Source organism: Vidua chalybeata, chromosome 13 (genome assembly GCF_026979565.1).
Source record: "Vidua chalybeata isolate OUT-0048 chromosome 13, bVidCha1 merged haplotype, whole genome shotgun sequence".
Taxonomy (NCBI): domain Eukaryota; kingdom Metazoa; phylum Chordata; class Aves; order Passeriformes; family Viduidae; genus Vidua; species Vidua chalybeata.
The window spans coordinates 13,324,753-13,613,110 of record NC_071542.1 but is presented as its reverse complement, the minus strand read 5'-3'; the positions used below and the strand labels follow the sequence as shown (position 1 = coordinate 13,613,110).

The following is a 288,358-nucleotide window of genomic DNA, read 5'->3' as shown; positions in this document are numbered from 1 at the left end:
AACCAACCTGAGCTTTTACCCCAGGCTGTAATTGTAGCACAGCTGAATTTCAAATAAGAAATTATTTTCCTCTTTTTTTTTTCCCCCCCGGCCTTTCTCCAACCAATTCAGAAATGTCAGCCAAGTATAAGGATGTTCTACCTGGCTGGGGGGGCCTCAAAGGACCACAAGGAAGGGAAGATGTCTAATAGGTAAAATGACACTTTGCAATGAAATTATAAAGCCCCAAAGATTTGACTTGTATTCCTGCAGCTGGATGGGAAGAGATTTTTGTGGCAGACCAGATCCAAATTCTCATGATACCACAGGTATCTTTTAATTTAAGTGAAAGCTGGCATGACCCTAATGGAGATGCTTCTCACCAAAATGGAATTTTTGTGATGATTAATAGATTGGTTGTGACTTGATCCAAGGTCGTTTCTCACTGGGGCAAACACATTGATTTCAGTGGAAACATCCTTGACTTTTAGGTCCCATTCCTTTTCCATACTATGAAAGCTAAACTGAAAGCAGTAGAGGAAGTAAATTAGTCCCATGCTTCTAAAAGCAGGAATGCTTCTGCTAAAAGTATAAGTACTTAATGGACAAGGTTTCTGTGAAAGAGAAAAAAAAAAAAAGCCATATTGCCAGGCAATACTAGTGTGTTGTCATGAGAACAATTTTATGTTTTATTTGTGCCTTTCCCCTCCAGAGTTTCAGAGCATGAAATTCTGTTGTGTTCTAAACTGTTACAAAGACCCCAGTGCTGCCCAGAACCAAGGGAATAAGACAGATTTAACAAGGGGAAGAGACATGAATGTGGTGTGCTGAAATACCCAACAATTTATTCCTTGGTGCTTGGTTATGCTGAATGCTTTTGTTCCAGCTGGGGTCGCTCATCTGTGAGCAACAAACCGATGGCACAAAGTGTCTGCACACAACCTTTGTGTTTCTCTGTCTGTGGCTTCAGAAGGTTCACAGCTCACTTGACTGGCAGGCATTGTCTGGATGTGCCAGTCTCTGCCAGAACTGAGGTGTGTGGAACCAGGTAAATGAAGGGGAAAAGCCAATTTGAGTGCAGCTATAAAGTAGAGACTTAATTGTTTTAATGTGCAGGAATTTAGAGGTTATTAATTTGCTGTTTTTAAAAATAACATCTATTTTTAGCTCTCAAAGGTGGTTGTTTCCTAGGGATTAGTGACATGCCGCTCTGCCAAAGTGTGTAGGCTGATTTTGGAGAAGCTTCCAGCCGGCCTGGATGGAGGCTGATGTCTTGCAGACTCCTTAGAGCACCCTGGCAAGGGGACACTTCCTATTATACTTGGCCTATAAATGCTATAGATGAACTGTTGCTTTTTCAAGACTGTCCTAATCCTGCCAGCTCAAAGGGAACAGCAGCTCTGGAGGAATCCAAGATGCTTTGGCACCCCTGCTAAAGGACAAACTGATTATGCTTCCTTCTGAGAACACTGCTGCAGGCCTTCCTGGCAGCAGGGTTGATGGAACAGTGGCTATTTATGTATAAAGCAAAAGAAAGGAATGTGGGATTGTTTTTGTCTGCATACAGCTACCTGATCCCATTTGAAAAGCCACTGATCCCTGGCAGAATTGTAACCTTCCAGGCCATGAACTGACTGGCTCACAAGGAACTGGAACCCAAATACCTAGAATGTCATGGACTCTGGTCTGGGCATCAAAATCTCAGCTTCTGGCAGGCAGAAATCAAATCCTGGGTTGAATGTCTTCGAGTTTGTCAGTTTCCAGGCTGAAAACAACAGACGGTTCCTGCAGCTAACAACCTGCTGCTCCAAGAGAAGGAATCAGTGGGAGCAGTTGGGCACTGATGAGCAAAGGCTGAGAGTCTGCTCCACACTGTTTAGAGCTTTGTCATCATAATTAGATCTTAAAATGTGTCAGTTCTGCATGAGACAATTCATCAGCATGGCCCAGGAGCGCGTTTGCTTGGGAGTGTGAATGTCTGTGACTGGCACCAGAGCTTTTTAATGCAGCTGGGACAATTCATTGCCATGTCCCAGTTTGTGGGCTGTAGGAACGGGATGGGAATGATGAGAGAAGGAAGGACTCTTGCTACCTTCTAATTTTCACTGCCTTCATCACTTCTGAATTTAACAAAACCTTGCCCCACGGAGCGGCAACCAGCAAAGGCAGTGAGCATAAGGTATTCAAATAAGAGCTTTCCTTTCCCATCATAAAAGTTGGCTATAAATTGTCATTTGGGTGTTTTTAGAGAGAAAATTTTTATGTCTGTATTATTTTTGTTTCTGCAACTTCTCTTGTCTCAGAGGTTTTCACACTGAGGAGCCAGGAGGCTGTTCCCCCTTGGGAAGAAGAAATGCAGAGGTGACCAGGGATGATTGCAGAAGCAGGGAAGGGAAGAATGGTGGCACGAAGTGGATCTTCTGGTCTGAAGTCATGCCCTCAACATGTATCCATGTCATCCAGGGATGCCACATCTGGAGGAGTCCATCCTCAGAGAGACAAGTGCTGTGAATATGAAATCACGTCTCCTACGCTACCAGTTTGTGGTAACATGCAAATTGTAGAGTTTTGTAAGATAGGAGAGAAATTAGAAGGGATCTGAGGAGCTATTAATTTTATTTGCGGGCTTTAAAATATATTTTTCCACCCCTACAGAGAAAGACAAAATGCACACAGCTTATGGAGCCTGGAGGCTGCTGAATTTCACATGGATTTGAATGCCATCCTCATAACTGTGACTTGGGAACTCATCAAGCCTCAAGACAATAGAAAATTATTGATACTCAGTGCTGGAAAAGTCAACTGTGACAATGAGCCTCCCCCAGAACAAGTTATAACTTACCTGGCCACTGCCACAGCAGTGCCAGGACTGCCACTTCCACTGTGACCAGAGTTCACAATCCATGGAGGGAACCTACTAAACCAGAGAGGGGCTTTGTTTCTGTCTTGGCTGGATTATAAACAGATAATCCCATTCTGTTTTGCAAAATTCTCACTTCATTTATTTAATCTGTGAGGGATACAGTCTTCCCTTCTGGCATGCCATTGCTTTGGGGGCTGTGCTGGTCCCTACTGACCATCAATTTCTAATAATGTTGAGGGCTGCATTTCAAGGATGAAACCAAGTAATTCCTCTGTCAGCTCATTGTGATATGTCCCTGGCTAAAAGCCTGGGAAACAATTTTCTTATGACCTACTCTTTGATGATAGTGGGCTGTTTTATGCTGCTGCAGTCTCCCCCATATGCTTGGCTTTGACTGATAAAGCTCAGCTGAGAGAGAAAAAATAAAAACCACTGCTGATGTGCATTGCTGCTGCTGGCAAAGGCCAGAGCCCTGTATGGGGCCCCCAAAGAGGAACAAGAATCTATCTGTTGAGATTGAGCCTGATTTAATTCTTCTTATAAAGCATCTTGGCAACTGTCTGGATCTGACAGGTTGATAATAAGACTTTCCCTCAATGCAAAAAGGAAAGTAATTTACATTGGCTTCACACCTCTGGCAAGCAGGAAAGATCCTGCCCTACGTTAGTGCAAATGGGGAGCAGACATGAGAGCGAGAGCAGGCAGCACCAGGGAAGGGGGGAAGACTTGCTCCATGCTTGAGCAAGCACAAGAAAATGCCATTTGGAAAATGTCAGTGGCTGAGAGCTGAGCTTGGAATCAGCATTCTGTCCATGGCAGCAGTTTGGAACAGCTTTCCAGCCAAATCCTGAAGGATCACTCCTAGGAGGAGCAGCAGCTCCACCTGATTTCATTTTGCTCCATTTAGCCCAGCACTCTTGCTGATACACTGCTCACTCTCCCTTATTACAGCACCAGCACCCAGCTGCACTAAGGTTTTATTTTTTGTTTTGTCATTTCATCGATAAGCATCTGACAGCCTCCAGGGAAGGACAGTGACTCTCATTGAGTGGAGAAGGGCTCTCCAAGAGGTGCAAGAATGCAATTACCCAGCCTCTATCTCCCCCGATTCCCGAGCACACAGCTATTCCCAAGAGATCTAACAACCTGTATTGTGTCCCACCCTAAACCTGCTGTCACACTTGTTCTGGTTCTGAGTAAGGGCCTTGTAAGCTGGGCCCTCAGCAGCTTTCTGATGGTCTCATGCCTCCAAAACCAGTGACCTGAGGCAGCCTCTCCATGCCTCATACACAGCCTGGATTGCCCCTCAGCACAGTGCCATGGGAGGTAACAGTCCTGTGATTGAAAATCCTCAGGTGAAAGCATGGCAGGACAGTGCCATGTCCTTCAGGGAAATGGTATTTAGAAAGTTTTGCCCTTCACAACTTACCAGCTTTAAAGGCTTCTGTCCCTCCTGTCAAAATTGAGCTGGGAGGTGGTAGGGAGGGGAGAACTGGGTTTATGTAACACAAACAAAAGTGGGTGGGTGGTGAGAGCATTCACTTTACTTGTTCCCTGGCCACTGGGATCATACAGAAGTTTTTTGTTTGTTTGTTTGTTTGTTTTTTGTGACAAGGCACTGGCTGGGCTTTAGGGCTCTTTCTCTTGGAGTGCTCTCTGTTACAGGGATATTTTTTGGAGACCTCATACCCAGCCCAGGGCAGTATAGGCAGGGGGACTCCTGAGAGCTTTTAAATGCCCTGGCCAACCTTGCTGGATGTGGGAAGGAGGACACTCAGGTGCAGAGAGGTACTGAAGGCTCCTAGGAAGGAGAGCAGGAGAATACCTTGTGCTGTGGGGACACAATCACTAGAATTTCAGCTTGTCCTCTGCCTCCTGATTTAATCTGTCTTTAGAGGAAACCTGTGGTAAAGTGTGCATTGGTGTATTCCAGCTTTGAGAAGTGTCACCCAGCTGCTTTGGGGAAAGTGAAGCTCCCACCTGAATGTTGTGGCTGGTTTAGGGTGTTGGCAAAGGTGAGTAGGGCCATAGAGTATGGGAAGGTGCTGTGTGGCAGGTGGGAAGGTTCAGGTGGTGGGAGAAGAGATGTGAGAGGTGGATCTCATGGAATGGTGTTTGATGTTGTGTAGAAGGTACAACATAGAAGGTACATGGGTTGTTTTGGGGGAAATAATCTCTAAAGATCGGGAATAAGAAAAGTTTACTGAATATTAGTAACAGTGATGTTGGAAGAGCAATGTAACTAGCTGTGGAGATTGCATCCATATCTTGGCTGAGCTGTGCTGGAAGGGCAGGGTGCCTCGTTCAGGGGTCTTAAACACTGCCTGTCATTGTGCCAGGTAAATACAGGACCCTGAGAGGGAGGCTCAGCCCTTACAACAATCCTTACAAATGAGAGATCCTGCCTGAAAGCAAAAGAGATGAAATTAAGACAAGTGCAAAGCACTCCTCTGGGGCAGGCAAAGCAGAATACACAAACACAAAACAGGGAATACACAATGAGGCATCTGGAGAGGGCCGGGGTTGTTCTGGTTCACAAGTAGAATATGAATCAACCCTGCAAGGCTGCTGCAAAACACCTCATTGTATCCAAGACTGTATTAACAAGAGTGCTCTTTGCCAGACTCGTGAGGCAATGATTACAACCTGCTTGGAGCTGACAGGGCTTCAGTCAAGTGTGGGTGTCCAGAACTGATGTGGAACTTTATGTACACCCATTAAGGAATTTGGAGAGCCCAGGGTGAAGAAAAGACTAAGAACAAATCAAGTGAATGATAAGAGGTCAGGCAAACAGGTACTGTGGACAAAGATTGAAGGCACCACATCAGCTCATTTTAAGAGAGAAGCTATGGAAATGGGATGCAGTCAGTCTTCCTCACAGAAGGAGTACTTATAAAAAAGGCTGATGATGAGTCATTTTCCATAGTCACTGGTGTAAGAAAAAGATGGGATTGAATTCATGTTGAAGATTTAAGAGGTTTATTAGGAAAACCCTTCTAATCCCTAGAGAGGTAAAACACTAAAACAGGCTGTCTAGGAAAGATGTGCCATCTTCTTTCCTAGTGAGTTTTAGGAGTGGGTTAGACAAACATCTGTTATTTAAGTATATTTGACAAACAACTATTATTTAAGTTATTTAAATATATTTGATCCTGCCTCTGATGATCCCACAGAATGCCTTTCTGCCATATGTATCTATAATTAAGCACAATATAAAAACACAGACATTTCCTCGAGGAGTTAAAAACCCATCTATAAATAGATAAAGTCTTCATCTTTTAGTGGTAAAACTAGGTTGAACGTGCCTTATGTGACAGGTCTTTTCATATATCATTGTGGAGCAAACATCAGGAGGAGAAGGAACTCTTTAAACCAAAGAACAGCATTGCTGTAACAACATAAGTATAAAACTGGCCAGGCATAAATTAGGCAGGAAATTGAAAGAAAGTTTTGAGCTGTCAGAACAGCAATGTTCTGAAACAGCCTTTCATAATGGGAATGCTAGAGGCAAAAATCAGAACTTGTTTTTAAAATAGAGCTTGCTAAATTAATTCAAAGGATATAGAGAACTACTGCCTGTCATAGCACAGTGCAGGACTAGGAGATCCCTTTTGTTGCTGGATTTTAGGAGCTGAGAGGAAGAGAAGTATTTTTTTGTACCAGTGGGACTGTTTTCTGCTCTTTATTGACACAAATGTGCCTCTTTCATCCTTCTGCTTTTTTCATGTGTGAGGCAGTTACTGACATTCCTTTCAAAATCTGAAGGTCAAATCTCTGTTTAAAACTATATAATTGCATTAAGGTGAAGGAGAGAATTCCATGTTTGGGAAGACCTTCTTGGAGACAACTGCAAATCCTCAGTTGCTGTGTGTCCTCTTGCCTTTTCCAAGGCTGCACTTTGTGCTGATTGGGTCAGTGCCATTTGGGGTCAATGGAGCAGCTGGGAGAACTGCCTCAGTGAAGAGCTGAGCCACTGTAGTCTGACAAACTGGAGCCAAACCTCATAGCCCAGAGGGTCACAGCGTGGCAGCTCAGGTGGAGCAAGGTGAGGTGTCAAAGCAGGGCAAGAAGCTGCTGCAAGGCGATGCAGTGTGCCAAAGGCAGCTAACAGGACAGCACAGGCCCTGTGCCAGGAGAGGAACTTAATTTCCTTGCTGACAAATGAAACAAAGATGTGATTGGAAGTGCCACGTTTTGGAGGTATGAGCAATTTCCCTGTAATCAATCATCCAAACCAAATTGTTTTCATTTCTTTGCATTATTTAGCAGCTTTTTTATGGCAGACAATATAAGCTGGATTTTGTTTTTCACCCGTCCCTAACATTGATGTGATTTGTGGGCTTTGGCAGCGGGATGCTGGGGTGAATGGAGGCCGAACTGGGCTTCTCTATTCAAAAAACTTGGCAAAGACAATGTCTGTGATTATCAGCTAATCATTCAGACAGAGACGTTGTTTGTCTGCCCCAATTAGGTCTGTGAAGTATCTGGCTTCGAGAAGTTGACAGTGAAACACCTCCAGGAGAGGATGTCAGAAGCAAGAGGGAGGCAGTGAGGAGGTGATAAGGTAGAGCTGAGTTTGATAAGAGCCTCTGACTCCTCCAGTAATTGCCAGAAAGGTGAGACTGATTATTAGACCTATCAGCTCTCCCGGGTATTCCCAGTTATGTGAAGCTTTTGATGTGGTTAGAGACTGTGGAAGGAGGGCTGGTTCTTGTATCCTGGGCTGAACTTTATGCAAGGGTTCTCTTTCTTTTCCTGGTGGGAAAAGTACCTCCAAGATCTCGAGGGCTATTTTACTGTCCCTTGAACAACGTGGGGGATATGAGAGAGGAAGGAATTAGCTGCAAGTATCAGCATAGAGGACTCCAGGGACAGATTTGTTTCCTTACATGGGTTCTGCAGCTGAGACTTTTGAGGGAGAGCTGCTTGGTGCAAATATAATGAAATGGAAGGTTGTGAGGAGATATATCAAGAATAAATCTACTACAGAGGAAATGCTTTTCATCCCTTTTAAGTCTGATGACTTTGGCCCCATTTCAAGTCATGGCTAAAGAGCCTGTTTGCACTATACAACATGTCAGCTAGAGCCTGATTTATAGGAGAGCATTCTGCAAGGGTCAAGTAGCACCTTGTGTCCTTACATGAGAGAGGAGAGGCTTTTTCCTTCAAGCAGCTTGAGCAGGACATTCTCATGCATTAAATTCGAAGCTGCCCTTAAGCTGCCTTGTACCAGGGCGTGTCTCTGGAGGCAGCATCACAGTTCGCAGACAAGATGCAGATCTCTGTCTGTGTGTGACCTGTGATGCAAAAATGCCCCGAAACCTGCAAATAGAGCCTGTCCCACTCTGTTATGCTCCCCAAGAGATGTGATCCCCTGATGGGTAACTGGTAGGTGACTGCTGGAAAATCTCTGCTCAGCACATCCCAGAACAGCTCAGTTTTACTCCCCATCAAGGCAGCAGGATGCAAGAGCTATCTTTCAGAGAGAATTTTAAGATGGACAGAGTTGGAGATCAATTTAAGGATTCACTTCTGCTCTGAGTACAAAGGATTGTATATTTGTTTAGATGTCACTGGTGTGTTTCAATTTTGATTTAGCTGGCTTTCTAACAGTCACTGGTGATGTGGCAATCATGGGAGTGTGGGGGTGTGGGGGTTGCTGCTTGTTGTTAAATCTGAACAAATACAATCCTGGGAGCCTGTGCAGTTAACCCTGGGAATTACAAAGGCATCAGGACCTCCTAGCACGTGTAGGAAAACAAGAAAGACATGTTAGTTGTATCACTGACACAGCGCACGAGCCCTCAGCACACACTCACCTCTCTGTGGCTCAGCTCCTGTACAAGAAATAGGGATCATGATACTTTTCCTCCTGCCTTTGTCTGCTTTGCCTGTTTGGCTGGTTGCTCGTGAGCAAGGAGTGCTCCTTGTGGAGTTTTTGTACAAAGCTTTGTGCACCCGCCCCTGATCGCAGCGGGGGCTCTCCAGGGCCATTGGGTTCGAGTGAGCAGAGATGTCTGAACCCTGCTGGAAGCAGCAGCCTGTGCAGCACCAAGGTGGTGGATTAGGCTTGTGCTTGACAGACTGTAATGCAGTCAAATCCCGCCGTAATAAATGGTGCTTGTAGCAAACCACCATTTACAGGCACCCAATGCTTATTTTTCCACTGCTAATTAGTTCTTGATAGGGCAAATGCTTACATCAAGTCGAATGGACACAAAGATCTTTGTTTTCCTGCTTTTTTTCCCCTGAGGGTACTGCTCCCCTTCTCCTTCATGTCTTTATTTTCTTTTTAAACTGCCATTTAAATGTTGAGAAGTGCAAAGCCTCCAAGCACAGGGTATTTATGGACAATTCAAATTGAGTGTTTTTCCTCATTATTCTGGGATGGTGAATTCCCACTCCTTTTATAGTTACTATCAAGGTATAATGAAAATTTAGTTGGGTCTCTTGATGGCCACTTTGTTCAATACCAAAAGCCTTTATCTCTTCTTTTACTTTCTTCATCGTCTTTCTCCTGATCATTAGAAAAGAATAAATCTCAGCTTCTGATCATGATGCTTGATATTTCTAAGTTCATTTAATTAAGCCTGTTTTCCCTACATTCTCCTCAGCCTCACTTGCCACTTGTCTCTCAGGTCAGATTTCAGGAGAAGCTTCAAACTTCAGAATTTATTCAGGTGAAACCAACAGAAAATATGGACACTTCAGAAACATGATTGTTTGCTTGTGAGGATTTGGACGGCAGGAGGAGGAGCAAAAGCCATTTAATTCGTCTAAGCAGAGGAAAAGTCAATCTTCCACACAGACAAAGGATGCAGCTAGCTAAATGCTTAAATAATGTTTGAGGCAAGGTAATGTGTTTGTCTGGGGAATACTCTGCAGTAATGAAAGGAATATTTCCCTCTTCTCTGAGCTGTTGGTGAGGGTTGGCACTTGGGTGGAGGTAACAAACCGAGAAATAGCGTTTTGTTTTGCCGGGCTGGTGAAACAAACCATGCTGCTGATGCTTTACCACGAAACCTTATGTGGAATTACACAGTCAACAAGTCTTTAGTGTTATTGGGATGTTGAGAGGTTTAACCATCGCTTTGGCTCACATTTCACTGAAGCCCTGTTGCCTCAGTCCAGAGTTTGCTTTCTTTTATTTGGACTAGAAATGGGGAGGGGTTTTGCAGTGTCCCATGCCTACTGGGGATCTTTCTTTGCCCACACTGCCCTCTGTGCTTGGCTGGTCTTTGCTGCCAAAAGTACAGCAGTACTTAAATACCATACTCAGGTCACTTTTATGGTCTCAGATTTAAACTTGGATAGGGATGTGCTGGCAGAAGTGGAATCAGCATGTGCTGGACACTTAACTGCTTGTTCATGTGTGCTCAGGGAGGTTGGTGTGCATGTGAGCAGAATGAAATTATGGGCTTTGCTCTTTTTCGGTTTCCTCTCCTGTTCCAGTGATCAAGCCTTAGCAACCACCAGAGCCAACACACACATACAGGTCCTTGAGAATCAACTCCCTTAGATGAAGGGGCAAAAAAATTCCACCAGCTCCTGCTGGCAGAGTCATTAAAATCTGCTTTGCTGAGCTTTCAGCAGCAGAGAAACTCATCCTAAGATGCTCTGTGAGAAAAGTTCAAGTCACAATGGCGGCCACAGCCTGAGCAGCTTTACCTCCCGGTGTGAGCTCGTGATTACACGGCAGTGATGGAAGGCTTAGTCATAGCAGCGGGTCTCCAGGAAACCTCGTGTGGGGGAATGCTGCCTTCAGGCACCAGACAGCGCTATCAGAAGCCTACCAGGGACATATGCAAAAAACGGGAGCTTAATTGCCAAATTTCCCCTTTATCTTAATATAATTAACAAGCTGGTGTCTCTGCAGCTCTGGTTTAAGGGAATGCTCAGAAATGTGTTATGGATGTGTTAAGGAGGATGGGAGTTTTGTTACTGTGGCTCCTTTCATAAAATCTCAGATATCTAAAATATTGCTGAATTATTAGGTTTTCTTATAAAACATGCCAACAAAACAGAAGCTTTGCTATCAACCTTGTGTTATACTCCTCTCTCCTCCAGCACTTGATATGCAATGAGGTTTAGTTGATCATTCTCTTGTAGCAAGAAATAGGCCCCATTTGTTTGGATGAGATACTCCTCTTGGTTGGGGCTGGCAGCTCTCTGTGAATGGTGACTCACAGACTCATTGGACAGGCATCCACACAAATAAAAAATTCATCAGGCTGGTCACAGCGTAAGGTGCAATGAATGGGATGACTCAACACTGCTGTCTTGCAGCATTGCATGCAAACTACCCAGGAGATGGTGCCTGGCACCACCAATAGGTGAATATTTGAGGTAAAATGACTCAGCTCAGTGTCAGGTGGAAATCCACCAGCTCTAACAACCTCTGCTTTTGCATTCTGCAGTCACAAAAGTCTGCTTGGTGTGTGACCCAAGAGGCATTTTGCTGTAAGGGCTCTCCCTCTTCCCTGTTCAGACATCCTTGCTTTGCAGACAAGATTGTTTGTTTAGCCCAGCAGTGAGAAGCAGAGCTCTGGAGTATGAAGGCGAGCTTGGCTGAGCCTGGGTGCAAGTCAGGTTCAAGCAGGACTTATCTCAGGAGGGACTGGCAATGTTTTTGAAGGCAATACACTCCCAGCCCCTTTGAAGCCTTATCAGGGATCTGGCTGTTTTATCTATAATGACTTTTCATGCAGAATGGCTCCTGTATGTTACTCATGCATCGAGTATGCACAAATCATCCTGCTTCATGGAGTGATAGGTGGAATTGCAAAACTGCACTTAATGACTGAGTGACAGCCATCTGTGGGACGTGCTTTCAATGTGATATCATGAAGGATAATTTTTTCTCCTGCCTGTGAAGCTGAAAGAAACAGGGTGGGGGGGAGATGATGTCTTGGGTTTATTTGCTTTGCTTTTAATTGATTTTGGAGATTAAAGCTAGACTGAAAGTATCTGCTTGAAAGCCCTGGGTACTGAGTGCTTCTGTTTTTGTCAAAGGATGTGCATGGGAAGCATACTGTCAGCCTGCCTGGGCCCTGACCAGAGGCTGTCAGGACAGTGTTGGTTAGTCCAAGTGATGTTGTTATGGGGGATGTGACATTGTTTTTGCAAGCTCAATGGACTATAGAAGCTAAGTGCTTGAGATAGAAAGCACTGAAGACAAGAAAGCCCATAAACTTTGGATCTGTCCCTCACAGACAGATGCAGGCAGGGCAGAGACCCTGCTGTCCTGGTGTTGCTGTAAGTTAGTCTGCAATGGAGCCTCTGATGTGTTAAGAGAGATCTGATTTTTTGAAGAAGCAGAAACCATTCTTGTGGCAGGTGTTTATCCGTTTCTTTAGTGTTCACCCATCTGAATGCCTGGGTGAACACAGTGATGGCTTTACAAGCACATGTGCTGACTGGATAAGTTCTTCCCTTGCCACTCAAAAAAAATCTGCAGAAAATCTGCTCTCCCCTCTGCCCCAGCAAGCAGTACCTGCCCAATGCTCCAACAGCCCTGTGCTGGAGGTGATGAGACCTTAGAAACACTGCTGAGCATTTCTCTGGGAAATACAGGCATGGAGATAAAGCCCCAGCCCTTGAGCTGTCCCTAAGGGCACATCAGGATTTTGTAAGAGCTCCAGCTCTAACCTGAACCCAGCCACAACTATAGCAGTGGTCTGCTAATGGAGATGGGGGAACTACATTTTGGGGCAGGGTACCATAATTGAAGCTTGATTATTAGAGAACTGGTCTCTCATCTTCATTTTACTGTTATCATGGATACTTTTCTTAAATGACTTTGAAATGTGGCTGGTGTTTTGCACTCTCAACTTACTTTACACCTGCTGCCATAAATCCTACCTCAGTCTACCATGTGTTTAATAAATGAACACTGCAGCCATCCTGCTGGGGAGCTGACTTTCTACACCCTCTGCAAACACACACATGCAGAATGCACTTTCCCTGCACTGTTGATGATTTTTAAACAGAAGGTTATGCAATAACCAAATCAAAATATTTATCCTTTGCAATTTGCCCCTAAAACTTCCCTCCCACCTGTCCTGACTCTATTCCTAACTTCTCTGTTTTTCTACCAACTTCTTTGGGCATCTAAAAGTTATTACCACCAATTAGAACACCTTTGAAGGGCTTTCTCATAACTATCAAAGTGTTACTCACAATAGCATCAACAAAGGCTTCCCAGTGAGAGGATGAAATGGCTGCTGGGCTTTTTTTCCTAGGTAAACCGGGCCCTGGCTCAGCTTTCAGTTCAGTGACATTTCTATCACAGATCTCCATGTTTCTGTGCCTTCCTCCAGATGCAGCTTTTGCAGAAGTGAATGCCTGCATCTGCACACCCTGAGCTCTGCTTAGGCACTGAGATAAAGTGCTTTGAAGATCAGAGGGGATGAGCCTTTGTAGCTCTGATTAGGATGTATCCCACAGCAGGGAGCGTTCCTGGGCACTGAGTATGGAAGGGCTGGGAATCCTTGGTTGACCAGTGTTTAGAGATACCATGAAAATATCAAGCTGGAGGGCTATAAGTGAACCCATCTGTCACAATAATAGCACAATTTCCCCAGCAATGGGTGTTTTCTCTGTATTGTGCTGTGGCCTGGAGCTGGTCTGGAAAGGATCCAGGATCACAGCAGTCAGCAGGTGAGGCTGGAGTCTGCTGACTGATGTGTGTGTGTTGTTTAGAGTTGCTTAGAGAGTTAGGTCAGGGCTGGCATAAAGAAAAGAGGGCAGTCTTTATTACTGGGATGATAATTTGTTGCAGGCTGTATGACAATTTTGTCCAGGCCTGTGCCAGGGAAGGTGAGGGCACATGGCCTGCAAATGACTGTCCAACCCATGACCTGTGTGAACAGGTATCCCCTTGTGAGAGCAGCAATTTGCGCTCTCTCATCCTGCTCTTGCTCAGTTGTTTTGGTGTTTTCCCTCTTAGCCATTCACTCCAAATCTTTCTCCTACATAAACCTCTTTCAGCACATGCCTGGCAGGTCACATGAGGTGAGCAGGGCAGGTTTCTGGGATGGACAAGACACCGGAGTGACTCCAGGGTAGAGGAAACAACCTTAAATTATATTGCTGCTGGGAGCTTAGCACTGTAATGGCAATGGCTGTAATGACCTTCATTTTCTCTCAGGAGGGTGATGTGATGCTCCCCCTCAACAATTTGATGAGTCAAAAAGAAAATTTAAAAAAAATAAGGTATTTTTGCTTGTGACACATGACCCTTGTTCTGCAGGCAAGAAAGGATGTTTTCTCATTGTCTGTTCCTGCCATACTGGCAACAGGCTCCACACAAGATCTCAATTTAGTATCCCCTGTGTCTTTCCACAAGGCTTTAAAACAGCAGAAGCCCTTTCCCTGAGCTGCTGACAGGTCAAGCATTCAGGCTGATGGCCGTGCAGTTAATGTGAGATGTCAAGGGACACGCAAGCAGTCTTCTGCTGATCCATGCCAGCTCCAGCCTGTGTCAGGGACTTTGATTAAGCTAATTTCTTTGGGAATCTTGAAAAAGCCATGGGTGATTCTATGTTCCTCTGAAGGCCCTCTGGAAACCCATTTGCTTGACTAGAAAAAGTTGCACCTGCAAATGAAAATCCTGTGCTTGCAGGACCACTGATCACGTGGCTGTAAGCATCATTCCTCCCAGTGCTCTAAACACAATCCATGAACACACAGCCCTTCCCACCTGGAATTCATTCTCAACCGTTCCTGTGTAATGCATTTCTCTTCTCTTCTCTTCTCTTCTCTTCTCTTCTCTTCTCTTCTCTTCTCTTCTCTTCTCTTCTCTTCTCTCTCAGCTGTGTCACTGCAGCTGTTTTGGTGGATTGCTTCTTATAATCTTTCTTCTTTCTCCTTGTTCCTGATGTAATTACCGTGATAAAGTTCTGTGCCATGACGGATCATCCTTTATGGCACTGCTGCTCTCGACTACAGACAAGAGGATATTTTATTTCAAACTTTTGTGGGAAGAGTAGTAAACAGTAAACACTTTTGTTTTCCCCAGCATCATCTTCCTCTGCATTGTCTGGCAGAGAAGATGGTCCCTGCATCCATCTTACAATGCTGAGGTTCCCTTAGGACTTCTCTGCAGCCTGCAATAACAGCAGTGAAGTGCTGAAAAGTGCTTGTTCTGTAAGGGACTGAGGTGTTGTCATGGTCCAGCCAGCCCTGAAAAGCAGTGGCTCTGGAATAACAGGGGCAATGCCATGGTGAGGGTCATTCCCTGCTATAAGCAGAGGAAATCAAAGCACACTTGCAGTGAATGCAGGAGGAGTTTTGTCTGTACTCCTTGCCTGAATCCTGCGTGTCCAATTGTGGGAAGGTCTAAGAACTGTATGATTCCATGCATTTCTGAGCAAGAGGGAGGTTGGGATGGTAGGAAAACAAGTTTGGGACCAGTTTGGCACCTTGTCTCTTTTTACAAATATCTGTGAACTAGCTTGTCTTTTCCATGTAAAAAACCCCACAGAAATACTTACTCTCTGAAGGTCATTTTTACTATTTATTTCCACAAATGTTTTTTCACCTGACAACCAGAAGCTGCCACAACTGCAGCTTCCCAGGCTCCATTACTGCATGCTGTTTGCAGTGCTGCCTCAGAACAACATACAATAAACACAGAATCCATGGGAAAGAGGGACAGAAACAGATACGTTTCAGGCATGATAGAGGAGCAAGGAATATTCTGTGTTTCTAAAGGACCTCACTGCACTATATTGCTGAGCAAAGGGGAAAGTGGGATGGAAGAAACATCAAATAGTGACAACCTCGTGATGCATTAGGATTTTACCAGTTTGAAGGAAGGATTTGGAGGGTGTCAGTTTTTTGGGAATTTAGTGGGGTCTGTAGGGATTTCACTACTTTGCATGAGTGTGAGATCAAGGACTGCAGGTCATTTTGGGGTCAGCAGAAGAGTTTTCAGCACCTTTTCCTGCAACTCGACAAGCTGCACAGAATTGCTTACCTTTCTCATGCCAAGTCCTTTCTTAGCCTACAAAATGTTTTTTTCCTGAGTATATATCCCTTCTGCCTGGGGAAAGGTCGATCGATTCCTGCTCAGCAAATGTGGCTATATCCTCTCCTCCACCACTTTGTGGGAATGTTCTTGTCACCCTGCTGTACATTTTTAGGAGCCTGAGCAGCCTGTGAAGCCCAGGGATCCTCCAGAGGCCAATATCTTTTAATTTGGTCCTCTGTGATCCTCAGGACTGATCCTGATAACTCCTACAACCCCACCTGCAGCAGGAGGAGCCAGGGGAGCACTCTGGTTGTATTTCTTCACTGATGTGGCTCTTCAGCACTCAAGGACAGTAATTGAATGTAATGTCCAAACCCCAAACCAGCCTGCAAATCCCAGCACTGTGAACAGGAAGCTTCAGCAGAGTTGTTTCCATCATCTTATCTCTCACAGACAGTTACTGTGTTCTTGATGTAATTACAGTGATAAAACAATGTGACATAACTGCTGGCTTCTATCATGGTATCACTGCTGTTGACTTAAGTGACAGGATAATAATTTTATAAGAGACCTTTCATTTTTTTTTTTCCCTTGGCAGCCACTGGCAGTGTTTAAGCATGGGAGCTGATATCTCTGATAAAGCACATTATGCACATTCCACAAGTCCTAAAACTTTTTATCAGTTTTATTTATGCACTGCTCTTCCAGGTGAAATTTCCTCCAGGTGAATCTGTTCCTGCAGCATCGAGGCAGTGTCTCTTCCCAGCCACATCAGGGTCTAGTGTTTGCACAAATGGACTGGAGCTGCAGTGGCAGCAGTCAGTCATGGGTGGTGTTTGGGAGAGGAGAGAGAGAAAAAGGCCTTTTTCTGCACAGTTCCCTCCATTTTCCATCATTGGTGCATTGCAGACATGCCAGTCCCCCTGCTCAGCTGGAGGAGGTGTCCTTGGGATGGCTTCTGTGAGAAAGCCTGGTTAAAAATGAGCCATGTGAAGAGGATTAGAGTGGACTCAGACACCTCCTGGTTTTAATATATCAAAGCCCTGACAGTGTTGCTCCAACTGAGCTGGGGAGGTGCAGCCTGGAGGCAGACTGTGTGGGGAAAATTTCAAACCAATGGGAATTTAATCATATATATTTATGTCCCTGCACTTCCTTGTCTCAGCTGCACATTTATTGATGTAGTGTCACAGGAGTGCAGAGCCTTGCTGATCTATGCTGTTGTCTGAGGCTGTCAGCCAAACCTCCCAGAGCAGCACAGGCCAGTGGCTCAGGAGGGACATGTGCTGCTCCTGGTCCATCCTGCAGCCATCCACACTGCCTAAAAATACCTGGGAGTGCAGAGCATAGATCTTCACAGTGACTCAGGCATGTGGGAAAAGCACTGTTCTCTTCTCCATAAATATTTCCAGGTGATGTAACAGGGCTGTGCACAAAGCAGGGCCCTTCCAGGAGCATTGATGGGATGAGATGGGCTGGTGGGACTTGCTGGATGTTTCCTTAGCCAGACAGCCTGGATGAGAAGATCCCCCTGGGGGATCCCTGTGACTCTGCTGCAGGGACATTGGCTCCCTGTCCATTTTGGTTGGATAAGCTCAGGTATGTAATGCTAAAAGCTGGAGGGCGAGATGCCCTCATGAGCTCCATTTCACTGTGTGCAAAATTGCTTGTGCAAAACAGTGAAAATACATTTTGTTTATCTGTGCAGAGTTGTCAGGAATGATGATGAACTCGGAAAATCTAGTTATAGGCAGACTGGGTGCTCGTTTGCAAGATTTTGGATATTCGGATTATTTTTCTACCTTCCTTTTTTTTTTTTTTTTTTTTTTTTTTGTTCATTACAAGACATGATAATGTCTGGAAGAACTGATATTTGCATTTGGTGACAATCAAATAGAGAAAGGAATCATCTGAGAATATTAATGGGCAGCAAACCTTGCAGGGTTTATGTTTTGAGCTTGTCAAAATGACTCTGCGAGGAGTTTTGACAGTCTGCAAGGTTTGAAGATTTTTTCCTTTAAACCAGCCCAGAGTGTTCATATGAGGGATATGTTTTTCATTTGGACAGTTCAGAATTTTCTGGTGTTTTCCTCTCCATCCAAGCAGTAGAGGAGGTGGGGGAAAGCTCTAATTTGGTATAAAATAATTTTCCTGTCTTTGGAAACACCAGAATTTTCTGGTGTTTTCCTCTCCATCCAAGCAGTAGAGGAGGTGGGGGAAAGCTCTAATTTGGTATAAAATAATTTTCCTGTCTTTGGTTTCTCTTGGAAAATAATACTGACAAATTGGGGTGGGGTGGGTGGGCAGCAATCTGGAGAAGTAGAGTGGACTTAAAATTTTGGCTTCATAAGCTGTAGTCAGAATCTGAAACAATCATGATGTCTTTCCCAACAAGAGCTACTGGGAACGGGTGCACTTTTGAAACTGTGAGAGAAATCCTAAAGTGAGCTTACAATAGTTCCTATCCTATTTTACACTGGGCAGCTGCCTTGTCCATGTTTTGCCATCAGCTCCAGGGAAGAAGAGAGGTCTGTGGCTGATGCAGGTGTAGCTGCAGTTGTGCCCCATTGCCCTGTGCTGCTGTGGAGGCTTTCCTTGCTGCAGCGTGGGAGCAGCGGGAGCTGCTCTCTGCTGTGCCTGTCTGTGCTGCTCATTTGTGACACTGTCCCCCATGGCAGTCCCTAATGACAGCCTGAGCAGTTGAAATATAGGTACCACGGGTAAGAGAGGGATGTAACTGCTCTTTTAATGCTTCTTTTGTAGTCCTTTCCATCTGAATTGAAGGTGTCTGCTTAATTCCAACTGATGACTGCCCTCACTGTCACTCCCTGGGAGATATTGTGTTTAGGTGCCCTCCTGGGCTTTTCAGGCAACCAAGTGGTGGCACGTGGCAGCGTGATAAACAAATGCCTTTAAAAATTCCCTGCGTTGCTATTGAAGTGCTGATCCTGCTGGACGTGGAGCCCATCACACAGAGGAGGAGCAGGACAGCTTTTCACCTGGCACTGTCATCCTCCCAGCCAGCAGCTTTTGTGTGGCTCTGAGCTGTGGAAGAGCCCCAAACAATGGAGAAAGTGACAGTTTGACAATAACCCTTCCTGTGATCGACCTGTTGCTGACTGGAGCCAGCAGAAAGGATCCTGGAGTTTATTAGGGCTGCAAAAGGGCCCGGTCTGTCCTGGCTCTAAGTTGCTCTTTGGCTGCTCATTGGAAATGATGGGGGTGGAAAAAGCTGGGGAATGAGGAAGATGGGCAGATCTGGGTTTGGGATAAATTCATACTGTGTGGATGAGAGCCTACCAGACTTCTTCCCCAGTTACCCAAATGGGCCAGCAAGAAATGAGATTGTGCCTGTCCTTGTGCTGAGTTTAGCCACTGCCATTGATGAGGGGGCGGTGGGGTCATTCCAAAACCTTAGGCCTATTATCAAGCATAGGCTAAGCTTTTATTTAGCTCAGGGCTGTGGTTCATGAAGCCAAGAGCTGGTGAGAAAAGTCAGAGATAAAACTGGAGTGCTAGTTATTTCTGAGTGCACACAACACAGCTGTTACCACCATGTAGGTGACAGGCACTGGCACCTCAAGCAGCCCAGGGTGGGGCCCAGATGTGTTTTGCCCCTGGGCAATTCTTCTTGTTGCTTAGTCCCTGGTCCATGAGCAAAAATATCCCTTATTTCCCAGTGATAAGTATTGGGTGGCTGGTAAATATATTGGCTGCAGTTCTGTGTGTCTGCATTGAGAAACATGGTGAAAAACTGCTCTTGAGAAGCCAGTAGCTCCATGGTGAGAGGTGCTGTCTTCTCAGGGTTCAAAGCTGCCAGTGAGGAGGGAGCTGGTGGCCTTTGGCCAGGCTGCAGGATGCTCTCTGCATGCCCAATGCTGGGCAGAGCAAGGTAACAGGAAAACAGCTGCTGAAACTCCTTTTTGAACATGAATATAATAATAAAACATCTTACAAATAACATCATGTACACATATTTTCATAACTAGTGCTGAAACCAGAGAGAAGCGTGGCTTGTATGAGTGAGTGGGGAATGCTCAGTGTGTGAGCTCAGCAAGGGATGCCCAGGGGGGAGATGGAGAATTCAGGTCTGCTCTGCAGAGGCACATGAAGTGGAGACCAGCTCGGGTTAAGGTCCTGCACCACACCACCAGCACATGGGAAGGCTCCTGCTCCCACCTGGATTTTCTTCATTCACCACCTCACCTGTTTTCTTCTCTCCTCATTTCCTCTCTCCTCATTTCATTTCCTCCTCCTGGGGTTGCTTATCACTGCAGCTCCCCTGGCCTCTCTCCTGCTATCCCTCCAGCATGAAGCTCTGTACAAGAAAGGCCTGAAGCCTGCAGGGATTTCTGTGATCTTTTCATCTTTTAGACCCTTGGTTCACCCAGCAGATGGGCTGTGGAAAGGGCTCCAGCAGTGCTTTCTTCTCTTGGCAGTGATGAATGTCCTCTTGCTCCATTTCCACTTCCCAAAGCATGGGTCAGCTTCAGGGACAAGCTTTTCACTGTTGTATATGTGATAATATTTAAAGCAACCTCAACCACATGGGGGTGTTTAATGGCTTATTGCAGCATCTGAAAAGAGATCCCAGGCCTTTCTGTAGTCTTCTCCTTCAAAAGGAATTCTACCAGGATGGTCCTGCTGCTGGGGGAGGTCAGGTGTACAGTTCTGTGAGGGAGATGAGGGGAACCAGCCTGTGTTTTAGTTATATAGTGCAGGCACACTGTGTGGGAGATATATATATATATGTCTCACAGGGATTTCATACTTTCAAAAAGTGAAATTCATTCTAATTTCAAAATTACATTTTGTTCAAGTGGATACAGGAAAGTTTTGCTTCCTTCTTTTGAAGCAGCTTTCATATTTTTAAGAGAAGGGAGGAGAAAGGAAGGAGTGATGAAGTTAATCCTCCAGCTAAGCCAAAGTAATATCTCAATCTTATAAATATTTCAGCAGTTCTCAGTCACTCTGAGAGCATTATGCTTTGGCCAGGTAGTCCAGATTTATAAGGGATGTAACATCAATTAATTTTCAGTCACAGTTATCTGTATTATGTCACCTACTCAATCACAGGCCCAGGAGAGCTGCTGACCCAGGGCTCCAGCATCTTCTTTCCAGGTCAAGCAACAAGTCACTTCTAAATCTTTCAAACCTCTTTCCCCTTCCTGATGGTTTAGGGATTAACTTCTCATCTGCCAGCCCTTTGCTTTGCTGTGAGAACTCATTTTGGTTCCTGGCAAGTGAAGCCCAGGATATTGAAAGAAATGCAGAATCTGTTTTGGTACTTTTGACCAATTTTCTCTTTAAAAATAAGTAAATAAAATAAAAATCGGGCTCTCTGCAGAACCAGTTCTGGTTGGTAACAGGTGGAGGAGCTCAGCCCCTCCATCACTGGGTGAGGTGGTGTTGCCTGGGAGCTGGCAGAAGGTCCTGTGCAGGTGACGTGGCTGATGAGCACAAGCTCCTGGAAGACTGGCACGTGTCCTGCCAGGAGGAGCCCAAACCAGGAGCACAGTACTGTGAACTGAACCAGCTCTTCAGGTGTGCCTTCAGCACTGAGATGCCACCTCAGTGCTCCTCCAGGACTGGGGACAGGCCTGGGACACCTGCTCTAAGCCACAGCTGTGGGAGCTGATGTGTGTAGAGGAGCACGCTCTCAGCATGTGTTCAGAAGAGAGGGACCCTCCAAAAGGGCTGGGCTGCTCTGTGTCTGTCCATGCACGAACACAGGAGGAGACATTTGTTCCAGCAGGGTGTTTTGCTGGGATGTTTTTGCCTGGATCAGCTGTTCCCAGTACCCCCAGGAAAAGGCAGGGGGGATGGAGTCACCCTGCAGCAGAGACAGGTCCAGAGAGCTCCACCTGGTCGAGACTGCACTCTGAAGTACTGCTGGGCAGTGCCTTTTATTTCCTTTCTCCTGCATTGATTGCAGGAATGCGTTTGGCTGAAAGATGCCTCCCAGGGATAATTCCAAGTGTCTTCCAAGTTTTAATTTAAAGGCATTAAAAAAAAGGGGGGTGGGGAGAGAGAGAGAGAGGGAGAGAGAGAGAGAGTGTCGTTCCTTCTTATTCCTCATTATTGCAAATGTATGTTTGATTTCCCATTTGGGTTCATCTGCCTTCATCTTTCAGCTGCCATTGGTTCTTACTATGCCTTTCTGTGTGTGAGCAGATACCTCTCTAATATTTGAGATCATTCCTGCTGGAAGTTGTTATCCCCCATAACTATCTTTTTGATAAAACGAATTGAGCTCCTCTTAGTCCCTTGCAGCCAGGCATTTTCCCCACTGTATCTGGTGGTTTTTGTAATTCTCTCCAGCACCATCTCTAAGTGCTTCTTAGCAACCTTTGAAAAATGTATTTGTGAGAGCTGTTATCAGCACACCAGCATTGGTTTCACTCAGGCAGTCTGAAGTTACAAGGCACATTTCCATCCCTTTGCATGCGACTAAAGGCTGTACCAGACACTACTGACTACGACCTTCTCTGGGAGCTCACAGTCAGTTACTTCTTTATTAGGAAATAGCTCCTTTTGGTGTGTGTGCTTTGCTTTCTTTTCTTGTTCTCATGGCACAGACACTCCCTCACACTTCCCTACAGCTTTCCACCCACAGCTGGGACGTAGATCTTCCTGCTTTGTTTGCATATAACTCTGTGTTCACATCCATTAAGGTGTTTGGCTTGGACAGATCCAGCATACCAGGAGGTCTGCAAAGCTCTGTGGAGCCTCCTGCTGAATTGCTCTGTGCTACCTCACCAATTTTTGTGTTGTGTCTAAATCCCAATGGCAGGGATTTTTATGCTGCCTAGCTGAGCAGCACTGGAAAGGCTGACTGGCATCAGGCAATACTCCTGGAATTACAGTGAAACTAGACTTTTCGGTTGCCAATTTCCCCACACTTCCATCTGTCCAGTGTTATGATTTCAGCTCTTTGACTTATTCTTTCCTTCTTTCTCAATCCAATATTGGCGACTACTTTACAGCAACTGTGGAGAAAATAAGCCTTGGGGTGAGAAGGGCTGGGTAATGAAGGGGGTGAATGGGGAAAACACTGGGTTTACAGGTACCAGGTCCATCTCTGTGAGTGTATGTGTGTACGTGTTACAATGCAGAGCAGAGAGGCCTGAAGTCTCCTTTAGCACAGCCTGTAATCCTATTAGAAGGATTACCCTGTTGTCCCAGGCTATCTGATCGTGGTAAGAACTCATTTAGGTCAGCTGTTTAGGAAATTTACACACACAAGGAAAAAAAAAATATATATAAGCCCCTTGCTCTATTTCATAGGGATCAACAAGCTCCTTTTAGACTTTCCCTGTACTGGTGATTACATCCCTGCTCTTGTCATTTCTCTCTTAAACCCTCATGTAAATGACTTGCTTTCAGGTTTTTACTTCTGATAGCAGATGTGAATAGACAACGTGGTAGCTGGACCCCAGGTATTTCCAGACCTTGAAAGGATTAGAATTCTAAACAGTAAAGTACTTTGGATTTTGCTCTCCCTCTGTGCATTTGTGCCCATTATAACTTCAAGAGCGAGGGTATGGGTAAGTCTGATTTGTGGGCAGAACTTAATGAAAGCTAAATCTGGTCTGGCAGGGCCCCAATCAGTTTAATCCCTGGTCTGCTGATTATCAGCAATGTTATAATTTAATTTGAAGCCTCTGTATTTAGAAGGTCAGTGAAGCACTCCCATGCTTTCATTTATGGAGAGAGAAAGCAGGGTGGCAGTCAGTTCAAGTGCCTGTTTCCCTCGGTGCTCCAGCAAAGCCAGGTATAAAACAGAAGAGATCTTAAAACAAGCAACAAATAAAGCATCTTGGGCACAGAAGTATAATTATGCAGCCAAGTAGGAGCTCTTAATGTTAGGAAAAGTGTGGTGGGAGCCTTTGCCTCCCAGACTGGAATAAAGCCATCACTATCCCAAGTTTTGCATTGTATTTCACAGCCTCCACCCAAATCCTTGCTGCAGAGCTGGGAGGGAAATGTGGATCAAAATCCCACCTTTTTCTGCCAAAACACAGCCCACTCATGAGGGACTCCACTCCAGTTATTGGCAGGGCTGAGTCTATGACAGGCAGTTGAGCTGCTTCTTTCCACCCAGTTGTGCTGTTTCTATCCAGAGGGAGATGTTGTCAATGTACACAGAAAGGTGCAAATCCCTGTTTTTGCACAGCATTTTGGAACATTAAGCTCTCTTGGAGGAATCTGCCTTCAGACTAACAGGGAGATCCACTATTTGTATCTGTCCAGGAGCTCCACATGTCTGGCAGCCCAGCGTGGGTCATGTCTACTCAAGGTGCTGCACACACTGTAATTCCAGTCATTTCTGCAGGAAGCAATCAGATCAACTGTGCAACGTGTGTCTGTGAGGTGGGGACCCTTCCAGAAATCATCAGACATGGTTTGAATGTGCTATTGTGGATTGAGCAGCCGGTCTGGGATACTACATGTGTAGCAACCCCCCTTCTCCTCAAGCATCTTTTTTTCCTCTCTGTGTCCCTCAGAGCAAAGGTCTGGTTGAGAAAGAGTTGGGTCTTTGCCCAAATTCTTCTCCTCCTCTTCTCCCTCACTGGGATCTGAACAGCAGCCAGGTTGAGATCTTGTCAAGGTTGTTCTTCTCTCACAGGGCCTTGGGGTGGAAGAGTGTTTGGTCAGGTGAAAGGAAGTGAAAGGATTCCGTGAGCATGGAATTCCAGGTGCTCATGGGCATTGGAAGTCATTCTTCATTGGGAGATGTCCATTTAGCTGGCAGGTATTTCTCATTTGTACTGACATGCGGTGCCCTTCTGGGGAGCCCTTAAGGCATGTTGGTATTCAGGATTTGCCAGAGGAGGTTTGTGGGCTGGTGGCCATCTGGGAGACCTACATCACCCTTGGTCTTGCTTTTTCTTCTGAGCTAGGATAGCAATTTCCTTCCATCCTTTCCTTCACCTCCTCACCTGGATGTCTTTTGCTGGATTTATTCTGGTTCTAGAGCATGTTAGATGATCCTCATTAATTCATGCCCAGCCAACCCTTCCTTTAGCTAACCAGAGTGCTTGCTTTAAGAGTGGGGGTTTTTACTGCCAGATACCTGCTCCCTCCTCTGTGTTTCCAGTGGAGTGCTGGTGACATCCAGTGTCTAGTTTGGCTTATCACTGGCACGCATGTGTCCTATGCTGATATCCCCAGGGGATGCTATAGATCTAAAGACTTGTTTTCCCCCTCAGCTAGTCTGCATTTGAATGAGGAATCCTGCACCATGTCGGAGGTGTTTGTGACATCTGTAATTCACACATGAAGAAAAAGGAACCTTTGAGGCTAGAGCTCCCACGAAAAGCTGCCTTGAAGAGGAGAGGCAACTGTGTACAAAGAGAAATGAGAACTAAGAAACAAATCAGAGCTTCCATTGGAGATAACGAGAATCTCAGATAGCGACACAACTTACTGAGGCCAGAGCAGTCCTGTCTATCCATTCCCCAGGGCAAGGCTTAATGGTGTGCAATACTCACAGGGTCACTGCCTCCTTCCCCTCCCTAAAAGCAATAATGGCCCTGCAGGAAAAAGGCTGGGAAAAGATGCAGGAGAAATGCCAAGGGCCAGCAGAACAGGCAATCCTCCACTCGTCCTTTTGTCACTGCCTGGGCACGTGCAGAGGGACTCTTCACAGGCTGCCAGGAAAGGAGGCCAGTCCCCATGGCACGGCTGCTGAGCTCTCAGCTGAGATGCAACTTGGCAAGAAGGACTTGACTGGAGCACAAATGGTGGGAGGTCTGATACAAACCTGGCTCAAGTACTCCAGATGTACAGAACTGGCTAAAGGCAATATTTAGCCTCAAACATAGTGTCCACCCCATTTTGTTAACTGAGGTAAACCCAGGCTGTGCCTCCTAAGCTTTGTTATCATGGAGATTCCTGCAGCTGTGGAACTGTTCCTGAGAGAGTAACTAGAAGCTCTGGTTGCTTGGGTCATTACACACAGTACAAAGCACAGGGGAGGGATCTGTCACTGTTGGGCTAGGAAGGACAGCAAATGGACCTTTTCATCCCTAAATGCTATGATTTTCTCCACTCCTCATTTCCTTTATGAGATCCAGCCCTGAATGTAGTTGCTGCTCCCGCAGCTGTGTGCCCAACCCTGGGGGCAGAACATGCTGCTGCTCTCATTCCCAGCATCCTCTTTCTCATTTCACACATCCTATTAGAAAGTAGTCCTTCCTCAGCAGGGTTCAAGGGTCACAGTTTGGTGTGAGTGCAGGAGAAGCCCTTGAGTCAGCTTTGCATTTCAGCAGTTTACAGATACCTGAACTGCAAATGGTGGGAATGGGCTTTAAAATAACAGAATTTTGCTGCACATTAATGAAAATGGGATGGACTGTCCTTGTTTTGAAGAAAATATGAGAGGAAGGCAAGTGTTTTGATCCCTGAAGGGGTGAAGGGACCCTGGGCTGAGCTGTCAAAACCAGTTGCTGCAGGACATATTCTGTAACTTCACCTCCCAGGCGGTCCTGTTCTCCCAAGCCCCTTCTGGTGCAAGAAGTGCAGAGGAGCACCATATTTGCCTGCCCAAGGCCAGAGGCAGCTGACTCCCAGCAGAATGGTTTCCCTGTCATCTCGCTCTGATGATCTTACTTTATGCTGTTTGTTTTTTTTTTTAATTGAATATTTTATAAATTAACGTGATTCCTGCATAATGTTTATCTTCCTCTCTGCGAGCCTTTATGACCAAGACAGCCTGGAGTGGGCTAATTAAAACACTGAACCATGGCTGTGTCCCTGGCCAAGAAGGGAGACGACGTATAATGTACGTGGTGCTGATACGGATCTGGGAGCTGGTGGAGCAGAGCACCAGAGATCTGTCCGTGGCCATCAGTCTTACTTAAGGAGCCTTTTCTATTCATTGCTGTTGAGGCCTGTCTCTTCTCTGCCTTTAAGTGGATGCTATGATTGGAGCCTCTGGGTGAACATCGTCATCCTTGCAGATACCCGTGCTGCCAGTGACGCAGGCAGGTACTTGCAGCGCAGGGAGAGCTCCCGGCATGCGGAGGCGAAGCTGCACACCCTGATCACCTGGAAGGGCTTTTCCTCTGCACTTTTTGGGTGAGCACTGCCTTGAGAAGTTGTCTCCCTTGTCCCCTAAGATGGGGAGCTGTGAATGTGCTTATCTCTCTCACCAGAGACAAGGCTGAGCTTGTAGTTTTTCCCACCCTGGGTGCACTGAGGAAGCAGGAGAGCTGTGCCAGGGGGCTGGAGGTGTAGGAGTTAAGCCTTCTGTGTTCAGCTCTGAGGAAGTCCTAAGGGGACTTTTCAGAAGGCTGCCTCCTTCCTCTACAGGCCTTTTTTCACTATTGTTCTTTCAAGATAAAGAACTTGGCTCTGTAAAGGAGTAAGCCAAGCACTGTTTTATTGCTACCAGCTGAATAGTAAAAAAGCCAAGCATAACCTATTTGCTGTTGTGCAGTGGTTAAAATCCAGCTTGGTACTTTGCATTCCAAGACATTCTGCCTCGTCCTTTTTCACAGATTTCCTGCAAGCAGTAAAAATATCTTGCAAATGACTTATGCCCAACCACAAAAGCCCCCATGTAAATATGCTGGTGCTCAGTTACAGAAGGGAAAGCATTGCACAATAGAAGCTTTAGGAATCTTTGTTTAATTTTAATGAGGTAATTGCTTTCCTCATCTATAAAGGCACTCTAATGTTAACCTCAGAGTGCAGGGTGGTTACCTGCACAGATTCAGATCACAGCCATGCTGGTGTTAATGCCTTGGGTCTTAACTGAACAAAAGCCTCCTCTGGGCATGGTATTTTTAAATGTTTATGGTTACAAACTGTGTATGCCTATATCTGCAAGTATCTGTCTCCTCCACTACATAACAGACACAGGGTCCAGAGCAGGCAGATAGCAAAGCTTGCTTAATGAGCTGCTTCTCCTCCTTCCTATCTGTGGTCATCTTTATCTCTGTAACCCATGTTCCTATGCTAAACCTCGGTATTTGGCAGCCTTCCTCTGTAGGACAGCAAGGAGTGCTCTGTATTTACAGTGACACCAAGATGGACAAACAGGTCTGGAGGAGGAGACTGGAGACAGAAGCTCTTCAGGGAAGCAAGGAGACACTGGTAGGATAGATGTCCTGAGCCTAATTCCTGCAAAGCTGTAGGCTCAAAATGAGAGAAACCAACCAAAACTGTGATGGATGAATGGTTCCCACTGAACTGGGACAGTGGGAGCTTCTCTGTTTAAACTCATTCCTTGCCCTCCACAATGTCCTTAAGGTCCCTCCTGAAGATCCTTAACATATATTGATGGGTACAAATTCTTCCTTTCCCATTACACTCTCTTCTCATTTGGTACAGACCTGCCTGGCTCCCTGTTTTATTTTCCATTTTATCAGGGGTGACTATAAACAAATCTTCTCGTAAGATCAGCAAATCCAGTCCACTTTTCGGCTTGTCCTTCCCCTCAACCATGTCTGTATCACAGTTTGAGCTGAGCTTTTATTACTCCTGACAGCTGGGGTTGTGGTCTCTGCAGAATGGTTTCCCCAAACTCTGTGAGCTCTGTGCCAAAATTGGAGTTAGCTGTTCTCAGATTTAACAGCCTCCAGGTTCACACACAGATTTCCAGCATCCCTGGCCCAGCACTCATTCCTGCCATTGCTCACCTTGTCAGCACTAGGAGCAACCTAACACTCGTTGTTTCAACCTGACCCCACTCTCTGCCTTTAAAACCCTGCAAATAACCTTCCTTCTAACATGCCACTGGTAATGCTACCCATGAGTGAGAATAATGGTAGGAAAATAAGTTCACCAGGCTGTTTTCTGTCTTTTTTTCCACATGAGGGACTTGAAGTGCATTTGTAGTTTTATAATTCATGTAAAGCTAAGAGGGAGAACTGGAAGTGTGACTCTGAACAGGGAAACATCAGTTCTGCTCCTCACAGTCTGAACCCACCAAGATGCATTTCTGACTGTCATCCTTTTTGCAGAGACTGACAGCCAGCAGGACTGGGCTTCTCTTCTTGGAGTGGAGGTAGTCATGATGTCTCCATGGTGTACATGGAGATGAAAACCATTGAACCTTTCAGAACCTATTCTACCCACAGGTTTTGGCTGTAGCTACAGCAAGCAAGGGTTAAAGCTGTTGGTGAGGTCCCAAGCTCTTTGGTGTTCACCACTTTCTTATACAGTTGGGGAAAATTTTGGCAATCTTACTATGGTGCTGTCATTAGCATGCATTCATTTCAAATTAATTAAAAACAAAGATGAGATTCCCAAACTAATTTAACTTCCTAAGCTTTGTTCTCCAGGGATTGATAGTGGAAAAACAGCTGGAGACCCAACGTGTCCTTTAGAAAGGGATGAAATGCAGTAAATCCTGGTTATATTAAAGGGAGCAGAAATGAAAAGTAAATTCCCACTTGAGTAGAGGTTTTTCCCCCCTCTGTGCATTTTCCCCACTCTGTTTTTCCATACACGAACTTTCTTGCCCAGGAAGGTTGGAAGATATTTGTAGCCCTCATTGTTTAAATATTAATCTGTACTTTAAGATTCGTTTGTGCGCGCAAAAGAGAGAGACAAGTGCAGTGGAAATCTTACAAATGTACATTCTCTCCACTGGATAGAGCTGCTCCAGAGCGTGCAGTGATGTTAGTCACAGCCAGAGATGTTATGTGCTTTGACAGGACCAGTCTATTATGGGTTTCAGAAGTACTAACCTGCAGCAGCCCCACAATATTAAATGGGGTGCCTGGGACCTGAGTTGGCCTAAAATCCATTCATTACTGTCCTAACCTGGAAAAATTGTCTTCCTGAGCTGAAAGTCTTTTCAAAAGTGATATCTGTGTTACATAAGTGAGGGTGGTTTTTCTGTGAAGAGAGGAAGCAGAGATCAGGCTGGGAAGGTGGGTTCCCAAGGTGCTGGCTCTGAAGAAAGAGGTGTCTGAACACTTTACTTGGCAGTTGAAATGTGTGAGTTGAGATTTATGTAAATCTAGAATCAAACTCTGCTCTTTCCCTTGCCAAACAACACTCCATGTAGCTGGTTATTATTTGGAAGCAATTTTGCTCTCTGATGATTCAGTGAGGGAAGCTGCTGAAACAAAACAGAAGTGAACTGCAGAATAGTTAATATGGTAGAACAGCACAGGAGGCACATATCATCTTTACTTTTTGGGTCTCAGTCCTCAGTCAAGGCAGCTAAGCCTCATCTTGCCAGGGGAAGGTTGCAGTATCTGTGGACTGGCTTTTCATTCATGTTCTGGCACTGAATATGGAGAATATATATTCAACTACCTGCAAAGAAGCTCTAGTCCAAGAAGGTAAAAATCCATAACCAGCTTTGTGAAAACATTTGAATAATGAATAAATAGGAGAGAGATGACAATTTATGCCAAGGAGAAACAAGTAAATATTTTTCACTACATTTTTATTCATCTTCCATTAATTGGCATTTTCCATTAAGGTAGAATAGGAGGCTGGAGAGCCAAAGATTACAGAGCTGAGATTTGGGATGTCCCAGTAGCAGTGATTCTGGGGCCTGGCAGAGCTGCTGTGGCAGCATCGTTCTGGTGCTGTGGGATGTGATGGAGCTGCACTGAGGCACTCACTGTATGAGGATGTTTTCATAGCACCTGCCCACGGTCTGCTCGGCTACATCCCACACATCTCAGGCTTTCACACGTAGCTTTTGCAGGTCTGCAGCTCTTCCAAGCAGATATGAATGATGGAGGAAACGAGAATTTCCTCAGAGAGCAGTGAGTTAATTAATGGCTCCAAAGCACATCATTATAGCAATAAGCTGATGCATTAGAAATCACTTCCAACCAGTGACTGAAGGTCATATCCATGTGCCATGGACCTTGCATGAATGCCCACAGTTTTCTTCATCTTCAGCGAATGTGGTACATCGTTAACTGAATTTGGAATTCAGACCTCTAAAATGAGTGGGCTTAGGAGCCACACTCCCGAGGTGTTTGAAATAAACTCTGCATCTACTGCATGTCTGAGCTGTGTATCTAAATAGGTTCTGGTGAGCTCCCTAGGGTTTTGGAGAAGCCTTTCCAAATGGCTGTGAGTCATATACCACTTCATCATTTAGGTACTGATGTGCATTGTTTGTTTGTGAGTTCTCCTTTTATTTCTGTAAATTGAATTGGGGTTTTTTGGGGAAAGGCAGGCGCTGGCTTTGTTGTCAGGTGTAACTGGTCTGCAGCTGCTTGTTAAAACTGAGCTGTTCTTCCTCGTGTCTGTATTGCTGAGAAGCAGCAGCAGGCATCGCTTCCTGCCATGGAAGTGCCTCCCACTTCAGGCAACAAGGCATGAGGTGTTATTAGGGAGACGACGAGAGGAGAGGAAAGGGAAAAGTAGAGAAGAAGCCTGTCCTAATTTTGACTGGATTGGTGCATCTGTTTGAATGAGAGCATAAATTTGCTGAGCAGACTGACTGTTTCACTGGCTCAACTGCATCATCCCCCTGCTCAGCTGTTTCTTGTGGTGGAAGGAGTTGGGGACGATAAAGGCTTTACATCTCCTTTCAAAGGTTGTGTTTCATTCTGCCTCATTCATGATATTTGGATTGGAAATAAGTTTATTTCCACAGTGTAGGCTTTGTTTGACAAATGTTAATTTTATAGTCTTTCTGAATCCTGTAGAGAATGCCAGCCCACCTAAAATCTGAGGTGACTTGAAAATTGCATTAATGAGCAGTTGCTTTCCTTTTACCAACACAAGTAGAACTTCCAGACATTTTCTTGAGATCAAATGTATCACAGTGACTCTACTTAATCCAAATAAAAGTCAACTCCTTTTGTAAAGCTAAAGTGGATTTGGATGTGCTCCTGAAATGTGAGAAGGAATAGATCAAACTAAAGTATAGATTTCTGGATGGGGTAAGTTGAACTGGGAGCATGCACTGTAAGACCTTCAGGACCTATGTACCTTTTATCTTTGATTTGAATCCATCTCATCTTTCTAGCAGTCTTTGATTTCTCAAGTGAATAAATGTTCCAAATGTCACATATCTGAGGACTGGCATAAAAGGCAGTATAAAAGGTCTTATTTTGGAGCAGTAGGAACCACATGCATCCAGCATTGAACAGCTCCCACATGCTGCAGCTCCATTTAATTGCTGAAATCAGAGATGTTGGGAATGGATTTCATCTGAAAGTCTGATCTCCTAAACTGAAAGGCATAGGACAACATTTGCTCATCCCCTGGAGATGCTGCCAGAAGTCTGTCTCTGATTAGCAATGTTAATGGAGTATTAACATAAGCCACGCCAGCAAGGGAAACTGTAGAACACATTATCATCAGGAGAGCCAGCTGTGTAAAGGCGTGTAAAGATGATGATAGATGTAGTTTGTGGCTTGGGGAGCTGGTTGCTGAACTGCTGCATCCCCTAATCCAGAAGGAATGGAGCAGGAATGGACAGACCAGCCTGCTGTTCTCTGTGCCATCATACCAAAGAGAAGAACAGATGTTACCTTCACAGGGAAAGGGAGATGAAGGGGACTTCCCAGCCAAGTCAAGACTTTTGCTGTCACAGGTTGAATACTTTTGGCTCAGCTCCATCTTTCAGCTGTTTAGGATTTTGCCTTTTGCAACATTTGTGGAAGATTGATCCAGGATCTAAATATTGTGATGTCTCTGATTTCCACTCTAAAAACATTTCCAGAGATACTTTGAACTATTTGTTCTTGTTTTGTAGGTTTTTTCCCCTCTTGACTCAGAATATGTGAATAGTCTGATCTGAGAGTGAGGCTCAGAGATGTTGTAAAGCTGCTCGTTTCCTTTATTGTCTTGGATCTTTCATTGTCAAATATTAGCCATATAAGTCCTACAAATCCTCACACACTTGCCCCACCATATCCCTCAGGATGTCAACATTTTTTCTCTGATTTTGTACTTGAAATCCAGACCCTTCAAGGGGGAAACTCAGTACGTCTGACCCATATATTGTGGTGGTTTCTGCTTTGCCACGTGGAGAGAGCAGTGAGCTCTAGATCAGCTTGGGAGCGAAATGCTTGTGCTTCAATGTGACAGCAGCAACAGGCGCTTTGCAAGACAGCACCGAATCTACTGACATGAGCTTGTTTGCACAGTTTTCTGGTGGAGCCACACATTTCACCCAATGACCTTTTTGACATTTTCCTGGTTTCCCTCCTGTAGGAACACTTCAGCAGTGAAGTGCCATACTCTGCTGAAGAAACTTGGCATCTCATCAAGCTGACTTATTTGGTATGTATTTACACTTGTAGACTTTAGTACTCTCCTGGCAATTGAGCTTCCTTCCTGCCTACATAAATATGATTTCATTATTAGCTTTGTTTAGTTGTTGTTGTGCATCTGTGTGCTTTCCTTTCCCAAACTGCCAAAGAGAATTGCAGGTGTTGATCTCAATTTGCACCCAAAGCATCCTGAACTCTCTACCCCACCTGCCAACTCTAATAATGAGCAGCACTCTTGACCTCCTGCCTAAAACAACCCATGAAAACTCACCCCTGTAATTTTTTACTCTGAGGAGCCAGTAAGTTCTGTTAGAGCTGTGGCCTCTGTGGTTTTGTTTGTTTGTACTTAGACAAAAGTACTGGGTTTCTCTCAAAGGTGCTTTTCTGGCTTTTCCCTCTTGCACTTGGATCTGCAGTGTTTACTCAAAACACGGGCTGAGCCAGAGAGGTTGCCTTTGCACAAAGGGCCCCGAAGTGCGTGAGACTCGTCCTGTTCGAGTTCTTGTGAAGTGCAGGAGAAGGTGTTATGAGCACGATCTGGACAGGAAATAAAGCTCTTATTCCCACCATAAATGCTGTCTAGTGGAGCAGGTCAGATGAGAGATCTCATACAATTGCTCGTAGTGTTGAGCCCTCCAAGGGTGTTGGCAGCCTCAGCTCCCACTGATGGGAGTGGTTGGCCCCGCTGATCAGGCTTTGTGGAGGCAGGTGATGACTTCCAAAATGCCTCCTTGCATGACAGGCTAACTTCTGCTTAGGAGAAAATGAAGAGCCAGTGGTTGGGTTTCCTCTTTCTTTTGCAGTCTAGGCACTCTTGGCTGTTTCTGGCCCAGGCACTGCCAAGGCAGCTGGCTTTGGCACCTCAACAAAGAGGCAGATGAGCTACAAGCACACAGCTTTCCACAGTTCTGAGTTAAACCAGCCGCTGTGCCTTTAGAAAGGAGCAAGACAGTTTCTGCACAACCTCTGGACAATTCCTGTTTACTGAAACTAACCATAAGGCTCCTCTAAGTTCCTACATCACTTTCATTCTATGAAACCTTTTCTGGTTGGAAAAAGATATATTTGTATGCCTTAGAATGAGGGTGCACTGAAACTGTGCTAATGCCAGAGGTCTGTGCATGCATTATCTTCTCTGTGATCTCACATCCCATGTACCTGTAGTTCTCTCCAGGGAATCTCGGAGTAAAGGAGAACTGTATGAAGTGTGGCGTTCACTTCATGTTCAGTCTTTTATGGAAAAAAATACTGCAGGTGACCATCACTTGGATGACTATTCTGGATTTTTGTGCAAGCTTTTGCAATGATCTTGCAGAGGAAAATGCTTCCTGCATATTTCTTGAAATTAATTTCTGCTCTGAGTCCCAGGACTATGTTTAAATTAAAGTAATTTTTATTCTTCTAAAAAAAACCCACAATCTCACTTTACCAGGTGGGGACCTGGCACTGTAGGGGATGGAGAAGCTGCTGGAATGAGGGTAGATTTGTGTTTCACCTGGGAAGAGGCCAACAGGAGAGGTTTTATGAGATGAAGGAGAGACAAAGAAAGAAAGTGAAATCAAGCAGTCAACTTGGTAGCTGCAATCTTTGATCTGTGGCTGTCTGCAAACAGCATCACAGCTCTGTGATTAGATGTACATGCTCATTACGTGTTGTACTCTCCAAGCAGGCATTGTAAATACAGCACAACATATTCTGCTTCCTTCTGCCCAAATATCTTTTTTCATCTATATTGCATTAAGACCTTGAGGCCTATCATCAGGGAGAGAAAAAAAATACAATTTTCTTATTGCACAATGCATTTCATTCCCAGCTGCTGTATTAAATTTATTCCTATTTGAAGTGGTGTCTGTGAGTATAAATCATTTAAGTTTATATGTTTTTGTTGCTGTGGCAACTGTTTGACTAATTGAATTCCGAAGTGTCTCTCTGTATTTTAGAGCTACAATAAAGAGCACACAAATTCTTAGCAGCAGGAGTATGAAATGAGGAGGGGGAGACAGGCAGCCCTGTCAAAATATGTCCTCAGTCTCCTGGGCAGTGGTACCTTTGGCAATGGGCAAGGAGGACAAGGGCTGGGGAGGAGCCAGAGCTACCTGTGAGCTCTCACTGTGGGTACCATACTCAGAAATGATGTTCATGCCCTTAGCAGGATGGGCAAGGCATGGGGAGCCTGTAACTTGGCACTGAGAAGATCATGTTTTACCTCGGTGTCTATTTTCCCCATAATTCATCAGTTCTCAGAGGACATAAAGTGCTGGTGTGATTCATGGTTATAAACAAGCCCAGGTTGTAGTGGGTTCCATCTTCTTTCCATGGGGACTTTGAATGAGCTCCTGGGGCTTATCTACTGTCTGGGATCATGCATGTGCTCCTAAAGGATTTCTTTCCCTGTCAGTTTTTAGCAGGAAAAGTCTCCTCAGAGCTATGCCAAAGGACTAGGGAATACTGGAGTGTCCTGAAACTCTCCAGGGACAATTTCTACCCTATTCTCTCACTTTCAATTTTTTTTCCTCCTGCAAAGCAGAGGTAGATATCCTCCTAGGTTAAAGCAGGAGGACAGAAGCATTAAAACTTAACTCTTTGCAAGGAAATTGTCCTAGGTGGGTGTAAAGAGCAATTCCTTTGCAAGCAGAATATTCCAGACAGGAACTGACCCACCTGTGCCATTCCCAGCTTGTTGTGGCAACTGGAATGGGCTCCTTTTTTTGTGTGTTAATTATGTAGGTGTTTATTATGGTCACAAAATGTTAATAGAAAGCCTAATGGAAATCATGCTGGCTAATGAGAAGCTGCTGAATACCTGCTGCTTTTCCATGTGAATAACAGAAGTCACAATTCAACAGGAAATTATTTGTCCCATTCCTGCCCTATGCTTTTACCTTGTGATTGCATCTTGTTGTTAACCTTTCATCTGACTCTCTCTGCAACCTGGGGAAAGGCCAGGACCTCTCCCTTCCCCCTGCCCAGAGGGCATGCAGGGGTCTGCTTGCCTTCCCTGCTTTCTGAAGGGTGATCTGTGAGGGGTTTTATGGAGCTTGAAAAGGTCACAGGGAGCCCTGAGCAGATCGAGTCCTTCCATTGTCCACGTCCCACAGGGGATGCTGTCCAGTCTGGGGCAAGTGCCTGTGGCCTGACAGCCTCCTCGGCTGCTGTTTATTTTGGTGGAGTTTTATTTCCAGCCCGGTAGATGCTCCACCAGCTGCTGCATGCTCCTGAAACCACCTCATCCTGCATAGGCAAAGGCAAACTGCAGCAGGTACTGGGAGCAGGCAGAACAGGGTGACTCCTAGGGAAGCTGGTCAAACTGAGATTTTTTTTTTTTTTTTTTTTTTATTGCATTTCAGCTGCTGGTTTATTATTCTGATGCTGAGAAAGGAAAGGGAGCTGTGTTTCGTGAGCAGTGAGGTGAGGCCTGGTTTGGGAGCCCAGAAAGCAGCAGGAATGAATAGCTAGTGTAGCATTTCCAGGGAAGAAAGCAAATTCCTTGCAGGAATTTGCAAGCATTACCTGTTGAACAAGAGAAGGAGAAGGCAGAAAAATGGTGGGTTGGAGTAGGGGTATGTGTGTGTACAGGGTGGGGAGGGGTGTCACATTGGTGAGAAAATGGGTGTGTGATAGTTTGGGGGTGGGACGTGTTGACTTTTGGGAGAATGGGTGGATTTAGCTATGACCAAAATATGCCTTTGTGTTCACCCACATATGGAGAGCACACACCTCTAACTTCCATAGGAGAGAATAGGTGTCCTTTAGGAAAATAAGAACCAAAATGAAACAAAAAAAAAAAAATTTAAAAAGCCCAAACTCAGAAGGCAAAATCCATTGGTGATATTGGAAAGCTGCATGGTTGAAGCTGTGAATGAAGTAAGAGACTCTCCTCATCAGGCAATACGGAAACTCCCAGCTGGGACCAAGTTTCACATTTTTTCCCTCGTGGGCAGAAATTGAATGCTTCTGTCTTTGCCTGCCAAAAATAATAGTTGGAAAAAAAAGTGGTCTTACTGCTGCAGGAAGAGCCAAACATTTCCCTCATGGGCTGTCTGAAAGAACAGTTGTGAAAACACCAGATTTCACTGTAAAGGTGGGATTTCTCAACGGTGAGGAGCTGCAAATGAGGCATGTTGCAGGGTCTCCATATGGAGTTGCTGGTAGGAACTCAATACCAGGCTCTTGGAAGCATTTCAGAAGGGGCTTTCGGGAAAAACAGCAGAAAAGCTGTTCAAATGACTGGCTCTCAGTGATACAGAAAGCTGTAAAAATAGCATCTGAGCATCTCCTGTTACCTGGGCTCTGGTACCCAGATCCTGTCGAGTGATTTCTCTGGCATCCATTCTCCCTGCCTTGACTTTAACGGGTTGTGCAGATTATTTTATGATCAATAAATATCCAGGCAGACACTGTGAAATTCCAATCAGAAAAATTTACAGCATTAAGGCAGATATTGTATAGCAGGATATAAATAAATAGAAATTGTCAGTCAAATTTCTGGCAGCTGGAGTCTGGTGTCAGTTGCAGTAAATTAAGTGTTACTTCACAAATCATCTTTATAGTTTTTTACAGTAAGTGTATCTGTGCAAAGAGGGTTTTTTTTTCAGCTGCAATGGTAAATATCCTCTGGTTCCTGTGATTTCAGCACGAAGCCTGGAATCAAAGGGAAACAAGTGACAGCAGTAGATTTTGCCATAATCCTGAGATTTGCTCCCAGCCCCAAGACTGGAGCTGAGTTAGGGTGCTGAGCAATCCAAGCAGCAACAAGCCAACAACATGACAGGGAAGAGACTGGATCCTTCTAAGCCAAGGGGAAATTTCTGCACTCTGGGAGGGCTGGTTGATGTAATGCTGCAGAAATCCACCAAAAGGGGAGGAGGAGGATGGACTCCCGTTGTCTCCACCAGGATGAAGGGAGCTGTGATTGGTGCAGGCTGCACCTGGAGGTCGGTGGGAAGGATGAATTGGATCAGTACAGAGATCATCATTTACTGAAGCTGGGACAGCATTTTACCTACAGATTATTACCTTTTGTTAACAACACTTACCAGCCTGACCAGCAACATAAAATTCCTAAAACAACATGTGAAGGTTTCTGTACTGTTGAGATAGCTGAAAATGGCATAAATTTTGTGTCAGGTTTCTATGAATTAAAGCTGAATGTTCAACATGGAACAAAGAGGAGAGGAGGACCTGCTGGTGGTAGTTTTGTACTTTATTTGAGAAGAGAGAGCTACATAAACTATGTCAGGAGGGTACAGGTCTACACATAGTTTCATCAATCAATAAATGGAGTTGTTAACGTAACACTGAGGATATGATACTTTGAAGAAGACATAGACACATGACCAAGGAGTATTTACAGCTCTAACATACAATATATTTATACTTGAGAGAGAGATTCGTGTGCATCTGTGCACACAGGTACCACTGTGCACACTCGGTGCACGCACGCGCACACGTACATAGGTATAAAAGGCTTTAAAAAAAACCTTACGTAGTTCAAGAAATGAGTCTGCCCGTCATCTGCAGCAACTGACTGTTTTCAAAGTGGAAATGGTTTCAGTTCGGGGTGGTCGGGAGCGGAGGTTTCGGTTTGAAATCTCTGTTCTCCATCGGCCATTGGCTGAACCTGAAGCAGGTGTTGGGTGCGTGGAACGCTGGGGTGGGGTGGTGACAGAGGGTGTGTGAGGTGAATGAAAGGGAGGGCAGTGGAGTTATGGGAGAGAGGGGATGCACAGCCTCTGGGGCTGGGATAGTAACACGGAGATGAAAAAAATGACCTTTGGTGATGCCATTAAATCATCCTTTATACTAAACATAAATTATCGACACAGTTTTAAAAAAATAATTTTCTGTTTCATTTCAAGGCTGGGGAGAGAGGAAGGGCCAAAGCAGGGCAGGAAGGAAGGGAAGGTCTGGGGAGGGTAAATACCTCAGCACTTTAACAGGTCCCTGGACCTCACTGCAAATTCTTAATTTAAAAACTCTTCATGTAAGTGTGACTAACGCTGTATCAGTCATCCCCTTCCAGGATAGCTCAATGCACATGATGTGGCAGGTAGGGCACAAGCAGGGACCCTACCTTGGCCAAAACTCAGATCAGAGTTCCTCATCCTCTGAACTGGAGCCAGTAGAGGTGGGATGGACAGGCAGAGATCACAGCTTCCTTGCTCTCACCAGAATCTCCCTCAAGGAGTAACTTGGCTTGTTCCCAGCAGGAGAAAATGGTGAATTTTGGTTTGGAGAAGAGGAGACTGCAGTTTGGAGAAGGTTGAGAACCATCAATTCACTTGCAAAATGGCAAATAGGACTCACAAGATGCAAAAGAAGCCCCAGACTAAGCAAACGTGGATTGGTGCATTTAAAAAAGTGTAAAAAAGTCTGCCAAAAAAATAGAAATCAATTCAACATAGATCACCAGAGGGATTGTTTTCTGCTCACGCAGTCCTTCCGTGACATTAGCAGAAATTAAAATTAGCTGTTTTAAATAATAGTAACAACACAAATGCCATCAAAATGTCTATCCTCTGAGCTTAGCCCCATCCTCCTCTCAGTACCAGAGAGGTACTCTGCTACCTGCCAGAGTGAGCTGTGGAGCAGCACGTTCTGGGGACCAAGGCTGCCTGCACTGCTGAAGGGCAGTTCAGCTGGGAGGAGGAGCAGTTGCCTGGAAATTAAGTCTACCCTTGCAGATTTCTGGAAGGTGTATGGGGGTTTTTTTGAGGCCAGCACAGGAAATCAGTGATTTTTCTGCCTACGCCATCACGCTGCCACACAAACCACTGACAGACAGCACTGCTTCAACACACAAACCCTGGAGAAATTATCAGAGACAAGTGCACAGTGCAGCCCCCAAAAACATTCCCAAGCACAGCCTGAAGACCCCAAGACAGCCTTCACCCAAGAAAGTTGTGTATCCTCAATCTTCACCTGGGGAAAACTTGCCTCCATGCCTGACGCAGAAGATTCAGAGGGAATTGCAATGCTCTTGGAAACCTAAATAAAAGTTGATTGCTTGCCTGCCCAAAAATACTTAATTTCTCTTGAAATAACTTACATAAAACAGCACTTCATTAAGACACGGTGGGGGAGGGGAAGGTAATTTAGTATAGTTATTTATTTATTTTTGTTCTGTTTTAAGCCTATCTATGTAAAGCTCTCATGCAAAAAATTGCCTTCCAGTTTAGCTGAAAATTTAATGGACACTTCTGGGAAAAAATAATAGAAAACTTTTTTAAAAAGCCGATTTTCCTTCACACAAGGAATTAGCTGGTTGTGGGGGTTGAACGGGAAGATTGAGGGGAACTAAAACAATTTAGACTGTTAATACTGAAACCAGAGCTGTCAGAGAGCAAAATGAATGCAGTTAAAGTTATGGTGTTGGTAGGTTTGAAGCAGAAATTGTGGGCCTGGAGGAAGCCCAGCAGAACTGAAGGTTTGGAGAAACCTTCAGGACCCATTTGGATGAGCACCATCATTCTGTAGGGACTCCTTCCTCACATCTATAGTTCTTCCCCATCCAGGGCTGTCTTCTGCTTCACCACAGCTCCTATGTGACTTTCACCACCCTTTTGATCACTGACCCTTCACTGGGAATCAAGTCATTGTCCATTTCCTTCCTCTCCCTGTGTCTCAGTAGGCTTCTTTGATCCCTTCTCTTAGCATCGTTTGTTCTCTAAGCCCCTTATTAAATTATCTTTGCCATCCCCTGCAAGCTCATCCTTTCTGACTCCTAGACAGCCCTAAGCATCAGAAGTCTGGTCTTAATCCCTCATTTTCAGTATTGCTACTTACAAGTTTCCAAGTCTTGTGTCTCAGACACTTCCCAGTCCTCTCTGTCTCTGAGTGTCCATCCACATGTCCCATTGTAGTAACTTCCACTCACAGCTGGGGAGTGTGTGGGAGGTGGGATACAGAGGAAACTGCTTCTAGAAAGCAGCATATGTTGAGTGGGGGGAATAGCCCAACTTTCTGGCCTACTTTTCCAGCTCTTCTTCTCCACACTAAAATTTTAAGGCATGTAATGAGCCTGCATGCTCCTGTCCAACAGCTTCTCACCAGGATGAATAGGTCCAGGAGACATTCAACCCTAATTTGAGGGTATAGCTTCCTTAATATGATCCAGGAATACCTGTGGGATGAAATCCCAAATATGCAGGCTGAGCAAGATGAAAGCTGAGACACTTGCCTTTTTTTCCTCTGTGAGATAAGACTGCTTCTCCATTTGGGGCCCTGCCTGTTGGTGCCTTCGTGGCTCTTCGTCTTTGTCTGACTCTTCAAGGCCAGGGTGGACAGGGCTTTGTGCAACCTAGTTGGGTGGGAAATGTGCCTGCCCATGGTAGGGGTGTTGAAACTAGGTTATTTTTAAAATCTCTTCCATTCTATGATTCTATGATTGTGACAACCCTGCACTACTCAGTAATATGACTTCTTTTTTTTTTTTTTTTTTTTTTTTTTTTTTGGTGAGCATAACTTCCAGTGGCCACAGTGTCATTTATATGTCCCTTACTTGCAATTTTCCAAGAGATTTGTCTGTTTACCCTTTACCAACAGTAAATGCAATTGATGGCTGAAATCTGAATCACATGATGCTTCCAATAAAATAAGGATTCTGTTTCTAAAGGGCTACCAGCATAATATCTCTCCATTTGTCAAACTGTCTCAATGGATGAGAAGATAAGAACCTTCCACAATCCAAACTAGAGATGGAGCCTTCGTAGGTGGAACACCAGTGCAGGAAAAAGTGGGGCAGAGAGTTTAACTCTGAAGGAAAAAATGGTTCTCTCTTGCATCGGAATGATTGGTTTGTGTTTTAAACCATCCCTCCTCCATCACTTGAAAACAAGATACCAGATAATGATTTCACTCTAGAAAAAAACATGGGAGAAACGAACGGTGAGACAGCAGTTCCCCGGGCAGTGTGGGCATGATTCCTTCAGAAGTGGCGTTCCTTCATGGAAGGCGCGGTTCCTCCTCCAGCGGCGGCCGGAGCGCCGGGCCGGGTCCTGCGCGGGCGGTGCCGCTGTCCGCGGTGCTGATCCGCAGGGACGCGGCTCACCACGTCTGCCCGTCTGCTGAAATCTCCATCTTACCAAGAGATTGGGGACTGAATTGTTGTAGGCTCTTTGTTAACACTACTTGAAGCAATTAGGGGTTGCAATTAAAAAAAAAAAAATTAAAAAAAAATAAAAGAAAGGGCACACCAGGCACTTGCTACTGAGACGTGCTGGGCTATAAAGCTATTGTATCATCCAGCAGGATTCAGTCTCTCTCAACCTCTCCCAAATCTGCCTCTTAATTTCAGTTTCCAGGAAGGCCATAAGCCAGGATTTGTTCTGTATTAGCAGAAGGAGAAAAAGGAAATTAATAGTGAGAGGAGGTTTGAGCTGATCTTGTCTTGGTGGCCAATGTTCTTGGTTACCAGGGTGAATATTCTGTGTCTTTTCTCATGTACAGCAGTGGATTTTCTTATATTGTAAACCAACCACTGTCTTTTCTGATGTTATGTTTGTTGGTTTGGGTTTTTTTTCCTCTTGTAGCATTTCTCTCTCTCCTGCCGCTCTGTTCCTAACATCTGTTCAGTGCCTCTCAGTATCTACAGCCTTTACTGACTTCAAAGTTGTGGGTCATCAACGCCTTCTACATTTAGCCTGGAGCTGCACCAGAAGGTTCAGTTGCACAGGAACAACAATTCAGTCTCTTGCTGATTTCTATTGTTTCAATCTAGCTACATAAGAATGAGGCTGGACTGGAACAGGTCACAGCCGGAATCAATCCCAACCATCTCTCCAGCAATCAGAACAACCTGCTGGGAGCTGAGTAACGGCTGAATTCTTGGTGAGAGAAATTATAGGCATAAAAACAAAATCAAATATACTCGTGTGCTCATTCAACATTTCAAGGCATATTTATAGGTACTGCTGTATGGCATCTTAAATATCGGCGTTTAAAAAGAAACTGGATCACTGCTGTTGGGGAAAATAATTTTTCTGTTCTGTCACTTTCACTATCTCTGCCCCTGATGAAAAAGAGAGAGAAAGACACTGAATTATACACCCATTCATCCCCTGTCATCACTTCTTTGGGCTGTTTGGACAGCCCTGGGAAGGATCTGTGAAGATAAGTAGATCTGAAGGTCATTCCTCAGCACTGGAGTAGGAACAAGAGAGCTGGGCAAGAGTCTGAAGCTCAAGAAAAGCTGGGTATCTCTTCCTGTATGAAGCTGGTGATGGCTCAGTAGGTGAACAGATGACTTTGCAGTGTAGGTCCCAGCTGAGTCCCTTCCTTAGACTGCTCCACTCTACTCTCCTCCTGCAACCAAGTCTTGCTGTCACTGGGAGGAAAAGCCAAAATTTTACCACTGATGAAAATCTCTACACGGGGGAGATATTTCCACCTTCTTTCTTCACTTTTCAACAAGACCGAATACTTGAGAATTTCTTAGATTTTAGGAGGGAGAATATCCTTCAAAAAAATTCCCAGGAACACTGAAAAATGGATCTGCATTCATTATAGAGAGGTGAGGCAGAGAGCTACAGCCGCCAAGGCCTGTACTTGCAATGGTCTGTGAGAAACAGCACTGAGCAGCTAAGAGTATTTGTCTTGGGAACTGTAGTCAGTGAACCTTGGGTGGAAACCAAGCTAAATCAGCAAACTTGCTGTTGGTCCAGGATCAGAATGAGCTAAAACTCCTCTATTGCATGCCTGAGACTCAATTACTGTGTAATCTCTGTGGCACAGACATCTAGGAACCTCTGTGGATAGCAGATGGCTGCTGAATGGTGAGAGCAGATGACAGATTCTGGGCAGTGCTAAACCAGAAGACCTCAAATCCTGATTACAAAAGTCAGTTCTTGAGGTTAAATCAAGCCAGGAACCTGAGCAGGAGGGATTCATGCAGCATTGCACAAAGCCAACACACTACCACACATGGGAGGGCTCTTGTAAAAAGCTCCACCTCCCCTCCTCTCCCCGACACACATTCACATATGCTGCCACATACAGGAAAAAATATCAAGGTTATGTGTTTCCTGAAATATGGTTGGCTGAATAAATACACTTACTGAGAACTCTTTGTAAAACAATAGCAGCATGAGTAACAGTGCATCGCTGCCATGGGAAATAAAAGGAAAGTAACCCAACTGCAATTCAGCTAGAATCATTCCAAACCCCAAAGGTTGGCCTCTTTTTTTTTTTTTTTTTCTTTAATGTGTCTGACATTTTATGGCATCAATAATGCAAACAAAGAGGAAATCATATTTGCAGAACACTAATGCACGGATGTCTAAAGCGAAATACAATACTGATTACTTTTTAAATGAAGCCACCAGGTTTTGATGTGCTGTGGTGGTTAAATTGGTCCATCAAATTCCTTCCAAAGCAAATTCCAGTCCAAAGCAAGAGCTTGACCTTTTCTATAACCTTGGGTAGCCTTTTCAGCTGTATTCTGATTGGAGGTGATAAATGTTAGTTTGAAGGAATCTTCCTGATGGGTCGAATTACAGAAATGTCACAATTCCTCCTGAAGTTGAGGGGAAACTGAAGATATCTCACCTCTTCACAGGCTGTCCAAAACCTTTGGCAAATATAATGGTAAGGCTACTGTGAAGAGTTGTGGGTGAGAGGAGAGATGGGCTCTGAAAGAAGTCTCTAGAAGTACTATTGGGATCTTGCCCTTAGGGCTAGTGGTTGATCTCTTCAGCACCTGATAGCTTTTCACTTGCCTAGAGCCTCCTGCAGATGACTGCAGAGCAATGGCTGAGTAGGAAAATAAGTGAATGAATAAGCAGGTGTGGCAAAAACACACAAAGAAACCTTCCCTTTCTTTTCTATATTTTTTTACATGCTAGTGTTTTGGTTTTTTTTCCACAAAGTTAATCTCAGAGATGCATCTTAGGAACCACAGCCAGGATTGTCTCTGCCAGTACAAAAGTGAAGAAGCTGTTGTGGTCCTGCCTGGGAAATCCCACTGCTCAATCTCCTCCTACAGCAAAAGACAGAAGGACTTGGGGTCAGGCCTATGCTTTCAACTTATCATTTCTAGAGCCAAGGGGCTTCTTTAGCAATGCCCTCTGACTTGCACTGAGTTAACTGCGTGCATTTCTTTAATTCATGCAATTGTGGTTTGGTAGGCAGGGTTCATTGTGTGCCTGTGTGCTGGTGAGTAGGACTGGATGCCACCATCTCACATCAGCTGGGAGTTTGTCTGCCATTTAGATCACATCTGATCAGAGCTTTGTGTTTGGGGATTGTATGTCTTGGAATTAATCAGTGCAAGCAGCTAATTGCCTCTAGTTAACTAGTGCCTTTTAATTAGGACTGTACTGCTGGCTGGATACATGAAGGGAGCTGTTTGTCACTGGCAAAAATTTCAGCCTTGTGATGTAAACCTCTTTGGGGAATTAGAAGAAAAAAATACAGGCTGAAGCTATTGTCACTTTAGTACAGCAGAAAATCAGTTTCAGCAGAACTGGCCTGGATGAGGTTGGAGTCAGGCTTTGCTGGGGTCAAAAATGATAGCAGCTGCTCCCCAACCCTTCCTCCTGTGCAGAAGGGTGGGACACTGTGGGCTTCAGCTGGGATTTACAGGAGATACCCCACATGCATTACAATGAGCGTTGCTGTAAAATTCACTGCACAGAGGTTAATCTAGATGTCAACACTGCCTGACAGCAGTGAAATTACTCCGGGGCAGTGCTCCTTCTGAAGTCTTAATATAACAGTCAATTCCATCCTGCCTGCAGGAAATGAAAGTTTTCTGCTTTGTGTGCGGAATCATCCGGCGCCAATTTTCTCACTGTTTGAAGTCCAAACTGTTTGTGGTCTTGGGATTCACCTCACATTAAGACTTTCACTTCATTTAAAAACTCTACTAGTCAAGTCCTGAGAACTGCAAGGACAGGAGCTGCACAGGGAGAAAAAGAAGAGGGCATGGAGGGAGAAATCTGATCTCACCTACCACACTGAAATCAAACTGCTTCACCAGTCCTCTGAGCTCAGTAAAGGGAGGGAACGCAGAAACTCAGCTCTCTGAGTATCAAGCAGCAAAGACTGGAGAGGCTGGAAGCCAGCAGAGAGCAAGAGAAAACATGCAAGAAGACATTTGGACCGCCCAGAGCTATGATTTTCTTTAGAGGTATTTCAGCCCTTCCCTGCTGGGACCTTGTCCTAAGCTGCCAGTAGTTCAGCAGTTAAACTCCCCCTCAGAACAACTGTTCCAGTTTTCAGCAGTGGGATCAGTCACTTGCGCTGGGAGGGAGAGCAGTTCCTGTGGAGGACTCCTGACAGTGTGGGGAAATGATGGTTAGATTTGTTAGATGCCTCTTCCCCTTGCAGAGATGCTAAAATTGTGGGACTAACAGAAGGGAGGAGGAACCAATGGTCATTCCTTTAGTTTGGAAAGAGCTGTCAGATTGGGTCTGCAAGAAACCCAAGCCACCAACATGAAAGCGATCTACCAGCTTACTTAACTGTTGGGGAAAGCTGGAATATTTTGTCCTTCCTTCTCTTCAGTCTCTTATCTCTTTCCTCAGTTCAGTTTTTCAAAATTGCAAGCAGTAGGACTCCAATCACTTCTCTCAGGGAGCAGTTTCATGGCTCAGTGTTGCATTGGAAAGGAAAAAGAGGCACAGGAGAGATGGAATTCTCCTCCATTCCTCCCAGAGCAGCGACTCACATCTCTGCCTGTGTCATTTATGACACTGCCAGCCAGAACAGATGTTTTGAAAACACCTACTTTCTCCAGGCTTGAAACTCAATAGCTCTACTTTCAAGGACAGCAGCAAAGGGAAAAGAATTTGTAGGATTTAGCAGCTATGTAAATATTAAATTATGTAAGAGACGCCTTGGTGTGGGAGTGGAGAAACTACCTTAGACTTAAGCAAGTCTATCCACTCCTGAAAAGCAGTGCTGAGCGGGGGATTTTCTCTTCTTCTATTTTTGGTACTCATTTGGACACACCACCCTATGCCAAGGCTCCATGAGCCCACCACTCATCAGAAAGCCACTGAACGTAAATGGAGAAGAAAACTTGTTTGCACCAAGACACGCCTGTGCCTGTGAGTCTCAGCCTGTTGATGTCCAGAGCTTTCCAGCTATCAGAGGAGCCACCACAGCGTGGTATCACAGCCAGGATCTCCTTTATTCCCCTTGCTTATTCTCATCATTGCCTTACAGCCAGAGAACACACAACACACCTAGAGCTGTTACAAAAACATTGGGTACAAGCATGGCTGTAGTGCTTCAGCTGATTCCTGGCCAGATCAGGAAAGGATGTAGATACTCCCTGGGGAGAGAGGAAACTAGGAAGATTTTAAAAAAACTTTTTAAGATAACATGCTGAACAAAATACTGTCTTCACAGAGACTGGCACATGAATGAATGCTGATCAAGTGTTCCAAACTACCTCTGGGTGTGGGGGCTTGTGGTGACCGTGTCTGCATTCTTCAATCCATATCCTGAAGTAAGGAAACCTACACATTTGATTTCTGGGAAATAAGAGCCTTTCACGTGAAAGGAAACAGCTCATATGATACTTCTATCTGTGCCCCTGAAACAGCATAACTTTTGACACCTTCTTTTAGTTGCATTTTCTTACAGGGAAAAAAAAAAACAACAACAAAAAAACCACAGAAAAGCACAAAGCCTAGTGATATTGTTTCCCACCTGCATAAATGGTCCCTTGATTTTATTGGTTTCTGCCTCCTTTTTAAACCAGTATTTGCCTAGCTTCATAGCTAACTTTTCCTGGAGCTGCAGTACATTGTTATTTTCTTTTGTTTTTGCTTGTATCCATTGTGCTACTTAAAATTCTACATCACACTCCCTAAATCTGTCTTGATTTCCCAACCCAAGATACTCAGTTGCCTCCTAAAACCAGCTTTTCCCTTTCCTTGGCTTTTTTATTCCTCCACACATTTTCTCACCTTGTTCCACCCACTCCTTGGGACAAACAAACAGCTCAGAGCTAACGATGTCTCTCAAGCAAGCAGCCTCTTTAAAGGCATTACACAGTTTTCACATTTGTCTGGGCAGCAGAGTTCCCAGAGTCACCCATCTGCAATTCAACACCCTGCAGACCCGAGGATAGCCAGTTCAGACTTTTTCACCCCCCAAAATCCATGCAGTGAGGGACATCTAAAAAGGCCAGATGGGCAAGTTTTGCAGGAGACGGGATGGACATTCAGTCTGGCAGATCTCTGCATCTCTTCCCTTTGCTACATTTCAGCTTCTGTCTTGCAACCTGACAGACTGGGGTGGAAAGAAATAATGGCAGGAGAAAACAAACCAGGTCACTGATGAGACCCTGAGGCTGGAGCCACATTCACAGCCTGCAGTTTGCAGCCCTGGCACAAAATTTCCACCTGTACCATGCACCAAAATAGCACCTTCACTTCCAAGAAAGCATCACTTCAGTGACACCCTTGGGTGACTGAGTTGGTGCAAACAACTTTAATTCTTAGGGAGCAGCATGCAGCTGGGACAGGGAAGACCCTATGGCCCCTTCTCAGCTGTGCTCAGACTGGTGCTCCTTCCAGCTCCCTTTCACAAGTCCCTTGGGAAAACTGCAGATGGAAGAGGCTGGGTGTTGGAAAGGTCTGCCTGCATGTGCTGGAAATTTGGCCTGGCTTGCCCCAGAGCTGGGTGAGACATGTTCCCAGGCAGCAGAGATAGCTCTCTGCTCTGAGTAGAGGCAGGGCATAGGGAAGTATCTCTCTGAGAAATAAAGAAGCATGAACTCATTTCTCTTTGACTCCACTCAGATGTTGATACTCTGTGAGAGTTTCCCCCAAAATCAGCTTTTCTTCTCCTCATGCATAGCCCCATCACAGAGCCCCCACTTCCTACAGGGAAGATCACCAGTCCATGCTCATGGGAAGCTCTCTTCTGCTCCAGGAAAGGTGCTTCTGGAAACGAGGTTTCAGGGTCTTCACCAGGAATGCAGCACAACTGCTTTCCCTCTTCCCCTCCAAAACTGTCATGCCAAAAAGGGATGCAGCAGTTTCTATCATGTGTTTGAACAAAAAGCCATCTTCTCCTTGCTCCCAACAAACCTCCATCCAACAATGACAGGCCAAGGGGGCCAGAGCAGCAACAGAACAGATGTCACAGCACAGAACTGCAGCTTATCCAGCTCTTCTGAGCAACAGTTCACAATTAACTCTGACAGGAGAACCTTTCTCCAAGGCTGTCACTGCCCCTGGTGGGGCTAAGAGAAAGCAGTCAGAGCCTGAGCATCTCACCACCTTCTTCAGTCATTTACCATCTTCTGGGACACATAAACTCTCCTCACAGGCCAAGTAATCCTAAATATGCAGCTCGGTGTCACACTCGGCTCCTGAGCTCACCTCGTTGTTGTGACAGCAAAAAGAGGTGGTGAAAGGGACAGGGTGGTGGTGCTGGGGAGGAGGGGAAGGAGGAAAATGAGGAAGGGAGGACGTAGCTGCTGTGCACCTGTGATGAAGGAACCTCATCAGCTGGGAACCAGTGTCTGTAGGTGACTTCGTAGTGTAAAAGCCTGTGACACTGGCCAAAAAAAGAAATGACAGCATGGGAATGAGAGGGAGGAGTGAACAAAATTGTGGCCTTGCACAACCTGGCACAGTGCCTGGGAGCCACAAGAGCAAGAATCCACTTGGGGTAAGAGACAGGCTGCCCCAGGAAAGGGTTTTCTCCTGGAGATGCTGAACAATTAACAACCACTGCTTGTTCTCTCCCTGTGCTGAATCTCCAATCTTTCATCCAAGCAGCCTGCACAAAAAGGGAGCCAGGCTGGGGCCAGCAACCTTTTAACCAGTCTTTTCCCCTTTCAAAGCTCAACCTAAGTAGGCAGGACATCCTCCCCCAAAAGAGCAAGAGCCTGCTATGGAGAGGCAGCATGGTACAGTGTTCCTGTGTGTGGACTCCTGGTGCTGGCCCACAGCCTTGTCCATGACCATGCCATCACTGGTGATGCTGTGAGCACCTGGTGCCTGTTCAATGGCAGTCTGTCCAGGCCCCACAGACATGAGTCTGTCCCACTAGCCCAGATCTCTCTAACAGGCAGAGGAAAGTTATGTCCTCACTCCCATGTGGCTACTGCCACCCACCATCTCCCACCCCAGGCTCTCACTGCACATTACACAGACACAGAATAAACCCACAGCTGCTGTTGCCACCACAGTCCTCCTTTAGCAGTGTCCCCTGACTCTATCTGAAACCATCAGACAGGTCATGCCAGTGCCATGAGCAAGAGATATTGATTGTCAGGAGACATGGGGGATGGGGAGAGGATGCAAGATCTTCCCTTTCAGTGCAAGCCATAATCAGTCACCTAGCTCCCCTTGCATCCCGGACATGAATATTACTCTGGCCATGGGGAAGGAGCCAAGATCCCTTCTCTGTCTCCTCTTCCCTCATGTGCATTGCCTTCCACAAGTGCCACATCCGAGCAGGCTATTTTTGTACTGGCAGTTGTTGCCTTCTCAAAATTGCCTTGACAATGCCTGTGCCGCCCGTTCCCTGCCTCCTGAGAGCAGCTGCCAAGCTGAGGTTCCCCCTCATCCTCCATTATCCATATGAAAAAAAGCCCCAGAAAGGTTTTGTAATCTCAGCTCAGTCCGGACAGGCAGGACTCAGCATCTGACTGAGTGTTTCCCCAGGTCTGCTCCGGGGAGATTGGCCATAGTGAGGATGCTGCTGTCTCTCCCTCCTTGTCCCCACCACCCCCTGTTGCTGCCTGTCAGGCCTTTCTCCTCATTGAGATGCAAGGCTGGCCGCTGTGGCCATCCGCTGAGCCGTCTGCTCCTGGAGGCACCTTCCCCTCCTTCCCCCCTCCTCCCGGGGCTGCCTGTGGAGCTATTCTTCAGCCTCTGCATTTCACAACAGCTCAAAGGCAGATGCATCAATCCTTTCAGGGGATGGGGACGTGAGGAGAATGGCAAGGGAGCTGCAGGCAGGTGTTGGTAGGTTCCCAGCCATCTCACAAGCCTGGTCCCCCTCCCTGTCCCCCGCTGGCTTGTGCCTGAGGCTTGGACTGAGGCATGGGGCAGGAATGGGGAAGGGAAGAGGATGGGGGGGGAAGAGCACTGGGATATGCTGACCCCACAGGATGCCCAGCAGGGTTGCAGGCGTGTTCCCAGCTGTCTGCACCCTGTAGCCTTTCCCCCATGCGGAGAGAGCAAGGATCCAACCCTGCTCACCAAAAGTTTACACCGGGGGCCGATTTGGCCAATTTTGGTGCAGACAGATGAGGGCAGGGGAACAACCCCATGGCCACTAACCAACCCCATGGCCAATAACCAACCCAAAGGCCACTAAGAGCCATAAGGGCAGGGTGGAGTGGGGTTGTTCCTCCCAAAGTGATGCCTGCGCTGGACGCCCTGGGTGAGCAGCACTCCTGTCTCACACACTGGAGTGGGTTAGGGGTGATTTGGGACTGGGTCCCCAGGACCCCCCCTCGACTCCCAGGCACAGCCGCTTTGGTCCCACGGCTCTCCCAGCACTGGCAGCGGCCGGAGGGCCGGGACAGGAGCCGGCAGCCTGCGGGAGGGCGGCTGCTCCCCGGTGTGTGTTTTACCCGTAGGTGCCACAATCCTTTGACTGTGTGTTTGAAAGCCTTGAGTCTATACATTTAAGAATCAGCAAATTAGAAAAATTGTCCTGAAATGTTGGAGGGAGGGAAAAGGCAGGAAGGGATGAGGAGGGACTAAGAGGAAGGGGTTGGTAAAAGAGAGTTCATCCAGGGGCACTGCCCTGGCTTTGTGCCCATCACCTGCGGGCTGGCAAGGAGGGAGGGAGGCAAGGACGAAAAGGGAGGACTGATTTCACACATTCAGTGCATATCATACAACCAGGGCAAGGCTTTCTTCCTGCAGCTCCTACCCAGGATGGCATCGCTGCCATAGCCAGTCTAGAGCCCTGCCTAGCTGCCCGAACCATACTCAGCAGGGTTACATTTCACTGCTTGATTGCTCGGGGGAAAGATACCTTCTCCTTTCTTTCTCCTTTTTTTTTTTTTTTTAATTATATATATATTTTTAAGTACTTTTTCTCCCTTTTTTGTTTCTTTTTTTTTTTTTTGTTTTGTTTTGTTTTTAATACATAGTCTCACAATTTTCTGTAACAGCAGCTTCTTTCTGTATTGGTGTGGAAGTTATATAGAGAGAGATATCTATAAATATATATAAGCCAAACTGCCTTACAGGTTGTTGTTCTGTGGGATTTTTGTTGGTTTGCTTTTTGTTTTGCTTTTTTTTGTTTTCAGTGTTGTATGTGTAGCAGGCACTTGAGTTTATATGAAGATGTTTGCTTGGGAGCTGAGGGGAAAAGGGTTTGAAAGGGGGAGAAGGAAGGAAGGACGGGAGGAAGGAGCAGGGACTTCCAACAAGTGGCCACTGCTAGCCAAGGATGTCCAGGTAGATTGGTGTGGCCTTGCCCAGAGCATGGAGGATCTTGTAGATCTCCTTGATGTTGAGCCGTTGCTGAGGTTCCCTCTGCCAGCAGCCCAACATGATGTCATAAACCTCCTTGGGGCAGACTCGGGGCCTCTCCAAAACTCGGCCTTGGGTAATGCACTCAATGACCTGAAAGAAAGAGAGAAAAGAAACACTGAACACCAGCTGGGCAGCTTATGGAGGATGTCCTGTCCTTGATATTGCTTGGCTGATGTGGCACCATTTAGTGAATGGAAGTACCGAGGAGCCAAATCTCAGATCTGCACATCCTCAATGATCACCTGTTTGTTGCTAATGATGATTTTACCATGAAAAGTTTGTCTCCAGCTGCAGTTTTTCAGATCCCAAAAACCTTCCCCGTTTGACACCTACCTACCTCAATGCACTCTCCAAAGAGGAGGTGACAAGCAAATGAAATAGGTTTTAATTTATGATGTCAGTTTTTCCTGCTAAATGAAGAAGGAAAAAAGTCTTAAAATCCCCACAGTACAGAAATCTTTTGCACAGCTGAAATGATATTTTTCTTGTCTGAAAACCAAGAGTCCTTTCCATTGCAAAGCCCAGGAGAGGTTTATAAGGAAGAGTTCAGAGCATCCTTTCCTACATACTTCTCCTCTCTCCAACATAGAAAAGCAACTAAAAGAATTAAATTTCATGTCAAATCACATCTGTGAAGGAGAAAAAAAAAATACAATGCTATCACTCTGTTTTGGGTCAGATTGGTGCTACTAATGAGAAAAATGTGAGATCCTGGATAACAGTAAAGTCTCTTGGGAGGGATGCCATTAGAAAGGACTCACCGAAGGGTCTCTTTGTGTACTGTTTACTGGAGGAATGAATGAAAAGGAAAGGGAAATAAGAGTTTCCAGAGAGCTGCTATTACTGCCTGGCCTCCTTGGCTGGGGTTGATGAGTCCCAGCATTGCAGCGTGCGCGCGGCCTGCCACGCTCTGCAGATAAACACCAATCCCAGGCAGTGTGTGGAGGGAGGCCACCCAGCAAGAGGTGTTTGGAGTTTATCATTTATGAATAGAAATGGTCCCACCACGCAGCTCAAGGGATACTTATCACTGTGCTGTTTGCATATAAATACAGAGGGGAGAGATTAGGACCTGCTGAAAGCAAGGAGAGCAAGACACAGCGTGAAGAGAAGCCTGAATTGCCACAGAGCTGCTGGATGCTCACTGTGGGGAGGAGTTGAGTTATGGCTCCTGTCAAGACATCCTGGACATGCACAGGAGCCCTGTGCTGGGCTCTTTCTCTCCAGGGCAAAGGAAAGGCATAGAAATAAGTTGATGGACTGGCTGAGTGGTGCCCTGCCTCGTTCCTCTGCTCAAAGAGGGTTTCTCCCATCCTTGGAAAATGCTGTGGGGGTACGAGGCCATGCAGGTGGCACAGGAGGGAGTGGGCATCCCAGCCTTGCCAACGCCAACACCCAGCAGGGGTGATGCTCGGCCAGCCTGGTGCTTGCTCCTGGTCCAGTCCTGGCAGCCAGGAGCTTGGCACAGGCTCATTGACCTGTCCCTCCATGGGCTCTGCCTCTCCATGGGGCTCTGACACTGCATCTGGACTGCCACAGTGACTTGCTCTGAAACCACAGCATCCAGGAGCTGGTGGAGGTGTCAGCCCTCTGCAGCCACATAGGTTCTGCCCATCCCTCCACAACCTGTGAAAAACAAGACTGATGAGAGCTAATGTGGCTCCCTCCCACAGGAGTATTCCACCAGGATACTGTGGTCAGCAGGCAGAAAGAAGTGGACACACCAACAGGTAAGGGAAGGATCATATTTTATCCCCGGGGATGGTAGCAAACCAATACACCCTCAAGATTAAGGGTGGCTGTTTTCAGCCCTACTGCCCTGCAAAGGAAACTGAGGCACAATGCATGGGCACAGCTGAGCTGTCACGCTCCAGCGTGCCTATTGCCCATGTTCAAGCTCCCTGTGCTCATTTGTGTGTGTTTGTATTTGCCCTCACAGGGAAATGCAACAGCAGCTCATTAAATAGCGTGACAAATAACTTCTGTCGCTGTCGATTCCATTGTTTGTGCCTCTAAAATGTTTGCGTGTGCTGCTTTGGGATGTACAGTCAGGCCCCATTGAGCACACGAATGGGCAAGTATTAGAGCTGTAAAGCAACACCTTGGATTTGCCATCTCTGCAACTCACTTAATTAAGGGATCTGTATCCAGAAAGCAGAAAATGCACATTTTTCATTACAAAAGGTGAAATTTCTGAAATCCATTAGATACACAGTAGGATAAAAATGTTCAAGGTTCCCACACACTGCTATGTCAAAGCATCTTTTTCCTCTTCTATAATACCTCCTGCTATTCCAAGCAAAAATATTCCAATGCATTTCTGCTGATGTGCCTCAAACCTCAGCAGTGACACCCTGCTAATCCCAGCCAGCCTTCCCTCGACATTTTTACAGTGCAGCCCTGTACTGGTGGGCTGCAACTTTTGCTAGTCAAAGAAATAACAAGGGCAAACAAGCTCCATGGGTTCCACCCTCAGTGAACTGGGACAAACCATATTATAGATAACCCAACAGCAAAAACCCCAAGGAAATGTGCCACATGAGATATATCAGGCTTAAAACAATGTCTCACAAGCTGCAGCCTGTAGTGAGCTTTAGCTGCAAAAGGAGAAACCAGGAAAATTCAAGGCATGACTTAGATCTCAGCAGTAATTTGGGTATCCCCAGTTCTGGCAGCACCCCAAGAGTTTATAAGATATGAAAGATATGTCAGGAACTTAGTGGCGAGGGGCTGAGGATTAGCCAGTACGTGGCTTTGGAAGAGCTCTGATTCCTGCAGGCCTCAGTTTTCCCAGCTCTTAAACTGAGATAATGACACTTATCCTACAGCTTCACCATGGGAGTGCCAAGGAGGGGACTGTCCATGTACAAATTTCGTTGCAAACAACCTGGAAAGGAGAGACAGCAAAAAATACAGTTTTCAGCTGACGTGTCTCAGCACTGTTGTACCTCTGTGTTTGAGAGCTGGAACCAGGGCTGCTTCCCATATGTGAAAATCTCCCAGAGGATCACCCCGAAGCTCCAGACATCGCTCTCTGTGGTGAATTTCCTGTACATGATGCTCTCCGGAGGCATCCAGCGGATAGGCAGCATGGTGTGTCCTCCAACCTGGGTGAGGACAAAGGCACAGGGACATCTCAGTGGTGACAGTCCTGAGGAAGGGGTCATAGAATTAGATCACTGAGTCAAGCTCCTGGCCCTATGCAGGACACCCCAATAATCACACAAATGTGCCTGAGAGCATTGTCCATATGCTCCTTGAGCTCTGCCAGGCTTGGAGCCCAATAATCCCACAATAATCACACAAATGTGCCTGAGAGCATTGTCCATATGCTCCTTGAGCTCTGCTAGGCTTGGAGCGGTGAGCACTTCCCTGCAGAGCCTATTCCAGAGCCTGAGCACCCCATGTCATGTCAGCTGTGACATGATGTGCTCAAAATCAGGGCCTCCCTGTGAATTACAGCAACAAGGAGTTGTTCCAAAAAGCTGGGGTGGCTCCTGCCCCCCCTACCACTTGTGGGTTTACCCAGCAATCCCACCTGGTTAACCCAGCGCATAGGGAGTGAAATGTACCAAGATTAATTACATCCTCTCCACCCAAAATGGGCTCGTAAGGCAATCAAATGCAAAATGCCAAGAACATACTCCATCCCCACAGTCTGGTGAACCTGGACACAGAGCAAGAGTGGTCAGCAAAACATTTCAGGGCCTCAGTACTCTGAGGCACCCACCAGAGATACAGCATGAGGGCTGTCCCTCTTCAGAAAGGTTTTCTAAAAGCCATGCACAGGCATCTGTGCATCACCTAATTGCATGAAAGCTTTTGCACTCACAAAACTGTGCTACAGGCCTTTTCAGAGACTGCTTTCCATATGTAAATGACTGCAGGTACACCCTGCAAAATGTGGTCTGTAAGCAAAGAACAGGCTCTTACAGGCAGGGATATGCCCATCAATTAATGGAGGAGGGAAAGCCAACTTCTTTGGAGAGTTTGGAGCTGGATGTATAAAATTGGGGTATGCCAAGCCAGGGAAAGGCAGTTCCTCAGGTAAGAGTCCGCTATTCTGTAAGGCACATGAATCCAGCAGGTACACAGGAGGCTTGCAGGATACATGCAAACAGTTCCAAAGTAGATGGATTTACCTTCAGCTTTACTAGAGATTCCTAAACAAGTTTTTTCTCTGTGCTGTCTTTCTGCACAAGAAGCTCCATCTGTGGGTAAACAGCTAATTGCTATGACCAAGCAGTGCTGGAAGCAGCAGGGCTGCAAATCTCCACACTTTTTTCTGCTGAGGGCAAAGTGTCCGAGGCTTTAGCCGTGATGAGAAAAGTGTTTTTGTGGAGCTGCTTGGATGATGCTTGTCTCATTAGGGACACCAAAAAAGCAATGCTAATAACTTTGTAGCACTGCAGCTGAATCAAACAGGTAGAAATCTTTCTGGTCCTACAAAGGATGAGGGGAGACAGTGTCTGCTGTCTAGGATTCCAGCATATGTGTGCCTATTCCAAGTAATGAGATTGCTGTGCTCGCTCGGATGAAAACATTTCTTTTACAAACAAAAGCTCTCCTCTGAGCTGCCAGTTTTTCCACAGGTTTCTTTGACTGATAAAAGCAGAACTAGTGTGGGGAAGGGTCCATACAGGGACATTGCAGCGCTTGGAAGCAAGAGGGAGGTGTGTTGGAACAGAGTGTGAAAGGGATAGGATGCTCAGCTGGCTTTCTTCATGGAGGGGTTCAGATTTCTGTGAGGTTTAGCAGCATTTAGACTCAGGCTTGCAGAGTTGTACTCAGAGGGCTGCAGATCAGCCCTTTCCCTTACTCTGAAACAGACCCTCTCTCAAAAAAGAGGATTTTTAAAAGTCTCAGGAAGATCTTTCTTTCCTAAGTGCAGATGATTGAGGATAAAAAGCTCATTGCAGCTCCACACCTCCTGTTTTGAGGTGTCTTGCCTGGTGTGTTCTCAGCTTGCTGCTCTGAATTCCCAAGAATATTCTGTTGTAATGGAAATGGAAATATGCTTTTCTTTGTTTGTTCCTTCAAAACCCTGGCTGCAAATTTAGCTCTTCCCTACATTCCCAGCTTTTACAAGGTTGCTTCCCCTTCTTGCAAAGGGCTCTGAGGAAATGCTATAAGCAGAACAGGACATACATCAAACTTGATTGTTGCAAAAACTGTTTTGTGCTAATGCTTATTTTATTCTCCTTTAAGTACCACTAACTCTTCAGTTTTCCAGCAATCTCAAAATGATTACTTGCTGAAAAGCTCTCTACGTTTGCAATATCCTGAATCTTGCAGGATCATTTGCGATTATAGGTAGTACAATGTCCTGAGCACAGTTAACTCCTTATTGAAGAGGTCTTAGAGCAGTTCAGAATGTCTGAACCAGGCCCTCAGCTTACACAGACAGTACCACAGCAGCACTGCTCGAAAGGGAGGGTCCTGATTTACACCACTCAAGGATGTGGCCCTGGAAACAGAGCCAAGAAGCCAGCAGTGCCATCTCAGTTCTAATAAGCTAAAATAAAGTCAAGGTCTTTGATCTCCTCTAGACACACCCTGGTGAAGACCTGCCAGCAAAATGACATAGACAGTCAAAAGCTGTCCCAAGGATGTGACAACACAACCTTGGCTTAGCTCATAGGTTGAAGTTCAGGAACAGCCAAAGCATTCCTCCCAGCCATGTGAAACACAGCTTTTACTACAAATTAATCTGGTAATAATTAGTAATCAAATTAATCTGGGAAATAAAATTCAAACAAGCAATGCCCAAAAATTTGTGTATCCCAAAACATGGCCCAGCTATGCTCAGAGAGGAGGTGTTCCTTGCAGAGGCATCCTTTGCATCTCAAACAGGGTGCCACATTTTTGAGAGCAAAGATTAAGCCTTGCACTTACCAGCCATAAGCAGAACAGGCATCAATTAAACTCTACCATAAACCCACTCCAATGTCTAACCCAGCACATAAGGCTGACTATTACACTTTAAAGGATTGCCTTTGACTATCCCTTACTGCTTCCCTTGCAAACTGATTAGGATTAAAGTCCCCATTTCACAGATGAGAAAACAGATGCAGGAAGGCAGGGAAGGCCCTGCTCTGAAGCTATGCAGTAAGTGAACACCAAGTCCTCCTGGCTTGCAGTCAGCCATACCCTGTTATTTGATGATGCAGCAAAATTATTTAGAGCTGAGCACAGAGGGATTGTGCTAGTGATGCCACAGGAAGCAGAGTGTGTCCAGGGTGACAGAAATCCTTTGCTTAACGTGTAGTGATTGTGAGCTGTGTTCTGCCATTGTAGGCTGGCATGTGATTCCCACAGCTACACACTTGTTTTACAGGACCAGCCATTGCCAGAAGCATAAAAGCAAAATGATGCTATTAAATCAGGCTGAAAAAATGGCTGCTGTTTTCATCTTTTGCAAAGCCAGCTTACAAGGCATATCCTTGGCTTTGGAAGGAATCATTACCATGCCTTTAGGGAGAAGGTGAAAGTTTATTTCTGCCTCTGCTTGCTCAGAGCTGGGTCTAGCAGGCTTCAGAAATAAGTGACCATGCAGGACTGGTGTTTGTTAAGAGCATGGTACTTCTGGGACTTCTCTAAAACAGCCATGTCATCTTCCCACACCATCTTCTCCCTTTGGGAGCTAGGGCTGGGAGAGCCCTGCTAACAGGTGGGCTCACCTTCCCCAAGGCTAAAATGTCCTGAAACAGTGGCATTACAGCATCTCCCCTGGACACACTCCATAGCTTGGAAGAGGGCTCCGCTTGCAAGCAAATAAGACAAGTAAATCCTCTTCTGCTCCTCTCTTTAAATCCTATGATGCTGCCAAGCTTGCCCTTTTGCCTTATTATTTTAATGCTTCACAGATCTGCAGACTGGCCTCTTTATCCTATTGCCATGGCTGTCTAGCTTTGTTTGACATTTTTAGCTAACTTTGTCTCCCTAGATCAACTCCCCATGCCCACACTGACACGTTATTCCCACTGCTCTGCTCTTTCTGTTCACAATGCTACCCTGGTAATAAATAGAGCAATCAGTGCACATCCTCTGAGCAGGCAAAGTTTTCTTCTTCTCCATTTCAAAATCACAGTATCACCTACTCGATTCCATCCCTTTCTAGTGGATGCTCCCAAGGGCATGACCTGGTCCACAGCCCCGTGTTTCTGATACTCTGGGGCACCTGGCCCCTGCTCTGAAGCCTCATTACACATCCAAGCCCATGGACTTGCAAGATAGCCAGCTCCTCCCTCTGAGCAGCTTATTGCTGGATTAGATATGAACCTCAGGGAGCTGGGGGAGGTTCATGAAAGGCCAGCATTAATGGCCATTAGGGAGAGAGATAATTACTTAATGCTAGTACAGCACTTTGAGGATGTAAAGCTATATAAGTGCTATGTACAAGTAGTATTATAAGGCTTGAGGTTTGTCTGCTACCCAGGAAAGCTAGTGTCTGGGGGAAAAGTTCTCCTTGTCCCAGCTTTCTGAATGACATCCAGCTGATTAGGAAAGGAAAAGATGACATGCTATCCCCTGGTGAGTCTGACAGTATAGCAGCAGGTAGTGGAGCAGCGGTGTTCAGCAAAGACTGTGCAATAAATCCACAGTTTGGGCCACCAGCAGAGATAACCTCAAAATCAAAACCAGAGTAGGGCTGAAAAACCCTCATGCAAATTTAGGACTGGTGGGAATACAGATACAAGCACATTAAAGGCAGCTTTTGGTGGGAAGCAACATCTTCCCCCTTCCCAGCTCACATAGCAGCACCAGAGCTGTAGCCCAAAGCAGCATTCAAAGGGGAACTTCTGAGCCATCTTTTCCACACTCACAGCTGGAAGGCACCTCCACGGATCTCAGCTCAGAATGGGATTTGTCCCCAGCATGCTCTTAGCCTGTGTCTTATTTTTCATTTTGTGCAGTTTCCTTTGCAATGTTGAAATAAAAACCAAACCAAACAAACCTAAACAAAACAAAGAAACAAACAAACAACAAAAAACCCCAGTGCTTTTGTTTTCCTTGGTCATTTGACATTTTGCTTTCCAAGGTCATTTGACACCTTTCCTTCTGCTTCTGGCACACTTGATGGAGACTCTGCTGCTGCTTTGGGAAGATCACAAGAACTACTGTCTTTGCATCGTGCAGCATTATTCGAACTTCCCACTTTCGTGCAGGAAGTGGAGACATTTGAGTTTGTACAGAATCACATAGCAGTAGTGGAGACCTTGGCACCATTCCTCTCCAGGAAATTCCACTCAACCTAGTGATAAGATACACATTCTCTGATTGCCATCTCTGTTCCTGCTGCTGTAGGTAGGGGTGACCTGGGATTTCTTTCCTTGCAGGCCTGGATGCCATCCCAGCCAGGACCACACCAAATCATATGTCCTTTAGAGCTCAGCTCTAGGAGCTGGAGATCCAGCTCTGAGCCTTCCCCAGCAGCCAGCTGTAAGTCCCCATCAGGACATGCTGACTCCTGCTGCAGGCAGGATGCGCTGTTAATTCAGCAGCTCTGGACAGCCTTGTATGAATAAGAGCCACAGGTGGCTCTCAGGGTCATCTGAGAGGATGAAAGGGCAAAAAAAAAAAAAAGCAATGAAAGCAAGAAGGACGCAAAGCTGCTCTGTTTGGCTAAGTTGAGCTCTTAGAGAACAACAAACAAAACTTCTGTAGATTGTGCCTTCGTGAGTCAATGTTTGTCAGTTCAGGTTGGGGCACAAGGAGATGACTTCTCAGGGTGATACACAGAGCAGCACATGCTGCTGGCTGGGGACCCAGGAGGAGACACTCCTTCCTTGCCTTCAGCCTGGATCCAGCTGCACTGAGAAATTTTTCAGATGTGCCAGTATTTTGCCTCTGTGAGTCCTGACAGATTCCTGGGCACCTTTTACAAAGCAGAGGGATTAACTCTGACACGCCAGACAGAGCTGAGCTTTGCTGAACCTTAGCTGTCCCCACTTCATAGTTTCAACTGTCACCTTAGTAGGCTCTTAAGTACCCAAGTTTAGATCAGAGGTTGCTGAATTTAACTGCAAATTATGACTGGATGTGATTCCCAAGTGCTTTATCTGTAATTTCCTTTCAGCTTATCCAGGAAGAAAGGTCCTAGCTATATCTGAGACTGCACCATTGCCAGAATTACCCTGGCCTCTAAAAATCCCCAAGGTGTTCTCCTGATGGAAAGGCATCATGTGTTGTGGCTGCACCAGCCCACAGGCTGGGCCTCCTCTGAGTGACTCAAAAGCCATCATAGCCCTGTCCTTGCCTTCACCTCTTGTGCTTTGCAGTCACTGCTGTCAAGCCAGTGCTGAACAGGAGATTAAACAGCCAGCAAACAACAAAAAGCTTCCATCAAACTTTTCAACTTACTTGGCTGTGTCCTCACCACGCTCCACTCTCTGGGAACAGCAGATGCGATCCTCTCACAATTCTCACTGGCTACACCAACCATCTCCTGCATTGCAGGCTCTGGCAGTGCCACAGCAAAAGGCTGGCTGCCTGCCTCCCTGCGTGCCAGCAACCGAAGACATCTCACAGCAGTTTTCTAGGGATTTTTGAGATGTACAGAATGCACAAAGTAACCTGGAGCTGTTTCTCCTACTTGAGTGGAGCTGTGCTGGGTGTCCCAGTCATCCCAAGGAAAGGGACTTGCTGGTTGCCTGCTGCTAGAGGCAAGATTGGATTTACCCAGAGAGAACATGGGAAAAGGAAGCAAATGTCCAGGCCACGAGATGATGCAAGGAGCCAGATGGACTTGTTCAGGAGCAGGAAACACTGACCAGGCAGGGTTAATGTGAAACTGAGAAAGGGGTGAGAGCTTCCTGCTGTCAGTAGGCCTGTTTGGCAAGGGACTGTTTGTTCCCCCTAGACGCACATACTGTGTTTAAACATGAGTCTAAAAATAAAACCTGCCATTGACATTGTTTTTCCTTACTTCATTTAACAATCTAGTTGCTTTATGACCTGTAATTCTGAATCACGTTGAATCAAGCAGTGTAATTTGCAAGCAGGGACAGCAACCTTCCCCTTCCTCCACCCGCCCCTCCCTCTACCCCTCATCTCTGCTCCACTGAGTGTGTTTTAATCCCACGGTTTTCAGCATTCCTAATGAGCCATTAACAAGCTGCCAATTACTTATGCAAATGAGGGAGGGCAGACATGGAGGGGTGGCTGTAGCTAGAGGTAAATTCTGCTACATCAAAATGGTCTGAGATAAATCACTGCTGCTCTAAGAGCTGCCTGTGCCCAAAAGTCCTCTCAGTTATATTATCTATTGTCTAAAAATGCCAGAGGTAATGCAGAAGATGGTTAAGACAAGGGAAACAGAGGAGAAATTGCACATATACTTTTAATTATGTTTGCCAATAATCTGCTTGGTGTGCACCTTACTACAACTGTTCACCTTTTCTTCCCAAAACTCAAAGCATCTGCACTCACTGCTTGCAAACAGCTGCACAATCAGCCTGTAGATGAATGGCCCACTCCATGTTCATCTGAGTAAAAGCTCCAGAAGCCATGATCTCAAACACTAGGATATGAACTCTGAGAAGCTTTAAAGGGGATCTGGAGTCTGCAAAGACTGCTTGTGCCAACAGAAACTTCCCATGAATGATCTGCATTATCATTTCCCTGGTAATGCTACAAAAGGTGTTTTAATAGTTCAAAAGCTAATCAGATAGAAGTCAAGTTAAATCATCATGATGCAAGAAACACATCCATTAGGATTCTGCTCTTTTGGCCATGCAGAGAATGAAAATCAACCCAATTTCTGGCTTTGGGAAGGAGGAAAAATATTTGCCCAATAAATCTTAACCTGGTGGTATAAAAGCCAAGTCTGAAAATGGCCTGAGAAATGTAGCTTAGGAAATAGCAGCAATAAAGAACCTGCATGTGTGATCACTCCATGCTGAAATGCTTTCAGATGGGTATCTCATCATCTCCCTTCCATCGTGTGTCTCTCTCTGTCCTGACAGTGCCTCCCCTCTGGGTAACCAACAACACTCATCTTTGTCTGCAGCCAAAGCCATTCCTGACTGAGGACTACACAAGATGTAGATAAGGCTCCATTACTTCTGGATACTGGATAATCAGTTCAACTGCCTTAGCATTAATCATGATAATATTCAAAATTCATTAGGCGAGATTGTTTGGAAATCTATTTCTTGTTAATGTCAGATTTGCTGAGCATCGGCCTGGCAGCATGCAGACAGAAAACTGATACAAGCCAGGGCATGCCACCTCTCTATGGAAGCATTCTCTTCTTTTATGTGTGGCTAGACTGTGATGTGGCAGCTCCTGCCTGGTTTGTGTTTTGTGAGTCTTGTCAAGGGCAGTAGAACACTGCGAGCACACCATGCTGCCACTTTGTTGATCAATGGACAGCTACAAAAACATATAGCTGCATATACAGTGTACAGTTAATAATATATACAAGGTATATCATGGAGTTTTTAAGGGGGAAGGCTAGACACTCAGATCTGCACCCACAAATCGTAATGATTTTGTATCTAAAACCTGGACAAACAACCCAAAACCTTCTATGTACAAGCACGATATGGTGGTACAAAAAATAAAAAGTATTTAAAACTTAAAAACTGTTCCTTGCCTTCATGAAAACTTACAGCACTTTAGATAAAGCATGGAGGGCTTATTGCTTTATCAAGATGAAAATCTTTCAGGAAGAAAATAGCTGGATCATTTATTGTAGCCAGTTTTGTGTACCAGTTGAGGATTCCTCCCAACAGTGCACTTCCTAATGGTCTATCTGGCCCGTTTAGGCATTTTGGGTATTGTTGCTTTCCTTCAGGTGTGGGTTCTCACCCTCTAGTTGAACGGTGGTTTCTCAGCAGGGAAACATCACAGAAATACAGACCATACATACAGAAGATACACAGTCTTTCTCTCCTAATGAAGGCAGTGCAGGCACAGATGGCATCTCAGATAAACACGCTGAAAGCTGTGTTAGAATAAAGAGCCCATCATCGGAGGCTGCAGTGTCACACCTACTAATGATGTGATTAAACCCATCAGTGCCGGTGGGAAAGCTGTGCCAGCTCTGGCACTGCTGAATGAAACGCTGCATTTCACAGCAGGGCAAACCCCAACCTGCTACCCCCACCCTCCATCAGTCACAGCACTGTAGAGACACACTGGGGATAGTGATGTTCTTGGCTAAATTTCCTGAGACCTAAACTAGGGGAAGTTGCCATGGACATCTTTCTGTGCCTGCCTCAAGCATCCCTGCCCAAAGCTGATGTGGCAAGCAGGGGAGAGGCTGCAGATGGTGACAACAGCCCAAAAGGGACAGGCACAGGAGAGGATGGTGACAGCACCTGTCTGAGCACTGCTGTCGTGGGGGAGCAGCAGTGGCACCAAGAAGGGGAAGAAATAAAACCAGCAAAAGCCAAAATGGTGATGTGCAGATGGTGAGGCTGGGGTTGGACTGTAGGATTCTGCTGGAAAACAAGCTAAATTTTAAAAATTTGAAGGAATAAAGCTTTGTGTTCTCTTCTCTATTTTTCCAGCTAAGACTTTCTGTGCATTGAAGTTCCCTTCAGTCTCAATCTAGTTGTCTGGATGCCCTTGAGTAGGACAGAGCTGCTGCAGTCCCATGCATTTCAACCACTGTGTTAAAATTCTTCCTCCCTACTTTATTTAGCCAGGAGCATAAATAAATAAGCAAACCCACAAACACAGGAACCTGGTTCCCAGATGCCATTAGAGCCCTCAAGCCCTAAGTGGCCATCACAAATATTACCAGTTGCCTTCTGCTCCCCTTCCTGCAGCCAGCCAGACCCTCCGCCCAACCAGCCCCACTGGGGCCATTGCACAAACCCAGCACCCAGTAGCACACATCTGACTGGTTTTGCCCTAATATAGGACTGCTCCAAGACAGTCAGCTCTCCAAACAGGCCAGTTTTCCTGGAAGAGTCTCTAGCCACCAGCTCTCCATTAGGGTTAGCCACAAGCGGAAGGACGGAAGGAGAAAGTGAGTCTAAAAAACCGCTAATGTTCTGCAGTGTCAGAAAGGACGGATGACCCCTGCAGACATATGCTGAGCAGACAGGACAGTCCTCAATTATGTCACTGCTGGAGCACTTTCTTCAAGGATAAACGTGACTACAGATGCTGGGCTTAAAGCCGTGGCTGCTTTCGCTGCTCTGGATAATCCCCTCTAGTCCAGGAGCATTAGGGGTGTGTGTGCACCATGCCCCCGCAATGACACGCCTCTGCCTAGGAAAACGCTTTACAGGGGGAGAGTAGAGCTGAAAAAAAAACCCATTAAATTTCATTCTTCTCCCTTTCCTTTGTGAGAGCAGGCCCTAAAGCATTTGCTGAGGTATTGATGGGTGCCAATCCATATAACCCAGTGAACAACCCACAGCCTCCCTCAGGAAATCACAAACAAATCTTGCCTACATGACGGAAATTTCCTGCTCGCCACACTGATTTTCCCCACTTTCATCCTCACCACGTTATCCCTGTGCTAACTTCTATATACTTCTCTCAACGTTTTCTAACCTTCAAGCTCACAATTTCGTAAATATTTGCAATCAGGTAACACATCTCCCCACTCTGGTCATCCTTTAGACAAATTATTTACATACAGCCCTTTCTATCCTCAGTAATCAATGGCTTCACACTGTCTTTGTTTCTGCCTCACCTCTTCAGAAGCTGTTGACCATATGGATGCTCTTTGTGGGGCTGAACTGGGGACATGTGACTATGTAATAAAAGAGTATTTAAACTAATGATTGCTGCAGAGACACACACTTTGCTCTTTAATTTGGGTTCTTTACATGGAGGACTTCAGAACAGCATTTGTTTCACTGGCTCACTGAAAGCCAGAAATTCTAGGGAGCTGCCACTGAAAAGAGACTGTCTTTGGCTTGAAGAGGACATGGTTTAAAAAGACAAAATGCAACGTGGCCTGGGGCTGGCACAATCTCACTTTACAGCACTACTTGCTGTATATTGATCAGAATGGGCTTGGTGCTTTATTAGCCACTCAAGAGATGCAATGAGCTGCCACTGGAATTTGTGCTTGATAATCAAAGGCATTTGTCATTCTTCCAAATGCTCTGTGAATAGGTGTTTGATTTGGGTGCACGTGAGAAATGGAGGAGAGTGATCTGGAGCAAGAGGCATTGCCCTGATCCACTGCAGCATCCTCCATGGCCCCATGGACACCATCCCACGGCGTGGTCAAGGACATGGACAGGGTCTCTGGCTCAGCAGAGTCCTTCACCACTGGCAAAGCTGTTCCTGGTGACACGTGAAGAGCAAAAGCCTTTTGCCTTTCAGCTGCCTGGCACACGGATCTCCCTCACAGCCCTCCTTTCTGTTTTGGCTTTCCTGCATTTCCTAGACAAACTGCTCTAGGGAATTTTTGCTCCTTTTCTCTGACAGGTACAGGTGGCCTTGCTACCCTCTCATTGCACCTCCCCCAGCTTGAATTTTAAACTATTTAACAGCTTTAAATGCACCTAATGAGGCTTCAGCCTGCATTTTGCTGCCATCCCTCTGCTTCTCTGGCACCAGGAAGGAGAGTGGTGTGGAAGCCCATCACAGACTTCCCTGCGTTGGAGGGCTAATTACACAGTAACTGGTGACCTCGTAAGTACAGGGTAATCTGCTGTGTAACACCAGGATAAATGATCCCAGTACTCCTGTCTTTTCCACTGCAGCCTTCCACAGAGATGGAAATACAGCCAGTTAAATGGTAATTAATCTTTGAACCATCTGACGCTCACCCAAGGCAGTGAGGTATAACCAGCAGAAGCCCACCGGCTCTGTGCAGGACAATGGACCCAGGAGCCACTGCTCTGGGAGAGTCCAGTGTCACCTGGCCAAAGCAGGGACTGCCTTGTCACCTGGCCTCTCCGGGACCCAGCTGCCAGAGGCAGTGGGAATGGGCTGGTTTCTTAGAGCGGGATGCAGCTGTCTCCTGCCTGTTGGGCAGCAGTTAATTTGGAGAGACACATCCAGAACCATCTGCAGAAGGAAGGGGGCACCAGGAGCATGTGGATGCCCGAGGGGAACAGGCACCTGTGCTGTCAGTGGAAGCAGGATGGAGCCAGAGGTTCCGAGCAGCTCAGCAATGCTGGGATGAGCTGTCTGGAGTGCTTCCTTACCCTCACTGCAAGGGAAGTGGGTGGGAACAGCACCAATGCTTTCCTCTGAAACCATCCCAACCAGCCAGGCCCAGACCCAGGCATTCACCCTGCAAAACTCCAGGAAGATAAGCCAAGAGATCCATTTTCTCCCTCCCCACTGTGAGATGCATTTCATTCCCTCCCATGCTAACAGCCTGCTGCCCTGGGGCTGGGGGCTGTCTGTCTGAGCCCTGCTACCTTCATGGCAACAAAATATATTTGCATTCATTTCAGACCTACTGACATCATTCCCTCTGAAGACCTGCAGTTTTTTATGGTAAGCACAGTAATGATTTTCAGATTATAGACTAATAAAATATTTTAATTTCTTCGGCACATTAAGGTGGGCACTATATGATTATTATGACATTTAAGTAGTGCTTTAAAAAAAAGAAAAAGGAGGGTGAGAGGGTCTGCTTGCATTTCTTTTCCAAGCATGAGCACTGAAATAGAAACTTAAAATCCCACTCATGGGTACCAAGATCAGCTCTGATATCTCCCCTCTGAGCCTGTTTCACTTGAATACCTGCCAAGTTAAATAAGCAAACACAGGATTGCAGCGTCCTAGTTCCAAACCTGGTTTTGGCAAAGGAGCCCTCCTCCCTAGTCACTCTGGCCATTCTGTGCAGCAGTGGCCTGAGCTAAGCACCACCTCCCTGTGCCATCAGGTCACAGCTGGGCCAGGCCATCACAACTGATGGGTTACACTGAGTTTTTACACTTGAGCTTGTACTCACCAATTTCTCCCCTCTGTCCATTCATTGTGTATTAAGATGGACAAATCATGGGTTTAGAGCATCCCATCATTTTCATGGCATGCAATGTACACCACAGGCTGCTGCACCAGGCACCTTTCTCTGCCCGGGTAGCACTTGCATGGTTTGGAGTCAATCAGATTGCACTGGACTAACCAGGGGCATTTTAAAAGTTGCCCTTGAAGCACCATGTGTTAGTATGGCTGATAACTCTGGAATTCCTTTCCTAATCTGCAAAACAGGATGATGAAATTCCACCCTTGGAAGTGTTCAAGACCAGGCTGGAGGAGGCTTTGAGGAACCCGGTCCAGTGGCATGTGTCCCTGGCCATGGCAGGGGAGGGGGACTAGATGTCTTTAATGTCCCTTTCAATCCAAACAATCCCACGATTCTGTGAACTCACTGACTTCTCAAAAATGCTGCACAGGTAATGGCTTGTACAGTGAAGCTATAAATGGCAGGGAAAAGCCTGTCAGCAAAAGGAAAAAAATAGCCAAATGTTTAGCTCAGCATTAGTTATACCTGGCAAGAGAGACAGAGGGTTACACAATGAAAATGATGGCGAAGAATAGCAAAAAGGTTCCTTTGTGCTGTGAGTACTTTTGCCTTGTTCCCCACCTGGATCTCAGGTGATGACGTGAATGTTCTACAAGGCAGAGGCAAGAGTGAACTCAGGCCTCCCCATTATCATTACCTGACCTTGCATGTTCTCTTCTGCAACCTCAGCAGTTTTTTGTGGCGAGGATTTCTGGGTGGTTATTTTAATAAAACTGTGTTAAATTTCTTGCTTCTTTGCCAGGTACCTGCTGTTTAACAAATGGGCCATGACTAAGCATAGACTGGAAATCAGAGGCAGCTACGATTTAAAGCAATGGGATTCTGGGACTGTCTTCTTCCCCTTAGGAGCACATTTAATAGTGGTGCTTGATTATGAAAAAGATAAATCTGATGTGATTGATGCAGCAGGGGATTGGATTTGATGATCCAGGGAATCCTTTCCAGATCTCTTTACTCCTAATGAAGTAATTTTTCAAAGGAGTTTTTGAGGGTGTGGTGGGGATGCAGTGCTCTGCTGATGGCAAACAGTGGTGAACTGTGTAGGTACCTGATGATGGTTAGTGGGTCCCCATCCCCAGATTTAACAAATTCTCATCAACAATAGGGTGGAGCAGTTATCTTTCCTGGTTCTACTGATCTAGAGCAAACCAAGCAGAGGTGGGTGCAAGGAACCTGCCTGCTGCCTTCTTTGCATTTTCCAGCCACTGAGGACTCCCAAAATTCACTCTCTGTGAACTGAAACTCAAATGTCTCAGCTCACAGACTCCCTACATATTCCTAAGGCACTTACCTGTTTCCCAATGCTGTAATCTGTAATCCCTTGCAATCTTACTTTCATGTGAGTCTCCTTGGTGAGCACGAACACGGATCACTCTTTAACAATGGCAAACTGAGGCACAGGAGAACTAATGGAATTTCCTATGGTGGCAGAGGACATCAGTAGCAGGGAAGGGACCTGCAGCACAGTCCAGGTCTGAGATCTCACTGCTGGACTCTTCTCCCTGCACCTGGCTCTGCCCTCCCTTTCAAAACAGGCATAGCAGAGCACAAAGCAGTTTTCAGCCCAAGCATTCACTGATCTGAGATTCCCATCCTTTGTCAAGCCCTGGGGGCTGAGCTTGGGTACAGGGCAAGGTTTTTTCAGAAGTGATGCCGAGGGAAAGTGATAATGTTCTTTTTTCCCCCTAATAGTTTTAATTCTTTGATTCCTACTTGCTAATAAGATAAAATGCTGTGATTTCTGCAGGATCAAATGGTGCAGGATAAGCTAAAGGAGTTAATTAATTAACAGGCTTTTAGAGCTGGGAAAAAAATAATAAAAAAAATCAAGAGAGTGGTAGATAATAGCTATGAATACTGCCCCAGCATCACCTGCCATGACACTGTAGCCAAGGGGAGGATGTCACGTTAGTGCTGGGCACAGCATTCTGATAGTGAATAAAAATGATAAATGAGATGGTAAAGGCTTTCTCTCTCCAAAATGTGGTTATTCACAGATGTGCTACATTTCTCCAGGGCCTGATCCTGCAAGTAATACCAGGTGTAGCACTTCTGTGCTCCTCTGGCTTCCCCAGGGATTGCTTGGAGCAGTGAGTGCTAGGCCCAGTGGCAAGTGGTTGCAAGATCAGATTCATAGTGTGCCAAGCATTTTGAATGAAAAGAGCTATAAAGAAGTCACATATTATTATGTCACATTGCAAAGGTCAGCCCCAGTATCTGTTCTGTCATAAGGACATGATTCAAAGGCAACAAAATAGTGTCAGGGCACAGGGGAAAATAATTTTTTTAAAAACTGCCTTCAGGGCCAAGGATACAAAATTACATCAGTGCTTAGAACTAAATTCCCCTCCACACCCCACAATTCAATTTTGGCTCAGAAAGGCATAAGTGTAACAAAATCACCTTTCAGTGGCAAATCTTCTTATCTGCTGACATATCCCCTGCAAAATCAGCAATATCTAAACTCACACTCCCATTTGGTTCGGGCAATGGTCAGGAAGTGCCAGAGCCTTGCTCTGTCACATATCCCAGGATTTGCAAGATCCACTCAGCTGCTGTAGGCTTTCTCAGGAGCAGCAGGAGTGGTCCTGACACCCATCCTGCATCGCCTGGCCAGGAGCAAACAGCTCCCCTCACAGAGCCACAGGGAGGTTGGGGCAACTGGACCCAACCTGGTGATTTATCCCAGACATGACTCCTTTGCAAATATTTATGCCCATCTCTGGGACTGCTGGCACAGGGAAGTTATTGGGAAATAAATTGTGGAAGACATCACTTTCCTCCCTTAAACTATGAGGGGTCATAACTGCTCTGTTCAGTGTCTTAGGGTGGATTAGTTCCATCCACTTCCAAAACAGACTCAAGCAAAGACTCCCTAACTTTCTGGATCAACAGATCATTTCCTTGTGTGCCAGCAGAAAAATCCCACAAGACAACCAAGCTGGATGTTTGTTGCTCTCTCAGGCTCCTGCAGCTCAGCCTCAGCAGCCCTGCAGCTTCCTGGAAGGGACACTGAGCTGAGGATCCTGCAGTGAGCTCCATGGAGCTGGCTTTGCTCTGTGGGAGGGAGGCAGGGTGAACAGAGGTGTCACCAACCCTCAGCAGGTTCACACAGCTCGTGTGGCTCCCCTCAGCCACACCCTTGGCAGAACCAAACTCCTCTGCTCTGTCAGAGCTTCAAACTCACAGCAAGCCCTCACTGCCTCTTCTCTGGCCAAGGGATGGGAGCAGCAGTGGGAAGTGTTGGGTGACATCCCCTCAATCACAGCTGCAGACACCCACTCAGACAATCAGATTGTGTCCAGACCAGCACACAAAAGCTGTCAGGGCTGGCATGTGACAATCCAACCGCCCAAACGGTCTGGCCATGCCAGTTTAACTGTCCAAGCAGCTCTTGAGAGGACAACACAGGTCAGGGACAGCCCCAGTGAGTAGTGCAAATGCCACCCTGTTTGGAGGCATGTGGGAGTTTAGCTGCATAGAGACAAACCATGCTGTACTTGCTGCCATCACAGGACAATGACAGCCCACACTGTCCCCTAGTGCAGACACAGCCTGGACACCCACAGAGGAAGGTGGCACCGAGGACTTTTGCATTCATCCCATATTATCTCACCATCCAGAGAAGCCCCAGAGAGTGGCTATAGTAGACACGTGTGCAGTTCCCATCACAGACAAGAGCCCCTTCACTGCCAAACGCACAAGACCCAACCTATTCCCAAAGCCACTCAGCCCCAGGTGTCATTTCATGCCCAAGCAGCACCAGTCCCCCACTTCCAGCTGCCCCAGGGTTGGGATCCACTCACTGTTGCAGCTGCCGACGGTGCCAGTCTCTGTCGCTGCCACGCTGCGCTGAACTGGCCCTTCAGACGCGGCCCTTCCTGACAGTGAATGGGTGAGAACAAGGGAAGGAGACAAACAAAAGAGAAGGGAAGGGTGAGAGAGGGAGGGAGGGATGGGGGGGATGAAGCAAGGGGACAAGAAGGGAAAGGGTGTGTCTTTAACTGAACCAAAAGTCTTTCTCTAGCTGCAACATCCCAGCAGTACTCAACCTTTGCTGTGAGGGCGTGGCGCAGGTGAGACCCTCTGGCCCCTGTGACCACCACCTCGCAGCCCACACGGTCACCTGCACCAGTGCACAGAGAGGGAGAGCTGGGCAAGAGCCAAGGGGCGCTCAGCCTCCTGAAACTTCTCCTTGGACTGTGAGGCCACACAGAATGGTCACACAGAATGTCATCCCTTGAGGGGACAGAATTCTTCTCCAGTCAAGAGAAATTTTAGGATGCTTGAGCATTTCCTCTGAATCTGGTACTTTAGCATCCTGCTTCTTGCCCATTGTCAGCCCTCCTGAGCACAGTGCAGGGACTCATCTGCCTCTGCCAGCAGAATAAGGCCCAGGTTGATATCTTCACTGAACAAGCTCAGGGCAGCCAGAGTTAAGGGTATTGTTGGCCAAATGTCCCAGTGAAGCACCTCGCACATCACCCTACACTGGCCCAAAAGTCTTTGTCCCATCAGTACTGTCGCAGGCTGGGGAAGAAAATAGCTGATCCCACAGCTCCAAATCACCCACAAACCTGCCAGCAATCAGAAAACTGAAGTTTAGAAAGGGACAGGGGAAGCAAAATTCTGGGACAGGAAATACAGCACTACATTTTCCTCAGCATCAAAGTAGGAAAGATTTGGAGAATAGGAGATGACAAAAGGGGTAGGGATCTCAGTGAGCACATTGAGAGTAAATGAGAGGCATAAAGTCTGCTGACTTTCCAGTGAGATGTTTGTGTTCCCACTAGGATAAAATCCCAAGATGGAAAGGCAGTTGGCGAACACAGTGATTTTGGGGTACACTTCTGGCTGTGCTACTGAGGAACTCAGGCTGAGAACTGCCTGGGGAATACCCAAAAATATGGCCCCAGGGTGTGTCCAGCTGGTCATTGCCCTGGGCACCTGCCCAGCCTGCAGTGGAAACTGAGCTGCTGAATGTAGCTGACAGCTCATTCTGCCTGGGGGATTGTCCATTGGATGACTGACTCACCTCCCTTCCCAAAAAGTTGAGGTAGGAATTGGTGGGGGGAGAGGTTTAGGAAATTGTTTCATGCTGGTTGTTTAAATTGCTTCTGCATTACAGTTGGGGGAAAACAAAAGAAAAGTCTATGCATAAAACTGCATCCTAAAGCCAGCTGTGGCAGAGGCACGGATGTTGGAAAGAAGTAGAGCAAATGAAGTCATCCAGCAGTGGGGGAAAAACATCAATATAATATAGTGCAGAACAAAGCAAATTCTACCTCAAACGCAGAGCTGAAAGGGAAACATCTCCCTCTGTCAGATCTATTACCATGCATTTATTGCAATAACAAATAACTAACCCAGAGAGTAACCCAAACCTGATTTATTTCTCCATCTAAGTAAATATGTAGAGGCAGCCGAATTTGAGAGTAAAAACCACTGATCTCATATGTTTTTTTATATATGTTGGAAAAAATAGGAATGAAGTTCCTGCCTTGCTGCCAGGGGATGCTGGCAAAGCATTTGAGCTATAGATATTGTATCTTGTCACTAATGACTGCAGGGAACTAAAAGGGATTTGGATTTTTTAATGCTTCACATTAATTGATAATTTGGTCTCAGAATCCACAGTGGAACAGAGGATTTGCTATATTGGATCTGTCTAGTGGCCCATAAAATCTGGCATCTTGCCTCAGTGATGCTCAGAAAAATTATCATCCAACGTCTTTGCTTATAAGGTTTTTGGCCATTCATGTAAGGACCATACAGCAGAAAGGGGCAGAAGGTCCCTCTGGCCTACACAGCAAACATTTCCAAAAACTCTGACATGTGAGCTTGGCAGGGTTTTCTCTTTATATTTGTTTGGTTTTTTGTTTTGTTTTGGTTTCTTTATTTCTTTAAAGCAAGAAAGAAACTCTTTAACTACAGATACACTGCTCAACAGATTATCAACAGATACACTGCTGCTTTAACTCTTGGTCTCCACAGCCCAAATAGAGAGAATGTCAACTTCAGGTGTTTTCAGAAGGCAAACAGAAGCAAGGCTGAGGCCAGAGTGGGGAGATGCCTTCTGCTGAGCAGAACACTATTGATTAGGCAGTATAAAGATTTCCCTCACTAATGCCTTTAGGAATCTTATCATGTGTCGCCCACATAATTGGATGGGGAAGAGAGAGGTGGAATCACTTAAGCGTTCAAAGCTCAACACGCACTGAGAAAAGATTCCCATTTCGTGTGTGTGTGCAATTTTGTGCATCGTTGCCCCTTGATTGTACATTGAACACGCTCTCTTTGACAGCCAAGCCCTAAACAGCCTGGGTATTAAAACTGGTTGCAAATAGGGGCTTTCTCCACCCAGCTGGGGGGGGAGAAGGAGCTCACTGGGGCTGAGAGAGGCAGGGCTATGAAACTGGGGGGAGCAGGAGAGGAAAGCCTGGAGAAACTCTGACTGTGCAGAAATCAGCAGGAAAAAAGAAAAGCAGTGGTTTCCTTCCATACAAGCATCTTAATTAGGGATGTTGATGAAGATATTTGCATTTTAATTTTTTCAGGGAGGCCTTCAGTTTGTCATGAAGCAAAGCATAATTTATCCATGATCTCACTAAACTGGCTTATAACTTCTCTGCCTCCAGTTTATTTGCTGATCACACCGAGGTTTGGGGGAGCTCCCCACCTTTCTTGCTCAGTGTGTCACCAAACAAAAGATCTCTTGGCTGCACCCATGGAAAAGGAGAGCTGAGATCCTGGTCCTGCAGGTGGGAAGGCAGGAGGAGGCCAGTGGCCAGCTGGGCTGCAGTGAGGTTTAACAACCTAGACAAGATGAGGGGAGGGTTTTACATTTGCATATTCCAGTCTTGCTGGACTGTAAGTAGCAGTGCTCCTCCCAAAGCATGAACAGCTCACCACCCACACTCTTTCTGGTCCACCTGTGCTGGAATCATGAAGCTGGGATAATATGTTGGCATAAGGTTGTCTACCTTCTTCGGCTCTAGCTGCAGTTTAAATCAGCTTAAATACAATTTAAATTTGTACCCACTTTGATAAAACCCAGAACCATCAGTGTCTCAGACCTACTGTGTACAAAATCCTTCCTTGTTTCTGGTGACACCACAGTGAAACACATTTTGGATGGATCTCCACCAAAGGAGAGTCTATCTTGCTTAAAATAAGGCATTGAGCTCTTTTCCCTGTCTGTCACAGCTTTCAGGCTAATGGGATGTTCCAAGTGGGGACAGGAGGAAGAAACGAGCACACTGCATGCAGGCAACCTCTAGCAGGTGTTGGAAACCACACTTGGACAAAACAAATTAAAACAGGGGAAAGAAAAACAGTTTCACAGTCAGGGGGAGGGGAAAAACTACTCAAGGATGGATGGGGAACACAAGTAGCTTCTTTTGCCTCTCTAGATCTGTTGGCTGCAGCCAGGGAACACTGAAAATAGAAAAGAGTCCTGCCCTCCATAGTAAAGTTTTATGCAAAGGGAATTGTTTGAAGGAAAGGGTTCCTGAATTTCCCTGCAGGAAATTTGCTATTTCAAGTTTTTACAGCAGAGGTGACAGACTTGGGTAGTTTGGCTGCATTGAGAAACAGCCCCAGCTTTCTGAACTGAACTGACTCTAACTTCTGGGGATGTGTCACTACCCCAGTGATGGCTCCAGCATTTGACTGGTTACTCCCAGAACTCTCCCCAGATCCCAGGAAAGCAGAGATCAGCCTGGACAGCTTTTAAGAGCAGCCAAAGTCCAGTCAGCATGGACATGGACTAGAAGAATCATCTCTGTTGAATCCAAACTTGTCATATATACATCCTCAGGTGTTTTAGGTCAGGAAATACTGAACAAACAATTCCTCCCTGTTTGGCTGCATCTTTGACCTCTGCAAATGGAAGGTTAAAAACCATCAGGAAGCTAAAATGAAAGGCTTTGAACTCCCAGCCCTCTGGATCTCAGCCTGATGTTTGGGAGAAATCAAAAGCCTCAATTCAAATGCCTGGGAAATGGGGCTGAGCTTTGATTGAAAGATCCTAAGTTTGATAAGCTCTCAGTAGGTATGTGAGGGTTTGGGGAGAACACAGGGATTTAGCTGGAGGTCAGTGTTTAGGTGAATATTGAGACTGTATTAAACAAAAATTCTGAGCCAAATGACTTGCAATGACAGCAGCAACATACCCCAAGCAGAAGAAGAGGTGAGCATGGAGGTCAAGTACCAGAACAGGGAGTTTTTATCTCCCAAAAACAAACCGTTCTTTTGTGCCTGTGCTTCAAAGAAGATGTCACCAGATTGTGAGAGCTCTTCACCTGCCACATCCCTCTCATTACTGGAATGAAATAAATGGCAACAGCATGAAAACAGCAACTCAAGCAGGAGAACAACAGGTAGACATTGAGAAAAAGGAGAGGGAGAAAACAGGGTGCAGATGCAGGTCTTGACAGGGTGGAGAATTAGGGCAATTACCGTTTCTGAGGAAATGCCAGGAATACAGCACAACCTAATTTCCCCAATTAATTCTTCTGCACTTGAGCTGCTTTGTGTGAAGGGCTCTTAAGGTTTCGAACAGGAGGAAAAAAAAGAAAAAAGACTCAACGTTTGTTTTTCCCTCAGTGTAGAAATGGGGAAGTGTTAAGGGAAAATGTCTGGCTAAAACACAAGATGATGCTGTTACATCTTCCTTTCAGGAGATAAGGAGCTGTGCCACAAATTCAATTTGCAGAGTTTTTTATAGGAGCCACAGAGATATCAAAGACCAGCACGTTCAATATCACACTGACTTTTCCTGCACGCAGAGCACACCAGGACAGGCACAGAGACACTTCAGCCACACACCCACATTGAGCATTCCCTCACCTCCCCTTTCCAAACCTCCTGCAGCTTAGGAGGAATCTGGTTTCTCTGCCCTCAAACCCCCAGTCAGGGCAGCTGTGAGGCACCATGGCATGAGCCATCCATACCTCAAGAGGCATACAGATGTCATCGAGGGGGAGTGATGGCAGTAAGAACACGGAAAAAAATAACAAATCAGGGGTTGGAGTGATGGGACACGTGGGATAAACAGATGTTGAGAAGGGCATGTAATACTTTCAAACACAGGCTCTTGCACATAGGAATATTGTAGCTCTGCTTGGCTGGCACATCTGTATCAGTCACATCTCCAGGTCACTATGAGACTTTTTTGCCCCTACTCTTGTAGGTCTGACAAAGCAAGATATATTTCTATAATCCCAGATAAGAAGCAGAAAATTAAAACACTTTTCACTTCTAAGTCTTCTTCCTAATAGAACATAGATGTGAAACCTTCCCAAATTCTGAGCAGAAAGGATGTAGAGAGAGCAGCATATCACATTTTCCTCCTCAGAGAAGGGCTAGAAGAGGAAAAGGTGGCGCACAGATGCCTCTGCACAGCACTGAGGTGCTAGGAATGGTGCTGATTGTGAAGCTGAACGTGACACACACATTGTACCTTCTACAAGAGATCCCCCACAACAGCCAGCATGGCCAGGGACTGAGCTTGCCCCTCCCCACCATCAGCACTGAGCTGAGCCTGAGGACACTGTCTGAGTGCACAGCCTGGCTCATTCTCTGTCCAGAGCTGACTTACAGCCAGTGTACACTGGGTCTACCATAAAACCTGAGAGTGGCAGCTTATTTTCTCTCCCAAAGTAAGGCAGTACCACATGCCAGCTAGAAATTCAGAGGGAGTTTCCCTCCCCTGTGCCTGTTGGCCTTTCCCTTAGCAGGTGATGGTTCAGAGCCCCAGCACACTCATCACAGGGCTCCATCCTGGTGCTGACAGGGCTGGGCAGCAGTTCCCCTGTGCTGGGATCCACCTCTCATGCTGCACACACACTGCATGAGCTGCACAGCAAAACCACAGAGAAAGCACCAGGGGGCTGACAGTGGCTGTTGTGCAGCTGAGGGATCCACAGGAGCTCTAAGGGGCTCTGCCAAGCCTGCACAAAAAGGCAGTAGGGAGAGTACAGCTGACCCTCTGCAGAGAGTTCAGAGCTGGTGGGAACAGAGCACCAGTGATGGTGTGATTATCTTTGGAGCCCTCTATGGAGAAGACTGTGGGTCAGACTAAATCCAGTTTAAATGCAAGGCTTGTCTGTTTGTTAGTCTTATCTACCATGCTGGATGAGCCTCCAAAGGAGCACGACCCAGGCAGCTGCTAAATCTCAGTGACCTATTGCACACATGGAAACTTCACTGGAAAAACAACTGGCTGTATCCATGAGAAAGAAGCCAATCTTGAATGGCAGAGGAAAAGAACAACAGTAAGAGATGGTCAAGATGAGAGATTGCCATCAGAAAGAAACCTTAAATGGGTACTGAAAATTATCAAGAATATGGGGGTTTTGCTGGCCATTTTAAAGAAAGAGAAGAAATAAATTGTTTACACAGTAAACCTTCATGCTTCAGAGGAGGAGGGATCCCAGACTTTTTAAGGAACACTGACCTAAGGCCAAAGTCATAGCAGAAATTTTTTGGTTCTGATGGTCTAAGGGTGTGAGAGCCAAGGTTCATGGGAAGAGATATTAATCTTTTATTAAACCAACTGATACAACAGAAAATAACAATAAAAAAGAACTCAGAGAGGGTTTGTGCACCTAAAATTCATTCTTTCTCCCCCTTCCAACAATATCGTGTGTTCTATTAAAAGATATTGCTTCTTCCTGCAAACCTTGTTTCTCCCAATCCAAACAATGCTCCAGAGTGGTGAGGACACAGAAATGGGGAGCATTTTTGTCATTATGATTATCTCTGTATTGCTAGAAATAAATTTAAAAAAAAAAATCAGAGCCCTTTTCAAGTCCTGCATATGTCTTTTTTTTTGACAAGCAGGTGTGTTCTGCTTGATGAAATGACCAGGAGAACACTCAGGATTGATCTCTGTGAAAGGATGGAGCTAAATCCCTAAGAAGTGTCAAGCCCAGCCCAGGATTTGGAGCAGGATGCCAGAAGAGTAGGACAGAGGAAATATGGGCAGAGGAATGTCTTCATGAGGTTTAATGTCTACATAAATCCTTTCTCTCTTTGGTATGTGACTTCACTGCTGATGTCCCACCCATGTCAGGACATCACCTCAGCAGTTATTAAGGAGTCTTGACTACAGTTGTAGACTGTGTTCTCATCTGAAGATGAAGAAATACTGCCCTGGACAGCTGCCACGTGATTTTGTTTTGTAACTGAAGTATGCATTTAGGGGAAAAAATGGAAAATTATTTTGGTATTACTGGAGCTTGGGTGGGTCCAGAGCCACAGAAGGGCTCTTGGAGCGACCAAACCCCAGTGTGCAGGGTGAAAGAGCAGCTGGGGATTCTGATCTCAGCCCTGGTGATGCCCCCAGCTCTGACACTCCCCCACAGCCACCGAGACACCCTCCAGGACAGCACTGGGCAGGCACCCTGTGCCTCACTTGCTGCAGTCTCCATGCCACCCTCAGCTTGGCTGAGGCACCATGTCCCTGACCTGCAGCGTCCCACCACCTGCTGTCACAGTCCTGAGTCATACCTAAAAAAAATCGCCTACTCACACCGTTTTTTAGAGAAAACAACAAGGAAAATGAAATCCGCCCAAACCTTTCCTCTCCACTGTGGATATATTCCATCCCGCCTTCCCACAGAGACCCACACCAAAGATTGCACAGCACGTTACACAACACAGCACAGAAATGCTCCTTCAGCAGCCCGTCCCTCCCTCTTCTCACAGAAGCTGGGCTACTTCTCCCTGGCTCCCCAGTTCCTCCACTTTCCTCTGCTTTCCAGTCAGATGCTGTTCCACCTCCCCCCTCCACTTCCACCTCCACAATCATTTTCTGTCCATTCTGTCTTCTCGAAAGGAGGTTAAAAGGCAACAGCTGATGGGATCCCTCTGTGATGGAGGAGGAAGAAGATGCATCAGTCTTCAGGCAGAGCATGGAGAGCTTGCAGAGAGGGGGGACAAGCCTCTCTGCTGTTTTTGTTACGCAAATGTTTGTTTTCTGTACCCAAATGTGTAACAGAAAATTAATCAGCTCACCTTTGTTAAAGTAATTTTTGCATCCCACAAATGCAGGAGCCAGATGGTGTACTTTCTTTGTCTTAAAAGATTAAAAAATGGGAAAGAAAGGAAATGGCTAGGAATTAATCCTCTGCCTGGAACACGGTAATATATCCACATACCCAGTTATCCAGGCTTGCAGGGCCTGGGCAGGAGCAAACACAGGGACCCAGCAGACTGAAGAGAGTGCTCACAGAGACCTCCAGTCCTGTCACGTTGTGTCAGCTTGGGGTGGGATTTCTCCCTGTGTTTCCAGAAGATGACAAATTACAGCTTCTCCCAGGGCTGTAGCTTGGACACACCAAGCAATATTTTCTAGAACCAACTGAAGCAGAACTTTGCTCCAGGTCCCACTGGCAGGCTGTCTGAAGGGGAAAGCTGCCATGCACAAACGCTGGAAAACAGAGTTGGAAACTTCACCAGGCAGATCATGAATGTGACCAGGGACAGCAGTGAAGACTGAAAGTTCAACTCTTCAGCCAAATCTCCAACTTTCATAGGTGAGACCAAGGACGAGTTTGGTTCTCCCACTTGAGCTTGTTTGCTCATATTCTGGGAGGAGTGTGGTTGGACTGTGCCTGGAGGGGGGATGAAGGACACCGGGCCCCTGGAATTCTCTTTGCTGGCCTGAGGAGGCTTCCCAGCTCTGTCACCAATTCCTGCTTTGGCCTTGGGCAGGTGATGTAAACCCTCTGCCCCTCATGCCACCAGTGTAAATATGGGCAATCGGAACCTTATTTTGCTAGAAGCCTTCTTTGGACTTTAACACAGATAAGGCCTCAATGAATTAACTTTATGATCAACGGTTTTAAACAACTGAATGTAAGTGAAAACAAAAAAAAGGAAAATCAACTAAGAACAAAAGGCTGTGATGGTCTGAAACTCAGTTCTTGCTCTGGTAAGTAGGTGATAACAGTTCACTGGGAATTTGTGTATGCAGAGAAAAGCTCGCTAAAAAGTCTTCTGACACTGCATGAGACAGCACGGAGCAGTCCTCAGCAAAGCACTTTGCACAGACAGAATGAGGGCTACAGGACACCACCACAGAGAAGACGAAAAACCCCACGACAATAAACTGGCCTGTGGAGATCATCTCAGCCCTCCCAGCTGTGGCAACAGCCAGCAATTTCTCCCCTTGCACAGAGGGCTCTTGGTGCTGCAGGAGCACGAGCTCGGCTGGGATTGTGTCCAGCAGTGCCTTGGTTGGGGCAGGATTTACAGGGCTGAAGGGAAGAAGACAGGCAAGAACTTGGGTAATCACATGTGCTGCTTCTCATCCTCCCCTGGGCTCTTCTCTTTCCTACTGACATTTCAGCAGTTATGGGACCACATCACCTCTCTTTCCTCATCAGTGCCCAGTAACTGCACTGAGACCTTCTCCCAGCATGGGCTTTTCTGTGGCACAATGAAGATTGGTTCCCTCACTGGTAATTAAACCCAGTGGCAATCCAGTGTTCTGGCCTGGGAGAGGTGATACATCTCAGCACAAATCTGATCACGTTTTTCTTCCTCCCCAGCACAGTAATTGCACTTGGCAGCTATAACATAATGAAAACTTCCGGAATTGGGTCAAGACAATAGGCCACCCCTTTCTGGGTAGCTGGGAGAAATCATCCTCCATGCCAAACACACATGTTGCAAGCAGAAATAAATCAGCCTCCGTGCAAGCATCAGGATAGAAACCCCGGCTCCCTAGCCTAAGAAGCCCTTCCCTGCTGGTGGATGGCCCAGAGACAAACTCCTACTCCAGTGTGCTCAAAACAGTTCTCACATCACATTTCTCCTGCAGCTGGGAAGGGAAAAATGCTGTTCCCCCAGGGATGCTGCCATCAGGCAGGCAGGACAGTGCAGACAGGTACAGAGGGAGTGTGCAAGACAAGGGAACAGTGTGAGCACAAATCACAGGAAAAAAGGCTGGAAAGGCATTCCTGGCTCATCGAATCTTTCCCCAGAGATGAGTACAGGATTAGCCTCTACACTAAACTCAGGCATTTTTGTCTAGCTGCTTCCTGAACTTCTTTAATGACAAGCTCTCAGCAACCTACTCCTGGCAAATTATTCCATTGTTTAAATTATGACCCTGCTGGAAAAAAAAATGTTCTGAGGTCAAACCTAAATTGACTATTATTTCCTCTTCCATATTTTATGCACTTATCAGTCAGTCTTTCAGTTGCCTTCTCTCTAGGTCCCTGTATTAAGTTTCTTTAATCTAACACCAGAGGTCACAGCCTGTAGTATTTATCATCTCTCTGGATTACCTTTAATTTGTCAATGTCTTCAAAAAACAAGGAATAAAAATAGGCAGTAAGGATGGAATGATTTCAGAGCCATCCAAAAGCGTGTGACTGTGTGCTGGGGTATCACAGAATCCATGTAGGCATCAGCATGGGTGTCAGAACTACAAGCACGGCCAGGACTGAACAGGATTAAGGACAGTGGTTTAGGGATGCTTGATCAACTTCTGTGCACATGTTTCAATGAGGTAATAACCAAGCAAGTGAGCCCAAGGGCTCCAAAAACTGATTTACTGTAACATTTCCTATCTCCCTTAGCTCTGAGCATCAGAGTGCCACTGCAGCTGCCTTACCCTGTAGTAATCAGTGCTGTAGACATCTCTTGACATCCCAAAGTCTCCAATCTTCACCAGCAGGTTGGCTCCGACCAAGCAGTTCCTGGTGGCCAGGTCTCTGTGGACAAAGTGCTGGGAGGCAAGGTACACCATTCCAGAGGCGATCTGGCTAGCGATGTGGAGCATCTGGGATAGCCCTAGCTCCCCTTTGGCTTGTCGAGGCTGCCCATCCACGAGGATCATAGCATCTGGGCCGTGTGCCCTACAGGGAGGAAAAAGCAAAAAGCACAGAGTTGGGTCTCACAAGTGACCAGGAGACAGGAATCCCACAGTCACTGTTCTTGCTGGATGGGGACCAGCCCCCAGCTCTGCACTGTGAGGATAGAAAAAGACGTAAGAAAAACCAGGAGGTTGAGGCTTTAGGGGAAAAAGTCACCATTCTGGCTTCCTCTTCTGAAATTCATTTTCTGTCCCATGACAGTCTGGCTGTGGTTCTGCTTCACAGGAAGGGGAACACCAGAACTCTGCAAGCTTTTTCTAACAAAGCCTGTTGCCTGTCTGAGCTAACAGCAATTGGCAACAACTTATTGCAGACTGCAGAGCGGGTCTATAATGGCAGCGTGTTCTTATCCCTACATCAAAACTGCTGCTGACAGGAAACAAAAGCTGGAAAACCAGTAACAAAAGGAAAAGGGGGAAGCGATGGACACCCTTAGTGAACAGAGAGGGATGTGGTCACTGCAGACCCCAAGGCAGTGGGGGGTTGTGCCAGGAACACCCAGCCTGCCCCCCCAACCCCAACCTGCAGGCAGACTCCCATGCACACCATTCCTCGGGACGCTCCCTGGGAGGCCATGCCTGCATTTCTCCATGACAAGACCTTTTCTATCAGTGTTTTCTGAGGCAGGACACCACCACTGCAGCCTGCCTGGTGCAGACAGCAGGGTCTGTTGTGGCCCTGGGAGGCACGAGGAGCCATGCCAGCACATGCCACCACTAACCCAGCTGGAACGTGCTGATCCTGGTGCTTCCCCTTGCCTCACCAGTTAATGTTTCAGGCCACTAAAACTCTCTGTTCTCTGGGAAGCCCACAAAGGTCTAACAACACTGAGGGGAATTTATTTATTGTGCTTTTCTCTAGGAAACTGGGTCTAAAGTGAGCCTCTTCCATTTTACTGCTTTTCCAATTTCTGCAGTTAAACTAGGAAAAGTCCATCTGAGTGTCTTACAGACTCCCAGTGTCCCTGGCCTTCAGTGTCCAGGAGTCACTGTCTCCTGCTGTGGGCTGGGTGAATTATTCCACGATAAAAAATGCTGCTGGCTGAGGGATTCCAAGCAGCTCTGCATCATCAACCCTTCCTGACCCCTTGCAGCCCCCATTCCTGACCAGCAAATGCCTTACCTGACAAAGCCCAGACTCTCCAAATGACCCCTTAGGCATTTTCAGTGCCTCTTTGCAGGGTCTAAGCTCCCTTGTCCCAAAAGCCATCTTCCATTAGGACACAAAGGGTTTTTTCACTGCCTACCACATTCCAGCAGGGAAAGGAACACATAGCTGCTTTTTCCAAGGCTGTACAGGAAGGAGAAGCTGGCAGCTAAGCACAGCTGGAAGATGAGAAGTTGCAATCCCAGGGACCACACACCTGGAAAAGTTTCTTTTCCTTCATAAAGGCCAAAGATAATACAACAAGCTTTCTTTTCCAATGAGACTGGAGATGAATTTCATCAGGCATGAGTGTTTCTCAGACACATCCCAAGAAAGAGTTGGGACATGGGAATGAGGGGTCCATGGCTCCAGCATGATTTCAGCCTTAGGAACACACTGCTGAGTGAAGCAATTCCATCAGGCATTGGCAGTGGGCACACAACATCTTTCTGAGACACTGAGAGAGCCTGTTTTGCACTGTGCTCTTTGGAAGGTTAACTAGAGCAGCGAGAAAGGTTGTTCCTCAGCTGTAATATCTGACTCCTCTAAGGAAAAAAGGTTGCTGGTTCTGCCAGGAAAAAGGATAGGTCAATTTTGAGTTTTTCTTTGTGAAGCACTTGAAGAACAGCGTCTCTCACTCTTTTTCAGACTGCCTGCCTTCAGTCACAAGGCTGAAGCACTGAAATAACACTGCATCACCAATCTGGGCTAAAACACGCTTTCAGCCCAGCTCCTGGTTTCATGCTGGTGGCAGAGTTCAATCTGCTGCTGCTGGGAGGTTGCTGAGGTCTCCAGGTATGACAAAAGAAGGTCCCAAGTAACCAAGGCTGCTCCCCCTTGAATGGGGAGCTCTGTAAAGCCAATAGCCTTCACTCATCCTACCTTGACAAAGATGTCTTGGATTTATCCAGAGCTTGAGACAGGGACTGAGCTATAAAATCCTATTCAATCTACCCACAACCATACCAAAATGAGGACGAAAATCAATGCAGGAATGTTCCCAGCTCACCCACTGCCCTGCAAATGCCCCAAAGAAGCTGGAGACAGGTTTCCACTTGGCAGAGGAAAGAAGAAATCTCTAGGATCCTTCCTTATATTCTTCTGGTGTGGCTGATTGCTTAGAAGTGAAAACCTCAGGGAAAAACTTGTGTTTCCTGGTCAGAAACTGTGCTGGTAGAAAAATAGTCAGTGAGTGTATCCCAACTCCAGATCTAGACCTGCCATGCACAAGACTCTTGTTCCTCCTGCAATCATATTCACACTTAGCAGTCAAAACAGGAAAATATCAAGGGTCCAATTTTCTAAATATTGGGAAATAAAACTACTAATTATTTCAAGAGGTAAGTACCACTCCACTTGCATGCAGGTTTCAGAGTGGAATTTCTGTTTTGTGGCAGAAGAGCATCATAAACATCCTCCCACAGCTGCTCCCTGGCCCTTGGTGCTGATGGATACAGAGCACACAAATGATCTGCCTCAGGCTGATGAAATGGTTGAATGATGATGGGAGGCATTGGGAGCTCTAGAGACAGAGAAGGTAATTAGAGCAATTCTTCAGGCCTTGCCTGACTTCATGAGTAGCCTGGTGCCACAGGTTAGGGACCAGGGAACAGGTATGGACCCCACAGGCACTGCCTGAGACTCCTCCAACATTTCTCAGGTCTTTTCTGAATGCAGGAATGAGAACCAGTGACCAGTGAACACCCAGGATGCAAACCAGATCAAGGACACCAACAAATTTCTCAAAGGAATATTTTGATCCTTGTGCTGTTGAAGCAGGAGCTCAGTGGCTGAGGGAGTGATGGCAAGTGGCCTTTCTGCTTCAGTGGGACATGGCTTTGCTGGATGTGCAGGGCTTGGAGCTGCTGACAGCTGTGGCTTCATGTCCTTCCGTCGCCACAGGGCAGAGAAGGATCACAGCCACGCTCCCTGCAGCTTCAAACTTGCTGAGGCAGGAGATCAAAACTCTGGTTTCCACATCTCCTGAGATTGCCTAAGGGAAAATATTGGGATAGGGCTACTAAAGCCCTAAATCTGGTGAGTATCATCACCTCCTCCAAGCTGCCCTTGGAACAACCATCTCTCACTTCTCAGCCCACTGAATAATGACACCATTGGTGCACCACTGAGCTAGAACAAGTTTCCCCAAGACTGTGGGGCAGCCCCACAGCACCTCCCATGGCCTCATTCCCACATACCTGAGGAATTTGTTGAGATCACCGTGCTTCATGTACTCGAAGACCATGATGAGCGGGTCGCCGTCACCGCACACGCCGTAGAACTTGACGATGTGCTCGTGCTGCAGGTTGGTGAGCAGCTCTGCCTCCCGCTGGAAATCCTTGCGGGCTGCCAACGTGGGGTCTTTCAGAGCCTGGAATGGGGGATGCAGACACGCACAGAGTGGGCTCAGGTGGGGGAAAAGCCAGAACAAAGGGGTCACAGCATCTGCGAGGAGCTGATGAGGAAGGGAGGGGAGAGGAGCCACTGGCCCGGTTGTGCTGGTGGCACCACGTTTGTGTATTGTTCCTGTAGGTACTGTCCCACTGGGCTCCCCAACTCATTTCCAAGGCAGCAGCAAACATACCTCAGAGGGTAATAGCTTCCAATTATTCCCAGCTTGGGCAGAATTTATACTGGTGACCTAGGGGCGAATGGCTTCATATCTCATTATTATTAAAATCCTGAGCCAGCCAGTCCTTGCTATCTGTCTTTTATTTTGAAATAGCTGACTACACTGCCTTTATTCAGAAGATGGATTTGCCTGGCTGTGCAGTTATTGTGTGGATTTTTCAAACTGCCTCTGAAGAAGGACACTGTCAAGTCTTTTCTCATAATTTTTAAAATCATGTTTTTATTCCCTGCTGTTTATAACAACTCCCCTGGCAGACTGATGCTGAAATCAGTATCCTTATTGAGAATATCTCATCTCCCACAATTTGAGAATGCCATTTTGCCATTGCAAGGCAGCTTGCAGGCTTCAGGTGGTGTGGACCAGCCTGACATTGCAGAGTTGCCATGAAGATGTTGCTGTAGCCGTAGCTGATGACAAGGGAGGATTTTCCAGGGTTGGGTTTTGGCTTGTGTGTGCATTTTTGAGCAGTTGCATTAGAGAGTTAGCTTGAAAGTAGCTTGTTGTCATCTCAGGGAGTCAAGGGAGGGAACTTGATAAAAAAATTTAAGTCCTGACCATTTGACAAGATGAAATGGCCACAAGAATCAGCACAGTCTTTGCAAAAAGGTAAGAAAATGAAGAGTCTGGTTTTGAGTTTCTGGCTGTGCATCATATTCTCTGCATCCTCCACATGCCAGGACTGTTTAGGACCAATTCTGGCTTTAACTGTGCAGCCTAACACGAGCTGAAAGGGACTCAAGTCCTGAAAAGGACTCAAGGAAACTTATTCCATTTATCCTGTGTCAGTCTGATGTGCACCAGTTGCCCTTTAGTGGTGGGGACACTGGGCAGCTCTCCCCTTACCTACACACAAATACACCTTCCCCCTCTCCCCGTGCCTTGAATCTCCCCATGCAGACAGCAGAGGTGGCCTGAGCAGCTGCAGGATGCAATTTATGTGCAAAAAGGGATGATAAATATGCATGGAGGATGGGGCCCAGCACTCTGTTACTGCACCTGGGCTGGCCCATGGTGCTGCTGGCTCTAGAGACTCCTCCAGAGAAGGTGCTTCTCCCCTTGGAGCAGGCCTGCTGTGAGGCTTTTCCCCAAGCCTTAGGACACTGCCTCATCTGATTCTGCCCCTCCCAAAGTGCTATTCACATGGCATAAATCTATTTTAATTCTTTGCCCTTTGGGATAGCTTGACTAGAGATATTTAGATGAATGTTAGTTACATGGTGCAGATGGCAAAGCATCCATCCCTATCTCAGGCACCCAATTACTTTTAGTCATTTAATATCTTCATAATGTTGATGCCACCCTATTTTTCTGCAGGAAAATAGTCCCTTCCCCCATCACTCTTTTCTCCCCCTTTTTCCTGTGGTTGCACACAATATTTCAAGCTGCAGTGAGTTTAGGTTTCATCTCCTTCACACACAATCATTTTTATAAGGTGTTAAGATTGTAAGTTTGTTGATATCACACACCAAAAAAAAGTTATTAACCCCCTCCTCATTGCTAAGGTTGCACAGCCAAGCATTTAAAAATGAGGAAGCTGGAAGGGATAGAACAGGGAAAGAAGACCAGAACCAAAGAAAGAGAAGGGATGTCTCAGTAAAATCAGTGGAATGCCTCTCCCAGGAAGGTTTAGGGTGGATTTTTTTTTTTTTTTTGTGTCTCCATCACACAATTCCTCCATAACTTCTGGCAAGTCCCTGAGCATCTGCAGGTTGCAGCTGTCCTCATGAAGTGCCAGTTGTTCCAATATTACCTGGAAAATCCCCTCTTATGCAGCCTCAGGGCCAGGTTTCCACAAGCTCCATGTGTTTATTGCTGCAGCAGGGCTCACTCTGAGTCAGGTACCAGGTGTCCATGGGGCTGGAGAGAGAGGTTGGTAACTCCACCCTTCACCTAAAACAGATCTCTTCAGTTCAGTTTTCCTGCTTGTGCATCTGCCCTCTGCAAAAGGGGATGATACAACCCCAGTAACTTGCTGGGGGGCTGTGAAAACAGGAACACTCACATCTAGGGGGCTTCCAGCACAGGAGTGATCCCCACAATGGAGCAGCCCCAGAGAAATTAAAAATAAGGTGTTCAGAGGACATGCCCTGAACATAGCCCCTCCAGCATTTCTAGTACTTGACTTTGTCACCTTAACACTCTGCTGGATATAGTGTTTGTGCATTTCTTAGGATGCTTTTAGAAGCAAGCTGAATAAAACAGGAAGCTTGTCCATGCCTTCACATCAAAACTCAGTTTATCTGCAGGGCTGCAACCTTTAGATCTGCTAAAAATCTGAGTCCATTTAAGTGAGAGAGCAACACAGCCCCTTCCCTTGGCCCTGGGAGAGAGTCCCTGAGAGCAGGGTAGAGGCAGGCCCTGGGCTGTGGACTCAGCTGCCCTTAACCAGTGTCCTGCTGCTGCCCTGAGCTGCAGGGACTGGGGGGGCAGTTCTCAGCCTCAGCTGGGGGCATGAGATCTTCAGGAATTGCAGCCAAATCTCAATTTAATATGTAAAGCCTTTATTCCTGCTTTTTTTTCTTCCCTCAGACTTATAACGTGGCCCAAATTAGAGGGATTTTTTTCCCTGCCACTCCCAGAGCTGGCAAGAAGCCAGATTCCAGGGCCCTGCTCCAGATCTGTAGCTGTATGATCTTGCAGGATGAAAGGCACTCTGGAGATGTAAGCTCATAGTAGCAATTAACAGAAACAAGTTTGGATGCTGTTTCTGCCTACATGCAAATGAAACTCTGCAGAGACTCGGGAGCCAGGCTTGCTGAGGGATGGCTGACACTGATAGGCATGTACCAACCCTATAATCAAACAATTAATCACGTGGGTGTCTTCATGTCCTCAGCTTTAACCCATCTCAGAGGTGAGAGGCGCAATCTTGCACTTCACTGCTGGAGCAAAAGGGCACATCTGAGCTAAAAAAAAAAAGGCTTGAGCTGCCAATGATTAGAACAAGTCACAAGAAACTGGATGCCTCCAGCTCTTTGGAGAGAGTGCTGGAACCTTTTCCCTCTAGAGCATCGGTTCAAATGCAGACCTTGTTCCAAGGAGCTAGGAAGCTCCTTTGGTTAAATCCAAGGGATTAAACTATGTCTCTGCCCACTGGTGCCACTTGAGAGGAGAGCACAGTTCTGCACTGAGTGTTCTCCTCTGCCCAGAGCCACACTGATGGGGCACAGCTCCCACGAGGAATGTCACAAGGATGCAAGCAGCACAGCACAAGCCAAGCTGAACTCATGTTGGCTTAAAATACCCGAAACAGGAGCAACCTGTGGCTAGGCAAGCAGGAGCAGAGTGGAGCCGAGCCGAGTTGCTTTGCCCATCTTGCAGCAAATTGATCCCAGAAAATTGGCTCATCATGCTTAGCTTTCATTGCTCATTTCTGCTGAGGCCTTTTTATGTTTCAGCTTCTGCATGTTACACAAAAAGATAAAATCCAGAAGGAGCAGGGCCACAGTGCCTGCTGGAGGGAGTTGGATCCACACTGTACTGCTGCAGCTGCACAGGAGCTCCCAGCCCAGCCTCTCCTCCCTGTCTGTCTCCTGGCCATGTCAGCAGGAAGGGAGGCTTTGGCACTGGTGAGAACAGACAACCTTGAAGCGGAACACTGAAACTTTGTGTGACTAAGTAGATTTACCACAATCTCCGGCATCAGATAAATCTCCACCCCTGGCCCCCAGCCCTCCCCTGCTTCCCTTTCCCACACAGGCTCATCCAGTCTTGCTTCACTGGCCAGCCCCTGCCCTACTCTCTGCCATTTGCCCTTGGCATTTACCTTCACTGCCACCAGCATTTTGTCGTTGGTGGGGCTGAGGTTGTAACACTCGGCCAAGAACACCTTCCCAAAGGCACCTTCTCCCAGCTCCCTCTTCAAAACGATGTCTCTCCTCTTAATATGCTGGACGTCTGTTGGAGGGAGGGGAGGAAGAGGGAGAGGGTTGAGGGAAGAATGAATCAGGGTTAATTCAGTGAATGGAAAACAACTAATTCAATTTTCTTGCAAGCTGCAAGGGAACTGAAATTGCTTCGCAAAAATATCTACGGGGAATCTTTTTACCCACCCACAGAACGCAGCCATCTCTGTGATGGAGTTAGTCTCATGCAAAACATCTGCGAGGAAAGTACTTGAGGTTTATCAGTCCTCATGACAAGCTCATGGCAAGCTTGTCCTCAGGGAGAGGAACCTTCGGGGCAAATTCTGCTACAACAACATCAATCCCTTTTGAATGATCCCGGAAATAATCCATCTCCTGTGAGGTGTAGCAAAGGTCATATCCTTCCAATGAAAGGCCAGGTGAGATTAGAAGGTCCTGTTGAGTTTTGCATTTCATCTGGGATTAGTTTAAACTCAAACATGACAGATTTTTGAGGCTGAAGCTTGGTAAGTCAAAGCATTCTCAGGAGGAGGAGGACCAGTGACCACCATGCTCCTTAGGGCATTAGCAGGAGCTGGCTGCAAGTGCTGAGTACTGCCCCACAGCAGGACCCTGACCCTGCAGCCTTCCCCTACACGACTGTTCCCTCAGAAAGAAGGTCATCCCAGGCTACCATCACTGGCACAACAGATGAACTGAACCCATTAGTTTCAATGATCCTTTCCACTGACATTTAGGACAGCGAGGACTGACAGAGAATAGCAACCGAGCATTCAGGAAGAATCACAACAGCAGTAGCTTTAATTTACCAGAGGTACAGAGGCCAATGAAAAGTGGTTTGCTCAGTTAACAGGTCATTCCTGAGGATTAAATCTGCCCAGACACCAGGCACCTACAGGGGCTGGTTAGTGACTATGGGATATCCACTGACTCTGTGCCACCATTAAATGCCATGGGTTACTGGGGGAACTTGCTCTCTTCTGAGGACAGTACTAAGGCACAGCAAACCTCTAAGCACCTTCATGTCATCTCAGCACCCCTAGAACTCCTCAGCAATAAAAAAAAAAGATTTTATTTAATGCTTAGAATGAACTGTAGAAGCAGTTAGAGATGCACAGCCACCACAGGGTTTTCTGAAGGGACAGCATCCAAAACTTCATCTCTATGAACTGTCCTTCAGTGCAGCTTTCCATCACCATGAGAACTGTGGCAGCACAGACCACTCCCAGCTCCAGCCTGATGGTCATGAAGGCCAGTGGAGAGCTGTGCACCCTCCTCCAGTGCCCAGTCAGCAAAAGCTGATGTATGAGAGGGCTCCTCAAGCAGAGCCATTACGTGGGACAGTGCCCTCTTTCCACTCCCATGGGATGTTCATAACCCTGAATCTATTTGCTCATAAATTGGACCACTTTTGATCCCTTTTCATCTCTTCCTTGTGCCACAGGAGCTGTAAATGTATGTGTCCCTTAGATTAGGTGTGTTTCCCTTGGGGCACTGCAGATGAAGGAGGTGGAAGTGATTAACTCTGGGTTTCAGACTGGCTGCAGGGACACGTCACAATCTGCCACCAGCTCCTGCCACCAGCTCCTGCCACCCAGGCACCTCAGCAGGCACCTGTATCAACCTGAGGGGTCACGTGCCTGACAACAACACAGGTACCATTTAATGCATCAAAAAGCCAATGGAACACAAGCAGCCTAATGGCTTTCGTGCAATTAAGCTTTTTTAATTAGGAGCTCAGAGGCAGGTTTATGGAGCTGCCATCTCTTGGCCCTTGGCTTGCTTGGGAAGATGGATGCTGCAAGATTGCACAAGCAATGGGCCTTGTAATGAAAGACACCTCTCTGGGAATTCCCATTGACCTTTCTTAATTGTTCAATAGGCTGAAAACTGTTTCTTACCAATATTAATAAAATTAATAACATTAAGGCACAGGTTGGTAGACACATCCAAAATGACTTTGGTTTTAAACCTGCAGTGGCAGCCAGGGAGAACAAATCACATGTGGGCTTTGCCTTCTCCACCTGGTTTAGCTGAGTGTTTAAGGAGTACCTGGAGAAATCTGAGCTATAATGTGTTGAAATGTAAAGCAATGCACCCGGGTGAGGAAAATCCTAATATAAGAAAAGCTCAAATGGCACCAATTTACTTAATAGAGTAGAGGAAAAGGGGTTTATCCTCTTTGGCTTGGCAAGCATTTCTATAGCACTCATCACTACGTTACCTTGGTCTTACTGTATTGACAAACCACATATTTGCATTCTTGGTCTCCCAAATAGCAACAATCAAGAAAGCTGTGAGGAATGATCTTGTACTAAGAGGGGCCCAAGGATATTTTTAAAAACTCAGAAATGTAGCAATTACAATAGGATTGTCCCATTTGGTGTGAGGTGAAGTTAAATAGGAAACAGCCTCAGAAAAACCAGCAATACTGTTTAAGAATTTTTACACTTCTGATGAGTAACCATGAGAACCATGGCAAACCTCTCTTTCCAAACTCTCCAGGGTATTGCCCAAAACTTTCAGCTCCCAATATTTCCTCCCAATAACATCTTAATAAATTATCAGACATTTCTGAGAGCTGGCATCCAAACTGTGTAATTATGTCTATATTATTAAAATAATATCCCATCTGTCTCCGAGACCGGATTTTACAGCTAGTTGTTAAGAGCCACCTGAGAAGTTTCAGGGAAAATTTATATGAAGAATTAAATGTGGTATTGTGGCAGATAGAGTTGAATTGAGAGAGAAGCAATCCTTTTGCAGTAGTGGACTTGTGTAGCACTGTTGGATTGAAAGTTAACTTGGGTGGTTATAAAAATAAAAGGGTCATGAAGTTAAGTAGTTTGACAGCAACTGGACAATCTAAATGCAGAATCAGAAAAGTACATTTGCTGATTGCAATTTCTCTCAACCTCAAATAGCCATAAATTTTCCTTCATAGTATTTTAGGCACAAATGGAATAATAAGTGAGTTATAATAAATTGCTTTTCCACATGCTGGAGGCCTAAAGTAGTGAAGTTTAGATCAAATTCTTCCCTTCACAGCGAGATCAGCACTATGAGTAATTCTAACCCACTATAAAATACAGGTTTAACCACAAGGCAGTGACAAACCCCTGTGGCATGGTGTGGCCAGCAGTGTTTTTTGTGCTCACCTTCCATCTCTGCACTCGCCCATCCTGGCTGTAACTCATGAGGAAGGCCAAATAGCCATGAAAGATGCTGTGCTGCAAGGGCACCTCAGAGGTTCATCTGCATAAATCTGTTTACTTCCTCCTGGAGGAAGCCGAGCCCTGTCTGATAAACAGCTGGTGTTTATTTGTTTTAGGCAGGCAGTGCTGTGCTAATCTGTCTCGGCTGTGTTGCAGTCAGCCCTGTAGACAAGGTGTATGCAAAGTTCCTCTCCCTAAGTACCTCTCTTTTTATTTTTTTCCTCCCCATGTACCATTTATTTATAAAAACAAGACAACAAGACAATTCATAAGAAGATCCTATGCAGAAGCCACAGCAAGACCTGACAGGAAAATAAGCAGAATTGACAGCATGATGTGAACTCATTCAAAGCCATGCTGTATCTACAGGAAGGATGTGAGTGCCTGACACTAAAGTAATTCCACTTTACAAGGAAACATCTTCCAGTCCTTGGTTTCGGATCAGTATGTTTTTTCATGACAGAGAAGAAAAGTTGTGCAGATTCCCCACCTTCCTTCTTGTTGATCAAGATTTAACACACAGAGAAGGTGTTTCAAACTTTGGCCTTCACTGTTCCTCTGAATAGCCCATTAACCACATCACAGAGCACCTGACCTGCAGCTGGTTGGAAATGGCCCATGACATTAGCTCAGTGATGGCAGCATGGGGGTAAGTTAGACCATTAACAAGTCTGGGACCCACTTCACACATGGTCTCCGAAACAGAAAGTTTCCCTTTCTCTGGAAGAGCCAAGGCAGAAGGATGGCAGCTTTGGATCTGCAAAGGGATTTTTACCTAACCACCTCTGAAGCTTTTGCAGGGCAGATGACTTGATCTGTGCTTAAAGTGAATTTAGTCAGAAAAGTGGCTCTCTGAAACCAGAAACTTCTTCCTCCCCATCACTTGCTCCCATGTGTCCTCAGTCATGTCTGTTCCTCTCCTCAAGACAAACACCTTCTGGTTTGCTAAACTTGTGAACCCAACAAAGCCATGGGATACTGGGGAAGAAGAGGGAACAAGATTAATTCTGCTTTCCTCACACATCAGTCTACCATGTCCCAGTGGGTCACTTCTGCACTGGCCATTGTGATAGAGCCTGGAAAAATCAGAACTTTTCCACTTACATCACAGAGTCAATGATTCTTCTCCCATCTTTTAATCTCATATTGCAGAGTCTCTCTATCTTATGGCAAGGGCAAGACAAAGAGACCCTGACTCAACCTCCAAATTCCAGGTAGAGCATATGGCACTGGTAATAGACTGTGTGCAGTGGAAACACCTTGTTTTGAATAACCACCACTTTTCAATCACATGAGCAGATATTGGGAAGTCAGTATGAGTACATTTCATGAATCTAATTTTCCAATTACTGTCTCATTCTAAATCAGTCCTGGGCATCAGATGAAGAAGAGATGGGTTCAGTGACATGGCAAATTCTGCATTTCAAATTCCCATCACAACCAGCATCTTTGAAACCATGGTTTGCTAATACTCTTGAAACCTGAATGCACATGATTGTGTTTGGACACAGATGACTACAGTGGGAGGAAAATGGACAAATCAATCTCCAGAGTAAACCATGAGCAGTGCCACTAGTTAAGTTAGAGCAAACTGCAAAACTACTCATGCTGGATCATTTACACCAGGTCAATTTCAATTGTTAAATTAATAAATTTCAATTAATTCCTCACATCTTCTTTCAAACTCCTAAACAGTGAGCAGACTTCTTGTATTTCTAGTGGGTTTCCTGACCCTGGACTATTAATTCACAAACAACCTGTAGCTTGCTGGTGGAATAGACCAAAATTATAGACATATCTCCTTTTACTTTTGCTGACCTCTTCATTGGAAGATTCCTCTTCTAGCCTAGAAAAGACCAATATCAATTTTCTATAAATTTTTCTTCCCCCTGCCACATGTAACTCTGTTTTCTCTAAAGGTAGGTCCTTTCCTGCACTTCTCCATCACCAGCTCCTCCCTGCCTTTGCTTTTTCATATCATGGCATTTCTTCTCTCTTTTTATCCTCCTCTATTTTTTGCCCCTCTTGCTGTTCAAGCCCTGTTTTAAACCTGATTTATTTTAGATTTGTTTCTAGGGTATCCTGATTTGGGTCTGATCCTGGGCTCTTTGTAGATATGCTCTTGATTTTCATGAGCTTCTATGCCTCATTTGCATCAACAGCGCTGTATAAATGATAACAACAATGACATTTTTAAGCAGTGGCTGAGTCATTTGCTGTAACAACTAATTTATGCCAAAGAATTGTCTCTCTTTTCTTTCTACATAAGTTGTCCACAAAAAGGTAGCAAAGTTCTCACTTAGTCAATGTGATTCATTCATTTCTTCCTCGACACTGCTGGAATAACTCTTGTGAATAAATGCTGCACAGCTCCGCTGCTCCGCCACAATTAAAATCAAATAGACAAAGCTTACAATTTACACTGGAAATCTTGTCACCACCACATGTAAGTACCAAGCAGAGAGCCCTTCATGTCAGGCAGTCAATCACAGCCTGGATGGGAACCAAACTCGATGAGTTACCTGATGTACCCAATCAGAGCAGAGCTCACACATCGGGCAGGACCAGATTAAAAAGCCCTGCCACTGGAGGGCTGGCAAGTCATTCTCTCACAGATTTGTCTCACAGAGAGAGAAGATAACACATAGGCAGGGTGCACAGAGCCTGAGTCTCCCTCCTCACCTGGTTCAAATCCATCAAAATCAATGGGGGATATTGATTTCAATCATGGACTGCTGTGAAGTACATGTAAACAAAGGGAGAATCAGTCCCACACCATTATAAAAAATGGAGACATAAACGGGCTGTTTCTTATCTCTGCCTGGACTCCAAGTAGGTAGCCCTTCACTTCTGGTGGCTTCTCTCCCAGCTCTGACATGAGCCACCTCTGGGAAAGGGCCCAGGTACACGTTCCAACAACTCGTCACGGTGCCCAGACACTGTTTTTTTGCCAAGTTCCTCTGTAAGGCACCCTTCAAGGACTTGGACTCAAAAAAAGTCATGATTATAAGCACCAAGCAATCCTGACACAAATCACAGAGATTTATGGAAAGCATATCTGAATCTTTGGGAACTTGGTAGAGCAACCACAGCCTTCAGCTCAGTTGACGATCGTACTCCTTCGTAAAGACCTTAGGAGAAAGCTGTTTTATGTTTCTGCAGTTCTTTTCATTTTCTTACCATCCGCTTCATTCCTTGGGAGCAGCACAAGGCATGAGTGCAGCTCCCAGGTGGGAAGGAGGCTTTATTGCTCAGCTGACCCAGCAGACCCAGAGCTAATGCACTACACGCTGCTAAATGGACCTCAGTAAAAAATAACAGGCCTTGACGCATTTAGCTGGACAATCTTGGCTAAAATAATGATCCAGTTATACCAATCTACACCAGGAGCTAAAGTTCAGTGCAATTGAGTTCAGGAAAACAGGAGAGGAGCAACCTCTGCATCCCAGATCTCTGATGCTTTGGAAATACCTGACATCCACCATTTCCAAGCATACCTCTGGCAATCAGGACATCACCAGCTCCTCTGGCTTTTGCTGCTGCAATAGCAGAAGGAGAGAAGCCCTGACCCAAAGCGCTGCCTCTCAGCTTCCAGCTGACTCCAGCCAGCCCTGATTTGAGGGAGAGGTGCTGCAGAACAGCCCTCAAGCTGCACAGAGGGGTGTGATTTGCAGCTAATCCAGTGACTGGATTAGCACTCTCTGAGCTGCAGCACCAGCTCCAAAAGCAGCCACACAGAGACCACCACCACCAACAGTGCTCATGTACAGTGCTCTTGGAGCTGAAGGGAAATGGAAAGGGAGTTTTTTGTGTGTGTGTGTGGTGTGTGTGTGTAAAAGAGCTGATAGAAAGGCAAAGCACAAGCACCCCTTAAACCAGCAATTCATCACAAGCAACTCCAGAGCCCGCCAGGCTCCCTCACCAAAACACTGTGACAACCACCTGGAAGCAAGTGACATTACCTGGTGTGACATATCTGCAAAGTTTAAACCCAAACCAAAGAAAATTCTCATTTACTTCATGGGAAAAAAAATCTGAAAAATAGTAAAGTTAGAATGCAGTCAGCACTGTTCCACACTCACTTTTTAAGCAAAAATTTCTCTCTCACCTTAAACCACCTGACATTCTTATTAAAAAAATGCACAACTTCAATCCCTTCTCATCCATTTCAGTCCCATAAATCTGAGTACAAACCACTTAGCAATTATTTTAAGAAGAGAGCAATACAGTGTCCCACAGCTACTGGGTGCTGAGCAGTCTCATCCAGGAAGCACAACACTGCATAGTCCTATAGAACCAACTGCAGAACCAAATTATCCTGGGGAGATCTAAACAAAAGGAGATAAAGCAAGAGGAAGGATACTGAGCATCACCCCCAGCCTGACAATGACTACAACAGCAAATGAAAGAACCCTTCAGCACATCCATGCCTTGCACAGGAGTGGGTTCTTGCCTTTGAGTCAGAATCTACCTCTTTCTCTTTGCAGATTTATGACTTTCTGGAATTAGTCAAGCAAAAGCTCATATCAACAGGACCTTCTCTTGATCCAACAAGGTAAATCTCTTCACCTGAGCTGTTGTCAAAGTTTAAAATGTCCTTTAGTATAGAGACATTGAAGACTTTTCCAAAAGAAACCAAATGCTCCCAAGGCTCCCTGTGGCTGTCAGGGTTGGGGTTAGGCAGCAGGCAGCTGTAAATGGGTTCCCAGTTGTGCCCCAACCCAGTCTCTGCTTAATCTGCTTGTGCTCAAGACACATTTCAAGATCCTCTCAGGTTAAGACAGTCACTCTGGTCCCCCTTGCTACTGTCACCTCTACAAAGCCTGGGGACAGGTTCACCCTGTGTTTGCCAATGTCTCTGCATGCACCAACTCCTCCTCAGCTGCCTCCCATGGGAACACAAAACACTGCTGATGAGACCAAAACCTTACTAACATTCCAGGCAAAAGACTTAAAAAACATCCAATGATTCCCACCATTGTCTGCACCTTCTCAAATTCTGGCTGACACTAGGCTGGAAGGATAAATTGCCTTTCCAGCTTCAGCAGCTTCTGTCTCCTTAGACATCCAGCACCAGCTTCTCATCCTGAGGGGACACTTAGGCTCTGCCTTCTGTATACAAGGTTAGCAGACAGCTGGCACCTTCTGAGGATGAAGACTGAGAATATCAAGACATGGGTAGAGGGGTAAATGAGTGGGCTGCAGAGGTCCTTGCACTGGGTGAAATGCCCAAGAGCCCCACGACAACGTATCACAAAAGAGATCTTACACAAAGCACTGTCCTCACCAACTCATTGATACACTCCAGCAGCTCTTGGAAACAGGGAGTGGGACTCTTGGCAGGGTGGGAGGGAAAAGGGGAAGGGGAAAAGAGAGGGGAAGGGGAGGGGCAGGGAGAGGGAGAGGAGAGGAGAGGAGAGGAGAGGAGAGGAGAGGAGAGGAGAGGAGAGGAGAGAGAGAGAGAGAGGAGAGGAGAGGAGAGGAGAGGAGAGGAGAGGAGAGGAGAGGAGAGAAGAGGAGAGGAGAGGAGAGAGAGAGAGAGAGAGGAGAGGGAGAGGAGGGAGAGGGAAGGGAAGGAAGGGAAGGGAAGGGAAGGGAGGGAAGGGAAGGGAAGGGAAGGAAGGGAAGGGAAGGGAAGGGAAGGGAAGGGAAGGAAGGGAAGGGAAGGGAAGGGAAGGGAAGGGAAGGGAAGGGAAGGAAGGGAAGGGAAGGGAAGGGAAGGGAAGGGAAGGGAAGGGAAGGGAGGAAGGGAAGGGAAGGGAGGGAAGGGAAGGGAAGGGAAGGGAGGGAAGGGAAGGGAAGGGAAGGGAGGGAAGGGAAGGGAAGGGAAGGAGGGAAGGGAAGGGAAGGGAAGGAAGGGAAGGGAAGGGAAGGGAAGGGAAGGGAAGGGAAGGGAAGGAAGGGAAGGGAAGGGAAGGGAAGGGAAGGGAAGGGAAGGAAGGGAAGGGAAGGGAAGGAAGGGAAGGGAAGGGAAGGGAAGGAAGGGAAGGGAAGGGAAGGGAAGGGAAGGGAAGGAAGGGAAGGGAAGGGAAGGGAAGGGAAGGGAAGGGAAGGGAAGGGAAGGGAAGGGAAGGGAAGGGAAGAGAAGAGAAGAGAAGAGAAGAGAAGAGAAGAGAAGAGAAGAGAAGAGAGAAGAGAAGAGAAGAGAAGAGAAGAGAAGAGAAGAGAAGAGAAGAGAAGAGAAGAGAAGAGAAGAGAAGAGAAGAGAAAGAGAAGAGAAGAGAAGAGAAGAGAAGAGAAGAGAAGAGAAGAGAAGAGAAGAGAAGAGTCTTTCTGGTGAGCATGTTTTCTTTCCACCAGCCAGGCCCCTAGGTCCCCTGCTGCCAAAGCACTCAGAATAAAACATTAATTCAATACCACACATTTAATTACACATTATTTGAAAGTGAATTTATTTAACAGAGGAAAATAGTCTTCAGAGAGCATCTGCCTCCTTCAGACTCAAGCGTCTGCAGGGAGGGGGGCTTGGAGAGGAGATAGGAGGCATAATGGTTTGTTTTACATCAGCAGCTATTGCTGTTCAGCTCATCCCTTCAAAACAGGAGATTTTAAGGAGATAGAGTTGTGTTTTGCAGCAACTTACCAGCTGATTTGATTTTCCAGCTAGTCTTCACTTGATTGGAAAGTGCTGCTGCAGACAGATACCACTTGTCTTTGTGTTTTACTATTTTTCCAAGGGAAAGGAAGGATTACTGGTGGAGGGTTGGAGGGGGATTGGCTGCCTCTCGAGGGACCACGTGATAGTCAGATTTCAGGCTTAAGGCTTCAACAACACAGTAATCAGACACTTAACAGCGTCCTATTGCCAAGACGGATAATCACAAGAAAGTGGGAAGGGACCAGGACTCAGCAGCAGCCTGGCAGCTTGGAGAATGTCTCCCAGCAGGAACACAGAGGCTTACCTTCCACCTTCGAGTCACAGGGGCTCAGGGCTATGGGCTGCCCCAGTCTGGAGCTGACTGCACAGCTCTGCCTGCTACAGCAGGGCCAGGAGTCCGGCAGAACCTGCTTTCAGCAGCCTTGAGCCTCACATTTCCGCAGCCAGAGCTCCGCTACAGAGATGGAGCAGACTCCAGGGCCTGGTGCAGGCAGCAGCCTCTCCATGGCTGAGCTGCTGCAGGGCCAGAAATGAGTTCCTGGATCCTTTGAAGGAAGGAGTTTGCTCACAGTGAACTCAGCCTTGGCCTTTGCTGTCCTCTGGTATCCCCACAGTGTCCCAGCAGGCAGATGCCACACAGGGCTGGCTTAACTGGTGCCACATGAGCCCTTCTCCCAGCCCTCATCCCTGCACCGGCTCTTCCTCACACTCCTTAATTTGGGAGCAGCACTGAAAAGCTCCATCATCCTTGCAACAGCCTTGATTAGACTGCATTCCCCATCAACCCAAACAGACATCAAGGTGTGCCAGGCACCACCACTGCTCCCTCCAAAAGCTACCAGCAGAGCTCAGCCCAGCCAGTACTGACCCCCACAGACATCCCATGGTCAATCATTGCCCTTTTTGGCCTCAGCAGCCAGATCTTGCTGGTGTCACTCCCATCCCAGCCATCAACCTCTGTGCTATGCTGCAGCATGCTTGCACACCCATGCAGATATTGCAGCACAGGGTCCAGGTCACTGCATTAAGCTTTTCCTTCTAATTTTGAGTATTTAGGGGGTTTGATACTACTGTTTCACTGTTGTTCAGTTGCTGCCCTGATTCACAGTCTGAAGGATTTATCCCACACCATAATTGCTAAAAAAAATCCAGATATACTGAATATGTTCTGGAAAATATGTGACTATTAAAAGGATGGCGCTAAAGAAAGAGGTATGGTTTGGAAGTGTTCAGAATAAAACTGTGATCTCCCTTGCAAAGTACAGAACAAGAACTAACCCCAAAGTTGGGTGCAAAATGAAGAAGTATTTTTAGACAAAGTGCAGTTTCCACCAGATGTGGAACTGCATAAAGACTTTCAGAAAAATCTGTTGTGACAGAATTCCTGGACTTTCTCAAAGCAGAAAATTTGGTGAAAGGGCCTTGTGTTCTGCATTTTCCAGCTAGAGCTCCAGGCAGGTTGGAAGTGCTTCTGATTGTTGCCATCCTCACCATCATCACAAAGAAAAAAAGGAAAAGGACAATCTTGAAAGAAATGTAGCATCATCTCTCTCTTTTTTTTTTTTTTTTTTTTTTTTTTTTTTTTTTTTGGTGTCTGTAGACTCCAGGTAGTAATATCACTTCTTGCCCCATGCCCAGTCATTTTCACAGCAACAACTTTGGTGGTCATGAAACGAGTGGCTAATGCAGCCAAACCCATGGAACAAGAAAATTCCAGAAGTGAGGCCATATGGAGCAAAAACATGAGGTGTTGAGAGACAGATCGCGGGCTCAAGTTATGATTTTGTTAGATAGTCTCTCTCTAGTTTGCCCAATTTCCAACTCTCTCCTTCCTTCCCACCCCCTCCAACTCCCTTTCTCACAGGACCAACACAGGAGGTGTTTTTATGTCTGTGGCTTGATGAGGTGTTCCCTCAGATCCATGTTTTCCTAACACCCAAATGGACCTTGCTCTGTCTTTTTTTCTGCCTGAGGTTTCCTTGGCTTTCTCCCTGCTTGTTCTGTCTGCACATCCCTTTTTCCATCTCACCAGCTCCTCCTGCAGAAGGAAACCCCTGAAGGAGGAGTAATGTGAGACAGCTCTGCCTGCTGGGCTCTAAAATTACTGTGGTTTGGGTGATTTAGGCTATTGTTAAGAGGCAGCAAATTATGCAGGGAGGGATAAAGAGGAGGAGGATCATACAAAGGAATTACTAATCTGATGGGGAGAGCAGCTGGTCCTCATTTAACCCTCCAGGTCTATGCATGACTGTGCCCCTTTGGCCTGTGCCTGAGTCACAAGTAGCAACAAATTTTGTGCTGGTGCTCCTGGGAGGCTGCACACCAAGAGAATCCACTTTTCCTCCAAGGTTCCCCTTGCTGTAGGGAAAAAAAAAAAAAAGAGGGGAGTAACAGCAGAGCAGCTCTAGATGAGAGAAAGGAGCCCACCAGCACCTGGGTCCATCCTGCAGAAGAGGATCCCTAAAGGCAGCAGCTCAGCCCTGCATTGACTCCAAAGCTCTTCCACAGTGGGATCCAACTTGTTTCCCAGGCACTGGCTGTGCAGAGGCACTGTCCAGCCAGCACCACCTTCCTCTCCTTGGCACAAACAAACCTCTTTGAGCAGTGAGAGGTGAACCAGAAAGAGGTCTCCTTGGGTTAGGCTTTGAAAATCCCTCATCACCAGGAGGTCAGCACTGTTTAAGGAGCCACATGCTCTTGTTAGAGCATTCTTCCCTGATGGCACTGCTTCACTGTGTCCCTTATTGTGGTTATAAAGGAGAATCCATCCTGGGTTATTGTCTCTGACACTCCCAGCTCAGGGAGAACACAGGGTGATAAAACAATATATATTGTCCATTTTTCTGTCTGTCATCCTTCAGCAATGTCTCACACGATTATGAGCCAGATGGTTGGGGTGAATTTTCACAAAATCCAGCACAAATTTCAATGAGTGCAAGAGGGGGGAGAAAAAGAATCCTACAGTTTTCTCCTGTGGCCAAACATCAGTGTCTGCACCAGAGGAAACATACCCAGTTAATTCTTCTTAAAGGCCCTGGTGAGACTCAAGAAAACATTCTGCAGTGCTGGTGGCCTCAGAAGACATGATTAATTGCAGATGGTGAAAAGGTGCATGTTCAGCTTTAACTGAACTCTCTTTGAAGAGTGGATGATTGTTAAGTTGGTATTCAAGGCACATGGGGAAGGCAACCTATGAGGATCTTCCGCTACAAAACCAAGATATTATATATATATATACATATATACACACATATACTTTTTATGTATATCATATATGGCTTAACAGCTTAAATTTAAATGTGTATTATGAAGTTTTACAGCAAGAACATACTGCTAGTGGAAAGGACCAAAATCAGCAAGATTTCTGGGGAAGGTGGGAAAGAGTAATACTGTTTTTCAATTACCTGAGGATGCAGAGGCATAAAAAGAACCTCCCAAAGCTGGCAACAGCAATTTGTAGATGAATATATGTGGGTGATGCTGCAGAGCACTGAGTGGTGTATAATGGTGGAAAGAACTTCAATACCTTAAGCTGTTTCTCCTCACTAGCCTAGGACAGATCTCATTTCTTCCAAAAATACCTTGAACAAGACTACATACATTGCTTTCCTGAACTGCCTTAATTGAAGGGCCAGTATCAGATATTGGGATGATAACATGGCAAAATGAGAGGCCACTAATCCAATCCATCAATCTCCGTACAAATCCTGTTTCCTTACTGCAATCTGAGCTTGGAAAGTGACCCCAAATTCAGCCTGTATTGAAAAGGTCACCTTGAAGTCTTTTCTTTATCAATCAGAGTTTAAATCAAGTCTTTTAACCTTTTCCCAGGGCAGAGATTTTTTAAAGCAGGTAGTGGGAAAACATACCCAGATCAATATCTGAGTGCATACGAGTACCCAGAGTTCAAAACTTCACTCAGACTTGCATTTACACAGCCAGGCTGCAATTCTCCTGCAAACAGAGCTCACATCAAGTCATCCGAGGTCTCCAAACTACAAACTGGAATGGTAGAGAGAGAAGAAAAAAATAAAAAATAACCAAGGAATGAATAATTACCAAGCTGTTAAAAATCACATCTTCATTTCTGGAAAGAGTTCCGTGAACAAAAAATTCCTAAGCTGGCCAGTTTGCTTCATTCATCCTTTCTTAATGAATAGCGCTGTTTCTCTGTGGCATAAATTGCAGTGTCCCTCTCTCTGCTTCTTTTCTCTCTCTAGGGATTCCTCTCTCAAACACATCCCAAATCAGGAGAAGCTCTGGCTGTGTTTGGGACCTTGAGCATAGTCCATGCTGGTGAAAAATTCCTCAGTCCATGATGCTACAGCAGAGAGAACTCTGGTTCCTGCCTTCAGCATTTTCTTCTAGATCATTAGCAAACATCAAGAAAAACACAGGTGATTAACAGTGACTTCCAGGACACACGGCTTTCTGCCTCTTTCCAATTGGAAACACTTTTAGCAACAACACTTTTCTGTCTCTTGCTCTTAGGGCAGATTTCTACACGTGTTCTTTGTTTTGTCGATGCATTTGTCAATGCTTCTACCCCCTAGTCATTAATTTCAGATGCTGGCCCTTGTCACGTACTTGTGGAACACCTCAGAGCACTGTATCCACTGAATTTCCCTCAGATATGGTGGCAGAGAGCTTCTCAGGATCAGTAGAGTGTGACCTCCCACTCTTTCAAGGCACATTACTTTGGCCTTCACAGAGCATTGTTTTCCAGGTGTTTTCCCACAACATCATTTAAAGTTTAAGAAGATTCCCAAGAATGTCCCAGAGCAAACACCAAACTCACTGGTCTGTCTCTTGTTCCCATTATGGCCACCACTTTCCAACTCTCATCCATCTGCCAAATTTTAAACAGGCAAATTAAAATGTCAGCAAAGAGCTTGGCAAGTTGTGTGCATACCCTCAGGATGTGCTCTCCATCTGTAGAGGGTGCTCACCTGGTCCCATGCCCTTGAACAGCTGGTCACTGATATGAACTCTTCATCCTCCATAAAGCTGGATGCAATTTTGGCAGATGAAAAATATTTGATAATCTTTTTCTCCTCTTATCACTGATTCAGGCTGGCTTTTGTTCTGTCATCATTTTGTAAGTTCTCCATATAACACTCTCAAGATAATCACTTTCTCCTCCATATCCTCTGTACCAAATCCCTATTTTCCTCAAAACTCCAAACCCCTCCTTGAAATGAGGCCAGTTTTGTTGTCTCTGAGATGCTTATGTGCAAAAGGACTTCCCTGCCTGAAAAACACCCTCAGCATCTGTATGGCTGCTGCTTTCCACCCCTTTGTTTTCTCCTGCATTCTTCTTCCTCCCCTCTCCTTTCATTGTGATCCTTCAGCAGTGCTCCATTATGGTTCCAGTCTCTGGCTTAGCCAGCCTGGTGTATGTCAGTCCCATCACCCTGCCTTCTATTATCTTTATTTTTACTAGACTGAATGTTTAGGGCAGCCTTTCCAACTGTGTCTGAAAGACCTGCATTAAAGCCCAGCCAGTTTTCTTCCACTCATTTTGCATTCCCTGTAAGCCAGATCTCCAAAAGGCTGCTGGTTTTGTGTGGCTGCCCTTTCTGCAGACCCTCCTCAGCACTTCAGCTCCACAGGGAATATAATCACTTCAATTTCAAGTGTATTTATTACAGTTGCTCAATTTCCTTTAATCTGTCATTTCTCCTTCTCCTCCCCCCATGACTGCTTTCTTTTCATTGAGCTGTGAGTGCCCTGAGGAGGCTTTTACCTCTGACCCTCGCTGCCTGCTCCAGCCCATCCTGCACTGGCTCACGCTGGGTGCCCTGTGCACTGATTAGTGCTCGTTACCGTGTGCCTTAATGAATGTGCTGGGCCCTTTGCAAACTAATGCATGTGTCACAGGCAGAACCTCCCACTGCTGACCTCTCAGGACTAACTGAGGCAGAGAAGTCAACACTTTCAGGCACAAATTGCCTGTATCATCAGCACTGAGAAGGAAAGAGACCGAGAAACTCTCCAAGGCCTGTCTGAGAGAAGGAAACCTTAACAACAGAGTGCCCATGTCTGCCTGAGTCTTGTAAAACAACATATTTCTGGGCAGGGAGAACAATGTTTTTATGTAGGGGATGCATGTCCCTCCAGTGACAAGGCTGAGTGCAAAACCACAAGCATCCCTTCAGAGCTGGAGCTGTAACAGCCAGAGAAGCCGCAGCTGACATGAAAACCATCAACATGCCTCCCCATATGTAAAGCTGTGTGAGCACACACACCTCCCGAGGCTTAATTGGTGTATTAATGTATTAAAGCACTGACACAAACAAACAGGGACTGTCTTCATAAGCTACAAAATCCTTGAGTACATTGTAATTAGCTGGGCTTGTTAAACCACTTAATAAGCAATAGATAGCATGTGTCTGATGCCCCTGCGTCTTGGCTCAGAGGGAAAGACAGGCAATTGCTTAAATATGAAATGTGTTCAGTTCTTAGGTGAGTCCTAAGAACTGTTCCCCTGACATAGGGAGCTTCTGGCCATGGCAGACACAGCTGAGAGCAGCACCAGGGTCACTCAATACAGTCCCCGCTCCTCCCCTTATGTCCTGTTCCCACCAGAGAGCTCCCAGGTTGTGTCAAGGAAAGGTGGGAAGGGCTAGCACTGGGAAGCAGCAAGTCATCACCAGGATTCCTGCTGTGATCACCCTTTTCCCACTCCCTGAAGAGTCCCAGGAAAAGGGAAAACTCAGCAAGGACACAGCCACACCAGACAAGACAGCTGTAGAGCTACCCAGCATCCCTGAATGCAAATGGGCAGGCAGTGCTTTAATTTTATCCCAGATCCCAATCTTACTCCCACAGTGCCAGCACACATCCATGTGCCCCTGTGCAGTCCAGCTGGCTATCCAGCTCCAGATTTAACTTTCCCCAGTACATCACCACGCACAACCGCAGCTTCCCGAGAGCGGGCAGAGAAGCTCCCTTAAACACCGCCTCCACCCAAGTCCACCACGGGGATCTGCAGCTCTGCAGCTATTCCTAGATCCCAACTGGATTCTTCTTTTCATCTTTGTTCTGCCTCCTATTCTAGTGCTGAACCCCAGGCCTGCTGCCTTGGAGCTTCTTCCAAATGCTGCATTCATCCATTTTTAAAGGTGACCTTCCAACTTTAAAGGAAGTTAGCAAGCCTTGCTGTCTTCATTTGCCCTCTCCTTCTTTTCAACCTGCTCTTTATTATGAATTAAAAAGGGGCCTGAAAGGTTTTCTCTATTAAAAAATAAAAGCTTTAGAAAGAGCACATGTTTTCAAATAATTTCTCTCCCAGTTTTTTGCAGCAGACGTCTTGCATGTCATGGTGTTTGCTTGCTGCAAACTATCAGCTGCCAGTCCTGTTGCTCTGATTCAGCCACTTACCTTTGTGGGGTGCCTGTCACCCCACCCCACCCCTGGTCACTCTCTCCCTGGTTCTGTCACTGCTGTTTGGCCAAGCAGTGGCCTGAAAGGTTCTGGGTGAAAAATAACTTTTGAGTGAGCAGAGTAAAGTGGGGTTATTTTTAACTTGGACAATACCAGATACCCAGGCTAGACTGTGGCCTCATATGCTCTTGTGCTGGCACAAATGAAATGCAGCAAATAAATGAAGTTCTCTTAATTTCACCTTACTGCCAAAAGTGCATTTTACAAGCCCTGGGGCTGTATAGCGATGGAAAGGGAAGGTGTCTCCAGCCCTGAGCAATAAGATTACTCTTGCCAATGAATTGGTGACAGTAATTAAAAAGGAAATAGCAAAGCAACATGAGAGTTTCCTGCTGCTCTGGTAGAACATTTTGCCATTTAATCAGGACAAGCAGAACATGATTTTTTACTGTAATACAACTGATACAGGAAAGAAAACCATGATCTTATAAAGTGAAAGCTCCAGCCCTTATCTTGGATTACAGAATCAAACAGACAACAACAGCAAACACAAAGAAAATAAACCAAACAACCAGTCCCTCTTCCTCCCTTCCCACTCTTTGGCTGTGAGTTCTGCTGCTAGCCAGACAGCTTGTGTTGGCTTTTTCTTTTTGCCAAGAGGTCAGGACACCACAAATCACTGCCATACAGCCACACTCTGGACTTAATCATCAGCATTTGCTTCCATCCAAGAAACCAGAGATGTTTTCTGAGCTAAGGACATCTGCCTGCCAGGCACGAGGCTCACACTCACAAACTCATTTCATGCTGACCACCAAGTGACCACAAGTGAGCGGGAGCCCTTATTCACAGCTGGCTTGTGCCACACTGAGCCTGGAAGTGCTTGGCTCAGTCAGAAAACACCCAGACTCTCTTCCCAAACCACTCAATAATCCCTACCTGACACTGTTTGCCAGACTAAGTGTTAATCCTTAAACCCTGCTTGATCCCATAGCATCCCTAGGATTCTTTCATTCTCCTTCCAAGCCAACATGTCCATGCTTTTCCTGACAGCCACACTGTGCTCTCACATGCTCACTACGACATACACTTTAACTCTTCAAAAGCCAACCATCAAGCTGCACAGCAAGGGAAGCAGCTGATTATGCTCTTCCTACAATTATCTACTGAAAGTAGGTGAGTAGTTCAGATTTTTAGGAGAAAAAGAGGACTTCCCAAAGCAAAGGCAAGATTTCAAGGAGGTACTGCCAGGTCAAGTTTGAGCACAATACATAATGGAATGTTCCTTGCTTCGCCTCACAGCCTCAGCCTTTCCTTGGCTCTGATGCTCAGTTTTATCTTTCAGCTATGAATGATTCATGAAGCCTTAAAATATATATAATCTATATCTCCTAGAACAAAGAGTATTTTTTTCAGGGGGTTTTAAGGGAGCAGGGAGCAGCATGTGTGCTGCCTGCACTTGGGCTTGGATGTCCCTTGGGAAAGGACCCTTGTGTCTCCCTGTTTCTTCCCAAACCCAAGCAGCTGTTCTGAGCTTGCAGCTGAGCTCTGTGAGAGACCCCAGCTCAGTCTCTAGGACACAGGGATGTGCTCTGAGGGTCTCCAGAGCTGCTGTCTGGAATCACACCCAGCTCAGAGCCAGGCTATTCTCATCCATCACTGGCAGTCGCAGTGCATGGACACTGTCAGTGGACTGTGGGGGACTTAAATCATTTATACAGAACTGCAGGTGGGGAAGCTGCAGCAAAAACTTACCTCCATGTCACAGCCTAAGCCCCTCAAGGCTTTACCATCCTGACCTCCAATCCTCTGCCTTGGGCTGTGGATCACATTTCATGAATGTGTTTCTTCCCTTGGAAATCCAACACCACCTTTCCAACATGAATATTTCATTCCTACTACACATACAAACACAAACATACACACCCCCCTGCATCATGATCAGCAGGCATCTACTTACTTCTCCAGACAAGGACACCACTTTGGACAACTACAAAGGCATTTTTTTTTCCCCACTGAAGAGATGACCATCCTCTAGTTTATTGTTCGGGAACCTAAGCATGGGGCTGGGTGAGATCTGGTGAAAGCTCCAACCAGTGGGGACCTGTTCTTACTCAGAAGGGAGCACTGGGAAACGAGAGGTGGGGAGGTTTCAGAGAGGGAGGACTGGAGTGGCTCATGTCCAGCAAGCTGTGGGATGGCTCCCTCCCTGTGCTGGCACACCAACAGCCCAGCTGGATGACAGACTATAAACTAAGGGCACAGATATGCCCCAAAGGGTTGAACCAGCCCTTCAATGCATCATCCAAATAGATTCCTGTGCAGCCCTTTGATTTCAGCAGCCCCTTCAGATTAAAGAGCCAGGTTTCAGTCTGTGCTATATCTACAGCTCATATCACCACATTTCCTTGCTCTTTGAGTCTTAGAGGTCTTCCTTAGAAGGGACATTGTCAATCCTTACCTATTTGGTAACAATATCTTTTATGCTCAGGAGTCTTCTTTGTTTTCTAAGGATGACTCTGAATTTTTGGTGAGAGATATTCACCTTCCTTTGTGAGACTGCTATTGATATCATTCTGCCTTTTTTTTTTTTTTTTTTTTTTTTTTGAGGTTCATGCCAGCATCACTGAATCCAGAGAAGGAAATTTGGCAAAACATGAGATACTTCACACATTACAGCCATGCAGAGAAGCTTAAGGACCTACAGAGAATGTTACCCAGCTCCCAAGAGTCCACTGTGAGGTTAACAGGATTAAACTGAGCTCAGTCTAGTCACAGGATGATACTTTCATCCAAGATACACTGTCAGGGATTTTGTTACCTTCTTCTGAAGCCATGGCTATAAAATCTTCTGTTGGGATTGAGTGGCAAGCGTGTCATATGGCTGCAAAAAAAGCGTTCTCTCTGTGTTGGATGCGCTGCTGGCCCTGGGCAGGAGGGTTAAGCCTTTTTTTGGCTGATTGCTAATGAAAATGAGAGACTGGCACTATCATCAAGTAGCCACCCTTGCAGTTCTGTGCTCTCAAGTTTTTAAAGGAGTCAGCAGCTATGCCAAACACCTCCCACAGCTCTGCCATACCTGCTGGCATTCCGGCTGCATCCTCCTTCGCCACACCTGACCTGGTGGCCAAAAGGAGCAGCCGTGGGCGTTAACCCCGGCCTCCAGCAGCACTTGGCTCTTCTGATTTTCCACTCCCACACGGTGCCAGACCTGCAGCATTTCCAGCCAGAAGAGACCCTGCTTTCTCCTGAGCAGGGACTGACAGTTTCCCACTGATACTGTCTAATGCAGTCAGTTATCATTGGTGCATTTACAGCAGATCCATCAAAATAATTCCTGCTAGAGATCTGAATCCGGCACATTACACACAATAGCTCCCTAGAAGGAGGAAAAATGACACTTACCTGTCTTTAAGGGAGGCCCTTCTCAGTTGCCTGCAACGTCTGTGCGTGGTGAGATGTGCTGGCTTTGGGGGACTCGTACCTCTGGAGGTGTTCCAGCAGTCCTGAGCTGGAGCTTAAACACTTAAACTTCCAAACCCTCTGGGACCACCAGATAAACCAACGTGTCCAGGAAGCACAAAGCAAACCTGCAGCCACCTTCAGAAGCCTACAGGGGGCTGGACCAGGCACTATCAAGGAAGAAGTGACCGTGCACAGCAGCTCCTCTCATCCCCACATATTGCCTGACACTGATACAGCGAACCCAAAATGTTCTGTTGATCCAGAATATCTCTAAAATTGCCGGGCAACAAGGCCTTATGAGGAGACCTGAGCAGAGGTATGACTCTTCAGCCTGGCAAGATGAGCTCACATCAGTGATGTTTGAAATGTGCATTAGCATGATGTCACTGTACATGCCTGACTGTGGCACCAGGGACTGAATCCTGGCAGGACCAGGCCTTGGATACATCAGCTTGCAAGACCAGGAGCTCCCTCTCTCTTGTGTCAGATGTTGCAATATACTCCCTCACCTCACCAGCCTAGTCCATGGACTGTAAGCATCCCTCCCTCCCTCCCTCTCCCAATTACCTTAATAAACAGCCTGGACACATCTCTGACTCACTTAAGATAATGATGACCTGGCCAAAATCAGTTTATTCAGACATTCTGGCAGTTTACTGAGCCTAATGCAGCTCCAGTCTGGCGCTCTCTGACTCCTCATGAATGAGCCTGACCCCCAGCAGCAGCTGCTCTGCCACCAGTGCATGGAAACCCACACACAGGTCAGACACAGGCTGCTCCCAGAATTCAGACTGGAGCCAGGAAAGCTACTTGCTGTGAAAACAAGCTCTTAACTGTTCCAGAGACCCAGGCAATGACAGTTTTTCTTGCCAGCAGAAAGACCTGTTGGGATGGTACCAATCCCAACATATGAGAAAGAAACATGGGGTTGGGGACAACCCCAAATAACAGATGATTGAAGGGTATCTCTGCATGTTACATTTCTGACTACTTGTCTGAAACATTCACTCACCCAACCCAAGAGCAAAACCAGCACTCATCATACAACATGAATATCTGAAGCAAAATCTTGGAGAAAAAAGGCCAAAGACTCTGAAATAATAACCAAATGCTTACAGAAAGTCAGCTTCTCTGCAGGAATCAGGCACAGATCACAAATGAGTCACTAATAGCAGAGCAAATCATTTAACCAGCACTTAGAACAAATCCCTCCACTTTGTATAGAACAACCAAAATTTATTCCTGCTGATTAGTCAGCAATTACACTCACAAGTTCAAAATAATACCAAAATTCAAATATAGCTGTCTTGCTGTTGCGCTCTGTTTTACTGCTGGAGAAACTATCATCTTGTCTTTGCGAAGGAATCTTCCTGCAGTTATTTACTGGAGTGTGGGTTGGGATTTATTCTAGCTCTGTGGCATCAGACCACATGCTGGCACCACCAAGGAGCCTGCCTGTCTTAAGGAAAGTAGTGGGGACAACACTGGAGAAGCCACAAAAGATAAAGGCAAAGCAAAATGCACCACAACAGCAGAAGATACATCCTTGCTTCACCAGGTAAAGCACCTTTTCCAGCTGTGAGTGGGCAGGTCTCCTATCAAACTATACCCACACCTTCAAAGCAGCTGTATGCACTTGCCCACAGTTTGTTAAATTTTCTTCCAACTGCTCAGGCTCTGCAGGCACTGGTAAATGCATGGTTAATATGGACTCTGACTCATTTCACAAACCACACCAGAAGTGCTTCCAAACGTTAAGGGAAAAAAATGAAATCACTCAGCATTGATTTCTCGTGTGCTCTCTTGCTGCTGCTCCTCCAGACCCGTGGTTTTTAGCTTTACTACTGTGTCCAGGCCTCTTTATCCTCTGCTAATGCCAGGCTTAACCCTGAGGATCTGCAGCTTGTTCTGGGTACAAATCAGAGCAGAGCATTTGCTGAATCAGCAGAAGCAGCTTCCTCTGACTCCCCACAGATCCCAGGAATTCCCTGGACAGCAGGACACAGACGCAGGGAAAGGACAAAGGCCTAATGGTAGAAAGAAACACCAAACCACCACCTTCAAAACAAGCTCAAGCCTCTTGGGAGAGAAGGCACGACTCCTCAAAAGCATACCTAAATAAACAAAAGAGCAGCAAAGAACATCAGGACTCAGTGCAATGTGGATAAGCAGCTGTGGAAACTCAATATACCCCAATCATGATCTACAGCATCCCACACACCAGACACTGCCCTGCAGCAAGTCTGAGCCCAAGGTCCCACACAATGATTCCATCCTGGAGAGAGCTACAGTGCCAGAAACACACTGTGCCCATCGTGCTCCCTCCAAGCAGGAACTAAAAGAAACATGACTCCATCTGTTTAGAGTCAAAGTACAATGAGCCAAAAGTTTGTTTCTCTGCTTATTCACACACAGGCTCCACACTCTACAAGACCTGAGGAGGCAGGGTTGTGATGTTCAGGAGGAGCTGATCATTCCTGCTAGAGGTCCACTGCCCTCACCCTACCAAGCCAGCATCCCAAGCCAGCATCCCAAGCTCCTTCAGTAATAACTCTTTATTTGAAGAGTCATTTGAAGCCAGAGTGGGGAGAGAGAGCAGCACAGCATTATCAGCTCATGGTTCAGCTGTCACGAAGAGCATGGAGCCTTCACATGGGTACATCAGGCAACAGAGACAACCAAGAAGAAAGAACAAGAAGAAACAAGTGCCCAACCCCTCTGTGAGGCCTGTCAGAGCCCATAGTTAAATCAATTCCTTTTGAACTGACAGCATTAAAAGTATTGTGGGAACTCATACGTAAGGAGTCAGTTGCCCTGAAACACAAAGCAAAGTGAACCAAAGCTGACCATGGCAGCAGCCTGAGTAATTGGCTAATCAACCACTGTTTGCAATGTTTCTGGGCTGAGAAATCTCATAACAGACCCTGCAGTAGTGGAGAAGAAAAGACAGAGCTTCCAAAGCCCATGTTTGTTTCCCACACCTCAGAAAGAAAAAGGAAACAGGGATGGAATCCAATGCAGCTCAGCTGCTCATCCCTTGTGTAAGGTTATGTTAGGAGACAAACATTTGTCTTGAGCAGTGCAGACATTCCTGGAAAGGTTAAGGTCCCAGCCTTCACCTAATCCTGTGAACCACAGCACCCCATCACTCCTAGAGACACACTCATTAGAAGGGAAGGTCATGCGGAAATTCACCCACAGCATCATCTTGAGACATTTACTTGAAAGTCATGCCAGGAAGTTATAGGAACAGAAGGATGCTGGAAAACATGTTTTTAATTTGCTCATCAAAACTCTCACCAGGTTTTCGAAGAGGCTTCCAGCATCATCCACCAATATGTGCTCAAACACACCCCCGTCCTCATGCCCACTGTCACCTGCAGGTTGGCACAGCAGCTTTTAGTTACATCAGTGACATCTCCTGTGAACAATTCTAAGACACAACTACTAAGACACACCCTCATGCCAAGTCTCACACACTGCAGAATGGTTCCTCTCTCCTGGAGCATCCTACCACCCGGACATGAATTTCTGATGAGGAACCTGAGCACAGCGCTCACCTGTACCCCCACAACAGCAAACACACCCTTGAGGGCTTAACATGTGGTTAAATGTTCCTGAGGAGAGGACAAAAATCCAACACCCAACAGTCAATTGTGCTGGTTTTTGTCAATTTGCACAGCCAAGCAAGGAGACCCAAAGCAACAGCACATCCTGAAAGAAAAGCACTGCAGCCAGAACAATCTTTTACTGTCAAGCTCCCTGAGAGATAAGGCTTCTAATAAAACTTTTTCCACTAACTATAGAAACTTGTCTTGGCAAATCCTGACACAATCTCCTGCAGTACCAGCTTGTCCCTGGGAATATGACCATTTTATGCTACAAAAACCAACAGGTTGTCAACTGAGACCATTAACAGCTAAGCTCCCATGCAAGAAAATATCTTTGTGCCTGATGAGAGTGCCAGAAGCAAGAGCTACACCTGAGCAATGTTCCCATCACAACTGTAAATCCCACCCTCCGCACCCGCCAAAGAAGAAAACAAACCAAACTCCCCACATGTGGACTGTTTCATTAAGAAGTAGACTATAGGACATGTCATTCTGAACATTTATTTATTTTGTCTTCAAAGAAGAGGCCTGGTGCAGCTGTTTCGTTAGAAAATAAAGTGTTTATTAAGAAACTAGACATTGAACACCCCTATAGTCTCTGTGAAAAGGGACCGTCCCATTTCCCATTAGCACAGGATGATAGTTATGGCAAGATAAGAATGCTCAAAGATGGAGGAATCTCATTGACAGAAAATGAGGTAATGATTTACAATAATTAAAAATAAAATAAAATTTAAAAAAGAAACATCCTTAGACTTGCTACTTAAAGCCACCAATCGCAAACAGCCACGACTGGCTTTCGTTTTCAGCAGTGAGGAACCAGAGACTTTAATTGGTGTTAAACAAATTGAGACATCGATCACAGTGGGGAGAACTGCTTTAATTACGTTGTACGGTCCGGAGGATTTCTTCTAAGCAGAGATGGACCTGAGCTGCAAAATTCAACCCTTCCTCTGCTAGGGTGTTTGGATATAGGCTTCTGGTCCAGGCCCACAGATGCATCTCTACGACTGATACACACAGTTGAGAGCAGAGTCCCCTGAACAGTGCTAGGGAGGGGAGACAGTTCAGATGGACAAGACATCCCCAGGTCAGGTGGGCAACTTCCAGGAGATGGGGAAATTCAGTTCAGACAAGCACCCAGTGATTCACATGCTTGGTGAAGTTCCTCCTCACTCTGTGAATCTGCAGAATTGAGGTGTCCATGGCACACGGCCGCAGGTCCTCTCTGGCAGTGCACCTCTGGCATTTCCAGCTCCGATGCGGGCAGGAAACGTTGTTGGGAGATTTGGTCATGGTTTCTGAAGCCATCCAACCTGAGCCAGGTCTCCTCGTGCTAACGCAGATGCCCCCCTAAGGCATGTCCATTAACTTAAAGCAATCTGCCACCATCTCTCCAGTACTCTTCTATTGCACTTTACCTTTTTATGCAAATGAACCAGGAGAAGAAGCAAGAGAATGGAATATTCCCAGCAATATCCCTATGGGACAGCTGATAATAAAACCTCCTGGCAATCTCCAGGGTGGTTCGTGCAGGTCACCTGTAAAGGCAGGATGAAGCAGAACATCCATTCTGAGGCTTCTGCCCAGTTCTAGTGGAGAGGGACCGTGACTCTTTCCAGTGGCAGTGACCCTTGAGGGCTGGTGATTTAGAGACACCCCTGATGTGATTAGGTCATCTCGGGCCACCAAGAAGGCAAGCAAAGCTGAGTGGCTGGTGAGCAAGGTCCTGGTCCAATATTCTTTTCAAAAGGATCTGGCCACACCTGGAGCTTTTAGAATATTTTTTGTCCTCTAGAGAAAATTTGCTTTGCTTATAGGTTATAACTGATATGTGTGAGGAAATCTGTACTTCCCATACATGTGACATCCAGAGAGTCCAAGGAAAGCCCTGCAAATTGCCACAAGGACAGCTGGCTTCTCTTGAGGACAGGATGAAAGGGTTTACTTTTCCATCTGAGAGGCTTTGGATGAAGTAAGACAAAAGTGGGATAGGAGAGGGGGAGAGAATACAAATATCGGCCAGAACAGGACTGATATTCCTGTTTTTGCCAGAGAAGAAGCAACAGAATACTTTTTTTTTCCCCTCTCCTTGAGTCAGCCAGCCTCGAGCTGATGGTTCTGGCTACGCAACTGGGTTGCAACCAATCTCTAGTGGGGTGGGAATACAAGGGAGAGCTAAATGGGGCTGGAAAAGGCCCAGCAATGGGACCTGCGTGCGTCTGATATGCTTTTCCACTTTGCTTACTGCTCTAGTCCTGGCAAGGACACAGACCCTCCTGCGCTATGGATTCTCCATCCATGAGGGAAGTGCAGGCAACTCCTCAGATAAAGCTCATCATTTAAGCAGCAGGGAGAGACCAGAGTACGACAACGAGATAGTCAGATCCAACGAGCCGCTCTAACACACACAGACAGACAGACAAACAGAAGAAGCCTCCTAGAAGATGTGCACTTCAAAGATAACCACACTCTCTTCCTGTCAGAGAAGTAAGATACTTTTTTTTTTTTTTTTCTTTCCATCCTCATTCCTTCCAACATTATTTTCTGTGCAAGAACTGGGAGCGGGGCTGCCTTTGTTCTTACCAAAAGTCTTCGTTCTGCTTTAGTTTCTTCCAGGCTCCCCGCCTCAGCTCGCTCTGGGAGACCTCCCATGGCGGTGCCACGTAAGAGGTGATGGCAGCATTCACTGGGTGTTGCGAAGACACAAGCTTACAAGGAAAACTCCAAGCAGGGAGGACATGACTAAAGATGTCAGTTTGGTTGGCTTTTTTTTTTTTTTTTTGTTTGTTTTTTGTTTTGTGTTTTATTTTAAAGCAAAAGTACAATTATTTACTGTGTTATTAGGATGACTCCTTTCAATTGGGTTTTAATTCTCTTTATTTGCTCTCATTTCTGCTGTTGTGCCTTGCAGGAATATTTAACGAACACAGCGACCATTGGAGGAAAAGAACAACCCTGTTATCTGGTGACAGAAAACCACAGTTTCAGTTGGCTTTAACGTGTGTACAGGCAGGGCCGTAGAGTCCTATTAGGAGGAGACCTCAATCCATACAGACCACGCTTACTGCTTCCCACCATTTTGAGGGCACAGCCTATAAACTTGACATCAGAACAGGGACTTTTAAGGAGTTTTTAAAAGCCATGACGTCCTTTGCTGAAATAAACACTGACATCCTCAACATAAATGCCTTGGTTAAGAGGTTTGGAATGTCCAGGGAGGCTTATTGGATTCAACATAATTTCTCTGAAACCTAAAGGGGAAAAAAAAACAGAAAAAAGAAAAAAGCAAAATAAAGTAAACGAAAAAACAAAAAAGAGCAAAACTAGAAAAAAAGAGAGAGATATCGACACACATGTGATTATATAAAAAGAACCAAATGAATAACTAGCAAACGGTTGCCATTAAATTAAAGCCAAAATGTCCTCTCCAGGCAGGGCTACGTCACTCTGTCTTTCCATAAAGAACAGGCAATCATTTCATGTGGAGCGTGCAGGCACAAGTGTTCTGAGGACAAGGGGCATGCAAGAGGTCTGGACAGACAACTGGGAACAACTCTTTTCCAGAGGTTCCCACTAGGTCCAAATTCCTACCTAGTCCATCTTTTCCCTAGGCAGACAGTGAGGAATAGGGAGACTCCTTCCTGTGCCTACTTTTCTCTCATGATTTATCTAATCTGGCACAACATTCTTGAAGCCAAAAAGCACCATTGCAAGGCTGGGGACTCTCTCATAACCCCACAGACCTTTCTTCATCCCAGCTGTCCCATCTACACCGAACCCTGCATGCTGGAGGCATCTTCTCCTCACACAACCCCACCTCTCTAAAAAAACTGATTAGGATTTGCCAGAAACACTGCCCAGATGAGAATGAAAAATAACGGGAGCAGAGATTATAGGCAAGCTCCTTCCTTCACTCCAACAAACTTACAGGGCAAATAAAATGTTTTAAAGAGCTGTATCAAACATCTCCTCAGAATGTACCTGCCTTGGGATGCCCCAGCCAGGGAAATTCACTTGTTTGCCACAACCAAGACATGCATGGCAGGATCTTGGTGATTTCTCTCATCTATAGCAAATTCTTATGGGTTTAAAGCATTCTTCCAAGAAATTACTGGGATGTCTTGTCTACATAATTGCTCTAAGATTTAGAAAATACTCCTGCGCCTCATGCAGTCACAGGATCCTGAACAAATCAGCTAAGTTAACTCAAGTCTGGCATCACTAGAGCAGCATAGAGTGGCTTGGATGCCAATAAGAATTGATCTCAATAGGAAGAGTACTTTTAAACAGGCTAGGAAATTTTCTCATACCAAAACTACACCAGCCAGAAGATTTTTCTTTTCCTATTTCTTCTATTTTTGTCTTTTATATCAGTTTCTATTTCTCCACTGTACTATCTTACTCCATCTGCACATCAAGCACATGTTTCCTTTGATGGGCCTGGGGATGCAGACAAAAGCTGTTTGTTTGGTTTGGAACTGTTTAACTTGTTTGGGGGAAACTATCTGTTATTCTCAGTGGCCCTTAAGGGCTGATCCACATGGGAGAGTAAGCCAGGCTCAGCTCTGGTTCATGTGTCATAAACAAGATTCATAGGCAAATTCCTAGCGATGAAATATCATTAGTAAACGAAATGAGAGTGAGAAAGAGCCAGGCTCAACTCTCATGGTTTAAAGTGATCAGAGTCACTGGGACACAAATAAACATGGCATCCCTGAACATCACTATTTATCGCGTTTTGTTTTTCATAATATAAATATATTTTATGGCTGCCAAAGGATAGCTGGGAAAGTCTATCCTCAACAATACTAAGTATCTCCAAGGAGAACTCCTGTCTGCTTTATTTTCCTTGTGTTTCTCAGCTCTGCTAAATTAAGGCAATTTCACTTCTGCCGGGCCACATCCAACAGACCTAAAAACCCACTGGGGACACACAGCCCCAGCGAAGGGACATGTGAAAGATCAGCAAGGCTTAAGGCTGGGGACTCCAAGGGTTTTGCTCTCTGTCATCAGTGCTGTGCTGTGAATCCCAGCTGCAGGGATCTCCAGTGACAGCAGAGTCTTTGCAGAACGGGGCTGCTGTGGGGGTTACCCCACCACGGACACGCAGGGGCTGCCGAGGGACGACGAGGAGCGTGGCAGGAGGACAGCCCACGTTTCTGGAGCTGAAGGGCTGAGCACACATCCCCACTGGCTTGGGAGAGCAATGCAGCACCGGTCCTTTTGGCATCCTCTCCTTCTGATTTATTAAAGTCCCCAAAGAATCTGAAAAAAAACATGCTTCTCTCCTGACTGGTTTTCTCTCTCGTCCTCACTTGCTGTTTCCCCTATTGTACTGCTACCCTTAACCCCGTTCTCTTGTATGGAGCAGAAACCAACAAGGCTCTTGCTAGGTTTATGTCTTCGCTGACAGATGTGAGATGGATGATGCTCACGGAGATGTCCAGGGTTAAAATGGGTGAATCTCAACAGGTTCAGAGTTTGGATGCTGCTATGACAAATGTCATCTACCATCACAGCTATTAGCTTCTGAAAAACTGGCTTGGAAATGTCTTAAAAATGTGGGGGTTTTGCTTTACTTTTTTTTTTTTCTTTCTTACTTGTCAAAAGGGAAAAAAAAAAAAAGAGAAATAGAAATGTTCAACTTCCTAGAACAGTCAGGGAAATTTTAAAAACATTAACTTTTGTGGAGTTTCACATTTGTCAGTGCCAGCTGGAAAATGGGAGGAAAAATACTATCTTTGACATTGGTTGTAGATTTGTAGGGAAACTCCAACATGCAAGCCTGAAAATAATAAGGAGGTAAAAATCCCCACCCTGTAGATTGAAATCAAAAACATCTCCAAAGACCTACAAAATTGGAAAGGGTCTGACATACTAAACTTTGTGCTTCTCCCAGTTCTAGCGATATCACTTTTTAAAATAAAACATAATACTGTCTCTACTAATAGCCATTGTATGGTAGTGGAATAAATGTATGGAGAGTGTTGGAGAACAGGGAAGGAGGAATGAGCTCAGATTTGCTGTGCAGCTCTAACAGCTTGAGATGGAGGGAGCAGATGGGACATTTCTCTAAGCAGGCTGGATGGATGTGGCAATGAAAGGACAAGAAAATTGAAGGCAACCAAACCATGCAATCAGTTTTTGTCCTCAACCCCGGCCATCCACTTAGTCCTCCAGAGCTGTCTCGTGTTTCCCAACACCCTGGCTAGTGGGTTTTGGCCACTCTGCCCCATGCCCATACCAATCCAGCCTATGGTCAGTGCCCTGCCAGGAACACACTTCCTCCACTGAGAGAGCAAAACTAAGGGGAAAAAACAGATATTTTCACCTTGCCTTCCCTGTGTGCCTTCTGGTAAAACTGCTGCTAAAGTCTTGGAGACCTGAGGCTGCTCCACATCACCTGAGAGGAGCAGCAGGGATTGTCACATGGGGAGGCAAGGGAATGACGCAGAAAATGATGCACTACTCCTCACAGCATCCCTATCTGCCACAGCAGGAGCAATGCAGACCAGTTTTGAAACCCAGGGATGGAAACTGCTTCTGAAACAGCAATATAAATTGCTGTGGGAACGGATGAGAAAAGCAACGGGATGCTATGTAACGCCTGGCAAAAATGGGTTAAACAAAAATAGCAAATTAAGGGCAACAAGCTGGCCAAACATAACTCTGCTATCCACACAGCTCACATTAGGCAAAAGAGCTTTGAGCTCTCTTCTGAGTTACAGCAGAATTTATGATATAAAGGAAAAGCAGTAGGAGACTCCAACAACAGTGTACATTTTATCTGTCTCTGTGCGCAGATATGAAGCATGAATAGCATCAAAGAAAGCATGAAAACCATCAAGCCTGGCCCACATCCTGAGCAAAGGAAATGGCCATCCTTTTAGTCAAAGTCAGCACTGCTGTGTCTATATCTGAGGGGTAAGCAGCACAACAACCCAGGTTTCCTGTCATGGATGGGTTCATCTGCTGGGCTAGGAAACAAAACCCTCTTTTTTCCCTTCCTCTCACAGCATGTAACTGGGTGAGATGTAACCCAGCCTAAGGCCTCTCTTGCCACAACAAAGCAGGTCACAGAAGCTCAGCAGAAACACACTGTGAGGCTCTCCCTGATGCTCTCAGCTGCAGTTAACCACATCATCTCCTCTACTATTCAAGGTAAAGTCAAAGAGCCCAGCTCTCCTCTCATTTACACCAGCCCAACAGTGTTGACCACAATGAAGAGCCTTAAGCAAATTCAGTCCACAGACGAATTTCACACTGATACACAGACCTCAAGCAGATCTTCAAGTAGATTATACCTCTTCTTAGACTAGAAAGGCTCAGAGAGCTACAGAAATTCTTATAATCCTTCATTTTCATGTAAACAGGGTCCTTATTCCTCTCCACAGCAGCTCACCTTGTATCTGTTTTCATTTTCCATGGTAAAACCTCTGGCATAAGTGTCTCCCACTTTAATAAATGAGATTTGACGTCACAGGAAACCTCTTGGGAATGTGCTAGATGGAGCTCTAGCTACAGCTTGTGCCATCTTCTTGTGCTTTTCCACAACCCAAAATCGCAAACAGAAGATTGCAGCACTGCGAGTGTTTTGGAGGGCAGGGAAAGAAGGAGATGGGCTCAGGGCAAGAGAAAAACAGAAGCAAATGGACCCAGAAGGTTCCATTTCCACATAAATTTCTCTAATGTTTGGCTAGAGCAGAGGAAGGGGTAGGAGAATTCTGCAGGCACCCAACGGCCAAACAGCTTTTCCTTGAGGAAAGGGCAGCATTCAGAGCTTTCCACGGGGTGAACTCTTGAAGACTCTGTAAGATTCACTAAACCTTTGGTCAGAGGAATTCCAGTATCCGTTGCGTTTCCACTGTTGCCACCACTAACGTAGACCATGTCCATATTAGCCAGGATCACAAGTTTGTTTTCTCTGGAACTCTTTCATGGATGGAGTAGTTCCAAGATACTAAAGGATGTAGCCTGATAGCTCAGGAGGCAGGGCTCCAAGATTCCCCACCAATCCCCCCTTAGGAAAAGCCCCAAAGTAGGAAAGCACTTAACAGGGTATAAAATAAAAAAATAAGAAGGAAAAAAAAATCTATTTAAGACCAAGGACGACAGGAAAAAAAAAAGGGCTATTTTCAGGTCTGAGATGGCCTGTGATTTGAGCCAAAGCTACCCTCTTGTCCAGAGGCACAGCCAGTGCTTTTTCTCCAGCCTGCACGGAGGTGCAGCTATTTAAAGCCACTCAAGAGGCCCACTGCATGATGGAAAGCAGCCAGATCAGTTGGGCCTCATCGGTTTTGTTTTTGTTAAATTGAAGCCAGAGTATGTGAAATGACTTGTAAGAGGACCAGGGAAGGGGGAAAGGCTGGGCACCCAGCAGTCTCGCCCACGACACACAGAGCTTAGTCTCTGCCTCATTTAAGTGCTAGTGGGTCACAGAGAAGGTCCCAGAGCAAGGAGAATGGCTCCTTTGTCCCCTGAAATACCCACTGCCATGGAAAGACACGTGGCAAAACTCTCAGGGGTTACAGGTCAGCCATGACAACACGCTGCAGGAAAGTGTTTGCAAAGTTGGTGGCAGCTGACATCGTGGGCATTGTCCAGCTGTTCCCCTGCCTCCCCTTGTGCTTGCACTGACACATCCAGGAGCCTTCTCCTCTACCATTCTCACTGCTGGGAGAAAAAAACCTGTCTCCCTGCCTCCACAAGTCCCCACTTCTCACCACCATGCACTCTCGCTGCCTCTGCACTCCACAAAGCTCAAGGGACCTGGCATGAAAGATCCCATCCTAGCAAGTAATACATCATTTTCATCACTTTGGTTTTCAAATATATTCTTATGTCAATTTTTAATTTTTTTTTTCAAGTCAGCCCTCGGAGTGCTGCCAATTTAAGCATGGTGCACAAGTGCTACAAGTGCTTCTTATTTTCACTTTGCCTGACAGGTATCTGTGTCCCTGCGACACTGCCTCTGTTCCCCAGCTGCTTCAGATAGCAATAGTTACCCTAAGCATTTTACAGAGTTATTGAAACCACTGACTAATGTGCCCAGAAACGAATATCCACTGGGAAAGAATCTGGTTTGGGCTCATGTTCCTTAATTGCTGATTAATTCCAATTATGGTACAGTTGATCCACCAGTACCACAGATCACCACTTCAAAGAGCCAACCAGTAAAGGAAGCCCCTGAGTTAGAACAGCAACAGCTCTGTTTCAAAAGTTCTTTTCAGCTGGAAAGTGCTTCATAAACATTAATTTGTTATGCCTCACTCATTCCCTGGGGAGGAAGGAGCTGTTATATTTAATACACAGGCGGCAAAACGGTGGCACAAAGCAGGACCTCGTTTTTCTCCAAGGTCTCCAAAGGAAGCAGTGACAGTCCTGAACATCCAACAGGGAACAGCCTCAGCTTCACAGCTCCCATCCTCTGCAGGAGCTCTGGGCTCTAGAAGGGGACAGAAGTGCTTGGTAAAGCCAGAGGGCTGGGATAACACAGCAGACATCAAGAAGAGACACAGATGGTGGACAGGATTGCACACAACTGCTGCAGCCTGCAGCTGGGACCTCCCCAGCCCAGGCAGTGCCAGGGATGCTCTCCTGCTCTTCAGAGGATGGGAGGAGCTGATCAAGGCCCAGAATAAATCCTTGCTTGTTCAAGTCTCTTTACTCTGCCATCTGCTCCACCAACACCTTATGTCATCTAGAAAGGCCAGAGCTGCCCTCCAGGAAGCCCAGGAGCTGTACAAGCCCGAGAGTCTGAAGTGTCAGGAAGAACATCCAGTGGGAAAACACGATTTTGTGGAGTTTACAAACCGAGGATGGAAACTGAGGAGCGCAGGAGATCTCAGCAGGCAAGGAGGCACCGAGCACTACAGAGGAGCTGTAAATGGGAACAGGAAGAGCTGAGGGCTAAAACACAGTGAGAGCAGCAGGGAGTTTCGAGGAACAAGATTTTGTTGATATATTTTAGGCTGTTTTGATGCTGTGTTGTCCGGAATTATTGTTCTTTGTCTGTGTCTCTCCAGTGCTCCTACTCTGCTGATTGCTTTGGAAACGAAGCTGCCACCACAGCTCTTCAGCTCTTGATAATTGCCCCAGTAGATGGTTCTCAAAATAAGTTGTCTTCTGCACCAAAATATGTCAAAGGGTGTTATTATACTTCCCAAGGGAGAGCTCCCAGCTCCAGATTTTGTTTCGAGACCATGTCTTGGTATCTTTCAGTATTTCACGAGCTCTAAAACACACACCCCAGGGCACAGGGAAAGCTGTGCTCTCCCAGGGGAAGACAGAAAAACATGGGTTTATGCTGATACTACGGAGCTCCTGTGGGACTATTTGGATACTGCCAACCAAAACGAGCATCAGGTATTTGTGGCGGCCTTCGTTCTGCAGCAGGGGCTTTGCTCCCACCAAACACACATGAAACATGGTAGGTTTTTGCAAGAGAATGTATGAAATGCCTGGAAAGCTCCTTGCAGCCAGCAAAGCACTGAGGAGGTGAGTGAGGAGCCCTGTGGGGAGCTGCTGCTATGCAAGGATACCCTCAATCTACCCCAGAGCAGAGGGTGAGCTTTGCAGAGTGGGGAAGGTCTGGCACAGCACAGCAGGGCAGCAATTCAGGATCTAACCCAAAATGTGTGTCTGCTGTTGATTAGGGGTCATCATTCAAAGGAGGGAGGAAGGATCAGGAGTCCCTTCTGACAAGCTTTTTCCAGCAAGTAGTCTTGCTGTGAATTTTTGCTCAAGCAATCAGCTCTGAGCTTAACAAACTACACATCTGCCAGACCCTTCTCTGCCCCAGTTTCATTCTGGGTCTGCAAATAAGTCTCTCACATCAACTCACCTAAATGCACAGGGCATTTAAAGCACTTGAGCCCAATCTTATTTCACACCACGTCACTATGTGTAAGCCTTTGTGTGTCTGCCCCACTTGAGCCATTGGCATGTGCTGATCAAACATCAGCAGAGACCAGGGCAGTGAAGGGGCTGAGCTCTCAGGCCTCCAGATGGGGAGGCACTGCACCATGGAAACTCCTGGGAACACAGCTATCCAAAACCTATTTTCCCTCCACTGGAGGCTTTTATGCTTGAGAAAGAGGAAAACAACTTTACTTAAAAAATAAGGAAAATGAGTATTTCCTCTTCTCCATCATCTATCAACAAAAATCCTACTTCCCACCACAGCTAGGACATCTCCCCCTCTATTTTAGCTGTTCCTTGAAGCAAGGACTCCCCACACCACGGCTAAAACGTGCAAGAACATACACTTCTAATGGCACCTCCATATTTGCACATGCAACTAAATGTGAGAGATCACAGTCCACAGCCCAGAATTCAACCTCACTCTCAAAACCAGCCTGTGCACAGAGGAAACCAAGCTGAGTGATGCCAAAAGTGCCAACAGAAAGCAGGGAGAGTGTGCACACAACCTGCTGCGTGTGGGACACGTGGGATGGCCAGGGGGGAAGCGTGAGAGGGATGCCACAGCACAGAGCACGTGGCAGGGAGCAGAGGAGTGCAGGAGAGGGGCCGAGAGCTCGAGCTCACACGTGTGGGGCTGAGAGCACAACGCTGCCGAACATTTACTCTCACATTACAGATTTAATGGCTTTTAACAGGAGACTTTGTAAGCGATCAGGAATTGGAACAAAAGGAGCTGGGGGAATAATTATCCTAACCAGGGGAGCTAAAGAACATGGCAGAATCTGTGCTGAGCAATCATGCTAATTAAAGGCACCCAGAAGAATCAGGATAGAAACACCAAATGGTTTTCACTCTGCTGCCCTAATCCACTAACAGCCTCGGCATTTTGACTCCCACCAGCTGTGGGAAGGACGGCTCTGGGTGAGCTGTTTTGTAGCAATAAATGACAGAGATAAACAAGTGACACGGGGCAGTGGGGGGGGCTGGTCCCCTCTGCAGTGGAGCCTGAAGCGATGCTTGGCCCGCCAAACCGAACAGTGGCTGCTTTGCACCAGCAGCCTGGGAGAGGACCAAATGCTCTCACAGCCTCCAGCTGAGCAGGAAAAATCCCAACATGCTTCCCAGAAAGCAGAACAGCTGCTGGCAACTACCAGCATGAGGCTGAACACAGCCCACAGCCACAAGCCTGGTCCTTTCGGGCCGCTCAGCCCTGCTGTGTGACTGCCTCTGCAGGGAGCTGTGTCACGCAGCTCAGCACAGTGGTCTGTCCTGGGATGTGTTCCCAGTGCCACACCAGAGCTCTGCCAGCATTGACTGTGCTGCTCCCTCGTTTGCATAGTTTCAGTCATCACAGGGTTGGGTCTGTTCAGATTTGGCTTTCAGAGGTAAGGATATCTATGCAGGAGGCACCATCCTGATCTTCTATTGCTTAAAATTCCAGCTGGGGTTCTTGCCATGCTAGCATCAGAAAAGCAACAGCTAACATTGCAACATGGGCACATTTTCACCCAGAAATGTGGAGACTTCACAAGTGTCTATGTTGTAGAGGAACAAAATGAACACTAATGCTTCAGCAGACTAGAAGCTTTACAGACACAAATAAAAATTCCTATGCATTCAGCTAGTGTAAAACCCAATCAAACTCCTCAAGGAGCTGCTGAGCCTTGGTCTGATGGGGATTTCAGGGGAATATCTTCTTCAGATATACCTGAAGTGCAACAGGACATCACATGCCAAGGTAGATGGGTGCAGAAACACAATTAACAGAACAGGACACAGAGTGGTGAAGTCACCCACTGCGTACAGAGAAGTCTCTCTCTGCCTTCCCAACCTCCAAGAGAAGGTTCTCCTCAGATAACTGCTTGGGTGAGATGTGAGTCCCTTCTCCCCAGCAGCGCAGGCCTGGGTTTTGTTGCAGTCACCTGCATTGGCGCAGAATGAGAGCTGTGCTGGGGAGGTGGGGAGGCAGAAAAACCACTGCTAACAATTACCATCAAGTAACAGCTTTCTATTTAAAAAAGGTAGGTTTTTTGTTCATCAACAGGTCCATTAACATGGAGCAAATACCTCTGTAATGGACACCCACAGGATCACAGGCTGAACTATTTGTGTGCAGCATCTTTTGATTGATTCACCCTAAAGATCATCAAGTAAATGAGAGAGGATGTAATACTTCTGCAGGAAACATTCCGCAGCGGATACATTGATTGCAACACTCAGCCAGCTGCCGTGTGCCAGCTTCTTCTTAAAGAGACTTCATATTTGATTCTCTGATTAAATATTTTGAAATGGAGAAAAAATCAGGCCTAGATTTGTGCTTCCTTCATGGAACCTGGCATTCTTCCAAGGAGGATCACATGAGTGACCAATGTCCAGTCTCCTCCCTCTCTTCCTGTTCTCAAGACTTACAATTCTATTCCCTTGGTCCTTGTCCAGCCACAGAGACCACTGCCACTCCACTGCCTGGCCTCTTCCCACTAAATCTTTGGATCAAGACAAGAGAGCCTGTTTGGTGGCACACCTGGAGACCTGTTGATTTATTCATTCAACCACTATGTGCATTTTGCCCACCAGTGCCTCTCTGACTCCTCCTCTCTCACCACAACAGATCCATTTTCAGTCAAAAGCCCAGTGAAAGCCCAAGAGGACAAGAAAAGACAGGGCTGAGAAGGAGGAATACCCTGAGATGAATACAGCGTCAGAGAGTCCAGGACCCATGAGGAAATTAGCAATGAAACCATCAGCTGAATACTTTGCCCCAGCAGCAATCCCAGCCAGCAGGGATGGCCCTGGAGCCAGAGCTGAGAGCTTGTGCTCTCTGCAGCTTGCAAAAACAGGCTTTTTCCACAGACCAAATCCCAGGCTGACACCTCCTTTATGAGCTGCTGAAAAACACCATTTTCTGGACAAGCTCTGCAAAAACACAGTGACACTTCCAGTTTATGAGCAAGCCCTGCCACCGCTCACCGAGCCACAGCCTTGGAGCTGTCAAAGCCCTGCTGAATGAGAGCAGTGGGGCCAGGAGACTGCTGGCAGCTCAGCTGAAGGAACGTGCTTATTTCACATGCAAATGAGCCACACAAATTGAGACCAGACCCTCCTTCTCCCCTCTGAGCTACTCGTAAATTACAGAGGCGGAAGGCAGGTGAAGGGTCTTTGAGGCAGGTGAAACTCAGTGGTACAAGGGACGGAGCATCTAATTGGAGACAAAAGGAGAAAGCTGAGCACTCACCCAGGGCCCACAGGGAGACACAGCTAACCCTCCCCTCCTGAGATAAGCTCCATCAAGAGAGTTGGATTAATGACTCCTTGAGGCTAATCAGTGGTGCCAGCACCTACCAATGAGGGCCCTTCTCTGCTGTAGCTTCCATCCTTTCTCTCCTTCAGCACCATCAGGAAAATAAATAAATAAAACAAGCCTGTAGGTCCCATCCAAGCTGAAGTACACAGGCCATTACAGCCGGGCAACAAGGTAAGTGCTGCAGGTATAGGCTCAGCTGTGGATTCTGGACTCCTGCCTCCTCTTTCCTTCTTTTCAAAGAAAATAAAATTGAGTTTGCATCGACTGCTGAGAAAATGAGACAACATTATACAGGACACGACCCTCTGCAATCAAATTAGGACATGGCAACACCATAGCCAGCATGGAGTATGTAGCCCTGATAGGGTATAGGATCAAGGAGAATGATTTTATGCAGTAAACATTAAAACACAAAAGGAAAATTAATCATATCAGGACATCCGTCATAACTAGAGTAAGAAATAAGTTTGGAGTGGCACAACAAGCAGCACTCCTGTTGTGGGGATTCCCTCCCAAGTCTTTCTTGTGTTCCCACTCAAACTGGCCAAACACTTCTCAGTGCTGGTCATTAAAGACATGGTAGAAGTTGGGAAATATTTTTGCCACTTACTGCACAACTTCCTCTCACCCCCTTCCCCAGAGCTCTGACAGTTTTCAAGAGAGTAAAGCCACTGTTCACAGAGTTTCCAGCTGTGGCCCAAGAACAACACACCCAAGGGTGCTGATTTCAGGGGTGCTCAGATCTGTTTAGATACAGGACGAGGAACAGCAGCAGGGCTGTTCCTCACTGAGCCAGGACTGTGGGCATGTAGATCTGGAGCCTAGGCTCTGTGCAACCTTGGGGGTGAGTTCTGCCACTCTAGGCTGGTCAAAACCCAGTTCAGCCAAACTCCCTTCATGCCTGCTTCACCCATCAGGCAGAGGAGTATGCACCCAGTGTGTTCATCCTGCTAGATGTGGGAAGGAGGACACAAACCTTCCTTGATTTACATACCACTGTAGCAGTGGTTTCCCAACTGCATAATGAGTACATTAACTTTGGCTAAGCCAATTCTCCAGAGATGAAGAGATGGAAAAAATAATCGAAACAAACTTTGATAGAGTTTTTGATTAAGCAGCTGATGATCAATAAAAGTTATCTGCGGGGCACAGAGTGTTAATGAGCTACCATTCCTGTATCAAAGAAACACCTGAGCCCACAGTCCCTGCTCCACACAGCCCACAGAGGTCAGCAAGACCTGCTCCTCCTGGACTGACAAGGTGAGAACATGGGCTATGGAGTCCACTGGTCTGACCTGCCCTTATTCCTGTTAAAAGGGTGATGGTGGAACAAAGATGAGAAATAACCTTAAAGCAGGATGTGGGTAGAAAAAGAAGGATGAAAAAGGTTAACAGCCTGACTCAGACTTGAGGTGCTATGTTTGGGGGGAAAAAAAGAAATTGAAAAGGCATTCATAGCCTTCTCAGACAGTTCCATTTATTTAAAGAGGCCTTGGAGCTCTGCAGCTTTAACACCAACACCTCTACAGCAGGGAGCAAGAAGGACCAGCCAGTGGGGCTACCAGCTCCCTGCCACCAGTGATGCAAGGCACAAAGTGACTCACACCACATCCTGTGATTGCTATCCCCTTATCCTTCCCCCCACAACAATGTCATTGCAAAAAAGGTGTTAAATCACCATAGTTCTTAATATCTTAAATTCATCCCCAAAGATTCTAAAGCATTAAAGAGTGGACTTTATAGAGAATTTCTCATAATAATGTAGCCACCTGTTTAATAGCACACAGCAGCAAGGCTGCACAAGGGTTTCAGAGAGCAAGTGGAAAGGAGAGCTTCATATTAAAGCTACAGAGAAGAGACAGAGGCTCAGATCAGCAGACATAAAATATCACTACCTCTGCCTGAATTTAGCTATTTCACTGTAACTAATCATTTTGCTCTTCTAGAAATGTCTGGAGAACTGTTAGTGACCACAGGGAGCTGCTAGGATCTTTGTATTACATTTCCTCCAAAAGTTCCCTCCTCTGACAACCCAGCCCAGCCTGCCTACAAAAGGGATTTGTTTTCCCAAAACCCACTTAGCCTTCCTGTCCTTAGAGGGTCTAGGGAAAGCTGAGAAAAAATCATCAGACAGGATACTTGTTCTGAAGTGTCCCACAGGGAACAGAGGGGATGAACAGCACATTAGGATTTCTCCCCCAATTTCTCAAATTCTCACGGAACTGGGGTTTGCAATTGCCCTCTGCAGAGCCCATGTCAAGACAGATCATTAATACTACTCGACACTGAGGATCTCTTGTATTAAAAAAGCACAGCAATTACTTAGTTCAAATCTCTATATTATTCATAAGATCTATATCTATCGTGGATATGGTATTTACACTGCTATGGGGAAATGTAATAAATAAGGCAATAAACGTTTCCTTCCTCCAGGTCAAGATGAAAGTCTGCATCTTAGAGAGCAGTGCTTTCCTTGGGCAGCCAGGCTCATATCCCAGCCTCCCTGCCCAATTCCTGCAGCCAGGGACTAAAGCCAAGTTGAAAAATGACTGCTCTTGCTCTGAGCCCAGCACTCGGGTTCCAAGACACTCCAGTGAAGCCAGCCAGGAGGCCATGCCTAGGTGGCATGAGACCTGCAAGGAGAGCTCTCTTCAGAAGTAGTCAAGAAAGCAAAGCAGAACATATTAAGATTGTAGCATGGCCCCCCCATGAAGGTGGAAAGGGAGAATTTGATCTAAGCTATCTGGAAAAGAGCAGGAAAAGTTCAGGATTACCATTTTCTGGGATCATGATATGCAGCTGACAGCTCCAAGGATGTGTTTATCCATCTAAACCCCTGACTCCAAAAGACTGGCTGTGAAAGGACTTCAGGTGGGGACTCATAAACATGCAACATGGTCCAGTGGGCTGAACATGGGCCAGGCTGTTAGCTGTCAGCAACCTGGCATGACCTTGAGCAAATTGTTGTCTTTCCAGCTGCCTCTCCTCATCCATAAAATGGAGATTAAGATGCTCAGCAGCCCCTTGATGGGCTGGAAGGAGAAATGCCACTTTCCAGGAAATAGTAGAGATACAACTAGCCAGGTTACTTCTCCTCATTAAGAAGAGGATAAAATCTACCCCATGCCTCAGATACTCAGCTGCCTGCTGTACTCTCAGTAATGTTCCCCTGACATTTGGGCTCTGCTGGGATCTGGCACAAAAGCAGAACAGTCCCACCCCACCCCATCTCTGGGATTTGCCCAGAATTTATTTTTAACACAGCCTCAGTGTGAACATTTGTGTTGGGATTTGTATGGACTCATGCTGATCCCTGCCTCTGAGCTCGTCTCACCCTGACTGTGCCAATAGCCAGGACTGTCAAGAGAACAGAAGGCACAATCTCCCCCACCCTCACCAGGGGTCTCACATGAGGCAGACTGAAAGCCTCCCACCTCATTCCACATGTAAAAATCTTTGGGCAGCCACCTCAGATGGAGCCATTCCTGCTTTCCAGGGGAACTAACTCGTTCTAGAGCATAAGACATGTTAAACAGGGCCCTAAGCTGGGCTTAAAATGACCTTTCAAAGCCATGCAGCCCCAGCTAAGTCCCTTATTTCCCTGGTTCTGGAATGTAACCAACGGGATAGAGCAGGAGCCATGGCCCATCTGAAAGAAGACTTGGAAGATTGGGCTGTGATTTTCTGGTATTCCAAGCCCTCAGGTATAGCTTGAAACACAAGGTCCTTGCTCCTTGTGTTTCCTTGCTTTCCTTGCTCCTCCAAGGACCTGATGGCCACCACCTCCCTTGCTCAATGCTCCTCATCAATTACAGCACAGAGACATAAAATGACTGATACTTTTAATACAAAGAGCCTGTCATTTATTTATTAGCTGGCGACAGGCCCTGCAGTCCTGGATGGATGCATTATAAATCAGCTGCATTTCTAACCATTAAAAATTCATCCAATTCATAATGTAGGATGCCTATAATTTCCTTATTAGTGTTGAGTGTGAAGGATTTTTCTTTTTTTTCCCTTGGCTCTTTGCTTTCCCAAGATCTTGCTCATCTGAGGATTAGCTTGGCTTAATCCTGCAAGAGGGAGGTGGAGGGGTGAGAAGGGAGACAAGGACTAAGGAAATTTTGTTCCAGTGTTTTCTTCTAATTGCAATTTGCCATATATACTTAGGAGACGTAGCTGTCTCCTGTCACACTTATGGGAGCGAGAGAAACTGCTTGTCCTGATTTAGAGATGTTTGTGTTGTAGGAGAAAAAGTATTCCCTTTTATCTCACAAAGCAAAAAAAGGAGTCTGGTGGTTGGACAGGGAAGGATGATGTAAAACCTGTTAAAAGTACAAGTAAGATAAGAACAGGTGTCAATACACATTATAAACCAGTGCATTTAAAATAGATCAAACATCTATGAGATTTATATATATATAAATAGGTAGGTATAGTAACATTCAGACTCAGTGCTCTCATTCAGTGAGGAAAAATAGGTTAGTAGGCCTGAAAGAAAGGTGTGATATTTTTACAGACCCACAGTGGTGACAAAAAACTTCAGGTGCTGCTGCAGCATCAGCAAAGGAACTTGAAAAGACCATCAGAAAGAGCTGAGTCTACATGAAACTGCAAATCATCACTTAATTTGAGTACTGCATTCCATGTTGACCAGGCTTGGCTGCAGACAGCAGGACAGCCTGGTCCTTGGTGTGGTACACACAGAAATGCTCATGCTTTCACTGAGTCTCAGTTTGTTCCCATCTCTTAAAGAGATGTATCTAGGGAGGGGCAGGGAGAGAGGGCTTGAACAGATTCAAGCCAGGCTCAGCATTAGGTAACTTGCAGTGTGTTTAGGAATGAGTGTGCAGGAATCTAAAAATGGATTATGCAATAAACCCTGCCTTAATGGGAGGCAAGCCCAGGCACTGAGAGCAATCCTCACATGCTGTGACTCCAATGTACTTTTCACCCCGAGATGCTTGCATACAAACCTTACATCAGCTGCACATGGAAATGGATTTACTGGGTTCTCCAATGGGTATGTTCACTTCAGCAGATCACATCTGGTTCAACAAGGCCAGTGCTTTACTCTCAGCCACGGTGAAAACCAGCTGCTTCAGGTCAGGGCTTTGGGAGCACACGAGCAGAAGTGGCACTTCCCTGAGCAGCAGCACCTTCCTTCATCCCACTGACCCACTCACTCCCTGTCTGCACCCACCAACAGGAGCAAGACAGACTGCAGGATGTTGAAGTGGACTGGAAGTGTCCAGCAATTTAAAATGACAATTTCTGCATTTTTGTTATGTGAAGCAATCATGCTCTGCTCCATCTGCCCTGTGCTGCTGCCCACCCCATCTCCTCAGAGCCAGCCACCACACAAGGCTGGGAAACAAAAGCCTCCTTCCACACAAGAAACTCTTTAGGCAGAATACTTTTTTACATGGGTCTTTCCCCAGGTTTCAGGACTGAATGGGACGTTTTGGGCTGTTTAGCCCAAAAGCAGCACTAAGGTTTGGGGCTTTTTAACCTCTACTGATGTGCAGGTTCTCTGCTACATTCTGGGTTGTACTTCTTGTCCCACAGGGCAACACCACTAATAATGTTCCTGCTGTGTGTGTGGTCATGCAAAACTGTTCCAACTCCTAAACAATAGCAGCTATTTTTAATTAGGAATCACAATTTAACCAGGCAATGATCAAACAATGAGAGCCTGCAATCTCCAAACCAGAGACACCTCCTGTCTGATCACAGTGAGACCCAACACACTTCAGAGAGATTTTAAACCTGACAAAGAGCCTGGGGAGACTAAAAAAATCACAACACAATGTCCTTGCAAACTCTGGGAACTCCTGGTTCCTTCGAGGCTATCCCATGGCCAGGTACCACAGGCACATACTCTTTACCCCAGGAATGCAGAAGTACCCCAGCTGCCAGACACTTTCCCAAAAGCCAATCATTATAAGCCACAAAAAACTCATTCAAAAACAAGACAAATGTTTAAATGAGGGCCAAAAGAAATCAATACCACCACTCAGCCCATGCACACATACACACACTACTATTTTTACAGCTACCCACAGCAAAATTCACACAATCCACGAGCCATTAGGAGGACACTTTTGACACCTGGGCTGCCTGAGTCTGCAATAGCCTCAGGTGGAGCACTGTGTTGCTACCTCTTGTCTTGCAGGGATGAAACCACACCCATGAGGAGTGCTGGCTGGTGAACAGAGCCCTGCTGTCTCTGCCACAGACACCTCCTTCAGGTTTAGGCACACCACAAGCACAAAATGGAAAGGGAGAAGCACCAAGACCCAGACACACAGCTGGTAACAGAAGGAATGTAAACCTGGTTTTATCCCTATTGTGTCCCACTCCTCTCACCCTGCCACAATGAGTCTGGACTCGTGCCAGACCATGGGTGAGTGGACAGGGACAGTGGGGGGTGCGTGTGGAGGCCAGGGAATGCTGCAAGAGGAGTGGGAGGGTGTGAGCCCCTGTATGAGATGAGCAGGGGGCTGGATGTAAGGTGGAATGTCAGGGTGTACATACACATCCTCCATGAGATGCTGCATTCTTGGGCACTCTGGTCCAACCCAATTGATGCAGTGATGAGGCTGCCAGGCAAAAAGAGCAACCTGCTGCACTAGAGCCACTCCAAATCCAGTAGGAAAACGGGTCAGGACCTCCTCTCATCTGGCTTGTTAAGTTCTTGACAGTTCACACATCACAAGTTCCCTTCCTGAAATTGCCCCAGGTGAGCCAACCCTTCTTCCTGGCCCCACAGACATCAGGATTAAACAGTCCAGTGGGGATGCTTTTAGGCAAAGGACAAAGCAGAGTTTTGTAAGAGAAAACATTTCCCTGTCAAGCCCTTGACGTCTGTATCCAGCAGTCTCTCCGCAGGCCGGTCACCATCAACAGCCCAAAGCCATGTTGATCTCGATTTAAGGGTTTCCCTTCCTCATGGATCTTCACCACCAGGAGCCAATGTATCATCACTCAGCTGTGCTGCCAGTGTCACTTCTCCATGCCGGTACTGGAGCCTGCTGGTCCCCCTTTGATCCTGGGTGTTGTTACAAACATCTCCAGTAAACACACATTAAAGCAGCAGAGAATAGATCTAAAACCCAAACAGCAGCAGGAGGTGATCATCTTGTGCTCAAGCCAGGTCAGGTGCCCATCCCATCTGGAGCAAGCAGGGCTGCACTTCTGGCTCCAGCAGCTCCTCCTAAAGCAGGCAGGCACCAGGCAGAGCCACACTGCTTTTCTTCCTCATGGTACAACCATGCAGACAACATCTCCAGAGCTGGCTGGGGGGTAAGGTATAGGCAATGGATCTTGCCAGCCTTTCCAAGACATCCTGAAAAAACCTCATTTCTGTAGTACCATCACAGCAGGAAGGTCTGAAGTGTGAGACTGCAACTCAAAGTGCAGGTGCAATAGGTGGGATGGGCACTCCACTTCTGCAAAAGTAGGTTGGACTTCTGGAAAATGTGGATGTTTCTTCCACTTGCTCTTTCAGGGATAGAAGAAATGATGCAGAGCAGAAAATAGCCCCAGGCAGGAAAACTGAGAGCTGGGAAGGTTGGCTCAAGACCCACTGTCCATGGTATGTCTCCTGTTGGTCAGATGTTGCAGCCTGGGCAAGGAGACAAGAAGCTGATTCTGGGCACAGGGGAAGTTCAGTTCTCCTCTGGTGGGGGACAGAAGCAGTCATTTTGGTTGCTCACACATTTCTTCAGATACCTACAACACCTGCTCTGGGAACAGCCAGCCAGAGCCCACAAGGCTTCTTCAACATCCAAATCTTTTGGAGAATGTTCACATCAACACTTGGAGCTCAAAGCAGTTTCCATGAGAGCCAACAGCAAACCAGAAGGGAGGGAAATTTGGAGGCAGAAGGTCATTGCAGAGACCCCCAATGCCTTCACCTGTTGGCAGCTGAGCTCTGAGGTCAGGGCTCTTCCACAGTTCCCAGCCACAAGTTCAGGTTTTGCTATGAACAGTGAGGAGACACAGCACAGAGCAGCAAAACACACATAAATGAGTAAACAGCTTCACACAGGTCCTTGTTAAAATCCTTAAAATACCTCACATGACCTGAGTGAGAAGGACAAGACTGTAAGACCATGAGAGTTCCAGCACAGAAGAGTCTTCACCCACAAGTGCCTACTTCAGAAGAGTAATGGGAGCTGGGTCCTTCTGGAGAAGAGCCTGGGGACTTCATTTCAGAGGAGACAAGAGGAAAAAATAGTTTGGAGAAACAGCAGAGCTCTGTGTGAGGGACTGAAACCTGTGGAGCCTGGCCCCAGGCTGGTCATGGGGAAGCAGAGTGCTGCTGTCACTTCACCCTGTGCTCCACATTTATATTACATAAAAAGAATATTTGACAAATTATCTTATCCCTGGGAAAAAAAAAAAGGAAAAGTTTCTTTTCCACTACCAACTGTTTCAGTTTTCTTTTTTAGGCAAATAAAATTACAAGCACTTATGACTTCAGTTTTATGTTGTTGCTGTTTTTGGCAAAAATGGGACCATGAACTGACCGAAAATAGAAATGCTGCATACTTTTTATCTTCCCATGCCCAGGATGAACAAAACATACTAGGCAAACAAAAAAAAAATTAACAGTTCTAACGGTAAATATCCTTTTCATTTTAGTTTTCGAGATCTGTCGAAAGCAGAGGTAAGAAAATCTATGTTTAAGAAATATGAGTTTTGAAATGACCACGATGTTCCTTTTAAGCTGCACTGAAATAAAAGATAAAGACAGGGTACTGAGTGAAAGAGTGCTGATGGCGCTTTTATTGTGTGATTTGCCTTGTTTTTTTCTGAAGTACTTCTTTTTAGCCGATTACCACGTATTTACAGTTAGTGTAATTATATCTAATTACTTAATTAGCATGAATACGTGTAATTACTAACTTTGAATATGTAATTATGTCAGGGCAGCCTGTAATAAATGAGGTTGAAAAAAAACCCTCATTAGGACTCTACGAAAGGACGGCTGCTCCACCCGTGTGGAGAATGCATCCCAGTCCCCAGACTGCGCCAGTCCTGGAAAACACAGCCAGCTCCAGTTGTGGCTGGCAAAAACCTCCCCCAAAACCAAAGAATTTGCCCCAAGAGTTCAGCTTCACATTACTTGTTGCAACTGAGCATCCACTGCTGGGATGCAGGTGGTGATCTGACCCCCAGATCAATTTTCTCCATCAGGGTTTGGATTTTTTTCTCCAATTTGTATCGTTCTCCAGAAGACCTGTTTTGTTAGATGAGAAATACAAGGGAACTGAACAACTCCAAAACTGTGCTGTGGCATTTGAGTAAAGCTCAAGAGATCAGATCCAAGAACTAATCTGCATCTGATGCATTGTGCTTAGAATTAATTACTATTTAATTACTATTATTAAAGTAAAACAACCTTCCAAAATGTTTCTTCTGAAACATTACCAATATTTCATCACAGAAATCTCCAGCTACTCATAATTACAAAACTTGAATTTTGGGAAATCAAATCCTGAACTTCAAGAGAGGGAGATAACATAAGAAGCTGCTATTACTGCCAGGCCTGCCCAGTAGGACAAACAGCCAAATTCTGGCCACAAATGGGGGTAGACTGGATCATGTTTTGCATTACCAAAATCTCTGACCATAGGCTGATGTTATGTAGTCCTCAACTCTCATCCTCATCACTTTCTCTGCCCACTGTGCTTGCCACAAGTCCCATTCTTCTCCTCTGATCTGTTTATTTCCAGATATAGAGGTGCAAACTCATCACAACCTGTTGCTCTTTGCCGAGCAGATATGAACTTGGTTTCCCTTCCATGTGGCACAAGATCAGGAGAAAAAGGCAGTTTCAGCCTGTTCTTCTGAAATCCACTAGTGGTTGGACTGTCCACGTTGCCAAACTCTTTTCTTAATCCTCCAGGTAGGGAGGGTTAAGGACAGCTGAAGCAAGGCCAGGATGCAAACCCAGCATGGCCCAGAGTTAACAGCACAGAGATGGGGGAGCATTTTTCAACAAATAAATGCTTCAACATGAAAAAACAGGGTGGTGATGTCGTCTTCCGTGGCTCTTTAAGAACCCCTCACCCAGGAAGGGCAAGAGAATTCTGAGTCAAGCTTGTCCCCCCTCTGCACTAAGTCAGGCAGTAACAGAAAGAGAATAAGACAACAGCAAAAATCCCAGAAAGCCAGAAGTGAGGGCTGGTTCCTGTGCCCTTCATCCCATCGACACGAGGACAGGACATTCCCAGTGAAGAACACGTCTCTGTCTCCTTGAGACACATTAAGAAGAAGATCCCATGGGACAGCACTGCACAGAGGGAGCGAGAGGCCTCCAGCTCCACAGGCAGGGAGCTGCTCTCCATAATTCAGCTGCAATTCCATTATGCAGAGCTAAGTGGCTGGGAATAAACATCCCTCATCCCTGCGTGATAAGTGATGCTTGCTAGTATGGAGGGTGACAGAAATCTATATCACATCAATGTACTATTAATACTGCATTAAGCATAGAGAGTTTGCTCCCCTCACTGCAGCACAGCAATGGGTATCGGCATGTCCTCGACCCAGGCAGCATCCAAGAGCACAGGGATGCTTGCAGGAGGAAGGAAGGAGAAAAGCTTCATGTTGGAGAAGGGAAATGCTTGCTGAAGGTGTTGCTCTAGCAACAGCTCAGTGCAAAGGAGAGATGCTGGGTGTCACGGAACACCTTTGCTCACAGCTGGGCGGCAGCTCAGGGGAGGTGGTGGAGTGGGGAGTTTGCATCTGTACAGGCTCAGCTGGGCATAGAGGCACTCCCCAGCCCAGAGGAGTTCTCTTTAGAAGTGACAGCAAAGGGAGAAGTGTTTGTGTCCAAGCTCTGCACAGGGGGAGGGAAAAACCCTCCAGCATGACAACCACAGGGAGAACAGGAGCAACAAATATTCTCCAGCCCAGGCTTATCTTGAGTAGAGCACATCAGATCAAACAAACCCCTTACAGCAAAAGCTCCCCAAAGCATGGTTAATTTAATATGGTGAATTATGAAACTTTCCAGCCTCAAGCAAAGCCACCAGTGAAGCCAGAAATTTTGACCAAGTTAAAGCCTGGGGACTAACATACAAAACACACACCAAATTCAGCTCCGCCTGAGGAGTCAGGGACTTTTTTTTGCCCCATGAATGACAAATAAATCTAAAAAAATTAGGGTTTTCAACATGCAAGCACCCAGGTGTAGTTTGCCTCTTATTATCCCCGAAAGGGAGTACCAGTGTTGTGGGGTTTGGTTTCAACCTCCGTGCCTTGCAGTCCTGGTAAACCTGGAGCATTCCCTCCAATAGCACCCTTCATAGGAGAAGCGCCTCCAGATGCCACCCAAGCATCTCTGTGAACCCTTCAGATCCTACTCAAACAGCCCCATGATGCTCTGAGGTCAAATCCCGCTGCGAGTGACTTCCCCTGCAACCCACCCAGCTCTGTCAAGTCCCACAGGGCAAAGGCTCAGAGCAAAACTTAATCCTTTGGGGTTTAAGCTCGGCTGCTCCACAGCCTCAACAGCACCCACGTCTTGCAATGGTCGGCATGCAGATTGAAGAGATTTGAGACAGCACAGGAGGGAAAGGAAGAAAAAGTAAAGCGGGGGAGCCCTCCCTCCCAAGCCATCAGAGTTTGTAAATCATTTTGAGATGAGGTGCTATAAGAAATGCAAAATATATAATTAACAGCACAGAAAATCCACGCTACATTCAGCTTCTCCACTCCTGCCTAATCACCGCCCTCCTCCTCCCCTCTCTACAAACAGACCAAATTTAGCACATTAAAATGAAAATCAAAGGGAAAGCCAGGCACGTTCTTTTGGTACATCCTATTGCTCTGGCAAGTGAAGGACAGTGCTAAGGGCTTGGGCACAAGCCAGCAGGACCCACGAGGGTGCACAGTGGGGACTGCCCAAGGGATACCTCCATGGGAGCAGCAGCTGCAGCTCCCCTTTCCCCGATGGAGGAATGGAGGGCAGGAGCAGCGTGCTCCTGCTGAGCACTCAGTGCCGCATGGCTTCCTGCAGACTGGGAGATTGGGAGATGGGCCTTCTCCCTGCTTGCAGCAGCTGAGTTCTGTCTCCTGCACCTGTGAGTCAGCAGCAGCCAAGGGAAGAGCAGAGGTGACATCAGCACAGCACTCCCTGCTTCTGGCTGGGCCACAGAGCCCAAGCTGAGGGCTTTTCACCTTTTGTTTTGCAGGACATTTATTTTTTCCAGTTCTACCTGGAACCAAGAGACACCAAAAGGATGTGCAATAGCAAGAGAGGAATGTTACCCAAACCTCCTGCGTTGCTCAGCTTGCACCTCAGAGCTGGTAAGAGGCCTGGGAGAGCTCAGCTACCGCCTGTGAGCCGCATGCTGGGGAAGGCTGCATCCCACCACTTGCGTGGGAAGTGGTGCAGGACTCCCAGAAAAGCATCCTTTTACACAGCACTTTTCTTTTATGCTCAGAATTTAAAAACAGCAAGTGGAGAGGGACACTTGATCACCTCCTGCTAGTCTAATGAGCCCAGTTCATGACCCAAATTTATACAGGAAAGATGCAGAAGCTTTACAGAAGCCCATAAAAACAAGACATCCAGCATCTAAAATTCCTGGAGACAAAGACAGCTCCAGGCATCTGCCACACCTATGCCCATGTATCCTGAGCTTCCCCCTGGCCCTTAGGGGAGCCAAAGAGGCAGCCCCATGACTGGGAAACTGCTGGAGGAGGAAGGGGAGGCAGGTCCTTTCCCCAGCCAAGCAGGGGTCACATCCATCCCCATGCTCCCAGGGGGCTCTTGCTCACACCTGGGACCTCATGCTTGGAGCTGATGAGGAAGAGCCCGGCTTGGAATGGCACTTTCAGGCAGGGGAGGGGGGAAGGTGACGGGTGGGTGGCAGAGGGAGGGTGAAGGGAGGTGAAGGTGAGAGTGGAAAGTCTTTTCTGGAAGCATCTACATGTATGTTGTGATTTCTGAGACCTGAGATTCTCTTTGGTTTCTGGACCATACCAAGACCCACTCTCCTCAAAAACCTCCTTCTCTTCTTCCTCATCCTCTTAACCTCTTCCTCCTCGCCCTCCTTGCCCCAACCCCCCAGCCCATCCCCCAGCCCCCGCGGGGGCAGTGGCCGGCTCGGGCACTCACACGTGTCTGGCTTGTGGCAGTTGTGACCTTGCCGGAAGTACTGGGGGTTCTCGATGACGGGGATTCGGGTCATGCCGATCACCACCGTGTCCGGGCCGGCGTCCAGGGACGAGGGGGTCGTGATGCCGTGGTTGATGTGGTGGAGAGGACTGGCTGAATCCTCCTCTCCGCTGATCACTGCCACGGGACCTGCAAGCAGCACACACAGCCGTCAGGGACAGCAGAGGACGGGGGAACAGTGAGGCCTGTTAATCACACGCTCATGGGTTGCTGTGGGTCGGAAACACCACCAGCCTGTCCTAGCATTCCTGCCAGCTGTCCCAAATCCAGGTTGAGTTTCTCTGGGCAGCTCACAGGGTAGGGAAAACATCTTAAGTTTTCCTTCCTGGCTTTGAGGTATCAGGCTAAAAATCCCAAAGGGTTAAACAGCTACAGGTGACACTGCATCAGAAGAGAGTCATGCAAAAAGTCCTCTCCTAAGGGCTGTCATGAGAGAGCAGTTGCTGTGGTGCCTGTATACTCTGGCATCACAAGCTTGGCAGAAATCATCACCAGGCTTAGACTGAAGAAACACCAACCCCAAAGAGTTAGTTCACCCCAAATACATATTTGTGATATGTCTGTTGCCCAGTGTGTTGCCCATCTTTTTGCCCTCCTGCAGCTTCACCTGAGCAAGCTCACCGAGCCCTTCAGTCAGGCTGATGCCTACAGGGACCCACAATGTACTGGAGCAGATCCTGCTCAGCTCAGGCTTGTTCCCACCACCACAAATGGCAGCATCTCCCCCTTACCCTCTTGGCTCCCAAAATTCACAGCACCATCAAACAGGCAAGAAAATGAAGCACATAGTCACACATGCAAGAGAGGAGCAATGGAAGGCTTCTATCCCTTATGCTTTATTTTGGTATTAGACCCTCTAATACACGTTGCAGCCATTCTTGCTGCATTGGTGTTGGACAAGGTAGGGATGACAGTGAAATCTTGCATGAGACTTTTTTAATATTTCAACATGGGAAGAAAATCCACCCTCAACAAGTGACACTCCTTTTCTCCTGTCTGTATGCTACCAGGGACTACCAGAAGCTCAAGTAAAAAGGAGCAGAGATGCTGCAGTTAGGCCTTCAACTTATTCAGAGAAGCCAGCCTTGTACCTACATTGCATAAAAAATGCTCATCTCCCATCAGTAATCTGCTTCTAATTGCACAATTACTTTATTATGTAGCACTGGCAACAAAGAAGCGACTCTTCAAGCCATTTTACTCTCCAGAGCTACTGGGAGGATGAGGCGAACACAGCTCCATGCAGCCATTCTGCCTGCATTAATCTAGTCTAAAGGCTGCTCATTTTTGGAGCTTCAAGTATTGTTTGTTCTTCCAAGTGGGATATAATAAAGTTATTGTGTAATTAGCAGAGTCTTGGCAGCTGTGACAGGTGTTTTAGTCACGAGGAAAAAAGCTCTCGCCCTTTACTGTGAATTCCTTCTGGCAGGTTCTGGCTTTTTTAACATTACTCCCCGGGCTCGCGTGACTTTCCAGCTCTTGAGGTGCAAAGGCAAAATTCAGCTCTTGATGCAAGATGCCTCTATAGGGACTACACACGGTGTATTTCTCCAAGCACGAAAAGCAAATGGGCAATTTTGGTTTGAATAACTTCTGTTCCTTTGCAATGTCAGTTCATTGCAGACAAACCAGGATGACTCGGTTTTGCATGATGTGCATGTTCCTTCAGCCACACCCTGCACTGCTGGCCAGCCCAGCTGTGGTGGGAAGGGGAGAACTCTGCATTTCAAGGTGCAGTTAAAAAGAAAAATCATAAAAATATCAACTGGTATAGACTGGTGCAAATAATCTGAAAGATGATCATAAAGGTCTCCCTTGCAGTGAGAAAAGCTATTGAGGGCTTACTGCTTTCCTTAAGAAGCCTAGGCATTGCTCCAAAGAATGGCACCTCATCAGGCAAGGGGATGTGAAAGGCCTCTCTGGTGAATTATAGCCAGGTTGGATGAGACTTTGAGCAGACTGGTCTCATGGAATGTGCCCCTGTCCATGGCAGGAAGGTTGGAGAAGCTGCTCTTAAAGGTCCCTTCCAACCCAAACCATTCTGTGTTTCTGTGTGAAGGAAGTTTTCATTGCCCTCTGTTCTGAGAGCAGAAACCACACCTTTGTGCCAAGGAGCAAAGAGGATGTAACCAACCATGGAGCAAACACCAGGCTGACACGGACCCTGCTGAGGACCTGCTTCTCAGAGACTCACAAAACCCTGCCAGCATTTGACCCCTGCTGTTCTTGCTTGCTCAGCACCTCCTCATTTTTAGGGAACACAGATCATGGCAGTGTCCCTCTAGCACAGGCAGGTTAAAAGGACATGGCTACATCTAAAAGAGCAGGGGACAACCCAGGAGGTTGGGTACTTGAGAAAGTAAGCACAGCAAGCATCTATTAGCCAATGTTCTCGTGGCCATTTCCCTGACAACAAACAGACCCAGAGTTTGACCTTTACACTCCACAGGGTTGGGTTTTTTTTCTGTCCTCTTAGGAGGACTTTCTTCATGTGTTATCTTAGTTTCATGCCCCAAACATATCCAAGATCTTTGAGGCAAGAGGCAACTACATCTCAGCTGATCCACAGCTGCATCCTCACTCCTCACAATGTTCACAATGAACATTGTGTCCTGCAAATGGACTCAGCCTCTGAGTCATCCAGCTCAGGTCGATGTCACCAAGCTTATCCATTTACAAGACCTACCAACCCCCAAAAGCCTCAGAGCTGAACTCTGATTCTCCATCTCAACCCCTTCACATTTCTGCAGAAGTGGGAAACCCCAAGAACTGCAAAGGCAGAGGCACCAGAGGGAGAATACAACATGTAAAATGTATTCTACCCTTGCAGTAATCCAGGGACAGTTTACTGCCTCCAACTGTACTTCCAGGTCTTGAAAAAACAAAAATAAATCACATTCCCAAGAGTCCTAAGGAACACTTAAAACAGACTCACTGCATTAGCCTTCCAGCTTTCCAAAACAGTTCTGGTGATTGTAGGCACTGATTTGACATGCCCTAGAACATATAATTAATCCAAATATCCTCTAAAGGATATCATTTGATTAAAGGCAATTTTCAGTTGAGGACTTCTCCAAGTTTCTCCTATTAGGTTGTGGATTTTTTGGGTGTGGTGGGGGAGTATAAATCTGGACAACAATAATTCCTACAGCCACAGTCATGCTGCTTTATCACATTAACTCTCTCATTCCCATCTCTTCTAGCTGATCACTGCTGAGATCCAGTTCCCTCTAAGCCTACGGCCCCTCTGTTGTCACTCTGAGACTCAGGCGAGTACTGGACTCACTGTGCAAGCCTGAGACAAACTTTAAAAACATTGTGGATATCAAACAGCCACCAATCACTTTTATAGGTGTGACTATTGCCCTGACTCAAAATATACTCTGCCATTAGCAATTCCTGGAAATAAAGCAGCTACCTAGACTTCAGACTTTTAAATCTATCTTGGCAATAACATATATTTTTGCTCTTAAGTAGGCAAAGAGGTTCAGTTTTCTGATGTATACTGCTGATGAATGGCTTTATTTGGAAGAATTCTCACTGGTTTCACCAGTGCATTTTCCAGGTAAGGTTAAAGGGAAAAAAAAATGAAGCAGAAAAAAAAGAGAGTACAGATTTTAGAGATTTAGCTTTACCTTCCATTTGACAGGGAAATGTGCAAAGAGAGATAGAAAATAAGACAGTTTAATATAGTAAAAATGTATAATAATAGACTAAGGGTAGCTTGGAGTAATTCCTAACGTACCATCATGTGATTTTAAAACATATAAAATATTTCAGAGCTTTTCAGAACAGTGATGCAGTAGATGGTTTTGTGACTAGCTCAGCCTGTGTTATGGACAAATGTACTATGGATATTAACTATAAAAAGGGTCTATTTGTTAAAACTTTAAGAAGTCCATGTCCATTCTGAGCATTGGACCTGTTACAGCTGTACTCTGAAAGGCTGGCCCTCCTTCCTTCCAAGCAGGGCTCTCACCAGCCAGCAGCCTCCACACTGCCTGGAGGACACAGCTGAGCTGTGCTCCATGCTAACCCCATGCAGCTTTTCTGACAAGGAGGCAATACCAGCAGCAGTGATGGAGGTGCTCCATCACTCCTTTTCCCTGTGAGGAAAGGCTGGGGAGATGTTTAGGGCTGCCCAGGGTTAGTCCTGAGGGAAGAAGCAGCCCCTGCTCCAGCCCCTTCACAATGCCAGTGGGAGAGTCAGCCACAACGACCTGGAAATCAGGACCAAATTCATCTGATATTCAACAAAGAGCAGTGAGGCAGCTTGGAAATGTCACTTTTGGAAATGCCACAGGCAGCAATTCTGTTCTGCCTTCCCTCCCACATCTCCTCTACAGCCAACTCCTCTTTCCTGAGAAAGACACCTCACTTAAACACCTCCACTCCCAGGCTCATCTCCACCCTGTGTTCTCCCACAGCCTCCCAGCCAGGCTCCATCCATCCATCCATCCATCCATCCATCCATCCATCCATCCATCCATCCATCCATCCATCCATCTATCCATCCCAGCAATGTTCCACCCTGATATTATCATCTCTGTAAACGGTCCTCCAGGTTCCCCCAAAATCTCTGCTTTTCATAAAATCTCTCATTCTCTGTTCAGCACTGTTCCCCCTGGCTAAACTAGTTTGTCTTGGTGTTTACCTCCACCTTCCTGTTTATCTGGAAGCTCTGTGAACAGGATATAGCTTTCAGTCCATTTCTGTGAATTGCCTGGTTCATTCACAGTCTTATACAGACAGCTTGTTACTCATGAAAAATAAAGCAAATAATAATAGTAATAAATAGCTTAGGGACCCCTGTTTGCAAGAGCATATCATAGTGGGAAATTATTTATCAAGGCTAAGAGCTATACTTTATGATAAAACAGGCTCGGGAATATATGAGTATAAATAACCATAGATTAGAGAAGATAATGGTCACTTCTCACATATTTGTAACAAAATTAATGCCCCCAAGGCAAACAGGTGAAGAAACAACAAAAAATTCAGCTTGGCATTACAGTAACCTCTGCAAAGCAACAAAAGCAACTGAAGGTGAAGAAAACATGACCTCTGAGGGAAAACTGAAAGAATTATGCTTTGTGTTCAGAGGAGAAGACTGAAGGGACACGTGATAACAGCCTTCAAATATGTAAAAGGTTGCAGCAAAGAGAAATATAATAGCTGTTCTCCACGTCCACTGGGGATAAAACAAGGAATAATAGGCTTAAATTGCACTGAGGGAGATTAGAGTTTGAATGTTCTCCCTGATGCCTCGCAGTACGGCTGGTTGAGCACTGGAACAGATAACCCAGGGATGCTGCAGGGGTTCAGCCACTGCCAGGCTGGAGAGGGAAAGGTTAAAGAAACTTTTTTCAAGGACAGTTTAGCTACAGGGAGTGATGCTGCTCAGAGCCCTCACAGGCTGCAGCAATTTTTACCTGTAGCCAGAGCCCTCAGCATCTTCCCTTTCTGATACTTCCAAAGAAACTCCAAGGAGGGGCTTCTGCAGTGCTGCAGACGAGTTTGGGCAGCATCAGAGGCACTGTGGGTGTAGCACTGGTCTCCAGCATGGTTTCGGAAAGGACAACTCCCTGCACACCCCAGGCCAAGTGCTCAGGACAGAAACCGAGTTTGCTGAGGCAGAGCAGAGAGATGTGAGTGCTCAGGGCCACGGGGCAATCCCCTCTCCCCACCCACACCTCTGGGAGCTGTCATGCAGAGCACCATTTTTTGATCAAAAATGATCACTGTAAGAGCTAATTGTGCCATCTCTCCACTTTCCTTTGTAATATAAAGAAGCCATATAATTAACCTACTTAATTAGGAACTGTATATGACCCATAACTAGAAAAAAAAAAAAAAGCTCTCCTAATAAAGTGGGTCACCATGCATTGTATAGCAAGTGCTGAAGCAGACCTCATTAAATTCCAATATATAGTATATAAAATCCCTTCCTCCTCTGAGTCCAAACCCCTGTTGGCACTTCCATATTTCCCCAATCATAATCTTAAATTCTGTTCTTCAAAAGGTTATATCACCACCTGGCAAGTAGATAATTCCAAGGCTACATCTCTCAGCCCAGCTTTACAACTCAGAGCCACATGCACGCACATAAACAAGAGTAAAAATAACCTCAAACTTCAGCTTATCAGGAAAATAAACAAGTTTAAAAAGAAACTCTAAAAAATTGCCAACCTTTTGTTGGAGCTGAAATCAACCCACACCCCAGGGCTGATCTCTGCACCAGCAATGAAGTGAACTGAAACTCATAAAAGAATAAGCGAAAGAACAATAAATACAATTAAAAATCCAGCCATGCTCAGAGCAAGATTGCATTTACTGTCTCATAAAGAGAGCCTCATCCTTTCAGGCAAACAAAAGAAAATCAATTTCTTAATTTTTATTGACAGATGTGGGCACGGAGCCAAGGCAGAGCTTGGTGCCTAGGAGGGGTCTGTTTGGAGCCAGCCTGCCACGGGCTCCAGCTTGTTCTCTGCCCTCCTACAATGGGAAGTAGCCACTTCTCATCCCCAGAGTCACCAGTCCCAACCACAGGGTGGTCTATCATGTGGTACCTCTTCCCCTGAACCACAGCAGACCCCTCACTTGTGTAAAACAATGTGCTTTGTCCAGACCTCCCTCCTAATTCCAGCACTCAGCGCCTTCTTTGTCGCCATCACCTCAACCATGTCCAAGCAGCATTTCCCACATCCATACAGCTCAATTCCATCTCCATGTCCCAAATTCACCCCAAGCTATCCCTGCATGATGCCAATGAACCTGGAGGGCATTGCTGCATGCTGCAGAGGCTGGCTGGGACAGCACAGCCCCTGCTTGAACACCACTGTGGTGGCCGAGGAGCTTCCAAAGGTGCCAGTCCCTTCCCTGCCGTAGCTCAGGGCACACAGACTCTTCCATCAGCTTTTGGGGAAACACTACATATAAAAATCAAACCCTTGGGCTTTGCAGGCAGATGAAGACATCAAGAACATAAATCTGAACTCTTAAAGGGATAAACTCCAAATCCTCAGCTTCCAGCCCCTCCAGTATAAAAGGCAGGAGCAAACTGCAATCTCTTTTCCCTTCTCAACAACATGATGGGTTTGAGATCCTGATGATCTTGAGGAGATGAAGATCCCTCTGAACTTTAGGGTAAAAGGAAGGGACAGGCCTGGGATCTCTGCACCCACCACTGCTTGGGTTGGACACGTGTCTCCTCCCCCACTTGCACCTTCCAGCCCCTTATACATTGCAGATGCATTATAATATAAAAAAGCTGTCAGATCCGTTGTCAGTGGGCGATCCCTACACAGGCAATCCTTAAAGCACTTTCTTTCCTGATGCAATGCTGCCAAAATACTGCCATTTACAGAAGCCCCTTTCTATCTTTACATATTGACATTTCCTTCTCTGATTTTTTCAGGTGACTGCAGCAGGGAGAAGGCAGCTCTTGCTACAAAAGAGAGTGCATCAGGGCAGAGGGGCTGCAGCAGCCCTATACATCCCCCCTTCACTCTTTCCAGCCTCCAGCCAGTCTTCTTTGGACCATCACTCCATCTGCTGTAGAGGATGTCCAAACTCCCTCACTCCTCCCATGTCCTTCCCTTACCACTCCTTCTCAAGTTTATTTATTGAGCTTAGACACCAATCCTATAAGCACTCACACTCAGGGATGGAAACATTAAGATCAAATCATATAAAATATAAAGTCAATGAATATGACGGCACAAATGCATAAATCTAGCAGAACAAGAAACAGAAAATGCTTACAGTAAAAATGGTAATGCAATCTGATAATTAAAAAGGGTGGGATCTGACAAGCCAGGGCCATGCATAACAGCAAAGACAGACAGCACTCAAAGGCAGGCAAAGCAGAAACTTTTACATCTAGGCTTAAACTCCAGCCCAGTGTTACCAAACATCTTCAGCTCAGAAAGTGTCTGACCAGCAAAGCAACTGCCAACAGGCCACAGGATAACAGAAGAATATTTTTGAACCTGCAATGCAAGGACTTGCTGATGCCTGAGTGACAAGCCAATACCTACTCCCATGCTATAACATATGGGTACTTGGAAGCTGGTTAATTTGCCAAGATAAAAAGACTTTCACTGCTGAGATCGGGTGAAACAACTAAATAGTGCAGGCAACAGGAGAGGAAGAAAAGTCTGTTTTATTCAATTATCACTGCAGGGAGGGAGATAGTGTTTAGTCTGGCAATGCTGGTGCTGGCATTCAGACCATACCCAGTCACCTTCCACCATTCCTCCCACCTATCTTCCCCCATTTGCTGGTAACAAGATGTTTTTTCCACTGCTGGGCATACAGGTTCCATGCAGGTTTTGAGGAGGAGCCAGCTGCAAACCAAACATCCATTCTTGCAGAGAAACCTGCTGTGATGCATCTTGGCATGGCAGAGGCAGGAGCAGCAGAGAAACTCGCACCTGGATAAGGCAGGAGGAGTGAGCAGGGACACCAGGAATGCAGCATGTGTGTGGCCAACATCCCTGAATGGCCCTCCTGCAGCCCTTCTGCCCCAGCCCCAAGGTCAGGGTCCAGGAAGGTCTGGTAAGGCAGGATGGGTGGCTGTTGGGTACTGGATGCACTACAGTACATCAAAAGAAATCCCTGTTGCCTTATCTTCAATGCACAATTCCCTCTTTAAGGGATCAGCTCCATTTGAAGACAAAACCTCATTTCTTTCCCCCAGGTTTCCATCCAGCCCCCTCAGCTCCAGAGCTGAACAACATCCTGCCTGCCCCAAATCACAGGCTTATTGCCATTCACCTTTCTCCACCCTTTGTTCCTCTTGACTAGATTTGCTTCTTTTTTTTTTTCCCAAGGAAAGTCACCAAGCTGTCACCTCAGGGGCACCTTGAACCCTGGAGCAGCACAGGCTTTACAAGGCAGAAGCCAGGCAGTGCCTGGGCAACGGCCTCACCAGCATCTATTAATCTCTTGGCTCACTCATCCCTATCACAGACACACCGTAAAAATGATATAAGCATTTCATCCGAACGGCGCTGCAGAGAGATTGGGAAGAGCATGGGGCCAATTGATTTCCAGTATGTCTGCTCTTTACCTCCAGGTATAAATACAACAGCAAAATCAATCGGAATAACATCATATCAGCTTTCTAATCTCTTCTGTTCGCAAGACACGCTTTATATACTGCAGCATTTCCTACAGCTTCTCCACACCCCTCAAGCCACGCACGTGCAGCTGCTTCCTCACTCCTGGCCCCTCCTGTGACAAGCTTCAGGAGCTGCAGGTCCAAAGCACAGGTCTCCCCCTGCTCTGTGAGGGAGGTGAGAAACGTGACGTGGCTGTGTAAGAGCAGCACTCAGTGGTGTCTGCTGAGCCCTGGGTCACATCAGCCCTTGTGAGAAGGGAGATGCTCGCCTGCTCACACCCCACTGCCATGGACAGCGGCTCGCTGGACACTGATGGGCAGCCAGGCATGCCCAGATCCACTGAGGGGGACAGTCCCATTGACACAGGGACATGAGAGAGGCAGCAGCAGTACCTGCTTTCCCCACACCCTCGGGACCCCATGGCTGGATTTACCAGACGTGGCCCTGGTGGTATTTCACCACCTCATGAGCATCCAGAGTGACACCACACAAAGACCCAAGCCTGGAGCAGGGCTGCCTGCTCAGCACCGAGCAGACACGTTTTCTCTCTGCATTTCCAATTTATCATAAGCCTAAGGCTTTTTATCCTCTCTCCTGGCCTCCAGCCACCAAAGACTGTGACAAAATGATGAACACTCCCCCAAGCCTTTCCTTGGGTGAAAATGCAAATGAATTGTGAGAACGAGGAAAGGGCTGCCTGACGAGGGTCAAGGGGTCATCTTGAGCAAACTGCAGCTCAGCACCAAAGTGATGTTTTGCCCAATCTCAAACCAAAGCTTGACCGAATAGGTGCCAGATGGAGAGGAAAGGAGAAGTGGCTTAATCATAGAATCACAGAATGCTTTGGGTTGGAAGAGATCTTAAAGATCATCTACTTCTGACCTCCCACCATGGGCAGGGATACCTTCCACTAGACCAAGTTCTAAGGGTCCATTTATCCTGGCCTTCAACACTTCCAGGGATGGGCATAAGCTACATCTCCACCCATTCTGCAATTCAGATGGCAAAGAACATGCACACGGAGTGCATTAAGGCTGTGGCAACTGCATCACCTTCAACACTGTGGCCAGTGTTGGGTGAAAGCTTTGGGATGCGTTATCTAACCCAGCTGGTGTGGAGCTCCCTTAGCACAAGAGGACCCCCAGTGATATTTGGCAAGGGGGCCTCTGGCAGCTCCATCAGCAGCATGTCCAGCCTCATGTTGGATCGCTGACCTGAGCCAAGAGCGTGATGCTGCCGGAGCCTGACCCTGTGCCAGGAAATGCTTATAACAGCAAGAACCACTGAAGGCCTGAAAGTCAACAGCTGGGACCACTGCTGCCCTCCTGCCTGAGGCTTTTCCTGACCTTTGCAGAGACTGATGCCCAATGCTGCTAAATAAACACCATTCATGGAGCAAAAGCTCTGCCAGCAGCAGCTCTGCAGCACAAGCCAGGGCAGCAGAATATGCTTCTCACCAGCCAGGACCACTGCAGGCTGAGGACAAGCATTAGGCATGTTTCTCATTAGCTCTGAGTCCACCAGCCACCTCCATCCCCCTCCCACCTCTTCCCTTCTCATGCCTTGGCCACTGCAAGATCAGTCTTGGGTCATCTTGATCCACTTGGAAAGCTTAGCCGCCATGAGAGCAAACCGCTTGTCCTCTGGCTCCAATCTCTTACTGAAATTAGTGCCAATGGAAGTGTCACTATCAATTTCATAATGTTATTGGATAAATGTAAAACTGGGCCAAGTCCCATATTCCTGACAGGCCATCAAAGAGGTGGGGATTATGGGTAAGGAGACAGGCAGCCCTGGCAGGAAAGGCAAAGGCTCCAGATCAATTAGCCTGACAAGGCTATCTTGCAGCCACATCACCTCGTGCTGACACCAGTGCCTTCTCCCTGGAGCCCAGCTGCCCCTGCACCAAGAAGGTTTATTTTCTCCAGTGGTAACCGGAGTGATTCCAAGCCCAGGGAGCTGCGCATCCCCTCTCAAATATCCAGTTTATGAGACTCTCAAGACACCAGGGGATTTTGCAGTCATAAAAAGACATTAATTTTCAGGCCTCCTTATTTTGGTTTAATATTCTGTCAAGCTAAAAAAAAAAAAAATTATCAGCCTTTAAACAAAAAAGTGCCTTACTCTGCATTGCTCAGAGGTTTCAAATGGAAGGACTGATCAAAATGTAAAGTACCTGGCACCAACACATGTTTTGTCTTTGCTGTGTGTTTTTCTTCTTGGTTTTCTTTCAAGATCCTGCTTGGACCATGAAAGTGAACTGGTCAGTACCATCTGGTTCTCATGCAGTAATTAATAGTGACTGTAATTTTTCAAACAAAAATAGTCTTCAGCTGTAGCTTTTTTGGTCAACTTTTGACCTTTTTGTTTTGAAATGGAATTTTTATGAAAACACTGAGCAGCCATCAAGGCTGCAGATGCCAATGGGTTCACTTCCAGCAGACACCTCATGTGTCCAGTCCCTGCCAGCAAGCAGGCGGCTGCATTTACTCAGGGTGCAAATTTGTAGACTCAAATTTAAAATCAGACTTGCGATGTTTGCTTTCAGGCCAAAAGATAAATCCTTACATGGTCAAAAAATAATAAAAATCCTTGCACTCATGGTTTGCCTCAGTTCATGCATGAGGGCAATGAAAATTTAAAACTTACATTTCTCAAAAAATAAATGCACTTTTTTTCCCTCCACAGCCCTCCTTGAGATGATCTCCAGCAGTGATATCAGTCTCTCAGATTTATTCTATCCCAAGATAAATAGTGTGTTGCTTACAGAATCAAAACGTATTTAACTTTTATAATGGTTTAAATCCCGAATCTGCTCCCGTAATATTATGAGACTCTTCTGGAATATGAAGTCCATGTCAAAAATATCCATGAACAAATAAACAAATCCTTTTTCCTTTATGCTGAACAACTGGAAGAGGAAGCGAGGCTGGGGTTTGGGTAGCCCTGGTGCTCCCTAGCTGATGATGCTCACATCAATAACAGTGTTGGGTGTGTTAAGCCTTGCTACAAGGCCCAGAATCAACAAGAAATAAGTTTTGGATGTTTTTACAAAACCTTTGTAGACTTAAGGAGTAGAGGGAAGCCCTTGACATTCTCCAGGAAGAACTGATGGAAAAGGAACTGATACTTTTTGGCTCAACTATTACCAACTGCTGCATTGATGCACTGGTGTTTTCCGGGATGTTGTGCCTTTCTCCAAAATTTATGGCCCTTGGTCATAAAGGTGATGGTTTTGTTTAAAAGTCACAGAAGCAGTCCCTGGAGAAAGGCTCTGAAATCACAGCTTTCTGAGGGCTGACAACTCATCTGTAGAGTGTCGCAGTTTGGGGGTTTCCACTGGCCTTGCTGGGACCCTCATTAGTTTTGAGAAAGATTCTGTGAACAGGGAGATAAAACAAGCAAGGAATAAAAGGTTGGGAGATGTGGAGAAGGATGTAAAACAGCTCCCCACTCAGAGAACTTGCCGCAATGTCGATCCACCAGCCCAAACAACCCCTCTAATAAATTAGAGAGCGATTCATTGAAATGGCTTCCTCTGTCCCCACACTGACAGTTAATCTGTAATTCAGATAGATCTGTCAGAAGGCAAGAGTCCAGCACACAAAATAATTAATTCCTCCAAGGTCTGGAGATATTTCCCTTTCCAAAGAGCACAGCACACTCCCCTCCTTGCCGGTGAGCTCCAGGCATGGACGTGACTCCTGTTGGAGGTCAGCAAAGAACACTACATGCATTTCAATACAGATGCTCACAAATGCATCATCTGTCACCTCAATGCTGGGCTGGCAGTCCTGGGGTGGGACTTGTTCCACAGACCTTGCAAGGAGCTTGCCTTGTATCTCCCAGTTCCCTTCCGCTCCCTCAGTGCCCAGCCAGAAACTCTTGGCCTCTTGTCCCACATCAGCCCAACACTAATGCTGTTCAAGACCCATTTTTCTGCATCAAGAGTCTAAATCACCAATTAAAACAAGCAGAAATGCAGCATCTACTGATTCTGCTTGATAAAAAAAGCTGCTAGTGCCCAGCATGAGTGTGGAGCTTGGGGCAGAGCACATCTCTCTCCCAGCTTCCCCAAGACGAGTCATTCCCAGATCCACCTCTGTCCTCTACAGCAGCAGGAGATAATCAGGACAGTGGTCTCTTGCTGGAAGACACCAGTGAAATAGAGCAGCTTGGGAAAAGAAACAAAGGGTGGGAGTCAACCACATGGACATGCTTCAGTGGGTGGATAGTGAATAGGGACAAGTCACATGAAGCCCCATGTGAGACCAGCAGCACCTGAATGTGGTGCCAGCCCTGGAGGCAGGGCAATCAAAACAAACAAATCTTTCTTCTGCCAGGACAGAGGAATGAAGAAGGGGAAAAATGTCAAAAAAGACTCATGAGTGGATGCAAGAGACTGGGTATCACAACAGTCATCATGGGCATGGTTGGCACAAGCAATGGCCCGGCAATATTAAGTGACATTAAGGAAGGATTTTCAGATTCAAATCTTTCTGATTCTTGCAGCCTCAGTCACCAGCTTTTAAAGCATGAGTGCATAAGAAGCACCACCAGCCAAATCCCTGTCTCCCTACACATATTTCACATCCTTCTCCCAAGCTATTTCATCAAAATCCCCAGGGCAGGTGGGAGGGAAGCTGCCTCACGTTAGCCTGTGAGCCACGGGGGCAGAGAAAGATGGGGCGTTCGGCATTTACCTCCATGAGTAAGCGCTGTCTCCCTGCTCCACACTCCGTGCCCCCAAGACACATCCCTTGCTCGACAGCTTTGTAGCTCACGACAAGTGACACAACAACACATCCACACTGGGAAGCCAGACCTGAAGACAAGTGGAGGTCAAGTGACTTCTCCATCTGCACCACCAAGGGAGCAGAAAGAAGTGGGATAAACAGCATCCTCACCTACAGCGTGGTAATAAGGGGGGAAAAATAGAAATGTGATCTTGCACAAGGCTGGTGGCTTTCTGGTTGAGGGTAACACGTGTCTGCTGAGCATCAGGCCAAGTGCCCCTTGTACAAAGCCCACTTCAGGCTGCCCAGAGCATCCTGCATCAGACCCTGCTAAACCCGTTCCCAAATTCACCTGCTTGGAGGCACCCATAGGGATGGTAACACCCTACAGAGTGTGGCTCGAGTGTGCAGACAGCACAAGCAGGCAGCTGGAAGGCAGCACAAGGCAGGGAAGGCTGTGGTGGTGGGGGCTGCTGGACCACAACCAAGTCCCTTTCTAGAAGCAGCTATCAAGTCTCTGCAGAAGTAGTGGAATGGAGCCACTTTTCATCCTACCTCTCAAGGAAATCATCGCTGCTGTTACGCAGACACAATTATGTCTCCAGAGCCTTTTAACTGCAGCTCTTTAGAGATGAGTGGGTTGATAGAAATCTATTCACAGGACTGACATCGCTTGGCTGGGTAAGGACACTGCCACTGAGTCAGTGGCTGGGGAGGGATCACAAAATAAGACTGCTGATGGGGGAAGTCCTAGGCAATGCCAAGGCAGCGTCTCCTGGGGGAGCTGCCTCTAGTCCCTTGACTACAAAGATGAGGCCAACTTCTCATTTTATTCTTCTAGAACTTTCTTTCAAAGAAAAACAATGTAGCAATATTGGAAAGCTCCTTTCCTTCGGTTCATGTACTCCCCCACTGGAAGGGCTATCACTAGGAGTGGCTGCACAGGCATGTCACAGGCAGCAGGGCAATGCAGAGCAGCATAAGGCTGTCTCTTCCCCAGCACCCCGACTCTCCAGGTAGCCCTAAACAGTGCCAGGATTTGAGGACATGGCAAATGAGAGCTTGGCCGTCGGTCTCTCGGTCACCTTGCCAAATCTGAGTCCGGAGCAGAGGGCTGCAGGAAGCTCTTACTGTGGGACCCTTGAACTGCATTGCAGAGCCCTCTCTGAGCCTGGCAGAGTGGCCGGGGGCTGCTTTATCACATCCGCCATCTGCTTGTTTGCTTTGCCATCCTCTGCTCCTCCTGGCTACGCTCACAGACTCCTACCTGTTCTCCAAAAGCTTTGCCGGGTCTCAGTAAACAAACCACAGGCAGGGACAAAAATAGGGAGGGTGAAAGGCAGGGAAGGGGGGAAGAGGGAAGAGAATAAAAATTTAATTAAAGGCACTTTTGCTTCAGGGCCTCAGAAAATTTACAAATTCATAAATCACTTAGTAAATGCCCTGAGCGGTTGCTATGCCAGGCTGCCTACCAGTCCCACCAGGAGGGCCATAAAGCACGAGCACGGAGCTCAGCAGCTCCCTCCTTCCACCTCCACCCTGAAACATCAGGCAACCTTGAGCAGCTTGTCAAGCCCGTGACAAGTGTTTCTGCAACCAGGAGCTATCAATCTGCAGCCCCATTAGCAGCGGGGCAGGGAGCTGCTCGTTTCACCTACAGCTGTGATACAGCGAGAGCTTGGAGAAGGGTGGGAAGCAGAGGGACAAAAGTCATGGCAAGATGGGACCAGAAGACCCCCAGAATATTTTGCTGGAAACACGTAGTTCTTCAAAATCACATTTTCTAATATGAATGGCCAAAGAACCAGCATAAACCAAGAGGTGGACGCAGAGGGATTTCTGCTGGCCACTGACTATCTGAGGGCATTACAGAGAAAACCCAACTTCTGGTAATTCCCAAATAAATCAACCCAGCCTTTTCTCCCACGGCTGGGAGGAATCTTCACCAGGGGATTCACACATGCTGTCCAGCCCCAACGTACTTCTCACAAGGACTACAAAGATAGCAAGCATCTTCTGCCAAACAGAGGCAAGAGCGAGCCGCTTCCCCGCATTCCTCGTTCGGCACGCGGTGAGGAACAGACTGAACATCCAGCACTCGGGGGTGTTGCACAGCTCTGCTATATTTAACAAATCTCTCAGCACAGTCTCTCTCTGGTAGTATGATGAACCAACACATCATTGCCAGTAGCCTATGGGAGGAAGGCTTGGAATGACAGAATCAGGAGTATTTTTCACCCTTTACTCAGAACTTTGAAGGTGGGAGTGGAGTCTTTTCTCAGCAATGTGGACAAGTCTGAGCCCCACCTGCTAAGAAGCAGGTGATTGGTAAAATGTTAACAAAACCTTGCTGGCTTTCTTTCAAGATGGGCATCAGTGGCTGAGAATGGAAAGTTTATCACACAGGAAGAGACTCGGACATAAATTAATTTGCCAAGCTACATGATTGCCTAAATTGCAACCAGAAATATAACAAACAGGTTAAGAGAAGCTTTCAGAATCAACCTACCACAGGCTATACTTTGAATTGTATCAGCTGTTGACACCTATTTTCCAAGAGACTGAGTCAAGTGGGATAGACCAGTGTTGGTAATACCAGGAATTTGGGACAGATAAAGGGTCATTCTGGCAGAAAGGCAAAGACAGTACTGCTTTGAAGATGCATGACCCACACCAACCTCTGCCATTTCTAAAGACAAGCTGAACACCCAAGTCTTTCTAGGAAACGGCAAGAATCTCACATCTCCATTTAAGCAACTACAGAGCTTTTGCTTCAGGTCATGAGTAGAAGAACGAGAGCTGAAAACTGAGGCAGGAGTATCTACCGGGAAACGCTGGGAGCCAGCCAATTCTCCAGACCTCCTGAGCCAAATTCTCCAAATTATGGTTTGAAACACTCAGAACAAATATAGAATATTTGAAAAAAATTCTTAACACCCTAAAAGGAAGGGTGTCAACAGTTCACGCTGAGGTTTTGTTTTGTGTTTCTAGATCATCTGCTCAAAGATGAAACCTCGCTAGGCAGAGGAGGCAGCACAACAGATGCCATGGCATCCATGAATACCTGAGCCCTGGAGGGGCACAGACAGCCACTGGGGCTGGTCCACCCATAGCTCAGCTCCTTTTGTCGTGCTGCAACAGGAACCACAGGAGCTCAACCAGGGGCAGGTCTGAGTCCGGCTGTTCTCATAAATTGATTTTCATTATTTTATTAAGCTTTTTTATCCAAGGCTACTCTCCAACTTTAAAAGGCAAAGTTTGGAAAGCTGCACAGTGTGGAAACTAGCAATCAAGCTTTCACAAGAAAAAGCAGCAGCTCACCAGGCAAATGACTCCTCTGGTAGGAGCACAAGTGAAGGGGACAAGGAGTTCAGAGCAGGATCCTGGCCGTGTAACTGATGTGTCTCCTATTCTGCAGGAACATTCTGATAACATCCATGTCTATGGACTGGTTGTGCACCCATCTGCCTATGTAGTTATTTACAGTACCAAATGCATCCTTTTATTTATCTAAGCAGTCTCTCACTTCTTCTATTTCTCTTTCTGCAAAGCTATAATATTTATCTCTATTTTAAGACATTAGAGCTACTTTTTTCCATAATATTCCCAAAGTAAGTAGGGCAGCTCCCAGGGGACATGGCTCCCTCCTCCCATGCCCTCACTGCAGTTCAGGGCGGTGGGGGTGGTGGGGTGGGATGGGGATGGGACGTGTGCCCACAGGGTGGCTGTGGCTGTGGGAAGGTGGGCAGGCAGGACTCATCCCTCTGTGTGTGAGGATGTACGTGACAGCAGGCAGGGTTCAGGCTTAGAAGTGTGGAATATGCTGCCACAGGGTATTTCTTTTTCAGTGTAAGCTGGGGTGGCAGCTAACCCAGCTTTCTCCTTCTACCTGCCTAGTCCAATCTCTCTCTTTCCACAGCACTCTGTACGCACAGGAACGCACAAACCTGGCAAAGCTCTGTTCTCACTCACACTCAGATAACTTTGCTGGGGATGACCATGCCTGGCACCTCTCAAGGTTGAGCCCCTGTTTTTCCCTACAGGCAAGCTCACACCTCCTATCATCACCCCTTATATCACCATTTCTCCAGTGGGCAGCAAGGGCAGATCTTTCAGGAGTCAGCAGCAAAGATCAGCCTCCTCACCAGCATAAGCAATGAGCATACTCCAAACCCACACACAAGGGAGGTGGTGCTCAGCTCTGCATCCCCCCCCACTCCTCTATTTGTGACAATACCTTCTGCTTTATCCTTCTCTTTTTTCCCCTTGAAGAGTGAAAATAATGCAAATAGGAGCTTATAAATTATCAATTCTTGATTGATTTTGCTGAGAAAAGCACATAAAACAATCGCACAACAGAGTAGAAGAATTATTTAGCATTTCAAGTGGGGAATGGTGATGTTGCTGAGACAGCTCTATGCAGGCAGAGCACTCTCAAGCCACCCAGCAGGATTCTCCCCTCTCCAGCCTCTTCCTCCTGTCCTTTGAAAGCACACAAACAAAGCCATAAACTTGTCTAGCAGATGCCTCAAACCACAGAAATCTGTATTTCCATTAGCAGGACAATGCTCTTCCAAGACAGTTACCTGAGAGTACACACACATGAATGCAGCTCCCTGCACACAGGCTTGCACCAAGAAAATCCTGTGGTTTGACAGTCCAGGATGGAGCCACAGCCTGCAAAATTACTGCCAGCAGAGCAAGACTTATGCACAAAAGACTACAGTTTCAACTCCAGGAGCTGGATGCTGTTGGGCAGAGCTATTAAGAACAAGTCCCTGCAAACAGACTGCATCAACAACTCACCACTGCAGAGGGCTTGTGCAATTGTTGTCTTCCTGTTTGTGCTTTTGCACAAACTTTTTTTGCTTTTTTAGTGTGCTAGTTGCACACTAGCAGATATTTTGGAGCTCTTTGCCACCTGTGAAGTCTTTTAAAAAATGTTCGCTCAAGTGTTGGCTGCTCCAGAGTTTCTCCAACATCTCATGAAAATTTTCTTCCCTGAGTCTGTGTGGGAAGTCAATCTTTCCCCAAAACTGGGTGATAGCAGCACCCCACAGTCTGCCAAAAGGCTGCACGAGTCATGCTTCAACTGTTTTCATCCAGATTACAGCTGGCACCATATAATGCTCCTCAGCCATCCATGCAGCATTTAGCTTCTGTCTATGGAATTAGTGCAACATTGTAGCTCCAATGCTTTCCAGGGCAGTTTATGAAACCACACAGGGATTACCTGCAAGTCAGAGGCAAAGAGCAAAACCAACCACCGCACTCCACACCACTCAACAAGCTGGTACCTGGGGACTGGGACTCTCCAGTGCCAGTGTCTCTACCAGTGCATACTTGAGCAAAAGTCAGCTGTGCCTGGAAGCAATGATTTAATGGAGAGGAGGGACAGGAGGCAAACACACCCACCAAGGCTTTGCTCTCTCTTATAGCTCTATGGGTGTTCAAGGTTCCTGTTGCACCTTCTGCTCATAAACCACCTTTTATTGAGTTTCTCTCAAATGTCACTAACAGATGGAGCACACTGGTGATAGAGCTTAGGCTGAACATGCACCACCCAAAGATATTGTCTGTATCCTAAGCCTGCTGCAGCAGCGCTAGTGTTGGGCTTTGAGGCATTTGGGTTTTTTTTTCCAATACATTCACTTCTTCCCATCCCTTCTGTTCCCTTTTGACCACAGAAGCCCACTGTGCTAAAGAGACAAGTCCAGTACCTGGATTCTGGATGTAATGGAATAACATTTAGCTGGCAGTAAAGACTGCGTGTCTCTACCTCAGAACTAAAGTTCAAATTATCCAGGGTCTTTGCAAGAGTTTGGTTCTGAAGAAAAGAGCATTTTCCACACTGTCTAAACTTGACTGACTTCTCTCTTCTTGCCTTTTACACAGAGTGATTTTATTTTTGATCACATGGGTGGGGGGGGAATATATATACATTATTTAGAAATAAATAAAGAAGATGCTGAAAGAGGTGATGGCTTGTGGATGGGAAATTATTTTCCTTCACAGCTGCAGTAATGATCTGATTAGGATCCAATCCCTCCACATCCCTCATGTGCTAAGTCATCTCCACAGAGGTGAATTCGCCCGAGGGTGAGAGATGGAGGGAGGGGGATGTGCAGAGGGAGGCTCTGATACAATGTGGTACCAAAAGAATTGTGCATTCACCCTTTGGTCACCTTACAAAATGAGAAATTTCCTTCAGCACTGAAGCGCCTTTTCTGCAGATTTTGGCAGCAACATCATTTAAAACTACAGTTTCATTGCTCAACAATCATTTACGTGCATATTTGGATCCTCTGCATAAACTAGAAATTCATCCATCCTTTTTGGTATGTTCTTTCCCCTCTCTCCCAGACTTACCACCTTCCTTACAAGTCTGCTTTTCAGCTCTCTCTTGCTGCTGTTTCCAAGCTGCGTAGGAAATCAAAAAAAGTATGCCAGTGCTGCTCCACCAAGCCTTATTCCAGCTGCCTCTGGCTAGATTTTCAGCGTGTAGTAAGAACAGCCACTTTTTCCCCTTTCCCCCCTTTTCAGAAGCTAATTTCCTCTGATCCAGACAGCACTCTTAGCCCAGACAAACCGCTGGGGAACTCCCCACCATTACCTGCCCTCCTAAGAACACAGTCCCCCCTCCTCATGCATCTGGGAACGCTTCTGATGCACAGACAGGGTTCAAGGCTGTTAATGCTGCTGGGATGCACAGTCCCTTCACTAACACCAAAATAAATTCCAGGTTTTCTCCCCCTTCCCTCTTACTTTCATGCTGACTTTTTTTGCAGCCAAGGAAATACAGCCCTAAAGACGATACAAGGACAGAGAAAGTAGAGCAAAGGAGATCAAAGATTCCAATTTACTCTCCCCCATCCCTTGTAGGAATTGAAGATCAGCTGGCAGTAAAGCTTTAATAGTAGCATTAAAAGGCAAATAAAGGGAATTTTTTTACAATGAACAATGTGACAAGCATACAAAAGTCACACTTGCAGGACTCTGCCTGTTGACACCCAAAAGAAGATTTCTGCAGATCTTGCAGATTGTTCTCTCTCACACATTGTCCAGGCCATGATAGCACCCCCAGTAACCAGAAAATGGCTGTAAGTGCCCTTTGCTCCAACTCCAAATGGATGACCAGGGGGATAGGGAGGCTCGAATTCAGGCCTCCTAATCCACCACCACCTGCATTTCCTCAGACATGGAACTTCCCAGGCCAGAAACCTCAGCCCTGCACAGCTCCCATGCTGCCAATTCCCAAGGATGCAGGCTATCAGGACAGCTCCATCCCTTCCTCACCCCATCCCAGCATGAATATCATCACACGAGTTCAGAAAGAGTCAAAACAGATCATTAACCTGTTCCTGCAATTCAGGAACTGGGACAAGGCACCAAAGGGAGCCCCAGGCTGGGCTGCAGACTTATACAAGCTGAAGCAGCAGAGCACAGCTGTAATTTGTCATATGCCACCTATCACACAGCTCACACAGCCAAAATGAGTATTTTTTAGAGGCAGTGACATAGAGTAAAACAATCTCAGGCCCAAGTGGCTTCATGGCCAAAGATTATCGGGTGCACCGAAATAACCTTGGAGGGCTGTGCTTAAAGCAGCTCTGATATGAGAACAGATTCTCTGTGTGCAGTCTCCTTCATCAGAGTCCTTTGGTTCCAACAGGCCCAAAGACAGATTCAAACACCATGACTGTGGCAAGACACCAGGGAGCACAGGGCAGCACAGGCTGCAGACTAAGAACAGCCTCGGCCCCAAAAACCTCCAAGATCTGTTTTTGTTTTCCATCAACACCGAAATAAATCATTCCCTGTCCCTCTATCCACACACAACATCTTTTTTTTTTTCTTCTTTTTTTTTTCTTTTTTTTTTTTTTTTTTGTTGCACTTGCTGGTTCAAACTCAGCCAAATTCATTAGTCTAGGTCACGTTTGTGGATGACACATGCTGTACGGCCATGAAACAAAAAGCAAGCTTGGCTCTTGGGCACAAAACATTCTTCCTGTGTCCATTGCAGCTGAGGTCATAAGAACAACAAATTCACTAGAACTTAGCTGGTGCACACTACAGCTTTGTTTCCAACCACAAAACATTCCTCAAAAACAATGTCCAAGAAAGTGCTGTTGTTCTTTAAGCATTATGATTCCCAGGGGTAAACGCTGGGTTATTGAGTGTAGGGAAGATGGGGAAAAGCTTTTGTTCCTGTTTGGGGATTTATTTGGCTGCATTTCTTTCCTCATCATAAGTTATGTTTTTACTTATATTTCATTAAAGCATCTAGAGGCCTTTGGGAATAGATGCCCAGGAACAGAAAAAAAAAAAAATTAATTAAATTAAAAATCCTCAGCAGGATCAGGATTGCTGATTTCTGCATATGGATTGTTCAGACTCAAGCCAAGGCTCAGCCTGATCACCCCTCTCTCTCTCTGACCCCACTGCCTCCCCCTGTACCACCAAAAATCCACAAATTGGTGTCCTCATTCACCCCTCTCCTCTGAGCTGGTGGCTTCTGCCATCCCCAGCCTCTCTCTGCCTCATGCCACAGGTCTGGGTGGTGAGACAGCACAAACCCTGATGGCCAGCACAGCATCTCGTGTTCTAGCCTACATCAAAAGCTGCTTCATGACTTCAGATGCTCCTTTTAATGAGGAGATGAGGGGAAAAAAAAACCTCCTCTCCTGCTGCTGAACACAGCTGAGCACAGCTCCCTCCTCCTGCCCCTTTTGCAAATTACTGGGATATTGTCACTAATTATCAGGCTCAACAAGTGAAATTGTGCAATTTGCTACAGACACGCTGGAGAGCTGCTGAGAAAAGTGGGGCTCGGAGGAGGGGGAGTGTGGAGGAGCCCTTGGGGCAGGGAGCCATGGGGCAGCCCATGGGGGCAGCTCCTGGCACAGGGAGGGGTCCTGCTGGCAGCACTGTTGTGTTTGCATTTCAGAGTGTTTGCTTTTTTTTTCCTGCTTGATGTTTACTTCAAGCATTGCACTCTGAGGGCTTATAAAGAGGATTAAGTGGTGAGGAGGTCTCACAGAGTTAGGAGGAATTAATCAAGCGGTAATCAGGAAGGAAATTAATCTGAAGAGTTAATTAATCAGCCAAGGCAGGGAGACTGCAGCCAGTTGTCCCTATCACACCTTCCAGGTTTTGCTATTTCGTGCAGCAGCACGGCAGCAGGGAAGGGAGAAGGCAGTCCAGGGCTCATGGCTGCTCAGCCACCCCTCCACACTATCTAAGGAGAAAAAGAAAAGCCCAACAGGCCCAGGAGGTTTCCATACCCACATCCTCCCATGCAGGGAGCTCAGTGAGGACATCTCCACCCATGAGACATGGTGAGCACTTGTCATCTTCAACCCCCTTGCCCCCAGGCCAACTGAAAACTTTCCAAAGGCTGCAGCATCCATTCCAGAGACTCCTCCATGCTCCAAAGAGGTAAGAGCCTCTTTCCTTTGGAAAAGGGACCTAGATATGCAGCCCCCAGGTTTTTGATTGCTTAATTGATTCTGTATAGCCCATGTTTTCCTTCCAGCATCCTAAATAGTCCTTTTAGTTCTTCATTGTTCAACTCTTCTAAATATGCACCGCTGGGGATTGCTTCCCTTCAATCTGGTCTAGCTGCATTTCATATATTTAGTTTTTCTTTTTCCTAATCTTTTTTTTACAATACATTCCCTGCAGAACCTTAATCATTTTAGTTGCTCTTCTCTGAATTCCTTCCAAAAGGCGTCAGGCAGAGTGTTTTGCAAATTTGTTCTTGTCCCTTCCGGGCTGCATTTTGACTGATGCCTGTTTCCCTTGTGATGAGACATACCCCACGCAGGCTGCCTGATCAGGGATGCTCAACCTTCATCACAGCCTGAAGCACTTGAGGGAACAAAACTCCCCAACTCACAGGGGCTGCAACACGATGCATCTTTGAACTCAAAAAACACAGGCCGGTTGACAAAGACATCTGAAATCTCATTAATTTCACAATTATTGTTATTAGATTATTCTTATGCACTGTGTAGACATTTTAATTGCCTGGATGTGGATAGGAGTTTCTATTGTGTGTTTTATGGACTGCAAGCAAAGGTTCATCCCTACGTGCTGCCCACAGCCAAGGAGGTACAGCTGGTTCGGAGTCGAGCCCAGGGTGCCCCAAACCAGTTCCTTCAAAGCAGCCTCAAACCAGCTCAAAGCCCCTTCTTCAGAAGGCAGCAGGGCCCATGCCTCCATGTGGTCACCCCATGATCACTGAGGTTCAGGATGTGACAGAATCATTGCAATAGACCATCAGCATTAAACATAATATTAGATACACAACTTTCTTTCACCTAAACTGTGTCAAAATAAAAGGAAAAAAGCTGCATTTCACAGAAAGGACCTGTGAGACTGAGAGGTGAGGAACCACAGGTGGGACCTGGGGCATGCAGAGGTGAGGGGTGACTGGAGAGAGCCCAGCTGCACTGAGGATGCTGGGTGGGGTTATAACTGGCCACACTCAAACAATGATCTTCATCTGCAGAAGGCCCCAAAAAATGGCCAAAGCAGCCTCAGCAGAAACCACACCCACTCCACAGCTTCATTAGCCACTAGAGCCAATAAAGGATTCAGTCTTGGCATCCCATTCCCTTCACATCAGTTTTACTTCCAAGGAAGACTGGGAAGGGCTATCTGCTCTCCTTGAGCAATTGCCACCCTCGCACAGAAAGCTCCCACATCACCTAAGGCTGTTCCTCCCTCTAAACCATGAACTTGTCTCTTTTTATATAATGACTATTTGCACACATCCTCCAGAACAAAAACTGACCTCAAAAAATAAAGCTGAAAAGGCAAAAAAAAAATCACTGCTCTTGCCTAAAACAAAACTAAGTGCCACAGAGTTTGGAGGGAATGGTGAGATGCCCCTGACTCATGCACGTTTCTGGTTATCCTAACCCAGAGAAGCAGCTCCCCACAGATCATTTTGTACAGGGAAAATCCTGCTCTTTTCTCACCTCTCCCACACTGCCGTCTGTAAACAGCTGGACCCATTTCATTATAACTCACTTCTACTGTGACTGCTGATTATAAAAGATTGATTTTAATAATTTATAGCCTGCCCAGCACCACAGCACTCTGGCCACCAACAGGTATCCAAAATGGTTCTGATCTGGAAATCTCTCCATTCAAAGCCAGAATTTCAGACAGCTCAGTAATCAATGTGTCTCAGTGTGGTACCCCAGGAGCTGAGAGAAAAAGGGATGTTGCTGCTCCTCTCCACACTAATAATGGCACAAAGAGGGCACATTAGCAAATAGCACCTTCTTCCTTTGAAATCCCCTGCCCTCCTGGCTCCATCAGAGACTAAGGACTGAAGATCTAATCCCTGAGAGGGGTGCCATGTATATTGATGTAAGGAGTGCAATGCTTTTTATTCTGCCTTTTCATGTGGCAGTTTAAAGAAGAAATCATTAAGTCCTTCCTTAGCATCTAAACCATGGCATGAGGACCCCAAAGCATCACCTGAAACACATCCCTGGGTCCCACAGAGAGATGTATGGGTAAAACCAAATAAATGGAATGAATAAGCACTGTGCACCTACACACAAATATGTAATCTTGGATATAAATATGCTTTGATAAATGCACACCCTCTCAGATGATGCTATCAAATACATTACTCTCCCAAATCCCTGCAGAGCAGTAGACCATCTCCAAGGTCATATTAGCATGGAAGTAATGTAATTCCATTACCCAGGCTCCTTTTCCCTCTTGTAGTTTTCTCTGTTGATGTTTGGTCTCTTAATTTTAAACACCAGTCGTATATCTTATAGCTCAGCCTGGGACCACTTTGCTCAAGTGGTAGTAAACACATGGTTTAATTCAGTCATTCTCCAGGAAAAAAAAAAAAAAAAAAAAAAAAAAAGGAAGTTTTCCTGCATGAAATACCCACGTCCAGCAGTGAGATGATCGACGTGGAGCGTGCTGAAAGCTGCCGTAACTAACTCGAGCTCAGGGAACAACCAGAGCACACAGGGTGGTATCAGAAAATCCACACATGCTGCTCTTGTCAGGAGAAAAACATCCAAGGGGCTGTAACTCAGCTGCCAACAACATGCTGTGTGAGCCTCCCAGAGCAGGGACACAGCTCAGAGCTCGCACTAAAGGGTGTTGGCCCGTTCCCCGCATGGGGAAAATTCTCCAGTCAGAAAGCTGGACCAAGTGCCTGACAGCAGGGGGAAACAGGGCAGGAGGGGGGAGCAGCCAGCAAGGCAAGCTCCAAAGAGAGAGGGGATGGAGGAGAGTGCAGGCAGGAGCTACCACGGCCTCTCTGCCCCATGGGCAGTAGTACTGTTCCACAAGCCCTCTGCCACCTTCTGCAGGGTGTTTGTCCTTCACAGCAGAGAAATGTTTAGAGGGTAGGACCCTTGGGTCACAGCACACAAAACCTCTTGGAAACCTGGCTCCACTTCTCCAGTCCACACCCTGAATTCCCCCTTGCTGGACACCATCCTCCTCTATGCGCCAAAGCCTTTCCTAACCCACCCACAAATTTTCCTGAAGTTCAGGCCATTGCTCTTTGTCTATTCATCTTCTGAAAACATCTCTAATCTCTCATTTTTACCTTTTATTGCCTGCAGAAGGCTCTGATAATGTAACCTCCTTCACACCTCATCTCTTCTAGACACCATAACAAAGAAGTTTAATAATAACAATCTCCAACAAAGAGAGCGGTAAAGGAGCACAGGAAGCACTTTTCACCAGCAGACACCAGAGATTTGCCAGGAACATGCATCTCCAAAGATATTTACACCTCTTCCAAAATTCCCATGTTCCACTTTGTGGCAAGCCTGTGCTGATTGAAGGCCATGCAGGAGGTCAGCACTCACACCTGCCCTTCACAGGAGATGCTCAGGACAGCATTTCAGGATGCTTTTGCCCTCAGCATGCTCCATCTTTGGGTTTTCCAGTCTTTTACCAAGTCTAATGGATGGTCCTGAGGCTCATTCTGCTACCAGAGGTGAGAGAGACACAGCTCCAAATGCTTCTGTGCCCACCTAATGAAGAACCCACCCCTCCTGGGTGGCTGTGGAGGGAGTCTGCAGTGATTCCTCTCATTAAGCCTCTGCAAAAGCTACTCCAACATCAAACTGATGAACTGTCCAAGGCAGACTTTTTAGCAGAGGATAAATAAAAATCCAGCCACAGTATTTTAACAGTCTACAAGGCATCATTTCTACCTGGCTGACCCCTAGCCCCTCGCATGCTCCGGGTGGCTCACTGGTCTGCTGGTCACAGCAGGGAGCCTGTCTCAGTCCCAGCCTTCTCATCAAGACCATGCAAACTTACCCACTGAGTTACTGTGAGTAAAGCCCTTTTTCTCCAATGAAACCCTTTATAAAGTACCATCCCCCGTTCCCATCATACACACCCCAGCACTCGTTAGACATTAAACCCAGGATTGATGAAGGATGTCAGAGGAATTTCAGTAGGATTTGTCTATTAATTCCCTTTGCTACTTTTTAAACTCCTATGCTTAGAAAAATGCTGGCACATATGTACTTCTCAACAGGTGGCCAGTAATGAAATTATCTGCCAGCTGCTTTCTCAGTAAAGCTCAGCTAATCTGGTAAGAGGAGCACCCCCAACTAAAAAAAAAAAAAAAAAAAAAAAAAAAAAAAAAAGTACCACTGAGATGGCAAATCTCAGAGCTGCTGTCACAGCTGATGGAGGCTGGAACACGGGTGCATCCTTGGGTCCTCACTCCTCCAGAAGTGCACACACAGCATCTCCCCACCTCCCAGCCCACATTTCCCATGTCTGAGGCAGAAGGAAAGGCAGAGCACAGCAAAAGCCTGATCTGTGCATTTGTGCAACACCCCAGAAACAGGGATAAACAACCTCGGATAGATGAGAATTTGCAGTTTCTTTATCCTCCAGGAGCCAATATTTACTAGAAACATTTCCCTCAGCCTACAGCTTCTAGGAAATTACAGCTTGCTATCCTGAAGATTTTACTTGGTACCACAATGTGTTTGACCCCCTGCTCTTCAACAGCTGCAGCTCAAGGCATGAGCACAGAGCATGTAGTGCTTCTGTTCACTCAAAACACATGCAGGAGTGTGCACTCCTATTTCCAGGCTCTAAATGTGTCAGTTTAAATTCAAATCTTCAAACTGTGATAATTCAAGAAGGTGGATGAACCACCACTGAGGTGGTTTGGTTGAATCTGATCTGACTGTGATGGAGACATAAGGTTAATAACTGTGGGCTTCCACACAGTTCCCCCTGCTCTGAACTAGCATAAGTTTGAGGATTTTGCATTTGTTCTACCCCTTGTTAATCAAGGCAGTCATATATACCTTCTCAATGATTTAACCTGACAGAACTGTGCTGGACTGTGCATCAACCAAACCTCTTTATCAAGACAACAGTTTTCAGTAAAACTTTCAAGGACTGCAGCCTGCAGAGTGGAGCCACATCCGTGGGTAACGCATCTCCCATAGCTACTGTCTTACTAGACCAATAAAAGAAATTAAAATTCAACCACCAACCTTCCATCTCCCACACCACTAACCAAAATGGGAAACACTTGCTGCTCCCTCCTCTCCCCAGCCTCCTCCTGCCTTCCCCATTCACACCCCAAAAAAAGCCAGAAGCATTGCTTTCCCTCCTCCTCCACTGATCAAGACATGCCAGTGTGCTTAGGAAATCATTAGTGCAAATTGCAGCCAAGATTATTTATCCTTACAGAGCCTGCCAAATGGCAAATGGGAGCTCCAGCCACTCCTGGGCTCTGAAGCTCCAAGTAGACAAATAGGCACTTACCACCAGCTATTAACAGCTTCATGAAGCCCCTCCCCACCCGTATCTCCCCTGTCCATGCCTGTGATCCATGGGAGAAGAGAGAGGAGTTTCCTCCTCCTCTACCTGCTTTGGTAAGGGTGACATGAAGGATTTGTCCAATAAGAGCCTGGACTGCTGCATTGCCTCTCCCTCCTGCTTCCACACATTCTTCTTTTTCTTCTTCATTTCTTCTGCCTGGAACTTCCCAACACCTTTGAATGTCATAGTGCACTGCAGAGACTGATGCTGCCATAAAACCTTCAGAATTTGTGTGCCACAGCAGAGAGTTCCGAGGTCCTGAAGCACACAGGGCCTTGTGTGTACATGTCAGCTTAGCACTGACATGGCTCCTGGGAAAAGCACTCAAGTGCTGAGTTCAAAACTTAAGGTTCTCCACTAAGAGTAGGGGATGTTAGAGAATCCTGAATTTGCACAAAAGCCTGCTGGTTTTGAAAACCACAAATTTTGTTTTTGGAGAAAAAAAAAAAAAAAAAAAGAAATTTAAAGGTAAAACCTGATCCAGGGATAACAAATACATTTCTGCCACTGGTTGGAAACCAGGATTCATCCTCAAGGCACAGTTTCAGACAGCATGTTGCCTCCCTGCCTGCATCCAGCAAGGTTACCAAAGGCAGGTATCAAAGCAGAGCCACACAGCAACCAGGAATTTGAACTAATGTACCTTTTGCAAAAGGAGAGCTGACACAGCTTTCTGCAAGCTGTCTAATAGCAGGTAAATAAGTGCCAGGTTTTGCCTCAATGAAATAACAAAGTAAGGTATTAAAAAAAGAGAGGCACCTGGCAGGCATTCAAAGGCCCAGTAGCACATCCTAGTAAAATACTCAATCAACAAAATTTAATAGTCTCCTCTTTTAGCAGAAAAGCAGAACTTCATTCCTTTCTGGCCGATTAACATGAAGCCTGCCCATAAGGCTGGTCCCAAAACCCTCATCTGGAACTGGCAAAGCTCTGGCAGGAGCAAACCCAAGCAAGAGGCCCTTTGCTGAAGCATCCCAGAACCCAACACGGATTCCAGCTGCTCCGTTGGGATGCACTTAAGAGGAAGTGACTTTTTTTGGTGCAACCTGATCACAGCAGGTTCAGCAGAATTTAAATCAACGCCTTTACCTATACATATCAAAAGGTAGAAAAGTGCCTTGCTTTTTACCCTTACAACTTCAGCTTTAATATGCCAGAGTGGAACACGTGTGCTCTGCTGATGAGGGCTTTTGGCACATGCTGACATCCCATTAACTTCAATATCACCTTAACAGAGAGCAGCAGCCAAGAAGCATTACTTGAAATCTTTAACCAGAGAGAATAAGCCCAAATTGCTCCTAAATACACTAGCAGCATAATGAATTTAGAAAGAAAAGAAACATAGTGAAGACAATATGTTTTGTTATTAAGAATTAAATAACAATATAAAAAAAAAGGGAAGAAATAGCTGAAATCCAGCTGCCCTGCAGCAGGAGGGTGGAATGGGATTTCTGCAGCCATTCTAAAGTAAAAGGCTGTATCTAATTTCAATTTATCACAATTCCTTAGATCAAGGGAGATTGAGAACAAATAGGATATAGAAGAATTAATACTCCTTAAATATAATTAAAGCATAAACCAAAATAAAATAGCAAAAACAGAGAAAAAGAAAATTAAATAATGGTTAAAACAGCTAAGAAAATTATTGCTGGAAAATTCAGCAATATTTGTTCTCTTTGTTCCACACAGAGGGACAGACCTGAGCAGGATACTCTGAAAAACACTCAGCAGCCCAAAAGGCATGAAGTCTCATTACCAAATGCTGCAACCAATTTAAGTCCAGGCTGAGAAATTGTCAAGAAGGCAGAAGCTCTCTAAATCTATAAAAACTTTTCCCTTTATATACACATATATGCATAAAACTTGTATTTGTTATCCTGCCTGGTGTGAAGAATAAATTAATAAACCTAACTTTAAATTTATAGTGAAAAATCAAAGAAAAAAATATTTAAGAGGCAAAGTGATAGTGGAATCAAGAGGATGAAGCAGTTGGTCTATAAAAACAAATCATGCTGAACTACTTTCACTGCCTTATTTTCCCCTGATTGAATTACAAAATTAGTCAATGAAGACTGTAATATATTTGATAATGTCTCAGAGAAAAACTTTCTTGAAAAATTAATTCAAACTGGCTTGGATATGAGCTCTTTCACACTAACATAACAGTAAATTTGATTTACAGTGCTCTTCCCTGCTAGTGCCAGTCTGGGTGGCATAACTATGGCAGAGCTTTAAGCCACTCTATGGCAATATGTGCCTATTTAAGGGATAAGGTGGGACCATCATAATTTCTGAAGCCACTACTGAAATGAGGCTCAGTGACTGAGCAGAGCTGGTTCATTCCCACCAGCTCAGCTGCTTTCTCCTAAGAGGCACCAAAGGCACAAAGTCCCAGGGGCAATGCATCCCTCAGCCAGCAAACACAGGCAGAAGTAAGAAAAGCAAGATGTCGACTTCAAAAACATGAAATAAAAAGTTTTGGTGGTAAATCACCAATTTACCAGGAGGCAGGAACCTGGAAAACAGTTAATGTCGAGATGGGCTGGTGGCAATTGCAGGCTGCAAACAGGTTATGAGCCTGCAGGGGAGCAGCACAGGGAGGAGCTGTCCCCATCCAGCACTGGGGGAACGAAAACTGGGGCAATCCTCAACCCTCCTGGGTGCAGGGACAGGAGATTCCCACACACCAGAGAGCTTCAGCAAAGGGCAACAACAAAAAACGTGATGGTGCTGGAAGGACTGGGCTGGGATGAAGGAGGGTTTGTAGCCATGCCCTCATTTAGCGCTGCAGGAGCAGCCAAGCTGCAAGGGATGAACAACCAGGGGGACAGGATGCAAAAACATGTCATGAGTTAACTTAAATAAACAGACTGAGCAGTTCTCTGGCAGCAACGTTCCCTGACCCTGGGTGCAGCCCCAGAGCACCTTTGGTGAGCAGCACAGAGACTCTGCACAGAACACATCCTCCCAAACAGGTCTCAGCAGCCAGCTCCCCAGCACTGCACCCCACCAGCAGGAGGAGTGTCTGCCCTGCCCTGCTGTTCCAGAGTTCCTCACTCGGGCCTGCTGCAGCATCCCACTGCTGTGTGCACAGGGATGGTCATGGGAATTCACCCAAAAACCAAATGAAAAAATTCTTAGAGAAATTAAGAAATCAGTAAGAATAAATATTGATTCTAGACCATTGTTACCTCAAAATTATAGAAGGGGTGTTTTTTTTCATACCATTACTACAGCCACTTTGGATAAAGACATGCTTTGCTTTTTACATGGACTATGCATGGACTTGCTGATTGGGGCAACTTGGCTCTGTTTTGCTCTTTCCAAAGCAGTGGCCCAGTGGATGCATGGGAGCCCCTAGGTCAGGCTCAGGGCATCCCTGGATGCCAAGAGAGGGTTCCAAGAGGCTCCTGAGCAAGAGATGAGGCGATCTGGCCAGCATCTCTTGCATTGCTGCACAGCCTGGGAGAAGGAGAGGCAGAAACTGGCCCATCAGGATGAGAATCTCCGAGTCTGATTCCCATCTCTCCTCTGCACGGTGAGAAAAGTGTCTCAGCCCCAGGGCAGCAGTGTCTTTACCTGCCTCCCCAAGTGCCAGCTCCACTCAGTGTAATGATTATTAAGCCCTGTCAGCAGATATGAAACCAATGGACACAGCTCCACAGGCGAGCGCTTCGGAAGCCGCCACACCGGCCCTGCTCGCAGTTTTCATTATCCATCTGGAAAATTGGGGATGTCACAAGAGTTCTTAGAGCACCGGGATGAAATCATCTTGTCAGCAACAAAAAGGCCAGTTCAGGCTCCTGCAGGAGGAGGAGGAGGACTGGGATGAGCCAGGGAGTCCCTCTGGCACTGCCCACCCTGGAGCTGCTGTGGCACCGACATCTCAGCTCCTGCCGTGTGAATTGTACTATGAAGAAAAAACAGAGTGAAGGAAAACAATGTTCTTTCTCTCACACTAATTCACAGCCTCTTGTCTGACTCTTGACTGCATCAGGCTGGGAAGAACTTGTAGGTTGCTGGGGAGGATGAAGCATGAGCTGGCATGGAGAGAAGATGGAGATGGAGGTCCTTACAGGTTGTTCACATGGAATGAGAAGCAAGCCAGAGAGTTTTTAATCCAAAATCCAAGCAGACATATCCATTTTCTTTGCTGTAACTGTATGGTTTTTCACCCTCTGCAGTTTTTGAAGCTGTGCATTACTTTAGTCTGAATGACATCGAAGGCAGATGTGGCAAAACCACCTGCCCAGAGACTGCTTCTAAATGGGCATCTGATCCAACATGGCTTTCTCATTTTTTTGGTAGGGAAAACCCCTTGCTGGTCATGAAGTCAGGTCTTTCAGCAAGATCCAAGGGCAGCCAGCAGAGTCACAAAACCTCCCCAACACCAAGGTGCATGGGATGCTGGGCTGCAGCATGAGGGTCCTCACATGAAACAGTCCCTTCCAGAAGAGGCTGGTAACTCCTGTGGGTGCAGGACGAAAGCAACGAAGTAAAGTTTTTCTGGAGCTACCAGGCTCCAGCAGATAAAGAGAGCAAAGGGGCTGTGAAACACAGAAGATGCCCAGCTGCAAGTCCTTCTCCTGCCACAGGGCTGAGAGCAGAAGGGAGATGCTGCAACACAGCCCAGGTGTGGAGCAGAGCACATGGCAGCTGATGACGAGGCTGGGATGAGTTTTTGGGGGTGTACTGGGCATCATTCTCAGCTTGCTGCCCCTCAACCACCCTGGCAGCAGCCGTGTCTCATATACAGAGTCCAAAGAAAGACCTGTGGCCAGTTTGAGTGACTTCCTGAGTCCCTTTCCTGTGCCACAAGACAGGTTCAGGGTAACAGACTATCCCTCTATTCTACTGCATTATCCAAGGCCATGGCTTAAATTGAGGACCACTGTCCCAACCAGAAGCTGGATTATAACCCTTGTGCCTCAGACACAAAATATGAGACTCCAAATGTGATTTATTTCTCCTGTGCACAAAATACTACCCAGCTGCTTTTGTGTACAGGCATTATCTTCTGGTCCATTGATTTTTAATAGCATGGTTGTAGATTGAAATTAGATGCCTGAGCATCCAACTTCCATCAACAAATACTAAATACTGGTGCTGCTGATGGAGGTTTTTGGAACTGTCCTGGACATAGACAGGCTCTCTATTGCACCACAAGAAATAGAACTTGGAGATGGAACAAGCCCATTAGATCATCAGATGCTCCAGTGCTCTCTACAATTTGCTTCCCCAGTGCTTTTACTAGTCAAAGCTCGAACAGCCCAGGTGACAGCTCTTATCCATTCCCTTGGGAGGTTATTCCACTGCCTCTGAATTTCTAGGCACTCCTTCAAGCACATTCAAAACCAAGCAGCACTTTTCTTTTTCTTCTCTCCATTTGCCTTCACAGCTGCCCAGGGTTTCCCTTGCCAATCCTGCATTTACATCACACTCACCTGTCCCTTGACTAAGTGCAAGGCTCTCCTGCTCCAGGGTGTAAGGACAGAGTGACAGATCACTGCATCCCTGCCTAAATACCACATAAATGAACAACGGTCCTGCAGCAAGTCATGAGGAGGAAGTGGTGATAAACTCAACAGGGACATCCTCCCAGAGGACCATTTATCAGCATTAGCAGTAGCAAAATCTTTTTTAAAGAATAGCTGGACAAGTGCAGTACAAACCACAACTAAAATATTAATTAAAGTCCTTTGGTTCTTCCAACACTGCCCTGCCCCTTATTAAAGCCACATCAAAGTTGGCATTCATTTGTCTGCTCCTTGGCTGCCTGCAGAGAGGCACACGAGAGTGCACAGGACACAAGGTTTGTGGAGATGGTGGTCTTCATCAGACTTAGTCCTATTGTTTAAACAAAATAGCTTATCCTGCTGCTTCATGTAGTACCTGTTCTGGAGATCAACAGAATTGTTCTGGCTCTGTGCTGTCATTCCAGCATCTTTCACTAAAGCAAAGCCACATGAGGACAGACAGACACCATCAGAACAAGCAGCAAAGAGAGGCTGGAGCCATGGAGGCAAGGAAAGGGCAGGCAGGAGCATCAGTGCTGTGGAGAGGAGCCCTGTGAGGATTAGCACCTTCTGCATGGTCCTTTGGGGAGCCTGCTGAGGTGACTGAGCCTGGGCAATCTCACAGCTGTGGCAAAGATGGGTGCAGGCTGTTGGATGAGGACTTGGGGCAATTCAGTTGCTCCTGGATGGCAAATGGGTGAAGGACATCTTCCCACCCCTGTGGTCCGAGGGAAGCAGCCATGGCTCATTCTCACCCTCTCACTCCTGCAGGTTTACACAAAGGCAGAAGCCAGCACAGTGCTACAAGGAGCAGCATCTCCAGCACTCTGAGGCTGGAAAAGGGACACCTCAATTAAAGGGACACTTTTCCACACTCTGAGGCTGGAAAAGGGACACTTCAATAAAAAAGTGCATTAAAAAAATAAATAAATGCCAATCTCTTTCCAGCACCTCAGCTGATGCAGAATCACAGGTAAGATGAGGGTCACTCATGCAGCTTTTAACACCACAATGTGAGAAATGTTTGTGAAAGTCCATGAGGAGACCCTGCTGATGCTGAGCTGCCCTGGGCAAACACCAGCTCTGCCATGGGGCTCCCTCAGGGTGAGTGGTCGAGCACCCAGCCAGGGACTGGAGCAAACACAGACACCCCGAGTGAGGGAGGTCATGCACAGGGAGGAAGAGCCTGCAGGGATATAGTGTGAAGCAGCCTTGGGGCTTCTTGGGTCACCTGAACACCACTGATCTTTTTTTTTTTCCCTGCTTTCAGCAGTGGCCTAAAAAAGACACCTGGGTTTTGTAACAGCAACCAAAATAAATAATGGCTGGTCAGTGCACTTTACATTTCCTTTATAAATAACATATTCATACTTCTGGGAGTGGGAAAATGTTTTATTTCGAGGTCTAAATAAATCCTGACCTTTTGCTAACCGTTTCTCCCGCAGGATCATTCAGTGCACCTGTCCAGCCAAGGGTGGCTCCCTGCCCCTTCAGACAGCACCAGGGACCAGTGTGACCTTCCAAGCCTTCACCAGACCAACACCACCTGAACTGAGGGACAAGGGGTGCAAGCATTTAACTGCTGGAGTGAGAGTGGACCCGCCTTTGCAAAGAGGAGAAGCAGAAGCCTGTCACAGTCACAGCACCTCAGGGGACAGGTGGGATCTCTCAAAGGTTTGCTACAGAGCCCAGGGCTTCATAGCAGCTGTCCCTTGCTGCCACCATACCAGTTACAGAGTGCATGGTGCAGCAGAGGGGGAGACACTTGCCATAAAACCGTTAAAGCAGGAAAAGATCTCAAAGATCATTAAGTCCAACCATTAACCTAACACTGCCAGTTCTACCACTATAGGTGTCCCTAAGTGCCACATCCATGTTTTTTTAATGCTTCCAGGGACAGCGATTTCACCCCTTCTTTGAGCAGCCAGTTCCAATGCACAACCACCCTGACAATGAAGAAATTTTCCCTAATATCCAATCTAAACTTCTCATGGTGCAGCTTGAGGCCTTGTCCTCTTGACCTGTTGCTTATTACCTGGGAGAAAGGACTGACACTGAGCCCCACCAGTCTACAACTTACTTTCAGGCAGTCATAGAAAGCAATATTCAGCAGCTCAAAGAGCTTTATGCTTTATCACCTTGAAGGCATTAAATAAATAAACATAAAAATAGCACCGCTTGCACTTCAGCAGAGTATAAGCAGGTATTTATAGAAGGAAGCCCCAGTGAAACCACATGCCCTTTCAATCCACTTCCCAAGCAAATAAACCCAAGTAATATTGAGGAGTAGAAGTATATCAAGGCTATTTGCAAACAAAGTGAAGGATACCAGCAAGGAGAACCCCTGAATTCCATCAGTCCCATGCAGCAGCTCTGCTTGGATGTTTCAGGGGGCTCAACACATCTCACACCTAGCTCAAAGAACACAGCAACAATGAGTTCCCATTTCCAGCCCATTGCTCTGGAGAGCCATACATCCCCAAATCCCTGGAATTTGCCATGGCTGCTGATGTATGGCTGTTTCTCTCCTGTGGCTGTGCCAGATTGATAGTACTTTGCTCTTTCTTCCTGCTCCTACTACATGGCAGGCTCCCAGGAGGAAGGAATGAAAGGGCCCTGATCACAGATTTCTCCTGAGCAGTAAACCCTTGATATGCAGGCTCTCCAAGCTGCAGAGGGTTCCTCCATGCCTATACAACAATCAATCAGGGAGAAAAAAAATAAAATCAGTGTATGATTATAGCCAGGCTTGGCCAAGGCAACATGGGACAGAATTAAGCCTCATCTGAAAGGCAGATCATGGCTCTGATATATATACATGTATATATTTCCCCTCCTTTGAACCTGTAGCAATAATTACATAATGTAAGAGGAAAAAGAAAAAAAATCTAAAAACATAAATTAAAAATCCAAATCAACAAAAGCAAAAAGCCAGGCATCCGAGATATCTTTGTAGGAGCAGCTCCTCCTGAATTAGAACTCTGGAATTGTTCTGCAATCAACTCAGCGGACAGTAACCATCTGTTTATGGAAAAAAATGTTAATGGCCCCCAATCATAATCAAATAGACAACTGCTTTAAGTACCTTTTAACGAACACTAAATTACAATGGAACAGCTCTGCAAGTATTTCTGACATTCACAGGCACATCAGCAGTGCCAGCACTTTGATCAGGGCTATTAGAGCAAATATCAAATAAACTGATAGCAATGGGATTCCTCAAACGTTACAGAAAGCGTGGGCAGTATTTGTTTACTGTTCATTCAGTTCTCCCCCACCTCCTCCCTGTTTCTGTTTATTCAGAAAGAAAACATATATATGCATGTGCACACACGTGCACACCACCCACCACAGCAGACCCCATGAAAGCCTGATCTCTGTTTTTCTGTCCAAGGCTGAGCTTCCATATGAATTCTCCAATGCCCAGAAAGCCTTGAGGTGTTTTTGTCAGCAGGATATCACCTGAATTGTCATTCTATTAAGTTCCCTTAATTCCATGATCCCTGTAAAGGCACCTGTAAGTCCTTTTCCCCTCTTCTCTGGGTGGAACGGGCCAGCACATTGAGAAGCTGCAGCACAGAAAGGGGAAATGCAGGCAGGCAGAGCTGTGCACACACACTGTGTGTGTGCAGAGAGGCAGCATGATCACACACCTTATTTCTTTGGGAAATCAGATAAAAAACCAATTGACTCTTTGCCAGCTGTAACCAAGTCTGAACCATTAGCTGGCACTGGCTCCACTCGAGGAAGAAAACCTTGTTTGGACAATGGAAGTAGTTTTTAATCTCAGAGCCTGGAAAACAGTTAATCTCAGCAAAACTACAAGTGCTCTTGTCTCTAGATTTTCTCTAGCACCTTTCTCTGCATATCTCAGCTAATGCCATTTGGTTTTTATTGAAGTTGTGCAGCACCAGGAACACATCACAGATTTGCATGAGTACACGTCCTTCATCCCGAGGCAGTTGCAAATGTAACAGAAATCAAGTAAAAGGGGAATATATTTTAGTCCACCAACCTAAGTATTTACAGTCTCCATCACTGTGCCATCCAAACATTTTGTATGCCCCAGATCTTTTCTGTGCCATTATTACTCTTCCACAAAATTTAATTTTTCTTAGTCCTGGGACTTGCATGTGGCTTTTTTATTATACTACAAAATTTCATTTCCTGTCATCTGCTGAGATTAAACTTAGATTGGAAGACACTGTTTACAAGGGTTGTAGTGAGAAACCTGACCCCAGGAGGTGAGGTATAAAGCTCTCCACCTTGGGTGGGCACTCAGGGAACGTGGGACACTGGCCCCAGAGCTGGAGCAAGTAGCAACTGAAAGCAGGATATTGGCCTCCTTATTCCCACATGGTCTATCCCATCCAAAAAAACACCCCCTTGGGACAAAGAGTAAACCAAAGGACTCCAAATTTCAATTTCTTGCTTGTTTAGACCCTTTTCTTTTCCCCACACTAATACAAGGCTTTAAAAAGCACCCCAGCCCCTCCTCTGGATACACAACACCCTTCTGCAACTTCAACGAGTCTCAGTTTTAACACTCATTTTTCCCAGTGCTTTTCGCTCCACTGCCTCTCTGTTGCTCACGGAACACCACTTTTCACAAAAAAAAAAAGGAGCTTTGTTTGCCATTTCCCTGCCGCCTCCACCACCCCAGCTCCAGTGAGCTCCCGTCTCCCCCCAGCTGCCTCAGCCCACCCCGTTCCCCCCCAGCCAGAGCAGCCAAAGCCAACAGGCAGCCAGAAAGGGGCTCTGACCTCCGCCGTTCCGCGTTAATGAATGTCCTCTCCGGAGGGAGCAGGGGAAGGCGAGAGGGATGGCCCGGAGCCAGGCTGGGCGAGCTCAGCTGAGGAGCACAGCGCGTCAGAGCCGCTCTCAAAGGAGCTTTTGTTGGTGCCAGCGCTCCAGCCCGGCGGAGGCACGCTCGGCTCCGCGGGCTTTCCCACCGCTGCATCGGTAACCGGGCCTGGCTCTGGCAGGACTCTGCTGCGCTGCTCCAAGGGAGTGCCACCAGCCAGAACAAGACAAAAGTGGACAGACCTTCCCCTCGGAGTCCTCTCCTAGCATACATCCCTCAAGCCACAACGGCTTTCTTTCCACAAAAGCAGCTGGACACTCGTCAGCCTTGTTCTAAGGCCAGTGGGCAATCCAGCAGGCTGGCCCAGGGAGCCTTCCAAACACAACGTGACATCCAACTTTGTCAGTCCACACTCACCTCTCTCTAGGAAATAAACCATCTGCTCAACACTTGGAGAAGCAGAAGGAAAAAGATGTACTCAGAAAGACTCATGAGGTGCTTTAGGTAACATGTCCAACACGAGCACACAATGTTCTGCATCTGACAAAATCAACAGGAAAAGTCTGCTCCTGCAGGCCTGCCAAGCTGGGATTTCAACAACAAGTGGCAATATATCAGCTGGCAACAAACAGCTCCCAAATCAGGGATGCACTTGCCCAGAAAGACTCGGAGTTTGGATTTTTTTTTTTCTTCCTTAGTAAATGATAACACACTGGGTGCCACAAAGGATGCCTCCTGCCCAAGAGTTAACTGAGCAGAGTTTGGTCACTGTGAGTAGGCTATGGTGCTGCCTATGACAATTGTGACTTAATAATCTCCCTGGTTTTAAAGATGTATTTGTCTTCTGTTAACTCCATTTCTCCAAGCAAAGCCAATAAAACTTGTAGAAACTTTGCAGGGTAGTGGTTGCATATCAGAATTGGAAGAAACACAGCATGATGAGGAGGAAAGCAGATTTTTCTAGCTAAACAATTGTGCCTCCATTAAACTTCACACACAAGGGCCCATCATGGCACCCCTCTGGTTCCTGGGAATGCAGAATATCCACTGACACACTTATCCAAACACCTCTAAACACATACACACATCTGTTCACCAAGACTTGTTACTCACATTAGGCTCACTTCACTCCCCTTTGATTCTTCCACTGGAGTCAGATGTTACTTTTCCTTTTCATATTTGTTTCTCAAAGCTCCATCAGTGGCACATGCCCAAGCACTTCCAAAGTGTTCTGACAAATCCCTCCAGAAAGCACATAACATCATCCCAGTTTTACAGATGGGGAAATTAGAGCAGAGGCAGAGGTTAAGAGAGCTAATTGCCTATGGCCACTAAGTGAGTCAGTAGAAGAGCTGGGAATTGATCCCAGGAACCATGTCTTCCATTCCTCCACTCCACCCACCAGTCAGTACACTCCACCAGATGGTTCTTATCATTGGACATATGGACTAAATATTCCTAAGTTGGTGTGGAAGAGTCACTATTTAATTAAATGTCCTGTCTTCTATCTCCATAGGATGCATAGGAGAAACTCCAGCCAGAATCCCATCTGGACCCACTCAGGAAATGTCTACGTGAAGAAAACAAAGGCCTAGGCAAGTGCAAGGAACATTCCCAAATCTATCAACCTGCCCTGAAGCAGAGACCACAGCAAGGCCAGGAAATAGGCAGTGACTCGGGAGCCTTGGGAGAATCTCATGTTTGTCAAAGCCTGGCTTCAAACAGTGCATGCACAAGCCACCAGTTAGGCTGGGAACTACTTTGTCATGTGAAGGCTCTTCCTTCAGCCTTCACTGGGCACCATCAACACTGCCCAACTGGAGATACCAGCAGAGTCACAAAAAACAGATGGCACAGAATTATCTACTTCTGGCATTGGCTCTGTCTCATCACAGAGCTGCTGTCCCTAGGACAGAGACCAGTTCTGCCTGGCAAACATCAAACACCTTCTCACTATCAGTGATACTTGAAATAAATTTCTAAAGTCATTATTCATGACACAGAGGAGAAAACCTTTCATCAGAGAGTCATCAGAAAGTGACCTTCCACACCACTGCCTTCCCAGTATGGACATAAAGTGACAGCAGCATCTCAGTCCCCACTCAGAGACAGGCACAGAGTGGCTGCACCTGCCTTCCCAAGAGAACTCAAACCAATTTCACATCCTTCTGCCCCCCCTGCACACCCTGTGCTCTGCAGCCAGTGCAGCAGAAGCCTGTGCACCACCAAGTCCATAAAACAGATTTCACCCAGACCATGCTGTCCTGAACACAATGCAGGGCTGGAGGGAGCAGACTCAGAGCTCTCCTGGACAACCTGTAGATGCAGTTATGTACTCAGAAGGAACACATGTCCACACTCCTGCCCACAGAAGCTCACACAGGTGAGAACCACCAGCTCACTTGTTTCCCTTACTCTCTCAACAGACAGAAGAGGACTGCACTGCCTTTGGAAGGCTTTGCGTTGTAGGAATAAAGCCACAACACCTTTCCACATGTGCTATAAGAGCTGGGCAATCCTGGAAGGTGCCTCCTGCTAGGGGAAACCAACTGCACCTACCTTTCATCCCAAACTTGGACCGCCGGCCATACTTGTTGATCATAATAAAGAGGACGACCAAGAGGACACAAGCGAAAGCTGCCAGCCCAACCGCTATGGAAACCTGGAAGGAAGAAGCCTTAGAGTCAACACAGAGGAATTTAGGAGTCTAAATCAGAAATACAGCACCTCCTTGCCCAGTTTAACCTTTCTATAGGCTCACACCATCTGCTGCACCCCTGTGGATGTCAGCTATGGAGGAAAGCACAAGCTAAAGCAGCAGGCCCTGGCACAGCCTGGAGAAGTTACAGGCTCTTTGCAGGACTGGGAGGTCTGGGATCTTCCCATCACTGATACTCTTCTGGCACCAGTTTTCCCCAGCCTCTCACTCCATATATCTGCAGGGAAAAAAGACCTCTGCTCCAATGCCTGGGCTCTCCCTTCACTGCATCACAGCCCAAGCCTCCATTTCTGACATCACATCTTTGCCATGACATCACAACACTAAAGCTCTTCAAAGCTGGGAGCACAGTTCTGCCTCCATCCAAAAATCCCTCAGGACAGAGTGAGGGAAAATAACAGAACAGAAAGAGAAAACAGAAGAAATTAAGTAGAATTAAGGAGTTTTTCCTTGTAAAAAGGAGTTTTCCAAAAGCCTCTAACAGTTCCCTGTTTATTGTAATTTTACTAGTAAATATTTATAGTAGAGCAATGTCCATGTCCTTCACTGGAGCTGTGGTTCCACTGTGGCAGTGTACAAGCAGGGAAAGAAAACCTCCTTGCCCTAAAGGGTTTACAATCCCAGGCTTATTTTAATATTTATGAATATTTATTCCTTCAACTCTTTGCTCAAAATACTTTTTATTGCATTGATGTAAACAACAATTTCTCTGGCATGTGTCCAATTCTTCTGTACTAGGTCTTGTGATGCATTTAAACTTTGCTTCCTTTTACACAACTCTATTCTGCTATAATAGAAAATACATCATTTAACTAAGAAGTAATTTCATTTTGCAATCCTTTTCCCTGCTCTCGGTACATTTGTTATAATATTTTAAAATTTTTATTTTACACTCTATTTTCATCCCCAGCTATTTTTCTGTGCTTTATATTTAATAATCAGTGCACATTATTACTCCAGCCTCACTATTCAAAGCTTCCACTTCAGTTAAAGGAGATTTTCTGTTAGATGAGAACTGAAACCAGGGTGGACTGAGTTTTGCTTATTCTGTTGACACCTCGTGGATTTCAGTATCTTAAAACTTCCACAGAATTAGAGCAATTGTGTAACATGCTAATTTTTTTTTCTTTTAATACTTATGCACAGTTTTTTTTCTTGTTTCTACTGGGATGCTGCAGAAGAAAGACAATGCTGAGATCTGATAAGCCCTAGACTTACTTTCCTTTTTCATTTTAGGCATGTCCTGCACAGCAGGAGAGAGGGCAAACACACATTGACAGAATTGAACCAAACTAAACCCAGGTCTTTCACCAGGCTAAGCTTAACAGATCAATAACAGTCCAAAACACACAATTGCCTGTTTGTTTGTTCTCTGGGTGCTACTTTTTAAGAGTGAGAATTCCTGACCCTGCCAGCAGAGACTTCACAGGATGCCTTATTTTCAAAGGGTTCCCTGGTTCCACTCTGCAGACCCAAGAGGATCAGATGGTTTGTGTCAGTATTTTACTTGCCCAACACAAGCCGCAAAATCCTTCTGATTGCTGCCTTGAGTCATAAAGGAAGAGATTTCTCTTGCAAGCATCTCAAAACAGCAGAGAAATACAAATACTGAGCAGTTCTGTAGAGAAGAGACCAGGACTCACCCCAAAAGTGTCCTCCTCTGGTTTGTGGGTCACAGTGATCGGTGGGGTGGGACTCACTTCATAATCACCGACTGAAACCAAAACACCAAAGACAGAAACCTCAGTGTGGCTCCCACGGGACTCCCAAGGCACCAGCACATTCCAACAGCAGTGCCTGGCCCAAAGAGATTCAGTTCACCCCTAAAAGAGGCTGCAAGTTTCTGTTTGAGAAGGCACAAATCAACCATCAGAGAGTTCCCTGTGCACATCAGCAGAGAAAACACAGACCAGCACTATGCTGATGCTGTTCCAGCCTCACAAATGAGAAACATTTGGGTGCCTGGTGTCCTGGAATAGTCTCCCACCACCCTTGAGCCCTCTTCCTATTTTCAGAAATCTACTGAGCTAAGTGGGGTTAAAATACAACTGACTCCAGCAAAACTTGATCTGAACAAACATTAAGTTGAATGCTTTTTATGGTGTATGATGTGTTTGGGGGGGGGGGGGGGGGGGGAGGGAATAATCTGTGGAAGAAACACAACAGAATTGAGACCTGCTTCTCATCCCAGCCCACACCAGAGAGATGTTGGGGACAGCCCAGCCTCCATGAAATTAAGATCCCTTTTGCTGCACCACAACCAACCATCATTTCCTTTATAGGACCTTTGGGAAACCACTAGAGGCAGATGAACATCTCCTGGTCTCATGAGATTATCAAGCTGATCACAAGCTCCCCAACAATCTTGTTCATGCACAGGGAAGCCAGGGTTTTGTGCAACCTCCATCAACCTGCTTCTGGCTTCCTCATTCTTGCTATGTAAATCACAGAGGGGAAGATGAAACCACAGAAACAAACCAGCCACAGTATTCAAAAGGCAAGGAGACACTTACTTGAGACAAAGCTGTCCGTACTCTCTGTGGAAAGGACAAAGAGAGAAGCAACACAGTTAGCAGCACAGCAAAGGGAGAGGGGTCTCCTTCCCCACCCACTTCAGACATACTCCACCACCCCAAAGAGACGAGGAAACCAACTAATCATATTTTTTCCTCTTGGGCAACTGTTCCTGGAAATTACAGTACATGTGCCAGCAGGACATGCTGGAGGTCAGGATGGAGAGCCTTGGGCTGAAAGAGGAGGGGAAGGATACTACTGTGGGGCCAAAATGGAGAACAAGTAGCACTTTTGAATGATGGGTAAACAGCCCTGCTTTCAGCAGGCAAGCAAAGCTCAACACACACACAGGGCTCTGCAGGATGGAGGTGGAGGGGAGAGAAACAGGTTTTGCCTTGCATAGCAGTGTGCACCCATGGATAAAATCCTTCAAGTATGAGGACCAGTTCCCATGGAGGGGAGCCCAGCTTGGGGCCAGGAGTTAGAGGAGACCCCCTGTGACCTGCTATTCATGAGCCACTCAGAACAGCTGATAGCTTCTGAATTGGACACGGAGGCTGTGGCTGTCCAAGAGCTGCCTCTTGCCCGAGACAACCACAGCAGGCCCTGCTGTCAGCCTGCTGACTGCTCCAGTCTATTCAGCAAAGCTCCTTCAGCTCCAGAGGTGGCCGAGGCCCCAGACAGTGAGGTCTAAAGCCCTCGGTGACACTCAGTTTACACAGAGTGAGAATCACGTCAGCTTCCAATTCACTCGCCCCTGTAAGAAACTGAGCCTGATATTAACTGGAGTTTACACAGCTTTGCTGGCAGAGGGCTCCTGGAAGGATGCTGGAATGCTCACACTGGAGCATGGGTGAGGTTTGGAAGGGGAGTGTAAAACAAACCCCAGGTGACAAACATGGCTTTCCAAACCAGGGGAAAAAACCTGAACAAATATTTTTTGTTTCAGTCAAGCAAAAGAGTAACTTTCCTTGGCTTTTTCTAGCAAGGGGGGCGGGGGGGGAAGAAAAAAAATATTTTATTTGGAGACTTTTTCTTCTCTATTAAGGCAGAATCTACTCAAAATTCTTGCTGCTTCTACATTTTCCCCTTTCCATTTTCCTCTGCTGGACTAAGCAAATTCAACAGAAATGCACAAAAAGGTTTTTTTTCCATTAAACCTTATTTTTCCAAGCATATAAAATAGCCAAGAAATTTCAGCCAGCTTGAGTTCTATGAGAAGTTCTCAAAGAACTGAACACTCATCACAGGTACATTAACCTTTGTGGATTAAATAAGGAGTTGTTAGCCTGTGGCAGAGATATCAATGACAACATGCAATGAGATTTTTACAGGAAATGACACAAATCTGTCCTGGGAGCCGCTGCCCTGCAGCATCAGAGAGAAGGCAGATATGGCATGCAGCTTATATATCCCAGACCCCAGCTTCTAACAGCACCTTGCTCCTCTCAGCCCAGAAAGCAGAGTGTGGCCTTTTACCAATGAGAGGTTTTTGACCAGGGAATGCTAAAATACATGGCCATAGGTCCTTTTCTGTGCTGACCAAGTCTTCCAGGCACTGTGCTTTCATTAATTAATTAAGAATAATAATCTCACCCTGGGTAGTGACAGCAAAGCCCTTGCACATGTGAATTGCTCTAAGCAACAAGGGGCTTGAAAGAGCCACGCTGGGGAACCTTCAGTGTGTGTCATTTTCTGAAAGAATCTACCTTCAAATGGGAAATTATAAATGTCAGCTGCAGTGAATGTATATGCCAGCTGTGGTAGTGGACGAAGCAACAAGCTTCAAGGAAAGTAAATTACATCCTGCATTGGGCTGACAGGGTCTGCCAGGGTGAGGAATGGCTTGGGACTTTGGATCAGAAGAAATAAAGGAAATGGGTCAGTAAGCATCCCACACCCAACAGCACATGGGCCATGGGTGGAGCTGCATTCACAAGGGCAATATTTTACATATATTCATAGAACCCCATTCTCCCAGAGCCTCTTACAGAAGATGCTCTTCAAACATCAGTGTGCTTTTCCACACCACAGCATGGCTCAGATTCCTTTCCAAAATCAGCTCTCCAGCAGGGAAGCATATCTGCCTTCCTTTCCTCCAGGTCCAGCACCTACCTAGGGGCTGCCCTCATTTCACAGATGGGGAAATTGAGTCACAAAGGTGGGACCTGACAGAGCTGAAACTGCAAACCTGTGCACCTCTCCTCACCCACCTACATTTGATAAGCTCTTCTGCCCTGACAGAAGGAAACATAAATAGGTCAGATAGTCAAACAGGGCAGCATCCTTGAAGTCAGAATACACATTTTCCACTCCCATCCATATCAGCTCATTTGTTCAATTGTCAGAACTTCAAGGCAGAGATTTGGGTTTGCATTTATGATATTTGACCTGCGGGGAAACTCTGTGTACATATATGGTGTGATATAAATAATAAATGAGAGTACCGTTGGTATTTTGCTATATTTAGCAAATGCCCTATTTTGCTGAATTTTCTTGGGCTGCAGGGGCCAATTTAGAGCTGCCACTTTCTCATGGCATCATTCCTGAAGGCAGCATAGATCTTAACTCCATGGTGGCCAGTGTGGTGTTGCACTGCCAGGGAATAGATCAAGCTGCTCCTACAGAGCAGACAGGCCACCACAGAAGTCTCTACAGTGCTTCCCAGAGATGCATCTTCATGTCCTCAAACGCTTTTTTTTTTTTTTTTTTTACACTTAAGCTGTGAATCACCAGGGAGTGCAACAGGGAATTCCAAGCAATCAGTTAAGAAATCCCAGCAAACTGATGCAAAGTGACTAATTGAGCTGTCGCATCTTTTGTAGCCCTGTCATCCTGGAATTGCACATATTGCATTTGGAAAGAAAACAATCCTGACACCGCTGCATCCAGCTTTAATCATGTCACAGATGCAAGCTGGAAGTAAAAGAAACAAAGGGACAGGCTGCATCACTTCAAAGGATTTTCCTTTCTATAGCTTATGACTACCACAAAGCAGAACAGTTTTTCTAGAAAAAATTCAGCAACGTCTTTGGGGCACCCAAAAGGAGACCCAAAATAATTGGCCAAACTTACATCCTATTCCCATGGAAATTCCTAAAGGTCTTTAAAATACTACTAAAATACTTTAAAATAAATAAATAAATACCCTGCAGAATATGCTACAAAATAAAATTATCTAAAGCAGTTAGCACCTCTCCCAGCATTAAAGAGTTCATATGACACCAAAGTACACTTGTGTAGGAAAATCATACTGGTCCGAAGAAGAGGCTGCCAGGGGTCACCTCTTCCAGCCTGATGTTCAGACAAAACCAACTTGGGTTGTCAAGGCCTTGTTGAGGTGCAAGGATTCCTGGCAGGGCCATAGTAAGACCTTGGGATTGCAAGGAGCCCTGATGAGATAAACTGAATATCCTACCTGGAAAAGGCTTTTCAAGGAAGTGTCCTTTGATAGTTTGGTTGGCAGAGCCCAGCTGGTTGGTAGCCACAATCGTGTAGTTGCCATTGTTGTAGTGAGTGGGTTTGTTGAAGAGCAGACAACCCTCAGACACTTCCCCCTGTTGGTAAAACTCCATGCGGATGATCTCTGTCTCCCGGAGGACCTGGCCGTTGTGCAGCCAGTGAAGGGTGGGAGCTGGGTTCCCATGCACTGCAAATGCAATGCAGTGGTCCATGTGTAGCACCGGCTCCTCCAGGGTAAGGATGCGAGGGGGATCTAGCAGAGAGAAACATGGCAGGCTCACAGCAACCTCCACCCAACGTCACCACTCTGTGCACCACGGAAACCAAGAGCATTGAAAACCTCCAAAATCACTTGTTCCTTCTACTCTTCCCATGGATGTCTGTAAAGAAGCAGCGCTGTCATGAGAACCACTCCACCCTCCCTCAAAGGAGGGTCTGAGCCACGGCCAGGCCTCTTGGCCTTCCAAACAGGGGTATAAATAAAAGACAGGGATGGAAATTTCACCAGCCCAGATACAATTAAGCTTAAACTGTCCTGTCCACACATCTACTGCTGCTCTCTTTCCCCCAGGGGATCCCAGGGAGACTGCCTGTCCCCATTAAGGAGAACACAGTGACGTAGCACTGTTACATTACATTACAGATGTGCAAGGTGCCCATGGGAGGTCTCCAGTCACACTGAGCAATTCTGGATTGCATAGCTGTGGAAGCAAACATCCCTCAGAGACTGTCTGTCCTTGGGGGCTTTGACTGCCTGAATATCCCAAAGGAGATCTCACTCGCCGAACAGCCTCCAGGGGTGTTTTAATTAGAGGGAGTAGAGTGGGAGAGGGATAAGAAAAGCAGAAACTCCACCTGCAATTTATTGCATATGCATTGTCTTCCCCTTGGGACACACCAAGCATTCAAATGTTGCTCTGCTATAGCTTCTGAAACCCCATTTACAACACCTACACCTAAGGTCCCAAACCCCAAGGCTGGCAAGGTCTTAACCAGAAGAACAAGTTTTGTGCAAAGATACATGACACAATGATTTATGTTTTCCCTAAAACTCTCCTTTTCCTGCTACCATCCAGCTGCAAAGACAATCCATTTGGCATCCACGAGGAAGAAAACCAACATACCAAATTTGACCCATCTTTATGAAAAAAGACAGTGAATTTTTAAGTCAGTGAGGCTGACAAAGGAGAAAAAGGTGCAAAGCTGGTTGGAGCTCAGCAAAATTCTCCCACCAGAGCCCATCTACCCTGAACCACACAGTCGTGTCCCAGCCACCCTCTTTCGTTCGCAAGCCCGCATGTGGCTTGTTCACATCTTCCTGGCAAGGGGATTCAAAACAGGCAGCCACCTACATGCACAAACCCAGATCTTTTCAGTGTAAAATTACAGCCTGAGCGATGGCTCTGTTCAACAAGAGCAAGGGTAGCAGAAACTGTCAGCAGCTTAGAGGATTTCACGGGTGAAAATAGGCATGGGCATAGTGCTGTTTAAGGGGTGGAGGAACAGATGCTTAAACTCCATGCAAAAAACACCTATCTGCTGACCAGTCATCTCTGAGCTGGGCTGAACTTTAATTACCTCCATCCTTCAATCCATCAATAGCACTTATTGGAAGGAAGATGAAAGTAGTAAAGCATCACACAGCATGAATGGGTTGACCAAGAGTAGCCAGAATCCCACAAGGGTCTCTGCTCTACATGTCAAGGTTGAGGTGGGGGACGTTTTCAAACTACAGAGTAAGGGCAAATATTACAGACACAGCAAAACATAGCAAATCTCAGCTGCTTGAGACCACAAAGCTGTGTAAACTTCCTTTTAAGGTCAGGGTTTTGTTATATTAGAAAGCACAAAGAAAGTTGAGCTACTTGCAGATAAAAGTGAATAGTTCAAATTTGATACATGCACATTTATATGACATTTGCAGTTTAACTTTGTAGGATCTGACCCGAGAGGAAGTCCTAACATCCCTGAAATTAGTGTCAAGTTTTAAACTGTCTTTAGCAAGGGTGCCATTGAACCTCTCACGTAGCAACAGGAAAGAAACTTTGCTTTTGTTAAGAGATTTTTACTCCCTGTATGGCTTTCCTTTAGTCTGTTGAATCTTCCAAGACACAGGCAGGAAACTCCCACCACTGTGACACTGCTGTTCCTTCCCTGCTCTTGTGCTCATTTCTGGATCAATGGAGGCATCAGGAAAGCAAAATTATTGACATTTGAGAGGGAGAGCTGTGTGAGGATCCACGTCCAGCTCACTGTGCTCAGCTCCTCCTAATCCTCACCCACAAAACCAGTACAACACAAGTAGCAAGTGGCCGTGCATTCAAACAGCTCCCAGGGCAGCCCCTCCGGGCTCTGTATGGACAAGGTCACTCCGCTGGTACTTACAGTAGACAGTGAGCAGCACACTGGCATTGCTCATCCCCACCACGTTCTCAGCAATGCAGGTAAGCAGGAATCCATTGTCCTCGCTGGTGACATTCACCAAGGTCAAGTTGATGGCATGAACATTGGTCCAGTTGAGGTTGGTCTAAAAAACCCAGAGAGAAATACAGACAGAAATTGGTATCTGGTGGCCCCTTTCCTCCCCTCTACCACCCCCAGAAAAGGAGGATGACAGTTTCTGTGTGAGGAGGTCTCCAAAATCCAAAGACAGCTGGGATCTGGGTGAAGGGAGGTATTTCCTCACCTGATCAAACACACCACATCTTGTAAGACGAAATACAAGGAAGGGGAGAGCCATGGCATTGTAGCACTGATAAACACAGCCAGCCTCTAGAAAATCTTACTATAGCTGTTGCAAACAGGTAGTTTCACTGGAGTTCCATCAGAGGACACATGAGTTAATTCAATCAGGGAGCACTGAGGCTCTCTCATCTTCACTTTCTGGCCATACAGAGGAAATGTTTTGCTCCCTTCTGGAAGCCCCCAGCTTCTCACGTGGACAGAGCATGGCTTCAGCTTTCCTTTGGATACAACAATTTCTCTTTTCTCATACCATCTACCTGACTCTCTGCCCTGCATGCACGGACCTGGGAAACCGTGGGGGCCACTCTGCTCTTGCCACACTGGGCACAGGCAGCACTGAGGTGTCGCAGCCCCTACCTGGTGGGTGTTGATGGAGTGGAGTTCAGCCACTGTCCAGTCCACGTCCGGCAGCGGCGATCCTGAGCCATTGCAGGTGATGACGGCGTTCTCCCCTTCCCGCACCGTCAGGTTCACGTGGCTCACACTGATCTCAGGGAGGTCTAGAGGAGCCAAAAAAAAACTGCTCAGGTGTGGGGCAGAATTTTCTACAGCCAGCCACAGGAAGTGTGTGGACCCAGATCCCACCAAGCTGCTTTCCAAATCAGCCTCCAGCACCCCGAGATGAGTAGCATGAGGCAACAGAATGGCCTTGCCCTACCAAGAAAAGGAGGGGTGTTGGAGACAGGGGAAAATGCGGGCACTAGAGATGTGCCAGCTGAGCAGACCCTCTCATTAGCTTTGAATCCAAAAGCTGCTGTCCGGTTCTGGCCACTCTTCCTCTCACACAACCCTCATACCCATCTCTCTACTCCCACAGAAGCTGCTCACGAGGGCAGTCACCTGGGATGAGAAAACTGTTTGTACTGGGAGAGGATCCAAGGCATCTCCACCCCCAGGGACAAGGCACAGAGCACTCAGCATTCCAGGTGAAGAAAGTGTCCCTCTAATTTATAACAATCAAGAAAAGATGACCAAGGATGTGTCCTCATATTAACTGCAGCTCTCCTAATAGAAGGTGCCTTTGTTCTTCCTCGGTGGTAGCAGAGGGATTCACTGATTTATGGTGGCTCTGATTTACACCAGTCCCTTGCTTGCTGCCACAGGCACCAAATATCCTTGTGATGTGAAACAAGACAGTGCTGGTTGCAAGAAGGCCAAAGAGTCTTCTTGAATAGGGGAAGTTTTCAGAGGCAAATTGAGTAAGCAGGGCAGGAGGAACTGACCATTGGTCCCATCCCACCACAGAGCAGCAGCATCCATCGTGCCAAGGCAAAGTCATGGATGAGGACACACACACCCTTTCATGGCCATCAGAGAGTGGCAGCAGGAAGGAAGGAGCATTGTACTGATTAGGGTGATGTCAGAAGAAAGCAAGCAGCAGTCAAAAACTGGCAAAGCTGCATAGGTGGCAGGAATAGTGGAGAGGGAGATGGGAAGGACAATGTATGGTCTTCTCCAGGCTGAGCTGGTATCAAACATGGCCACACCTAGCCATGCCCGCCCTCAGCACAAAGGACAAGGATAAATCAACATCCCTGGAGTCTTAAAGTTTGAACAGAAAGATTCCTCTTGAGGAAAGCAGACCACTGTGGCTCCCTACCCTTCCAGGAATTTGCATGGTCAGAGGAGATGCTTACGCTGCACACCAGCACATTTTTGCTCCCAAATCAGCACCCTGCTGTCCCCTGCAGTCTAATGCCACCACTGATGGAGCCATCTCTCCTCTTGTCCCTGATCCCTAAGGATTTTTTTGGTTGCTGTTTAATCCTTGCAGCTTATTCATCCCATGTGGGGCGGAAATTACAGCACTCTCAAATCTTTTTAGTTCATCCACACAAAGGCACATTTTGGCCAATTTCCAGAGCTTAAAGGGACAGGGTGAACTTGGAAAAAAAAACCTAACCAACAAAACAACAAAAAAACCAAGTCATGCAAATTCAAACGTCTGTGCTGTTTGTCTACTACTGCTACAAGTAACAAGCCCAAATCCCTAGTACAGAGGATGATTATATTAAAAAAAAAAAAATCTGGTTTTCCTCCTTTTTTCAGCTTGTGAGTTTGACAGCTGCTTGTGTACAGACAATTTAATTGCTCTGTGGAAGGTACATCTCTTTTTCCTTACTCTGCAAGGGATGCTTTCCAGTAATAGCAATAGCAGAGCAAAACCTGACACCAAACAGGCAGTTGATGTGTGAACAAGGTGAAGGAAAAAGGGATAACTATTGAACATGCCTCATGTTGCTCCTGGGGCCGCTGGACTCTTTTAAACATCAGCAGGAAATAGAAAGAGATATAAAGTCACTTCTGGCTCTTCCCTACAGATATGGGATTTCAATTGAAAAATAAAACAAAAGAAAATGAATAGAGACAGAGTAATTATAAAAGATTCTGTGTCAGGGTCTTTTAACAATATGCTGCTTCTAGGATTCGTTAGGCACAGGAAAATCTACATGAAACAGCTCTTTTCAAGACATCACACAGACTCACTACAGACACTTTGACAAGCAGCAGCATTGCAGTGAAGAAAATGCCCCAAATCACCCAATATCTTTCATATGCACATTAATAGCAGCCTCACATTTACCCAGATAGTCTATTTTTAATCTACAAACTATCCCAGCCAGCTTCAACCTCCTTGTTCTCAACCACATGGTAAGATCCTGCTACATCATGTTCCTGAACCTGAGGTGCTGGATTGGACAGGAATTCCTCCTAGCCTCCCTCGTGTCCAGCCCAGGGATCCTTACCACACTGGGTGATGTTCATCTCCTTCAAAGTGATGATGGCTGCATCCATGGTCATGCAGTAGAGATCCTGGTACTGCAGGTTTGCCTCGCTCTTCTCCTGCCAGAGCTGGATCCAGCGGATGTCGCAGCTGCAGTTAAAAAGGTTCCTCTCTAGTCTCCTGCGGGCAGAGAGAGGTGAGAGAGGATGGTGGGACGGGGAAGGATGAGCAGAGCTGTCACCTGGCTCTGGGACCCCCAAGGAGGACAGCCACCATGCATGTGTAAGAGCTAAAGTAGAACCTTCTCTGCGTTATCCTCCTGGGGTCTTCTGGCACTTATTATTGCTGCCCCTGCCACAGTCACACATCCATGCGTTCACACAGTCTCCTTCATGAGTGCACACAAGGTTTTGCATCTCCCAGGACAGCACACAGATGCAGTCACTGTCTCTCACCACAAGATCTGCAGTGCTGTGGCTTGGCCCCACTGTCACCCAGACACCCAAAGGAGTCACCCCTCAGCAAAGGAGCAGACAGCTCTCTACTGCCCTAAAATATTGATTTACATCTTCAAATCCCACTTCAGCAGTGGTCCTAGACTCTGCTGGGCAAAGCACAGTCCCCACAAGCACTCAGAGAAGCTGGCAGCCCTTCTCCCAAGTTCCTTGTTCAAACACAGGCTCCTGGTGACCCAGAACACAAGCTAATGTGCAGGGGAACATGCATTTTAATCAAATCAATCAGCACTGTACCGAGACCCTGCTGACCTGGCCAGGAGAAATGGAGAAAAGCACTGCCTTTAATGTACTTCATTTAAACCACACTTACACATAGTTTATATACCAGGAATGTTTATTATAATTGATTTTCCAACCTATTAACCATTTCATTTACATTTTTAAAGCTCTGCAGTTGTCTGTGGGCATGAAAGAAGGCCAAGTCCCAGCAGGGAGAATAGCCCAGTGCTCAGTCAGGACTGAGCTACCAAGGCTGGCTGCAATAATTTGAGCAAAGCTAGGAGTTACAACCTGAACAAACAAAATATCGCCCCATACAACTGTAAAGCAAAGAAAGTTGGGATCAGTAGAGCCAGTAATGCCAAAGATAAGCTCAGTCACCCCCCAAAGCAGAAGGGTACCTCCAAAGGTCAAACCATTGTTTCATGTGATATCTAGATCCCCCCATCATACAGGGGAAAGCTTTTTTCCTGCTCTGTACCACATGTTACTGCAAAATTCATGCTTGCTTTTACAAAATTAATTTCACCGACTAACAGGATTTGGAAACAACCTTCCAAACATCTGCAGCTGCTGTTTTGTCAATACAGTGCTGCAAAAGGAAGAACTGAAGGGGTCTTCTGGTAGCATCCAGGGTTCCTTAATCAGAACCCTGATGATGCCACTTTGCATTTTCAAATACATCAAGATGTCATCTGACCTTTTTTTTCAGAGCAAACACTGAGTTAAGCTTCACTCTGTGGCTTTTCATTAGTTCATTTCTTTCCCACCAAAAGCACATAAACCTCTGTGACACAGGTACAAGGCTCAGACAAGCAACTCAAAGGCCAAAGCACTAAATTTAACAGACCAGAGCAGATTAGCGCAGTGATTTGAGTGATGAGACACTCCCTGCGTGCTCTGACAGGTACTGCCAGGGCTTTGCACAGGCTTTACATCCTCTTCTACACAGCTATGAATCTCCCTCTCAGGAGCCCCCAGAATTACTGATGCCAACAGGACATGGGATGGCAAGTGGGTAAGGGCAGGTCAGGTAACTGGGGATGTACTCTGGGACCTGGCAGGGAGCTGGGGGAGCTCAGATGCAATGGGGGAGAAATTCTGCTCTGCTGCAAATATCCTCACAAAACGAGGCTGCTGGGAGAGCTGCTGTCCTAGCACTTAAGGGCAGCTCTGTAAGTAATAGACAGCAGCTTTCCCGGTCCATTGTTAATTCATGAAGGGCCATGAATAATACAGGAGCCACGAGCTTCAGGGCAGAACTTCCCCACAGCCTGCCCCAACACCAGCAGTGTAACTCGCTCTAATCAAGACCCCCAGAGGGGCTTTTGCACAAATTAACTCCCATCAGGGGCTGGATGTGCTGAGTGCCATGGGCAGCTGGCACAGCTCTTTGGATAGAAAGGGTACATGTGTGCACCTATTGTCCCTAACATGCATTGCTAAAGCAGTCCTAACATGCAGAAAATATCCTTTCCTCCTTGTCTGGTGCCTGCCTTGCCATGCCAGCCAGCTCCCCAGAGAGGTGCATAGGGAATTCCACACTCACATTATCCTAAACCCACCCAAAAACCTGGACTTTCAATTCTCTCCTCAGACCCCTTCCCTTGCAGGGACCATTAGGAGATGCAGCTGCTTTCAACTCTTCCTCTCACTCTTCTGTAACACACCTCCATTACCTACAACCCTCTGCTTGTGGACATAAATGCACCTTCTCTTCCTGCAAGAAGAAGCACCTTGGGGGCCACAGGGTGCCCTTTGGACAAAACACATTGTTGGACCAGAGCACACTGCCACGTGCTGCAGACCAAGGGTGCAGCAGCACCCCAGTGAGAATTAAGGCAAGGGGCCTTTTGTGGGACACATCCAACACAACTTACTCCTGGAATGAACAAACAAACCCAAAGGGCATTTTTGCACGCAGGCTGAAATTGTTGCCAAGTTGTGCTTGGCTGCAGGCACTCAGGAGCTGTGCACACCCCCACACCTTCTCCAGCCCTCCTTAAAACAGAAAATGCCTGTGAGAAATAGCAAATATCATAGCTGCAAGGGAGCTGGGCTCTCTGCACAAGCAGAGCTGTCCTGTCACTCAAGGAGTTCATCCAAAAAGGGACTGAACCTGCACCTGAGACATCCACCAGCACCACAAGCAGAGAGTGATAGTAGGGTGTACTCAGGGCATAAACCCTTCCCTAAACAGGCACACTATGTTTGGGAAAGAGGAAAATTGTGGGAATCATGCCATGAGCTGCCATTTGATGGGACAATGACCCATCAAAACTGAAACCCTAGACCCATGCAGGCATCAAGTCAACTCGTCAACAAAACTGATACTGCTGGTGCCTGGTTGAGCCCAGCTTTGCTCCCTGCAGAGAACTGCATCCACTGTCTCCCAAAACTGCCTGGACAGCCTTCACCAGGGTGGACCAGTGTGGGAGACAGATGCCATCAACACTCCAATGTGTTCTGGAACAGACAGGAACTTCACACACACAAGCAGTTTTTTTCCAGACTAGGCAGCTAAATGAGACACATGCCCTGTCCCATGCCTCCCCACTCATCAGCTAAAGCAAAGCTGTCTGCAGCTAAAACCTCTCAGAGGGCAGCAGAGATCCTTGCCACACTTCTCCTGTCTGTTTCAATTCACATAAAATTCCCGCCAAGGTTTCATGCTCTTACAATTAAAACGCTCTTCCTACCTTGGGACTGAGGCCACTTCCCTAAGCTTGAGAAGCAAAGAGCACGCAGCAGAGAGAGAACAAAATCTAATTCTTTTATTCCTATTAATTTCCCAGAACCAGGGTTTCTCTTGGTGGTCCAACCAAAACTGTTATTTCTGAACCCCTGCCAGAAGGGTCTGGGATAGAAAGGGAAGGACTGGGACAGGGAGTGGTATGTGCTGTCTGACAGCTGGCTCAGCTAATACAGAGAGCAGAGCCACTCTCTGGCCACAGCTCTATTACTGGGACTACCAGTGGTGACAAGTTTCAAAGCTGGAGGCACGGACCATGTTAAGTTGGACTCATAACATTAACAGAAATGCTGCTGTGCCCCATCCCCACCAAAGCCTCTTGCTGTAGCATTGCAGAAATGTACTGCAGGGCAACTTGGCAGGGACTGCAGGTATTAGAAATGCTGATGGGTCGGGCAGAGCAGCAAGATGTTCAGGACTACAAGGTTTTATACAACCAAAGACGTAATTGGATCCAGAGTCTTAGGTCTTTCCGGGAAGGAATTTCTTGAAATGTCAGCTCTAAGCTCTCTGAGGATATGACAAAGGAAGCCAAGGACATGACAGAGGAAACCAGCTGTGACTTCTGGATAAGAAAGGCTCTAAGTCCAACATTTTTGAGCTGTTGCTTGTGTCAGATGCTTCCCTGCACACACTCAGCTTCAGACTTAGGAGAGTTGTGCACTCATTAGCCTGAGCCCTGCTGGTCAAGGTCAGCCCATGCCATGGGAATTAGGGCTGGAGTTACTGGAAACAATTCCAAGTCTTGTTTCTGGCCAGAACGAGCAAGAGATAATACTCTCTGGAAGTGTGCCTCATTTTTGCCATCCTTTCTTCAGTGAGTCAGCAGGGAAAAATCTCAGCTCTGTTGAACAAGAAATTCTTCTTTAAAGCATTACCGCGTTCATGAGGCTGCGACACCTTGGATGCAGCCAAGCAGCAATTTCAAGCCCCAAGTTGCCATCCACCTGCCCAGTACTCTTCTGATCTTTACTTCTCATTGTTCACTGTGAGTGGCTTTGTCAGGTCTCGTGTTCCCTGGCAATCTCCATGTCACACTCAGTTGTAGTTCCTCTCGTCCCAACAGTCTCCTGGAGACAATCCTCCCACTGCTTCCCTCACCACATGCTCCACTGCTCCGAGCTGCCTCGTTGTAAAGTCACGGTTTTGGCTTGGATGACTTTCCTTCCTCTGGATCCATGATTTCCTGATAGCACAGGGGCACTGGAATTCAGTATAAGGCATCTCTGGTGAGCCTCTGCACCCACTTGTTCCACCAACCCTCCACACAGACACAGCCCTCTGGAGAAGAGACTCTGGCCAGCTTCTCTGTGTCGCTGGAGTCTTCTGGCCTCTCCACTGCTGTGCACAAATGCTGCTGCTCAGTCTTCCTCAGGATAGCTGTCTCTGCATCAGCCTCTGCTGCTCCCCACCTTCTCCCTTTCCAGAGAGTTTTGGGCTCAATTTCAAGTCCTTGCCTGATGTCAATCTGCAACTCCCTTTCTAGCTTTCACCAGTGTTTCACACTCGCTTTATGTGGGCCATGTATTCCGTCTCCTTCCCAGGTTCTGGAAGCCTCCTTGGAGCTCAGTGTGCCAAAAAACTGTCTCTTACTCACCCATCCTCTGCATTTCTAAAAAAAAAGAAAATACAGTATTTCCCACTTTTGTGGATCCATTAGTAATTTCTCCCCAACTTGGAGATCCGCTCTTCTTCACCAACAGGTCCCATCATTCTAGCAGTCAGGACCACAACCCCCCTCACAGCAGGTAACTGAGTTTACCTTAATTTCCAACATCTTTATGTGAATGATTATTCAGAGCCCATAGCTCAGGCTACACCCTCTGTGTTGCCTTCTTTCCAACAATTCCAAGGTTCAGCATGGCCCCAGGAAGGACACTGCAGGCACATCCCCCTGCCCCTTAGAAACCGACATCCCAGTGGACATCCAATAAAATATCCCTCTCCTGTTGTGTTTGTGGAACAGCTTCACCACATTATTGTGGTAATCTCCATCCTAGCCGTGCTTATGTGGATGAAGGGTCCTTAGTTACTCAGAGGGGAACATTTGTCAGAAAGCACCTAAAGCAATTCTTTAGAAAAAAATGAACTTGCCCAGGCTCTTAGTCCAGCCCAGCCAATAGCAAGGCAGTCCCTGTGGGCAGGCACATTTGTAGGTCTAAATTGCTCACTGGAGCTGGTGCCAGAGGTTGTTTGCCAAGACCCCTTTCACAGCCTGGAGCAGGAGAGGTTCAGCTGAGGCTCCTGCCCCACACGATGCCAAGCCTCCCCGTGGGACACCACGAACAACACACACCACGAACAACACACACGATATCAGTTCTGCTTTCCCACCCCCCCATGGCTTCCTACCAACCAGCCCTGTGATCTCCCGCATTTCTTTGTGCACTTCTTTGGTTCATTGGGGTTTGTTATCTCCAAGAAAGCTTCTCTGAGCACAGCTCCAACTGGAGCCAAGTAATTCAGCTCCTTCCTGCTCGCCAAGCTGCAGAGTGCTGGCCCCAAGTGACTCTGCTGACAACATCCAAAGCCACCCCAAGCACAACTCCCTGCCAGGATCATCATATCAGGACAGCACAGATGTATTCATCAGGTGAAATACCCTTTGCTGCCCAAAAAGCAGCTTCTCAATTCCCTTTGTGCTGGGCACTGGTCTTTTGAGCCCAGCTGGAGCTGGCAGACCTGGGATGTGCCCGAAGAAACAAAATATGACCAAATGAAGCAAAAGCACATAAAAACGAGCCCCTTTGGAAGTATTCCCATTAATCTGCAGGCTCACCATTACCCCAGGCCCTGCGAGTGCCTCCAGTTCAGGACTGCAGTCCCATTTGCTCCTCCACACTTGGGTCTCTCTTGGGTAACAGCCATCAATCTGAGTTTTGCCAGACAGTGCAATGACAATAAGTAAAGGTCTAAGAATACAAATGACTCATGCTATTAAACTTGAAACCCGAGCCAGGCTTGAAAAATATTTAGAGCTGTAATCAGCAAGGAGACAAATTCTGAATTCAGCATTTTAGCTCTGCAAGCCAAATTTCCCCATTAGAAGGGCGTTTCTCCATTTTCTAATATCACTATTAGTATTTTTCATTTAACAATTTGACAGAAATAAAATACACTGCAGTAACACCAGTGATAACACACTTACTCCCACTTGAAAGACTGTCTTTATTCTTTCATAAGTCACTTCTAGCTTACAGCTCTATTGATCATCAGTGAGGATGAATGGAGCTTCCCAGGATCCTCTGGGACAAATCCTACATATATATTTTTTTATACCCACCAAACAACTATTCCTAAAATTCAACAAAACAGGTCATCAGGGCAACGTTCCATTGATTTCGTGTCCACTTATTCTTCAAGCACGATGCTGAATGCTCTATCAATAATTCAGCAGGCTGAAGGCCACCAGTGCCCCAGGAGACACAACTATCTCATCATCTCCCACATCAGAGCTGGGAGGTGTCTCCATTGCTAGAGAGAAAGAGAATCATGGGCCTAAAAAGCAGGGGTGTCTTGTAAAGCATGTGCACCAACTAAAGAAGAGCACTTAGCCCTACCCTGCAACAGATGAGAGCAAGTGTTTGAAGAGATTCACTCAAAATCTGGCCTAGTAAGTATTTCTAATGTGCTCCCAGAGTTAGTCAACCATTTACTACTCCAAGCATGACTTGTTCATCATCCCGACATTAATTAGCCAGCTGCTGTGAAGTTAAAAGAGAAGCAGTTCTGCTCTGGTGCTCCCATACCCAGGAAAGCTTCCCAAGGATGTTGCTGCCCACTGGAGTTTTAGGTAATTATTTGCTGGCTTCAAAATAACTCTATTTGGAAATCGTTCCTCCTCTCAGACTCCTGTCTTTTCCCAGGAGATACCCCCAGGGTGGGACTTACAGTTCAAAGAGTCGCAGTGTCTGGAAGAGTTGCCATGACAGAGTGGTGAGCCGGTTCCCGGAGAGGTCTCTGAAAATTAAGGGAAAGAAAAAAATATAAAGTAGTCACTGTAAATAATTCTTCCTGCACATGGCCCTACCACCTCCACAGAGCTCCTCGATGGGGAGGCTGTCAAGCAGTTTAGAAACCAAGTTCAGATTCCATAATGAGAGATTTTAATGAGGACAAACTCAAATTAAAGTTTCTCTTTTTTTTTTTCTTTTTAAAGGGGGAAAAACGATTTATATCCTGCTGCAATGTTAAGGAAAAAAAAATCCAATATCTGATTCTTGCCCATGAATCTGGAGCTCAACCAACCATCAGCAAAAAGAACAAGTCTAATTTCAGAACTTGAACAAAAAATTAAGCACAAACCTCACGTTAAAAATAGTAACAGCCAGGTTCAAATGACAGCACGATGATTACCCAAGGTGTTATCACATGATCTGCAGTAGCTGTGCATTCCAGGTGTCCCAGAATGGCTGTGTGCTGCTTGCACCCAGGGGTACCCCTGCTACAGCAGCCAACAGCTCCCCATCCCTCTCTCCATCTGCCCAAACTTGCAAAAACATAAATCTCATCTACCTGGGAGAGCTTTGCAACCCAGCAGACATCTTCTCTTTAGCTGAAAGCCAGAGAGGATGAAAGAATGTAAAAGGAACTGAATTAATAAAAACAAGAGGAAGAAATGTGTCTGGAGCAGGGTGAGCAGAAGGAGAACAGCCCCTGGTTTCTAACAGCCCAAAAGGATGGTAATGAAACACGTTCTGTTCTGGCCAGCCTTCCCAGGGACACCTGGTCAGCCTGAGAGCCACCAACCAAGTGACCAACCCATGGGTGAGTGAGCAGAGGAACGGGTGATCACAAGTTCTGGGAGAACCACAAATGTCCAATCTCTTTGCTGGCCTCCAGATCACACAGGAGGCGCTGCCTCACCAAATCCATCCTTCCCCAAATCCATCCCTGCTGTGAGCCACAGGCAGGCAGGGCAGCCCCTCTGTCTCAGCCTGACCCACGGGGAAGAGCAATGAAGAGCCAGAGGCATCAATCACCTGAGGTTCATTCAGCTCTGGGATGGCCAAATGGAAGGTAAGACCCAAGGCAGTCCAGTTGTGCAGGGCTCAGTCCCCAAACCCTATTTGATTTGCAAAGAAGTGCTAAAACCAAGAGAGCAAACTCCTGAATGGCTCCTGCTGGCACAGGTCTGATGCACGAGGATTTGGGATGGCAGATTCATTTCTTCCCTTACATTGGGTTTCAGCAAGGGAAAAGCAATTCTGGTCCTGTCCCACCTGCATAGAACTCTGCAATTAGGAGAGGGGAAGCTGCTCACACAGCAAAGCATTGTCCCAAAGGCTCTCCACGAGCCTGGCACGAGAACAAGCCCAAACACAATGATGGCACAGTACTGCCTTTTTAAATTCTGGCTCTGCTTCACATCAGACTATCCCGCTGTGGGAACCACAGCAAACCACAGGTACCTCATTTCACATGACTGTGATCCCACCATTCCCACGTCTGTAGACAAACTGCTTCCAGCCTCTGATAAAGGTGGCAAAAATGGCAGGTAAAGCTAAGCAGGGGGGAAGAAAAATATTACAAGACTCCCTCCTTTATCCACCCCAGAGCACTGACCACCTGGAAATTTTGCAAAGACAGATGAAAAGTGGGAGGGGAAGGAGCAACTCACTGTTACTGAAAAGTGAGACAGTAAACTCCCTCCCCCAGCCCAGGGAGAAGAAGGAAGCGTAAAGGGGATGCATGAGAGACAGCAAGATGTGGGAGAGAGGCAGAAATGCAGAGGAGGGAGTGAATCTCGCTGGAATGTCCTTTCTCAAAGGTCATGTTTTGCTACATTAGGCAGAAATGTCAAGAGAAAATTGGATTCTGAAAGAGAAGAGAAAAAACAACAGGCTTTCCACGCAAATAAGGGAATCAAAAATAGCATGATCGTGTTATTACAATTTAGGACACAGAGATGGAGAAAGGATACATCCTCACTAATGCAAGGGGCTTTGCCAGGCAGATGTGCTCCGCTTCTCAACTCCCACAGTGCCTGGAAACCAACTCCTACCTCCTCCTCCCTCCCCAGACAATAACCCACAGCAAGCATTAGGGACAGAGGAGATGGCTCTTCCCTTGCACACATCTGGTCAGAGACTTTGTTCTTAAAGGGCAAAGCCAGGGTTTGATCTGACCTGACCATCAACTTCTGCAGGGCTGGTCAGGGGGACACACACCCACGGCTCCATTTCAGATCAGCCTGGACACACACAGGGAGGAGCATGTCTGTCACTGGAAACAGACACCTTGGGTACTCCAAAACATCACAAAGGTCCTTCCTCAGGCTCAGAGACAGACTTCAGCACAGAGACCGAAAGGAGCTGCACACAAACACACATTAAAAATACACCACTTCGGTCACAAAAACTCCAAAGGTCAGCGATGACAGCACTGGGATTCCACATACAAAAGGGTACAGCTACTGACTTGTGCCGCAGAAAATAGAGCTCCTCCAGAAAAACTTCACTGCACAGCAGTGATTTCTCCCCAGAACAGATCCACCCCACATGCTGGATGGGACAGGTTTCCTGGGGAAGGGAGCATGTGATTCTGTAATTAGAGATGGAATCACAGTGCATGCACAGAAGGAGATTAGATTATGGCTCCACAGGTAAGGCTCTGAGCTCCAGCACTTTGTAACTCCTGTTTGGTGTTTGCAAGGTTCCTCACAGTCACAAACCTCAGCTGCACACACCAAGTTTCCCAGTGTTCTGTACAGCATAAATGGGGAGGTTTGGGGAAAATCAAGGTACTCACGTCCAGAACTAGTCCTCTCACAGCTCCAAATCAAGGCCTCTCAAAGGCCCATTCTGCCTTCCTGCAGCATTTCCAAGCCTGTTGCCACCTCCAAATCCCTGTTACAGGTGTGACAAGAGCCCCATCATCCAATGCTGTGGTTGGGCAGTGCCAGCTTCTCTCCTCCCTGACCCATTTCCTTTTCCCTCCTAGCTGGCTGAATCGCACTACTCATTGCTCTCCAACTACTCCCAAGTATTTCTTAGCCTCAATTTCCTTGTCCATGCCCAAATTTCCTATGATCATCCCCACTTTTGCACCCTCCCACACCAACAGCAGTGTCCCAAGAAGAGCTGATACTCCTCTCCCTTACTCATTCCTGAACATCCTTTGCAAAACTTCTCCCCTCCAACTGGACCAACTGGACCAAGAGCCATTCTGCTGACCTAAAATGTCCCTGAGCAAAACCAAGTCTTCCAAGCAAAATCTGCCCTTTGACAAGATTTCTTTCCTTCCACAAAAGGAGGATGCAAATGTTCTGTAACAGCAGCATCACCAGCATTTTTCTAGCTTGAACAAAACAGCTTTTTCCCAACCTCCCTTCTACCACTTCAAACATTTGAGAAAGCACTTATGTGAAGCTAGAAAGAAATAAGAAAAAATAGAATCAGCCAGGAGCAGATACCCAAAACAGAAAACTTCAGTCTGAGCGATTAAAATCTGGCAGAATTATAGGAAAGTGGAAGCAGTCCTGTAGCAGTGTGCCAGACAACCTTTATAACAGCCTATGCATCAGTTCCACCTGTAACAAAATACAGCACATTACACATCAAGGAAACACAGGCAGAAGGAAGCAAAGTGCCTTCCCTGCATTTTTCTCAGCAATGAACAGGAGCCTGTCTCTCCCAGGACAGATCTGCCATCAGCACTCCTGGAACATATTCAAAGTGCTTCCTTGCCATGGGACATTTTCTCCATCACTTACAAGATGCTCTTTTCCATGGAGACAGCCTCTAGAAGTAGCTGCCAGGGTGCTTTTTGCCTCCAAAAGGAGTTGCGTAGGGAGAGGAGGTTGGAGAGAGCTCACCTGGACCAGGTCCAGGGCAGAGCCACCCAACCCACCCCTGGCTCAGGCTCAACTCCACTGCACAGCCCTCCTGCTGCAGCAGCTGTGCTCCCAAGGCTCCTACTCCTGTCCCAGCAGCACCTCTCTGCAGGCTGTTACCATGGAGTGACAGCTAAATCCCAGTTCCTGCTCTCTCCCTCCATCCTCCTCCTCCATTTCAGGGGGGAGCACGCCGTGTCCCGCACACCCACCCACGGCTCCCGCAGGCACTGCCAAGACCCTGCTGGACCGACAAGGAGGGGAGGTGACCTTTGCCATTTTGTCACAGCATGAGTGACAGATGGGGCCGTGGAGTGCCCCATGGAGTCCTGAACGAGCTCCTGGGGTTAAAAAAGGGATTGGTGATGCGGAACAAAGAGGGGTTCAGATCCATGCAGACCAGAACAAGTGGACTTTAATGCAAGAGGAGACAGCATTTTTTTCTTTTCCCTTAATTACCCAGCAGCCAGAAGTGTTTCCACTATTAAAGCCATTTTTATTCAGCTAAATTAAGCCAGTTGCCTCATTAATGACACCAACAAGCAGGAGCCCCTGTAATTAAACTGTAAGTTATTTTATGCAGTTCAGCTCAATGCAATGGCAGAAACGCTGCTGCTGGGGAGGGACCCTGTGCACCTGTCCCTCCTCCACGCAGCTCCATCCTCCACTTGCCCTTGTTTCCAAGCTGACACATTTATTTCTGCATGGGAGAAGTTTTTCACACATTTTAATAGCATGGTGCCACTATGAAAATCCTGACTGGGAGGGATTAACTTCCCAGAGCAGCTGGGGCTAAGGGAGCATGAGCCAGTGCCTGGCAGCAATGTGAGGAGAGATGCACATCCTCAGCTGTGGTCCCCAGTGCTGGATATGCTGGTGGCACTGCATGTGACTCCCTTGCTATTTGGGCACAACAGGTGCCTCCCATCATCTCACAGCTCACTGCAGCCTTAGCTGGGTGCTGGTGGCCACAGGAGAGGAGAATGTCACAGCCTCACATGCTGCTATAGGGGCAGCTCCATTCAGGCTTGCTTATCCCTGCCAGATAACTCCAATGACCTCTAAAAGCACTGTTACACTTCCCATCACCCTCGCTGCCTTCCCCATCCCCCTTCCTCCTCTTCCTGTTTAGTAAGCAGCTTTGCTCATTAGGGGAAAAAATGTACTGTCCTCCCTTAATGAATGTGCTAAAATTACCCCAACAAGTCCCAGAAGCTGTGGCAGGACAGGCCTCCCCACTAATCAGGCTCTGCAAATACTAGACTCGACTGGAATCTCCAATAGCTCAGCCAGCACCAAGTCCCAGCAGGACACGTTTGAGACAGCCTGGAAAAGGACTGGGCACTGCCAAGTGCGTGCAAGCCTCGCATACCCGGAAAGCAGAGTGAGCAGAACAGGATGTGCCATTAGACTGGTCAGCCTGAGACTTCATCGCTGCCAGGAGTTCTCCTGGATTTGCTCCCTGTGCAGGCTCAGCACCAGGACACATATATTGGTGCTGTGGAGGAGTGAGACAATTAACAGAGGTCCTCAGCCATGGTCTGGCATCACCTACAGCTCAGTTCTGCTCCTCAAGCAACAGCCCAGCAACCCCCAGGGCTTTTCTGACCCCAAACATAGCAGAACCAAAAAGTCTTCAAGGTTCAGTCTTCCTTTGAGTGCTTGGGCAGCAAAACTATGTCCTTTCTCCAGTCCACAGGTTCAGTCCTGTACCTTGTAAGGCATGTGTCATGACAATCATCTCACTCCCCACAAATTATTTCTTGTTCTAGGGCTAGAGTCAGAATCTGCAATAATTTCCCAAACTCAGAGCACCCTGCACCAGAGAGAGGCACCATGGTGGGTGACACATAAGAAGACACCCTGCCATTCCACATGCACACCACTGCTCCTGGAGGTGTGGTACTGGAGCAAGGAGCCACCAAGCCCTCTGCATTTCTCAGTTGCAGGTCCCTGATTTTCAAACTCACACCAAAACAGGGCTGAGGGAGGCAGAAGGGGCTGGTCTCCTGCATTGGTCTTTAAACAAAAGCATTAAAAAACAAAAGCTGCAGAGCAAGTGGGAAGGCATTAAGGCACCACACCTCTGTCACGGGGCTCCCACAGCAGCACATTTGCCCCACACCTCTCCTCCCAGTGCCTCTGCAGTGCAGCAGCCACGTCCTGCTGCTGCCTTCAACCCAGCCCAGCATTTATTTTAAAAGGCCATCTCCTACCCAGTGACACTTGCACACCCTCCAAGTCATCTCTTCTGAGGCATCTCCCAGCTGCATGAAGCTTTGTTCAGAGACAAATCACCCCTCAGAGTTGATTGCTGCTCACAGTTTCAGTTCAGCCCACGGTACAGATGGGAAGGCGTCACCAGATGCGGGTCACACTGTCCCCTGTGCTTCGAGGCAGAGCAGATGCAGGGCTCTGGCCCTCTGCACTACACTCATCTCGCCCTTGTTGTGTGCAGTTTCCATTGCTCTTCTCCAAAGACATCTGGACTCTCAGAGGACTTGAGGAAAGGTTAAAAGCTGGGTCAGCCCTGCAGTTGCTTTCCCTTTGCCTGCCAGCTTCCCTGCAGGGCAGAGTCCAGCAGCATCCACAGAATTGGCCAGTCTTCTGCTCAAGGAAAAGAAAAATCAACTTGCAACAGGCAACAGCCTTTGCCCATAGCTGCCCTCCTGCAGCCAAGAGGTCCTCAGGGCTTCACTGCCCCCACCTCATCTCCTCTGTCCCAAACTGCAGCAATTCCAGATCCATTAGACCGAAATATTACCGTACAGTGGCTTTCCTCCTGCTTTGGCATGCAGAAGTAATACTGGAGATGAGTGCTGGCTGAGGACAAGGGTTGCCAGCTGCCAGCTCCTGCAAGGGGCTGGGTTTATCCAACCCTGTTTGCTTCAAACTGCATTGTTCTTCAAGCTGGGAACAGAACAACCGGGGAATGCCTCCTGCTCACGGGTTTCCAGTGAACCCAAAGCCAACGCGATGGCCCTGCGTGAGGGAAGAGCTCAGAGCTGTGGCAAGGCACAGCTTTGGGGATGGCATGGGAAGGACAGCAATGCCCACAGGGCATTTCCCAGCATCTCTGAGTACACTGTAATTGGACTTTGATCATATTAGACTTTTTTTTCCAACTTTAATTATTCTATGAACATCCTTGAAGCAATAGGGACAGGTGCTCATCAGAGGTACCACCCAGCTGGGAGGTCACTCCAAATGCCCAGGCACACACTGGGAGAGCTGGACAAGATCCACACAAGAGCCTCAATGTCAGCTCATTGAGCACAGATGTTCCAGGACAGGTTCTGGTCCTCCCCTCTTCCTCCTGAATGAGGACTGTGATCTCAGCTGTTAGAGGGCTCTTGCATTAAATTTATATTAAAAAAAAAATTCAAATACCTCCACCTACTTGGATGCCCAGAAATCAATAAGCCTTGAATAACCTCGAAGGGGTTAGCAAAGAGAAAACTAACATCTGGGCCTGAGCCCCAATTTTCCTGACTCAAGGTGGAGTCCCAGAGGCTGGGGTGCACTAGGATGGTACCAAGAGCTCTGCAGAACCTCTGAAGGAAGGAAGGGGTATAAATACAAAACTATATATATATCTCCAGCAATAGCAAAACAACAGGGCATACGGCAGGCTAAGCTCTCAGCAGACTCTGCTAAATGGTTTCCAATTAATTAACTGATTACATGATAGAACAGAAGGGGATTCAAGTGAGTGCTGTTGACCTTTAAGAATAATTAATATCATCAGGATAGCAAAACTCGTCCAAGAAAAATAATTAGGAAGATTCTAATATTGCCTCCAAAGCCACATCGAAAGGGGTGAGGAAGGTTCTGGTTAATTTAGAGGCACAGTTCCCACGTATTTCCTAGGAAACCCATTTCTCCCTTACACTTGCTTCCACCCGCAGATCTCCCACACACACGTGCTTCTTCCCTACCCCAGGCAGTCCTCCCCCTCCTCTCCAGATCCATTTCCCTGTCACCTCTCCTACACCCCATCCCCCTTTCCGCTCTCCATTTCTTCCCTAAAGACTCTTTGCTCCAATCCCTTGTTGTAACCTTCTCTCTCCAGCCTGGCCCCTGTCCCTGACACAGACTCATCCCATCCCCTGCTCCTCTTTGGCCAGCCCAGAGTTCCACTCTCTGCCTTCCTGAACCTCAGGAAGAAGCCCTGGTCCCTCCCCATGACACCAATCCACTTTTTATCTCCAGTCAGCACTGGCACCTTCATAGACTGACAGAAGGCAAGCACTACGTGTCATCCCAAAAAAAACCCTTCCCTGCTTTTCCTCAGCAGTCAAATCCATCACAGAGGCTGGCCTGGGAAGCAGATGCAAGAGATGCACAGCAACAGGAGGAAGATGGGAAACTCGTGAATCCCATTACACCTCAGCAAGCACATGAATGCTCCCATCTCACTATATTTTCCTTGCTTCTCCTTTCCCAGTTTGCTTGGCCCCAGTGTCATGCGTGGGAGAGGGGTTGGAAAGCCATTGAGCCAAGCAGGAACTGTAGTGCTGAGCTTCTCAGGGAAGGTAGCCTGAACACACTGGGAGCAAGGTTACGTGAGCAGCCAACATTTCTTGTGAGGGAAGTGCAAAAAAGCCAGCCCTGGAATGAAACCCACCTTTGCAGCGAATAAATAAATTTCCTCTGCTGCTTACTATCATTAAAACTTCTGTGGCTTGACACTTCACTAAATTATAGATAAAAGGAAAAATGATCTTCCTGGGCTCTGAAAAGCAGGGTGCTGCCAGAGCCCTGTGTTTACAGCAGCTAATGAAAAGAAAGCCTGCCATTAGGCAAGGAACAGAGCTACCTGCACCCCCAGCACTGGGAGCAGCAGCTGGGCACCACGAGGGACCAGAGCTGGGGACAGGCAGGGAGGCAGCATGGGGAGGTGCACATGGGGGAACTGAAGGGCCCATGCCATCAGCCAGCAGAGATGGCAGCTGCCACCTCCCATGCTGTGCGGAGCCTCCTGGCCGCAGCAGGAGGTGAGGCTGACATGCTCCAGCTACGCCTCGTCAGATGACAAGAAAAACAGTCAGCTTGGGAGACAGACAGCACTGAGCAGGACCTGCCTCACGCCAGGCTGCTGCCTCCCCCCAGTGTCCATGGGGTGGGCATGGGGAGCAGGGAGACAGCAGGTGCCTTGGACACACCTGAGCATGGGCACAGGAGCACCGCTGCCCAAAAACCTGTTTGCAGCACCTGAGCACACAGGGAGGAATCGTGCTCTGAGAAGAGACCTGCCTGCAGCCACACCTGAGCCGTGGCACGATGTGCCTCCTGACAGCCCAAGGAATGCTTGGCTGAGGGGAGCAGGGAACTGGTGGTGACTTAATCCAGCCAGTGAAGCCTGCTTGCTGCACTCCACACTTACAACCACTCCAAAAGCAGAAACACGCTTTGCCTTTGACAGTTAACTCTGTCAAAATAAACAGGGATGTCTGCACACAAAAGTTACATTTTACCCATTCTTCTCAATACAGTATGTACTTAAAAAGAAGTATCTTTTGCTGGTCACTGTGAGGAATATTTTCAAATGAAAAGACTAATCACCACAAAGCACCAAGTGCTTCAGAGTGCAGCAGGCATTCCTTCATTATTCTGAGACAGCAAATTACCCACAATTATCAACACGCACAACTGGATACAGCAAACATTTAGCCAAAGCCCACGGATTGTGGTTGCAGCAAGGTTGGATGGCAGATGTCCTAGAGAACTACTCATGTGAGAAACCCCCAGACAGCAGCTGGGTAGTGGTGCTGCAAAACAAATCCATTCACACTGCAGAACACAGTCAGTGCCAGGAATCACTGCAGCTCAGAAACTTAGTATCCACAGAATCTTAGAGGGGGTTGGGTTGGAAGAGACCTTGGAGATCACATTGTTCCAAACCCCTTTCACCAGGACAGGCTGCTCAGAGACCCATCCAGCCTGGCCTTGAACACTTCCAGGGATATTGCAGGTATTGCAGCTGTCAAAGAGGCAGCTGGGCAGGCTGGCTGCACAGCAGGTGAGATGGAAGAAAAAAGACACTGCTGGCAGTGAAACCAGCCTGGGCACCCCACAGGCAAGCTCCCACCCCATGCCTTGAAATAGCTTGCAGCTGCAGCCAGGACAGCACAGGCTGGGGCTGAAAGGTGAAGGAGTTTGTTCCAAGAGAAGGGCAGAAGAGGCAGGGGGCAAACCGCAGGCTGGGCTGGGAGGTCAAGGAAGGCTCCAGCACCGCAGGGAGCTGGGTCAGAGGCCGGGCGGCTGCAGGGAGCGGAACGAGCGCGGGAGGGACGGGAGGAGCCGCCGGCCCTGTCCGTGGTGCTGAAGCGCGGCCCCGCGGGGCAGCGGGCACGGCCCCAGCCCGGGCACCAGCACAGCGCCCGGGAGAGCAGCCTCGGGAATGCCCAAGCGTGGCTTCAGGCGTGCTGCAGGACAACAGGCACGAAACACGGTCACCCCCAGGCAGCAGCACAGCTAAAGACACGGTCACCCACAGCTCCCCGGGGAGACACACCTCTGGCTCTCACTGGCAGCCCTCTAAAACATCCCACAGTCTCTCGCATACAATGTAATTCACAACTCATCCCTTCCCAAATACAAATAAAGGGAGGGGTTGGTGGGAAACTCCACCCTTTGACCAGTATTCCAATAAAATTTTATAATTCAATAAAACTCACAACTGCCTAACTTATGACATTTAAATTCCTGCCTTGCCACACACCATCATGAATTAATGTCCCATCATTCATGCCCTGTCGTATCTTATTGCTCAAATACCATATGATTTTAATGTTTCTATATTTCTGCCCTGGTGCTTATTGCCAGTATAACAAAAAGGGAAAACCAGCCCTGTAATCATACTGTTAGTAAACCAGGATCATGGAAAGAAAAATCCCAGGACAGATAACTTCTGTGGTCACTTAACTTCCACTCATCCTGCCATGACTGTCCATTCCCACAGCAGCTTTCAAGGAGGTTTCCATGTCCCCAGGTAGGGTTCCTCTTCCCTCTGCAGCCCCTCTCACACTGGCACAGGCAGGTAAGAAACGCTTTGCAGCACAGGGGAGGAAGTAAGAGGAACAGTCAGAGGCTCTTTCTGGAGCCCCTCCATGCTGCAGTGATCTCAGAAGCCTAGAAACAAGATCCATTCCTTGTCATGCCCAAATCTCCAGAAATCAGCTCAATCTGTGCTACTGGTGGTCTCAGAGATGTGGTGAGGTTTAACCAAGGTACAACTACATCTCATTTTCAGGATCACATCCAAGAGAAATGTTGCACCTCTCTTTGAGGAGAAGCTCACCACAAGATATCCATCAGGCCATTGTTGCACAGCAAAGGCTTGGTCAGAGGCTGACTCCCCCAAACCCACCAACTTGTCTGAAGTTCATATTTTACTCCAATCTCGTAGGAAAAAAAAAAAAAAACAAACCTCAAATGAAAACAAAGCAAACAAACAAAAACCTCTCAAACAAACAAACAAAAAAACCACAACATACAACAAACCTCACATCATTGTAGGAACAGCTTCATTTTAAACATTCCCAGCATCATCTGCAGACTTTTTTAAAGATTGGATGTGAAAAACTGGACCTTTTCAAACACCACTGCTGCCCATTTCACATGTCAGTCAAAAGACAATTGATCAAATTTCAGAAAGGGAAATAACTCTCACAATGTAACTGGAAGGATCATCTCAACATTTCAAAGGAAGGAAGGAGAGACAAACCCACAGCAAAATCCTGAGAACCCGGGTTCCAGAGTGGCAGACATAAGAATCAAAGTATGCAAAACTTACTTGTGACAGAGTTATTGTACCTGATCTTACATTGCAACAGCATCCCACAACTCAAGGCCAAGTTTCATTAGAAATCATACAAAGTGTTACGCCTCAGATCAAATAAAAGCACAGAAAATAAATGTTATTCCAGGTTTTAAGATGGGGAACTGAAGCAGGACAAGACTTGGCACAAAGCATGAAGTGCTTGAGTTGGAAACGCTCTCTCAGGTCCCACTAAAGTATATCAGTCACAAACTCACTGCTCTCCCTTCTATCACAGTACAATAAAGCCTCTCCACAGCCAAGCAAGGCAGCCTGCAGCCAGGAATGAGTTACCCAGCCCTCTGAATGCAGGTCAAATGATTTCAACCCAGCCTGAAGGGAAGCCACAGTCCTGCAGGGAACTGGTCTCTCCTCTGGCCTTGTGCACAATGGCTGGTAAAATGCAGGACCTACCTCTGCCACTGCAGCAAAAGGAGAAGCTGCAGTTAGCTGCTTATCAGTCACCTGCGGCAGGAAACGGGGAATAAACATGCCATCAAACCCCTGCTGCCGATTAGCATATCAGCAAGGACCTGCACTACACTGGCATCCAGGGGACAAAGCAGATGGGGAGCAAAGCAGGAAAGTTTATGGAAGCAGAGGAGATGTTACAGCTGTTTATTTTAGTGGCTGTGCTGTAGGCATGCCCAGAATTTTATAGGGCTGGAGACATATGGGGGAAAATGCCCCCCCTAAGTTAATTGCAGCACAGTGATTTGATCTTGGAAGGGGCTGGAGCAGCAACATCCTTAGAGTACAAATGGGAATCAAAAGGTAGCCAAGCTGCTGCCTGCTTAGGGATAGTAAAGGAATATTCACCTAATATATCTTAAAGGCTGTTTAAATCTTTCTCATAGTTTTTATTTTGCCCATATTCACAGAGAAATTTAACTCTTATTTAGGAAATGCAAAACAAAACACATTAAACTATCAAGAAGGTGGTTTAGGTAAATGCATTTTGCTCCACCTTCCCAGTGAACTAAGAGCTCACCCCCTGTCATACACTGTGCCCAGCTGGTACACACAGCCTCGTGAGGCTGCATTGATTCAGGAGCAGGGATGGGAAATCGAGGCCAATTAAGACACAACACTTTGGGTTAGGAGCAGACTGCCAGGATGGGTATGACAGCAGTGCAGTGGTGGAAGGACAAAGCAGGAAGAAACCAGCAGGAAGGAGGAGGAAGGCTCATAGTACATCCAGAATCAAGTGGAGGGTTGCAGGCAGGCACAGGGCCTGAAGCTGGTTATGGAATGGAGCAAAACAGAGAGAGTTTGACCCTGATTCATATCTAAGAATGGCTCTTTCAGAGCAAGACAACAGATTATTAACACTGAGCAGGGGAAAGTGACCCTCAAGGCATGACTGAGAGGAAACAGTGTTCCACTTGGAATAATTCAGCATCTGATTATTTGTTTATTTATTTAGTGTAAGATCTCAGTCAAGCTCCCAGATACACAGAGCAAAGAAAGTGAAGCTTGCCAGCCTTGCAGAGGGTTGCCTGCAGTCCTCTGAAAGCACACAGGCCTCAGTTTTTGGAGTGCTACGAGTCCTGTCCTGACACAGCACTGAAGAGGGCAGAGGGTAACTCACCAACTTCATACTACCTCAGCCCCCTGAATTTTCAGGGGATGCAGCCATGTGTTTTTCTTGTAACATAACTCTGGGAATCCCCATGCCAGAGCTACAAACTACATTCAATACCAAGGTACCAGTTCATCTGACACTACACAACTGCCTTGAACCAAACCAGAGCACTGAAGCCAACCCCATCCTCAGAAAACACCACAACCTACAAAGGACATTCTGAGAAGCTCCAGACTAATCACAGCTCAAATTTGCCCACGAAAAGAAGGCCAGGGATCATCCAGCTCAGTCTTTCAACAGTCAAAGCATGTCCCTGCAGCATTCCTGCCAGCACCTTCCAGTCCTCATTTATTCCCCAGTCCTCATTCTGGGGAGAAAGAGACCAACATGATCACACAGATAAAAACACCTGGGAAGCTGGTCATCTGACCACACCATACTCAAAAAAAACCAATTACACACAGCATGAACCAGCCCAGGGTCTCCATCTTTAAGACCTTTGGGTGAAGACTGGAAGGGAAAGCTTGATTTTCAACCCTGTCCTCACCCTGGCAGGCAGCACTGAGAGAGTGCTTTTTGATAGAAGCTGTGTCTGAGCTAGCCCACAAACTAATTTTGAGCATGTATAAACCTCTGGAAGACAGTTTAAGAAGAGCCTCTGATGCAGACAGAAATGGTAATTATTAATTTTCTAAATAGAAATCTGACTACTTAAGCCTTATTTAAAAGCATGCTTGTCCCTGTAATTACACAGCCTTAATTTGTTTTCTTTACTACACAATAAATAAGGTGTGCACAATTACCTCTGCAAATACAAGGCAGTGCCTCCTGACTGGCTGGTTGAGTACGCAGCAGCCCAGGAAAACATTCCGAGGGAATCACAGCCTCTTAAGTACCCGCTCCCAGGAAAGGGTGGCTCAGGCACTGCAAATATCAACTTGTCTGGCTGTAGGCACAGCCTGCTGGGACCCTACTCTGCTGCATGCACAGCTCTACTGTCCCACAGCCAGTGCAAGTGCACCAGTGCCTGGTGCACCGTGAAACTCGGTTCTGCTGTGGACTTCCCAGTGCCTAATGAGGAACACGTTAATGTGAATTCTTCCCCACAACACACTGCAACAACTTCTCTTTACTCTGCCTCTGCCTGGTTTCATGACATGTGTAGGAAGTTCATAACCTCCCGACTTGTAACCCTCTATCAAGTTCAAGTAAATTGGCCAGAGGTTTCCAGTGTCATTAGGAGGACAGAGAGAGTGAGAGCATGCAAGGCTCTTTCCTCACTAAGCTGTGCTAAACACAGCAACACAGTAAATATGTATTCAGATGGTTTCTATTTCTCAAATTTAGAAACCATACCATCCTAGAGTTTTCTTGTACAGCCTCAAGCCAAAGACTGAGGTTTTCTGTCAACACAAACATTTCCTCTGCTCAGCTGCATCACCTGCTAACACTAACACCCAGAAACCTTGGCTACAAAGGCTTAGTCTTGCACAGCCTAGACCTGTTGGTCCTCACATCCAGTGCATGAGATTGCCCAGGACCATCCCTGTAATAGCCAAAGGGCTGTCAAATATGCACAGAAATTGGACCAGGAACCTACCAATGCAAATTCTCCCAGTGAGATGATCTCCACTGGAAGAGATCCAGCTTAGATCAGACACACATCCACCCCTATTTAGCACCCAGCCAGTATTTGTTTTGGAAGGACTGAACTGTCTCAGCCCAACCACCAGTAGAAGAGGTAGATCCATGCTGCAAAACCCACCGTTATATTTTGGATTGTCTCTGCAGCAGTGCTGGGCTTCACATCACCAATGATCAGACAGGCCATGGAGCCCTAATTGTCCTCGTTCAAGGAGAAGGGAGAGGAAACCAAAGCTATTTCTAGATTCACATCTCTGGCTCACAGTCACCCACTGCTCCTCCACTGATTTTATCAGCCTCAAGCCCCTTGCACTTAATACAGCTAATTTCAAACCTTAAAAGGACAGGCATGACCCTGCCAGGCTGCACTTTGGAGCACCCTGAGGTCCACCACTTGAGCAGCTGAGTGTCTAAAATCCCCTTCATGGGAAGGGGGAAAAAACCAAGCCAAGCTTCACCCAAACCCTCACAAACCTGAGCTCCTGCAATTAGAGCTGGGATAAGTGATCTGCTTGTGATTGCACAGCTGGGGTCTGAAGACAAGCGCGTGCACAGAGGAAGGGCCAGAAATAGATGTTACTGGGAGAAGGCAGAGCTATCTGGCCCATCTGAGAGGAGGAAACCTTGATGAAAGGCACTGGGAAAAAACTCAATTCAGCAGGAAGTTTTGATTTAACCCAGGATGGGAAGGGAGGCGTGTGGGGGGTGGAAATAAGCTTATGAGACCTCAGAACTTGTACGTGAGCTTCAAGTGAAAAAAACTGCTCAGACCCAGCTTATAACGCCCTGCAAAGGTCCAGCCTAGGGACCCCACCACCCTGTGCCAACCCTCCCTGGCAGTGAAGCCACCCTGTCATTTATTAGACACATTTGTCACCTTATTGACTCAGCTCCACCAGCAACCAAAGGAGAAAGAAAACCACAGTGGCAGCAAAAATATGTAGCAGTAACTCAACAAGCCCTAAGCACCACCCCATGGTCCCAGCCCTGCACTCAGACCCACCACAAGAGCACTGGGACAGTATCCTTCACTCCCATCCACTGCTGCACCTGGCTACAGCAGCCCAAAACTTACAGCAGAGTGGCATTTCCATTAATCCTTTTATCCCTGGCTCCTACATGCAGAGGTTGCAGAAAATGTCAGGCCTTTGAGCTGAGCTCCCAGGGAGGCAGAGCAGCCAAGGAGGCACCTTGATGTGCTGGCAGAGTGCTGAGGCCGTGGAGGGGATCCCAGGTGGCACCAGGCACCTGCCAGGCTGTGCAGAGCCTCAAGAGCCACCCTGGCTGCAAGGAAGCATCAAAGGCATGGTCTGAGAGCCTTTGGGAAGCAGCAGGGAGCCACCAGCCCTGCAAGCCCAGGTTTCCCTCTGTGGGAGTCCAGGACATCCCTCTGGCTGCCCTGGCTGTCTCTAGACCCTGGCAGGGGGCTCGGAGACCTTGGCATGAAGTTGAAAACTGTGGCTTCGATTTTAGCCCGTGGAAAAAACTGCAAACTTTGTATGAGGAATTACAAGCCACAAGGGTTTGAGTAGTGAGATAGTTGAATTAACACAGGGTGGAAAAGTAGAATTTTTGGGGATTTTTAGAATGGGTTTCAAGGGGACAAGATGGAGGGATTTGGGCGTGTCCTGACCTTCTTCTCCTTCTTCTTCTCCTCCATGTCTTGGTGTGATGGTGACTTTTCTATTGGTTTAAGGTAGAGATACACTGTCCAACATAAATGATAGATACTGGCACATTATTGTAAAGATAGTACATGTAGTTTTTGGTATAAAATGTAAACACCACCTCAGAGGGCACACAGAATGCCATGGCCAACTTGCTAGACAGAGCTCAGCAGGTCAGAGAAAGAATGTTATAGATAAGAGAAAATAAACAACCTTGAGAAGCTGACCCTACGCATTCCGACTTCTTCTTTGGCTGCAAAACAAGGACTCTTACACTCTCGGGGTCACCTCGACACCCAGACCCTGAGATCTGTCCTTGACTGTCCAGCATTCCTTCACGGGGAACATCCACACTGCCAAGCCCCAGGAACAGCATCAAAACCCACTGGCAAACACCAAGTAAATAATATACTTACTTGCCTCGAGCTCCAAAAGGCAAGGAAAGAAAGATGTTAAGAACATGATCAATCTTACAGGGCCCAAGCAGTAAACAAACACATATTTCATCACCACGTACCAATCCTAACTCTTGACAGAAGATGGATGTGGGGTTTTTTCCACTCACAAAAGTAATTCCAAAAGACAAAAACAAACACTTTGGGGAAAAGCAGCAACAATTGCCTGTGTACACATTAATGGCACATTCAGCCTCAAAGCTAGCATACATGGCCTTCTAAACTCCTACGACATCCAAACTAATTTCATCAGGAATCAAATGTTATTCATTTTATCTGCTAGATACATAAACAGCAACTGCACAATTGACAAACAACCGTCAAAAAAAAAATCAATTGAGCGTGGTTCAGAGAGAACTGCTTCCCAGGAACAAACAACTACAGAAAACACAAAACAAATGCTACAAATCAAAATAACAAAGAGCAGAAATCAGGAATATCCCAGTGGTCAGCATTAACGAGGGTTTATTATGAAAATATGCAATTCTTTAAGCTCAAAAAGGCTCAGTTCATGTTCACAATGCCCTCAACTATTCATGTCCTTTGGTACCGCAGATCTTCTATTTAGTAAGTACTTTACTGTCACTTAGCAACTGTAAATGGTTCTCCAAAAAGGAAGCTTTTGGGGTTTTTCAGTTCACATCATCTCTGAGCCGACATCAAAAGACAAATGCTCTGCAGGTCGCTTCCATCTCCTTGCCCCAGGAACAAGTCTGTATCGATGGCCCAATGCACCCACACACTCAAATGAATGCACTTTTTCACTGAAGAAGCCACTAGCACTGCTTTCCAAAAAGCAGGGATAAACACTCCCATTCAGCCCATCAGCTGGTGCCCAAGGCCAGGGCCTCTCACCAAACCCTTTTCACCTTTCCTATCTACAGCGGAGCAGAGAGGGCTTTGATCTTGGACACGGTCACTTGGACAAAATAATTCAAGCCCACGGAGCACCTTGCACAGTGGCCTGAAATTCTGGCTTTGCTTTATCACCTTGGGAAAAGTAAATACATATCTAGGAAAGAAACCGGTGCACTCGGGCTCAAGGGTGTGGAAATTCCCTGTGACACCACTCTCTAGCTAACAATGCCCCAGCAGCTGGACACCTGTGCCACGTCCCAGGATAACAGGGCTACAGCCTCTCCGGCACAAAACAATCCCTACTCCACGGCCCCTGCAGACACCAGTTTAAGAAGTCAGTAATTAGCAGCAGAGCCGGCAGCTCCATACCCCAGGATTTGTGTCAGAAAAGCAGCCTTTGGTTAAAAAGTAATGAGAGGGGAAGGCTCTGGCTGTGCGCAGGGGCGGGCAGCTGTCCCCAAACTCCGCAGAAAGGGAAATGCGCAGCAGCAGCTACCGGGCTGGTAACGATGCAGCGCTCGTCAGAGCGGCCATCAAAGCCAGGGCAGTTATTAGGAACACAAACCCCTCAGCTTCCCAGCAGGAGCTCTCCCCATCCTGCACTGCAGCCCATTCCACTTCCCTGTGCAGTTCGCTTTTCCATCCCCTGCCCTTTCCCACCTCTGCCTCTCTTTCCCCATCAACATTCCCCTTCCCTCTCCTTGCTGTCCCCCACAGGAACTTTGGGGATCCGCCTTGGGAACCACATTTCCATAGGGAGAAGAGGCAAAAGGGGACAGGAGCCGTGGGCACTTACATATAGTGCAGGTGGGGGTTCTTGGCAAAGGCTCGTGGCTGGATGTTTCGTAGTCCTGAGTTCCTGATTGTCCTGCGGAGAGATGCACAAGGGCAGCAATGGAGTCAAGGCAGACAATTGCTCTAAAGCCCTGCCCAGCACACCAAGTGTGCCGGGAGCCCGTGACTCCACCCACACCATTCCCAGGAGGAACATCTGTCCCTGGGCAGCCACAAGCAAAGAGGAATTCTGGCTTTTCATCTCCATCTGGCGCAGTACCACGGCACAGGCTTAGCACAGAGTGGCTGCTGGGTGAGGCTCTGCTTCCACTTCCACCAAGGCTTGCTGGGGTGGCACAGGCCATCTCCTGCTCCTCTGCTCTCCCTCCATCTCCACAAGCAGCACTGCACATCAAACCTAACCACAGCAAAGTCATCTCCCATCTTCATACCCAAGAGGAAACCCTGCTGCTTGCAGCTCTGATAAAGAAGGGTATTTTCCATAGGGAATTCTGGATCTTGAAGGTAGGATAATCCTTTTCACAGCTTACTTTGGAAAAGCTCTATCAGTACTACAACCAGGATTTGTCAATACTCTCAAACACATGGTGTGAGTATTGGGGATGACCCTGTGCAGGGCCAGGAGTTGAACTTGATGATCTTTGTAGATCCCTTCCAGCTCAGCATGTTCTGTAATTCTGTAAATATCTGCTGTCTCTGCTGCTTTGTTACGTGAGGTGAGAGCAACAGCCAGCCTGCTTACAAGGGTTTGGTGTGTTAAAAGTACAGCTTGCTGGAATTTGGTTAGTGAGTGCTCAGCCCCATACAGCTCCTCCAGCCCACATGGGAGCTGTACTTCATGTAAAGCTCCCAGTGAAACACATTATTAGAGTCTCTGATTAGCCCTGAGCAACACTCTGCATCTCACACACGCAGCATCCAGGGTGCTCACCGATCCAGAGGATGCAGGAGGGGGAATTAAGAGACTGGGTGGCATCCTTTCTTGGCCAGGTTTCCCAAGCTTATGCAAAATCCCCTCAATCCCATGGACCTCAGTTTCCCCTCCATGACGCACAGAACTGACCTCTCTCCACGCTCGGAAAGCTGTGCAGGGAGATGCAATTCCCTTATTGCACAGCAACACCACAATGGTAACTGCACTAAATGAGGACCAACAGCCCAGCAATGAAGGATTGGTGGAGACAGCTGGAATTTTACATTGTGGGGCTGGAATGAGTCAGAGCAACACACAAGCCCAGAACCAGAACAGCAGGGGAGAGGAGAGGTCAGGGCTGATGTGTGCTGACAGAGCTGTCAGGACCTAGCAATCCTCCTCCTCACAGACCCAGCCAAGACCAAAAAGCATTTCATCTCCGTTTTGTGGACTCCCATAGCAAAACACAGTAGATTCAGCAGCTTAAACTGGCAGCATGGAGGCTGCAGAGGGAAGGAAGCCATGGCTCTGCTGGAAGGAAGGGGCTGCCCAGGCCCATTCCCCTCCCCGATGCACAGGACATACTCACAGCCTCTGGAGTCCCGTGTACAGCTCCATGTCAACGGCGTTCAGTGTCTGTAAGTTCTTCCAGTTCTCTATGTGTCTGTGGAGAAGAAGGAAAGGCTCAGCTGTGGCACAACCAGATGGTTGCTGAGCCCATGCCAGGGACAGCACAAAAGGGGAGGATGTTGTACCCTACCACCCAGCCCCATTCTGTTTTCCCAGCCTTTTGGAAAAGTCAAATATCATGGGTTTACCCACAGTTTCAAGCACAGAACATGCAACCAAGCCATTGAATATCCTTGCCCAAGTCATTGCCCCTCACTGCACACATCAGTGAACAAAGACACGATTGAAATGGGTCGTGCAAAAAGAGTGAAAGCAAATAAAACCTCTCAACAAAAACTTAGGGCCTAAATGAAAAAAAAATCATATATTTATCCAGTCTCTAGCTGGGGTTGATACAGAGGGTCCGAGTCTTTGCTGGCTGGAAGCACTGCTGGCAGAAGAGCACCAAGCTTAGTTTGGAAACATTGCCTTTATTACAAATTCCTCAGTCGCCTGGGGCAGTCTGGCAGGTATGTTACAGAGAACAAAAACAGAAATAGATCTGTCACTGCAGGATCATTTTCAATAAATATTAGAGGCGGGGGAAGGTGACAGATCAGCAGCCCCAGAGAGCAGGGTCCCCTGTTATCGGCAGCACAGGAGTGATGCTGGCAGCAGTGTGGCTGCCTGGCTGCGGCCACAGGCCTCTGCTAAGAGGCTGCAATGCTGTGTGGTGTGAAAGGAGTTCAATCCTCATCTCCCGGGCAGTTTTCCACCAGTTCTGGCTTTCTCCCAGATTAAATTCAGACACCCTCCCACCAGAAACACAAACATTTTCAAGAGGGTCTTTTCTGAGAAGCAGGTGGAGGTAGTCCTCTCTAAAAGCCAACTGAGAGGGAAGAAAACATCTGGCAGGTCCCTTCAGACAATATGTGAAAGAAACCCAACTTTGAAGTCTCTGAACATGTGCACCCAAGCTCACATCTGCCTTGATGCAATAGTTGGCTTTGGACTTGACTCTGGAGAGGGGAAACATCTCCAAGTGGTGAAGGGTTGGGGTGATGAGAAAACACTGAGAACTGTCCTGCGATTATAAGCAAGAAGATTGCAGGACCCCACATGGTGAGCAAGCAGAAGAGGGACCTTAGACCACTTATAGAGCAGTCACAGGGGCCACACATTCCTCCTCCAGCATTTGCTATGCCTTGTGCTTGCACAAGAACAGGTAAATTAGCACGAGGGAAATACATGGACCTACTTGAGCCACACCCCAAATTACATCCATCTCCAAAAAAGTAAAACACAAAGCCTGGACTAAGTCTCCGTATATTTCTCTGCTCTCACCATGCAGATCCTAGAAAGGAGAGACCCACAAGAGTCACCTCTGCTTTCCACATGTTCCACAATTTCTCTGCATGCCCAGAGGGTTATGCTAAGGACACAGCACAAGCTCCCACGTGCTGCTGCATGACAGGATAAGTCACAGCTCATCCCCAGTGCCCTGCTCATCAGCTCAGATCGCCTGTGTCCCAGACAGAATGAGAAACAGGACATCATTACAGCCACTTTGTGTTCCCTGCCATTGTCTACGGCCCCTGCGAACATTTCCAGAACAAAACACAGGCTGGGAGGAGTCAGTCAGGAGATCCAAGAGCTCAGTGAAACTCTGGAATCAAGGCAGGGCTGCCAGCTCAGGCCCTGGGCCATGAGATTGCAGGACTGAGCAAGGCCAGAAACAAAGGTTGAAAACATTTCCTATCTGCAGCTCCTACATAGCAAAATGAGGCTCCTCCAAGAGAAAGGACGTGGGAAGGAGGAATGAGATGATCTTGCTTTACCACCAGGGCAAGCTGCAGCTACAGCATCCAAGCAATGACCTTCAGGGAGGGATGGAACAGCCCCGAGCCAGGAGTTATGGAGCAACCACAGCTGGGAAGGAGGTGGCAGCCAGATTGGCTCTTGTTTTATTGATTGTGTTTGCTAAAAAAAGTCAGGGTTATTTTTGACCTGACACTCAAAGCCATGTGGGCAGCATTCTAGAAGAGACAGAAAAAGACCTGAGCTTGTTCCCAGTGACATGCCCAGGCATGAATTTCCTATGACTCAGCACTGGTGCATGGGGGTCTTGGGGCCTCCCCATGGCATCCCCAGCTCCCCCCAGTGACATAACACCAGATTGTAAACACAGTTCCACAACCTGTATTGTGTTCCAGCCTCCCAAACAAAGCCCAAGAGCTTCCTGAGCCAGATATACTTTAGTTCACTATTTAACATAGACATACCACACCCGTAGAGAGACAAGAAAAACAGCAGTGGAAAAACACATGCACACACATATACAGGATAATCCCCCAAACCAGCAGCTGCTTTATGTAGAGTGCCATGCAGAGAAATAACAATTAGGTGCACAGGTCAGCAAGGGTCTTTGACTCCTTTAAAATACACAAGCACATCCCTTCTCAGGGATTTGCAGAAATTACTTTTCCCCTTTTCTCTCTGATTTTTCAACTTAGCATGAGTCGTACCCTTGCTCCTAGAAGTGACAAATCAGTCTTAGTTTACAGGCACCTCAAAGATACACTAGGAAAAATACTTTCTTTGGTTTCCTATTGCTTTAGAAAGAATCGTGTAACTTTGCACTGGCTGGGTTCACCCAAACCCACTTAAAAAAACAAAACAGAAATGCATCTTATTCTGAAAGCTCGAGGAGTCAAGCTGTGATTGCAAAATTGGCAGTGGTTGCACAGGAAAGCAAACCAACCACGCGGAGAAACTCCACCCTTGAAACTTCAGTCCCTCTCATGTCCTTCAGTATCTCAACTAGCTCCCCCTCTTTTCCTTCCAGGATTTCCTTGCCCTGGAAATCTTGTATCCTCCCACTTGCTGCTGAAGACTGAGACCTTCCTTCCTCCTCTGCCTTGGTTCATTAACCTGGCAGGAGCACTGGTGCCTGGTTGACACCAAATACAGCTGTGACATCTCCCAGCCCTGCCCTGGTCTCCTCAGGCAGGCGTTGAGGTATGAATTACAGTCAGTGGACTACAGTTTACTCCTCCCTGCACATCTCTAAGAACATATTCCTGTGGCATTCCTCAGTTATTACTAAGGCAAACTGCTCTTCTGCAAGAGCCAATAGCTTCAAGAGCATTACCATACTTCACAAATCCTGAGGAGCTCACCACGTGCAGACCCACCTAGACTCATATCCAGCTTCTAATCAAGACCATATGAGGTGCATCACTAACACAGATGATGTTGCTCACTTATTTTCTGGGTGGAGAATGGAGGGTAGGGCATGTTTGTTTAAATACTCACTTCCTTCTCATACTTCTTGTATGTTAGAAGGGTCCTGCTGGTCCAAATCCCCTTGCTTGCACTGTAGAGCTGAATTATACCATGCCTTCTACAGTCCAAGCAAATTCCACCTTGGGAGCAACAAGGGCTTTGCCCTCCCAATTCAGACTGAAACGCTGTTTTAGTCTCTCTCATTCCTTACCCAAGTATACTAGCTTGCATTTTATGTCCATTTACTCCTGTGTCAAAACTGTCTTTGCTTAAGCAGCTCTTTTTCTTTCCTGGCACTTCTTCCTCCCCTCTTTACAAGCAGGAGCCAGGCCCACCCAGCTATCATTTACAAGCTACATGACGCCAGGTCTTCTAAGGCAGCACATCTGTACCTGTGAAGTGCGAGGCAAATTGTCTCAAGTGCCCTGAAGAGACACTAACTCACGTCCCAGAAGTGATGCAGATATATTGCTCAGGCAGAGTCCTGGCAGCAAGGTTATTTTGTTTCTGATTTCAGACCCAGCACAACTAATGCTCACACCTGGTGATCAATGCAAGAAGAACCACTGTGATAGACACATAGAAAATGGCTATTTGCTTTATCAGCCTGTTCAAGTCCCTTTTCCTTGAGTGAGAGCGACCAGAAACACAGAACAGTCTCCAGGAGATCTCACTTGTGTAACAGCATGAGCAGCTCCCCAGTTACACTGAAAAAAACCATGATTTGCAGCCTGAGATCACACTGGCCTTTATCACAGCCCCAGGAGGCTTGGGTTTACCCCATTATTAAGCATTGCACCCAGGATTTCTATCCAGCAGGTCATTTCCAACAGACGTGATTTCCTAGCCTTGTTACACCCACATTTATATCCACCCCACTTGGCATTGCAGTGTCCCTTGGGTTTGTTACTGCAGCTCTTCCCATTGGCCACCCTCCCCTCACTTTGTATCCCCACAGCTGCAGCAGCAAAGCCCATGAGCACACTTCTGCCTCTGTGCCAGCATCCTCAACAAAAGCATGAGCCAACATCACCCCCAAAGAGCATCAGCACTTCTCATCTTTCAACACCTCCCACCATGACTTCACCTTGCACACCTGGGCCAGACAGTGTCTTCTCCAGAAAAACAAACCACTTGATGTAGTGCAGCATCATATCAACCTCTCACCACAAAGTCATCTCTTTGCTGAGGAAATCAGCTGCCTTTCCAAAGGAAGGCATAGGCTTAGCCTGACACAAACTAACCTTAGGACACCAACCCTGCATCACATCTCATGTACCCACAGATGTGCTTTAGAACTTGTTGAAAGCCTTACAGGCCACTGCAGCCAGACCAGTGGTCAGTCCCCAGCTCTGTGCTGTGTCCCAGTTAACAGCAAACCTGTGAAGCATGAAGCCCTGTTTGTCTGCTCAGCTGCTTGCAAGCATCTCATCCCTCTCACAGATCCCCTGTGGAGCCAGCAAGGCAGCCAGGTGTCTTTGGCCCAGCATCACACACAGAGATCAGTGACCTTGCTGACCAGAAGGTCGCCGACTCACAGGGTATAGGTACCAGCAGGTCTTGAAAGTTCCAGGCCCTTGCCCTGCCTGCTGGAAGGGGGCTGGTAGCCAACAAACCTGTGGGAACAGCAAACCCTTTCATTCCCAGCAGTGCCTGTGCCTGACAAAAAGATGACAGGCTGGTGTCATCTTCTTGAGACTGCACAGCTCCGCATGCTCCCGTTCCAGCTCAGGGCCAACACAGCAAGGGAGACTGGAATATCCACTGGGATTCCAACACAGCCAGGCTCATTTCATCCCATGTGCACCAGGCAGAGATGAAGAAACAGCCTCATGCCAGTTTACCAAGCAATTAACTTGAGGCTACTTAATGTGTCTGGCCTTCCTTCACCCTCCTCATACAGCATTTGTGTAATCTCTCTCAGCTTTTCAAGCATTGTGGTCAATAGCTAAAAAAGGCACCCAACAAGCACCGAGTGTCCCACGGCATGTGCACATGTGTTCCCCAAACCTGTGCCTATCCCAAACTGGATATCCCACAAGGATGCCATCAGCTCCAATCAGTGCCCAAGCAGGTGACATGTCAGATGCTGGGCAGTGAATAAGCTGTGTGCCAGCAATTAGGCAGCACCCCAACATACACACAAATATATAATTAATAAATATAGATATATATGTATAGGGAAGGCAAGCAGAGCATTTGCCTCCTCTCTCTTGTAGTGCAACAGGAAAATTGATTCGTCACCCAGGCATATTAAACCTCGCAATCCAGACAGACACATTAGCTTTCAATTACCTGATATGTTTAGCATTATAAACAAACCTCCTGGCACACCAGCTCTAGACCATGCAAATGTGAATTTGATTGCAGCAGGAATAATGGAAAGACCTGTCTGAACCCTTGACCAGACAGAGCTGCCTCCTCCAAGCAGCAGTGCTGCAGATGTTGATGGGAAGCTCTAAAAGTTGGTGCAGGCCCCACACAAACCCAGGGCTAAGCACAGCCATTGTGGCTACTGCCAGCTCCTTTTAGCCATCCCTCACGCCCTACTTGGGGCTGAGGAAGCCATAAAAAAATCAAACATCTTTCATAATATTATAAGGGCACTTATCACATAATTTAATAACCAGAGGCACAAAGGACTTGATTCCCTCAATATGAAATTTATAAAAGTGCATTGGTAACAGAAACTTAAAGGCAATTGCAGCTGAATAAAGACTTACAAGGACAACATTTTCCCCATTTAAAGCACAGTCTCCCCCTTCCCAAAAAGCATGGAAAGGTCACCCTGCAGTGGTTCATTCAGGATAATTTGAGGTTAGTGGGAAAAAGGAGGGGTAGAGAAAGCAAATCCAACTTTGTAGAAACAATTATGAGCATAACCCCACAGTGTAATTGTGATTTGTCAGGGTAGCGATCATAAAACACCACTGTGACACTGCTCCCTCTGAGCTGCTCTGCTGCTCCTGCCAAGGTCATGCCAGGGAACGTGGGGGCTGCAGGGTGTGACAGGGATGCACTCAGCCCCCAACCCATGGGCCCAGCCACCTCCAACCCAGCCACCCAAACCAGACCCTCCCAGGAGGGCTGAGCAAAGGAGAGAGCTCCCAGTCCCCAGCTGAGGAAGATGTGGGAACAATACCGCTCTCCACAAGCCACTGCACAGTGGCATCTCAAAAATCTTCCTGGACAAACCTGACTGCTAGACACAAGCAAGTCACAGGACACAAAGCATTCAGAGAGGACTGCCCCACAGAACACTTTTCACATGAGTCCAGACAAGTTTCATGTTCACCCCAACAGCATCTGCCTGGCCTCAGGCTGGCTAGGAGCATCCACAGGGTCCAGAAGAACTGCTACATCTGCACTGTCTAAAAAGATTGTCATATAGAGACACTCTACAATGGAAGATGCCTTGAGAAACAGCTTTAAGCTATGCTGAACAGGTTTCGATTTTTTTCCTAGGCTCTGCACTTATTCCACCCTCCATGGCACTCATAGGGACACACAGGAGCTGGACATAAAAAGCAGACAGCACTGCCAGCATCACCAGAACCTCATGCTTTGCTTTTGTCCCAGAGACAGGAGATCCTCTCAGGGCTCACTGTGCCCCGTGTTTGTACAGGCACGAGTTTCCTTCTATGATCTCCTCAAGCCTCTGCTTCCCCCACCAGCTCTGGATGATGACTTATGGAGCAGGGAGCATTCCTTTCAGGGACAGTGTGTCAGTGTTACCAGAGGACAGCAGGCTGCCTGGACGCAGCATGGACAGATGGCTGCAGCACACAGGAGGCAGTATGTTCCTGTTATCACACACTGCATCCAGAGTTCTTCAGTGTGGGGAATTATTCCCAGGCACATGCTTTCAGAAAGGAAGAAATACGTGTAAAATAGGATAGCAGAGCTGAAGAAGTGCTGTGGGCAGCAGTACAGCTGCCACCACAACAAATACTTGCCCCAGTATTCCATCACTATTACTCATCTAGTCCTGGGAGGGAGCTGCCCTGGGGTCCCAAGCAAGGACTGAGGTGTTCAAAATCATCCAAGTGCTGAAGAAACCTCATTTATCAGAGACAAGCAGCAGTGCAAGAGCTTCAGGAGGAAACTCCTAAGGGCTGCAGCATCCCCTGCACAGGGAGCAGGGTTTAGGGGACAGTGCCCTGAAAACACCTCTGCGTAAGGGCTGGGCTCCTGGTCCAGCACCAGCTCCCTGCCCACCTCTGGGCACCTCCCAGCTCCTGCAGGCTGTCTTCCTAATTCTTATTTATTCCCACGACTATCTGACCCCTGCACAGTCCCAAACACCATCTAGAGCTAGAAAGCGTGAAATGGGATGAGCAGTTTTGTCCTGCAGACAGAATATAAATACACAAACACAGACACCTTGGGTGAACCATCACTAAAAGTGGGAGTTCACTCCCCACACGCAGCATCAGCCAAAGCTCACTCCCCTTCTCCTCTGAGTGGCAAAACCAATTATAGTTCCCCAAAAGGGTATTGCTTTTGTTATTCTCTGGTAGGAAAACCTACAAAGCCAACCTTCTGTGCCACGTGCTTCCCACCATTGGACATGGATCTGGGGGATATGGAGCAGAGACTCCTGGCTCAGGACTGCTAACATCAACCTGTGCATGTCTAATCATATCACATCTCCAAAACAGCCACACAGCTGGCTAGGATGGGAGGGCAACCCAAGAACAGGAAAAAAACCCTTCCCCTGGGAGTTTTACACCACACAAACCTCAGGGTGAAGCAGCACCCTTTGGGCTCCTGCACCCAGGTAAAGCAAAAGAGCATCTGCTTTTCAGCAGCTCTCCAGGCTCCTGCCATGCCAAAGGAAAGGGTGCTTTATCTCTATAGGATTTCATATGCAGGGAGAGCCAGCAGTGTGCAGCATTTTGTGGTCTTTAAAGATCAAACAGCATTTTAGAGAGGAAGCAGCACCCTGGTCAAAATCGGCTTCAGTAATCACATTTTGCTTTATTAAACCCTCCTTGCAATTTCAAACTGGAAGTCAAATTGCCTCACACTCCCATCTCCAAACAGGTCTGGGGCTTTTCAGAAATCAAACTATAATATTTAAAAAAAAAAGGTTTTATATATTTATATATAAGAGATAGATAGATAGATAGATAGACAGACAGACAGATAGATACTAATACAGGCAAAAAAAGCTGCAAAGCTCTACTCCAAAGGCAGTTGTTTCTCCCCTGGGGAGCACAGTGCCTACACACATTAGCAAGACAACGAGATGTACTAAAGGTACTGGATCACTAGAGTTCAGCTTGGCAGAAATAACTTGGTAAAAAGCAGTGCCAAAGAGCATGTGGTAGAAAGGACACCCCCCCCCCAAAAAAAGACAGAGAGCCTTGGAGATGGTCAAGACAATATTCTGCTAGACTGTTGTAGCTCAGCTGAGACCCAAAAGGGAGCACTGCCAGCCACATGCACTCATTGCACTTCACGCTGCGCTTGAAGACAGGAAAACGGATGGAGGAGGAAAAGGAGAAAATAAAATCTCCCACAAACTGGCTGTTACTGTGATCGATGGCACTGGGAATGAGGAGACAGGAACAAGAGTCCAGCAAAAGCAGACGTGAGAGCCAGGAATGGGGCTGTACAAGTGCCATGGTTGGAGGGGGCTGCAGTCCTTAACCCAGACCTGCTGCCACCCACCCACACAAACCCACACTTCCCAAAAACCACAGCCACTGTGTGAGCCTCATTTTGGGACTTTTACATCCTTATGAGCTTTGTCTCTAGCCCTGTTTTGATGTAGGTGCACATTTCTGGGCACTGCTCCCATGCCCTGGATCCTGAAAGCAGCACAGAAAGCAGAGCCCAGAGCTCAAACCATGGGTGCCGAAGGGTGCCTCAGCCTCTGCACAGCCATGGACATCCAGCAGCCAAATCCAGGGCCCTCCCACAGTCCCCCATCCTGCTTTGACCTCCTCTGGTCCCCCACAGCTCTACCACCCCCAGACTGCAGCTCATCCCATTGCCAACTTTCCCACACACTCCAAACACAGGGAGAGCCACTGAAAGAGGGGAGAGACAATCTTTTTGGACTTGGATCCTGCTCCTGTGAGGCTGCTGGGTTGTTTGTTATTTTCTCAACCATCTCCCAAGGAGCCTGAACTTTGATCCTCCAGCATTTTGGCTGCTCAGATGTTTATGGAGCTCAAGCGAGCAGGCAGCAATGCCCAGCTGGGCTGGCCACAGGCCAGGCTCCCAGCCTCTGCCCTCAGGACAGCCATGGGCAGGGTATCTCCAACCTGAAAGGAGACTTTCCAAGGCCCTCATTACCGCCACAGCATCCCAGATCTACCCGCTCAGCTTCCAACTGCTCCCCATAAAGCCAAAGAACCAGATAAATTCTCCATACAGTTTATTTCTGAGCCAACTGCCGTGACCCCCCTGAGGCTTTTATCTGCACTTCAAATAAATGACAGTCAGCTCTGCCCACCCTCCTCAGCAGCAATGGAGGGGCTCCTCCATCACCCAGGAGAAGGCCTCAGTTCCCTTTTCCCCAGGAAAATGCATGAAAACAACCTTTTCCCTTCCCTCCACTAAGCTTTTCCTGCAAGGAACACACACACACAGATTTGGCTCTTATTGCAGAGGTGTAGGAACAGAAACATCACTCAGGAGCAGGGGGATGTACTCATTAAGACGTGGTGACTCAGAGCTCAAGGCTTCCCAGGATAACAGGTATTTGGTGGGAAGTCAGCTGGCTCTGAAAAGGAAAAGCAAACCAGCATGCCTATAAACATGACACAGGCAGGGAGATGCAGGGAGGGGAAGAAAGGAGAGCAGGGGGGCAACAGACATTTTAAAAGCTCCTCTCCCAGCACTCTACTTTGTTCTTATAAATGTAAATAAAGCACCTTGCAAAAATCTAATAGAAGACACTCTGACAGCCAGAGAGGCTGCTAACCAGGCTGTTGTGTTAGAGCTGATCCAGCTGCACAAACAGCAAATCCTGGGACAGTTTCTATCTCTTCTCTCAGCTCAAGCTGCCATTCCTCTAGATAAAGGCATAGCTGAGCTATGGAGAAGCCTCTGCTTGCCTGGCAGCTTCTCAGCAACCAAGCCCCAGCTCTTTCCTCACCACGGGCACCTCCTTCACCAGGGCCAAAGTGGGGTGAAACCTTTGAGCTCCCACTGTCCAAACACACTGCTGTTGAGCTGCACTGGCTGCTAGTCAGATAAGATTTGTTTTACACCACGAGCAAGGCAGGAGGACACAGCCTGAGTCACTGCAGTGTGGCCAACACATGGCAAACACTAACCCAGCACTGCCAGCCCCACCCTGCACTAGCAGGGTCTCCTTGTACCATTTGAAGATGTTCCTCACTGGGGCCTGGGGCTTTGCACAGTTTTAAGGCCACATCACAACATCCACGAGACGAGCAAAAATATGATGAGCCCGATAGCTTTGAGCTCCTGAAAATGAGCCTCCAGTTGCTGAAGGATTTCCAGGAGGCTGGCATTAAACTGACAGGTATAAAATCTCACAGGGGTGTTTGAGGAATCCAAAGGTCCTGCTCAGTATTAATTGAGGAGAAGCAGGGAGCAAGGAAGTTACAATTCACCTCCTGACATTGCTTGCCCTTTCACCACTTGCTCTGAAGATGTATTTAACAGGACATGTGTTTTTTTGGTGCCATTGAGGGTCATGGAAGAATTTTGAAGCCAGAAAGCAGATCATCAGGCAAAGTTCCTCCGGGGAGATATTGTTTCATTATTTTTTGCTTGTTTTTGCAAGGAATCACTAAAACTTTGTTTCTGCTCCTGGGCAGCTGGAGGGCCCAGAGTGTCCCAGCACCAGCCCATCCTCAAAGTGCCCAAGCCCAGCTGGTTATCAGGAAAGGAAAACTCACTCTGCACAAAGAATACAGACATTGTCTGCCCCCTGAGCAGGCAGCCCTCTGGGGTGTGGGGCTGGCTCATTCACAGCCAGCAGCAGCTGGGTTCCAGAACCCACACCGTGTGCCAGGCTGGGCTTACTGGGGACAGCAGCTGGTGGGGACAGCCCTCCTGCAGCCAGCTCCTCCTGCCGCTGTGGGGGTTGCAATGGGATGGAGGAGGGCTGCCTTTGTGCTCCCTCCTTGGCAGCTGCAGCGCTGGGCCCAGGTGTCACCAACCCACACTGACCTCACTCACAGCCCCCCTGCAGCCCACCAGCCCCTCAGACACCTTCAGGTTTGCCAGGAAGCCAGACCTGCCCAAAGCCACTCAAAACCACGGATCTCTCCAAGAGCACTGGGTCAAGCCACGCTCGGATCTCTCCTGCTGCAATGCCAAGGCTCAGATTCAGCCCCTGGGATGGGACACAGGGTGCCCCCATGCCAGGCTTGCGCCTGTCACCACATTACCAAAGTTTTCCGCCCCCAAATCATCATTTACAGCCCTTCCAGAAGTTTTGCTGCCTCTCAGTGAGGGCAGGAGACCAAAGGGAAGGAAGCAGGATAAAGACAGAGGGGAGGGCAGAGCCTAGAGCCAAACCAGCACTGGGATGCTCCAAGGCCAGAAGCTGTAGCTCCTTCCCCAGGACTCTGGACCCTACAGGAAAGCAGGAAGAGGTGTAAGACATTCCTGACTCCTATCTGCGCTGGCACAGCCCTAACACAGCTGAAATCACCTTGCTGACAGTGAGCACAGTGATGCCACCAGCTTGGGAAATGACTCTGTGCATCAGCAGCTGCAACATCCCCCATGGCTCCCCTGAGAGCAGCACATGCTGCCTCCACACAGCCATCCTGGCACACTCCTACCCCTTCCCAGCCCCAAAGCCCTGGCAGAGCTGCCCCATGAGGGCATCCTGACCTTCTCCAGCCGTGCAATGCAAGCAACCAGCTCCCATTTCCACATTTTGGGCTGCCTGGCCCATGAGGTCCCACACAAACACACAGAGCCAGAGAACTTCTGGGTGAGAGGCTTCTCCTGAAGCCCCCACCCACCCCAAACACTGACCAACAGATTCTGCCCTTGATGGTTTTAAGCTGGGCTGGTTTTGGCTTCTCACATCTTCCCCCTAACTCCTCTTTGAAAAATCCTGTAGTTGCTATGGAAATAATCTCATCAGTATGGGTGGAGCATAGCAGTACAGGCCAAAACTCCCTGTGCCTCCCAGTTGACACCAGTTCCTAGAGTCTGGCAGCACTGGAGGTTACTCCAAGTTGCACAGGGAATACCTAGGGCTTAAAGCAAAGCTTGGCACTGATGGATGAGTGAGACCCATCTGGGAGTCAAGGGCAGGGACCTGCAATTCACCCAGGGATAAACAGGTTAAAATGATAATTGAGATGCCCTCACACTGGCTAAGGGGTGAGAGGGTCATAAACAGCAAAAAGCTGCAATTTGCCCCAGCAACACCCTCGCTTGGAGCAGGAGGTGGCCGCAGACAAGGGCAGCAGGAGCAGAGCTGAGCTTTATTGCTTGCCCTGCCTTGGATGCAGCCTCCAGGGAGGCCTCTCTGCCCACTCTGCCCTCCCAGCGCTGACACGAATCTAATCAGCAAGCAGGGTGTGAACAGCAGCCATCAAGCGCTGTGAAGAGGGCTGGAAGGCAGAGCAGATTTTTTTCCATGTGGCAAAGAGAGCAGCATGTTGGGCAGTTGCTACATGATCCAGTGGACCCACTTCACCCCCTCCCACCTGAGAGCCCCAGCTGCACAGCATTCAGGTGTGACGCCACGAGTCCATCCCTTGCTGAAAACACTGGCAGAGTCCCTGCAGATGATGGATTATCCTTTACCAGTAGAGTTTGGAGTGAGGTCCACAGGCACCAGAGACCAGCTGAGTGGGAAATGCATCTTCTCCATGGGGTGGCCAGCAGCACTCGGTGCACAGGGAGGTGCCACTGCCGTGCTGGCAGATGAACTGCACTGTCATCAACCCCAGATTTGGGGTGAGGGCCAGGGACCCCCATCTCCATCGCCCCACCCAGCTGGGAGACAGGGAGGATGTGATGCCTCTACCAACAGTGTGGACACCTCCTGCCTCTGGCCATGCTGAGTAGCTGTCTTCAACCTGCTGGCACCTGTCACCATGTCACCAGCTGCAGCCCATGACAAATGACAGCAGGAGGCTCTCCTAGCTGCAGAATGCAAACCAAGGTTTCGGCACTAGCAGGGCTGCCCCCAGCCATTCCCAACCAGAGATCACATCACTGGTGGCAGTTTAACCTGCTGCAACCTGGGCTACAGCAAGGAGCTTCCAAGCTTCATGGTGGGCCGTCACACCACCAGCACTCATGGTGGACAAGCACATGTGAAACCTCTTTCACATCATCACTGCAAGCTTGGCAATGGGCAGGTTGCAGATGTTTTCCCGAGCATTTGTCTCCTTCAGCAGGGATCTTCCTACCCTCAAAGCTGATTCCACAACGCAGATCTCACCAAGTTTCACCATCCTCCCCCAGCAGCCCTACACAAATCCCCTGGAGCTGTCACACAGTACATGCCACCCTCAGCTCCCAGACCTGCCTGCAAGGGGGGAATCACACAGGCAGCACCAGGAGCTGGCACATTGCTGTTCCAGGGTGGATCTGAGCACAGCACAGAGCACTGCTGGACCCCACAGGTGCATGACCCTGTTCAAAGGACTAAAGAACAATTTGCACCATCAGGCTGCAAGGTGCACATCTACACTCCTACTTTGGAAGCATCTTGCCAGATCCCAAACACTCTCCCAAACAAGAGAGAGGCTCAAGAGAGAGGTTTGGTCTTGAGCTGTTATTGAACCATTCACACCTGGTCAGAGATGCTGCAAATAATAGAAACCTGCACTCCAGTAATTGTTCTTTCTCACCCAAATTCAGCAAGTTCAACAGAAAGCAGAAGGCAGCAGCCAAAATGCCTCCCACCCCTGTCCCATGCCCAGGGTATGCAGTCCCTCTTGCTCCCTGATGGCAGAAGTCTCATTGCACCAACCCAAAACATCTTGCGCCACAGTTATGGGGAGATGTTATTGAAAAAAAATGAAGGCAAAGCTGCCTGCAGAACAAAGGGACTCTACAAAATCAGCAGAGACCTGAATCAACCCTCCTTGGACCAAGGACAGCAAAACCAGGCTGAAGCCAGGGGAGCAGCCACACACGACTCTGTGCCACTGTCACCTCCAACCCACAACACTCTGCCAGCACATATCACCATCCTTCTGCACCATCTCCAAAGCCCTGGGTGACAGACTGCACAGTCCCAGCTCCCACAGTCCCTTTATCCCCTGTGACCCAGAGCTAACCTCAGCAGCAGAACAGGGACCATCCTGTATCATGGAACACTAAACCATGGACCGAGTAAGCAACTCATCTCTCGCCACACAGCAGAACTTTCAGGATGCCCTAAAATGTAGTTCCTCCAACATTCACATCTTCTCTGTCCTTACCCCAACTTGGAGGTCTCCATCAAAACCTCAGCAGCACAAATGCTTTGGAGAGGCCCAGCCAGGCCTGTGGATGCTGCCACCAGGAAGCTTCTGCTATTATGCAGCAGAGCAGAATTTGGGGCTGACTCCTGAGAGCACCCAGGTGGCTGCCTGGGTGCACCCCAACTGCACCCCACAGCACCGTGAGATGCCAGCAGAGAGCTGTGCCCATTGCCTGCATAGCAGCACAGTGCCTCAGATAAAAACTCCCCACAGCCAGCACAGTGAATAAGATTACAACAAATATAAACTAATGATACAGCTGTCAAGACAGATTAGACTGCACAGTGTAAAAAATTGCAGGGCTGTTTAGTCACAACAATATAAGATTAATTTATCAATACAGCTTATGTGGCACTGGAGAGATAGCAAATTGAATAAGTGAATCTTTTCTACACCTTGCTCAAGGAGGGAGTCTCAGACCTGATGGGTGTATGGGGCTGGATACCAGTGAGGATCTGCAGGCAGCAGTCACCCAACAGGGCTGGTTGGACACAGCCCAGGGGGATCTGCACCTTCATCCCAGGCTTAGGGGATGGCACATGTGCCACCCAAACACACGGCTCTGCACCCATATGCTCCTAAAGATGCCCACCCTTCTGAAGTACCAGAGTCAAGAGTGATGTTGCTAAATCAAGACATCCAGAAGCTGCTGCAGGCAGGAACCTCCCAGAGCCTTTTCCATGGTCTCCCCCAAGTCCAGCATCACAGGACTGGAGCTGTCTGTGTAGCCTCACCTTTCAGCTCTGTCCCAGTTACAGCGTGTACATGTGCTGGTGCACACAGGAATCCCAGGCTCTAACACAGGCAAAAATATGCACAGCCACAGCCACCCCTTGGGGGCTAAGCCCTGGCAGAACCAGGCAAGCTTGCAGCCCTGAGAACATCTCTCATGAGTTCCCAAAATCCAAGAACCCGACCCAGAGGCCCTCAGGAGGCGTTTCCATACTCATCCCATAGCTTCTACCCAAAGATTACAGTGTCTGCACTGAGCCCACATATTTTCAGATCTCTCATGTGTTGTCATCTGTGGGTTAAAAAATGTGCAAGTAAGTAAATAGGTGCAGCAATAATGAGGCAAGGTTTCGATCTGTGAAGGTGAGAGCACAGCAGCATCTGCCAATACGAAGGAAGCACCCGTTTCTATAAATATTGAAATCCGGTAATTATCATCATTAGAACTAGTTGTGATTTAGCCACAGCTCAATCCCAACAAGTAAGAATGGCATTTATTTGCCACAATTAGAACAGCTAAAAATACCTCCCAAACTTTGCCTGGTTCAGCCTTATCCCAGCAGGCTCAGCTCTGGGCAGGGAGAAAAGCAAAGCAGGGGATCACTTGAAGAACCATGCAGGGCTGAAAAAACCCTGTGCTCTCACAGGGACACAAGGACACCAACACAAGGCCACCCTATCTTCTAGGAGCCCTTCATGGGAGCTCTGCTCCATGGCTTTCTCCCCAGCTCTGGTTCATCCCAGCTAATTCCTGCCCCACAAGGGTGGCTGTTCCCTATGCAAAGCAGCATTCCCTCTAGCAAGCTACATTTCCCATACCCAAAGTTTCTTTGCAGCTGCATTAACAGGCACAGATTTGCTTTAAAAGGCAAGCAGAAAAGCCTGCCTCAGCCAAGCCATCCCACTGGCAATGGGGAGCTATAGCCCTGGTGGCACCCAGATGATCCAAACCAGCCATCGCTGACAGCCACGTGGTTTCCTCACCTTGCGGGAACCTTGCAGCTGTGCCAAGAGCCTCCACACACTCAGCATCGCTCCCAGGCCCCATCTGAGTGCTGAAGGACTCCTAGACCTCAGCATGCTGGACAGACAGCTTCATGGATCAACCTCCTGGAAGACCTCATCCTTCCCAGTTTCTACAGACAACTCCTCACAAAAATCCTGTGAGCAACATCAAGCTGCCCTGTCCTTCCTCTGCAAAGTGACCAGAGAGCCATCACCTTTCCAGAAGCTTTAAACATGAAAGGACTTGGCCATCCTCCCCTGGGGATACATCTACATTCCAGCTGCCACCAGCAGTTTCCCAGACTTTTCCCCAATGATAAATAAATGCCTGTGAGGTGCAGATAAATATCACATGAGGCAGCACCTCAAAGCAGCTACAATCAACTCTCAGCTTCCCATCCAAGTCCACAATCCAGGAGAAAATCCCAGCTACTGACACAAATCACCCAGGGCCATCTCCTCGTGCTCGTTCCAAGAGTCAAGATTTTCCCTGAGGAAACGTGCCCAGCTCCCCCGGTCAGGGATGTTCTTTCTGACAGTCACGGTGAATATTCCCCCTGCTTATGCCATAATATCTGGAAAGGGCTGTGAAATGGCAGCTCAGCAAGTCTCTGTGTGCGGGGGCAAAGGCGCTGAGGTGCTGCTCCCTGCCAGGTCCCAAATGTCCATGGCAGCCCCTGTGGCCTCCACCTGCTCCTCCCTGAAATGCCTCCAGCCCTGGAGGTATTTCTCAGCCTCCCTCCATAGGTAATCTGACCCCTCTCATGCCTTTTTTCCCTGCTCTGTTTGCTTCTGAACTCTCTCCAATTTGTCAATATTCCCATAATAAGGTGCCTCAAACTCAGACCTCATTCCTGGATTTTTTTTTTTATTATTATTATTATTATGGGGGTTTCTGTTGTTTTGCTTTGCATTTTTTTCAGTGAGAATAGCCAGGTTGTAGCTCTGCTCCCACAGCTCCCCCTCTCCCCAAACACAGCCCATCACTATGAGTTTAGGGCCCTAAGCCAGTTCTCAGTCCATTTGGCAGCGTCGTACCCAAGGCAAACTGAACTAATTTTGAGAGTAAGATTTGGTGAGACACTATATCAAATGCTTTGCTAAATCCAAATATATTAGGATTTCCACGTTCTGCTCAGCCACTAATTTTGTGATTCCATCAAAAAGAAAAAGCAATCAGGTTTGTCTGGCAAGATTTATTCTTTCTAAATCCCTGCTGTTATTGCTCATGCTTTCCTTATCCTCTAGTGCTTCACTTTCTTAATACTGCAGGACTGGAAGCATTTGCTGGAAATTTATTTTTGCTATTTATATGGATTTTGAAAACCTGCCTCTGCTCTCCTCCGCTGCCCCCTGCCTTTCCCACTTATGTTTAGCATCCCTGTGCTCCCACCAAACACATCATCTCCTCCATCCTCCTCCCAAAGGCAGAGCACAGCAGTATCATAAGCCCAGTGCTAATACACAGCTCAGACACAAGATACAGGGGAAAAACTAATAAAAAAAAATGTTTGGCAGCAGCAGAAAGGTCTAAAGGAAACACCCAATTGGGTCAAGCCCAGGTCCATCACAGAGCATCACCAAGAGTTAATATTAATGCCTGAATCAGTCATCCTGAGCATCTCCACATTTTTCTTGCAAATTTTCTGGCAGCCACAGTCAGGGTGATCAGGGAGAGTTGAGCCTCAGGTGAGAGGTCAGTGCCTTTCCAGGGGACACACTCAGTCCGTGCTGGGTCAGGGCCAGCACTTCTGTAAACCAAACCCTGAACCTGTCAGGCAGTTGAGGAACTCCTCCAGGCCTGGGACTTGCAGAGAAGGGTCAGGAAAGGCTGCACTCCCCTGCTCTAGGCTGGTACCCCAGTTTCCCACTCATACCTTGAGGACTGAGGTACTCAGAAAGCCACATCACAAGGCACTCAGATCTCTTGCAGAGTTTTCCTCCCCAGTGAGCCAAGCAGAACCCTCCAAGTCCTGTGCTCACACAGCAGCTTTTCAGACAGCACCATGCCAAAACATCCCACAGGTGACTCCATCCCAACTCTGACTGTGCATCCACTGCTCTGTGGGAGCAGGGCAGAGCTGCCCCTGCATTCCAGGCTACCACTCACTCCTGCTCATTGGAGGAAAAAGGCACCTGTGTAGGAGTGTCACCAGTTTCTGCTTACCGGGGTTTAGAAAGATTCAGTGATCTGTACACCAAATAAACCTGCCTGGGTGCCAGCTGCCTGCACGCCCTCGGGACACCCCAGCAAAGCAGCAGCACTTCCAGCCTGTATCAGGGACAAGCCATGAGCTCCAGACAGCCTTTCCCACAGACACTGACACCTCCTCTGGCACATCCTAGCACACCCAGGTCATGGCACTGAGCTGATGTTTGGCTTCCCACACCTCCATCAGGTCAGGTCTCTGTCACACCCTGTGCCTCAGCTCCTGTGTGCTGTTTCAGGGTGAAAAAACACAGCGTGGTCATCCCAGCAACGCAAGACTCAGAAACAGGGCATCAGCACCCAGCAGAAGCCCAGGTGACAATTCTGCCTTACACAAGGGACCTCTGCTGCCCACAGCTCCTTCAGTGCCCACTGAAGGGAGCTTACACGGGGGCACGGTGAAGCTAAGCTATGGCATGACCCCAAGCACCCAAGGGACAAAAGGAGATTTTCTCTTTACTCCAGCTATTTTTACATCTCAGAAACGTGTCCTGGGGGAGCAGCCAACCACAGGAGCCCTGCTGAGGGCTGGGATACCAGCACCCTCCAGTTTACAGCCAGCTGGCTGCAGCCCAGCTGAAGATGACAGCCCAGCCCTGCTTGCAGAGCAAGGATGACCTTCCCCACAGGCAGCCAGGCAAAATGTCCTCCACCAGCTCCCACTGGCAAGTGAGTCCTGAAGGAGCTGGTGGGAGGGATTAACCCATCCTGGGACAGCTGCCCTCCATCACCCCATCCCTCCCCCCAGCCTCACCAGGGCCCAAGATTTACAGCACAGGCAGAGCAGGGGGGTCAGCAGTGGAAAACTAATGGGGATAAAGGATTTACAAGGAGGGGTTGGATTCAGGGGAGGCAGAGCAAAGCAGAGGGTGATTTACAGGGTCAGCAGCAATTTACACAGCAGGTAGCACAGGGGAGGCAGGGATTTACAGGGGCAGGGGAGAAGTGCATTTTATGGGTCTTTATTGGGAAATGAGCATCTCCTTCCCCTGACCGCTGTGACCCGGGGAGGGACGTGGGAGCTGATGGATCTCCAAGGAGCCTCCCCTTTGTTCTGGAGGTCACAGACAGGCCATCATGGAGAACCATCCCTATCCCAGCATGGCTGCATGCTGCAGCTGGTTTCTGCTTGGCCACAACAACCTCTGGGTCATTCCAGCGTGTCCTTGTCCCACCACTGCCCCAGGGCAGTGTTCCAAGGGCAGTCTTGGTGGTCAGTGCCTCCAGGGAAGCTACAAACAAACCCTCAGACATCTCCTCCTGGAGCTGGGGGCCCTTCCTACCTCCTGGCAAGCCCCACAGTCCTTCCCTGGTTTCTCCCCCTGCCAAGGCTCCTCCTGTCACTGGGACGGGGCTGCCAGGCTGGTGACAGGCAGGAAGGGTCATGGTCTGCTGTCCCTCCACCCCATGGTGGGTGCAGTGAGCCAGCCCGAGGGCCACCAGCACAGACACACATGAGTCACATCAGCCACTCTCCAGTCCCATTTCCCAGCTGCTTCTGGCACCCAGCAGGAGCCAGGGGTTGGGGTCAGCCCCACGCATGACCCTGAGCACATCACTTTGGGCAAGCAGGTTCTTTCCTTGTCCCACATCTGGCCCCCACTCCTGAATTGCAGCAGGGCTGCTGAGGGACACACTCTTCAGCACACAGCACAAAATGTGAGGGGTGGCAGCATGTTTGGGTGTCCAGCTACCACAAATGTCCCAGCCCTGGCTGTCCTGAGTTGGCAGGTGCCAGGCTGGGCACAGAGACACGAGGGTTACACCTGGCCTGCTCACACTGCACTTGAAGCAAGAAAAGGAAACAAATATATAGGAAAAGTTGTCCCAGCACAGCAACTTCACCATGTTGTAATATAACTTTGGAGCACACTGTGGTTGGTCTCTGCCAGCCCAGGAAGTGACAGCTCAGCTTCATGTCCAGGAGTGAGCCAGAACACACATCCTGCTGCCCCCAGCTGTCCCCTGCCACTGGTAGACTGCACAGGCTGCCCCTCCAGAAGTGACATTTGCAGCACATCATGGCTTGGGGACCAAAGCTTCAGGGTGCTGAAGGGTGCCCCCAGGTGATGTGCCAACCCACACCTTGCATGCTCCTACATTTACCCCCCACCAAAAACGGGCTTGCAAAACACGAAGTGGCGAGGCTGATCCTAGAAGAGCCAAAAAAAAAAGGGGGAATTCAGTCAGATTTCATCTCATTCTCCAGACGCTCCCCTATTTTGTAACAGAACCAGAAGGCCACATGCTAAACAAGTGCAATCCCTGCAGGACTGCAAACCCCAGCCTCAGCACAGGGGTGCAATTACACTCATGCCACTAGCAGAGAGTGGGATGGAGGGGAACAGCTCCAAGCACTGACCACAGACACCCATGAAAGCATTGAGCACTGCCCAGCCCTGGCATGGCATAAAAGAGGTGAAAATAAAATTGTGAGCAGTGTACACAAAGCAAGAGAAGTTCCTCTCTTCCAGCCTGGAGAGATGCAGCTTTGCAGCCCAGACAGGTCACACTGGGCAATATCCCAATGTGTAGGAGCCCAGATAACATCCCATGGTTTGCAGGTGAGGACTCACTCACAGCCCAGCTGATCCCACAGATCCTCAGCAGAGATGCATGGGCAGCATCCCAAACAAGTTGGTCCCCTTATCTGTGTAAAACTTCCAGAGAGGCACAATAGCAACACCCAACTCACAGTCACCAGAACCACAGACAGCAGCAACACCACTGCCGCCCTCCTGCTCCCCCAAAGTTTGACTAAAGCTCAGGAGTATCTTTGCTTTTATAAATCTCTGCCTTTTAATGATGGCTTCAAGGCTCAGAGAAAAAAAGGCCCATTAAACTCACTGAATAAGTTAATGGGGCAGAGAGAATCCATTTCAAAGCCACCCCAGGCTATTTTCCTCTGGAGCTAAAGCCTGAATAAGCAAAAAGGAAAAATTAAAACTGTACAGTGCTTTGCCAATAAATAACCCCCAGTGTAATCTGCTACCAGGCAGGCCTCCATTTGCAGAGATAATAGGATGCAGATCAGCTGCAAACCACCTCCCCTTGCAGGGACCACCACCTTTTGATTGCAATTAGCTGTGCTGAAGCAGGAGCCTCCATCTCCTGCCTGTCCCCTTCCACGTGCCTGGGCAGGAGGGAATGACACATCCTGCAGGAAATGCCAAAATCCAGCACTTGGCTCTGCAATTCCCCAACATCAAAGCTCCAGGCACACACCCCTGCTTCTCTGCCCCATTTTTCCCAAGCTGCCCCTTCATCCCTGTCTTCTCCCCTCCTTCTCCAGTAGCACTGTGGGTCCATCCCTCACCCATCAACCAGAGCCCACACACAGCTGCTCCTCCCCAAACACTTAAAAAACAAGTACATGTCCCAGAGAGCAGCAAAAAAAAAAAAAAAAACCCCTGCTTGTAAACGTTGATCCCACTAGACGCAGTTTGTTTACTATTTAATATTTAAAGATGCTAATTAAGTTTCAGAATAAATAAATCTATGCTACCCGTGCCTTTTGGAAAGCAGGGATCCTTCCCTTGGGGCCAGAACATCCTGGGTGCTGGGCACTCTGCCTGGGTCTGGGGACAAGCCTGGGGCAAAGCTTGAGGATCCCACCAGCATCCCTCCGGGAAGGAAGGGCTTACTGGCAACACCAGGCTGGGAGCATCAGACACCTCAAGTCCTGGAGGGGAGCACGGGCAGGACAGGGCACAGAGAGGAGCATTTCCAGGCAGGGGTGCCCATAGGGGTTCCTCTTAGCCCTGGGATTGGATCTCAGCTACAAGCAGGGAGCCAAGGGCTTGTGCTCCCAAGGGCTAGAGCATGAACCCACGAAGTGCTGGGGGTCACAGACACCAACACACATCCCCGCAGCCCACCGGCAGCCAGGGCTGCTCCAGCGACCAGCTAGAGGCACTCGCATCCCTCCCAGCTGCCCAGAGCCAGCACAGGCACCCCACACAGCTCCTTACCTGAGAGCATCCCTGCTCCAGCTCCTCTCAAAACCAACATGCAGTGCCTTGCCAGGAGCAGTGACCGCTGTCTCTCTCACACACAGCCCCCCACATCTCTCAACATCCACAGCCCGGCTCTTCCACCTGATACCTCTTCAGCCTCCTTAGGCTCTGCCTCTCCCAGATCCGCTCCAGCTGTATCCTGCACCTTGCCATTAACCCCCACAGTGCCAGCCCTGCAGAGCTCCTTGTTGCCCCTCCCCTGCCCAGCCATCATCCCTGCACCGGGTGCCTTGCCCACACTCCTCGGGCTCAGGCTTTGCTTTGGTGCTCCCAAGGACACCCTTCAGCATCTGCCCCGACCTGAAACGACGGGCACAACACTTCCAAGGGAGCTGCTCTGATGCTGATTTAGCTCTGTGCTACTCTGCCCTCTCCCCTGCAGAGTCTGGGACAGTCTGTGAGGCTGGAAGCACCGATGTGTCCAGAGCCCATGTGAGGCTCAGAAGAGGAAACAGTCCTCAGTAAGATTCAGCTTCTCTGAACAGGCACAAAGAGAGCCCCAGGAGGAAGGGATGCTCTCAGCAGGCTGGGGAGCTGGGAGCACACAGCATCCTTGACCCTGTGTCCCACTGAACTTTGCTTGCTCCACAGGCTGCTCAGCAGCAGCCACCAAATGACTCAGGGGGCTTCACCTTACTTTTCGTGGGAAAATTTTGGCTGGGAGAGCACAGGCCAGGCATGAGACAGACATAGCCAGGATCCACCTCTTTGCCCCAGGAACACCCATCCACATTCTGGAGGAAAGAGTTTTGGGGACAAGAGAGATTTTTCCAGCCACACAAGTCACAGAGCTCCCCAAAGGCGATCCTGTCTGTATTACTAATAATAATAATTAATAAGGGATGCCCAAGCTGGCCTTGCCTGCCTGGGTTAGGAGCAGGCAGCCCAAGGGAGCATTTGCACAGCTGGATCACAGACTGGAGAGCCAAGACTCCTTGTTCCCAGCCCAGGTCACTGCACAGCATTTCCACGGAGAGCATGGGATGGGGAATGAGGCCAGGGCTGCTCCAGGAACAGAAGGAAAGTCAGCAGCTGCAGGCACCCGAGATCTCCCCCATGTGGCTTCATGTCCTGGCAGGGTCAGGAGTTAGAGCCTGGCATTTCTGCAGCTCAGCTGAGCATTCATATTCCTAATTTATCCTGGCAAAACCCTGAGCATGTAGGGTCCTCAGCAGCACTCAGATTCCCAGCATCTGTTTGAGCATTTCCACATTAACATTTCCTAGTGGGAACCTCCTGGTGAGAACTAGTTAAGGGACAGCCTTGCACAACCCAGAAGGATGGGGACTTCACATCTGCTCCTACCCACTTCTCAGTCCCCCAGGGACAGTTCAGAGCTGCCAGCAAAGGCACCAATGCCCTGTCCCCTTCCCAGCACAACTGAGCCCAGCACAGAGCTGTAGGAGAGATGCAGGAAAGAGGCTGCATGGGGGACAACACTTGGGCTCAGCCTCTCCCTGCATCCTTCCCTGGGATCCCAGGACCATTTAGCTGTCACTTCAACAAGCACTGGAGTCAGGAATAAGCACCCCGAGCTGCACATGTGCTATCAAACTCCCTTGGGACTCCTTCCTGACCTCTCTGCTCCACTGCTGGGAATTTTGTTTTTAATTAAAAAGGCAGTTTTTATTTAGGCAGACCAGAGCTGGAGGTGATGTCACATGGAGGTACAGGAAGGGCACAGTCACTACCAGGCTCCATTGTCCACCACACCAAAGCACTGGGTGGCAGCTGGAGGAAAGCTGGCTATACACATGGCTCTGGCTTCTCCTTCAGCGCCTCAACTGCTACAGCACATGAAAACAAACTAAAAATACAGCACATATTTTCCTGGTGCCACCCTTCCAGGCAAGCCAGTTCTCACACAGAGAGGAACAGGGAAGGACCCCAGTTCCTTGGGGTCTGGAAACTGGGTAGTACATGGGGGGTGGGGACACCCAAGGACACAGCACGGCAGGGTTGGTGGAGCTGCCCTGTGAGCTGGGCACCGATTCCAGTGCAGTGTTCCCAGGGGACTCCAGAGAGATTTTACTCCCCTTTCTTCAAATAAAGTGAAGCCCAGACCCTGAGTAGCATCATGGCTCTAACCCATGATCCATCACCCACTCCCCAGCGCTTATACACCCAAATGTTGCCTCTGCCATGATGCTGGGGGTCCATTTGCTGTTGCATTGCAGGACCACAGGGTGTCACAGCCTTTCCATCACAATGGCAGCCCTTGGCAATAGCCAACAGGGAAATAACCAGCCCCTCTTTGGCCCAGCTGCCAGGGAAAATGAGATAATCCCAGGAGCTGCACAAGGAGGATATTACAGGGTCAAGGCCAGATTCCTGCCCTCACTCACCCTTGCTGTTTCACACCAGGCTCTTCTCAGCCTTCCTCCCTTGGAGAAGGACATGTGGTCTCTTTAGCTCTCTGACCTCCATCCAGCCTGTGCAGCAGAGTTTTAATCAAAGGAGCAAAGAACATTTTACCTACTCTGGAGGCCCCCAGAGACAGCTCTCAGCCTGTGCCCTCTTGTCTCTGCCTCCAGGATTTCTCCACGCGCCTCTCTCATGTCTGCCTAAACACAACAGGACCAATAGAACAGCCTTGTTTATCCCCTCCCTCCATGCTTGGCCTCTCCCTAAACCCTGGCCTGTGCTGGGCTAAAGATCTCCATCTCACTCTGCTCCTTGCAGGCCAGCTCCACGACTGCTCCGTGCCTCAGCTTCCCCACCAATGAAATAGACAGACCTATTAGAGGTTTCCTTGTAGGATCACAGCGAGAAGCTGGTCACAGGGCAGGTCACGACCCCGATCAGGCTCTGCTTGCCCAGCAACACCTTCTCACTGCACCTGCTTTGACTGGGCCATTACCGTCCAAAAAGCTGCAAATCACCTCAATTCACAGACAGGCTGACAGAGAAGAAAGCCACGACCCAGCAACCCCTCGGCTCCTAAGGGACCATCCGACACCAGCGGGTGCCCACACAGGAACGGGGACGCCGAGTTAGGTGACCCAAGAGGGGTCCAGCAGCACGGGCACCCAGAGCAAAGGCTTTCCAGCGTGACAGCGAGCAGGCGGTGACCCCTCCCCGAGCCCCCGCAGCCCCGGCGCTCCGGTGCGGCTCGGAGCCGGCCGTGCCCTCGGAGCCGGCCGTGCCCGCGCATCCCGCATCCCGGAGCCCGGCTGTCTGCCGCTGCCGCTTGCCCTCTAGCGGCACAGCCGCCTTTAGACGGGAAGAGCGGAGCGGATGAGCCGGGATGCGCCGGGCTCCGGCCGCCCCGGCGGGGCACAGGGCGGAGGCTCGGCCGGGCGTTGTGGAACATCCACGGGGCTGCTCGATTGCCAGCGCTCCTGCGCCAGCAGCCTCGGTCCGGAGCGTGTCCTCTCTGGGGGATGACGGGGACAGCCCGGTGCAGCCGTGGTGCTGGTGCTGCACGCGTGGTTCTCAGGAACCTGGAGAACCACGAGAGGTGAGCGAGCTGCTGGTCCTCATCTCCTCATGTGGGCACAAAGCGCTGCGATATCCAACCAAAGTGCAGCCTCTGAGCCAGGAGCTCACCCACAGCACCTCCTCGATGACAGCTTTGCTGTGCACCCCTTGGTGCACAGGGGAGAGCAAGAGGATTTGGGGGAGAGCAGAGCCCACAGGCTGCTGTCAAACACCTGCTTAGAAAGCACCTACAGCACCTGTCGAAACCCCATCTGCAGAAAACACTAAACTACTGCTACTCCACAGTGCCTACTAGTAACACTCCGAGTTACAAGCACTAGTAACACTCACTTTAGAAATATAGCAGGCTTAGGGCTTGGTTTATTTCCCACTTGTCAGCAGCCCCCTAAATGGGATGCACCAAATCCAGCCATAAACCAAGCAGGAGCTCTTCACCGAGCAGGACAAGCCAGTGTGCCAGAGTGGCACTGGGAAGCATCACCAGGCTCAATCTACCTGCAGGGCTCCCCAAAGGTGATCCCATGGGACATCTCAGGGACTGTTTGCAGGTTCATTGAGAGGGCTCAGCATTGCTGGGTGCATGGATGGTCACAGGGCTGTGGGAGACCTCAAGCAGTCTCATGTCAAAGCACACAAAGATGTTTGCTTCACAGGGGTGAGCTAATAACAGACCCAGAGAGCTTTCCCTGACTGAGCTCTACACAAGCCCTTAGAGGCAACACCCCTCTGAGCCTGCAAGTACAACAAGGCAGCTCCTTCCTCAACCTCTTCTTCCTCCCATTAAACATCTGTCCTAGACCTGAAACACCTCTGTCTCACCTCTCCAATTGTAAGGAGAAAAGCCATCAGTCAGAACCAATTTAGACCTCCTGAAAACCTGCAGGACATGAGGACTTGGGACATGTCACATGCCTGAAACCGTCTGGGCCACCAGCTCCTCCTGTCAGGCCAGCAGCTCAGGCCCCATCTTTGATCCAGAAAAAGTCTGGGAAGTGCTGGCAGGCACCAAAACTATCTCCTTCCTGAAGGAATACCTGACATCACCTGTGCCCAGAAAGTGCCTCTCTCCAGGATTGGTCAGCAGAGAGATTGACAGTAAGAGCAGGGCAAGGAGCCAACAGCCAGCCCACAGGAAAGGGGGAGGATACAGATCAGTGCTCCTGGCTTAACTCACCTCTAGAGCCTCAAGACCATAAATCTCAGCCCAACTCTTTGTCCCAAATATCTCTGCACCCTTTTCTGTCCTCAAAGCTTGGTGCTGTGCCTGCCTCCCCCATCCTGACATCCTTCAGGACAGATGCTCTGCATGAACAAGAGCCCTGCAAATCCAAGATGGATTGAATTAGGGACCTTTTTGATCATCTCTGGAGCAGCCAAAGCCTCTGGGACCAGGAGATGGGATGCTCTGGGAATGCAGAGCCCTTCATCTCTAGAGAGTAATAGTACACAAGGCACACTGGGCATAATGTGGCTGATTCACAGAGAGGAGAAAAGTTTCTGCCTGTTGTCTGAAGCAGAGCAATCAATAATTTGAGCATCAAAGGAGACTTTCTCATGGCTGTTTGGGTCACCAAAGCAAGTTCTGCTCTCTCCAGCCCTTCCAGGAGGAGGCCTGCCCTTTCTTGCTTGCTTCCTTCCCAGACACGGGCACACAGGAGCATTCCCTGTGCCTCAGCTCTCCCTGCACCAGCAGGGAAGGGGTGCTGCTGCTCCAAGCACCCCCTCGCTCTCCCCCTCTCCACATGCTGCCAGCTCCCGCGCAGCGAGTGGGGGCTGCGCTGCCGCTCCCCCCACAGCTCCCAGCGCTGACGTGGCTCTCCCACCCCCAGCCAGGCCCACGGGATGGAGCGGATGCTGCCACGGACTGGTGGGACAGCCTGATGGGAAAGAATGAAAATGCTCATCTTGTCTATGAAGGAGAGCAAGATGCTTCCTCTTGGCCCTGCCAGTGAGACCCAAAAATCTCGCTCCCACTGTGCTCCACAGAGGAGCAACCCAACCTCCTCTTGGGTTGCTCTGAATTCATCTCACCTTGCTGAAAGCAGCTACGAGCTGCGCAGATACACCCTGATTATCCACCCATTGTATTTTACCATAAGAGCCCCATTCTCCCCTGGTGAGGCTGGATAAAGAGCAAGGCTTTATATACCAGGGACATCTCCCTACCTCGAGGGAGCCCAGGGGTGACACACGCCGGCCACCACCGCCTGCCTAGCAGCATCTCCGCAGTGCCATAGCAACAGCTGAGAAGTAGGGAGGCCCAGATGGCAAACTCCTCCGTCTGTCCTTCCCCACGCGCGGTGCCGGCGCACGCAGGCGCTGCCCACGCTGCCAGCGGGGTGAGTCCCCGGCCCGGCCCCCCTGGCACACAGCACCCCGACACCGGCCAGCCCCTAGTGCCAGCCAGCCCCCCGCAGGGCCAGGGCTGGGGACCCGCCGTGACAAACACGCCGGCTGCTCAGGGCAAGGGGTTCTGTGCCACAGGAACTCCAGGATCAAAGTTCTGCCTGTGCGTCTGGTCTTGCAATGAGAAAAGCCCCATGTCACAGGGGTGAGCATCTCTGTGAGTCACACCTGGGACACAGCAAAGGCCACCCAGCTGTGCAGGAAAAGCAATGGCATAGACATGCCCCAACCCCATGGTGCCCTCTCCTGAAATTGGGAGGGGGAAGCACAGAGCATGACTCCAAACTGGAGCCGTGTCAGTCGGGTCCAAGGTGTCTCTGGGGCTAGACAGGGCTGCTGGCAGCTCTCACACGGACCTGTGGGCAGGGTCCTGACTCCAGGGATGCAACTCAAAATCAGGTCAGTTTCTGGGCATGCTGGGAAAGGGCAGAGGGACATCTGCCAACCCAACCTCCTCCTCATCCATCTCAGGGCAGGAGCCTCCTGCCTTTCCCCTGCCTCACTACTGACCTGGCACCACCTGGATTTGCAAGGTGGTGTGTTACTGTCCCCTTCAGCCCAGCCAGGGCAGGAGTCACCCAGCCCTGACTTTTACCAAAAGGAGGATGTGTGGGAAGCCAGAAGCACCAGCAATTGGAGCAAAGGCCATTCCTTTGAAGGGTGAAGCAGGAGGCTCAATGGTGGGGTACCACACTGAGGGCACCCACAGGGCTGGCCTGCCCCACCATCCTCCTTGGGCAGCACTACAGTATGGTTGTCCCCAGTTCCTCGCCTCACGGGGTCTCATCAGCCACTGAGAAGTGATATAACCCAAAGCTCCTGATGGCTCAACCCCAGTGCTGGGTGGGGGTGGGCTGGCATGGAGGGGTCTTGCCCTCCCTCGAGGGGGTAACATGGACAAGCCCTCCAAGATGTCTCATATTGTTTTTTTTAAAACCAGCTCTCTGAATGGGCTCTGGCAATCTCTCATCGGCAACACTCAAGCTCTGATTTGGAAGCTGAGCTCTCTTTTGGACATGAATATGGCTCTGCCTGGTCACAGGGTTGTTTCACCACCCCACACTCCATTTGCTTTTTCACCAGCTACAAGATGGAGCAGCGACCACCACCTTCCCCGGGGCCTGTGGGGAGGTTCCAGCTGAGGCACTGTATCCCTCAGCCACTGGGACAGGGTTGAGCCCCCCTGCTCACCCCCAGCCCAGTGGGAGAAGGTGCTTTTGCCCACTGGCTGCCCACAAGCTGCCTAACGAGGCCAAGTCCCCCGTGAGCATGGCAAGCAGGGGGAAAACACTGCTCCTTGCCCAGCTGAATCAGACTCACATGCCAGGAGTGATTCAGCCATGACCAGGCTGGGCTTCTAGGCACCCTCACCCCAACACCCATGATGTCAGGGCTGGCAAGGAGAGGCCTGACATCAGCCTGAAAGGGTGCAGGACCTGATGCCTTCCGCACAAGAGCATGAACGTGGTTCAAGTCTGGCTCCCAGCAGTGACCCCTTTGCTGGGAAGCATCCCTGCCACATAAAGCAACCCTCTGCTCCCAGAAATATCCCCTATAAACCACCACTGCCTTCCCAGTAAGCACAGACCCTTGTGGAAAGTTTTCATTCGTGCACAGTCTCAGCCCCTGAGAGCATTTTGGGGTTCACCCCAGCCCTGTGCCTCAGCCCTCCCAAGCCCAAAAAGGGAGGCATAGGTCCAGCAGTGATGCAGGGGGTGGAGGAATGTGTTTTGCTCAGTGTGAAGCAGAGAGGCATACAAATTCCAGCAAAAACTGGCACCTTCTTCTCCTTCCCCAACTTAAGAGAAGCTTCTTTCAAAAAAAAATACCCAATATCTGTTTCTGGAGTTGTCCATTTGTTTTTTTTGTTTTTTTTTTTTTTTTTCCACTCCTTTTTACAGACTGCTTATCAGCATTTTTCATTTTCAAAGCAGTAAAGACATTTTCTGGGCACAAAGCACTCATGTAATACTACCTCTCACAGCAGTTCAGATGTCTGTGCATCTGACAACGCACAGTTGCTCACGCTGGTGGCTCCCAAACCCTTCCCTGCCTTTGCTGCTGCTCCCCGCCCCCCAAAGGGTTAAAACTAAACCACAACAAACAGCGAGCACAGGGAAAAAACACGAGTTTCTCCGACTTCCCCAGCATCACCCTCATCCCTCCAGCATCACAGGGAAATCACTCCAGCACCACGACGCAGGATAAATATGGGGCAGTTGGAAGGGGAGTGTTGCATTAGCTCCCCCCATCTACTTTCCCCATTCCTGCTGTTTTTATGGAGGTTTGCTGGGAAGGGGAAGGCAGGGCTGTGGATTCGGGGTCAGTGACCTGCTGAAGACCTGCTTGGGCATCTCATGAACCCGTAAGCAAGCAGGGAAAGCAGCTCCTGTCATCTTTACCCAGCAAAGGTGATGAGCAGAGCTGTGAGAGAGGCACTGCAATTACTCCATGGTTCTGCTGCAATTGCACTGTGACCAAATAAAACAGCCTCAGGAAGAGACCCAAAGCCCTCTCTCCCTCCATGCAACCATGCCATCGAGGTGAAAAAAATTAAATAAATAACCCTCCATTACTCATTTCAAACCTTGCTGCATTTAACTGCCAGAATAAAGGATTCCACCTCTTCTCTGCTCAACTCCCACTGGCAACTTGCTCTGGGGGCTACATTTCCCTAAATGCTCACATTTCAATTAGCATTAGAATAATGAAATGGCTCAGAGTTCATCTCACCCAAAAATGTACTGGAAAATAAAGAGCAGAGATTGGAAGCAATGAGGATTTTTTTTTTTTTTTCTCACACACACACAGAGCATGATGGATTCAGAAAAAGGAAATATATTCCTTTCTCGACTCCACACTGATGAGATTAACATGGGCTTTGCTAACTGCCTCTCCAAACAAGGATAATGCAACTTCTAGTTGATTTTCCAGATAAACAAGCATGCAAACAAACGCAAAGTGCTCAACTAAAAATATCTCACTGCTCCGATGCTTCTCCCCACCGCCACCACCCCAAACCTAAAACACACAAATCCTATCGCGGCACCACGACGAGTCACAAAATTATAACAATGTGAATTAAATGAGCTACTTAAGGGACATCTCACTGTCCTATTTTTTTTTCTCCTCTTAAAAATGCGAAACCACAGATCCCCAGATACACTCAGCCAGCGCAGGGAAGGGAGCATTTTCTGATGTGGGAATGCAAAAAGTAATGACATTTTAACTGGATTCTAAGTCTCAAGAAAGAAAAAACAGTTCAGAACTTGCTTTTCTTGTCCAATTTGGGTAAATATGTGGCGGTGTGTGGCTGTGGCGTCCCCGCTCCCCTTGCAGAAGCCAACAGTTAAAGGAAGCAGCAGCTTTAGCATCTTTGCCTGCTGCTCTCTCTCCTGCTAAGGAATCAGATCTCATTTACTTTATTCCTTTTAAGCCATGGCCAAACTGTTGCTGGGCTTTTAATGTTTTTTTTTAAGGGGGGATGGGGTAAGGGAAAAGCCAGATCTGCATCCTCTGCCGGGGGAGTCGGGCTGAGCCCAGACAGTGCAGCGATGCCGGGGGCACCTGAGCCCCGCACGGGCAGCCCAGCCCGCACCCTGCCGCGGGAGGGGGAGCCCTGGGGGACCCCCACTTACATGGAAGTGATGTTCCTTGAGATGTCCGTGATATTGATGCTCGTGTTGCCATTGCTGCTGCCTGAATCCTGCCCTTCCAAGAGAGGGAAGAGGTTCCCATCATCCGGCTTCTTGCAATTGATGTCTGTCTTGCTGCAAAGACAATTAGCAGGGCAAGCCAGCACCGAAAGCAGATAGTCTCCCCAAATGCTCCAGAGCAAAAAAACCCTCCAGAAAGTGCACTTGGTAGGGCAAAGAGAGACATCCATCTCCGATTGCTGCTTCTAAAAAAGAGGAGGAGGAGGAAAGGGGGGATGGAGGGAGGGGAAGGGGGGGAAAGGGGGAAGGAAACAAAGACAGAGGGAGGAAAAAGAAAAAAAAAAAAAAACAACAACAACAACAAAACCTCAAGCGATCAGCTGCAAAAATCCTCCAGCAGATGAAATCATGCTGGCAGCTGGCTGGGAGAGGCTGTAATTCCCGCTAGGGCAGCGGCCGCGGCCGCGGGCGGGGATGGATGCATGCCGGCCCGGCCGCCCGCCGCTCCCGCAGCCGCTCCGGAGGATCGCAACGGGAGGCTCGGGAGGGAGGGATGGGAGGGGAGGAAGGGAGGGAGAGAAGCAGCCGGGGAAATAAATAAATAACAAAAACGGTGCGAAAGTCACCAAGTCCCACCTACTGGGCAGAATTAAAATTGACACACCTGCAAAAAAAACAGACAGAGGGAGAGGAGGGGGCGATCTCCCCTTCCCATCTCTTCCCTCCCCCGGCTTGGCCAGCCCTGCTGCGGCGGGCACAAAAAGCAGGGGAGGAGGAAGAGGAGGAGGAGGAAGGCTTGCAAAGAGAACTGGGCTCCGCAATAAAAAGGATTCCCCACCCCCCTCCCTCTCCGCTAAAATCAGTGGAGGAGGAGGGGGGGAGAAAGGGGAAAAACCCCACTGCTGGAGCCCGGCTCAGCCCCGGAGCGGAGGAAAAGTTGAAGCTGGGGTTAAATTTGTGGTGGGGGAGAGCAGAGGGGCTTTGGCTCGGCTCCTGCTTTCTCAAGCTCTTTTGGAGGACGATGCTGCCTTTCGCTTGGTTGTTGGGTGGGTTTCCCCCCCTCCTCCCCCAACCCGGACATAAGGGTGGAGAGGAAAGAGAGATTAAACTGAACTGGAAGAGAATAAAAGCCAGTGTGGATTACAGCAATTTAAATGTTGGGGGTTTTTTTTTCTTCTTTGGAGGATCCTAGCGAGAAGCAGATCAGACGGCTGGGTGTGAAAAAAGCGACTGAAGAGCATCCAGGAAGGACTTTCTAGAAAAGATACACCCCCCCCCCCCCAAAAAAAAAAATGCATTGGGGACCAAGCCGGCTGCCGGGAAGCACAGGCAGGAGCACCCACAGTCGGGGCTCCCGTCCTCCCTCTCCTGGCTTTCCCCTTCCCTCCTGCAGCAGATTCTGCAATCAGACATGCAAAAAAAAAAAAAAAAAATCCTGAAAGAGGAAGACTGAAGTGTTGAAAAGGCTGAGCTCAGAGCGCCGAAATGGCATCAGGAGAGCAGTGAGTGCGAGCTGAACAGCAGAGCGAATTAAGATGCATGGTGCATTTTTGGCAAGCACAAACCCAAGCAGATCAGAGCTCTGCTTAATTTGCTCTGCTTTTCCACAGCGCTTTTCTGCATGCCTTTTTTTTTTTTTTTTTTCCCCAATAGTTTTGTGTCTCTGCTCCTCTGCACAGAGACACAGCAATAAAGGGATGGTGCTGCAGGCAGGAGCACGGGCAAGGGGAGGAATTACAGGTGAAGGACTCCACATATTTCAAGGGTCTACTTCTGCCAGCACAGGGCTTTGCACAAGGAGGAGAGACAGCACTGGCTGAGCCAACACCGTCAGACTCCGTTACACACCCAGAGCCATCCTGCTCCGGAAGGGGCAACAGGATTTGGAGGGAAAGAGGGAAAAAGCTCCACCACACTGAGAGGATTTGCAGCTGGGATCCACGCAGCCAAGGCCCCCTGCAGGGAGCCTGTGCCAGTGGGACACGGGCCGGGCTCCTGCTTGGGCGAGTCCTCACCCACTGCTGCCCTGCCACATCAGAAGCCCTGGGAATGGCAGAGATGTGCAAGGGGGTGCTCGTTCCAGGGTACCAGTCCTGCTCCCAGGGGTCTCCTCGGGTGACAGGCAGTTTCACAAGGGCTGCTCCTGCCAGGGCTCTTAGGGGAAGCAAGTGAACTGAGCTAGAGAAGAAATATTGAGGTGGGAGGGCTTTTTTCTCCCTGAGCTTCACCTCTTCTGAATAACCAAAGCAAAACATCTGGAGCAAAAGAGGTCACTGGAGTGCCTGGCACTGCAAGAAAGAGGAGCACAGGGGAGAATTTTGTATATTCCCACTCCCATGAGAAGCATCTCCCATCCAGAACACCAGAAAGGAAAACACCCAGGCATATTTTCTACTCTCTGCCTCAGTTTCCCCAGCTGTATCAGAGAGATGCCATTCTTGTGGCTCAGCCCCGTGACCAGACTGCAGAAGACACTGATGGAAGGCACCATGTCATATTCTCCAGCCCATGGGGAACACCAGGCATCCCACAATGCCCAGTCAGCATGTGGGCTCATCCCCCAGCAGTATCAAGGATGTCACACTGTCCCCAAAACCAGTGCCCAGGATGACACCAGGGCTTCCTTTTATACTGGAGCTGGTGCGAGGTCACAGACTCTTCGTGGCAGTTGGCATCAATCACACCATCCCATATAAAACCAGTGTGAGGCCATCAGCATAGCCTGGCATGTCACCACAGGGTAAAGTCACCGGTGAGGGGGGACACATTCAGGGGGCACACACCCACCTTGGGGACCCACTGCAGTCCTGCAACACAGCAAGGCTCTCTTCTGGGCAGATCAGCACTGGGACCTGAAGGAAGCCACTGTCACCTGGAGGAAGTGCTGTCACCTGGAGGTGCCAGGGTGGCACTGCTTGGCTGCGGCTGCACACATGAGCACCCTGTCCCTCTGTCCCCAGGGCGTGGGGTCCCCCCTTGGCCTGGAGCAGAGTACAAGTGCTAACAAAGCACAAACACAGTCAGAGAGGTTTTCAGGTCCCCTGCAGTCTAGTGACCAGCTTTGCCCTCCGCTGGCAAAGCCGAGGTTTAACCCACAGAATGCTGGGGAGAGGCTGGCTGTCCTGGGTGTGAGGGATACAGGAGCCCACCCACCCCCATGGCTTTTCCACCCCACTCTGCCACCTGGTGTCAGGCAGGCCCTGCTTCATCCTGATGGGAAGGGTTTGTGCCAAGCCACATCTTCTCTGCCACTAATAGATAAATCTGCTCTCACAGAGGAAATGTGGCCAGGCAAAGCAGGGGAATGGGAGGAGCAGAGCACCCAGATGGGTGCCTGAGGGCAGGGGGAAGGTGGGCAGGAGAAAGAAACTGAGGGTTGTTCATTCTTGCTGGTGCTGGCTACCGGGGGATTGGTGAGTTCTCTGGAAGAAGAGACTGCAGTGACAGCAAAGCCCCTGCCACAGGGCGAAGATGAGCCACGACTCTTCGCCCAGCACCAGAGCTGGGTCCTGCTTCCCCTGCTCAAACCCAGCACCCCTCACCTGTGCATGGACAGAGAGGAGTTTCTGCCCAGCAAGGGCAGCTCTGCCATTTGCACACCCAGACCCAAAAGAGGACGGGATAGTTGGGAGCTGCCCATGGTGAGAACACGTCATTGCTACTTCTAACCCTGCCTCCATCCCTCACTCCTGTCCCTGTGGAAGAGGGAGGCAGGAGCGGGGCATGAGTGATGGGGCTGTCAGAGCACAGAGATGGTATCTCGAGCAGAGGCCTTGCCGTTATTGCTGTGAGGGATGCTGGCAAATTGCTCTTTCAAGAAGCATCTCCATGAAGAATGAAATCAGTGCTTCCTGTGAGAACTTTGTCCCACAGGAGCTCAGGGGCTAGGCTTCCTCTGGCTCTTGGGAGCCTCTGGAAATTTCATGGGATGCACTTGGCCAAAACTAAACCCGAGTTCCTCTGCAGAGAGCTCCCCGTCTGCCCCATCCCAGCTGCCCTCTGCATGGGGACACAAGTTGCTACTGAAACACTCATCCCAGACAAAAGAGCCGGGCTAGGAAGTGCCTGAGGAGCTCCTGAGCACAGACAAAGGTGAAGGCAGCTGTTTGGTTTTTGGTTCTACTCTTCCCACCTACAGAGCTGCCTTTAGCCTCTCACTCTCAGGCTGGCTGTCCCCTGGGGACAATTTTCCCCTTGCCACCCCGCATCACAGGTAAAGGCTGCCCAATGCACTGCTTGCCTCCTGAGGCCTGCAAACACCACAGCCCCTGGGGGCACGACCAGAGAGAGATCCGTGGTCCGATATCTGCTCAGTCATCACAAGCTCCGCCATCCACTCGAGCCTCTGATCTCCGTATCGATCCGGCAGGCCCGCGCTGAGCCTCGCGCCGCCCCGCTCCCTCTTACCAGAACACCACTCCTGCTCACTGAAAATGATGAGCTGACATTTTCCTAGCCCCACTCCCATCCAGGAGGATCTGCACATCTGCCAACAGCAGGACCACTTTGCACACCTCTGACAGGCAGCCAGCCCCGGGCGGGCAGAGCTGCTCGGTCAGCGGGGTGTGAGCTCTGACAGGAGAGGCAGGGAAAAGGGCTTTATGCTCTGCCTTAGCAATCCACCTGCAGGTTCATGTGCCCCTTTGCAGAGAGACCCCAAAAACTACACATTGGAGAGGGTCCAGCTTGCAGAGTAAATGCCCAGGTGCTAGTGCCAGCTTTCAGGGAGGGATGTCAGGGTTGGTTTGAGGGCACAGCATCCACCATGGCATCACTGAGATGGGCTGCAGGAGAAAAATATCAGCCCCTGCAGAGCCAAGAGGCATTTGCCTCTCACCTGAGCTGTGCAGGCACACAAGAATCAAAAGTGTTGCTGCCTGAAGCAGAGCTCCTTGTTCCCACCACTCTGGGAAGTGCTTGGAAGCGTCTTTTGATCTGATGTCTGCATTGCTTTGCAAGTGCTTGGCAGGAGGACCCCTGTGCAGCAGGGAAGGTCACATCCTAAACTTGGGCCAGCATGGCCCTGGGAACCTGCAGGAAGGGCAGCAGGAAGGGGGCCAAGGAAAGGTGTGTAGGACAATCATTTTTGGGCAGTGACAGCTGTGTGATGAAAGGTGAAGGTCGCAGCTCAGGGATGTCACTGGAGAGCAGCCTGTGGTAGCAGACTCCAAGCTTGGGTTGACCTTAACCATGCTGTGGACATGTGGGGACAAGGCAGGATGAAGCCATTCCAGCTGATGTCCTGTCCATAAACTCTACAAGGCTGATAACAAAGTGTAGGGAAAAGCATCTGACTGAGAACTGTTTGCTCAAATTATCAGGAAGGAAAAATCAGGAGAAAATATATTCAAGTGAGGTCTAAAGAAACAGCTCTGTCACAAAGATAACAAATACTGCTGTGCTTGCATTCAGTGTTGGGACCTGAACCAGTCTCCCACCTAGGCAGCTCCTGAATTAATGTGCCTAGCCAGGGAAAAGGGCTGGTCATGGCTGCAATGTCTGAGACATGGTCCGGGGAGGATGTCTGCAATTAAATTAAAAAAAAAAAAAAAAAAAGACTGAAACGAAGGTCTTAGAAAGCCCAAGGAATAGTAAAAAGAATAACGTGGAGTAGATTATAGCTGCCATCAAGGAATCAAGGCAGTGCTTTGATCTGGCAGCAATGCTCGGCAGAGCCAGTCCCTCTCCAGCCGGAGGAAAGAGGAGAATTCTGAGACTGGGATGGGGAAGCAGGGGCCAGGCTGCAAAGCCTGAGGGCAGCTGCTGGGAGAGGAGCTGGGGAAGGAGCAGCAAAGTAGTCCCGGGAGGCACTTGAGATGGCCATGCTGCAGGCAGATAAGGGGAATTACAGTCCCAGCATTGTTGCTCTGATGTCCTGCCATCTGCAGCTCTCTCGGGGCGTTTTACATGCTCAGAGCCACTCGCCTGTGGGCACCAGTCAGGAAATCCGTGATGTGAGGGGCTGGGACACGCAGTCAAAGACACAACCCTTGCCAGGACAAAGGAGCAGAAGCATCCATCATGTTCCCCCATGATTTTCCCCAAATCAAGTCTGCTCCTTCAAAAATCCCACATTCCCAAATCAGCCTCTTGACAGACAAGTGGAGTATTTGGGACTGCAGTGGCATCACAGAGTGCCTGAAACATCCTACACTGCAGGACCTCGGTGTAAGGAAAATTGCCCTGGATTTTAAAATTAATCAAAATCAATTGATTGAGTAGGCCACAAGCCTTCAGCTTTTTTTCAAGCATGTTTTTAAGAACAACAGGAAGAGCTGCAACCGTGCCAAGTCCTGTTCCCTTGCACTGTGAGGTTCCGTCCAAGTATCCCAATCCTCCAGCCAGGCACCTGTACCCCTGGGAGCTTCCCTCGAGCACCACTGCCTGGTTCATGGACACTTAGGCTGATGCTGACATGCTGGGGAGGAAACTGTACAAAAGGAATAGTGTCCATGACACACACCTCATCAGAGAGGTAACAATGCTCATCTCGGGCCCTTACCAAGCCTCCAGGTTGAATCACAGCTCACTGGAGAATTGATTCCTGCTTGCCCTGAGCTCTTCCCTGCACACAGGCAGAGAAACATGTTCCATATCCCCATCCACCCTTGTGAGGAAGCTAAATTGCTTTCAAATAAGCCCCCCAGCCTGTTTATGCCTCCAAGTCTGTTACTGGACTCTTTTCCTGGGGAGTCTGTTGGGTGCCAGAGCACGGTTAAGCAGAGAAGAAACTAATATAGCACAAGTCTTCATAAAATGATTTACCACAATCTTTTTGTAGGGTGCTGCTTTCCCAAATAAATCTGGTGAAGTTACTATTACCTACAGCAGGGTAGGGAAGGCAGCTTTTATCTAATACCTTTCCCAAGCATCAGGGGGATGAGGGACTTGCAGCCCCCACAGCTGACTGGGGAGATGGCTGTGGCCCCAAAGGGGCACCATTTCAAAATTCTCTGCTGTGTCTCTTAGCCCAAAGATGAGTTGGGGCAACAGCTGCTTGAAATGGTCGTTTGGTCCATCAGAGAGTTCAGGAAACCTTGAATCATTTGAAATGTCTCCTCATCCCATAATGAGTGCAAGTGAGATGTCTGCTCCCACTCCCAACCCACCATGCAGGGAGAAGTGACTGTGCCAAACCCAAAGGAACCAGGACTCACAAATCCTGGCTTGGCCAGCAGCCCTGGGCTGAGCAAGAAGGACTCTGTCCCAGCGACCTCACCTCACTCTGGAGAAAAGCAAACGCAGGCTGCTCCCCCTCGGCAGCTGGCGGCATCTGCGTTTTCCTACTTTGATGCCTCTCCAGCATCACCTGAAAGCTGGAGCTCCTGGAGCAGAAGGTGACAGGCTGGCAGCAGCCCCAGCAGCAGGACTGTGCCTCTGAGCCCTCCTCTCCGGGCACTGCCACTCTTGTTTCCTGACATGGGTTTTGCAGAGTCATTAACACCCCCACTAATGCAGCATCTCATCTCTCCCTGCCCGGGATGACAGCAGCTGGGGCTCAATGGCATCACTGAGTCTTGATCCCCTGTGCCAGACTTCCTGGGCACACACTGGGGGCTGACAGCACCTTACAGGAGGGGGTCTTGCTGTGGGGGAAAGATCTCTCACGAGCTCTGCTCACCTGGGGAGGAAGAGGGGCTTGGAGGGGGGCTCCACAGGAACACCCTTTATTGTTCCCATGGGAGTGGGATAAAGAGGTTAGCCTGGGAGACCCTGGGGCACACAGGTGTGTTGGTGGGATTGTCCTCAAGGTGGGGCATCAGGTCCCCAGGTCAACACCCCTAACACTGCCCTCAGCCCCCATGAGCCACAAGGGGAACCGAGGGCAGGAGCCTGGTGTGTGAGCTGTGGCCATGTCCTGCCAAAGTGTCTGCAATAAACAGATCAATAATTAAGGGAGGATGTACATTAGCCTTTGAACACACTCCAGGTAGAGCTTATTTTAACCATCCAAGGCAAGTGTGTGGGGTGAACAAAGGTGGGGGGCCTGCAGTGAGGCTGCAGGAGGATGAGGTGTGGATTAGGGAAGAAAATGGAAGATCAAGAGGAGGAGGGCAGGCAAGTCACAGGATTAGGGCATATGTGGGAAGCAGCCAGCTGGGGGAACCATAGGGGGCCAAGGAAAAGAGGGCTGCAGGCATTTGCAGCAGCGTGCAGAATAATTGCAATGATCTCTCGTGTTATTTTGGTTGGTGACAGGCACCAGCCAAGGTCAGACTTGAGGTCCCTATGCTCATCTGGGACACACTGCAGGGCAGGAAAGCAGTGGAGGACACCAGCAAGTCCTGAAGACCCGTGTCACATTGATCTTCAACCTGAGCACCCGTGTCATATTGTTCTTCACGCTGGCACCTGTATCACCCCTGCTCTCACACATCTAATACCAGCAGGGAAAAGCCAAAGCCTGAGATCTCAGTGGAGGTAAATCTGAAAGGGGTAAGTGCCCACACCTTCCAGCCCATGGCTGAGCAATTCTCAGCACTGAGCAATTCCCCCATCACCCCACCAGTCTCAAAAGAGGCCCTCCCCATCCTTACAGAGAAAGGCTGACATGATTTATGCCTACAGCACATCCAAGCTTGCTTGCCACAAGCTTCTGCATTTGGGCTAGTGCTGGAAACCACACAGGAGCATCAGCTAATGTGAAACACAACCCACCTTCTCAGTGGGATGGGGTCCCCAGAGCCCATCTTCCCATTCCCCCCTCCCCCTGCTCAGCACCCGCTCCCCCTGCCAGGCAAGGCTGTAGTTTGTGATAGCCAAGCACATCACCAGTGAGCCCAGCAGCAGCATTAACCAGAGCCCTGCCAGCCATGCTCCTCCCAGGGAGCTGGGGAGGCTCTGGGAAAGCTCTGCAGAGAGCTGGAGACAGACCTCTCACAGACAGAGCTGATTTGGTCCCCAGTGTCAAACAATGGAGAGTTTCCCCCCAGCAAAGAGCTTCAGCAATGAATAACTATCAGTGAAACACTTGTGATGCAGTTCAGGTGATGATGCAGGTGAGTAAAATAAATAAAAGTGATTAATGACTGATTAAATATTAAAGGTTGGCTTTAGTTTTTTCAAATACACAGAACATTGCACACAGCTGAAATCTGGAGATGGCCCCTACAGGTGAAATGACCAAGCTGAAATGACACCAGGCCCTTGCTGGTGCTGTAATGAGGAGCATCTTGATGGAGACCTCTGCTTCCCACCATGACAGAGGTGGGTCCAACAGCCATCTCATGTGCAGATTATTCAAATGGAATTTCTACAAACAAACAGATGAGCTGAGCCTGCAGACCAGGCTGTGCCAGTCTGACCTGTCTGTGCACAGACCTGGCTGTGCTGAGCAGGCAGATTCGGCAGCAGCTGTTTCATTGTGCTGCAGGGTTCCCCTCACCCCCTCACCTCCTGCAGTGATGTGTCAGAGCATCTAACCAAGTTATGATAAATATTTCCACCTATTGCTTATTAACACTGGCAAGAGAGCTCCTCCTCTCACCAGTCCTGCCACAAGAGACACCACCACATCCCAATCAAAACAGCAGGAAAACAAGGTTTTGCACAGTCCAAAGTCCAAGTCCCATGGCTCAGACAGGCTCAGACACAGAAGCCCAAGATTAAGCAACCAGCAAACTTCTATGCAGGGAAAACACATGAAGAGTTCATGGTCACTTCACAGAGAGTTTTCATTGGGAAGAAAATGCATGTTATTGTGGAATAACCCCTTCAGCACCATCAGATTCTTTGCTCCATCTCTAAAATCCTGTCAAAGGGGGCTGCTCCTAAACACAACTCCCTTCAGGGTTATTGCAACTGAGAGAAAACATTGTTCATGTTGCTAACTTTATTTTTTTTTTAAGGAGCAGTCCAAGAGGCAATGCAGCACCACACATGCATCAGCCTCATCTCTGGAGAAAATTACTGTCCTGTTCCCATCCCTTGCCCTGCCATCTCTGGCTGGCCACAGCCACTGCCCAAGCAAGGAGAGGGATGCTGCTCAGTTAAAATCTTGATTATTAGGAACTCAAAGGGAAAGGAATGAATGAGTGCCAAATGGCAAAGGATAAAATCAATATGGGGAGAGCTGTTATTTAAGCTTCTGAGCTCCGGGGTATTACAAACATTGGAGAGCAATGAAATAAAAATGATACATAAAGTGACAACATCATCATGTCTGTATAACTGACGCCCTTAGCAGCTGTTTGGTCTGAACAACAGAAGTAAATCCAAATCTGTGCCTGCAGCCCAGGGCTGTCTGGCATTCCTAAGGGGGCACTTCGTGATCTGAGAGAGGAAATTACAGGGTATGTTTGCCAACCAGATAGTTTTTAACCTGCTTTGGCCACCATGCCCTGGGAGGCTGGAAGATCACATAGTCAGCAATCAGTCCACAGACTGCAGACTGAAACTTCTGAAAGAGGTTGGGTCTTTGCTACAGGTGAGAGAGACCCCAAGGGGCATCCCAGCAGCTTCAGGGGTACAGGGTGGCAGTGGGGCTCCCCGGGTGAAGGAGCCAGCCCACTGCCATGCCCAGACTCTGCCCCTGCAGGACACATTCCCTTGGCCAGCCCTGAGTCAAACTGCACTGCACAGGCAATGCTGAGGACAGATCTTGCAAACCAGGAGTGAAAACACCAGGCTGCCATGCAACGTGTCCTTTCTTTGCCTCCCAGGCTTCCTGACACCCTCTTATCACCCTTTAAAACTTCTCCACATCAACACGAAGCAATAATGACCGCTTCTCTCTATTGGTGGAAAACCGAGATAAGTTTTCTCCAGCTTTCTATGCCTCTCCAGCATCTCTCCTCCTGTTGACCAGACCCTGGAAGCTTGTCAACCCTCCCAAGCCTGTCTTCAAGCTGTTCCTCACTGCCAGTCCCCTACTGCATCCTCCTCCCTGGGGCTGTGTGGGTATCAGTGTTGCCACCAGTGGCAGATCGTAGTCACCAGTGTCGCGGTACCCTGGGTCCCCCAGCAGCCACCTGGGGACAGGTGAGGCTGCGAGATGTCCCGAGTGGAGCCTGAGCCACAAAACAGCACTTTGGGAGGCAGGGGACAGCTCGGAGCTGAAGGAGCGGGTTGCGGGAGGATGCTGCAGTGCTGGGATTGGCGCTGCCACCCCAGGGAAAGCCAAAGAAATGCTTAACCTGAGAGCGGGAAGCCTTGGCACTCTCGCCTTGGCTTGAAGACCGAGCAGCTCCTGCGAGGCCAAAGCAGGGTTTAACCTCCCGGCAGCGCGGGGAGCTGCGGGGGGAGCGCTGTGTTAACCCCGCTTAGGGCTGCGCCTCCGGAGCTGCCGCTGCATTAACCCGGCTCTGGGAAAGCGCCGGCCCCGCTCCAGCGCGGGTAGGAAAAGGCTTTTAGCACAGCCCAGCCATTACTGCACCATGGTTATGGGTGTGCTGGAGGGAGAGGAGCAGCCTCCAGCTCCCACAGCACCATTTATGCTCCCGGAGCTGCTCGGGGATGCACTAACGGGATGTGCTGGGGTAAAGCAAGACGGTACCAGGGCCAAAGGAGGCACCAGAGCCGTGCCTGCCGGCACCAGGGCAGTGAGTGTGATCCCAGTATCTGTCTGGGGCTGGGGTGCCCAAGCTGGATGGGGACAGGGTGGAGACAGAAGTTCTTTCCTCCTTGCTCACCTCAGCATGTTGTTCCTAAACCTGGGAAAACCCAGCATGGCCTCCATCCCTTCTCTGCCCAAACTGCCTTTGGGCAAAACCCCCATGGCTTGCTGTTTGGGCTTTGCCCACCTTCTCTCACCCCTGCAGCCCCAGGATGAGCTCACAGCTGCTCTGATCTACCCCACAGGGCTATGGCTTTCTCCTACCCTCCTGCTGCACTCAGATGCCAAGCAGGAGAGATGGGGAAGGAAAAGGGGAATTTTTTGACTGTGAGCTTTCTGAAGGAGAACAGGGATCAGTGCTGCTTTGAGAGAGGAGAAGGGACAGCAGGAACAAAGCAGGAAGGGCAGGGATGCAGGGTGTGGGATGCTGACAGCATCAGATGATGGGATGGGATGGGATGGGATGGGATGGGATGGATGGGATGGGATGGGATGGGATGGGATGGGATGGGATGGGATGGATGGGATGGGATGGGATGGGATGGGACGGGACGGGATGGGATGGGACGGGACGGGATGGGATGGGATAGGATGGGATGGGCTCTGGTGCTGCAGGGCAGGGCAGAGACCTGCCCTCTGGAGCATCAGGGCTGCAGCAGTGGCTTGGCAGGACAAGGAGCTGCTGACAATCACATCTGAAAAATAAACATGGGCCAGTAGAAGAGAAAGGGTCTAGAGAAACCTGAGAGCATTGCCTGCTGTCTGCTGCACCTGCTGCCTGCAAGCTTTCCTGCTTTGGGAAAGAGGTGGAAGGTCCCAGATACAGCCACAGACACCTCCAACGTCGCAGGTTTCTCCCAGCCTCTCCAGAGTTCCTGGATTTTAATTCTTTCCACCTCCTCCCAAGTTCTCATGCACATCTCTCCCGGTGATGCTCAGCTCCCACACCTGACCCCAGCTGAAGATGCAGCACAGAGCATCTCTGTGGTGGGTGGTGACACTGCACTTCGCCCACTGGAAGTGTTGGGAGTGGGGAAGAAGAAGAAAGGAAAATGAAATAGAAGCAGAGAAACAGCCTCCAGGCTCTGCCTCCATTTCTGTGAAACTTCAACTAAGTGGCAAAAAAAAAAAAAAAAAAAAAAAAGCAAGCAGGGGTTTTCCCATTCTGTTCTACACAGGCTCCATTTCCAAAGTGGGGAGCACAACAGGTTGGGAGGGCAAAAAAAAGGAGATGTCACCTCACAGACATCCTAAAAGCTTAACCCAGGAGTGCTGGGAGCTGAGAGAAACTTGCCCAACTGAAGCCTCCCTGTAAGCAGCAGGTTAAGGCAGGTTTCCTTGGATACAGGGAGCACTCCAGCTGTTTAGCAAATGGCCAAGAGAAAACTCCAGCCTTGCTTTACAAAACAGGCAGGGATTGATGCCACCCTCTTCTGGCTGCTGGGGAGCTGGGAAGAGGATGCTCCAGGGCTGGAGGCATTGCTGGAGGCTGATTGCAGTTGGAGGGAACACCAGTGTGGGGAGAGTGCTGATGCCTGCTGGGCTGGGATGTAGGAAATATGGGATTGGGCTCTTGTCCTGTGGTGATTTTCACATTGGTCCCTTGCAAAGTGCCAGTCTCTAGTGAGTGGATGAGGAAGGTCCAGCTTTAGTACAGTGGGCAATCCATCCATGATGATGAACAAGGCTCCTCATGGACAATTTAGTGCCCAGGAGGGTGCACCTGGAGATGCTGAGGGATGCTCCCATATCTGCACTCACATCCCAAGCTGTGTCCCATGAGCAGGCACGCAGCATCTGGCAGCCTGTTGAGCTGCCTGGCCAGGAGCTGTGTGCAAAGGAGACTCACCAGCAGTGTCCTCACCAGGGTGGTAGAAGAGGTTTTCCAAGTAATTAAGCAAGTAACTGGGGGCTGGGAGAAATCTTGTGAAAAGACACAACATGCAGCTTTGCTCATCACTGGAAACATGGATTGCAAGCAGCTCCCATGGGAAACACAAGATGGAAGAAAAAAAAACATGCATACGATAAAGGGAGCAGATCTTCTGTCCTTCAAAATCCACTTACAAGCCTGGCCCCCAAGTTCAGAAGATGCTAAGAGACACAGATTCAGTGGGGAGTTGTTGAGACAGTGTTGGCAATCCAGGGAAAGATTTTCCACATCCCTATGTGTCTGTGGCAGCACAGCAGATCAAAAGGAGCTGGCTGGAAAAAGGAAAATGAAATTCAAGGAGTGTTCTATTTATCTGATGTAGCACTTTCTTCTGTTTTAAGCTGATTATTTCTTGGAGATGGCTAAACTAAGACAAGGACAATTCTTCATGGGAGATGAGACTGCCACTAGGACAACCATCCTGGAAATCACTGAAGTGAAATTTGGCCGGCCTTCAAAACAAAGCCAACGTGGCTGCTTTAATTAGAGGGAGAGGACCTACTACTGTGCATGCTCTTGATAGATGCTCAATTAATACAGTCCAGCAATTCTTGGGACAGTGACAGAGAGCCCTGGTTGGGCTCCCCTGGTCATTTTTCAATTCTGCTGCATCTCTGCCTTCGCTCCGTCACATCATCGTTAGCAAACGCTCGGAGACGACACCAGCAGCAACAAGGGGGAAAGCAAAGCTTCCACATCAGTGCACATGACTTGACAATGCAAAGAGCTCGGGACACACACTGCATGAGTATATATTATTAAGCAGCCATAAATGAGCAAATTTCCCGTACTCGCCTGGTGGGTACGGGAGGGAGGATTCAGGAAAGGCCCGGGGAACTGACAGCCTGAATCGCTCCCTTCCCAGCTTGTCTCTATCCAGTGGCTCGTTTGCTCTGGGTATTTGAAATCGATTCAATTAGCATTCTTTATGCATTCACGTATAATAAAATAGGGACAATTAAACCTAATAAAACTCAGGTAGCTGTGTCCTACCCTCATTATGCCTTCTTGTTCCCCTTACAGCCTCCCAGGAGAGGCCAGGGCATACCTGCTGGATTCAAATGGGGCAGGGTCAGCCAACACAGCCCTGCTCTGTAAAGTTCCAGATGTCCAAAACCCCACAGAGAAGAAGTGACACACACCAAGCTCCCATTCCTGCATTGGCTCAGAGATAGCCCGTGTACAGAGGTGGCCTACAATGGGTGGGTTGGGACAGCTGGGGAAGGTATTGATTAGGGGTCTTCCCCATTACAGATGGGCCCAAGCTGAACCAATGTAGGGAATGAAAAGTAAACACTTGGCTGTATTGAACTAACCTGGGAGCTCACCATGCCTCTGAGAACTGGATGGCACAAGGAAATCCCATCATCTCCCTTGGAAGTCTGGCCCTGATGTGAGCTGGCAATAAGATGCTCCCAGTGTTGTCACTAAAGAAGTGGGAGAGGCCAAGGGTAGTCAACAGGCACAGCCATGGAGAGATCCCACAGAGGTCTTCTGGGTCATTCCACAGGTACAAGTCCAAGGTTTTAACAGCTGCAGTGGTGGAATGAAGGAACAGACCCTTGGATGATCTCCTCTCAGGGTCCACCCACCAGGCTGGAGCATCTCTCACCAACAAGGTCTGTTGTGCACACAGCGAAAGGACCAAGGCCACATCAAGTTGAAAGCAGGGTTAAGGATCTGAGAAGTTAAATGGAGAGCACTGCATTTCTCCCCCAGAACTGGATGAAGAGCGTGTGGTTATGAGCATGGCCATCAATGAACCACAAAGCCTTTTAGCATCCATTATTTGCAACTGCTGCTGAGCAAACAAATGCGACCACATCAGTCACCGAGCCCATCCCCAGATGAAAGCTGTTCACATCAGCTGGTGCCTCCCCCCAGGAAAGAAGAGCTGACCCTGAGGGAGTGTGGTACAAACCCATCCCCCTTTCCCTTCTGTAGACTTGTCAGGAAGAGACAAAATGGGGTATCTCACCCCACCTCCCTCTATCATGACCCCTTCAAAGGGGTCACCATGGTCTTTGAATGATCACTGAGGGCCACGTCTTCCTCCCCATGTGAGCTGAGTAAGCCCCACTCACGGGCAGGTTTGGGGGTTGTGCACATTCCCACCAGATTCCTGTTTGCAGCCAGCAGCATGGAACAGTTGAGGACCCCGGCGTGGCACCAGCTCCTAGAAGTCTGTGTGAGGACCTTCTTTTCAGCTCCACATCACCTCCCTGATGTAGAGGAGGTCCAAGGCTGGGTGTCAGCCCAACAGGGGTCAAAAAGGAGGTTCTCCTGGGAGGCCAGGGGAATTTGGCTGGCAGCCTGGTTTAACTGAGCAGATGCTGGGCTCCTTTGGCAGAACAGACAGGGAAGAGCCCTGCAGGTGCCTCTTCCCAACCACAGACCTGCCCTGCTTCAGAGAGAAGGCTCATACTTTGCCAGACACTGGAACCCCTGCACCCCTCCACCTGCTTGCCTGTTTATCCTCAGGCTGCCAGCCAGGATGGTTTGTTTATTTATTTCATTGGTCTCTTTTCTCCCCCTTGTACTCCTCTCTCTTTTCCCTTTTGTCTTCTCTTTTTTTTTTTTTTTTTTTTTTTTTTTTTAATTTTTTTTTTTTTATTATGAGTTGTGCTGCACTTCTTGGTAAAGCACTTTAATCCATTTTAATGCCCCAGTTCTGCTCCTCAGTGACAGCCTGGTGGTTACTCTAATGCGTCCCGCTCACCTCGGGGTTACTAATGAGGTCATGGCAAAGGCAATCTCCAAACTGAATAATTCACTAATCAGATGCTGCAGACTCCAGTGGTAAAATTTATTTCTGACACCTAAAACAGCAAATGGGTTTGTGGACACAGATTTTGCACGCGCACAGGCCCTACGCACGCTGCTCTCTTTCTTCAGAGCTATTTTTGGTGAACTGGTGCTGTGCCATACATTTAATGATGGGTCTCACCACAAGGAAGACTATCTCATGCCAAGCTCAAGGCAAGGAGGAACTGGTGTGATGGACAGGTGTGTTGTGCATCTCCGTGGATTGTCTGACCGAGTGTGACAATACAAAGATTTGGGGACAAAGGTGCTCTTGTGCCATGTGCAGAGACTGTCAGCTGCCAGTTTTCTCCTGGCCTTAGCCTTGCCTGTCCAAAAACCTGGAGAGACTCACCGTTGATTCAGGCACAAAGAGCTAAGGAGTCTTAGGACTAAGGACTAGTTTTAGTCTTTTATGTATTTATAGTTGGAAAATATCAAAACCATGCATTGACTTGCACCACCCAGTCTGTGGAGGGTTTGGTGCTGGCATTGCTAATCCCTGCTCCCTCTAGGACTGGTCTCCCAGATCTCCTGTCATCTCTGCCACTTTATATTACCCAATTAACATCATCTGAGGTCCCACTTTTCCCTTTTCTGTATTGAAAGAATGTCCACCACTTCTATCTGCCACCCTCAAGCACCTTCAAGAGAGAAAATAGCAATAATCCAATTAATTGGAATAGTTAATAATAAAAGTCACAGGGTGTCATTAATAATAATCAACATTTCCTATTCCTAGAGGACACAGCAGTCTGAGAAATTTTGCCTCTCCGTTGCTAAGGCAGACAAGAGGTGGCCGGTGTTGTTACACATCCGGTGGATCCCCATCATGGGGTGCATGTTGACAAATCCTCCCCCTTTTCCTTGGACCTGAATCAACACTGCCTCAGCAGACAGAGCTGGAAAACCCTGGGAGGCTCCATTGGTGCCATGTAGGGGCTGTGTTTCCTTGGAACTGCAGGTCCTCCTCCTGATGGTTCCTTTTCAAGAGAGGGAAGGAGGGGCTGGAGGTTTTTGGGTGGCAAATGGCTCTGTGGATGGAAAGTGCAGGGGCTGGAGGGGGATCAGCTCTGTTGAGGAGGATCTCACGAGGCATGGAAGGGCTCCACCTCTTCCAGCTGGATTTGGGCTGTGCTGGGGGGAAGAAAGGGCACAGAGCTCTTTTAGAGAAGAGCAGCTCACTGTCAAATGTGCAAGCTGAAGATGCTCTGAAATAGGGTGGTGAGGAGATGGCAATGAAGCTGGACACATGGAGGGGCACATCCAGGAGTGCAGCTGAAGGAGGAATAACTGCTGGACCTGGCTGCAACAGTGCTGAAATCTTAGTCCCAGCCAAAATGTTTCTTGGAAACAAACTGTTTTCCACAGCCAGGAAAGGTGAGAGGACACTAGGGAGAGGGTCTGCAGATGGAGCATCAGGGATATGGGATGCTGAAGTGTCCAGGAGGGAAAATAATTCACACAGAGAAAGGATTTGAAGCACTGCATCACAGCCCTGAGCCGTGCCCTGCACACCAGCCCAGCCCTCATCTCTCAGTGCCTGAATATTTGCTTTTCCTTGGAAAAGAAACAAACAAAATCTAAGAGTGGTGCTGAAATCGGCTTTCTCGTCCTGTGGCCAGCTCTGGTAATTACCCAGCTAAGTGCTCAGCTGTGAAGGGCTGTACAAATGATCTGTATGGTTTGGCACATCATCACTGTCCCAGAGATCCGGGAGATGATGTTAATGGCAAAGCCTATGAACATTGGCTGCAGAGGAGAGGTGGCTCAGTGGGAATCCCAGTCCCACAGCCAGGTGCTGAAATTTCATGTGTAAACTTTTTGGATAACCCATCCCCAGTGTGAAATGCTGCCTTGCTGGACAGAACAGTGATGAATGCCATGCTGGCAGCACAGGGGGTTCATGGGTCACAGGGAAGTGCAGGTCCTCTTCTGATTTTCAGGCTGCAGAGGAGGAAGAGCAGGTCCTGACAGAGCCAGGCAGCTGCAGGCAGTGGGGCTCCTGCCCCAGGCACTCAGAGCCCTGCCTGAGGAAGAGCTGCCGGCTGGTCACAGAGCTCCCACCCCCTGCTCACAGGAAGGGTTGAGCAGGGACCAATGAGCTCATCCCCTTTGATGTCCGGCCGTTCTCTGGGGTGCGGATCACAGATGGCCCAACCTCGGAGCAAACCCCTGGGTGCAACTTGAGCAGGGAGGGAAATTCCCTTGCTGCTTCCTTTTGGTAATGCTCTCGTGATGAGCCCTTTTTGCAGTGGTGTTTCAGCAATGCCTCAGCAATTTGATGGGGTGAGGGAGCAGGAAGGGATGAGGAAGCAGTAAATCCAGGTACAAGGCGAGTGGCTAACACAGCATGGAGCCAAAATGGCCCGGTGATGAAATGTCTCAACAGGAGCAGTGATCCAATAAGGTGTCATCTTTTCTGAAAAAGGGTCCACAGCAAAGCAGCATGAGCCCCAGTCTGGCTCTGGGGAGGAGGGAAGTGTGTGGGGGACAAGAGCGAGAGCAAAATGAGGCAGGTAGGTACCACAAGCACAACAGGGTGATCAAAGGGAAACCTCAAGCCTTGGAGAATCCAGGGGAAAAAGCCCTCACCAACTGGACCAGGGTACCAGGGGCCAAGAGAGCCTCCTCTGAGTGCCGGGCACTACCAGGCTCCCCACCCAACTGCTGAGCAAGATTATGTGATAAATGATTGCATTAGTCCAGACAGCTTCTCATTTTCCTCCAATCTGGCCTGTCTGCCCTCTTAGCACAGGGCTCCTGATAGCATTTCTCCCTCCACTGACTTCATTTTTCCTGTTAGGTTGTCAAGCTGTCACAGGGAAGAAAGGAGAAGCATGGACAGGGCTCTTACTGTCTGTGCTCTGAGAATGTTCTGTGCCTCTGCTGTGCCCGCCCTCCATGGCCCACCCTGGGCAGGTGCCTTCCCACCCTCTGCTCATCTTCCTTGGAGACCCCCTGGGCACTGCACATATCCCCATTTCAGCTCAGGAGACAGAGGTTCCATCTGCCCCTGACAATGCCAAGGATGTCCTGGAGTTTAGTAGAAATTAAGGCTAGAAGGGGATTTGCAGGCACTGATAACAGTTTTGGGGGGAAAGGCTCATGGCTTCTGTGTTGGGGTGCACAGATGATGCTTAAGAGCCCTTCTGAATGAAGCAGATGCTCTTGTCCTGGTTGATTGTTGATGGAGGGAACAAAACTGGCAGTGGGAACCAAGCCAAGCTTGTTCTGGTACAGCTCTCTTCTGCACAGCCTGCCTCATGTTTCTGCTGTGAAGACAAAATGGGAAGGTTGGGGGAAAATTAGTTTTCATCAGAGTCTGCTGTGTGATGTTCAGCTTGGCCCGCAGAGAGCCTCCTCTCCTGGCACCGGGCAGCCCTGTGGAGTGGAAATGGTGTCTCCAACAAAATTATAGCTTCAGGGTCCTCTGATCCAGACCAGGGACATTGGGAGGGTGAAACATCCCCATCACCTGTCATATCTCCAGTTCCTCCTAAGGCTTAGAGGGATGCTGGAGAAGGAGCTGGGTGAGCTTGAGGCTTGATTTCATTCGAGAGAGAGACACACAGCCAGAGCTGAGCACTCAGGTCTCTCCTGGGTCCTTCAGACTAAAAAGCTAATGATCCAGACAATATTTTGATCCCACACATGGTGGTTTTTGAAAAAGCCAGGTTCTGAACTTGGCTCGAAGAGAACCTCGTGCCCCTACAGCAGCATTGTCAGTCAGTACATGCCAAACACCAGTGTCTTCAAGTGTCTCCCAGGTGGAAATCACAACAGCATGTGGAATAGGACTCTTCCCTCCTAATCCCAACTCTGTGAGAGAGGTTCAGCAGCTCCCGTGCTCTGCATCCCTGTTTCTCCATTTGCCAAAATGCCACGATAATAATATTTGCACCTTGTGCTTATGCTCAGTAGAGGAGGTGGGCTCTGAAATCCTTGGGTGGAAGCTGTCCCATAGCTCCAATCCTCTTCCTTGAACACTGGAAGCAATGGTGCTGGTACCTGCAGCCCCTATTGCATGTTTCTCTTCTTCAAAACATTTTGCAAATGTGAAATAACTATCCTAGCCCCCTGTGAGGGAGCTGGGGAAGCCTAATTATTCCTGGTAACAACCACCCCTTGTTTTTCATTTAGCACAGAGAGAGAAGGCACTTTCACGTCTTGCTCTCCCCAACACCCCTAGACACCATTCCTTCACACTGATGCGAGGGTTAACAGCCATTTGTAATCATGTTAGAGAGGTTTAATTCCGAGGAGGCTCATTCCCTGGACTCACTCCCCTCCCCTGCATCGCAATGAGCAGATCAAACAGCACCAGCTCCGATCTGGAGATCGATCCCGGACGAGGGGAGCACATCCATGGCCTGGGAACATGCTGGAGACTACGGCCAGCATCCTGCTCCACCAGTGGGAATCTTTGCAAATGTCGTTAAGGAAGGGCTGAATTAAGATATCAGGTACCAGCAAAGGGATGGCTGCAGGCACAGCCAAGTGATGGGGCAGCTGGGGGACCTGGGATGTCACCACCTTGGTGCTACTCCATGGGAAATGCTGAGCTCACAGGGAATTTTGGCTTTCCAACCCCAAGGGGAAAGCTACTTCCCTCACGTGGGCTGGGAAGGGCTGTTGGGAAAGACTGAGGCAGGGTAACAACTCCACGTGCCCATAATTCAATTTTATTTAGGTTTAGGAAAGAGGCCAGCATGTAAAAATAGGTTAAAAATACTGATTTTCTCTTCAAGTGCCTTCCCTGCATCCCTTCATTAGACAGCCTGTTTAGCTGCTTACCTGCTAGATGGGTCTTTTTATTGAACTTGTCAATATTTGCATTTGCACCCTTTGAAGTGGCTGAAGCTTGGATAAAGTGGCAGAAATCAGGCAGATCTGCAAAAAATTTCCACACGGCTCATCTCGCCAGATTCAACAGATGAAACATAATTCAGGAGGAGAAAAATCTTAGCTGGAGCAAGGGGTCAGCTCAGGAGGAAGATACAGAGACACAGAAGATGTCTGGGAGATAAATTGCCAGACGTGGGCTTCCCCTGGAGGCGGTGCCTCAATGAGGCTCTGCCAGGAGATGGAGAGGTGCTTGTGGGATGCCCTGCTCCTGCCACAAAGAGGTGGGAGCCCCAGGATGCAGCTCATGAACCCTGATGCAATCACCAAAATGTGCAACTGCAAAGCCCCCCTGCTCCTTCAAACCAAATTTTTGCTCCTTAGCTGTCACCACTGCCTTGCCCCAGCCACACTGCTCCCTGTGTTGTCTTTTTGGGAGCTGCTTTTGGGGTTTGGCTGGGTTTGGTGGCTGCAGAAAGCACCAGGCTGGGGAGGTTGGGGCACCACAAAGGAATCCCCCCACTGCTCCCTGCTCCAGCCTGCTGGGGAAGGGGAGAGGACTCCTCTGCAGGGACAGGATCCCGTAGTTGGTGGTGCACAGTTATTTTCAGATAATTAATCTCTCAGAATAAGGAGATCTCAGTCACTGTGGGTACTGAAGAGGTGTCAGACTGATGTTCACTGGCAACAATTGTTTCACCTCTCCCCCTCGCTGGAGGGAAACTGAGGATCCTCCAGTGCTGCTACTCCCTCTCTCAAACAGTCTCTCAGCCTCTCTGGGGCAGGTGTTGCAGGGCCAGGACTGGGCTGGGAGCAGGAGATGCTCCCCAGGCTCCTTTGCTTCCTCCTGGCAAAACTGCACTGCTTCTCCCTGGGACACTTTCCCTCTCCTTGCTGCAGCTCTGGTATAAGCCCTGCCCAGGCCCTGTGGAGAAATGGGTCTGCCTGGGGCCTTGTGGGTCACAAAGAGCAGTTCTGCTTCTAAAGAACTGCATCAGCATCTAATTCTTATCAGCCTCCTCTCTTAATTCTTCCAGACACTGCTTTCTCCAGTTTTGTCTTCTTTGCTGGTTGAAGAGAGGCAGGGACAAGGTAGAGGAGGGATCTCAGGATCAGGGTCTGTGATCTGCAGGAGCTGTGCTAGGTCAGAGGACCCAGCAGGTTTAGTACAGACACAACTAATTCTCTACAGTAATAATTTCCTCTCCTGAGCTTGCCAGCTCAAGGGCCAGTCATTTCTCTTGTCCATACATGCTGTCTCCAGCCTTCCTTCAATTCTTCCTCCGCTCTGGAGACCCATAAGACTCAGCATTACTGAGACCTACAGTCCCCTGGGCACACCTGAGTCCACTCCAAATTCTTTCAAAGAGGGACACATCCCAGCCAGATACTGAAGAAACTCACTTTATTTCTCATCACATGCCCCCAGAGTCTCTCTGGGACTCCATGGAGACAGTTTAAGGAGACAGAAGTTATCATTAATGAAAAAAACTGCTGCCATCCGTTTTCATTCAGTGCTCTGTCCCACAGGGAATGGCAGATCTGAATTTCGACAGGGACACAGGCCCAGTGGACCATGTAAGGATCAATTTTCCAGAGTGGGCAGATTATGTGTAATTACAGTCCATGTCAGGGTTTATGGGCGTGGAGAATCTCTCTAACACTAAAATGCTTATGAAGTTGTTTTGAGCTTTATCCAGGAGTAAGTGATCCAGTGTGAGTCATTTAACCCTCCCAGCCCCTCTTTCTGCCCCTCCAAATACCAGGTCACCCCTTGCTCAGGGCTAAGCCTCGGGGGGAAGAGTAACCCAAGCAGTAAAGGACTATAAATGCCAGAAAAACAGTGCAAGACTTTGCTTCCCTTCTCCCAAACAATGTGTGAAGAGCAAGAGACTGAGCTGAGTCTCTCCACAGCTCCAAGACAAAACTGCAGCTCAAGGATTCTTTGGGCTGAACCATATCTCTCAAGCCCTGAATATAAGCAGATTCTAAAACATCTCCAGGACCCTGGATTGGATGGAGATGGATCCTAGGATCTCCTCTGTTATTTTTGCTGTACTTTCATCACCAATATTTTGTCAGGAGGAACTCAAAGAGCAGAAGGCAAGTGGAGGTTTGCTCCAAGAGATGCAGATCCTTGGATTGGCTGCTACAGGGAGACTTGAGCTCCAGTGTAACCTGGGTCAGCCTCCATTGAGCCTGGTGCAAGCAGAGGGAGAAGGGCAGAGCCATCTCCAGGAGCTCAAAACCAGCCCAATGCTTTGGCTAAACTGTTGCTGCTTTGGGTACAACTCCCTGCTCACACACGTCCTCATCTTTCATTAAAAGAACTTCTCTGTGAATTGTGGGGAATGAGCCATGTGAGACATCAGGCAGTCTCCTGAGAAACGTTCAGACTAAATCCAGGAGGCTCTCCAGTGAGTCAGTAGCAAAGTAGGTGAGAGAAAAAAAAAAAAAAAAAAAAAAAAAAAATGCTTTTAAGAAAAATGTGAGTTGATCTGAGAGAACAAGAAAAGCCCTCAGAGTAGACATTTAATAGCGTGGTCATAAAACAGTGGAGTAAAAAAAATACTAAATTAAATAAGAGGATTGGTGCAATCCTTTCTTGTTTCTGAATCACTGCCTCTTCTGGGGCCTGTAAGCACACACAGGGGGAGTCCACCCAAGCCCACCTGACCTTGGTGACCAGCCAGATACACCCACACTCCTCCCTGCTTCCCCAGCCCTCCTCCAAACATTGGACCTTTCCAAGCCCAGGATATCTCAACGAGGGAACACTGGTCGGTGGAGCAGCCGTGGTTTCAGATGGCCCACTTGTGTCATTCCCAAATAGTTACCTCCATGTAGACACTCTTTGTGGGAGAAGAGAGATTTCCCTTCCAGAATAATTACTGCGCTTGGAAGCACACTAATTAGCCTGGAACAAAGTGGCTTGAGTGTCCGCATGGGGAGCTATTGTGGAATAGCTTATTCTGTCAGAGCTATTCTGGGCAATTTCCCTTCACAAACAGGCCATGAGATTTAATTTTCCTTCTTTCTACAAATGGATGAAAGGTCTGTGCTTACCAACCCCAAATCATCCCAACCTTCCTTGCCAGGAGCAAGTGATTGGTCAAATTGTTCTGAATTCTCCTGTCTTTGGGACTCCTTAAATTCCCTTTTTTTTTTTTTTCTTTTTTTTTTTTTTTTTTTTTTTAGTTTAGTTTAGTTTTGTTTTCTTGAGAGGGGGAGACATAAATCAGGAAGATTTACATCACCAGGATTCTGGATCCTTTCCAAAGGGTGAGGTCTAACCCAGCATAAATTACCCCAAACAATGGCAAGTCAGGAGAATGTTCTGAGCATCCCATGAAACATGCCAAGGATTTATGCAATACATGTTTACCATGCAAAAGAGAGAGGAACAAAAAAAAAAAAAACACCAGTGCCAAGAGGATCTGTAAACAGAAGTACCCTCTCTTAACTCAGATTGCATCTTTTCAGGAAATGCATTGTGAGTTTAATTAGCCTGTAATTCAATTCACCTTTCCCCAGCTTACATGACAGAAATGAACAAGGCAAGGAAGGTACTAGGTGAAAAGAGAAGAAAAGCCCATGAGGCTCATGGTTGGAAGGTGGAAGGACACTGGGGGCTGTTTTGTGGAGCCTCCAACACTCAGGTGCTCCAGTGATGGGCAAAGTGGTGAACACCAGGATAGACCCACCTCTAGCACAGGTGTAGCCTCCTCACCTGGCTCTTCTTCTGTCTTCTTGGCCCAATTAATTTTCTTCATCTCCCTTCACACACAGCAAGTCTTGCAGATACAGAGAGGCAGAGCAGACTGGAGACACAAGAGCAGCTTCACTGCAAAGCAGAGAGATGTGGGAAGGACCCACCTGCTGCAGGAGACAAAGCAGAGAATGGCTTCAGCTGTGGGTCCAAAAAGCCTCAGACCTTTGAGAGAGCTCTGGCAGCCGGGGGTGGCTGGGGACGCCTGGGACAAGGTGTGTCAGGGCACTGCAGGCACAGCCAGGGAACCAAAGGGGGAGCAAAGGATGAAACCACCCACTTGGTTAAAACACCACCACTTTGGTTTCACTTCTTCTCAACATCTGTCCTACTTTGTGACAGCTCTCTTTCTTAAAAATAAATCCTTGGTGAAAAAAAAAGGGGGAAAAAAAAACAAGAAAAAAAAAAAAACAACTCTGCAATTTGTTCCTCCAAGCTGGACTGCCTTTCTGGCCCTGATTTTATCAGAGTGGAGACAGGCTGTCCTTGCAGAATGATTTTACCATCTTGAAAATGATTACAGAGCTGCACAATGCCTTCAGCTCACCATGTAACGATATTTTTATATGCTGTCTCATTAGATCGCCACCCGGGTTGAGGATGTTTTCAAACATTGTCTCTTCATGGTCAGTGTAGCTCAGTACCAGGAATAGAGTGACGAATTGGAGGGAGTTCAGAGGGCAGTAGCAATAATCAGAAATCTGATTTACAAGGAAATGTTAAAAAAGCTAACTCCATTTTACTTGACTAGAGTGGAGAACTGAGCATCCACCCACAAAGATGGGAAGGACAAAATGCAGGTGCTGGGGAAGGTGGTACCTGGTGTAGTAAAGGTAAAAAAGTAGTAAATTAAAAAAGCACTGGTGCATTCCCCAAAATGTTTTGTTTTCAGCAGATCTGGGGCAGATTCACAGAAAGATCACTGCTGGATGGACAGGAAAACCCAGCTGGAAACATTTTGAAAAAAATTACCCCCTGGGGAATAGTTCTGCTTAAGCAGAGATGGAGATTACAACACTTCCCAGTCTGCTTCTCCTCCAGCCTCAAGGATTTCCAAAGCACTGCTGACCAGCAGTGACAACCAGCCATTAGTGACCTGAGTGGCCACTGAACCTGTGCTCCAAAGGTGACAGGCTCCAGAGCTCACTGTCACCCCTTGGAGTCACCTGAGCCCCCTGTTCCCTGCCCAGAGACATCACACCACATGCCTGAGTGAACTGGCATTATCCCTGCAAAGACAGCTCGTGGCATGTCACACTGGTTTTTTTCCCCTTTATAAATACAAGTGCTACAGCAGGGCTGCACTCCCTGAACCAAGGGTGTGATTAGAGGAGAACACAACGCTGATTATGGGTTAATTAGTGAAGTTAATAAACTGCCTGTAGCCTTTTAGGAGTGAAACTGTATTTCATTGCACAGAAAACATTGAAGAACAGGAAGAGGAAGAGTGTTTTTCTTTGAGAGGTTGAAACTCATCCCCTGGGATGGAGGGAGAGGAAAGGATGTCCTGTGTGGATGCAGAGGGATGCTGGTGACAGCAGCAGGGGGAGGGTCTGAGTTCACCCCTGCTCATGCCCTACAACCAGGCTGGAGGAGCAAACTGGGGAAGCCACACTGGGAGGAAAGCCAAAATCACTCTGAAGAGAAATATTATCTCCAGACATGCTCCCCAGCCACAGGCAAAGGTGGGTTGGGACCTGGCAGGGTGAACATCTCAAAGAGACAAGGATGGGGGAAAATCCCAGAAGGAGTTGAGGGCAGAGCCCTTCTGATGCTGGAGAAAGGAAAGCAGCTTGGGCAGACATAGCCAGGACAGCAGAGTGTGTGTGAGACAACAGGCAAGGGACAATCCTGCCCAGGGGGAAGGATTAAATTGTCTTTGGTTTTGTTTTTTTGTTTGGTTTTTTTTGGGTTTTTTTTTGTTTTTTTTCCAGTGGACAAGACAGAAATCCCAGAACCAGCCTTTGACTTCCTGGTGATGGTTTTGTTCTCAGACTTCCCCACAACCAGGTGCCTGGGAAAAAGCCAAGCAGGCTTCACCAAGCACTGCCCATGGACCTGGCACCCAACCAGGCTGGCAGCACATCAGCCCCATGGCTCTGGTACCTGTAGCTCAGCACAGGTCAGTTGTGGACAGCTCTCCTTTCCCCTTCCTCGCTGTCATGGTGGGAGCATACGTGCAAGGCTCTGGCATAAAAATAAATCCCCTCCCATCACATTCCAGTGTATTAATAATGACATTTAATAACTTCTGCCTAATAGTCTCCATATTTGTGTGGGAATCTGTGACACATGGAGGACTGGACATGCTTTCTCAGCACACGCAGCGTGGTTGCCCCATATGTCGTGCATCTTTCAAAGAAAGGAGGGGGACAAACAAACAGCAATCTGGAAAAAAAAAAAGTGAATTTTAATTAAATTTCATGTTGCTGATAAAATTAGGGCTGACAGCTCTGGAGATCAGGGTCTTCTCATTCTACAGTGATATAAGCAGCAGATGCTCATGGTTATGGCCAAATCCTGTCCTGGAGGGTCTGAGAGGACTTTCTTATGTGTTCATGGCAGCCTCACTGCTCAGCCACTGCAGTAACCAGGAGCAGGCTGGGGTTACCCGAGGATGCTCAGCTCTTGAGGGCTGTGCTTTGGCCATGCTGAAGCCACACGTGTGGTCTGCTCCATGTACAGACAATAAACATCATCAGGAGCCAATGTGCATCCCAGGAGGGACAGCCAAAAGACACCCTGTGAGTCTGCTGAGCCCATTAACAAGCTGGATGGCCACCAACAATGTCCTGTGCTTAGGAAAACACAGAGGGAAGTCTGCAGACAGCCCCAGAGGGGTTTTCCTCCACAGGGATGGAAGTCCTCGATGTCTCCAAAGGCGAGAACTGATGGGCTGCTGGGAGGGAGTTTCTCTGCCAGGTGCCCAGGCTGGATGGGGAAGGGGTCTCCTGAGAGGATGTCAGGTGGAGACAGCGGAGGGGAAAAGCTGCTGGAAAGGCCCCTCCATGTCAGAGCCATGGGTTTCTCCTCCTTACACTCTTTACCATTTGCAGCCTTGCTCCTCTCATCTGGATTTCCAGCATGGGTTATACTTCTGGCTCTGCTCACCAAGTAATTAAAAACATTCACTTAAAAAATAACAAAACCAAGCAAACTAGAAATCATTCAAACCTCATCACTCAAGACTGCTCTGAAGCAACCAACTACAGCCACAGAGAGGCTTTGATGCACAGCCCACCACCTTGGCTCTGGCATGAGAGAAAATCATCTTCCCCATGTAGGAGGCTGCTATTACAATTTTTTTGAGCCAAAAATCTTTTCTGGGCAGAGCCACAAAAATCACAGAGCACCTTTTGTTGTTGACAGGAAGGAGACACAACCCAATGTGACTCATGGACTCCCAGTATCTGGAGGAAACCCCTCCAAATCATGCTGCCCACCCAAGCCTAATGATCCTGAGGACAATTTTGTCACATAAACTCCACGCGTGGTGTTCCAAGCACTGAAAATTCCATCCTGTACCATAAGTAGGTGAAGCTAGAAATAGTGGGGGTAGAAATGGTGAGGGTGCTGAGAGAGGTTCAGAGCTGATGATTCAGAGGTCTTCCTACAAAATCTTTCTAATTGGGCATCTGCCTAAGCTGCATTCCCTGCCACACAAAGCCCTTGCTTAAAACAGACATACAGTGAGGCAATTGCCTTTTTATTTTGCTGGTTATTATTCCTCATTGCAAAGGGGGGGGGGTGGGGGGGAAAGCTATCACTCTGTGGTTTTCATCAGGTTTCATCCACTCTGCCTGATGTTCAATAAAAGAAAACCTATCTCTGTTAGAGATGAGTAGCCCTTTACAGAACAGTCATTGCCTGCAAAGTAACCTTTAAGCACCCGGCTGTCTCTTAAGTTAATGCAGGCAGAGGATGGAGAGGAAGCTACAGTCACTCCTGCATGTTTGAAAATGCAGTTATTTCTCTTAAAATTCAGCAGCCAGCCACACATGCTTTGATTGCTTTCGTTGATGTTGTTGTTTGCAGTTTTCCTGAAATCACTACCTGTCACCTTTCCCCTACCCAGCTCAGCCACATGAGTCCCCAGGCAGGCAGGAGGAGAGGAGGAGTCAGCCCACACCTGGGGACCAGTGTCGTGTCCTCTTGCCACCACTGATGCTCAGAGTGGAAACCCCTAAACCTCCCCTTTCAGCAGCTCCTTCAGGAGAGTGCAGAGGGAGCCAGCAGTGAGGGTCTGGGCAGGAACAGGGCTGTTAGAAGGGCTGCTGCTGCACTCCAAGGCCTTGGTGTGTTGGTACTCACCATCACAGCAGCTTGTGCAGAGTCATTCGTGTCCCTGCACATCTCTGTGTGTGACTGTGGCAGCCAGGAGTGGCCTTGGGGTGACAAACCATCCCCTGGTGCAGCACACAGCACCTGGCTGGCAATCCCATCCCATCCCACCAGGAGGCTGGGATCTCTGAGTGCCTGCACCTCCAGACTCATCACGCTTCCTAGGGCTTGCCATGACCCTCAGCTCTCCCAGCGAGGGGAGTTCACAGCCAGGCTGCCAACATGGGCAGGGTTTGAGTGAGTCCTTAGGGTGGGGCCGTGTTAGAGCCTTTGGAGGTCTTTGGCATGCAGGTCTAGTGAGAGGTGTTCCTGTCCATGGCAGAGGGTTGGAACTAGATGGTCCTTAAAGTCCCTTCCAACCCAAACTATTCTGTGACTCTGTGATATCCCTTTGGCAACAGAGAAAGTTCCTGCTGTGCCACCCTCCTTCAGGGACCACCTCCAAATCCAGAAAAGAGAGAATTCAGGATAAGGGGCTGCAGGCTGGCCAAGAAAGAAGGACACATGTGTGTCACCCACTGCCTCCCTCCAGGAACATCCATCCCCTCATGCTCTGAGCCACATCAGCAGGAAGAAACCCCCACAGCTCTATGGAGAGGGGTGGCAGAGCCCAGCTAACTAATACACACATGCCAGAGGAAACCTGAGACCTCCCCAAAGGACTTGTGGCACGGCTGCATCCTGTGTTAGGAGATTCAGGATTTAGGGTACCCCTGGCACCCACTGCATAAGTGACAAGCAGCTGTCAGCAGCTTACGGGGGTCTCCGGCTGCCTGCAAATTCTGCATTAAAGCTGTAAGCTCTCATGCCTCACTTGGGAGCAATAAAACGGGATAGGGTAGAGGCTGTCGTGATAAATGGGGCATAAATCACACCTCCCCCAGCTTTTCCTCTTCCTTGGGGGGAGGTGGTGCTGCCAGAGCCTTTACCAGCCCTGCTTCATCGTGCTCAGACCAGTCCTCTCCTGCCGGTGCAGTCAATTAGAACTTCATCAGAAATCAATTTGTGAGGCCCAGCTGAGATGTACCTATAGATCAGGCGATGCCAAGTGATTATTACACTAATGGAATATTCCATTGATTAATTGAATATTTAAGTCCTGAAATGTAAGCCCCACTGTCTTATCTGTGGCTTGTTATGGAACTGAGCAGCAGAGATGTTGCACCAGTGTGAGAAGCCAACCTCGAGTCTCACTCTCTTAGGGCAAATGGCAGAGGGTTTGGTCCTGGTCACACAGGAAATATTTCTACCTCTTTGGTAAACTCCTCAGCCACACAGAGACACTCCTCTTTTTTGTGGCAGCAAAAGTAATGTCCTACCTTTTCTAAAACTGTGGGCTTGGAAAATTCTCTGACTTGGATGTTGTGCACAACTGTGTGCACTAGGAGACAGGTGAGAATGTCCATGGGGAATAGGAAACACACCTACAAAAACACCTGCAGGAGCTAAGGAAGTTGAGAAGTGTAGGGACCACTATCTGGGCTCCTTCCCAGGGCTCTCCAGCTGCCCACCATGGCCAGGCAGCATCCATCAGTCCCACCTCTTCCTCCTGTGCAGATGGCCCAGTCCTGTCCCAGGGTCTGCCCTGCTCCCATTCCCCAAACCCAGGGAGGAAATCCTTGGCAATTTATTTCATTTTTTACACACAAGCAGATGTCAGAACTGCAGATCATAGTCGGTGGGTCACCTAAGGGTTTTCCAAGCTTCTCTACCCACAGCCCAAGAGCTTTTCCACACCACAAAAGCCCCAGGTGTCCAGAGGGCAAAGGTGGCTTCCGGATCCACGGCGCAGAGAGAGCCAGGTTACTTGTTCCCCGAAACACCTGGTTAAGTGCTTTGTTGGATGAAGGCCATAACGACCAGGCAGAGGTGGGGGAGAAGGGAGGGGTGGGAGTGCCCAGTGGAAGAGACATGGACTGCAGCTGCAGTAATCACCACCAAAGGGCCCAGTGGTGGGTTAAGGAATATTATTCCTGAATGGTATTGTGTAAATAACTCAACAGAGAGCCATTAACTAAATGAGCAAGAGAGGGCTCCAGTTCTCTGCACAGAGCTCCTGCTCTCACACCAGACACTGAGGTCTCCTTTCCCACCTCAAAGAGCACTGGCTGCCCATGGCCAAACCATGTTGGGTGGCTGTAGGAAGAAGGAGCCATCCAAACCAGAGCAGTGACCTCCATGGCAGATGTCCAAAGGCTTGGAGAGCCATTTGCTTTCCTCCCATTTGGGTTCCAAGCATCACCTTGAAGGCCACAACAGTGATCACTATTTTCAGAAAAGCCATTGCAAGGGTGAAACTGGATCCTTGTTCCTACCTGCTCCCTCTCTTCAAGGCCTAAAGCAATGGCTGTCATAAAACCACAGAAGGCAAGATGCACATAGGTTTCCTATTGTTCCCACCTTCCCTTCTCCCTGTGCACAGCACCTTCCTGCCCCAGGACTCATAAAGGGCCCTGGAGCCAGCCAGGCTGAAGGGAGCACACGAAGGACAAGGACCATGCCTCTCTTCTGGCTGGAAAAGATCAGATGTTCCCTCTGCACCTCAGCTTCACACCAGCCTTTGCACTGGTCCTGGTCAGCAGTCGTCTCCAGTATTGTCCCCAGGGCACACTGAGGGCTTTGTTCTGGCCACTGTCAGAAAGAAGAAGCTGTTTAGCTGCTGACGTGGGAAGCAGCATTCTTTCCCCTCTTTGTGTATGTTTTTCTGAACAATAAGGTAAAAGTAAATGGAGAGGAAAAACAAGTATTGATGGAAGAGCTAGAAGGAAGAAGAGAGGTTTTCGTCTCACTGAGAGATCTGACCTTTCAGTGGTAGCTTCAAGAAACCTCAAGCACATGTGCTTTGCTGGCATTTGCTGCAGGTGAATCATAGGTAGTTTTCATCCCCTCTCTCAGGGGATAACGTCTAGACTCTTATTAACTTGCAGGTTCTGGGTGGCTCGGAGACCTGAGGAGTCTAGAAACCTGAAGTCATGGTCCTCAGTGTTTTCTCAAGCAGTGGATCCCTATGGGACCAGCATTTTCCCTGCTCAGCAGACCCTCTCACCCTCAGCAGGGGCCTGCAGTGGGACGTGGTTCTGCAGCAGCCTCGTGCACTACTCGTGGTCCTCACGCTTTAGCTGCAAAACCCAGCAGACTTGTAAAAGCAGCACGGAAAGATGGGCCAGAAATGAAACACATTCCACTGAGTTTGGGTTTGTGTTTGCAAAAGAGAAGAGGAAAGTTCATTTGTGCTGGTGTAAAACCGTGCAGCTGCTCCCCTCCCATAGCCATGAGGAGTAAAGTGTCCAGGCTACCTTCCTCGTCAGAGAAGGCAGCATTCCAAGGCATGCTGCTGATGCCAGGGGCCAAGGGGACACTGGAGATCAGGCAGCAAAT

General features: G+C 47.7%; 1 protein-coding gene across 4 annotated transcripts; it reads right to left on the bottom strand.

Annotated features, from left to right (window-relative positions):
* Window positions 1-52,045: 52,045 nt before the first annotated feature.
* NTRK3 (neurotrophic receptor tyrosine kinase 3) lies at window positions 52,046-256,223 on the bottom strand. Of its 4 annotated transcripts, XM_053954740.1 has the most exons (18): window positions 255,719-256,223; window positions 223,535-223,609; window positions 222,034-222,105; window positions 203,264-203,332; window positions 195,906-196,063; window positions 193,516-193,658; window positions 192,799-192,940; window positions 190,370-190,666; window positions 186,951-186,974; window positions 186,081-186,151; window positions 184,278-184,380; window positions 142,622-142,810; window positions 90,885-91,015; window positions 86,685-86,857; window positions 83,079-83,322; window positions 72,256-72,330; window positions 55,437-55,595; window positions 52,046-52,578 (listed from the first exon to the last, which is right to left on the bottom strand). In XM_053954740.1, exons 1-18 carry the CDS (start codon window positions 255,964-255,966, stop codon window positions 52,393-52,395), a joined length of 2,559 nt encoding a protein of 852 aa, XP_053810715.1. In that variant the 5' UTR covers window positions 255,967-256,223; the 3' UTR covers window positions 52,046-52,392. The 4 variants fall into 4 exon arrangements, with proteins under 4 accessions (XP_053810715.1, XP_053810716.1, XP_053810717.1 ...); XM_053954741.1 differs by lacking the exon at window positions 72,256-72,330 and having other exon boundaries at window positions 255,719-256,222; XM_053954742.1 differs by lacking the exons at window positions 52,046-52,578; window positions 55,437-55,595; window positions 72,256-72,330; ... (1 more) ...; window positions 86,685-86,857; window positions 90,885-91,015 and adding an exon at window positions 115,798-118,513 and having other exon boundaries at window positions 255,719-256,217.
* Between the last annotated feature and the right edge of the window lie 32,135 nt (window positions 256,224-288,358).

Excerpts from the sequence above, each read along its gene's own strand:
- NTRK3 (XM_053954740.1), bottom strand. The coding sequence starts at position 255,966 with ATGGATGTCTCTCTTTGCCCTACCAAGTGCACTTTCTGGAGGGTTTTT. Across the intron at positions 223,610-255,718 it reads TCAAGGAACATCACTTCCAT|ACACATAGAGAACTGGAAGA; the intron begins GTAAGTGGGGGT and ends TCTTCTCCACAG. Across the intron at positions 193,659-195,905 it reads GATGAACATCACCCAGTGTG|ACCTCCCTGAGATCAGTGTG; the intron begins GTAAGGATCCCT and ends TGGCTCCTCTAG.